General features: G+C 40.9%; 18 protein-coding genes across 27 annotated transcripts; 7 read left to right on the top strand and 11 right to left on the bottom strand.

Annotated features, from left to right (window-relative positions):
* Positions 1-11060: 11060 nt before the first annotated feature.
* Positions 11061-12818, bottom strand: LOC113021634 (tripartite motif-containing protein 35-like). Its single transcript, XM_026166335.1, has 2 exons — positions 12624-12818; positions 11061-12246 (listed from the first exon to the last, which is right to left on the bottom strand). The coding sequence occupies exons 1-2, from the start codon at positions 12666-12668 to the stop codon at positions 11089-11091; spliced, it is 1203 nt and encodes a 400-aa protein (XP_026022120.1). The 5' UTR covers positions 12669-12818; the 3' UTR covers positions 11061-11088.
* A 4634-nt stretch (positions 12819-17452) lies between these two features.
* LOC113021886 (zinc-binding protein A33-like) lies at positions 17453-19499 on the bottom strand. The gene has a single exon (XM_026166711.1). The coding sequence runs from the start codon at positions 19312-19314 to the stop codon at positions 17887-17889; it is 1428 nt and encodes a 475-aa protein (XP_026022496.1). The 5' UTR covers positions 19315-19499; the 3' UTR covers positions 17453-17886.
* Positions 19500-24613: 5114 nt separating this feature from the next.
* On the bottom strand, positions 24614-27885 carry LOC113021885 (zinc-binding protein A33-like). Its single transcript, XM_026166710.1, has 2 exons — positions 27825-27885; positions 24614-26103 (listed from the first exon to the last, which is right to left on the bottom strand). Exon 2 carries the CDS (start codon positions 26096-26098, stop codon positions 24671-24673), a length of 1428 nt encoding a protein of 475 aa, XP_026022495.1. The 5' UTR covers positions 26099-26103; positions 27825-27885; the 3' UTR covers positions 24614-24670.
* Positions 27514-37186, bottom strand: LOC113021769 (tripartite motif-containing protein 35-like). Its single transcript, XM_026166482.1, has 4 exons — positions 37131-37186; positions 35719-35830; positions 32069-33463; positions 27514-27543 (listed from the first exon to the last, which is right to left on the bottom strand). The coding sequence occupies exons 1-4, from the start codon at positions 37184-37186 to the stop codon at positions 27514-27516; spliced, it is 1593 nt and encodes a 530-aa protein (XP_026022267.1).
* pigu (phosphatidylinositol glycan anchor biosynthesis, class U) lies at positions 36784-45510 on the bottom strand. Its single transcript, XM_026166712.1, has 12 exons — positions 45205-45510; positions 43719-43783; positions 42790-42849; positions 41873-41935; positions 41567-41676; positions 40625-40725; positions 40320-40417; positions 40006-40160; positions 38533-38676; positions 38274-38398; positions 37749-37891; positions 36784-37492 (listed from the first exon to the last, which is right to left on the bottom strand). Exons 1-12 carry the CDS (start codon positions 45332-45334, stop codon positions 37379-37381), a joined length of 1308 nt encoding a protein of 435 aa, XP_026022497.1. The 5' UTR covers positions 45335-45510; the 3' UTR covers positions 36784-37378.
* Positions 45511-46952: 1442 nt separating this feature from the next.
* Positions 46953-60325, top strand: psmf1 (proteasome inhibitor subunit 1). The gene is made up of 7 exons (XM_026166713.1): positions 46953-47204; positions 48404-48556; positions 49443-49525; positions 49923-50120; positions 55606-55662; positions 57652-57813; positions 59547-60325. The coding sequence occupies exons 1-7, from the start codon at positions 47076-47078 to the stop codon at positions 59596-59598; spliced, it is 834 nt and encodes a 277-aa protein (XP_026022498.1). The 5' UTR covers positions 46953-47075; the 3' UTR covers positions 59599-60325.
* Positions 60326-65316: 4991 nt separating this feature from the next.
* tmem74b (transmembrane protein 74B) lies at positions 65317-85449 on the bottom strand. 4 transcript variants are annotated; one of them, XR_003272372.1, is made up of 5 exons: positions 84549-85449; positions 81981-82071; positions 80105-80377; positions 74484-79024; positions 65317-66400 (listed from the first exon to the last, which is right to left on the bottom strand). XR_003272372.1 is itself a non-coding variant. In XM_026166708.1 (4 exons), exons 3-4 carry the CDS (start codon positions 80327-80329, stop codon positions 78380-78382), a joined length of 870 nt encoding a protein of 289 aa, XP_026022493.1. In that variant the 5' UTR covers positions 80330-80377; positions 81981-82071; positions 84247-85449; the 3' UTR covers positions 78079-78379. The 4 variants fall into 4 exon arrangements, 2 of the variants coding, with proteins under 2 accessions (XP_026022493.1, XP_026022494.1); XR_003272373.1 differs by lacking the exon at positions 65317-66400 and having other exon boundaries at positions 73447-74572; positions 78158-79024; XM_026166708.1 differs by lacking the exon at positions 65317-66400 and having other exon boundaries at positions 78079-79024; positions 84247-85449.
* Positions 85450-87820: 2371 nt separating this feature from the next.
* rbl1 (retinoblastoma-like 1 (p107)) lies at positions 87821-107203 on the bottom strand. 3 transcript variants are annotated; one of them, XM_026166707.1, is made up of 23 exons: positions 107057-107203; positions 105640-106963; positions 103387-103520; positions 102823-103026; positions 102039-102103; positions 101735-101863; positions 101100-101263; positions 100885-100949; positions 100636-100795; positions 99936-100102; positions 98668-98780; positions 98341-98444; positions 97075-97212; positions 96650-96814; positions 95787-95937; positions 95477-95704; positions 94912-95030; positions 94143-94319; positions 93483-93554; positions 93295-93382; positions 91986-92137; positions 91727-91891; positions 87821-90722 (listed from the first exon to the last, which is right to left on the bottom strand). In XM_026166707.1, exons 2-23 carry the CDS (start codon positions 105799-105801, stop codon positions 90528-90530), a joined length of 3117 nt encoding a protein of 1038 aa, XP_026022492.1. In that variant the 5' UTR covers positions 105802-106963; positions 107057-107203; the 3' UTR covers positions 87821-90527. The 3 variants fall into 3 exon arrangements, with proteins under 3 accessions (XP_026022492.1, XP_026022490.1, XP_026022491.1); XM_026166705.1 differs by having other exon boundaries at positions 94912-95102; positions 107057-107201; XM_026166706.1 differs by lacking the exon at positions 107057-107203 and having other exon boundaries at positions 94912-95102; positions 105640-106993.
* A 1001-nt stretch (positions 107204-108204) lies between these two features.
* LOC113021870 (keratin, type II cytoskeletal 8-like) lies at positions 108205-184488 on the bottom strand. 3 transcript variants are annotated; one of them, XM_026166688.1, is made up of 12 exons: positions 140769-140849; positions 131612-131724; positions 117280-117645; positions 112591-112799; positions 112407-112467; positions 111846-111941; positions 111176-111340; positions 110458-110583; positions 110231-110374; positions 110027-110103; positions 108883-108929; positions 108205-108725 (listed from the first exon to the last, which is right to left on the bottom strand). In XM_026166688.1, the coding sequence occupies exons 3-12, from the start codon at positions 117589-117591 to the stop codon at positions 108607-108609; spliced, it is 1356 nt and encodes a 451-aa protein (XP_026022473.1). In that variant the 5' UTR covers positions 117592-117645; positions 131612-131724; positions 140769-140849; the 3' UTR covers positions 108205-108606. The 3 variants fall into 3 exon arrangements, with proteins under 3 accessions (XP_026022473.1, XP_026022472.1, XP_026022474.1); XM_026166687.1 differs by lacking the exon at positions 140769-140849 and adding an exon at positions 131866-131940; XM_026166689.1 differs by lacking the exons at positions 131612-131724; positions 140769-140849 and adding an exon at positions 184466-184488.
* Positions 121556-122888, top strand: LOC113021881 (mast cell protease 1A-like). Its single transcript, XM_026166703.1, has 5 exons — positions 121556-121651; positions 121725-121872; positions 121952-122087; positions 122264-122527; positions 122616-122888. Exons 1-5 carry the CDS (start codon positions 121591-121593, stop codon positions 122775-122777), a joined length of 771 nt encoding a protein of 256 aa, XP_026022488.1. The 5' UTR covers positions 121556-121590; the 3' UTR covers positions 122778-122888.
* On the top strand, positions 130560-132163 carry LOC113021873 (granzyme B-like). Of its 2 annotated transcripts, XM_026166695.1 has the most exons (5): positions 130560-130627; positions 130706-130853; positions 131156-131288; positions 131492-131764; positions 131879-132163. In XM_026166695.1, exons 1-5 carry the CDS (start codon positions 130570-130572, stop codon positions 132056-132058), a joined length of 792 nt encoding a protein of 263 aa, XP_026022480.1. In that variant the 5' UTR covers positions 130560-130569; the 3' UTR covers positions 132059-132163. The 2 variants fall into 2 exon arrangements, with proteins under 2 accessions (XP_026022480.1, XP_026022479.1); XM_026166694.1 differs by having other exon boundaries at positions 130560-130853.
* Positions 139227-141056, top strand: LOC113021874 (granzyme B-like). Its single transcript, XM_026166696.1, has 5 exons — positions 139227-139319; positions 139407-139554; positions 140044-140173; positions 140394-140666; positions 140782-141056. The coding sequence occupies exons 1-5, from the start codon at positions 139262-139264 to the stop codon at positions 140983-140985; spliced, it is 813 nt and encodes a 270-aa protein (XP_026022481.1). The 5' UTR covers positions 139227-139261; the 3' UTR covers positions 140986-141056.
* Positions 141159-150674, bottom strand: LOC113021882 (deoxyribonuclease-1-like). The gene is made up of 10 exons (XM_026166704.1): positions 150573-150674; positions 146951-147043; positions 146767-146861; positions 146582-146668; positions 146353-146465; positions 144113-144225; positions 142941-143095; positions 142044-142140; positions 141805-141931; positions 141159-141542 (listed from the first exon to the last, which is right to left on the bottom strand). The coding sequence occupies exons 2-10, from the start codon at positions 147029-147031 to the stop codon at positions 141361-141363; spliced, it is 1050 nt and encodes a 349-aa protein (XP_026022489.1). The 5' UTR covers positions 147032-147043; positions 150573-150674; the 3' UTR covers positions 141159-141360.
* LOC113021879 (deoxyribonuclease-1-like) lies at positions 151989-161008 on the bottom strand. Its single transcript, XM_026166701.1, has 10 exons — positions 160945-161008; positions 159635-159720; positions 159140-159234; positions 158635-158721; positions 158140-158243; positions 156961-157073; positions 154712-154863; positions 153585-153681; positions 153382-153477; positions 151989-152039 (listed from the first exon to the last, which is right to left on the bottom strand). The coding sequence occupies exons 2-9, from the start codon at positions 159713-159715 to the stop codon at positions 153424-153426; spliced, it is 783 nt and encodes a 260-aa protein (XP_026022486.1). The 5' UTR covers positions 159716-159720; positions 160945-161008; the 3' UTR covers positions 151989-152039; positions 153382-153423.
* LOC113021877 (deoxyribonuclease-1-like) lies at positions 163005-184775 on the bottom strand. 2 transcript variants are annotated; one of them, XM_026166700.1, is made up of 11 exons: positions 184702-184775; positions 184466-184560; positions 167091-167187; positions 166489-166587; positions 166093-166187; positions 165850-165936; positions 164877-164983; positions 164577-164689; positions 163978-164132; positions 163535-163631; positions 163005-163436 (listed from the first exon to the last, which is right to left on the bottom strand). In XM_026166700.1, the coding sequence occupies exons 4-11, from the start codon at positions 166567-166569 to the stop codon at positions 163383-163385; spliced, it is 789 nt and encodes a 262-aa protein (XP_026022485.1). In that variant the 5' UTR covers positions 166570-166587; positions 167091-167187; positions 184466-184560; positions 184702-184775; the 3' UTR covers positions 163005-163382. The 2 variants fall into 2 exon arrangements, with proteins under 2 accessions (XP_026022485.1, XP_026022484.1); XM_026166699.1 differs by having other exon boundaries at positions 166489-166574.
* Positions 183390-185353, top strand: LOC113021875 (granzyme B-like). The gene is made up of 5 exons (XM_026166697.1): positions 183390-183454; positions 183543-183690; positions 184001-184133; positions 184346-184600; positions 184715-185353. The coding sequence occupies exons 1-5, from the start codon at positions 183397-183399 to the stop codon at positions 184925-184927; spliced, it is 807 nt and encodes a 268-aa protein (XP_026022482.1). The 5' UTR covers positions 183390-183396; the 3' UTR covers positions 184928-185353.
* Positions 185354-212259: 26906 nt separating this feature from the next.
* Positions 212260-215477, top strand: LOC113021876 (granzyme B-like). The gene is made up of 5 exons (XM_026166698.1): positions 212260-212317; positions 212403-212550; positions 214466-214601; positions 214811-215083; positions 215198-215477. Exons 1-5 carry the CDS (start codon positions 212260-212262, stop codon positions 215372-215374), a joined length of 792 nt encoding a protein of 263 aa, XP_026022483.1. The 3' UTR covers positions 215375-215477.
* Positions 215478-235401: 19924 nt separating this feature from the next.
* LOC113021880 (duodenase-1-like) lies at positions 235402-237271 on the top strand. The gene is made up of 5 exons (XM_026166702.1): positions 235402-235459; positions 235547-235694; positions 236160-236292; positions 236502-236756; positions 236871-237271. The coding sequence occupies exons 1-5, from the start codon at positions 235402-235404 to the stop codon at positions 237048-237050; spliced, it is 774 nt and encodes a 257-aa protein (XP_026022487.1). The 3' UTR covers positions 237051-237271.
* The last annotated feature ends 13473 nt before the right edge of the window (positions 237272-250744 follow it).

The following is a 250744-nucleotide window of genomic DNA, read 5'->3' as shown; positions in this document are numbered from 1 at the left end:
CATGTGTGAGATAAGACAAATTTGCTTGCAGTAAGATGGAGGTTACGGCATGGGGAACTTTAACAATCAATGTGTGTCCTAGGACAATGTCAGCGGACTTCTTGACTGCTTCTGCTGCGGCTGCGCAAGCCTGTACACACGTTGGCAAGCCTGATGCCACTGAGTCTAGTTTACACGAGTAAAATGCAAGTGGGCGTTGCTTTTCCCCAAAGGCTTGTGTTAGAACGGCCTTCATATAGCCTGCTCCTCCGTCTACATGCAAGTAAAAGGGTTTATCATAATCTGGTAATGCTAAAACTGTGCGCGTCTGCAGTGCAAGTTTTAGATCATTAAATGCTTTTTCCGCTTCTGGTGTCCATTCTATTTCATCTTTCAGTGCTAGGTTTTTTCCATAAATTAAGTTTTGCAAAGGTTGAGCTAACAGAGCATATTCAGGTATCCAGCATCTGCAAAAATTGCAGAGACCTAAATAACTCATCATTTGTTGTTTTGTGAGCGGTTTTGGAGCATTCTGTACTGCTAGTTTTCTGCTGTCTAACAGTGTTCTCCCTTCCCCTGTGAGCTTGTGTCCGAGGTATGTGACCTCTGGGCTCCACAGTTGTAATTTGTGCTGTGACACTTTATGGCCTTGCTCTGCCAAATGTTGTAACACTGTTATTGTGTTCACTTTGCAGTCTTCCTGTGTGTTTCCCGTGATCAGTATGTCATCCACGTACAGGAGAAACTGTCCTGGGGCAGGGAGCGTGCAAAGTGACATGGATTTCCTTAAAGCTTCTGCATACAGAGTGGGGCTGTTCTGGAAACCCTGAGGTAACCTGGTGTAAGTGTACTTTTGATTGTCAAAGGTGAACCCAAACAGGTTTTGTGAGTCAGGGTGTAACGGTACAGAAAAGAATGCATTTGACAGGTCTATGACTGAAAACCACTGTTCTTTAGGCGTCACTTGATTTAGGATTGTGTGTGGGTTTGCCACTACTGGTGGGATTTGCTCCGTCACTTCATTTATTGCTCTGAGGTCATGTACTAGGCGATATTTTCCCGTGTTTGCTTTTTTCACTGGAAAGATTGGAGTGTTACAGGTTACTTCAGTTGTTTTCACTAAAATGCCTGCTTTTTCCATATCTGCAATTACTGGCCTGATCCCTGCTTTTGCTTCTGCCCTCAAGGGATATTGTGGTTTAACTGGCCTGTAGGTTGTAGTGGTTTTTACTACAACGGGATCTGCTCCTTTAATTAATCCTACATCTGTCGATCCTGTGGACCACAGCGTTGTGGGCAGTTGTTGGAGTTCTGGATGTAACTCCAATGAGAGTATATGTCAGTTCTCACTATCTTCCTGCACGTCTACATCAGTGCTGTCAGTCATGTGGGTGGCTGGGTGGGTAGTGAGTACCCACCCTAATGTGTATCTCATGCATCCTGTTCTGCGACCTTGTAGCCATCCCTCATGCGTTTTTTCAGTCTTTTCATATCTGTCTCTTTCAACTTGGGCGAGAACGCGGCCTAAATCTTTCCACTCAGTGCTGTCACTGTGTGCTACTGACACATGTGGATTTGGCATCCTGTTTGCTCGTTGTACTGCCTCAGGCTGCAGCACAGAGCACACTGCGTTACCACTTTGGGTGACATATAGGTGCTGTAATGTCAGCATTTGTGGGCCTAGCTTGTGTACTTCTTGGTCATACACGGGATCAGGACCTGGACTCTGTTTGAACCTCAATGTGTTATGATACTCAGTGTAGTCCTGTCGTGTTGAGTGAGTTGGCAGATAGCGATTTGCTATGTGTTGTAAGGGCTCTAGTGGGGGCAGTTCTAATGTCCAGTAGTAGTGGGGCTCTCCGAGTCCTTTGCACACATTAATCTGATAATCTGCTGGGCTTTGTTTCTCGTTTAACATTAGCTTAGCATACATGCCCTCTGGCCCTGGCAGTACTCCTATTTCCAGCCTCTCTAGTGCATCTCTCCCTAGAAGGTTAACTGGACAAGATGGGTCATATGTGCATTGATTTTTACAGCTGCGGCCGCTGTCTTCGTGAAATAAGAGCAGAGGCTCAGTCAGTGATTTGGTACTGACATGTCCTGATGCTGACTTAACCCTTGTATGGTGTTCGGGTCTGTGAGACCCGTTTTCAGTTTTTCTCAAAAGAAAAATTAAACAACTAATTATTTTTTCAACCTGAAATTCATTGGCTTTGGCTTATTTTCTGTGAAGAACATAAATCCGAACTAATTTTCAATGGCCTCATACTGTACCTCCCCCCACGCATTTACATTACATACAAGGTGTTCGGGTCCACTGGACCCAGGTCTAATAAAAGTGTTGAAAGTGTAGGTCCTGTGTTCCTACACTCTGTCCTCCTCCTTTCTGGTGCTGCTGATAGTGTTTTCTTCCCCTCCTGCTCCGCACAAAGTTGCAACATTGTTGAAAATTCAACTACCAACACCGTCTGCTCTGACATCTCACACATTTTACCCTCTTTCTTGAGGGATCCAAATTTTATGTTCTCATACCCTGTCCCTCCTGCAAATTAGGGGCATAATGCTATAAATAAGACTTTGCCAGTGTGGTTCTTTATCACAACTGATCAAGATGGCAAAAGATTATCTGCTGGGAGGGCCATCCAATTGATTTTGGAAGAGAGAGGGGCTTCGGATGATGATGTTGACAAAGAGGTTTCAGAATATTTCACATTTCTGAAAATTCAGAGTCTGACAGTGACTTTGAAGAAGAGGATGAGGTTGATCACCATTTAGTAACAAAAAAAAGACGAGCACCCCATCTGCAGCCAGCTCCAGGACCAGGACAAGCCCACCAGACAGCAAGTGAAGAACTATGGATGTCAATAACTGGTGACATTGAATGGTCTTCTTGCCCAAGAAATGAGCCACCCTGCAGAGCTGTTACTGTGATAAGCCAGGGCCAACACGGCTGACAGTTACTCATGTGCAGGACATGAAGTCTTCATTTGAGCTTTTCATCCCAGATTCCATCCAGAAAATTATTCTAGATTGCAGTAATCTAGAAGGAAGGTGTGTTTTTGGAGAGAGGTGGAAGGAGATGGACCAAATTCATCTAAGAACCCCAAAGGCCTACTTTGGGGTTCTTATCCTTGCAGGAGTTTTGAGGTCCAAAGGGGAATCCACAGAATCCCTGTGGGATGCAGAAACCGGCAAGAACCTTTCCATGCATCAATGTCTCTGGAAAGCTTCCACAAAAATTCCAGGATTATTCGTTTTGATAACCGAGACGACAGGCCAGCTCGACGGCAGAGAGACAAGCTACACAGCAAATTCAAAAGTGTTAAATTTTTTGGTGTTAATAGTCTCCTTGCAAAAGTAGAGTTAATTTTACTCTAAGTAGAGTCACATTCTTTTAATGTAACTCTGAGGTGTAAAATGATAGTAGTTAAAATCGAGTGTTAAAAATGAGTGTTTCTCTGTCAAATCTGGAGGTGTTAAAATGGAAACATTAACTCTTGACCTCTTAACTCTGAACTCCTAGAGGGGCTATGACACCAACAGAGTAAATTCACAGACTCCGCCCCCAGCACGGCTCCAATCGAAGCTGAAGTGAAGCCGTTTCAGAACATTTTGCTCTACATATTTGAGTTGTTTGCCATGCTTGGTAAGTCATTTTTTCAAAGATTGTTTCAATTGTTATTAGCTTTTACTTCTGTGGCTCTTTGGAGTTGAGACAGAGCTGTGTGGAAGGCAGTAGCCATGTTGCTCGCTGATAGCATAATATTCTGTTTTAGCTAGCTGAAAGGTATTGTTTGCAGGCAAATACCACAGCCTTGAAAAAAAGCTTGCATGTGAATTTTCAGTCAAACTTTTGGTCAAATACACCTAAAACAATGTCTAGAATGTGAAATGTTGGTATAATGGTGCTACTTGAAGCCTGAAAACGATCGCCCATAAAAAACAAACAAACGAGCAAACAGCAGTAGCAGACGTCCTGACTGGATTCTACGTTAGCATAGATCCCTCCAGAGTTTTGTGCACACGGTTTAGGTAAAAATGAAAAAGGTTGAGGTTTTACATTTAGTTCAGTATTACCTGTTGCCTGTGTCCTTGTCTTTTGGGAAAATACTTTACACAAGTAATGGCTCAAAGAGGATTCCTTTTTTTTTTTTACTGTGCTGCAATTGTTTACTGGATTATTTGTGCCATTAATTAGTGTCAACTAATTTTTATTCGATCTCCGCACAGGATATGCTTGTGAAGATGGAATATGGGGGAGAGCAGAAGTGCGTTGAAGTTCCACAAAGTGATGAATGAAGGACATGCATATTGTATTGAAGAAATAAGTGATGAGAATGCTGTTATTTGCATTTACCATGTCAGACCTTTTGATAAACAAAATTCTAATGAAAGTGAGAACATGTATACTGTTACATCTTTCAGAAAATGTTTTGAAATTGTGGTGCACAGTTCAGAATAAATGTTTTTCAACAACCATTGCATCTTTTTAGTAAATGTTTATTTCCAAGAGAAATTTCTAGAAGATCAGAACAGTAAAATTCCCACTTTTTAGAATGAATTAGAAGATAACTCTTACGTAGTTAAACTAAAATACTCTTTGAGAGTTAATATATAAACTCTTAACACCAAGTGTTAAATGATCAACTCCAGACAGATTTGGTGTTTAACACTAAATCAGAGTTAACGTACCAACTCTCCAAAAAGAGTTAAATTAACACTCTCTGGTGTGGACCCATATAGACACTTTAATAGTGTTGAAATCAAATCCGACAGTGTTAATTTGGACATGCTGGATTTGCTGTGTAGCTGCCATCAGGACAGTGTGGGAAAAGTGGGTGCACCGCCTCCCCCTGTTTTACAAACCTGGGCCTAATGTCACCATTGATGAGCAGCTGATCCCATTTAGTTGTGAAACATATTGCTTCACGTGTAAATGTGTTGTGTCTTTCCACTCACTCCACTCGATTATAACTGATTTATTTTTTTATAACATTTTATAAAAAAAAAACAAAAAACGAGAAGCACATTAATTCATAAATGTGATCTAACAAAGGTAAAGGGAAAAAATTAACCATGTTTGCTGTTCATGTGGCTTGTAATTGGGATGAAGTAAACATCTTTTGAGTAATTTAACACAAAATTGTTTGATAGTGTTAATTTGGAAAGCCAAAACTCTAGCAGGTCCACCAGACCCATGAACACTGGCTGAGTAACAAAAATATGAACACCACACAAGGGTTAACTATCAGAGTATTGTATTGTATTGTATTGTATCTTTATTTGTTTCAGACATATAAAACAAAAAACAATATATACACACTACATATATTTTCATTTACAGATACGAATATATATGTAGATATACACACACACACGTATGTGTTCAGATAAACAAAAAATATATAATGAAATAAAACAAAATCGTCTGACATAATGTAACAATGTTTGGTCTGAAAAGGAGTAGGAAGAAGTATGAACATACTTATTAATTCCTACCCCTGCTCAACATCTTATTGATCCCACATAATTCACCTAATTCCCATCATCACATACTCCACACGATACACGAGGAGAACCTATATAAACTTGGCTACCGTGATTGATATAATTTGGATATAATTTGATATTTTTATACATACAATGGGTGATCATCTTTATCGGTATCATATTCTTCCAAAATCAGTTTTCGAAGTATTTTCATGAACTTACTAATTCCTGAGCATTGCTGTAGATCTATAGTAAAACTATTCCACAGTTTTACCCCATAAATAGTGACAGAAAAGGTTTTAACCTTTGACCGTGCTTTAAGAATCCTTAGATTCAATTTCCCCCTCAATTCATAGTCTCCTTCTCTGTCATAGAACATCCTCTGTATATTTCCTGGTAACATATTGTATCTGGCCTTGTACATAATTTTTGCAGTTTTATATTTTATAAGATCCATAAACTTCAGTATTTTTAATTTCAAAAACATGATGTTAGTATGGTCTCTAAATCCTGCTTTATTAATCATCCTGATTGCTTTTTTTTTAATTTTACATATTGGTTGAAGTGCAGTTTTATATGTGTTTCCCCAAATTTCCACACAGTATTCCAAATATGGCAATATAAGTGAACAATAAAGTACCCGGAGTGATTTGGAAGGCAAAAAATATTTAACTTTACTTAGTACGGAGATGCTTCTTGACAGTTTGGCTTGTATATGCTTTATGTGAGGTTTCCAGCAGATTTTGTTTCTATTATCACACCCAGAAATTTTGTATCCGAAACTTGCTCTATTTCAACATTGTTTACTAATAATTTTGCTCCTGCATCTTTTTTACAATTTCCGAATAACATAAATGTAGTTTTTTCCAAATTTAATGATAGCTTATTTCTATCAAACCATGTTTTCAGTTTAATCATTTCTTGTGTGACAATTTCCAAAAGCTGCTGTAAGTTCTCTCCAGTACAAAAAATATTTGTATCATCTGCAAATAGAATAAACTGTAGTATATCTGATGTTCTGCATATATCATTGATATAGAGGATAAACAGCTTTGGTCCCAATACTGACCCCTGCGGAACTCCACAAACAATGTCCATACACTCTGATTGATATTCCCCAATTTTCACAAAGTATCATTAGAGAATTTCATTTTTGGTGGCTTTTTAGTCAGTACGGTTTTGGATGCTCCAGTATCACAGAGCATCGTCATTGGCTGCCCATTTACGTATATAATTACAGTTGGTTTGTGTTCAGAGCCTAAAAGCAATTGCTCTATGTTATACACGTCCGTGTTTTCATTGCTCTCTACTTCTATGCCTTTTCCTAGTCACTTGTTATTTCTGTCGTCCTCCTCCTCACTGTCATCCTTTTTTCTATGCCTACAATCACGGGCAAAATGCCCTTCCTTTCCGCAATTGTAGCAGCTTGTATTTTTCACTCTTCTATCTCCTTTTCTCCCTCCTGCTGCCTTTCCCTTTCCTTTGTATGGGCCTGGTTTATGTCTTCTGTATTCTGCAGAGAGTGCCACGAATCCTGTTACAGGATCTACAGTAAAGACTCCTCCTTTTTCCTTTTGCTTCTGTACTTTGACTGCGTGTTCAGCATATTGCAGCGCGTCTGGCAGACTTCCTGTATTTTGGGTGACCCAATGTTTATCTACATGAGCTCTAACTTTTGGGAGGAGGCCCTTCAAAAATGCATTTTTTAGCTGTTGCTGATATGGGGTTTGTGGTCTGTCCTCATAATTTAGGCCTGAATGTTGTCTGAAAACTGGACGCAAGCGGTCCAGGAAGTCCGATGCCGTTTCGGCTTCTTTCTGCTTCACTTCTCCTATTTTGCCGTAATCTGCTCTTGGGGCTAGACGGACTCTAATCCTTTCATACAATCCTGCTAACTGAGCCCTTAGAGGCTCAGAGGTGGGGACCAGGGCTGCACCCTGGTCGTCTGACCCCGTGAAGTCTCCCTTTACTGTTCCCATTTTCAGACCTAGTAAGTCCTGAATTACCTGGAGCATTTCATGGCCATTCAGGTGCCAGTGTGTCCTAATTAACTCAACTGCCTCCCTCCATGGCTCAAAACCTTCATTTAATGGTGGAACGTCTTTTAATACATTTAGTCTGTCTGTTTGGGACCACGCCCTAAAAACATACAGGACAGGGCTGTTGTGTCACGGCTGGCGGGGTGAGCCGTGTGGTGTGGGGGAAAAGGAGGACCCAAAATGCGGCAGTGACTGATGATTCGAGTGTTTATTTACAAGTGGTGGAGTGGCAAAAACAGGCAGTGAGGCATGACAAAACAACTGAAGAAACCTAAACTGGGAGAACTAAATGACAAACCTGAGACCATACAAAAGGGGTGCGGGGCAGAGAGACGCAGAGACAGGAACGGAACACCATAGAACGCAGACGAGCCGACAACGAACACAGACCGACACCCACTATATACACACACACACAAGGTAATCAGGTAATCACACACAGGAGGGAAGAACAGCTGAACCTAATACACATGAGGACCGGAGGAGACAAGCTGAACACAATGACAAGAGACACAGACTTTCAGAACAAAACAGGAACTCTAGGACACGAGCCTTCAAAGTAAAGCAGGAAACACACAGACTGATTTACAACACAACACGGGGACATGAACAGAGCACCAAGGACAGACACCGGTAGGGCTGAATATACACCAAACTTCAGGTTCAACCCTAAACTAATACAAAATCAGAATAAACACAAAACACTGGGTCAACGACCCAGGACCATGACAGTACCCCCCCTCCAAGGGCTGGCTCCAGACAGCCCAAAACAAAAACAAACGACCAACCCAGGGCAGGCGGCGGGGGGTCCAGGACGGACACCAAACAAAACAAGCTCCAGCGAACCAAGGGAACCGTCCAAAACAAAAACACACATGCTGGAGTACAAGAACAAAACACAGTTCAGGAGGCCGGCCCGGAGGCTGACAACTCAGAAGTCCAGGACAGTTCATCTTCTGAGGCCGGCCACGTTGGCGACACAGATCCAAAAGCCGACCGAGTGGAAGGCAGCGGCGGCGAAGTGGAAACAGTTCAGGGGGCCCACCGTGCACACGGCAGCGGCGGCGACGGGGAAACCGTTCAGGCGGCCGACCGCGCGGACAGCAACGGCGGCGACGGGGAAACAGTTCAGGCGGCCGACCGCACGGACAGCAACGACACAAGTCTGGAGGCCGACCGCGCGTAAAGTAGCGGCGGCGTTTGGGAGGTCGTCCATATCGGCGATGACGCCCAACAAGCTGCCTGGCAGATGACCGCCGAGGTCGAGGCGGCAGTTCGGGACCTGAAGGTGGCGTGGCCTTCGCAGCACCAGACGAGGCAGAAGCGGAGGATGATGGAGCCGGGCCAGGCGAAGATGTTGATGATGAAGCCGGGCCAGGCGAAGATGATGATGATGGAGCCGGGCCAGGCGAAGATGATGGAGCCGGGCCAGGTGAAGATGATGAAGCTGCAGCAGGAAGCTGGACGGGCTCCTCGGGCCCTCCAGCTGACGAGGCAAGATACATCACTGTGTCTTGTATACCTGACACAGTGATGTATTTCAGTGTGAAGGAACATGTTATATTTCTGTTTTCTCCTGAGAAGAATGAAGCAACGTTTTGCTGGTTTTGAAACCAAACCCAAAACCTGATGATAAAGGGGTCATGAGACTCTGAGTGAGGGGTGATTTCTTCTGTGGTTCATGCTTTGGTTTCTGTGTATTGTTGTGTTCATAATTTTTGGAAGGGATCTCAGAAAAAAGGTATGTCTCTTTAAAAAGGATTTATTTTGCTTTTTGCAGTTGAAAGTTTACACAGCGCTGCTGACTTCTATGTGAACCAACAGCATGTTTGACAAAAAGGATTACCCCCAAACAGGCTGTACATTATATAGTGAGACAAAAACATAGATTATAACAGCTAACTTCCTCCCGCACGGACGCAGTCTTGGTGTCTGCTCCGAAGCATCCTCATATCTCCATGACCTCGTCTGGTATCTGCTCCCTCCTCTGTAAGAGACAGAAAAGCGAAACACCTCTCTGCCTAGCCTTGATAATCTAATGCTATTATCCATTGTTCTTCTAGTGATTCAAAGTTGGTTTAGAAAATCACATTCAGAGCTCTCTGACCCAAAGACTTATTCTAATCATAATCTATGTGTGTAAGCGTGTTTGCAATTACCCCTCTGCACTCTAAGTCATTTCCTACAATATATCAGTGCGGACAGTAAAGCCGAACAAAGCTTCTGACCTTCAGAAGACTGAGCGCCAACTCATTATGAGCACATTTGCAGTAAATGTATGAAAATGATTATAACCACCTAATTTAGTAAAATAAATCAAACATTTTCAATCACAACAGTGTGGAAACAACTAGGTGTGTGTTAATGTTCACATCAAAGAATGGGAGCATCTCTCTGTTACAGTCCAGCTAACCTCCCACCCTCGGGACCTTCTTCACTGAAACAACTTTACATGGAAGTGATGAAGAGGCTGCCGCGTTAGTTCCTTTAAACAAATGTATTTCCCAGAATCCAGTCTGTGTTTGTCCCTTTCTTAGACAAGACCCCGTCACCAGGCCAAGGGTTCAGTCCTCATCATTTCTGACTTCAAGATCACAATCTCTGAGTCAAAGCCCTCAGAGCCCAGCACAAGTGAACAGCTGACAGTCTGTGTCGTGTCTCAACAAATCAGCTCTGGTTCACCTTCAGTCTGTACAGAATGCAGCGGCAAGACTTTTAACTGGTACAAAGAAGAGGTCACACATTACTCCAGTTTTGGCTTCTCTTCATTGGTTGCCTGTAAATTTTAGGGTTCATTTTAAAATTTTAGTTGTAACTTTTAGAGCTCTGCACGGTGAAGCTCCCCAGTATATCTCTGACCTGTTGAAACCTCATGCTTCATACCGAGCACTTAGGTCTTTAGGTCAGAGGTCACTATTGGTCCCACAGACTCGGTTCAACACACGTGGGGATCGAGCTTTTCAGGCACCTAGGCTGTGGAACTCTCTGCCATTGTCTTTACGCTGTCTAGACTCTACTGACTCCTTTAAAAAGCAGCTGAAGACATTTTCTTTTATACAAACGGGCTTTTAATTAATTTTAACTTGTATGTCTGATCTTATTGTAAAGCACTTTGTGATTTTTATCTGTGAAATGTGCTATATAAATAAATTTTACTTACTTACTTACTTCTTGGAAAGGAAAACAAAAAGCTGAAGTTGAGCTGAAGAGGCCAAAAATAAAAGTCTTTACACACAACAGATTATTGAAGACAGTTTAGCAGTTGAATAAAACTGACATTTGTTTTTTCAATTTCCCAGTTTGGCAAAATCACTTTTTAAAATAATTGTGGAGGCTTTAAACTCAGTGCTTGTTAGGCATAAACATGTAGGTGGAACCACCTACATGTTTTTTTTTTCTTATTCCCAGATAAAGTTGTGTATGTGAGTTTGTTGGGTGTATTTTATATTATATTGTTAAAATCTCAGCAGCAAATACCGTAGCTGAATATTTCTGTAACTGTATCTTCATGTTGTTAAAGCCTGGAAACAAATATATACAGGATGAGGAGGATGTGTGTGGATTCTTTTTTTGCTCTTTCTTAGTATCTTGGAACTATTAATGCTAGGACTTTTTTCCTGGTTTCAAAATGAGGCCAAAAACCTGTTGATAGAGGAGTTATATGCTTGTCCACTTTCAAGATCACTGGTAATATCTTCAGTGGTTTCTTCTCAGTCAAAAGATAAGGAAACAGCTTCTCAGTGAAATTGTGTTCGAAGGTGTGTATGAGTGTGTTGGCATCCAGATCAAAGAATGAGAGCTTCCCTCTGTCACACTCCAGCTGAACTCTGACCCTCTGCAACTTCTTCACTGACAAAAATGTACCTGTATCTGCTGATGTTTGTACTATGTACTTTTCATCCTGGAAACATAATTGCCAGTATCCTGACAGTGCTTCTACCTTTCTCTCATAAGACTCATTTACAACACCAAAGGCCCAAAATCCCTCTTCTCCAACCTCAACATCCCAAATGTGAGTCCCTGAGTCGAAGCCCTCAGAGCCCAGAACAACTTTACAATAGTGACACCTCTCTGGATTATCAGGAACCTTCTGTCTCCCTCCAAATGTCACACTGGTCAGATCGTCAGATAGGATGAGTTGTGGATGAGCTGTGTTTGGGTCAAGAATCACAGGAGTGTAGGAGACCATCTCCTTCATCTTGTTCCAGATGTTGTAGGTCAGGTTGCCCAGGTGTTTGGCCACATCCATCAGGGCTCCTGAGTCTAGCTGTGGAGCATTCAGCAGGGGGAGCTGCTTGACTCTGTTGACTGCAGCCCTGTAGTTGTGGAGGAATGAGACGTTTTCAGGTCTCAGTTGCTCCTCTGTGGCTCTGATTGTTTCTGAAAGAGTTTCCATTTTTCTGTTCAGATCCTCAGTCTTTTTCTTCATCATCTGACTCTTCTGTTTCTCTTCTGTCCTCAGAGCAGCCAGCCTGGCCTTCTCTTCATTTTGTAGAAACTGCTGAAGCTTTTTAAACTCCTCCTTTATCTGCTTCTCCGTCTGCTGTGCCTGGACCTTTATATGTTCTGCTGTTTGATCAAACTTTCCTTTGACTTGTTCAAACACCTTCAGTTTATCTTGTAAGGGCTTCAGGCGTTTCTGAAGCTCCTCTCTGTGATCCTGGGCGGCTTCTTCAGTTGGGTTGAATCTGTGGTCTTTGTGTGCTTTTGAATCTCGACAGACGACACACACCGGCTGCTGATGATCCAAACAAAAAAGTTTGAGTTTCTCATGGTGCAGACGGCAGAGAGGCTCAGACACTGCAGAAGCTTTTTTATCTCTCTGCAGTAAGAAAGCCTCACACAGGTTCTTTAACACCAAGTTACGGGGCGGATCATTCAGTAAAGGAATCTTCTTACAAAGTGGGCAGGTTTTTATTTCTCTTTCTGTCCACCACAACTGCAGACAGTTATTACAGAAGCTGTGGCTGCATGACAGGATGACAGGATCTCTATAGATGTCGTGGCAGACGGGACAGGAGAGATCCTTTTCTGACTGAGAAGACATTTTTTTTCCCCGGAGTAACAACAATGAAAACAATGAGGCGTCCACTCAAGAAGTTTCTTCAAACTTACTTTCACTTTTAGCTGTGACTTCTGTAAAACTTCTGTTTGTAACATGGAATCAGCAGCATCGTGTTGAAGTCACAGTATCCTTATATTCCCTGTATTTCAGTGTTCCCCGTATCCTTCTTGCTGTCGTTGAACGTCCTCTCTTTTCTAACAAAGAATCTAAATACATAGTTCAGAAAGTGAAAGTGTCACGGTGAATGTAATTTGACACCAGTATGAGCAATGAATGAGGAAGATGCATACTTAAAAGGGTGTGTGATTCATTTCTATATGGGGTGGAGAGAGGTGTTGTAGAAATGTCAAATAAATGGTGGTGCATGAAACCAGGTTGTCTTTATTACTTTAATTTAATTTTGTAAGAGGTCCAAAGAACAGTACAGATTATGGCAACACTTTGCATGTTTTTGGTAAAGTTATCTACCAAAGTCACAGGATGCCATTAGAACACTGAGTTATAAAAGGTAACTGATATGTCAACATCTGAAGGATTACATGAGCACAGAATATGTTAACATGAAGCATTTCATTCAGCAATAGCCTGACAAACAGAAGAAGTCTCCTGTTACAAAGGGTGCAAACAAAGAATACACACAGGCTAATAATGCTGACAAGAAATTATAGCATTAAAAATAATTTCAAACACTAAAGCATAAATAAGGCCTAACAGTTGTGTTTTTAAAAAAGAAACACCAAAAACAATGACCAACATAAAAAGGTCAATGTGCTTAAGTAACTCTGTAACTTGAAGAGAAAAGGAGACAGATTAGTGGTTACTGCTGCTGCAACATGTTTTTGCACCATAAAAGAATAGAAAAAGCAGCCTCCTGCCATTCTGTGTTCAGGTTTGAGAAAATCCAATAAAAGGAGATTTTTGTAAAAGGAAAAATGCTTTGTTTTGCTTTTTGATATACGTAACTGTAGACCACTTATGAATCATTCAAGCATACAGTTAGGTCCATTAATATTTGGACAGAGACATTTTTTTTTCTAATTTTGTTTCTGTACATTATCACAATGAATTTTAAATTAAACAAGTCAGATGCAGTTAAAGTGCAGCTTCCAGCTTTAATTCAGTGGGTTGAACAAAATATTGCATAAAATGTGAGGAACTGAAGCATTTAACACAATCCCTTTATTTCAGGGGCTCAAAAGTAATTGAACAAATTAAATACCTGAAAATAAAACGTCCGCTTCGTTACTTGGTTCAGGCTGCCATGCCTTCACTGCAGTGGCAGCCTGAAGTTTTCTTTCTTTCTTTTTTTTTGTTTGGTGCCAGTTTTATTGCAACACTTGAGAGCAGTTCTGTCTGGCTCAGCAGTCGTACTTTTAAGTATGTATGTGACATCTACGAGGAGTTCAAATAACTTAATGTTATTTTCAATCAACCTAGTCTCTGTACTGAACAGTGGCAAGTTACATTTGTCATAGTAGATCCGAGTCCTCTCTGGCACACAGGACGGGTTAATCCTGTCGCTCTTGTTCGAAAACCTGCCCTTCCTAATTCCACAGTCTTCCGGGAGCCCCAGTCTTGAATTCATGGAAATCACCAGATGCTTGGTTTCCTCCTTTCTAATGCTCTGCCAGGCCTTTACTGCAGCAGCTGTCAGTTGCTGTTTGTTTGTAGGCCTTTTTGCCCAAAGTTTAGTCTTCAACAAGTGAAATGCTCAGTTGGGTTAAGACAAGGGCGTAGATTTGGCATGGACGGAAGGGACATGTCCCCACCAATAATTTGATCTCTTCGAGTAAAGAAAAACAAACACGATAGAAAGAAAAAAATGATCTGTCAACGTCTCGTTCACCCAGCGGTGCGGAAAGAGTTAAATTACGTTCTCTACTGGAGTCCTACCGCATGTGACAAAATCATGGCCAATGTGATTGGCTGTGCCTTTCAGGGAGCTATATTGAAAGAGAGCATGCACAAACAGTGAGCTAATTATTTGTTTGCACTGTTATATGTCAGGTTTCCTCCTGAGTACTCCGGCTCTCTCCTCCTCACTGATGTTCTTTTTGGTTTAACTGGTGATTCTAAACAGGTTGTAGGTGTGGATGTGAGACTGTGTGTTTATATCAGCAGTGATGGTTCCTGCCCCTCCACAATCCCAACTCAGATATAAGATGATGTTACATTTCCCTTTGTGTTTGCTTTATTCTCTCCACTCTTTGGTCCACCTGGGAAAAACGCTCTTCCTCTTTCAGATCTTCAGCATCCCCAGTTGCCTGCCTCTTTTTTTTTTCCCGAGGCCCTGGTATTATTAATTATTTTTCATTAATTTTCATAAGTAGACCACAATAGCAATGCAAAGGTAAGTGTTTGGGGTGATAAAAATAAAAATATCTATGCTCCTTAGGATATATCTGAAGTCCACTTGGTCTAATAGCTTTCACTGAGAAACAAGATCTCACCACTCAGTTATTTTGGAACTCCTGTCTTCATATGTAAATGAATACGTCCCCAACTATAATTTCAATGGTCACTGGGATGGAAAAAAAAAAGCATGAGTTAAAAGGTTAGACCAAAGATTATAAGAAGGAAAAACATGACTGAACCACAGTTCACACACCAAAGATAATCTCTTTCGTAACATAGCTACAGTCAGACACGGCTGCACAATCATGTGGTGTGGATGTTTTTCTGTGGGATTTTTGATTTCTATCAGAAAGATCCTAACTAATCCTAAATCAAATCTAAGGACTCTGCTCTCCAAGGTTCCAAGTGTTTCTAAAGCACCTGCTCATTTATCTCTAGAGCCGCATGAGGTCAGAATTCTGAACTGAAGCCAAAAGATTAGAAAGCCCCGGATAAAGTGGCTGCAGCTTTCTGCTGGGTACCAAGAATCCACAGATTATTGTAGAACTTACACTGGAGTCACCTGAAGAGTTCTCTCTGCTTTGTGGAAACCCAAAGTCTCATTGTAGATTCCTTAACTGGTTTATTGGCTGAACTTTGAATATCAGCTGTCAGTATTTATTTTAGCCCAACGTGAGTTTTGGGCCTCCACCTGCCCCCTGCATGTGCAGACTTTTGTTTTTCAAATTTAGTAATCTGGCACCAAATCAGTGTGAAAACACCAGCATGGAGAAATAGAATAGACGAGTCTAAACCAGCACCCGGAGTTTATTAATCAACATTTATGACAATCACGGATCAAACGTAACGTCGGCCCTTGTAAACCCTGAACTTTAATCAAACTCGTACATACACGCAGTATCAAAACAACACAGAGATCCTTTTTCACGAAACAAAATCTGAGCAAATGTTTCAGTGCAGCAAATAAATACACCAAAAATGAATCATTGGCATTAAAACAGTTGCTATTTGCCCAAAACAAACAGACTGTTGGCATGTTACTGGGCAGTGAGTGGGTGCAGTTTACAGACACAAACACAGGATGTGTTTTTCATTTTTAATGTAACTGCATGTTTCCCAACATCTACTGAAAGCAAACATGGTTGTTCACAGGTGCCGATAAAATTATTTCATGTTACAACGAGAAATCATCAATGAACAGAAAACAAAACTTTGATTTCATGTCCCAATTCCACCATACACGGTTTCTGAGCTGAGTCTGAGTTTGTAGTGAAGTCACACCAGCAAAGTGACTGAATCAGTGTTCAAAGTGTCGCTGTGGTTGAATCTGGCTGCAGTTTGACAAAAACCTTTGAACAAAAAGAACAACTTCATTCAGAAACCGAGTGCAGTTTCTCAGACACTCGTACCTGCTAATTAGTGCTTAGTACAGGCAGATATTAGTATTTCATTCACCAACGCTGAAGCACACTTGCTCCACAAGGCACCAACAGCACAAACACAGTCGAAAGGTCCGGTTCAGACTCAGTTAGCCGAGGTGACGCCTGTAACTCTACCCGCCTGAGAGTGAAAGCAGCAACAGCATCAAACTTTAAGCCAAATAAAAATTAAACAGACGAGTCATTAAAAATACAAACACCTTATGAAGGAGGAAACTAGTTAGCCAAAACCATGGATGCACTTGTCTGTAAGCATTTTTATTTGTGCTGTAAAGCTGGACATTTTAACATGGGAGCCTATGGGGACTGACTCATTACAGCCAGACTCTAGTGGACATTAGAGGAACTGTTACAGAACGAGTGTGTAGAGTGGATTTGAGACACTGTCTTATAAACATGCATGTAGTCGTCCTTTCATCTGCGAAGATGTTCAGATTGACTCCACTCATACGTCAATATGGTAAATATAAAGGACATAAAGATGGAAAATAAAACAGCTGGTTTTAATTTACTTTTTAAATATAACTAATTAACCATTTGACACTTTTTTGCCTGTTGGTACCTTAATATTCACCAAACAGACATCAGAGTTCATATTTTAATGTTAATTACAAATTTGATCTAAATAAATAACCTTGATGACATGCAGAAATACGAGTAAAGCAGGCATTCATTTGGTGAATTATATGAAAGTGGAAAACACGAGCTCACTGCAGCTTTAACTTGGTCCAAAACAAGAAGAAGAAGAAGAAAGGCCCTTTACATTTCAGACTCCGCTCCTCTGTGATATTTAAATCTACAACCAAAACCATCATAAATATTTGGATCCATTATTATGTGTGTTCTTCCTGGGACCAGTCTCCAACCCTCCACCGAAGCTTAATGATGATTATCTGTTTCTGCTCTCCAAACATGCCAAACTCGAGTGACTCAGTTGTCAACACATTCACTGCAGTCTTCGTTTCCTGCTCGGTAGTTGTTATTATCTGATGTTTGTGAGGTGACTAACGACGGACTGGCGTGGAGCATCCGTCAGCGCAGACACAGGACCACGGACCATGACACACAGTGTCCGTGAGCTCGTCTAGGTTCTCAGATGCAGCTTCAAAAACAGTCCAATCAGTGGAGTCAAAACAGTCCTGCAGTTCCTGCTTTGCTGCGTTAGTCCACTTCTTCACAGTTTTGACTACAGGCTTGGCACGTTTGAGTTTTTGCCTATAAACTGGAATAGTTCTGTAGACGCTCCTCACGCTTGTATTCATGTCTGTGTTTTTTTTCTTATTCCCAGATAAAGTTGTGTATGTGAGTTTGTTGGGTGTATTTTATATTATATTGCTAAAATCTCAGCAGCAAATACTGTAGCTGAATATTTCTGTAACTGGATCTTCATGTTGTTAAAGAAACAAGAACTGCCTGGAAACAAATATGTACAGGATGAGGGGGATGTGTATGGATTCTTTTTTTTTTTTTGCTCTTTCTTAGTATCTTACAACTATTAATGCTAGGACTTTTTACTGGTTTAAAAATGAAACCAAAAATCTGTTGATAGAGGAGTTATATGCTTGTCCACTTTCAAGATCACTGGTAATATCTTCAGTGGTTTCTTCTCAGTAAAAAGATAAGGAAACAGCTTCTCAGTGAAATTGTGTTCGAAGGTGTGCATGAGTGTGTTGGCATCCAGATCAAACAATGAGAGCTTCCCTCTGTCATACTCCAGCTGAACTCTGACCCTCTGCAACTTCTTTACTGACAAAAATTTATATGTATCTGCTGATGTTTGTACTATGTACTTTTCATCCTCGAAACATAATTGCCAGAAACCTGACAGTGCTTCTACCTTTCTCTCATAAGACTCATTTACAACACCAAAGGCCCAAAATCCCTCTTCTCCAACCTCAACATCCCAAATGTGAGTCCCTGAGTCGAAGCCCTCAGAGCCCAGGACAACTTTACAATAGTGACACCTCTCTGGATTATCAGGAACCTTCTGTCTCCCTCCAAGACTCGCACTGGTCAGATCTTCAGACAGGATGAGTTGTGGATGAGCTGTGTTTGGGTCAAGAATCACAGGAGTGTAGGAGACCATCTTCTCCTTCATCTTATTCCAGATGTTGTAGGTCAGGTTGCCCAGGTGTTTGGCCACATCTATCAGAGCTCCTGAGACCAGCTGTGGAGCATCCATCAGGGGGCGCTGCTTGACTCTGTTGACTGCAGCCTTGTAGTTGTGCAGAAATGAGACGTCTTCAGCTCTCAGTTGCTCCTCTGTGGCTCTGATTGTTTCTGAAAGAGTTTTTATCCCTCTACTCAGAGACTCAATCTTCTCCTCCATTTTTCTTAACTTCTGCTTTTCTTCCTGCCTCAGAGCGGCCAGCCTGGCCTTCTCTTCATTTTGTAGAAACTGCAGAAGCTTTTTAAACTCCTCCTTTATCTGCTTCTCCGTCTGCTGTGCCTGGACCTTTATATGTTTTGCTGTTTGATCAAACTTTCCTTTGACTTGTTCAAACACCTTCATTTTATCTTGTAAGGGCTTCAGGCGTTTCTGAAGCTCCTCTCTGTGATCCTGGGCGGCTTCTTCAGTTGGGTTGAATCTGTGGTCTTGGTGCGCTTTTGAATCTCGACAGACGACACACACCAGCTGCTGATGATCCAAACAGAAAAGTCTGAGTGTCTCATGGTGCAGACGGCAGAGAGGCTCAGACACTGCAGAAGGTTTTTTATCTCTCTGCAGTAAGAAAGCCTCACACAGGTTCTTTAACGCCAAGTTACGGGGCGGATCATTTGACAGGTTTATCTTCTTACAAAGTGGGCAGTTGTGTTTTAGATTCTTTCTCCACCACGTCTGCAGACAGAATCGACAGAAGCTGTGGCTGCATGACAGGATGACAGGATCTCTATAGATGTCGCGGCAGACGGGACAGGAGAGATCATTTTCCGACTGAGAAGACATTTTGTCCTGGAGTGACAACAATGAAAACAATGAGACGTCCACTCAAGAAGTTTCTTCAAACTTACTTTCCCTTCTGTAAAACTTCTTTTTGTAACATTGAATCAGCAGCATCGTGTTGAAGTGTCAGTATCCTGATATTCCCTGTATTTCAGTGTTCCCCGTATCCTTCTTGCTGTCGTTGAACGTCCTCTCTTTTCTAGCAAAGAATCTAAATATATAGTCCAGAAACTGAAAGTGTCACGGTGAATGGAATTTGACACCAGTATGAGCAATGAATGAGGAAGATGCATACTTAAAAGGGTGTGTGATTCATTTCTATATGGGGTGGAGAGAGGTGTTGTAGAAATGTCAAATAAATGGTGGTGCATGAAACCAGGTTGTCTTTATTACTTTTATTTAATTTTGTAAGAGGTTCAAAGAACAGTACAGATTATGGCAACACTTTGCATGTTTTTGGTAAAGTTATCTACCAAAGTCACAGGATGCCATTAGAACACTGAGTAATAAAAGGTAACTGATATGTCAACATCTGAAGGATTACATGAGCACAGAATATGTTAACATGAAGCATTTCATTCAGCAATAGCCTGACAAACAGAAGAAGTCTCCTGTTACAAAGGGTGCAAACAAAGAATACACACAGGCTAACAATGCTGACAAGAAATTATAGCATAAAAAAATAATTTCAAACACTAAAGCATAAATAGGGCCTAACAGTTGTGTTTTTAAAAAAGAAACACCAAAAACAAGGACCAACATAAAAAGGTCAATGTGCTTAAGTAACTCTGTAACTTGAAGAGAAAAGGAGACAGATTAGTGGTTACTGCTGCTGCAACATGTTTTTGCATCGTAAAAGAATAGAAAAAGCAGCCTCCTGCCAATCCTGTGTTCAGGTTTGAGAAAATCCAATAAAAGGAAATTTTTGTAAAAGGAAAGATGCTTTGTTTTGCTTGTTGATATACTTAACTGTAGACCACCTATGAATCATTCAAGCATACAGTTAGGTCCATTCATATTTGGACAGAGAACTTTTTTCTAATTTTGTTTCTGTACATTATCACAATGAATTTTAAATTAAACAAGTCAGATGCAGTTAAAGTGCAGCTTCCAGCTTTAATTCAGTGGGTTGAACAAAATATCGCATAAAATGTGAGGAACTGAAGCATTTTTAACACAATCCCTTTATTTCAGGGGCTCAAAAGTAATTGAACAAATTAAATACCTGAAAATAAAACGTCCGCTTCGTTACTTGGTTCAGGCTGCCATGCCTTCACTGCAGTGGCAGCCTGAAGTTTTCTTTCTTACTTTTTGTTTGGTGCCAGTTTTATTGCAACACTTGAGAGCAGTTCTGTCTGGCTCAGCAGTCGTACTTTTAAGTATGTATGTGACATCTACGAGGAGTTCAAATAACTTAATGTTATTTTCAATCAACCTAGCCTCTGTACTGAACAGTGGCAAGTTACATTTGTCATAGTAGATCCGAGTCCTCTCTGGCACACAGGACGGGTTAATCCTGTCGCTCTTGTTCGAAAACCTGCCCTTCCTAATTCCACAGTCTTCCGGGAGCCCCAGTCTTGAATTCATGGAAATCACCAGATGCTTGGTTTCCTCCTTTCTAATGCTCTGCCAGGCCTTTACTGCAGCAGCTGTCAGTTGCTGTTTGTTTGTAGGCCTTTTTGCCCAAAGCTTAGATTTGGCATGGACGGAAGGGACATGTCCCCACCAATATCCAGCGATTATTGAATTGTCCCCACCAATAATTTGATCTCTTCGAGTAAAGAAAAACAAACATGATAGAAAGAAAAAAAACGATCTGTCAACGTCTCATTCACCCAGCGGTGCAGAAAGAGTTAAATTACGTTCTCTACTGGAGTCCTACCGCATGTGACAAAAATATGGCCAATGTGATTGGCTGTGCCTTTCAGGGAGCTCTGTTTAGTTTTAGCAGCGGCAAGCCTGCGCTGCGACGAGGAGAGGAGGATGACAGAAAAAAGGAAAAACCTGGATATAAAAAAGTATTTTTCAAAGAAACCTAGCGTGCAGACCCTGAATTGGGACACAATCATAATCTATTCGCACACGAAAACTTTAGACTAGTGATGCGTGAATCATGAACGAATCGTTCAATACTCGAGAATCACTTTACTGACTCATGAATCATGATTCACAAGCCCAACTGACTCACTGACTCATCCCTGTTGCTGTTAGCAGCAATGTATCTAGCTTATAATTAAAATTGTGGAGAAAAACACAACATCCAGTATCTTAACTAAAGAAATTCTGCTCTTAACTGGAAGAAAAAACCCTAAGTAGAAGCTCACATCAAGAAAATAGCGATTGAAAATGTGACGTCATTCAGGGGCAAAACCGCAAAGGATTCTGGGAACTCGTGGCAAGAGGTACTAGCGCACACAGGCTTTCAATTGAACTCAGTACCAATTCAATTGAAATGGTCCTGTACCCATCCGTGGGTAAACTGTACCTGGGCTTGTTGCAGTGACCTGAAGTTACTAAACTTCACAAGTGTATGCACTCACTCCAAGAACCGTATAATTATAAATATGAGCGTGGTGAAAGTTGGGCAGCACGCTAACGTATTTTGTCCACTCTTTGTGCTCGTAAGGTTCTGACCCTTTCACTCCTTTGATTTTTTCCTCGTGTCTTTTCTTTGCCTTTTCGTTGAGTCTGTCTTTGTACGGACCGGCATTGTTCTCCTTCGTTTTGTACATAACTTTTTGGGGGGCAAAGAAAAAGCAAGAAGGTTTTGGAACCGGAGAATGAACGTTTTGCAGTGCCGCAAATGCTTGCATTTGATGCTGTACTTTATGGGCTCAAAATGTGGTCATAAATATTTTGTACTTGTAAATCAGTTTTGTATGTGTAAAAAAGATTTGTGTGTGGACTTAGCCAAAAAAAACCCTGCAAGTTACAAGTACGAATTTTGACCCTATTTTTCTTCCTTTCATCTGATTGGTCAATGTCATGTCAATCACAAATGTAACAATCCAATCAGAGAACAGATGGGTTTGGCTGACGAGGGGCGCTTTTTTGAACTGCAGGTCTTTGAAGGGAATAAATGCCCTTTTACATGCCAACCCAGCGTTTTCCTTCATCACCACGAAGGAAAACAGTCTGTGGTCGTCCGAGTTTGGTGATTTTTGTGTCACAGGTCTACGTGTTTAATACAGGGACTTCCACAGCCTTTTCAACAGCGCTGCGGACGCAGGGGGGCAGTGTTTTGGAAATGACAGTCTTCATTACAAAGCTTTCTTCATTATGAATTATCATACACGTTTTTATTGAACATTTGAAGAACTAGCAAGAAAAACAGAAACTCTTGTAGAGGACATAAAGTCAGAGATAGAAAAGACAAGGAGCAGGTGCATCTAGTACAGGTAGAGCTGCTGCAAAAACCCACAGAGCCCAGCAGCCAGCAACAAATTCTGGATCCTTTGCTTTTAGTTAGCAGTTAGATACTTTTTTGACAAGTTGTCTGTATTCTTAAATAAATTTCTAAACAGCCCTCACCACTCCGCAGTCTGCCCCCCAGCCCACTGATAGCAACCATCATAATGCCCCGCCCAGCTTGCGGCACCTTTCGCCAACACAGCTTTGCGATCTCCCCAGCCTGCAGAGTCTGATGTCGATGTCTTCCCTATAAAGGGTATGCTTTTAAAATAGTTTTAAAGCTGCATCACAATGTCATTGTACTCTTATCTTCAGAACACCAGTTTATACTCCTGAATGTCATCTTTTTGTGATTTATTTTTTCTGTAGATTCCAGAGACTCTGTGAGGCCACTATTACAAGGCAAGTTTGAAAATCTTGGAATTTCAGAGTTTACATGGTATAAATGGTAAATGGCCTGTATTTGTATAGCACTTACTAGTCTCTAAGGACCCCAAAGCGCTTTACACATTCAGTCATCCACCCATTCACACACACATTCACACACTGGTGATGGCAAGCTACATATACAAATATCAAATATATGTGACAGGAAAAAACTAGTAAACACTTTTAGCAGTTACAACAACTTATACTTGAATGCAGAATGTTACACCATCACTTATGGATATATTAGTTTTTCGCCTCTCACTGCTTAAACCATTAATCTTTCTAGAATTGTTCTTTGAAACAGATGTGACCTCACAAAAGATGTTAACGATGCTGTCAGACCTGACAAGAGCAGTTAACGAACTCCGTGAGGAGGTCAGAACCAACTGCCATCCCTGCTGCAATGAATCGGTAGATGCTGGGGTACTGCCTCTGGATTTGCCCTTGCACAACATGGAGGAGCTAAACAATGCAGAGGCAGCTCTTCAATCACAAGAGGCAAATAAGGCAATGGTAAGTATATAAAGGTTATGTTCACTTTGTAACTATTGTAGTGTAATAGCTGTCAGATGTGATTAAAATACATAACAACGGCCTGTTGATTAAACACACAAGCACTTGCGTACACATTTAAGACATGAGACACACTAATTCCATCTCTTAAAATGTGTCTATAGGTGAGACGCTTTGCCTTGATTGGAGGGTCCGACGCACCGCCAAATGAGCTGGCCTCGGTACTCAGCTGGGCAGGGAAAAAAACCAAGGACCAGACAGAGCAAAAAAGGGCATTTAAAGAGACAGCGCTGTGCAGATGCATATTTGGTAAGTTTTACAGTTTATTGTAATAGGGATTAATTGATCTGCTGGGTGCGCTTCACATTTCCTATGTCTGGTTTTTGCTATATTACTTTGTCTTTCTTAATAACAAGACTTTCATGTCCGGTTAATCTGGAGATGGAGTCTTTGGTCTTTGGCTTGTTTTGTCCTCGGGTTGGACACTTTGTACAGCCCATGACACACCATGCTAAGACATATCACATTTTCAGCTCATAGCTCTTTGGGAATCAAATGCGGCAGTTTGTTGATTTCCCCTTGGTGACTTTCATGTTTATCAGCCTAGGAGTTTACATACTTTCTCCCTGCTGGAGAGAATTAAGAAGAGCTTATTCATGTGCTCTAATTCACTTTTTTTGTCTTTTTTGTGTGTGTGTCTTTTTTTGTCCTAGATGACCTGATCTGTTGGATGTTGAAAGTAATAAGAACTTAAGCAGAACTGCAGCTCTGAACGTCTGATAGATACACAAACATCTCTCTTCAAAGAAAAACATTCGATTATATTCACTTCAGTTCATTTTTATTTATACAGCACCAAATCACAAACACAGTCACCTCAGAAACATTGTAAAGTAAAGACTTTGTGATAATACAAATTATTACAGTAACACTGAAGACTTCCAGGAGACTGAATACAAGATTGCTTTGTTTCATTATAAGAACGTTTATTTCTCAGTTGCTTTGATTAAATCAGACCGAGTTTAGAAAGAGGCGAACACTTCACTGATAATGGAACCCTGTGTTTTTCTACACTGACCATCACTGGTAATATTTTCACCGGCAGAGTCTTGGTGCCAATGTATGGAAAAAGCTTCTCAGTGAAAGTGTGTTTGAAGGTGTGTATGTGTGAGTTGGTGTCCAGATCAAAAAACGAGAGCTTCCTCCTGTCCCAGTCCAGCTGAACTCGGAGTCTTTGGAGCTTCTTCACTGAGAGAACTTTATCTGGAAGCGGTGGAGCGGATGCTGTGTATTTTCCATCCTGGTGACAAAGTTCCCAGTATCCAGTGTGTATATGTCCCTTTCTTTGAACAGACTCCTTTAGTACACCGAGACACCAGACTCCATCATTTCTAACCTCAACATCCCAGCTGTTAATCCCCGAGTCGAAGCCCTCAGAGCCCAGGATGACAAAATAGTTTTCTATCCTCTCTGGGTTGTCTGGAAGCTGCTTTCTCAGTCCCACACTCACACTGGTCAGATCTTCAGACAGGATGAGCTGTGGATGAGCTGAGTTTGGATCCAGAATCACCGGAGTGTAGGAGGCCATCTCCCCCATTCTGTTCCAGATGTTGTAGGTCAGGTTGCCCAGGTGTTTGGCCACATCTATCAGAGCTCCAGAGACCAGCTGTGGATCCTCCAGCAGGGGGCGCTGCTGGATTCTTTTCAGTGCAGCATTGTAGTTGTGCAGAAATGAGACATCTTCAGCTCTCAGTTCCTCCTCTGTGGCTCTGATTGTTTCTGAAAGAGTTTCTATCTCTCTGCTCAGGGCCCCAATCTTTTCCTTTATTATCTTGCATTTCTGCTTCTTCTCGGCCCTCAGAGCAGCCAGCCTGGCCTCCTCTTCCTTTTTTAGAAACGTGTGAAGTTTCTTAAACTGCTTTTTAATCTGCCATTCTGTGTAAAAAGCCTGGATCTTACTTTGGAGTGCTGTCTGACTGTAATTTTCTTTAACCTGTTCAAATAGTTCCAGTTTCTTCTGTAAGGGCTTCAATAATTCCTGGAGCTCCTTCCTGTAATCCTGTGCTGCTTCATCAATGGGTCTGAATCCGTGACTGTTGTGCACTTTTGAATCTCGACAGATGAGACATGCTGGCTGTTGATCGTGCAGGCAGAAGAGTTTGAGTTTCTCAGAGTGCAGACTGCAGAGAGACTCCGACTGTGAAGGTTTTTGAACTCTCTTCATTAAGAAGGCCTCACAGAGGTTCTTTAACACCAAGTTACAGGGCGGATCGTTCAGTAAAGGAATCGTCTTGCATATTGGGCAGGATTTTATTTTTATCTCTCTCCACCACAGCTGCAGACAGTCTTTACAAAAGCTGTGGCTGCATGAGAGGACGACAGGGTCTCTATAGATGTCGTAGCAGATAGGACAGGAGAGATCTTTTTCAGTCATTTTGCCTACAAAAAAAAAGAAAGAAAAAAGAACTCAGTTTAAATGTGAATCCCAAAAGTTGGCAGGACTTAAAAAATCTCCTGCCCTCAGGCAGCATTGCATTAAAAACAGGAACAATTGTGTCGTGGAGATCACTGCATGGACTCAGGAATACTCCCAGAAATCATTGTCTGCGAGCACAGTTTGCTGTGCCATCTGCAAACGCAAGTTAAAGTTCAGTCAAAGCAGCCATAACTGATTATGATTCAGAAAAGCACTGCATCTTCTGGACTGACAAGGAGAGAGACCATCCAGCTTGTAATCAATGCTTTCTGAACTATGGGGGTGCATTAGTGCCTATGGACTTGCAAATCTGGAAAGGCCCCATCTGCAGAAAGGCATATCGAACAAATGCTCCCATCCAGATGATGTATTCAATGCAACGCACAATTAGATCTGCCTCAAATTAATTTACTGATGTTAGTAAGATCCTGCTTAAAAATGTCCTATTCCTTCAGCAGAGACTCTTTATCACACAGCATACTGGAATCAGTGAAGATGTGCTACTTCCCAACAACTTTAAACCACTTTGGTGATCTAACCAGGCAAATCTAATACATTTTTATCCCAGATAGTGAAAGCCCTTGGTCCTCTTTCAGTGTATGTTAAATCCTCTATCAGGAATTTAAGTTTCACTTTTGACTCGACTCTCACATTGGATGGGCATGTGAAAAGTCTTGTTTTTATCATTTAAGAAATGTGGCTAAGTTAAGCCCTATTTTATCTCGCCCTGAACTAGAGATAGCTATACATGCATTTATTTCCTCATGCTTGGACTATTGTAACTCTTTGTTTATGTGTCTAAGCAAAGGTTCTCTCGTCTGCAGGTTGTGCAAAACGCTGCAGCTATAGGCTGTTGACAAAATCCTCCAAGTACTCACATGTGACACCATTGCTATTTCAACTACACTGGCTTCCTGTTGAATTTAGAGTCCATTTTAAGATGCTGGTCTTGACATTTAGAGCCTTGCATGGACTGGCGCCGCCCTACATCTACGATCTGCTACAGCCCTATGTCCCTAGCAGGTCCCTGAGGTCATCTGATCAGGGCTTACTTGCTATAAAACAGACTAATATGAGAACTAAGGGTGACAGAGCTTTTGCCACCTTTGGCCCCGAGACTGTGGAATTTCTCCCTCATACATTAAGAACTGTGGACTCAGTAGTTGTTTTTAAAAAAAAAACAACTCAAAACTCACCTTTTTAAAACTGTTTTTGGTTAAATTGTCTGTTTTACCTTTTTATTATTTGTTATCTTATGTGCAGCACTTTGTGATTCTGAAAGGTGCTATATAAATAAAAATTTATCTATTTATTATTTATTTATAAATCGAGAACAGCCATCAACACTAAAATCTCTGGCTCAGTAGAGCCGGCTAACCCATTAATCTTGCTTCATAGTTAACCTAAGCACACCAGACACAGGATGGTACTGAGTAAAGAGACAGTACTGTAGACCATTTCACTCAGTGTCCATGAATTAAAGTAGATGCACAAAAGAGAAATATTTATTTAATGAAAACATAAAACTTTTAACTGCAGCACACAAATCTGCAAAAAAGTTCAAGTCAAGTAATTTCTTTTTTTAATCAAAGGTAAAAGTTAAATATTTAGAACTACAGTGACAGCGATCTATTCAGAGTGTTTAGATTTGCATTGTATAATGAGGAAGCTTCCTGAAACTTACTTCCTGATTAGCAGGTTCAGATGTACCCCAGCCTTCCTCCGTTTCAGTGTTCCCGGCTTTCTTCCCCCAGCAGCTGTAATTCCTCTGGCTGTGTCTGCTGCTGATGGTCAGTTTTAATGCATTGGTGACAAAATGAAGCTGTCATGTGATTTATGTCCACATCGAAAGAGGAAGACAAATAGCAAGTAACATTTCCCTATATGTGTACATTTCTGCCATTCAAAGATGTTCCACTTCAGCAATTCATTCTGAACAAACATTGTGATTGAAAAGACCCATTTTCATGTGTTATTAAGGATTTTACTACAGATTCTAACATATCATATAAAATGAGAGCTTCCCTGATTCTGTTGTTGCCTCTAACAGCCTGTGAGGAAGCTCCCATTTAAGGGAGGTTATTTTTTTGCCAAAATCTAACCGATGTGATGCCGGTGGTTACTTATGGGTGAAAGTTGAGTAATAATGACTCAGAAGTGCAGTCCACTAATCACTTCCTTTGACAGACTCCCAGCTCTCCCCACAACATCAAAGCACACTCTATATAAAGGCAAGAAAGTGAACACTGATGTGGCTTCAGAGGATTTAGATGATGACAGTCTAGCAGAAAGAGCACTCAGAGGTGTACTGTGATTCAGGTTTAAGATAAACAAGTTTTCTTTGTGTGAGCTGGTTCAACAAAACCTAAAATCTTGATTAGAAACACTCACACAAAGAAGGGTGTTTGAAACACCAGTGGACTCTTCTTCTACACATAACTGAACAGCTGTACCAGAGCACCAGAGAACCACCTACTTCAGTCAAAGATATTACCAAGTGAATGGGACAATACTGATCTGTGAAGATTATGAAAAATATAATAGCAAAAGTAGATAAAATAATTAAGCTCAAAACCTAATAATTTTTACAGCTTTTTTTTTACTTCAGGGATAAAAATAAAAACAAATTAATTGCAGTTTAAATTAATTTCATGTTTTGGAGGTAATTTGTGAATGAGGTTTTCCAGACTATTAAATTACTTGAGCCCACTAGTATTACAAAAAAACACTTCTGTCCCCTTTCAAATGTCATATGTAGAATTGAGCTGGACAAACTTCTTTATGAATCATCTGTCAGTCTGAACACAGCCAATTTCTAATTGAATTTTCTAATTGCAAGTTAAAAGTGTTCTTTCCTTTAATTCCCATATTTGTTACATCTGTGCAGTCTGATAATGTGTTGACTCTGGATGAACCCTTTCATGCATAATGGTCACCACAGTTACAGCTATTCAAAGGCTGTTTTCTTGTATTTGTGTCAGTGTTGATGGTATAGTTGCGCATAAACCACTACATTGGACACTGATGTGTCACACCATGCCCTGCCACCAGTGGGTGGCAAACATGTACTTTTCAAAAGACTCTTTGAAAAGTACATTTTTAAAAAATGAAGTTCACAAATCTTTTTTTCTTGCCTAAAGATGAATAAAAATACTTAACATTCCTGCCTGAGGTTGTCATAATTCATGCAGTAAAGGGTTAAGGGTGTTTTCACACCTGCAGTGTTTAGTCGGTTTAAATTGAACTCTGATTTGTTTTCCACCTTGGTGTGGTTTGTTTGTGCAGTGTGAACACAGTAATCACACTCAGGTACGGACCAAAACAACAGGAGATGAAACATGTGGATAAAGGGTCCACATGCTGTTCCACTCTCACAGTCACTGGTAATATCATCTGTGGTTCTTACTTTGTGCAAATACATGAAAACAGTTTTTCGATGATCGCGTGTTTTGATCTTCAGGTGTAGATGAATAGAGTTTGGATGAGGAATCACAGGAGTGCAGGAGCCCACCTCCTTCATCTTGTTCCAGATGTTTTAGCTCAGATTGCCCAAGTATGTCATGTCAAGCTATGTAGCAGGCAGGACCCAAACTGAGGACTCAAAAACATGAGGGGTGAAGTAAAAGCAGTTTTATTAAACTTACAAACTTAATACAAAAATAAAGCAAGTCCTGGGGAAACAGGTGGGGAAGGAGAGACAGGTGAAGACAATCTAAGTAACAAGACAAGGCGATGCACTGTCAAACTAAAACAGGAAACATACAAAAAAATAAAAGTAAGTAACCAGGGAAGCCCAGAAACATTCACTTTCATAGATTTAATTACTTAAACTTGCAAAATACTGAGATAATTTATCATATTCAAATAAATTAAAGGACTGTTGGAGGCAAAATGTGAATGTGTTTTTTGTTTGTTTGTTGTTTTCAAACATGAAATATTAAAATATTGGAACCACTTCAGTGGTTTAGTAAAAATCTATTTAAATACTTACCAGTTTGAAAAAAACACAAAAAACTTGTTTTTCCCCTTTGCTATATAATTTTGGTGTCACATTTGACACTTAAGTGAACAAACATGAATATAAAGAAGATTTAACAGTTTTACAACAAATTCAGCAGGAGAAAACTCCTTTTATGAATCAGCGTGCCGGCCTGGTCACATTCAGCAACGCTCAGAGACTGATCCATCGTGACTGACATGAAGTTAAATGAACATAAAACTGTGAGTTTTGCATTTAAACCAGACACTGTTCCAGTGATTTTGGCTTAAACTTTAAGTTTTAAAAAAGTAGCATTTAACAACATAATATTTTACACCAAGGTGAAAGAACTGCTTTTTAAAATTTTAATAGTATTTGGTCAGAACATATTTATATTTTTGTGTAAAGATACTGAGATATGAGTTTTGTCCCCAGTACACCACACATATACTGGTAGTGCAACATTTGAACAACGACCCTGAACAGGAACACAGACCAGGACACGTTAATCACAGCAGGAGTCTCAGTGGTGGCGTTCTGTTCATAGCTAAACTTTTACACACAAACACTGGAAACCATGTTAAAAAAAAAATGCCATAAAGATTTTAATGTCACTTATTCACTTTAATGTTGCAGCTAGATATTATTTTTATTATTAATATACTGCAGGGTATTGGAATATAGCATAATATTTATTATGCCTTTGCAATTTAAAATTTCTAGCATAATAAAGCTAAAAATAAATGGAATATATATATTTCCATCTACAAGTGGAGTGAAGTAACAAAGTTGCATAACAGAGATATTTCTGTGCTTTACTATTAATTCTGAAGTATGCAGATAAGTTATATTCCACCATTGTTCCTGTCATTGTTCGTATCCGATGGTGATGGGTACAATGGGAGTATCCATCACCAATGCCATGCATTTCCTTGTTGGACACACCTGTTACTGGCTATCTGTGGATGTGATTCTGATACTCTGACACCCACATTTCTTTCATATGATAGAAATGTTTGATTACAAGTCTATGATTATTTCTAAGCAGACTTCTTCGACCAGCATCTGTTTGCATACAGAGCTAACAGATCAACTGAAGATGCCATTGCTACAACGCTCCACACCACCATCTCTCACCTGGAAGTGCAGGGCCGTTACGCCAGGCTGCTCTTTGTTGACTTTAGCTCTGCTTTCAATACGATACTCCCGGACAGACTAATAGATAAACTGCTGGAAATTGGACTTCCTTCCACCACCTGCCGCTGGATCAGAGACTTCCTCTCAGACCGTGTACAGAGAGTTAGAGTGGGGCCTCATCTTTCCTCAGCCCTCAGCCTCAACACCGGCTCTCCACAAGGCTGTGTACTGAGCCCCCTACTGTACACTCTGTACACACATGACTGTGTTAGTTCCCACCCAGACAACACAGTCATCAAGTTTGCAGATGATACCACTGTGGTGGGGCTCATCTCAGGGGGAGATGAGACGGCATACAGAGCTGAAGTTCAGAGGCTGTCAGATTGGTGTGCAGACAACAACCTGGACCTCAATACCACCAAAACAAAAGAACTGGTAGTTGACTTCAGAAGGAGGAAGTCCGAGCTGCAGCCTGTCAGCATCAACGGGGAGTGCGTGGAAAGGGTCTCCAGTTTCAAGTTTCTGGGTGTGCACATAGACACAGACCTCCAATGGAGCTCTAACACCTCTGCGGTCTTAAAGAAGGCCCAACAGCGTCTCCACTTTCTGAGAATCCTCAGAAAAATGGACCTGAAGAAGGAGCTGCTGACCGTCTTCTACCGCTGCTCCATTGAAAGTGTGCTGACATATTGCATCGGTGTGTGGTTCTCCAGCTGCACCACAGCACACAGAAAGGCACTCCAGAGGGTCATCAACATGGCCCAAAAAATCATTGGAGATGCCTTTAAACGTGGCTGCTCTTCCAGTGTTACACAGATGGCTGATGGTAGTATGGTCAGCGGAAGAGTCTTGGTCTCAATGTAAGGAAACAACTTCTCAGTGATAGTGAGTTTGAAGGTGTGTATGAGTGTGTTGGTATCAATATCAAAGAATGAGAGCTTCCCTTTGTCGCAGTGCAGGCGAACTCTGATCCTCTGGAGCGTCTTCACTGCGAGGACTTTGCATGGAAGTGTTGGAGCAACTGCTGTGTATTTCCCATCGTGGCGACTTAATTCCCAGAATCCAGTCTTTAATTGTCCCTTTCTCTTAATTGACTCCTGTAGCACACCGAGACACCAGACTCCATCATTTCTAACCTCAACGTCCCAGCTGTGACTCCCCGAGTCGTAGCCCTCAGAGCCCATGATGATCGAATAGCTGTCAAACCTTTCTGGGTTTTCAGGAAGCTTCTGTTTGCTTCCTTGTCTCACACTAGTAAGATCTGAAGAGATGATGAGGTGTCCTTCAGCGGTGTTTGGATTCAGAATCACAGGAGTGTAGGAAACTGTCTCCTTCATTTTGTTCCAGATGTCGTAGGCCAGGTTGCCCAGGTGTTTGGCCACATCGATCAGAGCTCCAGAGACCACCTCAGGATCCTCCAGCAGGGGTCGCTGCTGGACTCTTTCTGCTGCAGCCTTGTAGTTATAGAGAAACAAAGAGTCATCAGCTCTCAGTTCCTCCTGTGTGGCACTGATGGTTTCAGAAAGAGCTGCTATCTTTTTGGTCAGAGCCTCAATCTTCTCCTGCATCATCCGACTCTTCTGCTGCTCTTCTGTCTTCAGAGCGGTGATCCTTGCCTCTTCCTCCTCAAACAGAAAGTGATGAAGCTTCTTAAACTGCTCCTTAATCTGGCTCTCTATGTACCGAGTCTGCACTACGTTGTGTTCTACAGTGAGGTCACTGTTTGCTTTCACGTATTCAAAGAGCTTCAGTTTATCTTGTAAACACTTGAGAAACACCTGGAGCTTCACTCTTTGATCCTGTGCAGCTTCTTCGATGGGTCTGAATCTGTGGTTGTTGTGTGCTTTTGAGTCTCGACATACGAGACACACGGGCTCCTCGTGGTCCAAACAGAAGAGTTTGAGTTTCTCAGCGTGCAGATTGCAGAGAGCTTCAGATGCTGCTAGTGGTGTCCCTGCTCTCTCAGCTCTCTCCTCTACAGCAGTCTTACACAGGTTCCTTAGCACTAAACTCACAGGTGGGTCAGTTGATGAGGGTATCTTCATGCAGAGTGGGCAGGTTTGGGTGTCCTTCTCCTTCCACCACAACTGCAGACATTCTTTGCAGAAGCTGTGGCTGCATGAGAGGATGACCGGATCTCTGAAGATTTCATGGCAGATCGAACAGGTGAGTTCCTTTTCAGACTCAGATTGTGCAGCCAGTTTGCCCTGGAATGGAAGCAAACCCGCAGATGGCTGTAAAAAAGAAATACTGCGCTTCACATTTGGTTTTTTTTTAAAATTCGCTTCCATGGCAATGAACTAGCAGCAGGTTTAGCAGCACTCCAGTGTCCCCGGTGATCTTTCTGCTGTAGTTGGAAAACTCACGTCTCCTCCGGTTACTCGTCCTAAGCAAACTGAACAGAAATCAAGTCCAACTTTGACTTATGAGGTATGTTATCTGATGCCTATATGGTCAAAGAACGAGGAAAATACATTTCACAAGGTTGCTTGTCTCATGCAGAGCATTCCCCACATTACTGGGTTATCTGCATCTGACGATTGCTACAGAGCCAGCCTTTGTTTCAAACTGATCAACATTTCTGATATAGGCAGGTATATTGAAAGAGAGCATGCACAAACAGTGAGCTAATTATTTGTTTGCACTGTTATATGTCAGGTTTCCTCCTGAGTACTCCGGCTCTCTCCTCCTCACTGATGTTCTTCTTGGTTTAACTGGTGATTCTAAACAGGATGTAGGTGTGGATGTGAGACTGTGTGTTTATATCAGCAGTGATGGTTCCTGCCCCTCCACAATCCCAACTCAGATATAAGATGATGTTACATTTCCCTTTGTGTTTGCTTTATTCTCTCCACTCTTTGGTCCACCTGGGAAAAACGCTCTTCCTCTTTCAGATCTTCAGCATCCCCAGTTGCCTGCCTCTTTTTTTTTTTTCCGAGGCCCTGGTATTATTAATTATTTTTCATTAATTTTCACAAGTAGACCACAATAGCAATGCAAAGGTAAGTTTTTGGGGTGATAAAAATAAAAATATCTATGCTCCTTAGGATATATCTGAAGTCCACTTGGTCTAATAGCTTTCACTGAGAAACAAGATCTCACCACTCAGTTATTTTGGAACTCCTGTCTTCATATCTAAATGAATACGTCCCCAACTATAATTTCAATGGTCACTGGGATGGAAAAAAATATGCATGAGTTAAAAGGTTAGACCAAAGATTATAAGAAGGAAAAACATGACTGAACCACAGTTCACACACCAAAGATAATCTCTTTCGTAACATAGCTACAGTCAGACACGGCTGCACAATCATGTGGTGTGGATGTTTTTCTGTGGGATTTTTGATTTCTATCAGAAAGATCCTAACTAATCCTAAATCAAATCTAAGGACTCTGCTCTCCAAGGTTCCAAGTGTTTCTCAAGCACCTGCTCATTTATCTCTAGAGCCGCATGAGGTCAGAATTCTGAACTGAAGCCAAAAGATTAGAAAGCCCCGGATAAAGTGGCTGCAGCTTTCTGCTGGGTACCAAGAATCCACAGATTATTGTAGAACTTACACTGGAGTCACCTGAAGAGTTCTCTCTGCTTTGTGGAAACCCAAAGTCTCATTGTAGATTCCTTAACTGGTTTATTGGCTGAACTTTGAATATCAGCTGTCAGTATTTATTTTAGCCCAACGTGAGTTTTGGGCCTCCACCTGCCCCCTGCATGTGCAGACTTTTGTTTTTCAAATTTAGTAATCTGGCACCAAATCAGTGTGAAAACACCAGCATGGAGAAATAGAATAGACGAGTCTAAACCAGCACCCGGAGTTTATTAATCAACATTTATGACAATCACGGATCAAACGTAACGTCGGCCCTTGTAAACCCTGAACTTTAATCAAACTCGTACATACACGCAGTATCAAAACAACACAGAGATCCTTTTTCACGAAACAAAATCTGAGCAAATGTTTCAGTGCAGCAAATAAATACACCAAAAATGAATCATTGGCATTAAAACAGTTGCTATTTGCCCAAAACAAACAGACTGTTGTCATGTTACTGGGCAGTGAGTGGGTGCAGTTTACAGACACAAACACAGGATGTGTTTTTCATTTTTAATGTAACTGCATGTTTCCCAACATCTACTGAAAGCAAACATGGTTGTTCACAGGTGCCGATAAAATTATTTCATGTTACAACGAGAAATCATCAATGAACAGAAAACAAAACTTTGATTTCATGTCCCAATTCCATCATACACGGTTTCTGAGCTGAGTCTGAGTTTGTAGTGAAGTCACACCAGCAAAGTGACTGAATCAGTGTTCAAAGTGTCGCTGTGGTTGAATCTGGCTGCAGTTTGACAAAAACCTTTGAACAAAAAGAACAACTTCATTCAGAAACCGAGTGCAGTTTCTCAGACACTCGTACCTGCTAATTAGTGCTTAGTACAGGCAGATATTAGTATTTCATTCACCAACGCTGAAGCACACTTGCTCCTTGCTCCACAAGGCACCAACAGCACAAACACAGTCGAAAGGTCCGGTTCAGACTCAGTTAGCCGAGGTGACGCCTGTAACTCTACCTGCCTGAGAGTGAAAGCAGCAACAGCATCAAACTTTAAGCCAAATAAAAATTAAACAGACGAGTCATTAAAAATACAAACACCTTATGAAGGAGGAAACTAGTTAGCCAAAACCATGGATGCACTTGTCTGTAAGCATTTTTATTTGTGCTGTAAAGCTGGACATTTTAACATGGGAGCCTATGGGGACTGACTCATTACTGCCAGACTCTAGTGGACATTAGAGGAACTGTTACAGAACGAGTGTGTAGAGTGGATTTGAGACACTGTCTTATAAACATGCATGTAGTCGTCCTTTCATCTGCGAAGATGTTCAGATTGACTCCACTCATACGTCAATATGGTAAATATAAAGGACATAAAGATGGAAAATAAAACAGCTGGTTTTAATTTACTTTTTAAATATAACTAATTAACCATTTGACACTTTTTTGCCTGTTGGTACCTTAATATTCACCAAACAGACATCAGAGTTCATATTTTAATGTTAATTACAAATTTGATCTAAATAAATAACCTTGATGACATGCAGAAATACGAGTAAAGCAGGCATTCATTTGGTGAATTATATGAAAGTGGAAAACACGAGCTCACTGCAGCTTTAACTTGGTCCAAAACAAGAAGAAGAAGAAGAAGAAGAAAGGCCCTTTACATTTCAGACTCCGCTCCTCTGTGATATTTAAATCTACAACCAAAACCATCATAAATATTTGGATCCATTATTATGTGTGTTCTTCCTGGGACCAGTCTCCAACCCTCCACCGACGCTTAATGATGATTATCTGTTTCTGCTCTCCAAACATGCCAAACTCGAGCGACTCAGTTGTCAACACATTCACTGCAGTCTTCGTTTCCTGCTCGGTAGTTGTTATTATCTGATGTTTGACAAACGCAGCTTCTCGCCAGAAAAACTTTCCAGTTTCTGATCAAAATCTCAAGTAGTGTTCTGCAACACAATGAGGTTGAACTGGTTTTTACTTTAGATGACTTTAGGTAAACGAGAACTGAAGAGCAGACTGTAAAAGGCAAACACTGTTAAACTGGTGAGAAACTAAAGGTTTCTAAGCTCTTAAAAACAGCTTTTTCTTTCTCCTCTGCCACGACAGATGCCACTTTTAACAAAAAGGCAATTAGGGAAACAGAAACGCGTGCACGTGGGCGAGAATGATCAAATAAAAGAGGTTTTTCCTTCAGCGCGACAGCTGGTGCTTTAAAATAAAACCTGGAGCTGCAAGAACAACAAAGCATCAAAAAATAAACTTTCCCAGAGTGGCTTACAGGAAGTAACCGCAGGTGGAGGTTACAGGTGGAGGTGAGGCTTCAGAGTAAGCCACGTGTCGACATCCCACACGTCTGTCATGTTGTATGTTGCAGTGCTATTGTTTGCATGTGACGCTGTACCGTGCGCACGTTCTGCGTGTGCCGTTTTGATCTGTTTGAGGACCACAGGAGGTCTGAAAGTCTTTTACCCTCCTTCAGTTTTTGTTTGTTCCCTCTGAGGATAAAAAGAAGACGAGTTTATTCCTCCCTTGAGTGCAAACACGGGTGCGTTTTATTTGAGAATCAGCGTCGCCTCAGAGCCGTCCTTCCTCTTCAGGTACAGCCCGTTGGTGAGGTGGTGCTCTCTTCTCAAGAAGGCGTAGAAATAATCTGACACCAGCAGGATCTGAAGGGGACATATATTTATATCAGGACACTGAGACTGCACTATCGGGGGGGATTCTTCTTACAGACTGCCTCTTGTAAATAAGATTTTCTTTACTGCCACTTTGAAAGAAGACGTGATATTGAAACAAAAAAAAAAAAATCCCAAATCTAAAAATGGATGAAACTTCATTTAACAGCGTTATTGCATTTATCTTTAACTAAATAAATAAACAGCATTAACTCTGCCCCCCTGGCTCACATGCACACCATCCTACCTGCGCCACGTTGAAGAGCAGAGTTATGGCGTAGTAGAAGTTGGAGTTGGCGCTGCCGGCGTAGATCCAGAGGTGCCAGAGAACCGGGAACAGAGCCGAACAGGCCAGCAAGACACAGGACACCAGGAAGATGTTCCTCAGGACTGAACAGGAACAAAGACATATAATTACTGATAAATCAAATCAAAAACATGAATTAATGAAGCTTTAAGATGCTACAAGAGAAAAATCAGGACTTTCATTTGAGGACAGTTTGGAGCTGATGAAAAATCTCTGACCAATCAGTGTTAAAGATCTTTTTAATTTCATCCTGTATTATTATTTCATATTTATTCTACAGTGTTTCAGAGACTTTGTTTTTATGTTTTTTTACTCTCACTGATCGGCAGTGCTTCTGACCCCAGACAACATAAATTTAAGGTAAATATTCAAAACATTTTTTTTATGTGATGATACTTTAACCAGGATCTGTAAGAGCACAGACTCTGAGTGGAAATGTTGTCAGGTCCCCCCCCCCCCACTCACATCTGTGCAGGTGACTCCAGACAGGAAGGAAGGCCAGATAGAGTGCAACGTCTCCCACAGTGGGGTACGACTTAAAGATGGAGATCACAGCTAACTGCATGAAGATCAGGAAGACGGGATGCTCCCTGCAGCACACACACGAACACAGATGATACATCATGTTGTGGTTTTACTCAGGTTTAGGTTATTAAACAGGAAAAAAAAAAAACTGTGTCAACTTGGAAGGACCTTTAACGTGAGAATGAGGTGCTGGACTTACTTTAGTTTGATGGACAGAGGGATGGTGTAGAAGAAAACATTAATCTGGAAGACGCAGAGGAAGAAGAGGCGGAAATGTTCAAACATCTCGGCAAAGAAATACCAGAAGAGGCCGATGTTCGGAGTGAGGTCAGGAACCGAGAGACTGGAGGGAGAGAAAACAGTCCCATTAGAGATGCAGACACACTTACAGAGTTTATTCTGTCTTCAAACATCACACGCACTCATTGGAACTGAACAGTGAAAATAAATAAGCTTCACAGCGCCCTCTGGTGGAGTAATTATGCAATAAAAAAGTTGGACGTTTTGCGCAAATATGGACAGTTTCTTCCTCCTGCTGATGCAACACCATGAGATATTTTCTCTTATGCATGGCAGCTCAGAGGTGCTGACAGAGGCGTGTGTCTGATGCAACGCTGATGTGTAAGCAGTGCAGTTCATTACATCGCATTGCTAACAGTGATTATCCTGTGCTGCCTCCTGCAGTCTATCCAGGCAGCTGGAGAGGGTTTATCTAGTAAATTAAGCTAGATATACTTTAGAAGAGTGGTTCCTAAAGTGTGGGCTGGGTACCCCTTGTGGGCCACTAAGGTCCTGCAGCTGGACCACAGTAACAGAAATTCAGTTTGTATGTACAAGTATGCATGTCATCTACATATTTATAAAAAGATATTTATATAAAAGGGGAATCAAGTGGTTAGTTTGTGATATTACTCGTTACTCTGACCTAAATGTATTGCTGAAGTGTGTGACAGGTGGGTCACACACTGTCCTTAACACTTTGCACATGACTGTGTAGCATTAACAATTTAAAGCCAACAGCCTGTGTGCTTTATGTTTTTGGAGAAAATTTTTACGTAAACATGACTTTCTCTAACAATTTGTTTAGAGTGAAGATTTAAGATGAGCTCTGTGGGCGTTTGTAAGTGGGCCGCGGCACTCTTGTGTTTCTGCATGGCTGCTCTAGAGTATATCTGGGGTTTTCCACGGTTGCCATTTCTAATTTACTGTAGAAAAGATAATAACCTCATTCATCTAAATTTTTTCTGACAAAAGCCAAAAATCCTCAAATCAACAAACCAATGAACTGATCAAATCTTAAAACCTCACATGAGAATTTACTTCAACACAACAGAGACATCGGTGCTTTTATTTTATGCCAATTCATGGCTTCCAGCTCCTCTCCTGCTCTCTTGGGTGGTTCTAACTGCTGCTTTAGGTCAAGGTGCTCGACTTTGAGGAGCAGCTTGGATTTTGTCGACTCTCGGATGGCTTTAAGAGCTGGTGAGGTTTGGATTTTAGCACAGTCTACGACTGGCTGTCTGAGACATGAATAATCCCGAGTGAGGCCAAATTCACTCATTTTTATCTTTCTTGTCTTCAGCACTTTTGCCACAAACTCAGGAACGCGTGCCTGAGAGAAACTACATGAAGACAAAGCTCCTCAGCCCCGCCGTTTCTTTTCTTTACTCACATGAAGCCGTAGACGGAGGGCAGGTAGTCCCAGGAGCCGAGCAGGAAAAAGGAGAGACAGATGAGGACAAACAAGCTGCCGAGGTACATGAAGAGATACTGCACGATGAACCACCAGAAGCTGACCCGACGGAAATTCACTGGGATGTACTGACGCTGGAAGAGCAGAGACAGGGAGGTGGATAAATCCCAGCAATGATGCTCGAAGGAACGGAAACAAACAAGCAAAGGAAAAGACAAAAGAAAAGTGAGAGCAGAGAGAAAATAAAACATTTAAAACAATGAAATATCTGCTTCCATTCATAGATGACAAACCTGCATAAAATACAGCATGGCAGGAGCGCACAGGGTGATGGGATAGATGGACTGATAAGTGGCCAAGCAGAGGAATATGGCACTCAGTAAGACATTTCCTGAAAAAACAAAGAGAAGGCAAATTTTTTAGAACCTGATAAAACCACAGCAAACTTCTAAAAAACGACATTTAAATAAAAGCAAAGTGATTCACGTTCCTCTGATGTAATTAAAAAAAAAGCTTCAGCAGAGCCAACGAATGGGATCAGCAGGAAACAGTCACTTCCTGCTCGGACACAAACACGAGACGAAGATCTGAAGTGTACTTTTTATTGTGGAGAGGAAGAAGAGGGCGAGCACGGCGTTGTTCAGGCCACAAGTCGACTTGGCGACACAGGATAAGATGGTGAACGGGTTCAGCAGGTAACTGTGCGAAAAGAAGCAAAGAACAATTATTAGTAACTAAATAAGTAAATAAACTGAAAACAAACAGGAGAATTTTCAGGAGATACAGTGCGTTGTCCGTTTTCCCTGGATTTTCTCAAATTTAACCTCAGAGCGGAGAAGGTGAAGCGTTCTCCTCCACAAGGTGATACTGAAATTTTATCAATCGTCTGGATGAAGCTTTTCCTCACAGCTATTTACAACATTCACAACTTGAGAGGCTAAAACGTGATTCTTATCAACTGGAAATGATCATTATTTTATAATCTAGTCATTGTTACGTCCCTCTGCAGCCCCTAATCTCCTCAGTGTGTTCAGCTGGTGCTAACTGACCACACTTAGTCAGGTGTGGATGAAAGCATACCTGCAGCAGGCTTTTAGTGAGGCTCACTAGTCTTTGCCTGGGTGGTAGCAGCCACTTTAGCCAAGATAAACCTCTTTCTCACTGACATTCTGGTGTTCGTCTCCTTATTTATGTTTTGGCTTTTGAGTTGGGACATAAGTGGGGGCTCATCCGGGATCGTTTGGACATTTTTGTGGAGACTGAATTTTTGTGTTTTGTGGGTGAGTGATGGTGTTCACTGTAATTGAGCAAGTTTATATGAATTCATTTTAGACCCCGAATTCAATTCAGTTTTATTTATACAGCATCGAATCACAACAACAGTCGCCTCAAGAATAAATAATAAACTTCGCAGCTGGAAGAGCCCGAGTGGTGACACCTTTGTTATTCTGGGTAAGAAGATGAAATTTAAGAAGCTGAATCTGGCAGGAGAGAATTTCTATAGGTGCGACTTGTGTGCAGTATGAGTGATGGTACTTACAACATGGCTACTTTCAGAGGGACGTAGTACATTTCTTTGGGGCTTCTGATGAGCTCCAGAGAGTCCATGGGGTATCGGTCGGCCTCCAAAGCAAACTTCTGCTTTCTGAACTGAAATGGCATCAAAGACAAATATATGAAAAAGAAACAGATGCAGACACACAGAGCCCCAAACACAAAGGTCTCACACAGAACACGTGAGCTGAAGTTACTCCTGTTCATTATTAGAGACGGGGTTTGGGAGTTTAGGCCAACCCTACTTCTCTACACATAAGTATTTAAACTGTGTATTTTGATGTGTTCTCACCACTTGTTTGTTGTACTCCTTCACTGCCATGTAAAGAGCCACAGCGGTGATCACGTCGGCCAGCTGAGGAGACAGAAACGGTAAAATGAAGTATGCCTGATTTAACATTTGCTGCATTTCCACTTCAAGGTCATCTCACTCTGATGTCTGCTATTTTCAAGAAGCTCTGAGGGAAATCTGTTCTGACCCTTGTGCCTGGTCCTCTGTGATAAGAGCTGGGTGTCCTCCACTGTGCCCTCCACCCCAAAATCTCTATTTTATGGAAAGTAGCGAGGAGGTTAATGTGGTGAACACGGCTCATGATAAGTGAAGATCGTATTAGTGTGGCCATGAAGCTCTTGTTTTCTTGGTGAGAGTGGAGACACTCTACTTCAGGGCTGAATCTGGTCTCTCAGATGTTACTGGGAATCACATTAAACCTTTGCATTAACGATGAATCCTGGTTTATGAATTCATGTATAATGCTGTGGGCATCGAACATCGAGCACGCTCCTGGTGTCTCTGCTGATGCCTTTGGACTTTAAAACTGTGGATTGACACTGAAACCTGCCGTTCAGGTTCTGGGTTGTGCTCAGAGAACCAGCTCTCATCAACATCAGCCTCAAAAAGGTTTGAGGTTTGTGTGTGGCTTTACAATCAATTTGATCACACTTCAGAGTTTAATCTCCTTCTTCTTTAGGGGTTGTCACAATCATCTGCCTCCATGTCACTCGATCACTAACATCCTCCCTCACTACATCTCTGAATCTTCTCTGTGTCCTTCCTCTTTTCCTCCCACCTGGCAGCTCTTGGCCAAGACCCATATTCCCTATCCATCCTCTGCACAAGTCCGCTCCACCTCAGCCATCCCTCTCCAGTAATGAGACTGCCCCCAAAGAAAAAAATGCTTCAAAATGATGTTTTGTATTCAGACTCACCATAAATGTGATCTCTGCGTAGTCCACCAAAAAGTGAAACATGTAGATGATGAGAGGAGTCTGAAAGGATCAGAGCAGAAGGAGAATTCAACATGAACATCTAAACATCAACATGCCTCATTTGTGGATTTCAGACACATTAAATAATTTTCTGCTGACTCAGATCTCAGTTGTAGAAATACACCACCTATGAGGTGCAAGCATGTCATGGAAAAATCAAGAACCAGGAACAAATGAAACATCCCAGCACGTCTATATAATTAAATAAGACATTTATTGTCCGTTTTCCACCAACACGGCACCTGGAAATGCATGGAACTGGTTTTAGACTGAGCACCAGCACTTTGTTGGTGTGAATGTGACATTCGAGAGGTGGTTTACAGATGCTACTCATCCTTTGAGTCTACAAACAGGCAGCTGATTGATTCTTGTGATCTTGATATAATACATTTTGTGTTTGTTGATTATCTGTGAACAAAGTTTGATGTGCTCACCCTACCCTGCTCTGGATGTTTTAGAGTATCTATTTAATCTCTTAGAAACCTTTGGTCCAGCCATGGCCCGACTCTAAGGAGGCCCCTCCTCACTCAGAAGATCTGACTCTGACACTCTCACTTTGTTCTGATGATGAAGTTCTTGCTATTACACAGCTGCTTAGTAAGCAAAGTTTTCACCTGGGTGTTATCTGAATGCTGCTTCAGTGGAAATCTGACCTTTTGTTGAAAGAAGTTTCTAGAAATGTTGCCTGTGTCTCTAATCCCCTCCACTGTGATGGTTCACCAAGAAATAAGGAGAATCTAGAATGTTTCATCTTTGTTTTCCAGACCATCTCCTTCATATTTTCCGATTATTTTCAGGTTAATGTACAAATATACATTCAGTGTTCACTCAGACTTTGTAAAAGGTGTTTGTGTGAGAGAGAGATTCACCTCATGGAAAACATCTCCAGAATATGGTGAAACCCCCAAATCAAGCAGAGCCAAACCTTCAACAACTGCAAAGAAACAGCAAACAGAGAAACAGTTTTATTAAGACTGCTATATTACAATAAAAATCACAACCACAATTATTTTGGTCACTGTGGAAAATGTTTATTTTTGCATTTATGGAACTTCTACTTGGTGAATTTGGTCTGAAATTCCGAGAGTGAAGTGACATTTTAAACTAATTTTTCTCTATTCCACTATCGTTAGAAGCCAAAATCATAAATTCTGTTAAAATCTCCAACTTTTAATATTTTTTATTAGCACTGGGCTGTTGTCTTTGAATGCCTCCTCTTGACAGTAACAGTTCCAGAGCTTCCAGTTACAACTGAGTAATGAAAAATGCACAAAGTGTTTCTGTGCGAGTCTCACAGCACGTTGGTCATGTTTTGTGTTTTACAGAAAAACCTCAGATTGACTGCAAACCTGCACCTCAGGCTCCTGTCAGGTACCGTGTCATAATATGCTAAATGGAAACTTAAACACAGTCCACTAATATTTCACAAATTCATCTAAAACAAAATCTTTGTCTGTGGTAACTAATGGAAAGCTGATACAAATTTGTCAAATAATAAAGTCAAATCAGTGAGTGCCTCCCACTGTGAACCAGTAGATTTTTTTTGTACATTAATTATTCTCAGATATTTACTGGCCATCGAAGCACATGGGGCAGGGGTATGTGCATTTTCTCCATCACTTTTGAGCCCTCATAAATCAATGATTACAGAAGAGGTAGTCAGTTGCTAAGGGGCAATTAAACAAATATTCATGGGGGTGTACATATTTCAGTCTGTTTGTATACTTTTGTCCAAATTAGGGTGTCTGCACGGTGGTGCAATTGTTAGCACCATCACCTCACAGCAAGCAGGTCCTGAAGGCAGGGGGACATGTGCCTGTTAGGCTAAGTAGTGATTTTAAATTGGCTGTAGCTGTGGAAATTAATTTTTAAACACTTGCTGATGTAACATTATACACACACTATACACGTCAGCCAGATGTTTTACAGGTGTAACGTCTACTTTACTATGCGCAAATAACCCCGTGGAAACGAATGTGGCTCATAGGAGGGGGGTCATTTACAGGGGGTCCACAAATACTAGAGACTGTGCAGATCTTTGTTCAGCCGCTGGCAGAGACTCTGGTCGTCATTATTATTGGTGGTCGATGGATGTTTGACAGAGAAACAACCACTGAGCTCCATTCATTGGAAATAGCAAAGAAACACTTCCCCTACAGAAAGTAAAACGTGTCCGTTGTTAGCTTAATGTCAGTAAAACATCACCGAACTTTCTGAATTTGAGTCTCAGCTGCTGATTTTTGCAGCTGAACCGGTTTGACCGAGTTACCGGATAACAGCGCGGATGAGAGAGAGGTGAGGGGACCCGGACGTGAACGGAACGCAGCGGCTCTAAACCGCTGAACCCGCGCTTACCTCTCTTCCAGGCGGTTATCGGCGACACCACCTCCACCCTCTCTGCAATCAGCTCCGCCAAACTGGACCGGAACAAAGCGGCACGGATCGTAACGGCCACAATCAACAGCAGAGTCAAGGGAGCCGCCATCTTGACAAGGAAGCGCTGTCCGCCCTGCGAGGTGCACGACGGGAAATCAAGTCTCCAAACGTGAAGGAAGGTGGGAGGGAACCAAAAGTCCAGATAGATAGATAGATAATTTTTGGTGCATGTGATATCTTTTTACACGCTTGCTTGATGTCAACTGATGATTCATTTTACATTTGAAACACACTCTCACAAACAGAGTAAGCACACAAAGCGGAACATTTATTGTCCTGTAGTTGTTTTCATCCGGAGGCTATTTGAATGGGATCAAAACAAAAAGCCGTACACAGTGAACCACTGCGCTTCCGCTAACCCTGCGTTTGTTTTATCAAAACAAAATTGACTCGGTTTAAAAATATAAATTTACTTTTTTCCTGATCAAGTTGGGATCATTAAAATAGGTTCACACAAATAATACAATAACAAGCATAAAATGCCGTCTGAAAATTAATCAACTGACATTTTAGATTTTTTTAAATTATCGCTTGTGTTTTTGATGCGTACATATCTTTATTCTTTAGATCAGGGGTCTTAAAGCTGTAGGCCACTGCTGGCATTGTCATCTTATTGGAGAGCACTTTAGTGTTCTAGGAGTACAAAAACAAACAAACAAGAAAACACACAAATATCTTAGAAAATGTAGTGTTTAGTTTGTTTTTGAATTTCAAATATTGTATAACAAGATAAAATTGCAAAGGTAAACGCATTTCTTCCCTCACTATTAACTAACTGAAGCCTTTCATTGAACTGCCAAATAAACAAATTGGTACTCTCTTTCTGGCCAGACACGTGGCAGCATTTCTGTTATATTTATTTAACAACATAAAAATGCAGAAATAAGTGATTTTTGACTGCTAGTGAAAACTGTTTTCTTTACAAATAACTCTCACTGAACTAACACAGCCAATCCCTCAACATGTTTGTACTCTCTGCTCATATTGCTTTCATATAAAATCATTTTTTGCTTTTTAAGGAACTTATTTTAACATTGCACTTATTGCACCCTAACAATAAATAAATAAATAAATAAATAAATAACTTCAAGGGTCAAATTGTACTATATTTCTTCATGTCAATATACACGCCCCAAGTAGGGGTGACGTGGGCTGCAAGTGGCCCCCGGCCTGCGAGTTTGAGGCCCCTGTTTTAAATTAACAGTTATACAGAGATATGAGCTCTTTTAAGATGCAATGAATTGAAGTAGGGCCGATTTCAACATTATTATATTTAACCCAAACAAAATAAAACCCAGGTATGAGAAAAATATTTTAGTTTGGTGCATTGGTGCACATGTTTTGTAAGGATGAAAAACGCAACACTTCATGCCTACATGACATGAAGAGTTGAGTTTGTATTTTAATACTTCGTCTAAATTTCCCCCTTACAAATACACTCACATTATAGTAAAAGTAACCAAGAAACTAAGAAAAACGGAACTGAAATAAGAAAACCTAATCTGAGAGTGAATCAAAATGAAACTTAATTGAAGCTAAAAATACTAAATGAAATAGAAATAAAGCTTAATGAAAAAAGGTCATTACGTCACATAATATCACTGGATATTTGCAGATATGTACCGTTCGGTCAGCTCTCTGGTGCTTTTAAACTGAAAAGCCGGGAAGCGGAAATGGTTCCTGTTGCTTGGCACCGAACTGCAGCTTGACTCAGTGAAGCTGCTACACAGACTTTCGTTTTCATTTCTTTTGCCTGAAACTGTACCGATGTTGGCAGATTGAAGGAAAACATGGCTGGCTTGGAGGTGTTGTACACCTGTGTCGCAGGTAACATCACCTGCCCGCAGGACGCCGTTGTGTGTTTTGTTCACTGGGAGTTGATAAAGAACGGATACAGGTGCATCGGCTCAGGAGACGAGGTGAGTTCGCTTAGTTTAGCTAAATCTTGTGTTAAATTATCCCACATTATGGCAAAGATAATATTTTCTTTTTACATCATTCTTACGCCAAATTGTGGAATGCAAATTAAATATTAGCAAAAAGATTCTGTGTATGTGGTTTTCGATGTTTTTCAGACCGTAATTCCAATAATTCTTAAAATGTCGGTTTTTCCAAGGGAGTTCTGTATGTAATTCTCAATGTACATTAGCTATAGCTTCATAAACAAGCATCACCTCCCGTGTCAAGCTGACGTTAACGCGAAGAATTTAAAAGTGTGAGAAATGCGTTTTAGGTTTCTTTAATCCAACTGTCATGGCTGATATTCAGTTTGACGGCATCTGTTTTAAGAGGGACAGTTTACCAAAACTGTCATGTCATCTTTAGCTGGCTAACCCACTGGGGGCAGTCATCCTGAAACACCACGGGAGTTTATGACACAGATTCGTGTTAGTGTGCAGCCTTGCTATCCTCCACCCTCTCCCATTGTTCATTTTACAGAAATCAACAGGTAATCAGTATTATTTTTAAATGAAGCATTTATAATGAGATTTAACGTGAAAAGGGAAACGTTTGGCATCTCTGTGTGATTGTTTTACATAAAAACACTCTGGAATGACACCTACCATTTAGTAAAGTGACCCAGTTCCAAATGAGACATTTCTCTTTATTTTGAACATGATGACATGTTGAAAAGTTTTTTTTTTCTTTAGATATAAATAATGAGAAATTTTTATGCACCTAAAAATGAATTCACTCTACCGGATTTTTATGTGTATCATTATCATTATTATATTTATTTTTTCCACGTTCGTTTTTTATTTTATTATGTGGAATTTTTACGTTATTGACCAATGTTGTTTTGTCACATTTTAATTATAGGGTTAGTCTTGTTTATGTTAGCTAGTTTTAGTCTGTTTTACTGCAGCAACACAAGAATCTGCAATATGTTTACAATTTTTTACAACAATCTTACAACCTTAGTGATGAGATTAGTATATGTTATATCTAATAATAACACATATTTCTTGCTGTAGTTCTTATGTATTGTTTTGTTATTTGCAGTGAACTGGCCAAATTCTGATAACAAATATTGTGAAAAGAAAAAGCAGGTTTCTGATTGAATTGACCCCCTTTGTTTTTATCTGTCTTCACGGCCTCTGTGACCTTCCTGCTCCAGGCCCGCAGCAGTGATAAGAAGTCCGAGCTGCTGCCTGCTGACTGGAGTAACAACAAAGAGCTGTACAGTCTGCGATACAAAGCCAACAACAGTGACACCCAAATGCTCCTCAAGGCAATCACTGTTGATTCCACCTTGATCTTCAATCTGATGGTAAGCACATAAACATTTGATTTGAATCTTAATTAGTTTTCTAGACAATGGCAATTTAAAATAGTGCTTTAAAAATTATGGTAGTGTGTGGGTTTTTTCCCTCTATTAATGACAGCAGAAACCTGAAATTTTGCATAATTACGAGGACGTTATACTGCCACTGTTCTATCAAAGTTTAAAACGAATGTCCTCATATGTGGATCTCGTTTTTCTCAGAAACAAAAATTATGTAAAAAAAAAAAGAAATCTGGTAAGTCTTAGTTTTTAAATTCATCAGGTTCCAATCAGCCCAAATAGCAAAGAGAAATTTAAAATGCCATGAAAGAGTTCAGGTCTTAGGAGGTTAAGAAGAAGATTTTTTCCTCTGGATTATTTTTCATTGGAGCACTGATATAGACCGACCAGTTTATCCTGCATTTCAGTCCTGATGTAAGGATCCATAAAAAGCCTTAAAAGGGAATCAAGTCTGATTTTCTAAGTTTGAATCTTGATGTTCAGAGCAGACATCACTGCAGCCAGGGGTGAGGTCGCAAACACTTTACTTTTAAATTTGTGTTTTTTTCGGTCATTCGAGTTTGTATCGATTAAAATGTTTCGATTAGTTTAGTGTTTAGTTCAGTGAGTTTTAGTTTTTGTCATTCATATACGGGTCGTATTACTGCACTGTAAGACTGGAGAAATGTAGATCTATGCAAAGATCTGACACACAGTTGCGTAAAATAAGAAAATATGATTTAGGTTCAGTTTATTATTTGCTAGTTTGTTGAGATATTATTCTCCATGTTAATCTATCTTTTTAATGGATCGTGTGTGTGTGTGTGTGTGTGTGTGTGTGTGTGTGTGTGTGTGTGTGTGTGTGTGTGTGTGTGTGTGTGTGTGTGTGTAGAACTCCAGCACACAGCAGGTGTCGGACTTAACGGTGAACATCAACGACCACGTGAACACTGACCAGCTTCACACATTTGACAGGTTATTTTTTTGAGCTGCTCTACTTTATTAAGCTTTTATTCTGTTGTCTTATGTTGTTCTGATTATTATAATTGTTGTGTTAGACTTTTGGATCCTGTAAGGGACAAACTTTCCAACTTTAGGAAGAAATGTATAAATAGTAATAAAGTATGCCTCGTACTCAGCCTGCCTTTTAAGGTCATCTCAGATTGATACTCACTTGTTGTTGAAATCTTTTATTTGTTGGAAAAAGCCTATTATAAAAAGGTTGTCTGATAGGGAGGGTGGCCTTGAAGGGCAGTTTGTTTGATAACTAAAGATTATTTTGAATTGTGAGTCATGCTTAGCAACTCTGGTATAGTCAGAAAATAAACATATAGAGCTGAAAAATAAATGAAGTCATCTCTCTTCTCTGCAGTGTGTTCAAAGATGCAGACAGTTTGTCAGAGAAGGTGAAGACTCAGCTGCTGCCCCCCCTGGACAGACCGACCGGACAGAGAGCAGAGAGGAAGAGTCAGCGGGATGAGGAAGAGGAGGCGCAGAGAAGAAGAGGAGAGGACAGTGACCCCCTCCGTATTCCCAGCAGGAATCCTCGCCAGGGGACACACCCTCACTGGTTGGTGATGATACAAACTGTGCATGCAAAACTTTACAACAAAACTCATGAACTGATCGTTAAATATGTACATTTTACTGTCATGTGTGACACACAGTTATGGTTGGCACATATTTGTAATGTTCCTGGTTTCTCTCTCTTTTGCATTTGTGGAAAAAAGAGGATACTGCCTGAAACTATGAGTCAAATAGAGATAATAACGAATGCCTTGCTTACTAATTTTTCTATATCCACCTACTTTTGCTCATTAATGAGGTTCTCCCACCAGCATAGGATCAAGTAATTAATCTAATGTACATTCATGAAGTTTTAACCTTATATTTGTGGTATTTCTAGTTTTACTCAGGCTGAATATAGTTTAGTCTATTCATTGGCAGTCTGGCCTATTCAGGTTTTCCAGTTTTGTGTGCATTAATGTGCATTACTCACTCACTTAATAAATTCGAACAGTCTAAAAGTCCAGTTTAACCTTGAACGATTTTAGATTTGTTTGCACTTTGCAGACTTGGAAAGAACTACATGATGGAAAATCAATGAACAACCAACAAGTTGTAATCCTTAACATTTTCATGGCATCAGAGCCTCGTGTTATTAATATTTATGACTGACATTTTGGCATTTGATACACACACACACACACCCCTGGATGTGCTGAGATTGTGGCTTGTAATACGTCTAGACGGAGCATCTGTTGGCAAATGAGGACAGAGCTCAGGCTGTGTGTGTGTGTGTGTGTGTGTGTGTGTGTGTGTGTGTGTGTGTGTGTGTGTGTGTGTGTGTGTGTGTGTGTGTGTGTGTGTGTGTGTGTGTGTGTGTGTGTGTGTTTTACTCATGTTCAGGGACCTAAATCTGTTTATACATTCCCTTCTGGGGACACAAAGCAAGTTCCCATAAATTAATTATTACAAGGAAAGACTTAGTTTAACGTTCTGGTAAGTGTCCAGAGAATGAATGTGAGTGTAATAAGTGTGTGTGTCTTTGTAACATCCTCTATATCAGCGGTCCCCAACCTTTTTTGCGCCGCGGACCGGTTTATGTCCGACAGTATTTTCACGGATCGGCCTTTAAGGTGTTGCGGATAAATACAACAAAATGAAACCACTACCGGTACCAAAAAAGGAAGATTTATTCATAACACACAGGAAAAGACCCAGGGAAACAGAGTTAACGATAAAATCAATTTAAAAAAAAGATAAAAACCCTGTGGGCTAAGCAGAAGGTTTGAGTAAGGTTAGGGTGAGGCGAGTCAGAGAGCAGTAAGTACAGACACAGTGTTGTAAAGAAAAGAGGTCTGAAGGCTCTTAGTGAAACACTAGTCATCACTCTCCTTCTCATATTTGTTCACAGTCCGCAAGCAAGCGGCCATTAGCCAAAACAGGGATGATATACTGCACCTGTCCTGCACTATTACGCTGCACTATTTTATGTAGCTTGCCAAATTACATCAAATAACATGATCCATGGTCGTAGCTATAGACAGTACCAAAGATGGATGGAGCCACTCTCTGGTGTGTTAAGTCTCTTTTGAAACAGACGTGATAAGACCGGAGTGCATCTGACTTACAAGCTGAGGATATTGTCGTCTCACAGGTTAACAGCTTGTCATTACCTAGTGAACGTACCCTGGATAATCATCATTTCTGAAAATTAGAATTTCCACAATTTACCAAATACATTCATGTTTTAATCAGTTTGACCTGATTGAGCCGATAAAGGCATCAGAAAGCGTTTGCTGAGGTCAGGGCTGTGACCACGCCTAACTTTTTTGTCTTTGATATTAACTAAGGAGTTTTTTTTCCTTACTGAAAATGGACCTTTGGGCGGCTGACTGTAAGTAAGCACGATTGCTCAGCATATAGTTAAGGCAGGGAGTCTGGGCTACCTTTTGTAACAGATGTCTTGGCATTTTCCTGATGATTCTACACATTTGAAAAACGAAAAACTACTTACGATATGAATTAAGCTCCATTTAAAAATGTTTAAACATATTTTTCTTTGGTGGAAAAGAATGTTTTGGCAACAGCTTTCTTTCTGTCTAGAACAGTATGTATTTTAGTCATTCATAGTGACACAAAGCAAAGCCAACACAGGGTGGTTGGATGGTGCTAACAGATGAGCTAAATTTAGCTCATCTGCAAAAATCTGCTTAGTGTGTCACAGTAGATGTTATAGTGTAGTCATAGAAAAATGGCAGGTAGATGTAGCAAATAAGTTAGCTTGGATAAATTAGCTGTCCTTTTTTTACATTTTATTTTGTGAAATAAGATGGAGTGCAATTTATCCATGTTAGCAGGAAATCATTAGTCAGAATAAAGTAAGAATAAACCAAACAGTCCCTTAGATTAATTTCACTCTAGTCCATCTCTGCAGACGTGGTTCACTACCTGGCTAAGCTTAACTAGTTAACTTTAAGAAACACCAGTGCATTGGCACATACTGGTGTTTTAATGGGTGATGTTTGATAGAACAAAAGCTGAAGAGAGCAGGGTTGTTGTTTTTTTGTTTTTTTTAATTCGTTCATTGTTTATTTATAGTAAACGTGAAAATCTTTAACATCCACTAAAAGTGACTTTAAATTTAACTTATGGCAGCATTTTCTGATAAAAATGCGCATTTTGTTTGGTGATGTTAAATGTGGTTATCCTGGAAATGAAGTCAGTGTAACGTCATCTGAAGTGATGGAAACATGAGCACATGTGTGAGCGAGAGCTGCGAGACAGAATCACTCTGACTTTCACTCCTCATCTCATCTCCCTCCTCCTCTTCCTCCCCCATCCTCTTAGCCATGACCCGCTCAGATGAGATGCGAGATGATGTCAGCACTTTATCGACCTCCTGCTGTCACCTCCTTGTCCCGAGAGAGGTGCAGACAGAGGGGGAGGGAGATGAGGATGAGAAACGGTGACAGATGGGAGAAAGTAAAAGTTAAGAGGAGAACAGACCAAGATAATGGAGAGAAAGTAAGAAAGCACTCCTGAATCCTTAAGAGACGATTCGGGAGTAACAATTCAGAGAAACAAGCAGAGTGATGGCAAAAGCAAAGACAAGACAAGGGAGGGGGCAGAACCTGAAGACCTGAAGGTTGGATGAATCAGATGTGGGACTCTCCACCAGTCTTACTAGAAGCTGAATCAAGCATGCCTGTGTGTTTCCATTTTTAAAGTTACTCTTAGAGCAACTGTCTTTTATAAATGACATTAGTCATTGATGATTCTAAGCTGCAGAATCCAGTTAAAGTGAAATAATGATTGTAGGATCAATAAATAAATGAGAATTATAAAATAAATAGATAACATGTTTTTGTTAAGATGGAAACTGTTACCCCCCCCCAAACATCTAGGAAATGTTAGAGAATCAGAATTAGTTTTCAAAAGTTAAACTCGCAGATTCTTAAAACGTGTTGCTTTTTGCTGACCACTTAAAGTCCTTTAGACTACAATCAGAAAAGTCCAGCTGGGATTTGAACCAGGAACCTTTCTGTTGTGAGGTGACAGTGCTAACAACTCCTTTACTGTGTCTCCTCAGTCCTTCAGTCTCCCAAAAGCTGACTTCCCAAAAGTTTTCACATTTGGGAAGCCTTTTAAAAAGTAATTTTTTTTTAAATTTTTGCATTCTTTTAAATATACCAGAATCAGAATACTTTAATAATCAATAAGGTAACTATGTATGTAAAATAATGAACCAGCTAGCGATTGTCAAATGGACATCAATATTCTGCATTCAAAATGCAATAAAACTAAATTTTCTACATCAACTATCGTCCCAAAGTTGAGCATTTTTAATGTCTAAAAAGAACCAGATTCAGTCGTCTCAAACAAGCCTGGAAAGGGAATGTTCAAATTATATGAGGTCCATGTATGTACAATTACGTACAGCTTTCAGACCACTCTAAATGACAACTGATCTATTTTTTCTACTCTTGGCTCTAAATGATGTCACTAAGAGAGGATTTCCCTAATATGGTCGTCTGGCACAGCTCTTTTTGGAAATCCACAAAAGTTGATTCTGTTCATCTGGATGTAACGTTTTCAGTGGCAGAAACCTTTTGTTTCCAACAATGGGCTGGCAGATCAGTTAATTGATCATTGATATGCAAATTCACATGACCATTGATCAACAACCACTGATCAAAGCCCGTGATCAATGGCCACTGATCAATGTCCATGAGTACCATTCACAGAGAGTTGGGGAATGGCTGCGATCACCGCACTGTATGATGGTGAGAGATGTACCCTTAGGCCCCCTCCTTGAGAATTTACATATTAATGATCAAGGAACTGACCTCCCAGCCCATTGTTCCTTCAGTTATGCTAGTTTAAGTCATTATGCAAATGTACACTTTATAAGATTGGGGAAACCTGCAGTCAGCTGAGACTGAAGAAGTCACCTGGATGAGTGACGAAAAGTTTCTCCCACTGAAAACGTTGCGTCCAGATGAACAGAATCAGCTTTTGGGGATTTTCTTCCCTGGATGATTGAGCATCCATCAAGTGTGTTTTTCACCAGAGATTTTTCTTTACGTTTCGCTCTGAGAATCTTCACCTTCTGGTTGTCCTGACAATTTGACTGCCTGAAGTAAGTCCTACTATTATCCCAGAGGACCAAAGGAGGAAATGCCGGGGTTTCAGTGCTGGAACTGTCCCACTGATTATCATGGGGAATGTGAGGCGCTTAGTCAGTGATATGGACGAGCTCGGTGAGCTGATTAAGACTCAGAGGGAACACCGTTAGTGGAGTTTGATGTGCTCCTTGCAGACGTTGTCATGGCAGCAACCAGAAATGTGGAAGGATTGTGATTGAAAAGTAGTCTCCTCTCGAACACGCTGCTGCGAAGGAGCGTTTCAGTGGCGTGAATATTAAAGCGCATGCTGAATGCATTAACATGCCTGAGAGAGTTCGTCATATCATTGAATTCAGTTTGAATCACCGCACTTGGGATGTCTTCCTCAACTGACGAAGGTCCTCCAAATGACCGTGGCTGTGTGTGGTAAATGGCTATGGATAATTAATGGACCCAGACCATCCTCTGCACCACTTAGCGGACATGCAGCCGAACTCATTTTTCTCACTCTTTTATCTCCTCAGAAACATGGACACATACAGAAAGTCTTTACCACCTCATAACACATTCGTTTTACGTTTAAGCTGCTCATTGTATGATATAAGATTTTTACATTTTTATAATTTTACTTTTATTGTAAGGTGTTTTTATTGTTTTCGCTCTTGCAGTGGTGAATTTTGAGCATAAATAAAGTATTTATTTTTATTAGATGTTGGTGAAGAAGATCGTCGGTTGTGTTTCACGTATTTGACACGTTGCTAGCTGTTGTAGTTTGTTTTCCATTGTAAAATGATGTTAGACTGATCCTGTATTTAACTGGTTTTGGTGTGTGTGTGTGTGTGTGTGTGTGTGTGTGTGTGTGTGTGTGTGTGTGTGTGTGTGTGTGTGTGTGTGTGTGTGTGTGTGTGTGTGTGTTTGTTTCAGGCCCGACCCCATGGTTCCTCCGTTTGCAGCTGGAGGAGCAGATCTGGATCCCTTTGGGTGAGTCTGTCTCTTCCTGTCATGTTTAAATCCTTTAAATCTGTTTATGGAATTCAATCTCAGACATGCATTTAAGCATTCTCCTGGGTTTTCCCTAATCTGGGATTTGAGGATGAACAGTCGGCCCTCACAGCAGTGGACAGCTCTGGATTACTGGCGCGTGTCCAGCTGAAAGCGAAGCTTTAAGCTCAGATGTCAGAGAGTCGCAGAAAAGATGACAAACAAAAGCAGCTGCAGACTCAGAATCTAAGTTTAGTTTTAACATTAATTTTTTATCAGCTCGAGCTTTTCTATTGTGCTAACACAAGCTTTGTATTGAAGTACCTTCCACCAGGACACTTTTTAAATCACTGAAGGTTAATCTGATCTCCTTGTTTCCCCATATGTAGCTTTAAGTATCAGCTTGTCAAAATACCTCACTGTAATGTGGAAGTAAAGCAAATTAATCAAACCCAAGTTTTTGTTGAAAGCTGCCCTTTAATAACTGATTGATATTTTTACCCCAGGAGTATGCAGGCATTACTCTTCTACAATTAGTCCAGGTAGTGGCACCAGTATAAATTTCATAAAGAGAGCTATTGCTTGGCATACAGGGTTCAAAATCAAACATATTTTAGTCAGAAAAAGATATTAACATTTTAAAAGATCTCTACAAGTCGCACTATATATGATTCAGGGACTCTTCGCTTCTATGTAAACATGAAAACCTGGTTAAAACACACCTGTGGTCATAGTTGCTCAATGCTTGTCTTGCTTTGTTGCGCTTTCGTCACGTTTGTAATGTTGGTATGTTTGTGCTTTATGGTTTTTAGAGACTAAATTTAGCCCGTCCAGAAGGCGGCTGATGGCACATTGTTTTTTACAGTATAGATGTTATAAAAGATGGACATAGTTACTGTGACATCACCCACTCTTAAAACCTCGCCCTAATTATTTTTGCTGTCAGCACTTAGTGTTGTGTAACCAGATGAGACTAGCAAGGTTAATGAGAGTAACAGACAAATCTGAAGGTAATGGGCGAACACTGGACAGTCCTCTTATTTTTCTTTAAAAGTGGCCATAATTTACAAAATGATCTCCCCGTTTTATTCAGTATGACCTGAAACAGGCGACTCAGCCCATGAAATCTCCAGGAAAGTGTTTAATGAGGTCTCAGAGAGTGCCGTTTTCCCACAGACTTCTTTATAACCACCAGGAGTCGTCTCCTTCTGGCCATTAGAAATAAAGTTTGCTTAAGACACTTTAACATCAACTTCCCTTTTCAGACTCGAACGAAGCAAACATCTCCAAACTGAGTCGCAGCTATTATGTAACTAGTTTTCTTACAGTTTTTAATAATTGCTAAACTCAACCCCACCTTAAGATTTTTCTGGTTCACTTACAAGGTGAGCTTTTGGCCGAGCCCTGCAGAAGAGCCAATAAGGCCCATGAGAGGTTTTTAATGGCAGCCAAGTGATCCAGTATGACCCACAGCACATGTACACAATGTAAAAAGGGCAGAGGGCATCCATTTGTATATGTTTTTGGGTTGTGTTGCAAGATGTTATCCCCCCTAACCTGTGCTTCAAGTACACTGATAAAGTGGGCGTGTTTAAAAACCAACTCAAGGTGGACTTTATTTGTTGTGTTGTGTGTGTATTAGCGTTTTGTTCTTTGGTTTGATTTCTGTACTGGGGAGCTCTTTACGACGTCTGTTTTTGAAACAGTCTTGTTTGGATGTCGAGCGTGGTGTAAGCTGGATAATACTTTTGAAACCGCCGCTCCGCGGTGGGTGGTTTTTAGCTCCGTCGTCATCCATTACAATCATGAAAGTACAACTTGTTTAGGATTTTTTTTTATGTTATAATAACATTAATGTTACTTAACTAGTGATTTATTTTTAAACACTTTCAGATAAAACCCGTAGCCTGTTTATCTATGACAAAGTCAACAAAACCAGCTGACACGTGTCCTTCTCTTGAATCTCTGAACTCCGCCTCGCCTCCTCAGTTCTCGTGGTGGTGGTGGGATGATAGTCGACCCCTTGAGGTCAGGTTATCCTCGCTCTGGCTTTGACCCGTCTAGTGGGATACCAGACATTCTGCCTCCTGGAGCCGTTCCCCCAGGAGCTCGCTTCGATCCGTTTGGACCCGTCGGACGTCACAGACCAGGGTGAGACACACACACACACACACACACACACACACACACACACACACACACACACGCACACACACGCCTCCATCTGTCTGCACTAATTCAGGCTGTAACAGCTCCTCAGCTGTGAGGCTCCACTGAACCTCTCAAAGGGTCAAAGACACTTTGAATTTTGACATAAAATAAATTCTCAAAAAAAAAGATCTTATCTTTCGACTTGATCAAAAATCCAAATCCAAGAGCAGCGTTAAATCAGTCAGTGGTCTTATTAAAGATTTTTTTTTTTTTTACTTCTCAGCTGCAGCTTCACCAGATTTAATTCAGCAGAAATGAAACACAACAAAGCTACACCCATTTTAATCTCAGTAATACCAGATGGCCTCTCCATTTTAGCAATTTAAAGAGTTTTGAGGAGCCACCTTACATAATGGAGGCAGCTCTTGACTCTGTGTCAATCCAAATAAAGGCTTATAATGGTTACAACATCTTAGATTTGTATGATTTACTCCACTGAAAGATACATTCTTCACAGAACAAATAAGAAAATTGAAAGCAGCTTTGAAGCAAATTAAATACAACAGTTGTGTAATTTCTTATGTATTACAGAAACATTTGGTGCCATTTTCAAGATTCATTGTAAAATAAAACTTTGCATGATTATTAGATAATCATGCAAAGTTGCCTTAAAGTTGTTGTTTTTGATATAAACGTGAAGATAATGACAGAAAAAAAAGTATATTAGTCACCTTCCAGCCTCATATATAGACACAGATTTTAGTGACTCTATAGCTAAATAGACTAATAAACCAGATTTAATAAACAAGTAAAGGTTGCCTGTTGTCCTGGAAAAAAAACCCGTCTTAGTTCTGTAGTAAGATTGTGTGTTTAAAGTTCCAGTCGCTCGGTGTCAGTCCAACAGCTGCGACCGTCCAGCTCAAGTTCCTGCTGGAGAGGCAGAGGAGTCCCCAGCAGCATTTTCAGCAAATGCAATGAAGCAAAGCAAAATCGCCTGCTTGGCATTTATCTAGCTCCAAACTGATATAGATGAAACTCACAAATGAGACAACCATAAGGAAAATAATTAGATGAAGGATGCCTCTGTTTGCAGCCTTAAGTGCTGTGAGTGTGCAGAAATGCATACACAGTTTTTCAATCTGCTTCTGTTATGAAGCTTTTCAGCCCAAAATAAAGGACAGAAAGCACTAAAGAGGGTTTAATTGTTAGAGCCTCTGCTTTGTGTTGTGAACAACTGAAATCACTGCAACAAGAACTTTTGTGCTTTCCAGGTTGACTGTGCATTATCTTGAATTATAAAGGAGACACACCGAAAACTTTTCCAAATAAAATAGCAAAAATCAGTCCAACAGCAGGCAGTGGACTCCACTAATCATTGGCAGGCGGTGTATTTGCTCCATTACCTAACCCTGCCCTGCAGGCCTCAGCCTGAACACCAGGAGTCAAAATAAAAATAAGACAAAATATGAAAAAATGACAGTATATAAAATATGACGATGGTGAATGGGCCAGCACTTTTTTATTCAGCTGAGCACTTGGTTACTCCTCATTCACCAAATCACACACACATTCATACAGCACTTTTATCTATGTCCAATCTGTGCACTCACACTCGATCCTTGCCCAAGTAGACTTAAGACGTGTGCACAGCAGGAGTCGGGGATCGAACCACCCACCTTCCACTGGCTACAGTAACAACAGCTCTGTGTGTTTCTCTTGTTTTTGTTTTTTAGGCCGGATCCAGACCACATGCCCCCTCCTGGCTACGATGACATGTTCATGTAGTACCCTGGATTGTTTCCCGATTTTCTACTTCCTGTTCAGCATCTTTTCCTCCAGCCGATAGCAGCCGCCTTCTCCTCTCTGAGGGTTTGGTTTCATCCGTGTTTGTGGCCTGAAGATTTTCATTTTTCTCTTTTTGAGAAGGAGGGTTTGTTTTCTGATTGCTCATTTCATATGAATTAAATCTTTAGGATGCAAACTGACATAACAAAAACCCAGTTACTGCTGTCTCAAATATCCGTGACTTTGAAATGAAAAAGTTGCTCCAATGTAAAAGAGCCCCTAAAAGAACAATGCCATACAGATGAAGGTCGCGCATAATAAACTCATATTTTGTCTTTTATACTGACATCTGAACATTGCTGAGCAGTATTATTTTGTGAAGTAATGAGGTGACATTTGGCTGCAGGGCGAGATCTGCGAGTCTGGAGATTACTGCATAAATGAAAAATCTCACCTTTGATCAACAGAACCACCGAGATGCTTAAATCTAAAAACATGTACGAGTGAAAACCCCTCTCTCTGCCCTTTGCTTCCTAAATAATAGATCCCATCAAACTCCATCTACCAGTTTATTAATAAAAGAGTGCTTCTTCTTTTTCATTTTTGATGTGAAAATATTAAAGAACACTGAAACATGGTTCTTTATTTGTGTTTAGATTGTTGTCAATTGAACAAGTCTATTTAATGATCTCAGTAATATATACTGAATAAAAACCCTTTGACGAGATGCTCTGGTTTTTGTTACTGAACTTTTTTTTTTTTTCTATAAACTGCACATCAGAGATGGACATACCCACTGTTGCATCCTCTACAGTAGCTACTGTGTTGGTACCTGACAGTAATCAGGAATTTGGGTTTTCGTCATATTTTTTTTTTAACTTACCAATTAGTGCGAGCTAGCTTGGCCAGCTAAAACTGTACAGGTGCGTTCACAGAGAAACACAATCTGACTCATAGTGTAAAATTACTCACCAAAACTGGATCACAGGTACCTTGGACAGGCTGTAGTACAACTAACACAAATCATATTATTGGTAATAAAATGTTCTCAGAGGGCCAACAGCACAATCGGGATCTTAAGGTCGAGATCCATGTCTGTCGACTCGACCAAAGCAGCCATAGCCTAAATTTAAATGGTAAATGGCCTGTATTTATATAGCGCTTTACACATCCAGTCATTCACCCATTCACACACTGGTGATGGCAGCTACATTGTAGCCACAGCCACCCTGGGGCGCACTGACAGAGGCGAGGCTGCCGGACACTGGTGCCACCGGGCCCTCTGACCACCACCAGTAGGCAACGGGTGAAGTGTCTTGCCCAAGGACACAACGACCGAGACTGTTGGGCAACCTTCCGATTGCAAGGCGAACTCCCAACTCTTGAGCCACGATCGCCCACAGTTTTAATAATTTTAATAATAACGAGTTCACATCTCAAAGTTTTTAAGAAGGTAAACCGCATTCATGGAGTCTAAAACAGTTTCAACGTCAGGCTGTAAAATAGTTTATTTTAGTTGTAAGGTTGGATACTTTCACGTGGGAGACAGTGGATGCTGACTCACTGTTGGAAGCAGCCTCAAGTGGCCAGCAGAGGAACTGCAGTTGTGGCACTGACTTAATTTCCAACCTCGGAGCTGTTAAACATCAGTATTAGCATACTGACATTAGCATTCAGTTTAACAGAGGCTCTGTCACCATGGTTGCAGACTGAGATGACGTTTCTCTTCAGCATCAGATCGTGGAGTTTAAACAGCTTGTTATAAACTCTGTGTTTTCAGGCCTTTTCTGTCTCACACTGTGTGCCTTTTTTTTTATCTTCTAACAAGCACCTGAGAGAGCGCTGCTGTGACCAGAGCATCAGTTTCCTGTGCTATATTTACCTCTCAGCACTCCCTGGGCAGAGGACTGGAGATGGCTGTTTGTCGCCTGCCTGCAGGGGAAATAACAGCTTGTTGAGCTGAAACTAATGAACAATACAGAGCTAAAGAGGAAGTTTGTGGACCAACTTTTTCTTACAGTGCTGGTTTCTTGAAGAGAAAAAAGGCCTGTAAAGAAAATGATTCATGGCAAACATGTAAGGTGAAAAGCTGATGAAGACCAGTGGCTCTAGAACCACACAAGGCTCATTTCTCATCACCCGTGGCTCCCTGTGTCTCTATGTGATAGTCAGGTCACCTGTGCATGGTGTACCCTGCCAGCCCTGGATGAACTGATTAATATTTTGGATATTTTTTTATTCTAAAGAACCCTGGCAGTAAGGAATATTTTTTATTCAATTCTGGAAACAAACACAGGGAGCAGAGAATCACAGTGATGTCACTCCTGGTTTTCCTTAAAATTCTTGTAGCAGTATTTTGAACTAACTAACTATCCAATGGTCGTGTTTTTTAAATAAATAAAGGCATGAATAAGCTTCCTGCTGGGATCGCACTGGAACGTGTATCTGTCTGAGATGACAAAAAGATGAGATAAGATAACCTTTATTAGTCCCACAGGTGGGAAATTTGTTTTGTTACAGCAGAAAGTGGACAGTGCAAAATTATATAGAAAAATTAGAAGAAGAAAAAACACTGGAATAAGATAAGAATAAGATACTGTACACAACTGTACACAATATAATGAAATAGAATACAAATGCTATATACAATTGAGTATCATACAACGATGCCAGAAAGAGTAAAATGACTTGATTACAGCCTTAGTATGGTCAGTGAAACTTTGATCACACTAACATTTATCACATGGATTCAGGCTGTAGATTCAAGTTGCAACTGTGCATCTTTGTTTTAAACATGTCTCTCTTTAATTGAAGCAAACTGTGTTGCATCCAGACTTCCAGTTTTTCAGGGCAGGATCAAAGTCGTTTGTGAGACAGCCAAATGAATCTGGGTGTCGTTAGCATAGCTATGATAAGTGACCTTGTATTCTTGAAGGATTTTCCTTTAAAGAAAGCATGTAAAGACAACAGAGGCTCAAGGACTGATCTTTGGGGGACTCCATACAGTATTAGGGTTTTCTCTTATTCATAAGTAGAGAACATAATAATCATTATGAGGCCCAAATATGTTTCTAGCTTCATGCAGATTTTTTGTGGACCAAAACTTGCTCAAATAAACTGCAGCTCCTCTAATGACCACGTGAGGCTGTCACTAAAAGTGAGTCATACCCATGTTTAAATATCCAAAATCACAGCAGCAGCCCTTTTTGTTGTTGTTGTTGTTGTTTACAGCCGCCAGCTACAAAAAGAATTTTGAAATCAAATGATTGTTTCTCTCTTCAAAACAAATGTGAGGTGTATTATATTTTATTTAGATTTAAAATTAGGGGTCTGTGTGTCCTCACACTTGGAGTCCCTGAACTGGATTTCGTTTGATGTGTTTGTGCATTTGGGGCATTTTTAAAGAAATTCTCTGATGCTTTCTGAGGTAAATGTTCTCACACATCAAGAAGAAGTTTGTGCTCGAGTACTGATGAGTATTTGTGTGTGTGTTTGTGCAGCACTCATTCAGCACTAGTTAGCAGCTCTTGTGTGTGCATTGTATCTATGTTGTTTGTGGAAACAGCAAGCTAACCAAGCTAGCTAAGCACTCAACTGACTTGGAAAAGCCAACACAGGAATGGCTGCATGGTGTTCTTTTAAAATATAAAACTGAGTTTACCCATTTGAGCTCATTAGAGTTTGGACTGTGAGGTATGTTGCTCTGAGATGTTGTCAGCACACAGTTTCCTCCATGCTTTGACTTCCTCCTCTTTAAAATTCATAAAAAGAACAGTCTGTTTCCATTTATTTCAGGATATTTTAAAAGTTATAGTTTTAGTTTAACACCACATAAACAGCCTTTATGTTTTGCTTTGTTAGGATGTAAATGGCAGCCAGAAGAGGACAGTAAAAAAAGAGTGAGTGGGAGTGACAGGGACATAAATCAGTGTCTGAAAATCAAAACACAGCTCAGTCAGATTCATCTGATGTTTCTCCTATTAAATTTAATGAGAGGTTCTGTGTGAGGCATACTTACCTTTAGATCGTCAGGGGGTCTTTACTAATGCTCCTGTGTGGGTAGAAAGATAGGCAAGGTTCTCATTTTGTCTTGTGGAAAACAGTAATCTGTGACATTTATGAGTCATGCTGACTGGGGATCTATCTGACTCAAGAGCATAAATAAAAGGGACAAGAAACAAAAACAAGAGGAGACATAAAAAGACGTCATGCAGCTTTAAGAAAAAAGAACTCAGTTTAAAGACTGACAGTAATAACAATGAGACAGAGTCCTGGAGACAGACTAGAACATAGAATTTAATGCTAAAGAGCAAAGTCAGTTTTTAAAAATCTAAAAATAAGCCACAACCAGCTCAGCCGGGACACTCGGACACTTGAAGGGCGGAGTTTAAATATAAAATCCACTGCAGTGGTTAGATCTGCAGGCGTTTCAGTTAAGCTCCTATTGCTTACTTACCGTACAGTGTAGATGTTGATTGCATAGCTTTACAGCAATAACACAATTCAAGTTTATACTGGTTCCCTTAAGGCCTTCTATTTTGTTTTTTATATAGCCAGGGTTTATCTGCATGATGTCATATCCTTTTGTGAGATGAGTAACGATTAACAAAAAATATTTTTTGCAGCTTTTCCCAGAGAGCTGATATGAAGCCTCCACCATTTGTGATACTGTTTATACTATGATGATGATGATGATGATGATGATGTGTGGGTCTTTAAAAAGCTGCAACCTTCAAAGGTGTAAAGTTAAGCCAAGACAGAGAAACAGAAACTGCAGAGGAGGCCACTGGAGGCTGGCTGTAAAAGCAGGTCAGTCCCAGCAAACTCCCATATTAAAACATCGAACCCTACAGCAGAAATAATCAGGTTCATAAAAGTGCTTCAGTGTCTATAACTATTTTCTAACAACCTGACAACTGTATGAGTCACAATTATTTTATTTTGACATTCTTAACAAGTCAGCCACCCATTTGAATTTTATAAGGACTTGAACGTTTGCACTGCACATGCTCACACAGGCAGCTAGCTGATAGCTGTCTGCCAGGCTTCACCTCAGCTCATTCATCTCATACCTCAGTTTTAGTCAGTAAAATTTGGGGATTTTATTAATCCGTGACTATTAAACAGCCTTGGCCACAGCTTCCAGGTTAGAAAAGTGAAGGTGGTGCATAGCTGCCTTAAACTGAGATTCTTTCTGATGGTCAGCAGGGGGCTTTTCAGATTTTCCTATCGTTTCTTCTGTCCTATCCTATTGAATGCAATCATGCAAATTTAGCAAATCATGGTCTTAAAGTAAAAAACGAGTAGAAAGCGGGGTTTACTCTTACTCAGGGACAGCTCAAGCCCTCATCAGGTCTGATTTCAGAACTATGTGATAGTAACTGACAAAACATCCAAGACAGGATTTCACAAACCGTGTGGATGCATCATGGTGTCTTCATCCATCTTTCACATGCAGTCTATATCTGGTACTCACCAGTGTGTAAGGTTGTTGTTATGTTTGATTTAAATAAGTTGAATTGAAGTTGGAAAAAGTTTTCTAAGTTTAACCCGGAGACAGAGGAAGCCTCCCTCTGATTGTGCAGTAACACCAGGTTGCACTGCTGCCACAGCGTGGGAGCTTAATGTGCAGGATGTTTGTCTCACCTCTGAACCTGATGAAATGCAAATAAGGTCCAGCAGAAGTTGAACTGCTAAATAAACACAGAGAGCAGCAGCCTGCATTAAAAACAACAGCAATTTTATTGGTCACGTTAACAAAATCAGACTTAAAAACCAGCATCGTCGTTACATACAGGACATGGCTCTTCAGTATGTACAGGAACAAGGCATCGGACCTTTAGAGCGTCACACATTAATAACATGCAGATTCACTGGCCTCCTGAAGCGCACAACGCAGCGTCTTTTAAAACCAAGTGAAGAGCAAAAACAGGAGATGGCAGATATATTTGTAGTTATCGCTGGAGTGAGAATATATTTGCTGAAATCAGTTACATTTGAAACTGTTACATTCAAACGCATTCACAGAAAGTCGTGAATCAGGATTTCAGAATTTTTAAGATTTATAAAATGGTAATGAACAACTCTCACTAATAAACACTGGTCATGGTAGAGCTTTAACAACACAACTCGGTTTGAGACTGTACAAAATCCTCTGTGCTCTTCATTCAATACATCAGTGAGCAAAACAGGTGTCTGTGCAGCTCGAGCAATTTAGATTGTTCTTAGGCGGGACGATAATATCAGCAAATATGCAATCTAATATTTATTATTGGATGAAATTAAAAAAAAAAAACAAAGGTAAGAAAATCCTCTTCACTCTTTGTGGGACTGAGGTTTGGTTTCTTGTAAAAATCATACAAAGTCCTTAAAACTTCCTCTTTAGACAGAAAGAAGCTGATGTATATTTTAAAGAGCATCTGAATCCTCTACAGTAATTACCTGCAGTAACGATCCTTTGCAAGGATTCAAACTTGGAAAAACATACAACAGTTAGCAGCATTTTATGTAGGACTAAAGTTAAAAAGGAAACACTGAGAAACATTTGTGAGACACCAGGTTCACACAGAATACATCACATGAATGCTGTTACAAATAAAACCAGCCTTTAATTATCCTGATCTGGTTGAAGATGGTTGCTTTATCAGGAGCTCAGGCCTGTTTTGGGGGCAACTGAAGCATCATAACTACCCTGTAATTCGAATGGCTCCCTCTTAATGACCGCTGGTTGAAGTTAAAGGGAAAACAAGCATCATAAAAGGATGATTTCCTGCTGTTTCTGAATTTCCACAAACTGGAGAAACTAGAGAAAAGGAAAACAGCAAACAGATTCCTGAGCCACATTCATAAAAGTCTGTGACAAAATCTGTGTCTGTACACAGCTTATAAAGCTCTGTGCATGCACGGTCCCGCTCTCTAAAGTCTTAATTACTGTGAAATTTCATGCATGTACACAAGCATAATTTGCACTCTGGTCTTTAACTGTAGGCGCTTCCGTAATTCAACCTTTGCATTTAAATTCTCTGTAAATTCTCGAGTTATTTTGGCAGGTAAGTAAACACCAATGAAGAACAGCAATTTGTTGATCTCACTGAGAAACATCTAATGAAAACTGTAATGAGACCATCAACTCTGAAATGGTGGTGCTGCAAAGTTTGCTCAAGAAAGCGGAGTGCTCAATCCAGAACAGTCTGATTGTGCAACTTTTATGCGTCTGGCCTTCTGATAAGTAAAGTTCACAGAAAATACAGGAGGAGCTACTGAGTCGAGTAATATCGAGATTTATTTGACCAGGTTTTCATGAAGACAGAGCTCTGTTCTTCTTTTGTAACAAGTAAACAACTTTAAGATGATTTTTACACAGATATTTGCAACTTAGCACCAAGAGTGAAGAGATAAATGTAGTTCTCTTAAATTCATGAATATAACAATAAATGTGACTATTTTATACTTGGAGTAATAAACCAGCATTATCTCACACACCGCCTGCTCTGTAATCCTGGTTTTCGCTCAGGTTAAAGGGCTATGTCACCTTTCTCAAGTAATACAATCATTATAAGACTCAAATATCAACAGAGAGTTTTTTTATTTTACTTTCTGCTATTTATAATAATCTGTAATCTATAAACGTTTCCATTAATTTATAATATAACATAACTAAAATTCCACCTTAAAATCAAAGTGATATATCCCTTTAAATTCTTTTTTTTTTTTTTTTTGCTATATTTTGTACTAAACTTTACTTTCATTGTCATATATTCATTGCAAAAGACTCACAGACAAACACAAAACTTCTTTCTCAGGCCACATAATATTTTTCATAGTTTTTGTACACTTCTTAGACCTTAATATGCATCCCTTCATTCTGCTTTCATAAAGCGATATTTCACTTGGACAGAAATGTTTATTTTTTTTAATCTAAATTACTGAACAGTCAGCTGTAAACAGAGGCTGCCTCGGGGGCATCGCTCACTCTTTTATTTCTACTTTTTATGTAACGTCTGAAAATGTTGCTGCTGACACGATTCGAGGCAACGTGACCTCAGATGGTTTCCATGTTTACTTCTTTTAAAGCAGGAACGTCAAACTCATTTGAATGTAATAAACTCAGAGAAAAGTGCAGTGATAACTCAAAGAATCCCATCAGCATGTCCACTCAGGCTTTAATCCACACTATAAGAAATGGATCCATAAAATCACAAAAAAGTACTGACATTAGCCAGACTTTGTTTCCTGATTTAAGAAAAGAGAAATTTTCTGTTATATCACAGATAATTTCTGATTTCTCTTTAATGGAGACAAATGATATTTGATATGGTTCATCTATAAAGAAAAAACAAACTTTTCTGTTATTTAATGCTTTTTCTGTTACTTTTATTGGGATGTGGCAGCCTGAGGTTCAAGCCTTTGTCAGTAGGACCTCAGGCTCAGGAGACAATAACAGTTTGGAGTCTTGTGATTCTTACTTAATGAAAAGTTAAATTTGAGCCCTTCTTCTCTGCAAAGCACGCCGGGCTGGACCTTTGACGGGCCAGTTCTGGCTCTTGTTGTTTGGTACGTTTGACATCCCTGTTTTAAGGCTCCAAAATTAAACTCTCTTAAAACGTTTTTATTCTCATGGTTTGGTCATGATAGGAACTTTCTTTAGATTAAACATGACCATGCTGTGAGCATAAAGGCATTTCATTTGTTATTTAGAGGACAATGCCTTGGAGTTATCTGACTTTAAAGCCTATGTGTATATATCTCAATCAAAGATCCATCAAATCAGGCAAAAACAACATGAATCCTTTATCATTTCAGCTTCATGGAAGCTGACTGACACTGAAGATCGTCCAAAAAACTTTCCACCGGTGTGAAATATCACTTTATCTAATCAAATATACATCTATTACCTCTGCATGTTTCAGAGAAGAAGAAAAAAAAAGTACTTTATACTGAAGTCATGTGACTGTTTACACCAAACTGGCTCGCGTGTGAACGACAGAGATCATGAGATTGGGCGACTCTGCCGCGATGCACCAGCTCCAGCGTTACAGTATTAGTTTGTACATTCATTGAGTCTCAGAGTGAAATGCTACTGTTGTTTGTCACATTTGTACATAAAGGGAAACATCGAGCCGCAGCCTGCAGAAGGAAGGACCTTTCAGAACGCTTACATTTCTGTTTTAACCAGGAGCTTGTTGTCACAGCGACCTGCGGTGGATTTTTTCTGAGGCGCCGGGACGTGTTGTGATTAATGAGAATCAAATCAGGGTCACAACCCTGTGTGCTGCTGAAGTGTCCTTGAGCATCGTTCTGAATCCCAAACAGCTGTGAGAATGCTGTGCTGTGTCTGAACTTTGACCTCTGACCACTCAGTGTGGAGAAATGAGGGAGGGTGAGGACGTTTTTTTCTCTTTTTGTGCAACCAGATTGTTTTTGTTCGTTTTAGCTCTGATATTTCTGCTTTAAACTAGGAAGGAAGGAAAATAAAGATATGCACTAGATGAAGTGGGGGGTGCAGGTGCATGCAGATATTTTTAAAAACATAGAGCAGAGCGAAGTCAAATTGTGCCTGATAACTGTCCGCTAGCATTCACCTCGTCATATTTAAGCTGATACCAGGGCCGTTATCAAAGAGAAACACCCGGCACCAAAGACTCCTGAGCTCTCTGAGAGAACTCTGATGGTAGAAATTCAACTTCCAGGGAAAGTTTTAACCTGTTTTGTGTCCCATAGAGCACTGAAATTACACCTATTTTAGGAATTCCCCCAAAAATAAGTCCCGAAGCATTTCATGATGACTGCAGAGTGGCGACTTTAATTTGGAATTGATTTGAAGAGCAAATTAGCAAATCACAGAAAGGGCGGGTTGTTCAGGCTGCTTTAACCTTCCCATACCTGAAATGCTACTGTAAGCTGCTTTGCAACCCACCTCCTCCCACTTGTTTTTCTCTTTCTGACTTAATCGGTGTAAAACTCTACCGCCAATGATGCCTTCTCTGTTCTGTGTCTGTGTGGAACAGAGCCATGCTGATAAATATAGCGACTGACCCTGACTGAACAAGGTTCATTTACATTTCCTGATTCAAGCCTATAAAAGGTGAGATTAGAAAATACATTTAACACCTTGTTTTGGTTAAAAAACAAAGTGGGTCGATTGGCAGCGACTTCTAAAAACACACATGAATGTTTCTGTACATAATCACCTTGATTTCCAATCAAGCGGCTGAAAAATGAAACCAATGCAAATGTGTAAACAAACAAACAACCTGCCGTTCTTCTGAATGTCCATTTGAGGCTGACTATGAACGTGAGTCAGTCCCCACAGACTCTGTTAAAATCTCCGACTTTACAGCAGAAATAAAATGTTTACAGCCTGATGCTAAAATTGTTTTGGCCTCTGTGGACGTTTGTCTTCATTCATAATGTGGCTGCTTTGACTGACTCGTGCTTACACCTGCAGCTGTTAGCTGTGCTGGCTCCACCTTCTCAAATTCAAGTCACTGAACTGGACCTCAACGCCTTGTTGGAGCATTTTAGTGCAATTATCAGACAAATATTATGATGCAGGTTACAGGTCGTCCAACCTTTGCTTCGGAAAGACCAACATGGTGACGGCCAAAACGCTCACGCTCGATTTTCAAAACCTAAAATCCAGAAACAAGCTGGTAAACCCTTCTCTTCCATGAAATGAAATTAGGGTATCATTTCTACAGTGGCACGTTTATCCAGTACTTGTCTTTACATCAATGAGAACAAAGCAAAAAACTTAAAGCTCACAGGTTATTCTGCAAATATTTCTTGGTGCTGGTTTGCCAAGTTGCACTCAGTGAATCAGGGAAACATTAAACCTTCTGTTTATATCCCATAAAACCAGATAAAGAGACTTAATATCATCATATTTTCTCTGTTGTGCAAGGAGTATTACATTTTTATTCATTTTTTAGAATCTACTGAGTATGTCTCAGATGCCAATAAAAGGAAATTTAAGAAAGTCTAGCTGCTAATATTTTATTCATTCAGCCCAGCAGAGTTTTTTGTCGGTTTTATCCTCATGCATTTAAAGTTCTGACTACTCAGCTAAACTCTCCTCTTAGCCTGGAGTGAATTAACGCTCTGATTCTTGGAAAATGTGTAATTTATTTATTCCCACAAAGGCTGAGTGTGCATCTCGTCCTAGCCAGAGGTTTCAGGAGACTCTGAGACACTGTCTCCTCTATCATGTCCTCACAAGGACTTTTCATGACATCCGAGAGCTGCTCTACCAACAGTCCTTTGATATAAATAGACTATTTCCATGGCAACCGAGTCATGGCGGTGCCCGCGGAATAAAGATTGATTTTCTCTCGTGTCTTCGGTCAAAGTTCTTGACATTCAAGGATGTCACAGAGGAAGTGAAACACAGAAACATAGTTTCACACTTTTCAGACGCTCACATCCTCCATCTGTTTACATCTGCTTAATTATAAAATCCATTTGTGCATTTAACTGTGACCTCACTCTTCACCCTTTGTGAGTGCAGCGGCGCTGTAGTAATGCCGTCAGGGCAGGAGTGCAGCTAATAAATATATGCAGACCTATGAGTCACTTTAGCAAACGAAGACAGTGAGTGTTTCTCACTCATGACTCTTCTGCATATTCACAAACAGCTCACCTACGTCCTCATCGCAGACTTCATAATGCCCGCCTTCAGGTCTGAATAATGAAGCTGGTGTGGAAGAGCCTCAAAGCTGTATTCCTGCTAATGACCAGCAGGGGCAACGCCCTCTATACTTTGATTGCACCTGTGAGGAAAATGACCCTACTTCTCAATTGATCTTAAACCAGTGCAGACAGTTTCCTGATGAGCTCACAACTTTGGCTGTCAAAAGAAAGCGACAACAGCACAAACAAATTTAGCCAGCATTAAAGGATGTGAGGAGAAGCTCAAGCGTTCGTTTGGTTTCTGCAAATCTGTTTTAAACTTGGCATTTTTCAAAGCTTCCAGCAGCTCAGATATTTATTTTTATTTGCAAAACCAAAATCTGGCAGAACAAAAATCCACAGCAGTCTTTTCTTTGTCTCATGTATGAAACATGTTATTTGGACTCTGAATTCTGTGCAACCTGCGACTGACATTACAAACACACTCAGAGTGCAGCTCAGTGATGATTACATTTCTGAATTTCTGCTGGTTTTCTACCATTTTCACACATTTTCACATGTAGTTGATCAAATTCAAACCAATATGAGCTCTAAGACTGAAGTTTTGAAAAAATACTCTCATGCGTGCCCCCCTCCTCCCATCTGAATGAGCTTTTCGAAGTGTAATCCTCATTCTTTCTGTGTCCTCCTCACCTGACTGCATCCATCCACATAACTGAACTAAAGACCCTTTCAAGCCCTTTTCTTCCAGCTCTGTGCATCCAACCTGTGTGAAGTGACCGAGCACCAACAATCGTTCCTTCTGTGATGTTGTTTCTCCCCACTAACATGGACCTGCAGGGTCCACAGGCCTAATCTGTTTCTCCCCCAAAGAGAACCAGGTTCAGACTTGTTTTTTTCCAACCTTGTTAAAACCTTAAGCCTTGTCTTTTTATTTCTGGCTGCCCAGAGGCCAGCGGGGAAACATCAATGTGTCATTCAAAGTATTCATGCAGAGTCACTCCTCGTCTTCCCCGCTAAGCTGAAAATCCGCCTCTTCAAGAATCACCTCACGTCACCCGGCGACTCGGCTGCATCCCACCGCCTCGCCCACATCTCCTCCCCTCCTTCACTCCTCTCTACTTCATCCACACATGAATAGGATAGCTTCAGCCTGTTTCCAAAGCAACACGATGACAATGAAGTGACACTTTGACCTTTGCAATCCTCACTTCTACTAGCATGACGCTAAAGCATCTCAGCCTGAAACTTTATCTCCATGTTGGCGTTTCTACTGTTTCTGAATCCAGTGCAACAGGAAAGAGTCTGAAAACCTGGAACGACTTTGACATTTTTGCACTTCTGCTTCTTCTGTCTTTTTTTAAGGTTTTATTTTAAATTCATGTCTCTTGTTAATGTCGATGAGGCTAAACAGGATTCAGAACCTGTGGAAAGGAGTGCTGGGGATGCTGCAGCACTCCGTGGATGATTGCAGAAGAACTTGAGAAGAAGTTTGATTTGTCATTTCATTTTCATGTTTTATTTTATTGCAGTAAGTAAGTGATCAAACTATCATGAACTTATATATCCCACAGAGCGTCTCCAATATTCCAAAACCTGCTTTTGGCTGAGGGAAAAGTTCAGGACTTCTGGAGTGTGATGTAAAAGTAGCAGATGCTGAAAATGTGCCCGAGAAAGGTGTTTCTGACTTTTACAGTTACTGGAACATATTTTTCAGCGCTATGTCAGCCTTTTGTGTGTCTTTGGTTGTGCTCGCAGCCAACATGTTTGCAGCTTGGGAAAGTGAGAAAATTACTGTTGAAGGAGCAGCTTTTTAATGGACTACTGCTCTCAACACCAGACAGCATCAGCTGTGTCGGTCGGATCAGTGCATCATGACTCAGATTTGTTCTGAACCTCCATCACAGCCAGCGTGACTAATCCAGCAGAAACACGTTTGGCTAAAAGCGTGCCTGTAAAGTTTGAGTGAACCTCCAGTTCTCCTCCTCTGTCACAGTGAGCTTGGTGTGATCACACACTGACTGCGGCGGTGAGAAGGAAGCAGGGCAGCTTTCAGCAGCAGCGAAGGACGACAGCTGCTGAAAACATGGGAATCGTTCCCTCACGTGTGTCCCGATGTTAGCCATGAAGCCCCCTCACATGAAGGCGGCAAAGATCTCAGGTTTTGTTTTACTCAAGGACACTTCAGCGGGGGGTGTGTGTGTGTGTGTGTGTGGGGGGGGGGGGGGGGGGGGGCAAGGACCAAATCTGTGACCCTCTGTTTATAAATGTTAACCTGCAGCGAATGAGGTTACACGCTGCACACCGTTAGCCTGGTCTCTACCTGGATGCAGCTCCTGGTAAAATAACAATAACACTATAAATAAATAAAAACCTTTAACAGGTTTGAATATTTGTGTCATCAAACATTTGCTGTTTGTAATTAATAAATATAATAATTCATGTAAAGTTAAAATATTTCTTTATGTCTTTGTTTTACTTTTTAATCATTGCTTACACTATCAATGTTTATAATTACATTAGTGTTGATAGATTCAATATATTTGAAGCTCATGCTTTTGTATATTTATTGGCCTTTTTTTTCTTATGTTAAATGTTTTATTACTAAAATAATCAGAAGACTCATTGAAAGCAGAAATATTTTATCGTTAGTTAAATAACAATAAAGTTATGGTCATTGTTGATGTCCTCAAATTCTTTGTTTCCAAAGTGTGATCATAGTAGGGATATTTAAAAGTGATAAATATATGTCTAGAACATTTTTTTATTGTCAGTGGGAGAAAAAAAAATCAATTTTAGTTTTTTCTGACATTTTAAGGCTCAAACGACCTTCACACCAGCTGATCGGCCGTAAGACCGTTTGTCTGTGACGTTAAAGCCATCATCACTAATAATTACCCCTAAGTCTGTGCCATCAACAATGGGACTTTCACTTTAAAATCGTTCTCTGATATCTTCACAGTCGAATGAAAAGTTTAATAATTCTGCTAACACACTTTGCGAACTAGTCACATTTCCATTTCAATTTTATTTTTATCGCGACCAATCACAACAATAATTGCCTCAAGGCGCTTTATGTTATGAGACCTAACAATAACAGAGGACCCAAAAGTCATTTTTTCTGTTAGGATTCGACCAAACCTCTGATCCTGTGATGGTTTAGGCCTCGCAGGGTTACTCAGCAGTTTGTGTGATGTTTATGAAAGAAAGAACTTGGTTCGCTGTGACTCGTTGTTTTTTTTTATACTTTTGCATACCTGCGTCGTGTTTCTGGAGCAGAAGTTTCTGAAGGTCCTCCACATCCTGCATGTCTGCAGGTTATATTTACAGTATTTGTGAAAGAAAACTGTAAAACGTCAAAAAACAGCTGAGATTAGTATCAGTGTGTGCGCCACTGCAAGCTGGACTCAATAATGTGTGCATGTGTGTGTGTGTGTGTGTGTGTGTGTGTGGCTACATTACCCTTGGCTAACTGGCTCACTATACAGACCGTAATACGTTAGCATAATAATATCAGTGTATACACAATGTACAGTGCCGGTGTTTACTTGTTAAGGCATATCGTATCCTTACATGACATAAATAACATCAGTGTACATATTATACAAATAAGTGATGTCATTAAAGGTTCAATCCACTCAAAAACATCCACAAGTCACTTTAATGTTTCTTCTTTAAGATGAAATCAGCTTTTTACCCATTTTAGGCTTTTGACTCTTTCATAGACGTTCGGATTATAATCAGTGGTGGAGTGTAACTAAATACATAGGCTCCGGCTTCCCTGTGCCCCTGAATTGGATAAGGGGATGGATGGAAATTGTGTAGGCACAAGTAATTAATTCTGGGAACCCACTGGGATGTCTGATAACTTAGCCAATGGGTATAATGGCTAATTTTGTGGTACCAGCCAGGCCACGATTTCCATTTGTAACTTTTTTATAATTAATAAAAAACTGTCATAAGATACTACACAATGGTTATCTAATATACTTTGACAAATGTAATCCTGCATTTCCTCTCTACATGAACTGTTTACCCGCATCTATCCAAAGCCTGGAGTACAAACAGAAACCAAAAGGCTTCCTGTCCCAAAAATGTCTTCATACTCATACAGAATCTGTTTATAGGGATCATTATAAATTAAACACAAGTAGAGCTCAAACATTAAGTTATAGAAGTTAATTATTTTTGCCCCATGTCCTTTAAATTGTTTTATTAGCATTTTTTCTCCTACAGTTTTTACTCGATAAAATAAACACTCACTCTCTTTAACACCAACATTACTCTCGGTTGTCTAAATGTCCAAATGAAACAATGGATCTGTGCTTTGTAATCAGCGTGAAGTTTGCAAAAATGTGCACAATTACTATCAAGGGAGCCAATTCTGCTCACATCCTGCTTCATATTTTTGTTCTCTGCCAAAATAGCTTTGCATGATTTAAAGTTCAAAATAATCCTTACTTATTTTAAACTGGATGTTGCCTTGAAAATAGAATATATTTAAAGGCAGGTGGGCGGGGCTTCTGTGCTCTCTGAATGAAAAGACCATATGAAGGATTTCCTTTCTTTGTGACTTCATACAAACCAAAGCTGAGTATTGTGACTTTCCATCACTGTAACAGGATATATGACAGAAAATAAGGATTTACAACAGGTCCCCTTCGAGTTAACGCAGGACTTCTTTCTTGTGTTTAGTACTTTTTCTTAAGTAAAGATCTGAAGTGTTTGTCCACCACTGATCATAAAAACTGCTCAGTCGAAAAAAGTTCATGCGCACTTTCAAATGATACAAACCATAAAGTCTATGTAAGTCTAGCGTGTAGCACAGGGTAGTTTTATATAAATATGACTTCAAGTTCTGGAGAAGCAGCTGCTGCTTATAGATGAAGTTTCCCTCTCTGATGGAGTCTCTGCTGTGGAAGCTGATGCTCACAGAAAATGCTGATCAGTAACCATGAGGCAACAGTTTTGGATGATGCAGCACGAGACACCAGATATGTGACACAATACTTATTGTTGATGCTGCATTCACTGACACTTTTTATGTAAAACAGGCTTGTTGGAGAAGTCGATTTTTACACACTTTCTTTTTTGGTTCTGTCGCTTGCAAAAATGAATGTGACCCCTGTTAAATTACTCATTGTTGTGGCTTAAAATTTTGATTTTGAAATGCTTCTGTGATAAAACAAAACAAACAAAAACAAAACAACAACAAACAAACTGTGTTCTTCATCTAGTGTCTGCTGTGATAAAACAGCCGTGATTTCCAACCAAGATCTGCTCAGAAACTGTTTGTCAAAGAGAAAAATAAGAAAATAAAAGAAATCATTACAGACAACTATGCTCTTTGACGCCTGGAGCAATGCTTTCTGGGTAACGTGTATCACTTCTGCACCTGCCAGGCTAACACCTCTCATCGTTACCTCTTAGCTCTCGCTGCAGCCAGCCAAACGTTAAAGCTGCATTAAGCAATTTCTGACCACAAGGGGGCATAATCAGCTTTTAAGCTGGTGAGTTAAAGACAGACCATGCACAGAGTATTTCTCACTGGGCTGCCATTTTCTGTACTTACAGTGAGAGAAAGCAGCAGCAGCATGTGCTGTGTGGTTATAGACAGATGGATTCTGGACGTTTGAGGCCAATAAGAGAATCAATATTTGATGGCTTAAAAGTTCCCCGTGGAGGTTTTTTCCTGCCTCTGCTAAAAATCTGCTGGCAGAATATCAACAAAGACACAAACAGCTGTGAGGAATCTGTGATTTTAAGAAAAACTTTCTTTTTATCATCTGAACATGAGCATTTCACCCGACACCTTTACAACAAATTAACTGAAAATTTAAGAAAGCTTGCAGCGTCAGATCCATTATTAGCTAAATCTGCAGCTCCTCTTAGATTTTCTGAGCTTTGTAAAAGATTTCTTCTTGTTTAGGTGTTTGTCAAAACCCTGATAGACAAAGCCAGAGGTGAGCTGGCGACCACAGGGCAGTGACGAGCAGCAAAAGAACAAGGTACTAAGATAAAGAGAGGGAATAATGGAGGAAAAAATAATCACAAACACAAGCAGAAATGAATCATAATGCTACTCTACAACTCTGATCAGCCCCAGCAGGCTGGCATTATAGAGAAAAAAAGGCAAACATCAAACGGGATGAAGTGGGAACACAGTGGAGCTTTTAGCAACTAAAAAAGATCAAAAACAAACTCCAACAAGGTCCCATTAATCATGTGGGCACAAAAATCAGCAATTATATGATAATAAATTTATATTACAAGTAAGCAAAGACAGTTTTACTGCAAAAAAGTCACAGAAATATCAGATGGAACGAATTGAGACCTTTTCCAGCTTGAATCCACCTCCCAACATTAAACCACATCTGTCTGTGCGGCCAGAAAAACAAAACAAGCAGCTAAAAGGAGCCAAGCGAGCTCTGTTCCATCTTTTTAATCAGTCACTTATTTTGCTTAATGCAGATTTAAACTGAACATTTTAAGCTTTTTTTTAGGGTTTTCTGCAGTTAACCTTCTGCATTAATGGCTGGAGGTGAACGTCGCCAAGCTTTCAAAACTGTTGCCTCTGTTTTTTGTATGACTGCGAGTTGCTCTTTCTTTTACAGTAATTTACTGTGAAGTCTGTTATAGTGCTATTCACAGCAGCGTTGCAAGCCGAGTATTTAGTGTGAGTGTGTTAAGGTGAACCTGCTGGTTAGGGCTTAAAATATGGCTAGATTTAATTACCGAACTTCCTTTCAGCATCAGTAAAGAATTTTCACAATAAAATGTTAATCTTACTTTCTGCGGTGCTTTATATCATAATGTGCTTTATATTGTATGAATCTGATTAACATACTAGGATTCAAAATCTTCATTTTAATCTTTGATATGCATCCGTTCATGTCCACATGTGCTCTTATCCACATTGCCACAGGCTTACCTCTCGTCTTCCACCCAGTTGAGCCCTCTGTTGTAAAGTCATACATCCCTTGTGATTGGTCAGAATAAATATCCCTTAAGCTCAGTTCATCCCTACATGCCGGGTAACAGCTCCGGCAGGAAGTCTCTTGCTTAAGATGGGGTTCTCCCCTCGGCACAAACGGGCGACCTGCATCCCCATAATGCACCTGGGGGATCGCGCAGAGGAAGGCAGAGGGTGGAGCTAGTTGACTCCACGTGCAGCAGCAGCAGAAGAAGAAGCAGCAGGAAGAGAAGGAGGAGGGTTTTTGCTTGGTCCCGGTACTGATTTAGAGTCCCGGCTCGGCTCTGGCTGTACGTTATTCCGCGTCTCTGCGCATTCCACCAAAACCTCCTCGCCTCCATCCCCGCCCTCACCTAACCTTGCCTCTCCAGTCGCCAGCTGCTTCATCCTCAGGTTGATGGAGCCGTAAGTCCTCTTGGGTCGAACGAATGCCGCCCTGCGTCGGTACATCTCGCCCCGGCAGATGGACACCATGAGCAGCACGGACAGGAACATCCCTCCCAGGGTCAGCAGGCCCAGGCCCGCGATGATGCACTTATCCAGGTGGGAGCCAAGCTGGGCGTAGTACATCTCCAGCTTCTCCATCTGTCGAGCCGAAACTGAGTCAGGGTCGACTTTGGGCTCCCGTGGGATGGTGTAGGCGATTACCACAAGGACGATCCCACTCACGAGGAACACCAGCGCCAAGATGAAGCCATAGTCTGCCGAGTGGTCATCAACGGGGCGAAATTCAGTGAAGTCCTGACCGTCCTCCTGACCTCCACCTGCTCCACCCCCGCCTTCCTCCTCATCATACGACTGTGGTGAGATCTCCTGACGATGATGCTAGTGAGAAAGGGAGGAAGGAAACAAGGAAAGAAGAGAATAGAGGAAAGAAAAATATAGAAATAAGAACAGAAAAAGGGGGGAATGAAGGGGTTAAGGAAAAGACAGAACAGATAAAATCATTAATAAAAGCACAAGGAAAGAAGGAGCGAATGAAGTGAAGAAACAGAGGGAAAGGGAGCAGGAACCGAAAGAAGGAAGGAATAAAGGGAGATAGGGAGAGGGAGGAAAGAATGAAGGGAAAAAAGGAAGGTAGGAACAACAGACAGGTGAAGACAAAAAGAAAAATGAAAGAAAAAAGGGTCAAATAAAAAAGGAAGTAGGGAAAGGAGGAAACAATGGAAAGAGTAAAGAAAAGAAGGAATATGAAGATAAAAGAAAGTAAAGATGTGACACAAGAAAGAGAATTTGAGAAAGAAAGAAAAGAAGCAAGGAATGAAGTGGAGAGGGAGGAAAGAATTAGAAGAAGAAAACACAAGGAAAGAAAGAAAGAAGGATGAGATAAACAAGCCAGAGCACAGCGCTGAGGTCAGCGTTCACAGAAAGCAGTGAGATCACATCCAAAGAGGAGAAAATGCGTCGGCGCGACGACCTGTTACTGATGAATGTCGCCGACGTGTGTCAGTAAAAGCTGTACAGATACAGATGAGCTCCGTGGAGTCGTGACAGTCTAACAAACAGCACAAACAAAATAAAAGCCCGGGCGGGAGAGTGATGTCACCCCAAAGGCATCTAAACAGCAATCAGTACAAAGCCATTTTCCAATTAAGAAGGAAGCTTAAATCTGTTTGTTTCCTGAAGACAAACATGCCAGAAAACCCTGGACAAGTTCTTTTTCCAGGCCCGCAGCTGTACGCCAGCGTGTGTTTGTCTCTTCTCACAGGGTTCATCTTCCAAAGAGATGCCTGTGAAGCTGGATTTCTGGCTCAGGTTAGATTTGGAAGGTTACATCACTTTTGGCTACGGGGTTCGCTCTGTAACCCGAATCTGCCGAGGTCACATAAGGACTGTTTTAAGCGACTGCTTTAAAAACATCCAAAACAAATGTCTGCCACAACCACCAAACCCCACCGCGCTCACCTTACTGTTTCCTGATGTGGAAGGCGGATAACTCGTCGGCTGTTGCTCCTGCTGACGGAGGTCCTGCTCCTCATCCTGCTCGTAGGAGGCGTTCTCAAAGCCCCGGGCGGAGCAGCCCAGCGTTGCTGCTGTCCAGGGTGCTGAAGTCGGTGTCGGAGACGGGCCTCGCCGGGCTCCACTCCCTCGCAGCTCCCGGAGCTCTACGGTGTTGAAAGAGGACTCCATCGATATGTGCTCATGTCTTCATTGGACCTCCACTCGGCTTTATCCTCACTGAATAAATAGATTAAATATTATATGATTCATGACACATATGAAAGGAGTTATATAATCCAACGGAGCCCGACTTGACCTACAAAAAAAATCATTTTCTGTGTCTCTGGTTAAGACTGGATTGATCGTAGGCTCACATTAATAACATGTAGCCTTATACTTTATTTATCAGTCATGGTCAGAAGTGGTTCTCAAGTTGTCAAAGGGTTACTTCAGATCCATCCCATTTTTTAGGAATCTTTGTAAAATTTCCATAAACGTACACATGAATTCATCGATGAACTGGTTAAACTTTTAATGTTCAAAGAAGAATCTGACTTCCTGTTTACCCTAATATTAAGCACACGTCCTCTACTTTGTTCTACGATATGAACAAACGCACTGGGCCTCCAACACCTCACACCTACAGGAGCTGCTGTGTTGTGGAAACCCAGCAGTGCAGATTTTGTGCTGATGATGATGTCAGAGGAAGTTTGGTCAGTACGTACTGGCCAATCCCTGCTGTGGTTCCTGAATGCATCCACTTTGCAATAATACCACTTACAGCTGATTATGGAAACTCTATGAAGGAAGAAATTTCATGAACTGACTTTCTGCAACAGTGGTATCCTGTTAGAGTGCCACACTTGAATTGAGTGCACCCTTCAGAACGACCCATTCTTTCATAAATGTTTGTAAAGGCAGACTACATGGCTCAGCCTTCGCTCAGTGTTTATGCTCCTTTTTCTTGGTTCACCTCAGCGATCGGTAGTTTTCTTAAGGTTGAGCTCTTTTCAGATTGCACATGTAGAAATGCTTTTTATTCAACTGAATTTCTTCTGTCTTCAGAGATGATGGTTTAACTCTATCTTTCCAGGTTTTAATAACACATTGAACAGTTCTTAACCAGCTGTAGTTGCTTCAGTGTTTCTGTTTGGTTGTTTTCTTTGCTTGATGCAGGTCAATAATTTGATCCTCATGAAACAGAGTAACATGTTTTCCACTATGGGCTGTGTCTTCCTACGTGGTTGTTTAAGAAATGAGAAGCAGTTAGGATTGCATAACCTGCTGGCAGCTGAAACATATTAATAACTGCAGTAATTAAACACTGGATAATAACTGCTGACATTGTTTTTGACCAGGCAGTTTGTGTTACTGAGCTCTGTGCTGCAGACTCAAAATAAACACGTTAGTTAAAACTCATCCCTGACATTACTTCATTTTATTCTGAGGCAATGAGTTTGCATATTTTTAGGACATTTATAACAAGAAGTGACTGAGAACAAGTACAAATCAGCTCAAAATGAAAACTACACGTCTGTGTACTCATATATATATTAATCAAAACTAATTCCAGCGATTTATGATAATTTGATTACTTTTAATGGGTCTGTCTCACAAATGCATTAAAATAACATTTTTACTTTCAAATGCAAATTTTTACTCGACTGTTTTCACATTTGCTCAAGTGAAATAAACGTCTCGCTTCTTCTTCCGCCTCAGTGAAACCAGAAGAATCGTGCACTATTTGTCACACCTGAGAGGGGATTCATCCTGCAGGCCTGCTGTCTCCACACCACCTGCAGACAGGAATCCATCACACATTTAATCACACACGTCTCACCTTCATGGTTATTCATTCCCATTTCTTCTCCCTGTCATCACTGTCGCGCTGACACTTCTCCCGGTGATGGAGAGTTAAAACCAGCTAAATCCTAAAGTAAAGGAAGAGAGAGAGATGTTTGCAGCTGATTTCAATTCATTGTAAGCTCTTTAAACCAGGTCAAGGTGAAAACTGATATATGTGCACAGAGATGCGTTAACAGCAGGGAGCAATTTAAACAAAGTGAGACAATTGCTTTTACCTCCTAGGACCTGCCGTCCACATATGTGGACATCACATTTTTGGTTATTTAGACTAAAATACTCAATTTTGCTCTACATGCGCCTGATATCCACTTACGAGGACGTTATACTGCTACTGTTCTATCAAAACTTTAAACGAATATCCTCATATGTGGCTCTTATTTTTCTTAGAAACAAAAATAAGGTTAAAAAAATCTGGTAATTCTCTGTTTTTACATTCATCGGGCCCCAATGTGACCAAATATCAAAGAGAAATTAGAAATGCATGCTGTGAAAGAGTTCGGGTCTTAGGAGGTTAAAAATGCACTGAGTTATTTATTTTTGTTTCACAGAGAAGAAACTGTCTGCCTGTGCTGGTTAACACCTCAGAGCCCCGGGTGTGATCCTTATCAAGCACAAGCTGGTGTGAACATTAAAGAGGCTCGATAGCTCAAGTCTGAAGATCCAATGTGGGAGTATAAAAAACGCTTTTAGTTCATAGTCAAAATCAACCCAATTTGATAAACTGATCTCAAGTGGGCAGGAGAGTTAAAATGACTGGATAATAAAAGCTATTAAATAGTCTATTAAAGTCTTTGTTTTAATGAATTTTTAAAATTGAATGGCACAAAACAAGGCAGGGACCCTACAGGAAATCAGAGGGTTTGATTAAAAATAAAGTGTAGCGTAAAAAACATTACAGAAAAAATGGCCCCACAAGCATAGAAAACAATGTTTCATGTTAAGCAATGTTTAATAATGTTTTTCAAAGTGGTGAAAGAAGTTCTCCTTAAGTAAAAGCTATAATCAGCTGTTACAATCATACTGTGCAAGTCTTAAACCTTATTAGTCCCTTATTTCTTTAGATTTTGCTTCCAAGGATCCAGAATTTCTGAAAGTCTTTCAAAGTTTTTCTTTAGACCTTGGCTGCTTTAAAAAACTTTTTTTGCTCAGCCACTTAACACTGACCCATGAATCATTCAAGCATAAAATGGGACCAGTGTTGTGTCTCCAGGCAGCTCAGCAAAAAACCAGTGGTTTTGCCAAAACTGATGCAAAGGCATCTGATGGGCAACGGCATCATTTTCAACATCCCAAACACAATAATGTAATTTCCTCTACACAGCACTCAGTCCCTAACACAGGATAACACATTCATATTGATATTTTTAGATATGTAATATATGAAGTAATTAATGCTTTACAATAAATGGTATGAAGTAAAAAGCACTAAAATACTGACATCCAAAATACAGTGGAGTAAAAGTAGAAAGGAGCAACGTCCATTAAAACGATTCTTTAGTAAAGTACTTGAGTAAATGTACTAAGTTACAATCCACCACAGCTTGTATCCATTTCCTTCTAGTATAATTGTCCTGCTCTGGGCACGCCCCTGCTCTAAAGAAAATAAATGCAATGTAAACATGAAATCTGACTGTTGTTCTTCTTACACGCGCAGGGATATTCACAGCGGCTCTTTAAAGGCAGAAAACATCTCCACGCGGAGTGTTTTGTAACCGAATGAGCAAAATATTACTTCTTTGTAGACCAGCAAAGCAACTTATTAACAATTATTCATCATTATGAATGACTTCCCAACAGCAGGCCACATGTTAGACAGGGCTGCTCTAACACAGCACAGCCTTTTCACCAAGCTGTGATTTCTGCTCCACAAAACAGCGCATCACTCGTCTGTAATCTCCGGGGAGCTCCGGGCTAAAGTAGCCCACTGACACACTTCTCGTTTATCATCAGAGCCCGCCTCGATGGATCACATCTGGGAGCCCGAGTGCCCATGAGCAACCCGTCATTCCACCCTGTGGCTGTGCTCCAGCACCACCGTGACCTTGCGATGCGCCAAGCTGCCAAAACCTGAACCAGTGCACTCCGCCTGTGTGTGTGTGTGTGTGTGTGTGTGTGTGTGTGTGTGTGTGTGTGTGTGTGTGTGTGTGTGTGTGTGTGTGTGTGTGTGTGTGTGTGTGGAGATGATATCAGGATGAACCAGGGCAGATAAGCACCACACTGACTGACACGCTTTTCATTACCCCGAGCAGACGGCAGATAACACGGACCAAACGAGGAAGGAGAGTCCGAGTCTGCGATGATCGCATTCAGAGGTAAATTATGCAACCAGGCAGCGACTCAAGTGCGGATTTCTCTGGAGGGAAACACCGGGAAACGAGTCAGTATCCAGGCAGGCAGCATCCACCCCGCGCTGCATCCCAGAAACCCGAGAGAAAAAAAAACAAAAAGAAAGGAAAAAAAGCCTCGATCACTTGCAGGGGCACCGATGAGAGGACCGGAGCACTGAGAGCGGGCAGTGATGGGGATGACAGCGGGGTCTTACCTGGTGCCCAGGGCGCGACCAGACAGGAATCCGACGGCTGTGGACATCCGGAGAGATGGATGCTGCTGGATGATGATGAGTGAAGAGGACGGAGAGCGAGAGAGGGAGAGAGAGAGGCGAAAAAATGACTGAGGTGAAACTGACCATGCGCAAAACCAGCTCGTGGCTTTCCCTGCTGGTGTCTGCTGAGCTGAGCTGGTGGTGGTGGAGTCACAGGAACCTCTCCACTCTGCGCCTTTTGACCTACATCACTTCACGACATTTTCCCTAATTTAATGAGGCAACAGCGCCCCCAAACCAAACTGCAGCCTGTTAATTGAGGCGTTTGTGATCTGACAGATCTGATTCTTCTCCAAAATCAGGAAATCAGGGAGTGATTTTACCTGAAACTGGCAGAAACCCTGAAAGAAAATATTCTTAGTTCATGAGTAATTTTAGTGTTAAAGAATTTTTTAACATTGGATATTTAAGTTTCTTCATTTTGGTGTCAAATTTACGTCTTTACCAAATCCCTTTATGGCAGAAATTTATTTATTTTTTTAAGTAAAGAAACGACAAAAATCTCGCATCAGTTGAACAAATATTGCTTTTTTTCTTTCTCATTTAGTATTATCTCTGCGGAGGCAACACACAACCTTCTACACATTCAAAAGATGTCACACATTTCTGTGTTTTGGGAGGATTTTTACCAGTCAAGCACATCTAAACTCTGTTATTGAGGCTGATGGAAAACAAGAAGAAAAGACAACATTATATGACAGTTAGTCACAAAACGAATGTTGGACTTCCTTCTGCATTTTCTCTGAATCCTTGTACGTCTGAGGATACGTGTGTTTACCACAAAAGACATATTGTCTAGGAAAATGTATTAAATTGTATAGAAAAAAGGGAAGCATGTCTATTATGTCATCCATTTCTACCAAAATGATGCTCAAAATTTCCAAAAGAAAAATTTGTCCAAAATGTAATTTTTGGCCTGCAGGCTGATAGAACCATTATTTACTGTAGACAATCTCTCAAGAGCCCCTTATGAAGCTGCAAGTTCAGAGTGGGAGTTCTTTGGTCACAAGCTGAATGTTTTTTCAACCTAAGAAACTAAGGGCACCACGCCCTGTTTCATCCTTCTTCTGTACACTAATGGAGACCTCAGAGTTTTAAAATCAGCACTGGGTCTTTCAGTAAGGCTTGAAAATTTCAGATGAGACCATTAATTCATCAGTAAAGGGCAGACATCAGGGGAGCAGTAGAGCTGTTTTCTCATAGAAGTCCATACGGTCAGAGCAGTCGGCCCCTGCTGGCCATTACAGAGAATGCAGGTTTAAGGCACTCCCACGATGAGTCTTTCACACCCATAAGCTGTGTCCATCTGATAAATACAGTCTGTGCCTTGTTTAACAGCGTTGTATACTGTAGACCTGACTTTTGGATCTTGGATAAATGGCTGCCAGCAGTGGAAGTGAACCTACAGCGGTGATTTAGATCAGGGCGTCATGACTGTGAAAAGAACCTCATAAAGGAACAGCAGTGGCAGGTAAAATGTTAAACATCACAGGTTTCCTCTAACAGATTCTGAGCCCCCTGCTCGGTCTCAGTGAAGAAACACTGGCTGCTGGTGTGAAGTCATCCATGAACAAAGAGCCGGCAGGGTGTGAGACGGTGAATAATCTCATGTCACGACGACCGGGATGCATTTCACTGCAGCCTCGGGCAAATTATCAGCACTCACCTTGTGGAGACGTAAGGTGGGGGGGACGTGTGGCCCGTCAGAGACGCTGCACAGACAAACCACAGAGAGGATGACTCTCAGGCAGCTTCACAGAGGTGGCCTAAATACTGAGCCGGGCTAATTTTAGATCAGGTCTTTGTGTTCAGTTTAACAGGATAAAAACGATTGCATTCATGAGGATGAGGAGAATTAAGATTTTCTTCTTTTCCTCACAGTGTTTGAGTTCTGAGAGACAAGCTGCAGTTTTCTCTGAATACCATTAGAGTAACTTTAATACAAAGCTGCCCTTTGTCAGAATTTCAAGGCACAGCCAAAGAGATCCAGTCACAGTCTTTATAGTTTCGCGTCTGTACACAATCACGGTGGATTTTAAATCAAACGATTAAGATGTGATTGAAGCGCAGACTTTTATCTCTTATTCAAAGAGTTTAGCTTAATATTTGCAAACGAAAACAAACTTGGCAACATTTAACCCAGTCAGGAATTTGAAGAGATAGATTTATGATTGTCAAGGTCTGTCAAAGAGAAACCACCATAAATGGAATTAAAAACAAGGCGCAAAGCACTGTTAACCTCAAGAACAAGAGCCTGAACGGCTATTTCAGCTGCTTTTCTGTTTGGTAGCCATCCTTTGATGAACTGGTTCATCTCACGGAAATATATACACTTTTTTCCCCCTTTGAGACTCAAAGTGAGTCACGTTGTTATATTCTCCTCTGCCCAAAAAAAGACCCCCACCAGCTTCACTCCATAAGAACTACATTCTCCCCCGTCTTTCCTTTTCTTTGCAGTAGTTTCTTCGATTTCTGCTGAAATCTGCACAGCGTGCGGTTTGGTGTTGACTCAAAATTTTCCCTGTTCAGAAAAGAGTGGGCAGCCAGCACTTAACCTGTGACGACAGTCTTCTCTGCTTTCACTGGCATTTGTAAAGTCTGGCTTTTACCTAAAGTGCCCGGCCTGCGGTGTTCACTTTAGAGCCGATCAAAATGTCAGACATTGTCTCAGCATGCGAGCCCGGAGGACAAAGAAGAAAAATATGCCGCATCTCAGCAAATCATCAGAAAATCACAATGAATATATGAAAACAGAAAAAGTGAACAAGTGATGTCTTGAGTTACAGAATAAAACTGAATCTACCAAATAACAGTTGAAGTGTGGTCACTTCCTGACCAGTGGAACCTCACCACAAGGGCCATTTAGTGGTTTTCAGGAGCCTCAACTTACATTATCCAGTCATCCATCACTCTTCTTCTACTTATTCAATTTAGGGTCACAGGAAGGCTGGAGCCTATCCCAGCTGTCCTCGGGCCAGTTAACCTAACATCAGGTCTGGACTGTGGGAGAAGCCGGAGAAAAACCACGGCGGTGCAGGGAGACTCCACCCAGAAAGGCCTCAGCAGCCCGGTGGCCACTCACCCAGGACCTTCATGGTACTGATCACCCCCCCAAGTGATGTGAAAAGTCAAGAATTCACTTTTAAATTATTTTTAAAAATATTTTCACCAAAGAAAATTAAAAAAATGAAATAAGGGGGACACATGAAAGCTAAATTTCACAATGAAGAGTTTTATTATACAAAACTTGACTATTTGTAGAAAATACAAATATCACTGAAGATGACGGGCGACGCCCATCGATCAGTGTTTTTAAGGCCTTCCATAAAACAACTCAACACCTTTTAAATGTTTATTTTACAAAACTTTTTTTTTTAGCAATTATGAAAAAGCCACGGTAGGTAGAAGCTGAGAGACTGATTTCTAACACATCATAGAATAAAGTCGAGTGTAGATACTACACACCTGCGTACAAAAATGCTGCTTCAGCCGAGCAGAACACCTGTAATTACAGCACAACATGGTTCAAACCACAAAATAAAAAGAAACATTAAAACTAATAAAAGACATTTTCTCCACAGAAATCAAGCCTCCAAACAAAGAGGAGACATCTGCAGGAAGTGTAGTGAAAGACATCATCTCAAGGAAACGATACACGGTTTAGACGTTCAACTATTTCAGACATCTGAAAAAGGTTTCAGATACTTCTGCGTTTCCTTTTCTCCACTTATTTTCCTTAATACTGTTATTTATTTGCATATGTACAAAAAAGGCACCAACACAGACAGGCTGAGAGGTCTGACCCTGAAAACTCATGTATAAAGGCTCTCTGAATCAAAAAGTGTTCACATCAGATTTCTCTGAAAGAAGAGAAGGTGTTTATATTTTGTTTGTTTTGGAAATCATGTATGAGAGGTGTGGATGATTAGATACTCCAAATATCAAATATTCTTTGAGTCTGTTAAAACAAAGAAAGGTAATTCCTGCAGTATGAAAGAGAGTTTTAAAGTGCTGAGTCACAAACACGCAAACAGCTGTCGCCACACTGAAAAACAAAGTCTGCTACTACAGCTGCTTAAAGACCAACATCTGACCCCAGACATGTCATCAAGCTGGCTGCATGTGATGCTCAGCTGGCGACTGTAATAAATGAGATGATCACCACCAGGCTCAGTTTACAGGCAGAGTCCACAGTTTGTCTGTTTTTAGGTGGGACTGCGACTGTGAACGACTCCATGGAGATGCCTCACGCTCGCCTGAGAATGACAAGTTACCGCTTGGCTTACAGAGTCCATTGACACAGACGCTACACCGATCGCTGTTACTGAGTGAAGCAATGCAAGAACAAGGCCGCCATATTGTTCAGGAGGCTCTGGGCTTCTAATGCTTTACGTCTGTGAAGGAAGAGGCCTATGCATAATTAAAAATCATCAGAATTTGCTGAAATTTCAACTGATTTTCAAGCAGTTACAAACGCTTGAATAGGTTTACCAAATTTTAGAATCATAGCTGATTATTTTCAGCTCTGTTTTGATGTTAAATATAAAAGTGGGACTTCTCCATCATTGAATCCAGTTTATCTTCCTGTCAAGTACTTTACATGAAAGTTGCAGACGAGGGATTCAGTCTGAAGAGCTGGAGTCCACGATAGTCTTCTGACTTTCTCTTTTAGGAATCTGCACACAGATCTGCAGTTATGTGAACAACGCAGTGCAGGTTAACATATTTATATATCCAGCTACATATTTAACTTTTTAACGCTCGACCGGGTAATTTAGGATGACCACAGCTGACGAGCCAGTTAACATCCTTTATATGTCATAATAAGACTTGTAGCACAGCTTTCATAATAGTATTATAAAAGGTGTTTATCCTTCCTGACATAAGCCAACATTAGCTTATTATAATGCCAGGACATTGATTTAAACAAAAAGTCAGATTAGAGGAAGGATTACTTATTGTTATCTAATCAAACATGTTTCTCAAACAGTAAAATCTGTTAAAAAGAAAAAAAAAAGAAATATATATAATTGGTGCTTTGATTTAGCATCTGTTTCTTTGGAACACCACAGAGCTGAAAAACAACTTTGCTGTTTAGTATAATAATGTGATCCAAAGTCGTTCAGACCTCCTGAATAAGACGGCGGCAGCAGGGATGCATCGTGTAAGCCCCGATTTGGGATCTACATGTATCTAAGGCACACACAGATTTTTCAGCTGCTAGGAACGATTTTAGAAACATTAATCCCTCCATCAACAAAATTTAAAACCAGAACAATTAAAACCGACCTCATTACACATCTTTTTTTTTTTTTTTTTCTCCAGAGGTTTGCGGGAAAGCAAAAACCCTTTCCCTGTGGAATTTCAGGTGCATTACTACAGGTGGCCACTAGGACAAACTGGCAGTAAGTCTGAGTGGAGGCAACTGAACAATTAAAAGCTCAAAGATCAAAAACGGGACCTCTGATTCAAGCGGATTGGTTGATTAAATTAAAGGGGCGGGATTAAAACTGAAAGGAACTGAACGTGAGTCACACCGAGGATTGAACACGAATATAACAAGCACCTCTGTGCAAAGACGTAACGCAACTCTCAGTGAGCGTTTCGCCTCTTGTGTGAGTTTTGTTTCGTGATGTGGATCAAACAATGTGATCGACAGACAGGAAGCAGAACTACAACTTGCTGTGGATAAAACAAGAAAAGCATCAATATCGCTGTGCGTTCGGTGTCTTGTGCCCTTGGATTAAAATCAAATGTGAGACATAAAACAGGCACCTTAGCTTTACGTTTCCTGAAATCAAACACGTCTCTGTGTGTCGCTGGATTTTTCTTTTTGAACCTGAGGAGCCGTTAATCTTAATGCTTCATTACTTTCCTGGCAGAGTTTCAGGTTTGAGTTTCTGTCCCTCTGTCGGCCCATCAGTGACTCTGCCGCTCCGACACGACATCCTGGAGGCGCTTCAGCAGCACATCTGGGCTGCTGCCGTTCTCCGGACACGCCCTCTTACTCGGGGAGTCGCATGCCGACGACATCATGACGTCCCCCTCCATGTTGAAGGCTCTCTTCCTGCTCACGCAGCCCTGCCGGATCATCCGGTTGATGTCTGACAGCTCCTGCAGAGAGGAAAGGACACACTGAAGAATTGCTTCCATTTTATTTTTATAGTGTATTATTGTTAGTTATGAGTTTTAACTGCACTGTGCACTCTCACTAGCTAATACTGTATTATCTAACACTTTCAGATAAAAAAAAAAAAAAAAGAAAAAAAAAGAAATTTCATGGTGTGATTCAGACAAATTCATATTTGTGGATGATATGAATGATAAATGTTTTTTTTTTTTTTAATCTAATCTGTAGAGGATATTTTCCTGGAAGGATTTTTGTAAATCTGGATTTATGTCCCAGCTGTACATCAGAGCTCTTAACACCCTCCCAACACACAAACAGCTATTGATAACGACAACAAACTAGTACAAAACCTTTCATGTATCCTGAGCAGTGTTTAAAACACTTTTTTAATAAACTGTGAGGCTGTTTCTACAGACCATCAACACTTTTTAAGACTTTGTTCTAGATGATGACTGATTACACTGATGAGACCAAGGACCAAGATTTAAATGAGACTAAAATTATCAACAGAAAGTTTAGGAGTTACAGGACCTTACTCGGCTGAAACGGTTAAATACAACAGTCTTTTAGAAGCAAAACCCACCACTCTGCAGCCATCTTTGAAATGCTTCTGGGCACTTATTGTGAAAGGGGAGAGACCCCCAACTATAAATTCACAAGAATATTAGAAGCGCCTGCATATAATCATCACTACAATGTGAATCGAAAAAGATGACTAAAAAGTTTTGGGAAGTTAAACAACACTGAACAACAGACACTTCAGAGAAAAGTGTAAAACAACACATTTCTGTGTCCCAATCAGGCCGAGTGATACAACAGCTATGAAGCACAGAACTGTTTCATCCATTTGGCTCAGAGTCTTCGATGGATGTGCCGTCCTTTACAACCTTATAGAACTAACGGCACATTGTGTTTTATCGCAGATACAGCCCGGTCCTGTTACAGAGACTCTTTGGCGCCATGTGTGTGAGTGACAGTGTGTTCTTGCCTTAGACGGGCTGCTGTTTATCCTGTAGGTGTAGGAGTTCGGCGTGAGACAGCCTGCTGAGTTCTTGTGAGGGGAGACGTAGAGCGAGTGTCTCTGAGAGATCCGGCGAGGAGACAGAGGCTGAGCCCGGACCGACGGAAACGGAGAGAGAGGAGGAGCGTCCGCCTGGAGGAACCGACACAGCCACGTCAAACAAGAACAAACATTCACCCACGCAATAATATCGTTACCTTGGAGACAGGTAACGACAGGAGCGTACCCGGTTATCGCTGGTGGCGTATCGCAGAGCAAAGCTCTTCATCTTCAGGACGTACACAGTGTTGTAAAACTGGATGAGGTCACCACGCTCCTCCTCCCCTCCTGATTGGCTGCAGTTTAAGTTTCCCGAGTGCTGATTGGTTTTCTCTGCAGCTGAAGAGAAAAGCAAATTAACGGTTTTGAGTAATTTATCAAATATCGAGCTCCACTTTTTCCTTCCTCATATCATCAGCTTTTCAGCCAGCTGCTTAAAGTCCTGCTTTTCTATCACTTAACTACATCGTTAATTTCCCTCCACTGTTTCCTCTTCCTGTCATATACCTAAATAGTGGGTTGAATCAATTTTTTACTTTGGGTGGCATAACACAAGCTCTAGTATCTCCTCCTTCGGTCTGATCATACTCGATGTCGTGTTTTTCCTCATGTATTAAAACAAGTTTGTCATTTCTCTATTTCTTTCTTTATTGGGACGTTTTCGTGCATATTTTCAAAGCACTCGTGCCCCAGAATTAGACTGGTCAAATCCCCTCTGATGAGTCCTAATATGGGACCATAACTGAAATAATGTTAAAGCTAATTAGCATTTCTCTCAGTTAATCTAAGGCTGTAGGTTCTCAGCTGGAAAAGGGGGAACTGCCTGATCCAGGTGGGGAGGAAGGAGTAGGTGCTTTAGGTAGAGGAGATGAAGTCTAGCTGGGTGTTGTGCATGAGTGAGGGGAGAGTGAAGCCAGAGAGCTTCAGCTGTGGGCAGTGACCAGTGCACTTCCTATGGACGGTGTCTGGAAGGAGGAGCTCAGTTGAGACAGTTTGAGAATCTGAGACGTTTCCAGGTCTTAGTCAGATTTATCTACTGCAGTTTAAGTATTTTATGTTTGTACAGCATGAGTGTCGGCTGCTGGGGCAGATGGAGGTGGTAGAATACACACAGATGGATGTTCTCAGCTAATACATGTATATTTTTTATTCCCCTGAAGATAACACCATAGACTATATGTCTGATGAAAAGCATATAAAAAAAGATGGATAACGTGTCAGCCATCAGAGCGCCATCTGTAAAAAGTCACAAGTTTACCTGAAGCTTTCAGCGTGTACAAATACATAAATAAATAATAAAGAGAGAATCCCTGACTAACCTCAAACATCTTAAAAGGTTAAATTCAGATATCAAACTGCTGTGCAGAAGATGCTGCCAGTCTTTAAATGCAACAACTGATTAGAAATGTTCATGAAATACGGCTGCCAATAAACACTGCTGCTTTGATGCTACATTAAAGCAAGTCATTAAGAAACATATGTCTGTGAGAGCTTACATTCTCCACCCGAAACAGGATCCACCTCCATGTTTTCATCAGCCACCTGCTCTCTGGGAGTGCGACGCAGTAAGACGCTGCGGTACACCTACATGTATAAACACAGAGTGTAAGAGTGGAGCCTCTACAAACATAACATTACTGATTAAGAGAATCAGTAATTAGCTTGTGTTAAAGGGGTTTCTCACGTGGCTGTTGGCCTGCGGCTGGCTGCGGTAACATTTCATGATGTCCTGGAAGGTGTGAGTGTCTTTGGTGATCTACAAGGAAGGAAGGAAGGAAGGAAGGAAGGAAGGAAGGAGTCAAGAGATGTACAAACAAAATTGATTTCTTAAACTAGACGCCCTGTTCCTTCTAGTAAGTTGTTCTGGAGAAATATCACGTTAATACACAGGTGATTCTAAACTCAGGTATCCTTACCTCTACTACAAGCACATGTTTCTTTTGTTCTAGTAGTTGAATTTCCAGCAGTGGAAAAGAAACTTGGGCTCAATTATGAAAAGAACAAATGAACAGGATACATACACACTACTGCGATGATGTGACACAGTTGATGCTGCTCAAACTTTCAGCTGGGCTTCATTTGCAAGGTTAGTAACAGCCTGCATGTATTAAATGTATTCTCCATCGGAGAAACTATACTGACAGCTAAGACAGCTAAAGGATAAAAGGTTGTGAATAAACTGTCTGCTTTTCTCTGGCTGACTCAGCCTGGTTTTCCTGCAAAACAGTGCTAAAATGCCAGAAAGACATTTCCCAGCAAGCCAGCGCAGCAGCCTCAGGCGGTTTAAAAACAGCTGCCATACGTTCTTCTTAATTAAATGTGAAGTTTTTCTCCAGGTTCTCACCTTGGAAATGATGTAAATGCTGCACAGCAGCAGCTGGTCGAGGTGCCGGTCCTTCATCAGATCGGTACAGTGGACCAGAGAGTGCTCGAAACAAGTCCAGATTTTCCCTCGCAGATCGGACGAGATGTCCAGCTTCACACACAAATCCCTCAGACGTACGCTAGCCAGGTGATACACCTGCAAGGGCAGAGGGACGAGATTTATATGTCCTGCAAATTTCATAATTCATCATTTCCAGCTGCTGTACAAGTAGAAAAATAAAATGTCAAAGATAAATGTATGGAGGGCAGTGGCTAATGCAGCTCATGTTACTCGAGTAAACATCTTAAAACTGAAAAGTATTTAGTTCTTACTTATTTTCATATTCAGAGAGAATGAAACTGTATTACTCTAACCACCAGTGTAATGCATGACATACAAAGTTCTGATCAAAGATCTGAAAGAGACATTTTATGTGAACAAAAATACAAATAAAAAAAGGGCTCTGTTTTTTTTTTGAGCGGGAAGGAGGAAAAAGAAATCAAGAGATTAAATCTGAATTGTTGGTTGTAGCTCTAGTGGGATGTTTATCATCTAAACTGGAACCTGTATTATGTTCTGCATATTTTAAGGTTTATTTATTAATGCGTTTCTTTCCCAGACAAAAAGAGTAGAGTGATCAGGTTATAGAAACATAACAATATCAAATTCTAAATTCTTAAATTTATAACTAGAGATTTTTATGAAACCAGCCTGTCGTAAAATGTCACACTCCTTTCACAGTCTGTACCTTCCTGAAGAAGAGAGCGAGTGATCCTGTGCGTCTTGGTCGTCCATTTCCTGCTTGGGTATCAGAGGTCGTGGCAACGGCGGTGGGCCGGCTCGGGGAGGCGGTCAGCAGGAACTGAGCTGTGATGGGAGCAGAAGAATCACACGGCTGAACCGGGATCAGCGTGATGGTGCGGTCAGTGTTATTTGTACCTGCAGATATTCCCACAAACAGATGTTTAGCAGGAAAAACCAACTGCCTGAACGTTTATGTGGACTTATTTTAGCAAAGAAAACTATCAGCATGTCAGGGATAGAGGCTTAAATCCATGTCCAGCATCAGAGCAAGGTACTAACACCGTCTCAGTTTGAGGGTTTGACCTTCTTCTGTATGGAGCCTGAATACTCTGTGTAAAGAAATGCAAATGCGAATGCTCCAAGTCTCTGTTTTTGGTGGCAGTTCAGCTTATTCAGTGCCAGGGAGGTTTAAAAAAAGAAATAAATAAAAAATATGTAATTTTATCCTGTTTTGGCTGATGATGCAACCATGACAACAGTGAAACAGGAATGGTGTAAGGTGTAAGCACCTGGCAGTGGGATACTCAGGACGGTGGTTTGTGTCCCCTGTCCTGCGATCTTCAGGGTGCTGCTTGTGCCAAAGGTCAGCCTCTTTGCTGGAGAGGACATTGGGCTTAAGCCGGCGTTCAGGCCTGGTGACGGAGCTGGTGGGTCGTCACCGAAGAGACGCCGTTTCGCGCTGCCAGCTGCAGGAGAGCTGTACCTGTCATGTACGGACAGTGGAGAGGGAGGCACATCTGGAAGAGGTGAAGAGAAAACAAAAAATTTAACATTAAGTTACAAAAACAACCTGAAGACCCGCCCGGCTTAGAGACCCACCTTTACGGGCGCTGCCCAGGCCGGACCTGAACTCCCTGATGCGGGGATGGATGATGGGTGAGAGGGCCACCATGGGCAGGTGGGACTGCCCTCCACTGACAGAACAAGATCCAGAAGCAGAACCTGTGTCAAGACTGGAGGAAAAATTCACCTGCAGAAAGAGATGAGATTTAGTGTTTATTGAAGACTTCTCTAAACAGAGTTTTACATGTTTTTCTTTCCTACTCTTGGCTCTTCATATCAATTAGAGTGACACACAAGCCCCGCCCACCTGTTAGTTATGCGTTTCAACTGCACTGTGCACTCCCAACTTCCTGAATCTGATATGCTCTTATCTAATACTGTATTATCTAACACTTTCAGATAAAAAAAAAAAAAAGAGAGAAATTTCATGTTGTGATTCAGACAAATTCATATTTGTGGATGATATGAATGGTAAATGTTTTTTCAACTTGAAAGTTGACAGTTACAGAAAAAGTAACATTTTCCCCCCATACAATTGATGATCTCAGGAGCTGCACCAAGTTCTCAACATGTGATTCATGCAAAGCTGCTCCAGTAGAGTCCAAAGATAAAATTATGAAGCTGGAAATTAGTCTAATAGCTCCCACTTCAGTGATTTCCTATGTAAATCTTTCTTCACTTGCCTCTTGGCCTCATAGTCTTCACCAGTATTGTGTTTATGGGACTGATCCTCTTTATGATGAAAAATTAGACTTGAGACATTTTATGTTTATTAAAATTTCTATTTGAGCCTTTAGAGACAAATTATGCAAAGCACATTGAGAGAGCTTGTATTTCTAGACAGTTTGGAGGTTTTTATCAATATTATAATTATTATGGATTATGTGTGTTCCTCTGACCTCCTCCACTGTGGGAACCTTGTTCCCTGCAGCCTGCAAGGCGCTCCACAGGGCAGAGTCTGTGGTCCACGCCCTGCACTCCAGAACCTGCTCCTCGATGGAGTTCAGATGTTTCACCATGTCTCTGGACAGGCCCTCCTCGGAGCGGATAAACACCTCGATCACCTGTGCACACAAACACACTAAATCAATCCAGAGTGGTGAAAAACCCCAAACTGCTTGGGGAGAGGACAGGTTTTATTTACTCATCAATCCGGAAACAGGAGCTGTTCATTTAAACATCTGTACTGCATCTGGTTTAATGACTTTAAGCAGATGCAACACAGATGGAAATTGATTTTAGTGGTCTAGATATTTTTTTTTTTAACCCTTTATTCAGCAAAGGTTGTGTGTGTGTGTGCGCGTGTGCTCTAAGCGTCTATTACCTTAAAGAAGTAGAAAGGAACCTGTTTGAAGACACTGATGATCCAAGGAAAGGTCCTCTGGGAGCTGTAGGCGAACAGCACCACCTCCAGACAGCACGCCATCAGGGAACAGTGGAAGATATCCTGCTCCAGCAAAACCTGACAACACAAACACACCTTTAAACTTGAGCCAGAGACTCTACAGACATCTGTGTTAGCATTCTTCTGTGTTTTCACTACAGTCTGGCTTGCTGCCCGGGTTTTGGGGGTGCTCGATAGGGCTGGGCCATATTATACCGTTCACGGTAATACCGGTATAATGTTAGGCAACGATAGGAAAATGAAATATCGCGATAGAATGGGAGTAAAACGCGCATGCGCAGTGCCTTTGTTTTCATACGCACATGGCCGACTGTTGAGGAACCAGAATTGGTTTGTAAAAATGGTGCAACTTCCATGATGTGGAACTGGTTTGGTGTTTGTCCGTCAGATACACAACAAAGCACATTTTTTTGCAGAACATGCAAGCGGCCGTTGTTATTGTCGTATTTGTCGGACTAAGATGCTCTTAAATCTGGGAGTAATCTGGGTCCCAAACTCCGTATATTTGACTTCAGGTCAAACGAACACTGCAGCATCACTGAGAGTTGAAAACTGTCTAAATTATTTCATCTTTAATAAAACGATCAGCATTGCTGCTTTACCAGGTGTAACTATGAAGTTTAACTTCCAGGCATCCATGAAAACAAAAGTTATTACATTTAACGGAGTTAGAAGTTAGCAGGAAGCTAGCGGGAGTTAGCTCGCTAGTTTCGCTAGTTACCTAAGCATGATATAGCATGTTCTGACTGAGAGATTTCTGAAAAAATTCAAACGTACAGCTCTGCTATCAATTCCAACATAAATGAAGACAGGAAACTAAACAGTGGTGACGTTTGTAGGGTTACTGAAGTTGGGCTAGCTGGTATATAATGATGTGCTACGTGATCGCTAGCGACACAGCTATGTTAGCATAACATAAGCAGTGAAGCTGGAGGACGAACACTAACACTTTTCCACTTATAAAAGTTAACGTGAAGGTTCTTCATGGTTAGAGACAAATGCAATCGCATGGCAGGATGCTGTAAACGGACCAAACTTCAGTCAGGAGAACAACTGAGATAATCCATCCACAATACGAGGTTAGTCATTAATATACTGCAACAACATGGGAATAGGATAGTAAAAATGACTTGTGGTGTGCGAGTGGCTCATTATTGTATGAAACACGCTCTGACTGCTGCTTACGCTCATGTCTCTGCCAGGCAGCCGTCTGGTCTCCTGGACCATGACGTTCTCCAGGATCTTGTAGTAGAGGATCTCAGCCAGCTTTAGACGGTTCTCTGCAAAGTCTGGAACAAAAGACACACATGCATTTATGCTTTACAGGGATTTTGGTGAGTCTGACAGCCAGCATAGTTTAATTAATACTATTTTAATTCATACTGCAGAAAAATGATTCAGTGATCGGAGTAGAAAAGTGCACAACAGTGAGATTCCATTAGTCATCACCAAAAACCTCTCGTCTGTTAAACACTGAAGACACCTCTCCTCAAACCACCGTCTGTGTTCTACCTATATGAGAGCCAGGCGTGTCCTCCAAGTCGTTGGTGTAATGTTCTTTGAAGGTTTGTCCCAGTGTCTTCACTCGGGTCAGTATGGACTCTGTGGGATCTCTGGAGCAGGACCTTCAATAAGAACAAAGGCAAAACAAATGTTTTTACATTATTGAGTATAGAAAACACCACAAAGGGACTGAGTGATACTGGTTTCAGGATCATGCGTCTTATGAAAAGCGCATTATTGTAACATTTGTTTCTGTAAACTCTTGTGTTATTCTTGGTTATGTCTCGTGCTTTCATCTACTGGAGGATGTAACTGTGACTCAAAAGAAATGTTCAAAGGATTTTTAATGATTCAGAAATATATGAAAATAGATCCATGGTAACTGAATGCTTACAGTCCATTTCACTAATATTCAAACTCTTATTGTTTTTTTATTTCTCTTAAATGATACATGAATTGCCACTAAATATTAAATACTTAATAATAATAATAATAATACTACTACTACTACTACTACTAATAATAATAATAAATATTAGCCTTTTTTAAAAAATCTGTCTGAGAATTCAAGCTTTTCAAGATGAGGATTTTCTCATCTTACATTTCCCTACCTGCAGGCTAATCAGGGTGATGTTGTAGTTATCTACAGTATCATTCAGCTGAGTAATGACACCTTTCATTGTGTAGTACAATAGACCGCAGCTTCAGTGTCTTACACTGCAGCTGATAACAGATATCCTAATCGTCCTGGCACAATCACACCAAAACAAACCGGTTCATTTCCTGCTATACTGAGTTCATTAGCTAGCAACTGGAGTCCAAAATGGTAGAGTAGGAACAGGATGCTGGTGAAACTTACATATGGTAGCATTTCATAAACAATTTAAGAAACTCCTACTACATGCACATGCCCCACATTGCTCTGACCCCTCCCACCACAAGGTTCAAAGACTCTACAGACAAGAGGAGGTGGGGATCAAAGAGTCCTGCTCAAAACACCCTGACAGAAAAACTAAAAATGACTGAGTCAAACAATTTTACTCATAAAACCACAGACTAATGATCATGATTGAATCACTTTTTCTCCTTTTTCCTCTACTCTTTACTCACACTGTTAAATCTACAGTATACAGTCTTTCTCCTCTAATTTAAATGTATTCCTTTCACTATTTTCATGCTCAAGATAAGTACAGTACAGTACGAGTCTGAAGTTTGGACACCCTTTCACTGGTGCTGTAGTTCTGCAAAGACAAATAAAAAGAAGAAAAAAGACTGACTTGAAGATCTGCATCAGATGGTCACTGGGGGCCGTCCTTAAACCAGCCACCATGCTCTGCAGCCTGCTGACACTCTGTGTCGCCGAGGAGACGGGAGTGACGAGCAGGTCCTTCTCCTTCAGGTACACTCGTCCGGTCAGAGGGGTGGAGGGGGCGAGAGAGGCAGACTGCATAGAGAGAGGGAGAGAGTAAATTTCCTTGAAGTAACACCACAATGGTTTTTTCCATCTCTGTGACTTTTTATTGAGTTCGCTGATCCAGGTTTGAATCAAAGAAGGATCACACTTTTTGTAGTTGAGCTTTAGATTGCTGCTTCATATCAGATCTACTCCTTTGTTGGCTGCTTTTAAATCCGTGCTTAAAGACAAAATAGTTCATCCTGGGCTGGGCCCATTTATTCTTTATTTAAACTACATTAAAAGTAAAAGCAGTGGTTTTCCTGTTATTCCTTTTATTTTCTTAGTAATTTACTAACATTGGTCAATAATTGTTGCTTTAATACAAACTTTATCAAATGGATTTTGCATTCACCTCGCACTTTATTATGAAAACCTCGATTATTTAAATCGAAAATCACTTTTTCTTCTCAGTCTTATGTTTGATTTACTGGTGACCTGGTATTTTCTGGCAGGTGTTTCAAATCTTTTGTTGGTGACTATACCTTCAGTGTGTGTTGTTAATGGTGTGTGTGTGTGTTTACCTTCTCCACATGTTGCTGCAGCTGTTGGCTGGCAGGTGGCTCCTGAACGATCTTCCTTGGAGTGCCGATCTCCTCGTCGGCATCGGCTCCCAGAAACACTCGCTCATCGAAGTCTCCCACCGTCAGCACATACTCCTCATACTCCCTGTTTATGGCTTTACTGCAAACACACACATAAATGGATCTACATTTCTAAAACAGAAAGAAGAGGGAAGAGCACAAGCTGTTTTCTGTTCTCTTGTTGCTCACTTGTTATCGATGAAGTTCTGAGGATCCAAGAGTTCAGTCAAAAGCTCATCGTGACCTTTCAGGATCTGATTGGTGAGAAATGTGAGGTAGCAGCAGATTGGAGGGAAACAAAATTACTGCTTGAAAAAAATTAAAAATAAATAATGAAAAAAGCTGGAAAAGAACTGTAATGATTAAACACATGTATGCATGTGTTTAGGATAAATCGAATGCACCTGTTTCTGAAAGAGCTTCTGTATGTAAGGTTTGAAGTAGTGCTGCTTGATGCCTTTAGCCTCCACCACCAGCCCGTCGTGGAGCTCGCACAATCTCTCCAACACACATGGAGGAGGCTCATCAGAGGAAATATGTCCATCAGCACGGTACGCAGCAGGCAGACCTGCACACAGACACACAAATGAACCAATGTACTGTGAGGGTACTGGAGCAACAACAGCCTGTTCCAAAAAGCAGGTTTAGTGAAAACTCTGAGCTACTCGATCCTAAGATTACATTTTCTGCTTGATAAAACCTGATTTTAGATTTTGTGATCCTCAGCTGCTCAGAGTTTATTCCCCAAACTGAATTTCCCGAGAAGCAAATCAGTGTCTCACTGTACAAACGTAAAACACTGATCATATAAAAGGAATTTGTCATGTTGTGATTAATCGCCCTGATGTAACATTTCTGATCACAGCTGTAAAAGTGTAAACAATGATCAGCTGTTTAGGAAACAAAAACCTGAGGAGTTAATCAATGTAGAGCTTTCTGGGAATGCATTGTGGAAAAGATAACACATAACTGAAAGTTTTAAAAATCGGTCTTGCAATTAGTCTAAAAACGCTTTGAGACAACCACACAGGTCCCCCACCTCTGAACGTCGGGTTGATGAGGTCTTTCCTGTTGGCACAGAGCAGAGCATTTCCAAACACCAAGTCCAGACAGCAGAGAAGCAGGTGGTACGAGTTCACCAGGTCATCCCCAATCATACGGAAGTTCCCTTCACAAACAGAAACACACAGTTACATCATATATCATGGCTGTAATGAATAATAATTATTTTAGTAGCTGTATTTAAAGAAACTAAAACTGAGAAAAAAAATTTAGCACATAATTATTTGTGAAATCAGTTATTCGAAAATGTAAAGTGTCCTTTCAAGCTTAGTAGTGGGTACCTTTAGTGTAGACAAACAGAGTCCAGCAGAATTTGAACACATCACTGATGTGACAGGGCAGCCGCCTGCAGACCCAGAGAGAGGACACGGTCATGCTGTGTGTATTGACTAAATGTGACAACGAGAATAAAATCTCTGCGTTTCCAGACTGAAGGCTGGTGACTAAGTGTGTGGTCAGAGTAACTAACCAGAGGCAAAGATGGTATGAGACAAGATCACAAAAAACAAAACAAAAACGACCCTGTGTCCAAAATCAAATGTGTTCTATCTTTCTGGTATGAGCTGCTGTTGACAGGAGGAAAGCATACCTCTGATAAACAGGAGAGCTTTTAAGAGAATTTGTCCTCTGTGATGTTCATACGGCTACATGAATTAACCAGCATTAGTGAAATTTAGGACTAAAAGGACGTCCTGTCCTCTCTGGGCTTAAAGTCACCAATAAAGTGAATTTGTGAAATTTACAGAAGCTTCTGCTAAAGACAGCCCATGTTTAGCATGGAACTACGCATTTAAATAAAGTGAAAATCCCTTCATTATTATTGCTCAGGTGCTTTTTTTACATGAAGCTCTAAAATACATTCACTACAAAATTAAATCTATAGTAAGCAAATTTATAGCTAAGCAGTGTCGAAAACTGAATGTACTTTAATATAATTTGCACTGCAAAGTCAGGCATCAGAAGGATTTAAAGCAAACACCTTCAAACTTAAATCTTAATACTTTAGATATAGAACTTTACAAGAATGTTAACCAAGGGTTAGACCAGCAGCTCCGTGTGTGTTACCTGTGCTTCCTGCTGCGTGGTTGCCGTGGCGGGTCGGTTCCCTGCGGATTCTGAAACATGTCCATGAAGATGGGTTCAAACTTGCGGAAAATCACCGTGGAGACCTCAAAGTTGCGTTCCAGGCGCTCCATTCGGAGCCTGAAGTCCTGCGAGAGCTTGGACATGTCGGCCCACTTCCTCATCTTGGAGAAGAACTGGATCAGACTGAGGAAGGGACAGAACAAGCAGAAGTGTACATGTTCAAACACAAAACAATGGAGGATAGGCTCCCATTAAAACTTAACTGGAAATGTTGTAACACACTTTTTAAAGGATTTCAGTTTGTAAACATTCATCGTTTATGGTCACATTTTTCTACAGATAATACAGAAAAATCTTTCACTTTCTGTGTTATCTGTAAAGAAGACACTGAATCTGAGTCTTTTCTTCACCATCAGTCATCTAAAACCAGGTAAGTTACCACCTCATAATTTATTCGGCACACTGATGTTTTCACTGCTTTATCAGTTGCTACATTTTTCTTAAACTGCACAGTCAGGTCACGCAGAGCTGACAGAGATTCACCTGAGTTTCGAGGAGCGAAGAATCCTGGTCAGCGAGACACAGTTTCCCTCCATCAGCCCTTTGCCCACTGTGGGAGTGGACCCCTTCCTGCAGGCTGAATACAGCGAACATGCTAGCCAGTGTACAACATCTCCCTGCAGAGAAACAGCAACACAACATTTACACATCTGTCTTTGATACATAACATAAACAGAAAGCTTTGTGATCAAACAGCTGCGTGATGCACAATCATATTCATCTTTTTAGTCAAGAAACATCAAACTGATCAGAAAACATTTTGCTGTTACAGCTTCATAAATATGAATTAGGAATCAACATTATACTTATAAGAGTGTGTCTGTGTTTTTAAAAAATATCCTTTCCTGCTTTTATCCATGTTTAAATTTTTGGATTCTACTTAAGTTTTAATAATAATAAATTTTATTTAAAAGCACCTTTCAAAACACTCAAGGACACTTTACAGAACAAATAAGACAAGCATGAAAACAGGAAATGAACACAATAATGAAACAAAGTTTAAGAGCATGGAGTAGTTACACAGAGTAGGCTATCTTTGCATGACTCACGGTTTCAAATAATTCCCATTTATTGTTTTTCATTTTAATTTTCAATAAACAACATTGCCATGAATTTTATGCATTTAAATGAATAAAAAAAATCTAAAATTTCATCAGTGGTGCATCCCTATACCACAAGCACTCTTTAAATTACTGCACAGCTTTACCCACCCACACTAGTACAGGGAGTGCAGAATTATTAGGCAAGTTGTATTTTTGAGGAATAATTTTTTTATTGAACAACAACCATGTTCTCAATGAACCCAAAAAACTCATTAATATCAAAGCTGAATGTTTTTGGAAGTAGTTTTTAGTTTGTTTTTAGTTTTAGCTATTTTAGGGGGATATCTGTGTGTGCAGGTGACTATTACTGTGCATAATTATTAGGCGACTTAACAAAAAACAAATATATACCCATTTCAATTATTTATTTTTACCAGTGAAACCAATATAACATCTCCACATTCACAAATATACATTTCTGACATTCAAAAACAAAACAAAAACAAATCAGCGACCAATATAGCCACCTTTCTTTGCAAGGACAAGGTAGCTCTGAAATATGGCCAAACTGGTGGCAAGTGGCATCTTGGCAGCTGCATGCTTGACTTTTCTCAGTTCATGGGCAGTTATTTTGCGCCTTGGTTTTTCCACACGCTTCTTGCGACCCTGTTGACTATTTTGAATGAAACGCTTGATTGTTCGATGATCACGCTTCAGAAGCTTTGCAATTTTGAGACTGCTGCATCCCTCTGCAAGATATCTCACTATTTTTGACTTTTCTGAGCCTGTCAAGTCCTTCTTTTGACCCATTTTGCCAAAGGAAAGGAAGTTGCCTAATAATTATGCACACCTGATATAGGGTGTTGATGTCATTAGACCACACCCCTTCTCATTACAGAGATGCACATCACCTAATATGCTTAATTGGTAGTAGGCTTTAGAGCCTATACAGCTTGGAGTAAGACAACATGCATGAAGAGGATGATGTGGACAAAATACTCATTTGCCTAATAATTCTGCACTCCCTGTATACAAGAACAGGCTTGACATAAACAAGTTAAGCGTCTTTATGTTTATAAAAAAAAAATTCATGACCAAGGTCAGTGGTAACAATACGTTTCCCCCTTTTTGTTATTCAGTCCAAACCCTGATATGACCAAAGACTGGTTCTGGACAGTAGTTACATTCAATAAATAAAACATTACGATTACTCTAGTGTCTACTTTATCAGAAACTCACGCCATCACAGCAACCCAAACAATAAACAACATATGACAACAACAGCTCAACAAAATAAATGCCAAATAAATCTATATACGCTGTCTTTAGTCTCATCTATTTTTAGTTTATTATATTGTATAAATTTAGCTTGATCCAGCTGATACCTGCTGTAGCACTAAAGCTTCCCTTGGACATTAAGTATTTTTGCATTACAGAGGCTGAAACCAGGGGTGACTCTGACACAGGAATAAATCAGCACGATCATTTTACTGGCAATATAATTAGTTCATAAACAGTGGCGATCGACTAACCGGTGCGACTCCAGCGTGGAAAGTAAAAACAGAGCCCTTTAACTGCTGTATTCGTGTCCGGGTCTAGCATTCACTACACATGAAAATTAATCTACAGTAATGAGCTTAGCAGGAGTCTGACTCAATAAACAGCTACTGACTATTTAGAGGACATTATTCACCTCCAGAGTATATGTATTCCATATGGCAGTAAAGTTGTCCATAGCTTCTGTGGCCGTCTGTTCGTCCATGTTCAGCTCCTGACACAACGTCTCCAAACTCCTCCGCACCGAGCTCTCCTCCATCCTGCTCGACTCCGAATCCGAAGACTCTTCGCCCCGCATCCGCGACAGGTATAATTTCAACCTGAGTTCAAATCTAAAAAACAAAACACAGCGCCCCTCTTTCCCACTGCCAAACAACACAGCCCACCAACTTGTTCAGGACACAACAACTTCCGTTATCAGTCCCCCACAATGCAGCGCGTTGGCGCGAAAACTTCACGACCCGGACCAATCAGAGGCGAGGGGAGCGTCGGTCCTGAGCTGTTCGCCCAACCCCCTGTCACAAGCTGAAAGCTCGTGCTCAGCAGACGCTCTGGCTCTTTGCTTTCAGCAAATTAATGTTCAGTTAATTTATTTTAAATTTTGATTATTGGTAGTGATGGGTAGATGAGGCCTCGTGAAGCGTTTCAGCACATTCCCCAAACTGTATCGATACTGTGTCGACACAGTGTTGCTGTTTTGCTCCATACTGTCACCTGCTGGACTTTAAGTATCATTGCAGGCAACTTACTTGAGACTCACAACAGGCACTGATTCAATGACCTAGTCATACTTGTATACACTGTGAGGTATTGTACTTTCCATGGAATCATTTTATAATTTTTACATTGCAAATATTGTAGACATCTTTAAAATATATTGTGAATGACATTAAGTGAAAATTAAAATGAAGGTATTGTGAATGTAACATTACCCATTTAAATGTATTTGACTCAGAGTTTATTATAAATTTCTATTCAGAAAAACAAGTTTATCCAATGTTTTTGCATTCAGTCCATTGCGTTTTTGGACACCATTTCCTCAGCTCATAGGGCTCAGATGGAGCTGGGGTACACAAAAACTGTAAACCCGGGTGGAAAAGGTTCGGATAAGATGTCTTCCTATTTCCCCAGTACGTTAAAGGATCCTCTGATCTTGGAATGTTTCTCTCCAACACTCTCCACAATACTAAGGGATTGTCTTTTATAAAAAAAATAAATAAAAAAATTCAGGACTGCCTGGTCAAAAACAGTCTTCCTAGATGCTTGATTTCAAAAATAATAAAACATATATTTATGAAAAAAAATGATGATAATGCTGCTCAATGTCTATATAGGCCTACCTGTGTTATTCTCGGTGTGTTTGTCTCCTCATTTTCATGTTTGGCTCTGTAATGCCTAAACATTGAGGAGGTGCTTTTGTTTGTGTAAGAAAGCTCCGCAGAACAGATGCGACATTTAACCTGCATAAAATGAAATAAATACTTTACACTGCAGGTCACATTGCTGTTTTTCCTATTCTGATAGATTACACTAAAACAAAGACAGACAGTTACCTTCTTTGCAGTTAAAAGATTGAAATGATCCCACACAGCAGAAACTTTTCTTTTTCTTTTGGGCTCCATTTTTTATGGAGAGATGTGTATTATCTGTTTCTTTGCGAGAGTAATTTTGTTTGTTTTTTGGTGGTGACTCATTCCGTTGACAGATGCAGATGTGGTACCTTTTAAACACAGTTTAGGGCGTTGGCAATGAGCGATACAGCAGCTGTATCGATCACGTGACTTTTTCTTAAAGCGACACACGCACCGATACAGGCTTCGCTCTGTGAGCTTGATACATGCGCTGGTGGGTCAGTGCTGCTGGACCCATCACTAATTTTTGGTATTTAATTGAACACGAGCAAAGCTATTAAATACGGAATAGAAAATAGAAAACGTTTTTGCGTTCCATTCCACGCCCCCGGAAGTTTAATGTAGGACTGAAAATATTGGAAAGATTGTAAAACAGTCAAAAACGTAGCCCTTGTAATAACCGGAAATTTTGACTTATGGGTGGCTTTTTTGTGATTCTAACTATGCATTTTTAATGTGTTGGATAACATTTATATTAAATTGAATGTAGTAATAAAATAGTGACGTCTACAGGCGTGTTTAAAATACGTATTGTGGCAGAACTTCCTTCTATTACTTTGAATCAAACTTTTAACTGCTAGAAGTAGCGACCCTAAACTGGATGAAGCTTGATGGATGGATTGAAAGGTATGTAGTTGTTTGTTTTACTTTGCCATGGGACAAACCTCTAACCTCAGCAGGGGCTCTGATATTTTCAGATACTGTATATTGTTAACTCTGGGTATATTCATTTTAACTGCTAGTGCATGCTCATGCTGTAATATTGTTTGGTCTTTTGTAACAGTGATGCTTAATTACATTGAAAAAGGGGAAGATGGGGCTGACTGTATAAAAATAGCACATTTTTGTGGGTCCTCTGAAATGCTGAGTCTGTGTGTAGCAACGCGACAGAGACATCAATATAAATAAATCAAATGTGATGCATGATTAGCATGGTGTTTGTTATACTTTGAATTTTTTTTTTTTTGCTTTTACAGAAGTTTCAGAAACAGGAAAGAATAAAAACTCACGAACATTTTTGTTTATGATCACTTTATTTTTAAAAGCAACGAAAGAGTAACTTAGCCCCCTCAAACTAAACTACTTCTGTAAATAAAGAAAGTTAATGTTCTTTATAGTAGCATAAAAAAAATCTCTTTATAACCAGCTATCCTAAACTCTAAACTCCAATAGTCGTATGACCTTATGATCTCAGTAGATATTAGACAGTAAATAACACAGCACTCTACCACAGTGGTTATCAAAACCCCATATGATTAAAGCTAGACTACTCAGCACACTAAACTAAACACATTTAAATCCTTAACAGTATTAGAAACTAACAACAAACCCCAGCACTACTCCCACTCGGTTTTGTCATTTACATCATTTGTGTTTCCATTATTCTAAGTAAAGTAATGAAATGTCCCGTGGAGCCCCTCACACATTTAGAGACAGCTTTTAGAAATCAGAGCGGACCAGTGAGTGTGCTCTCAGTGAATGCTGTATCTGCTGTTATCTCTGGTCTCAATTGTCTTTATCAGCAGCTTTGGGGCAGGAGAGCTGGAGGCACTTTGGTAGCCATTAGTGCTTTTAGTACTTGAAGAGAAACCTGAAGAAAAACACATGAAGATGTGTAAAACAGAATTTCATAAAATACAAATTCTCTGTCTTTATTAATGTAACCTCTCAGTCCAGAGCATCAAGGGCTTAGTCATATAAAAACATTCATATTCATACACTAAACTGCCTTAGTGTGTGACACTTACTGTAGTTGGAGATGGGCTGGATGTTGAGGATAGACTGTTGTCCAAGTCTGCAGAGGCAAAAAAGAAACAAAGAAAAGAAAAAGAGGTTATTTATATTTCTACTTTTGTGGACTCTTTAACTCTTCTGTTCCATCCTGGGCTGTAACCATGTGGTGTCAGATTCCCACTCGTAGAGGGCACTCTACCCTAACATTAACCTAAATTCTGTTTCATTTCATCCTGGTGTAGTTCTCACTGATGTCTCTATTATCGCTCTCTGTGGGGTATGATAGCCCTGTTGACCTTGAATTAGATACGCAGAAGAAAATGGGTGGATGAATAAATCATGATAAATCTCCGGCTTCATCTGGGAAACAAAGAGCTGCAAAATGGCTTATCAGCAAAAAGTATAAAAGTCATGAGCACCACAAAGGTTTATCTGGCATTAGCAGAAAGAGCTGAACCTTACAGCATTCACACAATAAAGACAAACAGGAACTAGTTGTTAGCAATACAAAAAACTTTCCATTGGAATCAGATCCTTGTCTGTTTCCACTGTTTCTAATTATTAATTTAAGATTTAAACTACATTATTATTATTGTGGCACACCGACAAATTAAAAAATGTTATTTATTGCAACATTTTCTTTGTATTCAGAGGTTTTCTGAGGGGAAATTTGGGCGCAGGAACAAAAACAGAGTATATAAAAAAATCCAAAAAGAATTTAGCTCCACTGCTTCATTCACTCATCTACAGCGACGTCACATTTTTGTGAAGCTGTTTAATTTACAAAATTATTATATGAATATTTGTATCCATAATATCAATTTTTAATTTAATCACTCTTAGTCTCAGTGCCGGTATGTCGCTGCCAATCTCATTCCAGTAAATCAAGCATCGAACTAAAATTACCTTAATGATGGTCATAATGGTGAAAGTCAGGCTCAAGGATACACACATCCATGCATACTCCATCCATGAGTATGCATAAATAAAGAAATGGTTTATGAAGTAGTTTACATTTAGTCAGAGTCAGCAAACATAAGATTATGCAAGTAACATTGTACATAAGCCCCTTGCAATTTATTCTTATTGGATTGGAAGGATGTATATTCTGGTGAACTCTCTGCAGTGGTAGAGTCTGAATGGAATAACCATAACCACCTGTCCTCCTCTCCTTCCAGCAGCTTCCTGTAGGTGGCGATCTCAATGTCCAGAGCCAGTTTCAAGTTCATCAGGTCCTGCAGGTGAAGACAGAATCAGTTTCACTTCACATAATTTCATTTCACTTATGTTCTATGTTTTCTTGTCTATCCTTTGTTTCTACTTATAGTTTATATTTTCCATCCATGTCTTCTCCTGACTCACCTGATACTCCCGGAGCTGTCGAGCCATATCCTGTTTGGATCTCTGCAGAGCTTCCTCCAGGTCTCTGATCCGAGCTTTGGCTTCTTTCACAGCAAGCTCTCCACGCTCCTCCGCCTCAGCCAGCTGGTTCTCCAGACTGGCACGCTGAAGAGAGGAAGGGAACAAGAGATCATCCATGAGGGACCTGAAATGCATTTTTCTGAGTTTAATGTTGCTTCCATGTGTACCTGTGCTTTGACCGCTTCTATCTCGCTCTGCAGGCGGCTGATCAGTCGGTTGATCTCGGCGATGTCTCCCTTCACGATGCGAAGCTCGTCCCCAAACTGGCTGGCCTGGACTGACATTTGGTCAAACTGCAAATAGAATAGCTGTGAATGGTACGAGGACCGCAAAAGAAAATTATTTCATGTAAAGGAGGGAATCGTGGACGTGCAGTGTTAGCACTGAAGATTATGCCTGGGACCTTTCTGTGTGATGTTTGCCTGTTTTTCCTGTGCGTGTGTGGGTTCTGTCCAGGTACTGTGTCCAAAGACACAGGTGTGAATTGTCTCTTTTTTGTGTTAGCCCGCAATAGACTGATGACCTCTCTGGGTGTACCCCGCCTTTCCATCTTGAATTGGATACATGGTTTCAGACTATTTTCAACCATCGGTTCTGCAGGATGTCAGTGAGCTAATGCTACTGATGTTTTCATCTCAGACACAGAAGCTTTGTGTGGGGCAGCCAGTCAGGAGAAAGTTGTCTTAAAGGGAGAAGAGCTAAAACAGTTACTTTGAGTCCTGGAAAAGCTACTTTTGTACAGTTCAAAATCTAGAACTGGAGCGTGACAGGACACATGTTTATGCAGGGGAACTCTGACAACCGCTTAAATAAGTGACTGTAAAGCGCTTGTGTTGTTAGCGTCACTCCTTTGGTCCAGGGATCATCCTGTTTTCTCTCCTTTACCTTATTCTTGTACCAGGCCTCTGCTTCCTCTCGACTGCGGGCTGCAATCTCCTCATACTGAGATTTGACCTCAGCTACGATCTGCTCCATGTTCAGACTGCGGCTGTTGTCCATCTGCACCACAACTGAAGTATCTTTAATGCTCGCCTGCAGCTCACGCAGCTCCTGGTCAAGTTGAGGGAAATCAAAGAGAAGCAGTCAGTATAAAAACCCGCAAGATCAACTATTGTCTCATGCATCTTCCTGCACTTGTGCCACCCCATGGGAAAAAAGATGATAAAAATATTTTACGTGTTGCTAATATGCTCAGCATATGGAATCACAAAGTTAACACACAAACACACTGCATGTCTGGGCCTGTTTCAGTGATACTTCAGTGGTCTGAAAATCTCTCTGGTGACTTAGTGTGTTTTATTTTTATTAATTTAATTTAATTTATTATGAAGATCTCTAGAGAAGTCAGTTGACAACAACAAATGTTTCCGCAGGTTGGCATAAAAAGCATTTCAAAGGCAGACAGTGTTTTGAAGTTGACTCTCCAGTGAGTCATGATATAAAACAGAACAATGAACAAAGTGGAAATTGTAGCTTTATCCGAGAAACAACTGGAAACCAGAAAGGAAGAGTGTGCAAATCCAGGATTATGCCAAGCATGAGGACCTTTGTTTACCTCCTCATACGCGTTACGCAGGAAGTTTATTTCATCAGTCAAAGCTCCGACTTTATCCTCCAGATCAGCCTTGACCAAATAGGCTGAATCTACATCCTAAAACACACAGGGAAACACACAACTGATTAAAAGACACTGATTTTTGTGTTCAAAAATCCCCTGCACTTGGAGGAAATACTCCTGTTTGAGTCATCAGGAAGAACAATGAGCAGGATTTTGTTTATTCAGATTAAGAAAACTTTGAAGGTATGTGTGCAGACACCAAAATAATGTATTTTGACTTCTTTTAAAGAGCAATTTGAGACCCAAAGTTGGAGCCAGAAAAATTGGGAAACTTATAGTATGAAGTCAGAAATCTTTGCTGAGATTACTGTAATGTCTAAGAAATGACACAAGATGCTGCTCGCACAGCTGCACAGGAAAGTTGCTAAATTATTTATGGATTCTGCGTGTGAGAATACAGGAGAGAAAATCTGGACAATGAGGAAGGACAATAGAGGGGCTTGTATTACTCGCCACACCTGTATGAATGAACATGAACGGATGTGTCTATATGCCAACCTTTTTTAAGATAACAAAGTCGTTCTCCAGGTTGTTTCTCTTGTTAATTTCATCTTCATATCTGTGACAGGGAGAGAACAGGGTATTTTATTACAATAAAACATACACCTGTGTATATCTGTGTAGGTTCTCCGCCATGCAGGTCGTACACCTGAGCTGAAAACTCTAAAGTGTCATTTTTTACTTGTGCTTGTAGTCCTCTACCAGACCCTGCATGTTTCTCAGCTCCCCATCCAGCTTAGTTTTGTCATTGTTGACCAGGTCCATCTGGCGCCTCAGACCTGCCATGTAGGCCTCAAACAGGGGTTCCACATTGGATCGGCTGACCCCCTGACCCTGCAGCAGCTCCAGTTTTGTCTCAAGCATCTTATTCTGCTGCTCCAGATACCGTACCTGGTGAGGGAAGAAGACCCAGATCATTTAGCATTTTCAAAGACACGGTGAAGGTTTGTCATAATGCACTTTTTGTTTCTGATCATCAGGATTGAAGGAACAGCTAGAAAACAAAAGTGACTCTATTATAAGATGTTTATCAACATAACAACTCTTGGAAAGTCTAGAGCTATGTCATTATGTCGTTTGGGTCGATTCAGTCAGGTCTTCCAGTGGGCATCTTATTAGTGGAGCTAATCAAGTTTGCAGATGATACCACTGTGGTGGGGCTCATCTCAGGGGGAGATGAGACTGCATACAGAGCTGAAGTTCAGAGGCTGTCAGATTGGTGTGCAGACAACAACCTGGACCTCAATACCACCAAAACAAAAGAACTGGTAGTTGACTTCAGAAGGAGGAAGTCCGAGCTGCAGCCTGTCAGCATCAACGGGGAGTGCGTGGAAAGGGTCTCCAGTTTCAAGTTTCTGGGTGTGCACATAGACACAGACCTCCAATGGAGCTCTAACACCTCTGCGGTCTTAAAGAAGGCCCAACAGCGTCTCCACTTTCTGAGAATCCTCAGAAAAATGGACCTGAAGAAGGAGCTGCTGACCGTCTTCTACCGCTGCTCCATTGAAAGTGTGCTGACATATTGCATCGGTGTGTGGTTCTCCAGCTGCACCACAGCACACAGAAAGGCACTCCAGAGGGTCATCAACATGGCCCAAAAAATCATTGGACATCCTCTTCCCTCCCTGAAGGACCTGTACAGCACTCGCTGTCTCAAGAGGGCACGCAGCATCCTCCGGGACTGCACACACCCAGGACACCGGGTGTTTAAGCTGCTGCCGTCTGGCAGGAGGTTCAGGCTGCTGAGGTCCCGAACAAATAGACTCAAGGACAGCTTTTACAACAGGGCAATAGCCCTGATCAATGTAAATAGCTGACCTGACTGGATACCTCCCTGGACTTTTTAGGGGGAGGTAACAATGTTTAAAACGATAACAATAATATTTATATTTATAACAAGGTGCAATAATAATTAATGTGCAATAATAACAGTGTGCAATACACATACACTTATTCTTCTTTTTTATACTAAGTTAATATACTGTGTTGTGTTGTTTGTTACGTTGTGATGTGTCATATCGTGTCGTGTTGTGTTATATGTAGTGCCGACGTAGGACAGTTTTTCCAATTTCATTGTACTACTGTACTATGTATGACTGTGCAATGACAATAAAGAGTTATCTTATCTTATCTTATCTTCATTACTCCAAGACGGGCACCAGCTATCCTCTAATTACAGTCTCTGAACTGGACCCATATGTCTGTGCCGTTGATTCCTTTTGGTTAAATAGACCAGTAGCACTCCACCCTCTCGACCAATTTGGGTCACTTCTGCCCCCCCCCCCCCCAAAAAAAAACAACAACAACAACAAATAAACAAAAAAACAAAAAACAAAACAGCATGGCAGCATGGCAGCAGCCAACAGTCCAGAAAGCATTGGTGGCTTCTCTTCCAAAATCCAACTTTTAGTCCAGTTAATTTTGGTGCAGTGGCCAAACTACAACTGCTACAACTTCTATGTTCATACGTAAGCCACCTTTCTTCATAGATGGCAGAACTCTGCACTGATCATTGAATTTAAACTCTTTTAAAGTCACTATTACCCCCAGTGTTTCTTAACATTTGGAAAATGGCTATTACAGCACATAGGTGGATTGTATGGCTCATTGCTCTTTTGTAATGTATTGCCTCATTGCTGTATTACGACACTGTTGTTTTTGCTGACAATTAATTTTTGTTTTTCTCCTTGTTTTTCACAATCTTCAGAAAAATGCTTTCAGTTAATAAATAGAGTTTTTGCTTTTTTCTTAAATAATTTCTGCTTCTACATTGAATCTCTTTAGATTTTCAACTAACTGCTTATTGTTATTAAGAAAATAACCATCTGTTTAACCATTAAAGACTGCAATCATCAGCAGCAGCTCCAGAATAAGGCACAGAGGAATGCCATAGCTCCAGCAGATAACCAGCTCGAGCTCAGTGTCAACACCTGAATATATTCCAGCCCTGTACTTGCCCGGCTCGTGTTTCTTACCTGCAGCCAGGTACATCCAGCGCCTATTATACCTTCCAACACAAAGCCCGTGTTCTGTTCATGACAGAATAACCTCCCTCTGAGACACAACCATACCGTGTCTAGTCTGATCTATCAGGTTACAAATTGAACTCAATGGGACGGAAATGGGACAGATAGCTTGAATATCCAGCATCCCAGTGCCATACATTCATGCAGTAAATGACCATTTAATCTCAGATGTTTAACTCCAACTTTGATGTTCACTGACGTGCAGCTTTAACTGGAGTCATTGTCTTACAACAAGTGAGACGTTGTCTTCCTGATGCATTTCACTAATTACTTCTCTGCATGAGAGAAGCAGCTCACTAATGTTTAATTTAAACAGTTCCTCCTAAGTAGGATTGGATTATAGTTGTCACTGCAAGGTCTGTTTATTTATCAATTCACTCAACTTTGCATTTTAGTAATTGTCCTCATCTGTAAGGGGGTCATTTTACAACATCCAGATTTTAATCCCAGGTTAAGCAGAAATCCAATCTTGGATAAATGAACAAAGAGGGGAAAACTGGGCTAGACATCTTTTAAAAGCCAGGTTGATTCTCGTGAGCTTCTGCAACAGAAGGTCTCTAAGAACAAAGACTCTTTGTGTGGGGGAAGTCACATAAGCCATCTCATTTACAGAGACGAATGGACGGTGTTTCCAAATGTTTTCTATGAACATTCACAATATTTGGTCTTATTCGGTGGATAGACTGTCTGGTTTTATTTTACAGCTCTGCAGAACTGCACACACAAAATATCAAATAAACTCCAAAAGCATTTAAAATGAAGATGTTTTGGTGATCTTTTAGTTTTTTAGCTACAATTTACACACTTTTAGCTACTTCAAGAGGTATTAAATCATTACCTTAGATTTGTCATTGATGTCATTGTTATTGATGTCTTCATTGAACTGAATAAAAATTCTTATTATTTATATGTTTTATTCACTAATTGAATCTTCACAAAAATATTTGCATATTTTTGGGCATAAAGTTCTCTGTACATTTCTTTAAATGTGCACAAAAGTAATAGAGGTACAGGAAATCAGAGAATATCAAAGATTGTTAACAACCTTTCTGATAAACATTCTCTTTGGGAAACTATGTCAACATTCACATAGCTCAAAAAAACAGGAGGTTTATTTTGCACATTTGGACAAACGGGCTTCCGTCCAGCTCAGCTCTCTGTTTCTGTACGCCTGAAGTGAATCTCCGCTGATGTGAGAAGCCAACAAAGCCTCTATTGTGAAAGTGTTACCTACTCCGTGAGAAAGCAGAGATGTTCCCTAAGTAGGGTATCGATGTCCAGTGTTATCACAGGGCCGATTGCTCCTTCTGTGGGAAATGTGTGCAGCCTGTGTCCTTCAGGAACTTCAACAAGGCATCTTCTCATTCACATTTACTCCCCTATTTGCTTTTTCATAACACTTAGAATAGAAACTTAGGGTCCTATATATGCTGCCCACGATAATGTTATTTCTACTTTCAATTAGCCAACAAGACTGCAGCTTTTTCATAACATGTCTAATAAATCCACAGACTCATAAATGCACAATCTTGATATCCTGGGCATGTCAAAGTTCATCTGCATTGTTCATAAACAAGAATTTTACAAATAGCTGCAAAAGCCACGATGATGCAACCTTAAAACAGCTTTTCCACAAATGTATTTTTAAAAAAAAAATGTGTAAGTGATTACTGCTGCCAGCCCAATAATGTTTAACCATCTCCTATAAATGTTCTCCTGTAAATTTGGACAAAACTAAACAGCAAGAAGAAGAGACTGATCTGAACTTTAGACTGAACACAATAAATAAGAAAAGGCTTAAAAAATTCTAATACTACAAATTAATGGAAATAAATGCACAATATTGGTGGTGAGAAAAGGGATGAGTCACAAATACACAAAATGAAAAATAAATGTCATTTAAAAACTTGAATGAAATATAAAATTGTAAAATATACGCAACTAATGCGGAACCTGGCTGAACACTTTATATCTTTATAACAGTTCTTTGAGCTAGACAGTGTTATGTTCCTCTGCTGCATGAAAAACAAGTGTAAACTGAACTTGCTGTAGATAATTAGTTTGAAATTGGAATAAAACAGTAGCTTAATTTCCTTTTACATTGAGTCAGTTTTTCATTCAAACTGAAGAAGTTACAGCTGAAGCTGCTTGAGCTTTTTAGTCCTCGTAGTAGTACCACTCTGAAGTAATCTAAACATAAAGATGCATTTTTATACTTTACAGCTGTGTGATGTTTAGATAAGAGGAATGATAAAACTTTGAAAACTATAATGTATATTTTCTTCATAAATGATCAAAATACTTAGTAATAATTTCCGAACCAGCCTCAGCAGAGGTCCCTTTACCTTATCTATGAAGGTTGCAAAGCGGTTGTTGAGGCTCTTGATCTGCTCCTTCTCGTGGGCTCGGCTCATGGACAGGTTTGGATCGATCTCCAGGTTAAGAGGAGCCAGCAGGCTCTTGTTGACGGACAGGGATGCCAGCGGAGCCCCCAGGCCGTGGTGATGCCCGTTGGTGCCCGCATACAGAGAGCTGCTGCTGAGGGAGATGCCACTGAAACCTCCCTGAACTGGACCGAAACCACTCAGCCTCCTGGAGCCGCTGCTGCTCCGAACTGAGTTACTGGAGCTGATTCGCTTGGTACGACTCAGACTCATGATGAAGCGAGATGGAGGATTAGATGAAAAACAGCTGATAAATGTTTGGATTGGCTGGAGATGACAGAGAGAGATGATGAAATTTGAATTGGACTGAGCAGAAAATGGACGACAGAAGCAGAAAGAGAAGTGAAACAGGTGAGTGCAGGATGTCTGAACACAGTAAGGTGTCTCAGGTGTCTCATGACCATTTAAACCTCCCCAGGGTGGAGCCAGAAGAGGAGGAGAGAAGCAGGGACACAACAGAGCTGTGGTGTAATATATCCAGTGTTTACAATTTAAGGCCAAAAAACTCTTAGTTTACAGCATTTTAACAATCTAAAGAGGAGACGAGACTCTGGACAAATTGTGAACTTCCCCTTTTGCTGACGTGACACACTGAAAACAAAAGGTCAATCTTCATGTTTTTGTGTCAGTTTTCCTACTTTTTTTCTCACTTTATTGCCTCGAGAAGGTTAACTGACCTGAGAACATGTTGGTGTTTCCATAGTTTCAGTGGCCCAAACATTGCTAATGCAGCAAGCCAGTTATACGTGTTAAAGTGTTGATCTCTAATGTAGTTTTCTTCTTTGACTTACTACTTCAAATTAAATATATAATTTGGGTCAATTATGAGATTTATTGAAAATAATTTAGACAGCTGTTTGTTCTAGTTTCATAACTGGTGGGAACGTTAACTCGGCTGTTGAAACTGTGGTGTCAGTGGTTTGTCAAGTCTCATTTCAGACATAGAAAGAGGTCATCGGTTGGAACATAGAGCAACACTGAAGTACATTGCTGTGTTCTGTGGTCTTCTAAACCTGCTCAATATAAGCGAGACGTGGTGACTTTTACAGAAAGACAAGCAGAAAGGATGGTAGCCTCATGCATCTTGCTGCACCGTGCATGGGCATCTTCACTTTGCTGCGATGCTTCCTGGCTGAGGACCTCTATAACATTATTACATCAGTACTTATTATCAAAGTATAAACTATTAGCAGACAGACAGGAGTGCTGGAGGGATATTTTTAGAACTGAACCTTTTGTGAAAGTAGAAATATCTCATGAAGAAAACACCTAAAATTCACAGAAAAAAAAACGTTTGTAGTCAATATCTGAAAGTGAAATTAAAATATCAATGGAAAAATTAATGTGGTGAGTTGGCAGAAAAACTGGGTAAAGTTTGTATGTTTGGTCAACCAAGTTTTCTCATAGATATTAACCTGAAAATAGTGGAGCCTGGAATTCATTTCCATTCACTTTTATGTAGTACCACATCACAAAAACAGGATATTGGAACGTAAAAGCCCTGAACCTTTATAAGAAAAGACACCTAAACAATGAAACAATCTTCTGTCAGCACCTGGTGACAGTGGGAAGGAAAAACACTTTTAACAAGAAGAAACCTGCAGCAGATCCTGGATCAGGGAGGGCCAACCATTTGCTGTGAGCAGCTGAGAGATGAGAAGAAAGAGAAAAGGAAGCACAGGACGACCGGCTGACCTTTTCATATGCCACTCTAACTCCTCTGTGTCACACATTTTAGCCAAAGTGGTTGGTAAGAAAAACCTAATTTGTTAACATGATCACAGAAGTTACATAAGGTTACTTGGATACTTGCTTATGCTAGCTCTGTTTCCACAAATGCACAGATTTTAACTGATTTCAAAGCAGTGAGGCAGAACCAGTGGCATCTTGTTCAGCCCTCTGGCCTCACAGATAGAATAAATAAAACATTCTGTAAGCTAAACACAGGTTATTATGATCTAAGCAGCTTACAGGCTGGAAAAATAAAGTCCCATCGATTTTGCCGTTGCTGCTGACTTCCAGACAGTTGCCCCAACCCCCAACGATGCCGGCCTTCTGCCTGGCTAAAGGTAGGACTCCAGCTTAGTTGCTGGCCAACCCTGTCAGTTTGTGTGTCCAGAGTGATTCAGTCACTGTCACCACGGCTGGTGTCACAGCCTGCCACCTGTTTTGTTCACCTCCAGCCTTGCCTCCAGAAGGTCACCGTTACTGCTGATTCCAGCCCTCTGTCAAACCATTGTCTCCTCCCACTTCTTCGCCAGTCTCCAGAAAAGTCCTGTTTCTTCTCCCAACGCCAGCCTCCAGAGTTCCTCTATTTCAGTCACTGGCAAGCTGGTTGGCTTCCGGATTACTTGATCTCACTGTTGGCCTCTGCAGGTGAGCGTCTTGGATTGATTTTTGAGTTTCTAAGTAACAGCCATAAAGCTCAGTCCTTTAGTTAATGCCTTGGGTCCTCCTGTGCCTGCCACACAGATGTACCCGACACTTTCCTGTTTAGCTGATAGGCTCAGTCACTTCTTTGTGGTCACACTGAATAAAACATTAAGTTTATTTTCTAAATTTCATCATGCGATGTTTAAGAAAGGAGGATTGTCAGTGTTAAGCTCATTGGCTAATGACTTGTGACTGACAAGTTGAGCAGACCTAATTTTTTTTAATCTTGAAATGTCAAAACAAGATTTCAGAAAATTGTGGTGGTTACATCTGCTTTTAATGCTGTCTGTGTTTAGCACCATGGTTTCCTGACAGTTTTTCACGAGGCCAGAGGTGTATCCACAATGCACCTGTGCAAAAACCCTAAAAAACATGCTAGACTCTAAGTTTGACAAGCTCCAGGCTGTGTTGAGAGGATACAGGCAAGCTCACGACAAAACCCTTAACGCTACTGCTGGAAACTGTGGTTTAGATTCGGTTTAAGTGTTGCATCATGGCGCTCTGCACCAAAGAACATTTCTTTGTTCTGTTTTTTTTAAACATCCTTCACAGTCACCTTAAATTCATTTGATGTGGCTACATATCTGGTGGTATGCATGAAGAGAGAACACAAGAGAGAACAGTCAATAGCAAAACCTCTACATGCCCATCCCCTTTGACAAAGTTCTTATTTCCACAACCTCACTTATCAGAAAACACCAATCAGATTGTGATCTGATTATGATCATGCTGAGTCATTCTGTGTGGTTGTGTTTGCTCAGAGTTTCATTTTAAATGCTGCTCTCACCTTTTGTAATGTTTACAGTTACACCCTTATTAATTTAGCTTTTGTTTCCCATGTTTTGTCCAAAAAGCATGCAAAAAGGACAATGCAGATTTTTTCTTTTTTACATTGCTTTAAAAGACAAATGAGCTTATTGAACATGTAGATAGTTACACTGATTTAAAAAAAATCCCTATAAACATAAAAAATGTCCAAATCAGCATCTACATTTTTCACATTGATACTAGTACATAATAATAACAGACTGGTTAAGAATGTTTGACTGCAATTCTTTTGGTAAATGCTACTTTCATGCATCATATATTACTCTATTCCACAGTATTCCAACTTCCTTATGTGTTCTTATTATCTGAAAATTATTTACAAATACCCGACTTCATTTTCACATTTCATAAACAAGAAAGTCTTCGAACCAACAGCCAATAAGATCACTGCCTCATTGCCCTTTTCAACATGCAGATTACTTACTGAAATAAATAAGCATTGTTGTTTGTTTATATTGTTGACTGATTCAATGACTTTAAGCGTTTTATCAGAACAGAAGCTGTAAGAAACTGCAAGAGAGCAAAGAGTCAAACCTAAAGCTTGTGTGTGTGGCTTTTCTTACTCATCATCTACTCATCTAGCATTGGGTTTATCGTTGCCGTGATAGCAACCCACAAACAGGCTAAAGGTTTAAGTTTTTCAGTTTGAAAGCCTGGAGAGGCATTTAAATGAAAAACACTCAATAGATGCAGGAGGAAAAAAATGTCACAAGCGCCTCATAACATGCTCTTTCCAGGCAGCACAACCACAGGCATTGTATTTACTGAAACATTAGTATGGTCTGTGATGCCTCACAGTTTGACTGACCGCACAGGCTCATCATAGCGATCCTTTTAAAGGTTGCACTCATGCAGAAACGATATAAGTAAGAAGTCAAGGGCAAGCAGATGAAAACCACAGTCTGAATATCAGGGTCTGACTCAACACCTCAAAGACGAAAGGCTGAAAAGATGATGCATGCTGTGCACGATCTTATGTTTCTCTATCTTCTAACATGTCTTGGACAAAATGGTAAGATTGCAAAATGTAATTACTTATCTATTGAAAAAATCCTACATTAACTTTTTTCCTCTTACTCTTGCAGGGCATGGAAGTGAAATCATAAATGGCAAAAATGTCCCACAGAACTCAATGCAGTATATGGCTTCTGTGCAGATCAATGGAAAACACGTATGTGGAGGATTTCTTGTCAGTGAAGACTTTGTGCTCACGGCTGCACATTGTTACAAAAAGTAAGTGAACAAGCTGTGAACTTTTATTTGTTTTTCTCAAAAAACCCAGCTAACACCTACTTAATATTCACTCGCTCAGTTCTCCTATGGAGGTTGTAATTGGAACCCACAACCTGAAGAAGGTTAATAACAACAAAATGAGATACAGTGTAAAGACATGCAAGCACCCACAATATGACAAAGCTGAGTCTGGTAATGACATCATGCTCCTCAAAGTAAGTAAATATCTTTGAATGTGAATCATTACAGTCACAATCAAAAACAGGTCAACTGCATCACTGCTTTCAACAACTCCACTTGGTACTTCACCAAAGACTTGATATAAGATCAGAAATGTACCGAGTTGGTTTCTATCAGTCCTTTTATTCTTTTCCTTTTTTGCTTCTTCTAGCTCTCGAGGAAACTTCAACTGGACAAGAAAGTGAAACCGATACAACTGGCAAGGAAGGAGATTAAAGCAAAAGACAATGTAAAGTGTCAGGTGGCTGGATGGGGTTTCACAGAAACCAATGGCAAAGCTGTTGATGTGCTGAGATGGGTAGATGTGCCTCTTATTGACCTTAATGTCTGTAAGAGAAAATTGAAAGCCAAAGTTACTCTTCCAAAAGGTGTTATGTGTGCAGGAGGATCTGACACAAAGAATGGATTCTGCCAGGTATGTCCTCTGTTCTTTTAAAGAAAGTATCACTTCACTTGTAGCGTTAAATAGAAGATAAATAAAACAAGTGTCTTCCTCCTTACAGGGTGATTCTGGTGGCCCTCTGGTGTGCAATGGAACAGCGGTCGGTGTTGTGTCTTTCAACATATACAGAAATTGTGAATACCCAAATTGGCCCAACGTCTATACAGATATATCAAAGCACCTTTCCTGGATCAAAAACATTCTGAAAAAAAAGCAATGCTAAGTATACACTGTAACAATGTGCAATCTGCAATATCTGGCATTATAATACTGTATGTGAACTGCAGGATAAATGTAAAATAGCTTCAGATATCTCTCCTGTATTGCAAAGATATTCCTGCTTGCTCTTAAATTAGAAATAAAAAATAATGACGCTACTTTCAAATCATGTGTCATTTTTTCAGTTAGTTTGGTTTCACTGATGTTTTTTAGCGATAAAAACTTGTTTTTGTAGCACATTCATATCTGATGTTTGGTTTGCACAGAAATTTCCTGTGAGCCGGTGCTGCAGTGGTTAACATTGTCATGTCACCGTGAGAATCTTTTGGGCCTTTTCTGTGCTCAGTTTTATTTCACCTACTTTTAATTTTAAGACATGCACGTCGAGTAATTTGTGACTGTAAACTGGCAACTCTCACGTGGCTTGTAGTCTCCCTGTTTTACCTCTGTGAGAGTCTTTTCTTTGGTTACCAGTGCATCATTCAGTTCAGTTCAATTAAATTTTATTCATACAGCACCAAATTACAACAACAGTTGCCTCAAGATCCTTTATATTGTAAGTTACAGACCCTACACCATGTTTTGATGCACTGGCAGCCTGTTGAGGGTGTACCCTGCCTCTCACACAATATTATGTGAGAAATGCTCCAGGCTGCTGAGACCCTGCTTGCATACACAGTAAAGAAAATGGATGGATGGACTCGTCCTGTTAGACCATAAGTCTCTTTTTCATGTGTGGTGGACAGAAAATGACAAATGTCTATTAAATCCTTGGCGATTTAATGTTTTAAATTAAGAAGAAAAAAAAATAGTAAAGCATTTGTTTCAGTGTGACTGTGAGAACACTGGAAACTGTGGTTCCTGTGGTTTAACTATAGCCAGAGAGAGATCCAAAAAAGAAAATAAACAGTTCTTTTTAAAAAGCTTTGATCAAAAATGGTTTAGTTTTATATTTTCAATTTCAAATCTGATATAGTATTTGTCAAAAATGAGTGATACCACAAAATCCATCAGATGTGACAAATGTAACTCTGGGTTACAGCAGTGAGAGCCTTGTGTTGGTGCAGAGCAGCACTAATACATGGTGTTTTTTTTGGGTTTTTTTTTAATAATAGAGAGACATTCACCTGTATAAATTAGCTTTAAATTTGATTTCAAATGAGTTCAGAATAGCATGCTGATGAATCAAAGGTGGCACCAGAAAACTGTCACAGTGATCTAATGTGCGTCTAACCTGTGTAGTCTAGTTTTAACTTTTAGAGCTCTGCATGGAGAAAAAGCAGCTTACATCAGAGAAACTTCACATCCATCTGACCACAGCAGGTCCCCAAGGTCATGTGATCAGGGCCTGCCGGCTGAAAACTAAAGGATACAGAGACTCTGGAAGTCTCTGTCTCTGCGCCTGAGATCTGTGAAATTGGTGGTCTCTTTCAAAAAGCAGCTAAAAACGCCTCTTTTAAAACTTGCTTTTAGTAATTATTTGTTTGTATGTGAGAATCTTCATCTTCTTCTTTGTTAAGAAGCTAATATGAGTAAAAATCACAGATTACAAGTTAAAGACAAAGTTACTGCATTGCACCCTACAATTTTCTAAAGTATTTGGTAACTATGACCAATTTGACTTTCACCTAACATTCATTTGATTTATCTAAATATTATCTATCAGCAAAGAAAAGTAGATATTACTATCTACATATAGACTAAAGAAATGTACTAGAGAATGTGGTCACAGACCCTAGCACAGAAAGATAGACAAACCAGGAAGAGATTAAGAGTCAAGCAAATATCAACATGTCTAGGATGTGGTGATCTGGTGATAAGGCTGACGGATGTTGCTGCTTGTGGTCTACGAACGATGACTAAATTTAACAGGAAAACAATCTGACATCGCTTCTGAAAATTAGCGAAAGTCTGAAATTCAAACCACAGTAAGTTAACATTACGCGTAACTTATTTTATATAATACTCAGCATAAAATTAATAGCTATTGAGCAAGCAAACTGTTTAAACAAGATTAAACTCACAGTGGCATGTTGCATCATATGAATGTGTTGTGCAGGGCTGGACTGGGACCAAAAATCGGCCTGGGCATTTTGACTAGAGACCGGCCCACCAGGTATTATAGGAAAAGCCATAAAGACTTTGAATGAAAACAAACGCTGTTGTGACAGTGATGTACACTGTCTTGTTGGTATATGTATGATTTCTATACATGTTACATCAGATAAAAATTTTGGTTGTAAGATTCAGATAATTATTTATTAAAAGTGAGACATTTTAAATGAGAATAAGAAAGAAAAGTATTTCTTTGTGCCCCCCTTTCCCTGTTAATGCCCTCCCTGGCCCCCTGGCAACACTTTGCTAGACCCGCCCCTGCACAGTTACCAGCTGTCAGCTACAAAGGATCTTGGTGTTACTCAGAAACAGTTCATAACTTCCCTTCAACTCATTCATGTCACCTAAAAGGTAAACCTGTTTCTCCATCACCTGTTCAGCTCTGATGATTCAGTAAGGACATCTCCTGGTTTCATCTTCATGTTTCCCTCTCACCACATATCCAAACTGATATCATGACTCCAGGCTCCAGCAAACATCAGCTGATACTAGAAATTAATATTAAATAAATTCTAACAACAGCTGATCAAACTTAAACGTGCTGCTGTTGTTTAGCGCGACATCCACTGTTTTCCTGTTTCTGGCGCAAAGTGTGCGAAAAACAAATGAGAGAAAATGCGATCAGCTGATCATTGATCAGTTTCATGATAGAAGTAGCAACAGGAGAGGGAGGGGGAGAGAATGAGAGAAGAAGAGACAGCTGTGCAGCGTAAAGACACAAAATAACTCCAGCTTTGTGTCTTTTTCATTGTAGCTGAACTACGGGACAAACTGTGTTCCTTCTCAGCTCAACACGAAACTCGTAATATTTTCTCTGAATACGAGACGATTCCGTTTTTTTACGGGACGGTTGGCAACTCTACTAACTAACCTTATGAATAAAATAAAGTTCACTATCAGTAACATCATAGCACCCACCCAGCTGTATAGAAACTCCGTCATGCTAGCTAGTGCAGTACGAGTTATTGTAACTGACTATAAAAAGTCAGCACAACGAAAATGAACTCCACCTAAACTTGGTTTATATCTGACCCAGATAGACTGCAGGTCATAACTTCTTACCTGAAGTTCAGTTCACCTGATACTCGGACCGGCGGCCGCCTCGGGTCTCTCCTCCTCCTGCCTCCCCTTTCCCTCATCCACCGGCTGGCCTCTGTGGAAGCTCCGCCATAGCCACCACCAAACAACTAAGTTATTTTTACACATCGGCCAGCATCTGGCCAATCCACTACCTTTCACTGTTTATACCGTTACAAAAACAACAACAACAAAAAACATCGGCTGTAAAAACAAAAAATCACCATCGGCCACCCAGTATGCAAGATGGCCAGTCCAGCTATGGTGTTGCTCTAGCCATTTTTTTAAAATTTAGATCAGTGCAGAACAACTGTGATCATTATTGTGGAAGATTTATGGAGTGAAAGTTAAGTAATCATTAAGTAATCATGGGAAATCAGTTTTGAAATGTTTTTTTAACCATTTTAACACAAGACTGCTCAAAGGAGTCCTGCCATTAATTAATGCTTTAGTCTTAAATATGGTCAACCTATCTCTAATAATCGGCTATGTACCACAGGCCTTCAACAGGGTCCAGTAACCATCACCGTGGCAGATATCCAAGAAAGGGTCTCCAGTATGAAGAGTTGGACAGCACCAGGGCCCGACATGGTTCACGCCTACTGGCTGAAGAAGCTGACTGCACTCCACGAGCGTCTGGCAGCACAAATGAACCAGCTGCTAGTTAACGAGAGACACCCGGAATGGCTAACCGAAGGTCGAACGGTCCTGATCCCCAAGGACCCCAAGAAGGGACCGGTCCCATCCAACTACCGACCAATAACCTGCCTCAGTACTACATGGAAGCTCCTGTCAGGCATCATATCGGCTAAGATGAACAGGCACATGGGTCAATACATGAGTGGGGCACAGAAAGGGATTGGCAAGAATACCAGAGGCGCGAAACACCAGCTACTGATAGACAGAACAGTCAGCCGAGACTGCAAGACCAGACTGACCAACCTGTGCACTGCCTGGATTGATTACAAGAAGGCCTATGACTCAATGCCCCACAGCTGGATACTGGAATGCCTAGAATTGTACAAGATCAACAGGACCCTAAGAGCCTTCATCAGGAACTCAATGGGGATGTGGCGCACAACACTAGAGGCCAACTCCAAGCCCATAGCACAAGTCACCATCAAGTGCGGGATCTACCAAGGAGATGCTCTGTCCCCACTGCTGTTCTGCATAGGCCTGAACCCCCTCAGTGAGATCATTAACAAGACTGGCTACGGATACCGACTACGTAATGGAGCAGTTGTCAGCCACCTCCTGTACATGGATGACATCAAGCTGTATGCCAAGAGTGAACGAGACATCGATTCACTGATCCACACTACCAGGCTATACAGCAATGATACTGGAATGTCGTTCGGACTGGAGAAGTGTAGTCGGATGGTAACAAAGAGAGGGAAGGTAGTCAGAACTGAGGGGATTGAACTACCAGAAGGCAACATTGCAGACATAGAGGACAGTTACAAGTACTTGGGGATCCCGCAGGCGAATGGGAACCATGAAGAGGCCGCTAGAAAGGCTGCAACCACCAAGTACCTGCAGAGGGTCAGGCAAGTCCTGAGGAGTCAGCTGAATGGTAAGAACAAGATCTGGGCCATCAACATCTACGCCCTGCCCGTGATCAGGTACCCTGCTGGGGTAATAGGCTGGCCAAAGGAGGAGATAGAAGCCACTGACATAAAGACAAGAAAGCTCCTTACCATGCATGGAGGGTTTCACCCCAAATCCAGCACCCTGAGGCTGTACGCTAAGCGGAAGGAAGGGGGCCGGGGACTGGTGAGTGTCAGCACCACAGTCCAGGATGAGACAAGAATCCAAGAATACATTGGGAAGATGGCCCCAACTGACCGAGTGCTCAGTGAATACCTCAGGTAGCAGAAACCCAAGAAAGAGGAGGGAGACGAGGAACCATCATGGAAGGACAGGCCCCTGCACGGTATGTACCACCGGCAGATAGAGGAGGTGGCTGATATCCAGAAATCCTACCAGTGGCTGGACAAAGCTGGACTGAAAGACAGCACAGAGGCACTAATCATGGCAGCACAACAACAAGCTCTGAGTACAAGATCCATAGAATCAGAATCAGAATCAGAATGGGGTTTATTGCGAAATGTTGAGCAGGTTTACAACATTAGGAAATTGCTGCGGTGCTTCAGTGCAAACATGCTGTCATAAATAGCACTTAAATAGACATGGAAAAAAATAAAAGTAGGGATAAGAATTAAAAGTGCTACGTGGAAAGATATGTGCATGAGATATACATGAGATATATACATGAGAATAAGAATTAAGAGTGCTACGTTGAAAGATATATACATGAGTGCAGGTGGTGATCAGTGCCAAACATAGAATGATGCAGTGACACAGCGTAGGGTCATGTGTTAGTGGCGGGTACAGTCATATGGTTATTGTTCATGTGTCCAACAGCAGAGGGGAAGAAACTGTTCTTATGGCGAGAGGTTCTGGTGCGAATGGACCGGAGCCTCCTGCCTGAGGGGAGCAGGTCAAACAGACAGGCTGGGGTCTATCACACCAGGCAAGACCCCAGGTGCAGGCTGTGTAAAGATGCCCCAGAGACAATCCAGCACATAACAGCAGGGTGCAAGATGCTAGCAGGCAAGGCATACATGGATCGCCATAACCAAGTGGCCGGCATAGTGTACAGGAACATCTGTGCCGAGTATAACCTGGAAGTCCCGAGGTCAAAATGGGAGATGCCCCCAAGGGTGGTGGAGAATGACCGAGCTAAGATCCTGTGGGACTTCCAGATACAGACGGACAAAATGGTGTTGGCTAACCAACCGGACATAGTGGTGGTAGACAAACAGAAGAAGACGGCCGTAGTGATCGATGTAGCGGTTCCGAATGACAGCAATATCAGGAAGAAGGAACACGAGAAGCTGGAGAAATACCAGGGGCTCAGAGAAGAGCTCGAGAGGATGTGGAGGGTGAAGGTAACGGTGGTCCCCGTGGTAATCGGAGCACTAGGTGCGGTAAATGGTAAATGGCCTGTATTTATATAGCGCTTTACTAGTCCCTAAGGACCCCAAAGCGCTTTACATATCCAGTCATCCACCCATTCACACACACATTCACACACTGGTGATGGCAAGCTACATTGTAGCCACAGCCACCCTGGGGCGCACTGACAGAGGCGAGGCTGCCGGACACTGGCGCCACCGGGCCCTCTGACCACCACCAGTAGGCAACGGGTGAAGTGTCTTGCCCAAGGACACAACGACCAAGACTGTCCAAGCCGGGGCTCGAACCGGCAACCTTCCGATTACAAGGCGGTGACTCCCAAGCTAGGCGAGTGGCTCCAGCAGATCCCGGGAATAACATCGGAGATCTCTGTCCAGAAGAGCGCAGTCTTGGGAACAGCTAAGATACTGCGCAGGACCCTCAAGCTCCCAGGCCTCTGGTAGAGGACCCGAGCTTGAAGGATAATCCGCCCGCAGGGGCGTGCTGGGTGTTTTTTTTTTATTTTTTATTTTTATATATATATATATATATATGTGCAGGAGATGTACAGTTTTAAATATTAAGCTTGATTTTTTTTTTCTAACATGAAACATACAAACCGGGAAACACTGCCCACAACCACCAAATGGGTGGACCTCTAAATACATCAAACAGGAAACCTGGCTTTAAAAAAAATTAACTGTCAGAGCTCAACCATGGTTTTGCTCATCTCTGATGGGAAAGCAGTAATAATACAATACTGAAAGTGTGTTAAAATGTTTGTTTAAGATGAAACATGAAAACAGGACAAAGCTACCCACAACCAAATAGGTGGTGCTCTGATTACAACAAACAGAAACCTGGTTTTAGAAAGAAAATACGCACACAAATAAGAAAGAGATGGTCATTTCAGCATTTGTAACTGAACCCAATCTGGAACCAAAGCATTTTTCTGCATATTTGTAATAACCTAAGACCCAAATTTACTATTTTCTATTTATAGTCAATTCAATAGCTGAGAAAAGATTAGTCAGTCCATGAAAGGACCAAATGTCACTGATATCAGTGGCAACAGGTCTGATGGAGTCATGAATCCAAATTTGAAATCTTTGGTTTAAATCATCCTCAATATAGACAGAGGAAGTCAGGAGGGAGGTAAAATAATGAGTGTCTACATCCATCCATAAGGAATGGTGGTACATTTCAGCCAGTGGGGTTTTTATTCATCTTGCACTACCATCTGGAAAGCATCTGATTCACTTTTTCTCCAAAATCACAGCATGACAACATGACTCTTGATAAAACAAAAAACAAATGTGAAAATCTTCAAGTATCTATATAAACCCTGCAGTTTGATTTTGGTTTTTCTAGTTCCAAGCTAAAGCATCTTGTCCATCCATAGGAAAAGACAGGGAGCATTTTTAAGTAAGCAGAAGATTTAACACTAGTTTGTTTGAAATTCAATATTGTTAATGAGAAATTGGTGCACATATAACAGATGGTGATCGATAGGAGTTGCTGTGGAAAATTTCAAAAACACATTACTCACAGGAAGTGGTCAAAAGTCAGATATTAGTCAGTACAAACTGCTTAAAAGGACTGAACTGCCAGTCTCAAGTTAACAGATCGAGCATTTTCCCAGCGAGATGTTTGCTCTGCAACAATTTGCAGTGATTCATGCGCTGACATTCCTCGGGCAAAATGGTAAGTTGCACCATGAATACTCTTCTCCAGCCTGCATGTGGAATATTTATGTTTTTTATTTCCTCCCAATGCCATTAGTTCTTGGAAGTAAAATTATCAATGGGACAATAGTCCCAGACAACGAAATGCTGTATATGGCATCAGTGCAGGATTACAGAGGCTACCATATTTGTGGAGGATTTCTTGTGTCTGAGAACTTTGTAATGACTGCTGCACACTGTGACCTGTAAGTAATCTTTCCTCCAAGGAAATTTCTAATTAGACCATTTTTTTTGTCCCAATTTCCTATATAAATATATATATAAATACATGTATATATATTTACTACTGTATAATTTAATGGTCATAATTTAAGTTACAGTTCTTCCTTTACAAACTGAAACCATAAGAATTTTTGTAAAACTTATGCTAAGATCTTGAAGTAAAATTGAATTTAACTATAAAGAAATGTATCCATATTTTATTCATCATGTTGTTTATGTAACTTCAGAAAATCTGCTGATGATCTCAGAATTATATTTTATTCAGGTATCCTACATACGTGGTCCTTGGTAACCACCATCTGAGGAGTGCTGATAAGCTCGTGATACAGATTGCAGAGAAATACAAACACCCATATTATCGGGATGTTAACCTTGGATACGACATCATGCTTTTAAAAGTAAGGTTTATCATTTTTGTTTTCTCACATCACACAGGACGTTTTATATTTTGGAGTGTTTGAATTTACAATATGCTGATTGAAAAACACATTTCTAGTTGAGGTAAAAAGTGCTTACTTAAAAAAAAAGATAGATGTTCTGTATTGCAGTTACATGGTTTTCACGTATTTTTAATCTTTACTCTTTAATTCTGTGCCTCTAGCTGTCTACACCTGTCCGACCAAGCAAAACAATTCAATTCATTCGACTTCCCTTCCGTGAAATGACATTAAATGAAAATGAGAAGTGCCAAGTGGCTGGATGGGGTAAGATAAACACTTACGGTAGAAGTGTTGACGACCTGAGAGTGGTGGATGTGTCTGTCATCAGCCCACAAGTCTGCCAGAATGCTTGGGCTCAAAAGGTTCCCAGATACATTCTTCCGACCAGTGTGATCTGTGCAGGTGGATACAACACAAATAAAGGATTCTGTCAGGTACCTTTTCTGTCCTTTCCTTGGAAAATCTTGCTAACTGCTCTGTTGTTGAGGAATATATGAGCAGCCTGCATTAAGTATCATATGAACAAAATACATACTTCCTCCTTACAGGGTGATTCTGGTGGCCCTCTGGTCTGCAAGGGAATGGCTGTCGGTATTGTTTCTTTCAACAAACGGCTTCCTGGAACCGAGCTGGGAAATTGTAACTATCCGGATGTCCCCAATGTCTATGCAGATATCTCAAAACACCTTCACTGGATCAGGATGATTCTCGAGGGGAAAAAAAGTTAAATCTTACACAAAGCTTTGCGTCAGCACACTGTAAGTGTGGAAGCTATGCCTCTGTCAGCGTTTGCTCTCAATGCAGAATAAAGAAAATGTTTCAAATATTGTTTTCTTACACAAAGCTTTGCTTCAAACACACTGTAAGTTTTTACAGGAAGCTGTGCCTCTGTCAGCTTTTGCTCTCAAAGAAGAATAAAGAAAATGTTTCAAATATTGTTTCTGTGCACGAATAATATTTTATTATCAATCAATCAATCTTTTTTTTGTATGAAAAAAAAATGTAGCACAAAGTGCTTTACATGGTTAAAAGCAGCCCACCCCACCCTCCAACTCACTCCCCACACTCTCATTAACATAACCGATGTGAATACACGCATATCCCCCCCCCCCCCCCCACACACACACACACTTAAAGAGTAAAATTGGGCTGGGTACGCATGAGCCAAGTGAGGAAACACTATCACAGGGAGCCGTCTGCACCGGGAGCCGGTCACAGACCGCAGCCTCCAGGCTGGGCACACAGCAGGAGGGAGGCAAAGAAGCCCCCCCAGCCAGGCTGAGAGGACCCCCAGAGCCCCAGCAGCCACGGTCGATCAAAGCCCCGGTGCAGAGAGCGCCCTCTGAGGAAACACTGGAGATATGACACAATAGGATATATACAGGGTAAAATGATAAAATAAATAAGAACAGGATACAATATAAATATAAATAGAGTAAGAAGATTAAAAAATGAATAAGAATAAAATCAATAAATATTAGGTAAAGCCTAAATTAATAATAGAATAACAGGAAAGATTAAATAAACGCTAAGTAAAAGCTAAATTAAAAAGGTGGGTCTTGAGCCTGTTCTTAAAAACATGTACGTTCTCTGCGGCCCTGAGTTCCTCCGGCAGGCTGTTCCACAGACGAGGACCATACCACTGAAAAGCTGCCTCTCCGTGAGCATGTGTCCTGACTTTAGGGACAATCAAAAGGCCAGTACCAGAGGACCTCAGGGTCCGCGAGGGTTCGTATGGTAAAAGCAGATCTGAGAGATAAGACGGCCCAAGACCATTAAGACATTTAAAAACCAATAAAAGAACTTTAAAATCGATCCTGAAACACACGGGGAGCCAATGCAGCGATTCTAAAACCGGTGTAATGTGGGCCCGCCCTCTGGTCTTCGTCAGCACACGAGCTGCCGAGTTTTGCAAAAGTTGTAAAGTTGAAATATTCTTCTTAGGAAGACCAGAGAGCAGGGCATTACAGTAATCAATGCGACTGGTAATAAAAGCATGCATCAGCATCTCCGTGTTGGCCCGAGAGAGAATAGGGCGGACTCTGGCTATATTTTTTAGATGATAAAATCCAATTTTGGTTACATGTTTAATATGTGGGATAAAACCAAGCTCAGAGTCAAAAATAACACCCAGGTTTTTCACTTGTAGCGAAGGACATAGTGAAAATGCCTCTAATTTAGACAAGAGTATCTCTCTCTGAGCCTCGGGACCGACGATTAAAACATCAGTTTTGTCCTGGTTAAGCTGTAAAAAGTTTTCTGCCATCCAAGATTTTATATCTAGAATACAGTTAAAAAGGGCATCCATTGGTCTGGTGTCATCAGGAGACACAGAGATGTACAGCTGCGTGTCATCAGCGTAACTGTGGAAGTTCACTCCATGCCTCCTGATGACACCGCCGAGAGGGAGCATATACAAATTAAAAAGTACAGGGCCTAAAACCGACCCTTGAGGCACACCACATGTCATTTTATGGATCTTAGAGGAGCATGTATCCATACTCACCATAAAAGTTCTGTCAGAGAGATAGGAAGTGAACCAGTTGTGTACAGCACCAGAGAGGCCCACCATGTGTTTCAGTCTGTTTAAAAGAATAGCGTGGTCTACTGTATCAAAGGCTGCGCTTAGATCCAGTAGCACCAGGACAGAGCTTTTGGGAGTCCCAGTTACATCTCAGATCATTTAAAACCTTTAGGAGAGCCGTCTCTGTGCTGTGGTTCACCCTAAATCCAGACTGGAATATCTCCAGGATCTGTCTATCATTCAAAAAGTCATTAATCTGAGTAAAAACAAGTTTTTCTAAGATTTTACTTAAAAATGGTAAGTTGGATACAGGTCTGTAGTTATTAAAATCATTACAATCCAAACTGCTCTTCTTCAGAAGGGGCCTCACCACCGCTGTTTTAAAGGCAGCAGGGCCTCATTGGTCTTACGCACGATGGTTCATTGGTATGATTTTATATATAAATCTATTTAGGTTTTACTGACCTTCTATTTATGAGAGTACATGTTACACAACCAGTTTAGTCATAGACTGCGGTCTCAGGCATCATAAGATTCACCATTTCATCAGTTCATACAGAGCTTGTGAAGATAGCATTTAGACTGCAGTCTGCCTTTGGTGGATTTTTAGAAGCAACTTTGATATTCACTGGTACTCTCACAGACACAAAAGAAAACTAACTACACTGCACACTAACTACACAAGACAACACAACACACTAACTACACACGCTAGAAGTCACAAATCTCTCTCAAAAGTCGCTGTCGTTCTCTCGCTGTCTCTTGTTCACTCTCTCTCTCTTGCTGCCATCACTCCCCAAACTAACTTTCCCCTCTTCCTAAACTCTCATGGTCCTGGGTCAGTGACCCAGTGTTTTGTATAATTATTGAACTTTGATTTTCTCATTGTTTATCTTTTCTTGTCTTTGGTTTCTGTTTCTGTGTTCCATGGTTGCTGTCTCCCCTAGTCAAGTCCACTTGACTAGGGGCCGGCCTGCTCCTCCAACTGAGCTTAACCTGTGCTTAGAAATTATATTCTCTGTTAACTGTAGCTTGGATCAAAATGGATCAAACGCTAGCTTATTTTGATAAACAACATTTTCATATGCAAAACTCGAGTGGCATTACAGGTGGCAAGAGATTATTTTAGGACCCCGATCCGGTGGAGATGAAGCCAGCTGCAGAGGTGTGCAGGTGGATAGCGAATGAGCAACAGCTTCTAACTTTTCACTAGTACTCATTTATTTAGAATATCAAAAATAAGAAAGTGTGTACTTTATTGAGCCCCGTGGGGAAATTGCTCTCTGCATTTAACCCATTCACTCAGTGGAGCAGTGGGCAGCCATTGGGCGCCCGGGGAGCAGTGTGTAGGGACGGTACCTTGCTCAGGGGTACCTCAGGGTAGCTGTTAAGGGGAATCGAACCCCCGACCTTCCGATCATGGGGCAACCACTCTACCTACTGAGCTATCCCTGCCCCTAAAAGTGCTACCTCTACCACACGTTACTTGAGAGCCCACTAGTCCGCATACACACGGAAGAATCCATTACAGAGATGATACAAAGAAGAACAAAAACAGGGGTGACACACCAGTTATGAGACCGGAGGCCCCACCATGCGGCGCTACACTGCATTACAACAGCAACTGCTACATGCTGCGTGCTGTTCTAAAGTGCATTTAAAACAACACTTATGTTGATATTACACTGTATGCAATTAAAAAAAACAATTAAATAAACTTCATGTAATCAGCCCAACTTTTATTTTCAAATGCAAAAAAGTATATCAGCCAACATACTGGACACCGTTCTGCTGAACAACAAGCAGTTATATTGCCATCATTGTTGTAATCTTACAGCAAAACAAAGTCTCCGATTTGAGATATAATTGCAAATGTAATTGCAGAAGAAAGTTTTTAACATTGTCCCAATTTCCCTTAAGTACAGTGGCAGTGGATGTGGGTTGGAGATGCAATGACCTTGAACATGCAGGTGACCATCTTCACTGACCAACCATCTGTGACAGAGGACTCATCTGTCCTGGTGTCCTCTAAGCAAACCATCATATTTTTAGAGCACTAACTTATTTGCTGTCTAAAACATTTTGTCTGCATTTGCTATAGAACAGAAAGACACTTCAGACAATCTCAGGCTCCCTCCCCATCTGAGAGCTGACATTCAATGTCCCTTTTATCAGTCTGGATAGCCCTGACCACCACCCAACACACAATAATGTCATGAAAGCATATTTTTAAAGAGGCTATGCAAACATGGGCAATAACTTTTCATTCTGATGATCTGCAGAATAATTTGGCTATAACCATTGGCTTCCTGTTAAATCCAGAATTGACTTCAAAATCCTGCTCCTCACATACAAGGTCTTAAATAATCAGGCCCCATCTTATCTTAATGACCTTGTAGTACCAGATCACCCTATTAGAGCACTTCGCTCTCGCTCTGCAGGCCTACTTGTTGTTCCTAGAGTATTTAAAAGTAGAATGGGAGGCAGAGCCTTCAGTTTTCAGGCCCCTCTTCTGTGGAACCAGCTTCCAGTTTGGATTCAGGAGACAGACACTATCTCTACTTTCAAGATTAGGCTTCAAACTTTCCTTTTTGCTAAAGCATATAGTTAGGGCTGGACCAGGTGACCCTGAATCCTCCCTTAGTTATGCTGCAATAGATGTAGGCTGCCGGGGGATTCCCATGATGCATTGAGTTTTTCTTTTCCAGTCACCTTTCTCGCTCACTATGTATTAACAGACCTCTCTGCATTGAATCATATCTGTTATTAACCTCTGTCTCTCTTCCACAGCATGTCTTTATCCTGTCTTCCTTCTCTCACCCCAACCGGTCGCAGCAGATGGCCCCACCCCTCCCTGAGCCTGGTTCTGCCAGAGGTTTCTTCCTGTTAAAAGGGAGTTTTTCCTTCCCACTGTCGCCAAAGTGCTTGCTCATGGGGGGTCATATGATTGTTGGGTTTTTCTCTGTATCTATGAAGCGCCTTGAGGCGACTTTTGTTGTGATTTGGCGCTATATAAATAAAATTGAATTGAATAATTTGGGCACAAATCAAAATTTAATGTTCAAAAACTTGCGGACGTCACTATATACAGTTTAGACAGTTTGGAAAACCAAAAATCCATACCACTCAGTTGATGTCTTTCTGTCTAACAGCTCCTTTTCTAGACTTGTAAGAGTTTGATGTAATGTGGGGAGTGCTGGTCCTGAGCCTCAAAGACAGTAAGAAGCAAACAGAGGGAAAGAAAACCCTGAAAATTTTTTAGAACCTGTTTTGATCTTTAATGGCTGTGCAACTGTTATAACTAGGGTGGGTTTCAATTATCCATTTTCTGATTAAAATCTATTTCAGCTTGAATAACACAATATCGATTCATGAAATTCTGAATCAATTTTTAAATATAAATGTATTTCACCAGAAACGAAGGAATCTCAGGTTAAAGCTTTCATTTCGTCAACCACCAAAAAGCTAAAACAGTAAATGAGAGCAGGTAGACAAATTCCACACAAAGACGTAAACACAAAGCACAGACCCGATGCATCAGAATCTGTGAGGTGTCGGCTTTCTCACCCAACGGCACAAACATGGACACGCCGCTAGGGCTGAAAGCCGACAGCTCACAGATTCTGAAGCTGCAGATTTTGTCACTCTCCAACTGAAGTTTACTGAACCAGGAGCAAGAGAAGATCAAAAGTACGCTTCATATTTGTTAAACATCGTCATGAATTCTCCCTTACCGTTGCTGTTTTGCTTCCACCACAATAAAATCACTTCCTGCAAAGCTCTGTCTCTCTCAAGAACAGTTTCCCATCTCAAATTTCAGTTTTCTGCATTATTCGTGTCACGGGTTGCCGGGGCGAGCCGTATGAATTTAACAAAGGACCCAAGATGTGGATATGCAGTGAAGTGAGAGGGCTTTATTGACACAGAACCCGAGTGATAACAAACAAAAGGTGAGTGTGGCGAAAAACAGAACTTGGAAATAAACTACACTGGGAAAACTAAAACCTAAACAACAAATCTGAACACGAGAGAAAGCAATTTGCAGGGAGAGTTCACAGGATGACGGAGGGAGATTCACTGACAAGAAAACCCCAAATAACACAGACGAACCAGCAATTAACAGATGCAAACACGGGGTTTAAATACACAGAAGGATAACAAGGGAATGAGACACAAAAGGAGGGCACAGCTGGGAGTACTCAGGCATAACGAGACAGGGAAAAAGTAAACTGAACACACTGAGATCAGACACACACAGACTCAGAGACGCGAGCTAACACAGAGACCTTAATACACAAAAGGGGATACACAGGCAAAGATGACACCAAACAGAGGGAACACAAACTAAACCCAGGGAACCCAAAACACAACAGTCATAATACATAAAACTATCAAAAGTAAAAGTACAAAAACCAAAAACGCTGGGTCACCGACCCAGGACCATGACAATTCGCTTGCTTATTATGTGACAGTCTACCGTTGTGTACAGTGCTGTCAGATGATGTTTTTTTTTTCAGTTCAACACTGAAGAAATGAAGAAGAAACTTTTGAAATTATGCCAAATTGCAATACGCAAATATTTGTGTCTCTAATAAAACCTCACTTCACTTCAGCAGCATCAGATTCATGATTCATGGTCTTCTTCCATTTTTGTTCTACTGCAGAATATTTTTAATGTTTATGGCCAGGAAAATCTCCTTCATGTTTTTCTGTGTTTTATCCTCAGTTACTTTGACTAAATGGCATCTGCTGTGATGCTCACACCGCTGACGAAGTATCACGAGTCTCAGTATTGATAACTGATCAGAATTATAATATTTCTGACTGTCTGAGGCAAAATTTCCCCAATTAAAATCTAATCTAATCACCGGTACCAGTCTGTGAGTCGTTTGGTACCGGGCCGCGAGAGTTGAGGCTCGGGTGTGAAATGTGTGGTTTTCAGGGTTTTTATTGGTTTTTAGCGTTATTTTGTTATTTTTATTGTTAACTCGGTTTTCCTGGGTCTTTTCACGTGTGTTATGAATAAATCTTTTTTTTTTTCGGTACCGGTACTAGTTTTATTTTGTTGTATTTATCCGCGACACCTTAAAGGCCGGTCCGTGAAAATATTGTTGGGCATAAACCGGTCTGTGGCGCAAAAAGGTTGGGGACCGCTGACTTAACAGGCCACTAATCTGGTTTATGCCTTTGGACTTTAGCTGTCTTTTGTTTGAAATTCATTACTGTTAGTGGGAAAGGGGTGCACATATAACAGATAGTAATAACAAAGTACTTACTGTAGAAAGTTTCAAAACCACACTTCCCTAGGAAGTGGTTAAAAGTCATGTGTTATAAATGTATAAACACATGACTCAAAAGGACTGACCCCTCGGTCTCAAGCTGACAGGTCAAGCCTTTCACCACCGAGATGTTTGCTCTGCAACAATTTGTGGTCGTTCATATGCTGACATTCCTCGGGCAAAATGGTAAGTTGCACCATGAATACTCTTCTCCAGCCTGCATGTGGAATATTAATATTTTTAATTAAATTCTTTTCCTCCTACTTCCATTAGTCCTTGGAAGTAAAATTATAGATGGGAAAATAGCCCCAGACAATGAAATGCTGTATATGGCATCAGTGCAGGATCACGGAGGAAACCATGTTTGTGGAGGATTTCTTGTTTCTGAGGACTTTGTAATGACTGCTGCACACTGTGACCTGTAAGTAATCACCTCTTTGAGGAAATTCCTGATTAGGAAAACAAATGATTGCCTTAAAATGTCCTATGCTTCTCTATCTATCTATCTATCTATCTATCTATCTATCTATCTATCTATCTATCTATCTATCTATCTATCTATCTATCTATCTATCTATCTATCTATCTATCTATCTATCTATCTATCTATCTATCTATCTATCTATCTATCTATCTATCTATCTGTCTGTATATATATATGTATATATATATATACTGTATGTGTGTGTTTGTGAGTATATGTATCTAATGATCATAATAATATAATAATTCTGATACCATCTGAATTATTGCAACAATCGTGCTAAGAACCTTGAAGTAACTGTTGTAGTGAATAAATAAAATTGAATTTAATAAAAAAGAAATTTATCATTTAGTTTTTGTTCATCTTGTTGTGCATGCAACTGCAGAAAATCTAATTCTGATGATCTCAGAATTATATCTTATTCAGGGATCTTAAACGTGTAGTTCTCGGTAACCACAACCTCAAGAAGGCTGATAAGAAAATGAAGATTGCCAAGAAATGCAAACATCCAGATTATAAGAATGTTGGCCATGGATATGACATCATGCTCCTAGAAGTAAGGCTTTTTGTCTTTTTTTGTCTTTTTTATTTTCTTAAATCACATAAGAATTTTTAAATTTTTGAGTGTTCTATTTTGCAAGCTGCTCATTTAAAACAAGGCATTTCTAGTTAAAGTATGAAGTACTTAAAAAAAAGATAAAAGATAAATGTTCTCTATTGCTGTTACATGGTTTTCACTCATTTATAATCTTTACTCTTTAATTCTGTGCCTCTAGCTGTCTAGACCTGTCCGACCAAGCAAAAGAATTCAGTTCATTCGACTTCCCTTACATGAAATGACATTAAAGGAAAATGAGAAGTGCCAAGTGGCTGGATGGGGTAAGATAAACACTTACGGTAGTGTTGTTGACGACCTGAGAGTGGTGAATGTGTCGGTCATCAGCCCACAAGTCTGCCAGAATGCTTGGGCTCAAAAGGTTCCTGGATACAATCTTCCTCCCAATATTATCTGTGCAGGTGGATACAACACAACAAAAGGATTCTGTCAGGTACCTTTTCTGTCCTTTCCTTGAAAAGTCATTGCTAACTGCTCTGTTGTTGAGAAATATATGAGCACTCTGCATTAAGTATCACATGAACAAAGTAAATACTTCCTCCTCACAGGGTGATTCTGGTGGCCCTCTGGTCTGCAAGGGAATGGCTGTCGGTATTGTTTCTTTCAACAAAAGCATTCCAAGAACCGAGCTGGGAAATTGTAACTATCCGGATGTCCCCAATGTCTATACGGACATCTCAAAATACCTTAACTGGATCACGAAGATTCTCAAGGGAAAAAATTACAAAAAGCTTTGTGTCAGCACACTGTAAGTGTTTACAGGAAGCTGTGCCTCTGTCAGCTTTTGCTCTCAATGCAGAATAAAGAAAATGTTTGAACAGTATTGTCTCTGTGCATGAAAAATATTTTATTATGACTTCAAAAACATGTCTATAAAACATTGATATCAGTTTGCCATGGAAAATGAATTCATGCAATACTAATATTTGTAAACAAATTTTTCATTGCTACAGTACATTCATCCTGATTTGTCGAGTACTATAAATACTAGAGACTAACAGAAGGTGTTTTGGTATCACAGAGAACCACCTGATGTGGTCTAATAAATCAAACAAACAGAAGCTTTGACATTTTAATACTATCTGCTCTAACTACAGTAACTCTACTTTTTAAAATTAATAGTAAGATCATGAACATTGAACATCCTGACGTCTTCTCTTGGTTGGCGTGTTGGATGCCCGCCCTCGCTTCCTTTTTGTTCTCACATTCTTCTTCTTCTGTTGTCTGTCTGGTTCATCTTTTTTCTTCTTCGGTGCTCCCACTCGCTTGGGCGCCATCTTTGGTGACCCTGCTGGTTTGGTCTGTTTCACTGTTGTTTAGTATTAGAAGAAGGAAATGTAAAATCTGCTCTCAGAAGCATCCAGGATACAACACTGCAGAACATGTTTGCTATAAATTTGTTACTATTAGTGTATTTCAGTTAAAATGAGATATGTCACATCACTTTGATTCCGAAACAAGCAGCAACTCTGCATAATTAATTAGAATGTAACTGAACTGAGATCAGCCCTGAGATTCATGAGGTATTTGCTCCTTTATAAAATTCATTTTTATTAAACCATCTCAGACACCTTTCTTCTGAGACTGTTCTTCCCCAGATGTCATCTCTGTCCCGTCAGGCACAGCCATCCTTTTCTGTCTTCCTGCTCTGGTCTTCAGCTCCACCTCCACGGGGTAATGGTCACTGATGCTGCGTGCCTTAGAGAGTAGATATAGTTAAACAACAACACTGATGCTGTCCTTTAAAATGATGTCAACTGTCAAATCATTTCTATCTTTCGGTTTAGACAAACACATAAGTGAGTCTCACCTCCTCATCAGTCAGCTTAAACTCTTGCTGGAAGTTGAAAGACTTGGCCGAGTTGGGGACGATGGCGTTCGACATGGTCTCTCCATACACAACAATTCTGTTTGAGGAAGAGGAGACACATAAAAAAATTAAGAACTTCTTTCTGTACACTTTTCAGTGTGAAGTTCCAATAATTATCCCTTTATTTTTCTCTCAGTTTGAAATTCCCTAATGTCCCTAACATTAGACGTTAGCTGTGAGAGGCACTCTGTTTAATAATAAAAAAAGGCCTGTCGGCCATGTTGCAGAGGCTTTGTTGTCGCTCAGCTCACAAAAATACACAAATAGTGCTTCCCCACAAAGTAAACTGTACAGACATCAATCAGTGATTCATGAATATTTTCCTATGTGAATTAGTTCGTCTGTTTCTTTCTCCTGGTTTTTGCTTCAGTGGTGCAGATTTCTCTCTTAAAAGAAAGTCGTCACTCCGTCCACTTTACCTCGACTTGTGTCCTTATATGGAGAAATGTGTTGTGATAGTGCAGATAGTATGAAGAGTAATATACTCACTAATTTTCATTAATATTATTTCTTGTAGAAGTATCTTCTTCTTTTTGAGCTCTCACATGTTCAAACTGCTGCTTTCAGGCAGATGTTACAGATGCTGTTTACTAAACATGCTGCCACCACAGAGACAGTTTCTTCCCCCCACGCTGTCACTCTGATGAACGCTGAAATAACCCGCTGCTTTTTATGTATGTGTGTGTTTGTGTGTGTACATATATAAACACACACATTTCTTTCACAGCATGAAGAGAGAAAAGTGAACCGGAGTCAAATTCCTTGTTTGTTTGCACAAACTTGGCCAAATAAAAATGAGTCTTTAGTTTCCTCCTATGTCATTATCATGTGTGTCACCTGTCGTAGGTGTTATCATTGTTGTTGCTAGCTGTGGTGTCGACATCGTCATCAATGAGCCAATCGTAGGACGGAGAGCAGATGCGGATCTTTTCCTTCTTCTTCTTGGAGAGATATCGTCCGTCTGCATTAAAGTCCCCCAAAATCATAATGTTCTACAAAAGAAATGAAAATGTCGACAGAGAGCAGAACTCACTTAATACAATGACAGATTCATTAAATAACAGCACCAAGGTTTATGTGGTGTCATATATTTATTATTATTGCATAATTCTGTGAGGAGCTGGCAGAACAATAACTGAATACCACTCTCTGTGGTTTACTGCAAATTACTTCACTGTAAGAGGCCAATTGAAAGGCACAGAAACAGGATACGATGAATCAGGAACTTTATGCATTTGTGTATTTAAAGCTGTTTTTTTTTTCAACTCCGCTGTTATCAGTTTGTTTACATGAAAGACAAAATCAAATAGTTAAAATATAATCTGATTCTGATTCACTATGTGATTAAAAAAAAGATAATATTAACATATAATATAATAATAAAAAGATATATTTTAAAAATTTGTCTTGCTCACTTTCAAACTCCAATGTTTCCTGCATAGCTTATCTTCAAGATGGTTTTTGGTCTGTGATGCTTTATCAAACCCAGACAGAATTTACATGTAATTAACATGCAAAACATCTATAAAGTGTAATACAGTAAATGCATGCATGAAGTTTAAGTTTTTATATATATATATGTAACCAAGCTAAGATCCTGTGGGACTTCCAGATACAGACGGACAAAATGGTGGTGGCTAACCAACCGGACATAGTGGTGGTAGACAAACAGAAGAAGACGGCCGTAGTGATCGATGTAGCGGTTCCCAATGACAGCAACATCAGAAAGAAGGAACACGAGAAGCTGGAGAAATACCAAGGGCTCAGAGAGGAGCTCGAGAAGATGTGGAGTGTGTGTGTTCACACACATCCACACAATTTTTATAATAAAATAATTTATTAATGTATGCATTTCAATATTTTGCTACCGCTGAAGGAAAAAATAATCTCATCTACAACTCAACAAATTACTATGATCAAACCACGAAGCAACCAAAATCTAAAGAAGGTGTCTCAGAGAGGAGAGAAACACAGGAACTAAACTCTTAGTGCTCTTGTCTCAAACTTACATCATTTTTCCATTTCTTCCTGATGTCTTCAACCACATCGTGCAGCTCGTCCAGCTCCTTCAGAGTGTCTTCTGGCTTTGTGTGCACAGGGATCAGGACCAGATCTTGTACAACTGAAAGAGTTCACAAGCAAAGAGGCCTCAATACAAAGTACACCTGAATAGAGTAAATATTACAAATTCACAGTGTCAGTTTAGTCTTTACATAAACACGGTTCAGGGGTCTTGTTCAGTGGCTCAACTTAGCCCAGGTGAGGACAAGTGGCAGCAAGCCCTCAAACATCCTTCAGCAATTCCGGGCCAACCTCATCTACCCCAGGGGCCCTGCCACCAAGGAGTTGTTTAACTGCCACAGTCACCTCACCCCCCAGTGATGGACAAGTCGTCCCCCTCATCCCCACACTCTGCTTGGTTACAGAAGACGTGTCAGTGGGAATATGGAGATCCTCAGAGTGTTTCTGCCACAACCCGACAGTATCCTCAGTTGACGTTAGAAGCACTTCCCCACCAGAGAGGCGACATTCCATGTCCCAGTCGTTAGTCTCGGTGTCACGATCCTGGGTCTTATGACCCAGTGTTTTGAGCTTTAGTTCATTTTGATGTTGATAGTATGTTTAAGCTCTTTAGGTCTCCTATGTTCATTTGCTTATTAGTTCCCCCTTGTGTTTCCAACCCATGTTAAGTCTCCCCTGCTCTTCATGTGTTTCATGTCTGTGTCTTACGTTGTTAAGTTCCGGTTATCATGTCTGCGTCTCATTATGTTTCCTATTTTGTTTTGAAGAGATCTTGTGTTTTTATATTATGGTTTATGTTTTGAGTCCTTTGTTGTACTGTTTCTTGTTTCCCTAGGTCTCAGTTATGGTTATCATAGGTTTAGTTCTTTGGCTTTGTAATATGGCTTCCCTGTGTTCCATGTTGTGTCTACTGTGACGTTTTTGTACCATGTTTCAGGTCCCTATGTTCTGTCTCCCCAGTTGCTGTTAAGTTTACATGTCTAGAGTTCAGTCAGTGTGTTTCCTGTTTTACTTTGAAGGTCCATGTCTCATGTCAGTGTTTCTAGTTTTGCTTCCCTTGTCTCGTCCAGCCTGATTACTCCCAGCTGTGCTCTCCTTCTGTGTCTTGTTCCCTCGTGTATTTGAGCCCTGTGTTTCTCCTTGTCAGTGTCGTAGTCTCCCTCATGGCTGTGTTTCCCTGTGTGTTAGTTATCCATGTCCCAGTTTAGTTTTCCATGCCATTCTGCAATAAAGCAGCTTTTTGAGTTTAATTTCGTTGTCGTGAGTTTTGCGTTTGGGTCCTTCTCCTGCCTGTACACAGCCGAAACATGACACTCGGTAGCTGGGGATTGATCTGCCAGGGTGCTTGTGCTCCTGGACTCAACACAGCACACACTGCATCCAACCCCTACAACTGCTGGTGGTGGACCAACAGGAGGGTGGGCTCATGTCCCCTGTTCGGGCTGTCCCCGGCTGTGCCCCATGAACTAAGGCCCAGCAGCCAGGCGCTCACCCTTAGGCCTGGTTCCAGGGAGGGACCCGGTAACTCTATCCTGGGCAAAATGAACTGTTTCCTATATTTTATACTCATAGGGGCTTTTAAATCACCCAAGACGAATTTGCCATCATAGAAAACCCATAACAACAGAGTCCTCAGGATCCCTGGGATACACAAACCCTCCACAGCGATTTGTTTTGCATTTCATTTTTCTGACAAAGACATTTCATTTAATTTCTGACATTATTTCCATGTAAGCTAGTTATTGAGAGATTTTCTGTAATTCCTAAAACTATAATTTCAATACTGTGAGAAGTCAGCTAAAGTGTCAGCTCAAATCAAAAAGATGCATATGTTCCAGCTTACAGTTCATGTTATGCACTACCTAAAATATGATTTCTGTAGAAATGTATGTGAAATATGTGTTAGTGTGCTACTGACTATATTCATGCAAAGAAAATGTGGATGAGGTGGTACTGTTTGTAACTGAAACTCAGTACAGATGACTGAAGACAAGAGCAGCATGCTGCTTCTTCATCTTGCCTCACAAACTCTCTATTTAAAGGCTCAACACTGATTAGTATGAATTATGAAACTGATAAAATAAAAGGATTTGTCATCAAAACTGGAGTACAAATAAGCAGTAGGGTTAAACAAAAGTTTTAAAATGTAGAACTGCAGTGTTTGGCACTTCCACTTGTTTTGTTTTGTAACTTAAAGCGTTACTGAAACACAGTAAAAAGCACAAACCTGTAGTTGGACAATCAAACCGCAGGATGAAGGGCTCTCTGGCAAAGGCATCTTCATCTCCAGCCTGATTATCTTCATACTGGTGTGAGTCCTTCAGCGTCACTTCATCTGGTCTGAGAGATAAACACAAATAGTCAGACATCAGTGTGTCTGGCCATGAATCTCACAAATTAAAGTCTGATTAATAACCACTGAGATGTTGTATTCGAGTGAACTTAGACTCACACACCTGTAGAAACAGACATACTGCTCCTTGTAGGTGTCTCGTCCCAGTTGTTTGCTGGCAGTTTTTTTGTAGGGGTGTTTTCTGTTAGTGCTGAGGAAAACAGAAGCAACTTAAACATGCAGTTTTCTACATAAAAATGTTGTAAATAAAATAATTAAATACACACACTATCACTGCAGGGAACTCACTCAGTTTTGTTGAGTTCTTGAAGTAACGTTTCCATGGCTTTGCCGCTCTTATCCACCACCTCCAGCAGGACAATCACACTGTACCGAGATATGATCTGGAGGAAACACATCATTTAAGTGTTACACATTTCGTCATTGATGTTGGATTTAAAGCTTTCTGTTGTAAAGGTAAAATTATTATCACCTTGGTGAGGTGTTTGACGACAGACTTGTCATGGACTTTCTTATGTCCCAGGTTCTTGCCATTAAAGGCTGCTATCTTCATTCTGACTTGATTCTGCAAGAGATCAACTCTGTTTTAGACGACCAACACACAGTGTGTGACGTATTGTTCAAACGTCTGCTGAATCAAAACAGAGGAAGAAAATGGAGAAGCGTGGCAGAAAAAAGAAGAAACCAAAGCAAAGGGAAGAAAGAGAAACTAAAACTTAAACACTGAAAAAACTGTGGTTGGTTGTATTGCGACATGTATATTCTAAAATATGTCTCTGATCACTTTAAAGCTACAATTTCCCAGGTGAAGGCCTGAGAAATTGCAGCTTTTATTGAAAATGGAGAAGTTCCAGGGAGTCCAGTTCCTTTAATGCGGTTTATCATTGCAGTAACATTTGGCACATGAAAGGTTTTTTTGACCTTGGGTAAGAATTCCCAATAATAAGTTTATATTAAATGTATGTTTAATCCTAAATAAAGGTTTCAGAGAGCAGGGATAATTTATGTTTTAAATGTTACACTTGTCCTTTACCAGAGATGTGGAAGTGTGCCTTTGTACTCCCACCACTGAAAGGTGGTGATTCTTCAATGGTTAATAATAATTACAGTCCAATTTCCAAACTCTGTCTTAGCTAAGGTTGGTTAATAATCAACCTTTGTTATCGGGAGTAAAATAGTATTTTATCTCCTTTCCAATCTAGAGTTAGGAAACTGCACAGTTCTGTCACAGCTTCCCTAAAATTTCTCAATGACCCCCATGAAGCCTCGGACGCAAATAAGTACTGTGCAGCTCTTTTTATTGATCTATTCAAAGCTTTTAAACAGTTGACTATAGAATTTTACGTCAGAGATAACTGGAAATTGGACTTTCAAACAAAGCAGTTGCAGCTCAGTGGTCTCTCTTCCAGTTTTTTTTTTTAAATGTCACTAATGGAGTCCCGTAGGGTTCTGTCCTGGGGCCTACATTATTTACATAGGAAATACTACTATTTACTATGTAAACAGTGTGAGACAAAATCTAGATGCCTGTTCATTTTTATGCACATGATACAATTACTTATTGTTGTGCTCTTTTAAATAAAGGGGGAAAAAAGTCAAGCTGTTCTCAAACAGAAAGAGGGTGCCGGCAGTACTTCCTTCTCTTGTATCTGCTCAAGGCATTTCTACTGAAACTGTGGCCTCATACAAATACCTAGGTATTGTGATTGATTGATTGATTGATTGATTGATTGATTGATTGATTGATTGATTGAATTGTGCCTGAGTCTCTCCTTTAAGCCACACATTGACGATCTTTTAAAGAAACTGAGGCTGCAGTTGGGGTTCTTTTTCAAAAACAGATCATGTTTCTTTTTCACAGCCACAAAAAGGCTTGCTGCCACTTTTTTACCCATCCTGGATTACAGTGATATAATTTATATGACTGTCTCTGCTCACTCTCTTCATCTGTTGGATTCTGTCTATCATGGGTCACTATTTTTTATAACTGTCTGTAAACCTTTAACGCAACACTGTACTTTATTGTCTGGTAGACTGGTCCTCATTGGTCTTATGCAGGATGGTTCATCAGTATCATTTTATCATTTTATTGGTATCAGAGTACATGTTATGCAAAAGGTTTAGTCATAGACTGCGGTCTCAGGACATCATTACAGAAAGCATTCTCCTTTTCTGCCCCGACTTCTTGGAATTCATTGCAGAAGGATTTGAAGCTCTCTCAATTGATTTGACTTGCAAAAGACGTACAAATGTTTTGGTGATATCGTCTCTGGGGACTTGTTCTTGTTTTGTACTTTAGACATATTTAGCCATTTTATTGTTTGTTTTATTATTTACTTATGTCTTTTTTATTGTTGTAACTGTATCTGTATCTGTAACATGCAACTTCTTTCGGTGCTTTGCTACTGGAAACTGAATTTCCTGGAGGAACCCACCCGAGGGATTAATAAAGTTTCATCTAATCTAATCTAATTTTAATATGTTTGTCTGCAACAGGTCTCTCTTGTAAATGAGACATTGAGTCTCAATGGGACTACCTGTATGAATAAAGGTGAATAAAAAATAAAACTGATCAGTCAAAGTGCTTTTAACTACAAGTCACACACACACACAGGTGAATGGAGAACATTCAAACCTCACACAGAAAAGCCACAGCTTGAATTTGAATTGCCACGGTACTGGATCACGGACCCAGTGCTTTGTATTTATTGGTGAACTGATAATTCTAAATATAATTATTATGATTTATGGTTTTCTGTTACATCTTTAGTCCTTGGATTGCGGTTTCTGTTTTGTATCATCTTTGTGCTTCAGGTTCCTATGTTCCCATGTCTTAGTGTCTAGTCTGTGTCTTGGTGCTTTGTCTTTGTTCCCTGTTTTACTTTGGTAGTCCTTGTCCCATGTTTATGGTTTCAGTTCTGCTCCCCTGTGTCTCGTCATGAGTGCATTTCCCTCCTGTCTCCCATTCCCTGATTACGCTAGTATGTGTTTAAGCCCTGTGTTTTTCCCTGTCGTTGTCGCGTCCTCTGCGTTAGTTGTGTTTTCCTCAGTCGTCATGTTTTGTCAGGTTATGTCATGCCAAATCATGAACTCCCAGTTTAGATCATACTTCTTAGTTTGAATTTTGTTTTAGTGCTCATGTAAAGTTTGTTTTCTGCCAGTGAATAAATATTACCGCCTTGAGTTAAATATTCCATCTCTGAGTCCTGCGCGTGGGTCCAACCAGCCACACAGCTCAGCGTGACATGAACCAGGAAACCTCTTGCTGTGTGGTGACAATCGTAACCACTCCACCATCCTGTTCTAGTGTCTGGGTCATGGCAGCTTCTCTCTAGGCACGCTCTGACCTCGGTATGACCTCTGTATGATGTGTGCCATATATGACCACTCCTATGCTACTTTACTATAAAAATCTTTTGAGATTCCCAAATAATCCTGTCTCCATGGGAACCTAGACAAATATGGCGAGAACAAAGACAGCTCAAGTGACAGTGTCAAGATGGCATTAAGATCCCCAAAAACCACCATTTTCCTTGATTTGACCAATACTAAACTCCACCTGTCTAATTCATCAGCAGGTTTTAGCAGCAAAATTAGCTCAATGTAGCAAAAGTAATAGATTGAAGCTCAGAAATAGTTTATTAGTAATGAGGCATATTATTATATGTAGTATTCCAAACTAAGATAATGGCATGTTTGCTGTTTAAAACATTTTTATACGTGCAGAATAATTGATGTATATTTTTCTTAAAAATATAGAAATACAAGGAAGTTAAAAAAAACCCTTATATTTAGTTCCTTGTTTTATTTCACTTGAATTAAAACTTTTTTAAATAAGGGATTCTTTGAATGGCCACTAAGTAGAGCTATAACTCTATAGATATAACAGCTCTTTGTTCATTCGCTGACATTGTAGGTTTTCAAACATTACAAATGAGCACAAACAGAAGTATTTGGGTTTCATTCTGACTCCCCTTATAATGAATGCAAAACATATTTTACTCATTTTTTTAAAGTGAGGAATTCTAACTAACGCAGATGACCATTTAGTTTTATAAAAGTAAGAAAACTAAAAATGTAAAAATAATACTCACGAGTGTGGGTAAAACAGCAGAATGAAAAATGAAAGAAGCGGCTAATCTGCCAGCAAACAGACTGAAGCTGACTTTTGCAGTACCAAACTGGACTAGGAAGTTCTCAACCACACACACACACACACACACTACATATACAGCATATGCAAAACCACACCACGCCTATCTGTGTCTGTTATCAGCAGCGGTGTTTCCTGTGTTTGCATACAGCTGAGGGGTTTATCATCAACCCGCAGCACTCTGCTGCAGTCATGGGAAAACGTTTACCTTCAGTTAACCTAAAATACCCGTTTCATGTTCACTGGCTGGTAGACACCAATAGAGGGCGCCCTGTAGTCATCAGAGATACAGGCCTCCAGCCCAAGGAGGAAAAAGGGAATTTTGTATTGTGCAGTGCCAAGAACTGTAGTTCTTTTTGAAGTTGGATTCAAAAGGAGGTCAAACACCAGACTTGAGTGTTTAAAAGAAACAATTTTTTTTCCAGGCTGTAAGAAAAAAAAAAAAGCAAACATCCTGAATTAAACCAAAAAGGTTTAGTCTTTAAGGCTATTTAACCAAGTCATAACGTCATAACAGCTGTACAAGGGAAGAACCACAGTGGATTTTACTAAGGTTTAACTTTATGCACGTGGCTGCTTTGACTGACAGCTACCCTGACAGTAGCTCCTGCAGCCAGTCAATGTTTGTTGGCCTCACCTCCACTAATATGATTTACTGGATGTTACGCAGAGAGGTGTGGTGAGGAAAACATCAGACATCATTCTGCCTTAACTGAAGTATTTACTTTATGTGTCTCTTGCCAATCTTTTGCACATACAGACAGCAACTTCTCTAAATGGCCCCCTATCCATTTCTTTCCAGCTTTGAATACTCTAGAGACCACGTCTTCTCAATCCAGACTGGCCTATAAAAGAGCTGCAACTGAGGCGGGCCTTCTCCTTACAAGGAAAACAAGATGGCCACCACAGAGGCAACCTGAGAACACCTTGCCACATTAGTGCTTCCCAACATTACCCACTACCCCTTATGGGTAATGTTTGTATTCATGCTTGTATTCAAAAGGTTCCTTCATGTAACGATCTGCTAGAGGGTGTGGGGAGTCATAGCCCCGTCCTCCAGGGTATGAAGCAGGTATGGAGGAGATCCAGGCTCCAGACATCCAGAGACCCTCAGAGCACAAAAGACCAAGGAAGACCAACAGAGGGGCAACCAGAGTGGACCGAGCCCCAGAGGCCAAGGGCACCCCAGCCCCGAAGGAGCCCGACCGAGCCACAGGTGCCAGGCCCTGACAAGCAGCCACCAGGAGTGAGCCGGTGCATACCTGAGCGTTGATGTCTTTTAGAGTTTTTTTTATTGTGGAAAAACAAAATGCAAAAATTAATAATCTTTCAAACCAGATTTAATTTTTTCAGATTAGTTTATTGCAGATAAAACAATAAAAACTCTGTGCAGCCTTCTTCTCTGAACCTGTTTGATGTAGAATCACAAAAAGGTACAACGAAAACAACAGAAGCAGAAATAGAATTAATCTCATATAAGCGTTCAAAGGTTTTATCAATGAAAGCTTATGTGTACAGCAACTTCCATGCAGGTTCAAAATACTTCAATTAAAAGCGAATAATACGATGTGACAAAATGTGATAAAACAGAAAAAATTAATATGAACTGATTAACCACAAAAAATGAATTAAAACACCCAAACGTCACACAAATAGAACACACGTTAAACTACACTATAAGTAAAGTAAGAATATTTCAATAAAAAATAAGAGAAATTAAAAAAATATGAAATGATTTGTTCACATCTGATGTCGTGAGCAAGAATAAAAATCCAGCTGTGATAGTGACTTGATGTGCTCTCACCCTGATGACGTTAACATCTACACAAGGTTCATGTTTACACAGACTGATACCCTCCCCTTTGTGTATGAAAAATACTAATTTCAGGTCTGAGTTCATTTGAGTCACTCTATCTTCTGCTTCAAAAGTCTGACATTTTGCTGTGCCAGATCTGGACAGGCATCAGATGGATCACCTCCCAGTTTGTCTGAATTCAGTGTACGCCTATTTGGGGATCACAGAAGTTTTCATTGAGTGCTTTGATAGCATCTCCTCCATAATGTCAAACTCTTTTGTTGTCCCACATAAACAGATGATTAACTGTGTCAGACATCAGAGCGCTCATCCAGAACCAAGGAGAAAAAGTCAAATTTTTTTACTTTTAACATTTTTTTAAACTGAAGCTTCAGATTTCCTTCACTGTCCCCGATCCATCTTGTTATAGTTTTCACATTCTCTCATTCTAGCAAAGCAGGATCTACCAAACACTTTTTTTTTCAGAGAATGTCATGTTTTTCGATTTTGTGTGAAAGTTGGATCCATAAAAAAGTCATTGCTGCTTTTGCAGTTTTTGCTAACAAATTTCCACTAATTTAACTAATGTCCATTCTCGCTCTGCATCACTTGAGTTCTTGTTTTTATTTGCATCATTAGTATCATAATCTGATTCAAATTGCATGAAAAAAAATGCATGATATGCACTTATTTTGTTTTGGATCCTAATTTCTCCTTGACCTCACACAGGAAGAGGATAATCGATTAGCCAGGTGTGATCCATGTGTGCTCGGGTCTGCGTTAGATATAAATGGAAGTGTATTTGTAGTTTTCTTTTCAGTGAGCAGAGTGGGCTTTTCTTATTTATTATGTTTTCTACAAAGGTCTCCTGAGTGGATTGCTATCGCTATTGTAAAGTTTAAATATTTCTGAGGTGACCCATTCACCTATATATTCCTCATAGGGTAAAAATTACCTTTCTTCTTTGCTGGAGGTTCAATGAGCTCATTTTCAAATGTTAATCCTCTTCAAGCTCCACCTCCACAGGGTAGTGATCACTGATGGATTGAGCCTGAATGTAAGCAAGTCAGAAATCCTTTTGAAGACAGCATGGTGGAGAATGCACAACATTATAATACGAGTGTTTGCATGTAAACACTTTCATGTGAAAAGTCTTACCATTTTCTTCCCTAATTTGTAGGCTTTCTGGAAGTTGAAAGGCTTCGCTGAGTTAGCAACAACAGCATCATACATCTCATCTCCATACACCACGATCCTGTTGGCAGAAAATACAGTCACCATTCTGTGCACTTTCATCGACACCATTGTGCGTTTATTTGAATTGAGAAAGATTTATATGTAATCAGATCATTCACACTTTTCTAGTGACAAGTAGCAATGCAGGGAATCCAGTTTATACAAATGTTTTCAGTGATACAATAAAGCTCAAGGCAACAGCTGTCCACTGTTCTTCAACAGCAGGCGGTTAAACAGATGTGTTTTACAAACCAGCAAGCTGGTCTGCAGGGCTGCTGAAATATTTTGTACTGTTCAACCAAAATTTTCTGTAATGTACTGGGTCAATAAATAGGTTATGATTGCACTTGTTCCTCACTTCCAGTGGGTGCTTACTGCTCGTCTACATCTGGGGGCAGCAATGAGTCCGTTAACGCTCAGTGATTAAGAAAACTAGACTGAAATATTCAAGTTCATTTTTATTGTGCCAAATCACAACATGTTGGTTTATACTGCAGCATAAGGACCACACAGTATGTGGAAGACACATTAATTAGCGAGCAGTGATATATAAATACCTGAGAAGTAAAGAGAGACTTAGTAGAAAAGAAATGCTGTCCATCAGTGTGTCACAGGAAGTCACGCGGCGCTCTAAGACCATAGCAGCATAACCAAAGGAAGGTTCAGGGTCACCTGATACAACCCTAACTTTATTCTTCATCAAAAGGAAAGTTTTAGTCAACCTCCCAAATCAAACTGGGATCTGGTTCCACTGTAGAGAAGGCCCCGCCCCCCTGTCTACTTTTAACACTTGATAACTTGAATTATGACACAAACATGAAATTTTGGATTAAATCTTATAAATGTAACTTGACCTTAAGTTTAATTCTTTATTGTCATACTATGTACAATCGTACAGCGTACTGTCCCATATTGCTGCTAAACGACCATAAATATATATATATACAAATACAACACACACTATATCCAGAGATGAAGAATATGTGAAAAAAATACAGAGTCCCTGCAGACAGTGACAGTAGAATTAGAAATGGCAAATCTGAATAAACCTGTCATAGGTATGGTCATTAGCCCCAGTAGTGGTGTCAGCATCTTCATCTATCAGCCAATAATAAGGAGCAGAACTGATGCTTAGAGCTTCCCTAGTTTCATCATTCAGGTAACGTCCATCTGCATTGAAGTCGCCCAAAATCATGATGTTCTGCAGAAAAAAGCAAAATTAAAATTAGCATTGTAAATTATAACACATATTGATTACATCAGTGCTATTATCGATTTTCATTTTACGCTTTTTATTATTCTTTTTTCATTAAAAATGTCTTTTAAATTCACATTAGTATTTGGAAAGTGTCAATTAACATTATATAATAACTTTTGCAAGATCCACTAAATTATGGCTGGAACAATATAAACAATGTAACACCAGCCGAGGCTTTTTACAATCCTATTATGAAGCCTGTAAATACCCACATTAATCCATTTTTTATGCCCAAACACAGTTTGAGCCGATGTAAGTAGTTAGTTAATGTGGCCATTGGTGTTATGAATGAAGGAGAGTGTCACGGTCCCCGTGTCTCTCTGGTTGGCCCACGCTGGCTACAGGTTTTGTTGTTGTTAGTTTTGGTTTTTTGTCTCTCCTCCTCCTCTCTGCCTGGGTGGAGCTCATTACGGGCTCTCACTCTTGGCCCACGCACCCGTGTGATGGTGTCCACCTGCGGCTGATCTGGCTGATTTCCCCAGCTGCTATTTAAGGCAGTGGCACAGAGCAGCTCACCGCTGGAACGTTGAACCACCTGAGTTCGTGCTCGCGGCATATTCAAAGAAGAATCGCTTACATGTGTTTTTTTGTTGTGGAACTAACCTTTGACCTTCTGTCTGTAGATTCTGGACCGAATCACCGGACCTGTCCAAGTGGGGCAGTGTGTGGAGTGTTGGAGCGAGTGCGGCTGAAGAGGAGTGCGTGTGTGCGGAGGAGCGGTGGCGGTGACTGAGTGGAAGAGGAAGCGTGTATGTGGATCCCCCCCCCCCCCTTCTCTCCCTGGAGCCCTGGACCCCCTCCCAACTCACAGTACATATATTTTGCACTAAGGTGATCCCTATTGTAAATAAATCCCCTTTTTGTTTCCTTGAAAGAACTGTCTGCGCGTGAGTCCGTTCAGTAGCCATGACAGAGGTTCAGACTTGAAGCTGCGCTCTCCCTGCCTAATGACTGAGATGTGACTGATAGGATGTTAGCATGTGAGCATATCATGGATTATTGTTTTTTTCAGACACTTCAAATGACTACAAGGCACAAAATGAAATTATCGTTTTATTGAATATGACTTAAATGAGTGACTGAGATAAAAGTCATCAAGAAAGTGTTTACTGGGATTAGGGCAGAGGTTTTTTTTGTTTTTTTACCTATTATAATGATCAATTATTATTTTTAGAAGTAACGGTATCTTTTATGCTGTCAGTTCAAAATTATTAAAAAAACAAACATGGTCCATAATACATGTAATGTCAGACAGGCTGGCTTTGAGCCAACAGTAAATTAAGTAATGGCACGAAGCTGAGATGTCATCTGATCTGATATTTGCTGTTTTCACTATGTGCATTTATTTGAAATGGTGTTTTTGCTTTAACATGTTTCATAATATTGCATTTAACTTTATACAAGGAATTCGTTTTTACTTTAATAATGGATCTGTTTGGTTACATTGTAAGTCGAATGCTCTACATAGGATTTATGTCTCATATTTCTTACCTCCTGCACAAAGGGAGCCTCCTATCTATGGTTGTGAACAGACCGCCACACAGAGCACATATATTGGCATTAAAAAACTGGGATTTAAAAAACATTATATAATGATATAATTATTAAATATCTAATTATATAAATTATATAATTAAGAACACATGTATTTCTTCTCTATCCTACCTTATATCAGCCGTATAACCCTGTGTACAAACCAGGTCAGTTTATATCAGTAGGATAAGTAATGATATTCAGGACAATAGCTCGGGCGCTTGAGTTTGAACCTTCAGTGTGGGCATTTCAGGTTTTTTCTTAACGATATTTTTATTAAGTTAGTTTTATTTTGATGTACCTTCATCCTGCTTACACCTTTTCAGTTCTGTGTCTTATTATCAGCTTGTCTAACATCAGCAGAGGTAATGAAGAATTTTAAACTGCACTAACTTGTATGAAATGTGCTATGAAATAAAATGTGATTGCGTGATAATCAAATAAAATATTTATTATTTTTGTACCATATTTAACATATCGATTATATGTTATTGATTTAAAGCTTACATCAGTTTCCAATGTTTCCCTTGCATCTTCAACCACATCATTCAGAGCTTCCAGCTCATTTTCAGCATCATCTGGATCAATGTGGACTGGGATCAGAACCAGATTCTTCACAACTAGAAGCACAAAGAGACGTTATAAACATACGATTTACTGATTTACTTTTGATGAGGTGGCACCAGTGACTTTAGTAAGTTGACTGTATTGGGTGGCACAGACTGAGCCTGAAATATGGTTTGCCCCGGTGCCCCTTGTCTATAATACTGTAAGTCTTACAGTGAAAAATCTGTTGCATTCAAGCAGCTTTAATATTCTTGCACCTTATTTCTATGCTTTTTACTTTCTTCTTTATTTTGGATTCCAAAATACTGCACACCAAAACAATTGTTACTTTTAATATTTTGAAATATAAATCTACTAATAAAGGATATATTAAGATATGCCCAAAAAGATGATTCTGTTCACCTGGATGTAGCATTTTCCACTGAAAACGTTACAGAAACTTTTAGAGATTTTCTACCTGGATGATTGAGCATCAAGGCATCTATTGGCCACTTTATGATGGTTAAAGCTACAAAGTATATGAGTAATTCATATATGTTTGAGAAATTCAAAAAAATCCCCAGCTATAATATTAAAGTAATGTACACACTAATTTTGCAGTCATCTCTGGTATGAATCTACTGGCTGGCTGGGAGTTTCCTGTGTTTACGTGTCCTCGCTGTGACTGCATGACCTCTCTTCATGTACGCTGGCTTCCTCACACAGTCCAAAGACATGTATGCTATGTTAACTTGTGAATTTAGAGTGTGAGCATCAGCGGTTGTCTGTAGCCCTGTGATGGGCTGGTGACCTGTCCTGAATGTGCCATGCCTTTTGCCAAAGGGCTAATGAGATGGTACACACGGAACACCTGTGTCGCCAAATTAGATAAGTAGTTAAGAAGATGGATGGATGGTTAATATATGATCCTACATAATGACTTTATTTACTTTGGGCACTTAGAGTAGATTTTTATAGTAAAATTGTTGTACTTCTTCTGTTCTTGGTCATATCTGTGCCATTAATTTAACAATAATAAATAATATATTTAAATCATAGTAAATGGATTTAAGTGTTTATCCTGAAACGGGAGAACCAAGTCAGACTGATCTGAAGCAAAGATCATATACACATACATACCTGTATTTGGACATTCAAACATCACAATGAAGGGCTCTCGGGCAAGCACATCTTCGTTTTCTTCTTCATACTGGTAGTAATCTGTCACGTTTATTTCATCATGTCTGAGACACAAAGATAAACAGCTGTATTTTAATCTTTTCTGGGGATGATAGATTGACAATGATTAATTTCCTGGATGCTAAACAGAAACACTGAAATATGAAAAGGACTTACTTATTGCTATGAACAACAATTCCTGTACTTTTGTGTTATTATTTCATATTCATATTTATTTTTAGTTTTAAGATTAAAATTGAAGTTAATTTGTTAGTTTTTTCAAAAACTGGTTCAAAGATTTCAGTTTAACCTTTTAAAAAGTTAAAAGAAAAAATAGTTTTCGGTACAAAATAACATTTATTCCCTTTATCTGTGATACACACACAAACAAATTGTAATGTTTTTAATCAGTAGGTGGTGCTACAGAAACACAACTGTGAACCTCGTGATGGATACCTGTAGAAGAAGACAAACCGCTCCTTGCGAGAGTTTCGTCCTATTGGGTCACTGCTCAGCATCTCAAATGGATGATGTTCGTTTTTTCTGTTGAAAAACACAGCTCAGCTCGATTTAACTTTTATTCTTTATTGTGTGACTAAACGTGTCAGCGATTTAAATCCCAGTGAAAATGTGACGCACAGCTGCTGAAACTTTACAGCTGGTCTTCATTCTGTGGTTTCAGTAACAAACGATTTAACAGCTTTCAAGTATCAAACCTATTCCTTGAGCATAGAATCTGTATTGAACGTACATAAAACATGCTGTATATGAAAAAAATCAGCAAAAACATGAAGGTTCCAGCCAGTTTTAAACCAAAACTCCTCCCACCCAGTTTAATAACTGGCTAACAGCGGTAGTCACATTGTTCTAAAACAACAACTCGCTAAGCCACAGTTGCTCCATCGTAAACCTCTCAGATGTTCTGTGATTGTTACAGGTTATATAATTTGAGATAAATCACCCATATTTATTGAGCTCCGTGAGAAACTTTTTCATCGCATTGCCAGTGGGGTCCTGAACTTCCTGCATCACCACCAAACTGTACCGGGACACAATCTACGAGAAACACATGAACACGGTAAAAAACACGTTTAAAGACTGTAGCATAAAAGAAAATATTAGAAGTAATTTGAAGAAGCTTCAAAGACAATTAAGCAAGCACCACAAATTTAAACAAGCATCAGCTTTCATGAGCCAGCGTGAACAACATCAGGAAAATGAAAGGAATAAATGGTCCTATAATCAGCTATGTGTTGTTAGCATTTAGATAATATACTTATTTTTGTGAGATATGAAAAAAAGGAACAGGGCACAGACTGTAGTGGTGGATTACTGTGTTTAAAAAAAACAAACAAATTTAACCTCATGTTGCATTCAATAGCACAAAACTAATAAACACAATCAAAACTCTAAGTAAGTCAAAAAGGTCACAGTGTGCTCCACGACTATGATTTACCTTGATAAGGTTTTTCAGTATATTGTCATTATTGACTTTTTTCATTCCGAGGTTCTTCACATTAAACGCTGCAATCTTCATGGTCACTGTAAAAACAAAATTAACAACAGAGACTTCAGCAACAACAACACCGTTTAGCAACTTATTAGCAACTCAGGGATAATGGAGTGTGCTGATGTTCTGCATGTTTGTCTAATACATTACAAATATTGGTAGTTCTACACCCAAAGTATTAGTTTAAACATTTTAAGATAAAAAAAAATATATTTAAATCAGAGCACAAGAACTCAGGCGATGATAAAAAGATGCAAAGCAGGGAGGTGCAGAGCCAGGGGATAGCCAAATTTAGTCATTGGAAAATTAACCAGGAGCAACTATCTTGATTAAATTTACACATTTATTGTTTGGGACGGTGAATCTAGAGAACAACTTGGCTTTACCGTGTGTAACCATGATCACAACCATACAGAAGTGTACAGAAAATAGGATTATTTAATTTATTATCATATGTGTTTTATTAGCATGGAAAGATTATATCATTTAGCCTTATCTTTAAATAAAATAGAGTGAAAAAGTACAAGATAGTAGAAGAAAAAAGTGCAAAGCGTTTTTCTTAGTGTGATTTTATTCATTAATAGCCATAAGAGACATAAAGCAGACAGCAGTGTTGTTGACACATTACCAAGAAATACTGACACAGGAGGATGCACATGCTATTCATAAACACTGTTCATGAATAGAAATGAACTATTATTCATTCAGTCTATTTAAATTTGCAGGTGCAGATCCTCAACAGTTCACTCAATAGATGAATAATAAAGTGAGCAGGGAAGATAACTCTGCTTCACTAAAACTGGCACACTGTACGGTTTTCAGACAGGAAACTCTTTCATTTAAAACTGAAACAAATCTGAACTGTCAAAACCAGTCGTGTTCTTCTAACGTTCTTCGGGTTCTTCTAACAGTTCCTGAAATATGTATTTATTAACACCTTTTATTATGATATATATGTTCTTATTTGACACCTCAAGACCTTTTTTATAGTATTATAGTATTTTTATTATTATTATTACTATTATTATTACTTATTACTTTCTTTTTCTGCTTGGCTGACTTTAGCAGATAAATATCTCCCACCTGCAAAAAACTTCCCCTGACAAAATGCATATAATCTGAAAATCATTTTGGCAGCTTCACAGCAGTCGAGCTGGTTTCCCGCCAATTCTAACTTTGAATTACACAATGCAAATTTTGCAAGTCCAGTCAAATAAACAGCTGCTCAATTGCCTGCAATTATTTCTCAAACTTACCTTTTTCTGTAGAAAATGCAGAAAACTAAGAACAGGAATTCACCAATCTGGCTATGATGTCCTTTTGAATTGTCCTTGCTATCAATGGGACTGACTGACTGTTTCTGCAGGCAGAGAGACAGCCCATGCAGTATGAGCATGCTCATACATGCAGCAGACACTTCCCTGAGAGATGGCACAGACCAAATGCAGAGCTAACATGGCGAGTAATCAAATCATAAAATCATTGATTACAAGCAACATTTTCACAACTTTATATTTATCTGGTGCCTCCTGTCAGCACAAGACGAGAGGACGTTCTTTTGTGGAAATGATGTTAAAAAGGGCCTCAGGATAACACATAGATGTCTAAAGGGTCAGTGAGGTATGGCTGTGTGACATGTTTTTATCCATGGCTGTGTTCATGACAATCCATTCATATACCAAATAGATAATATAGTTTCCTCTATCCTCAGAGATATATAAAGCTTCACTTGGTAATAAAAAAATCTTCTTTCCTCCACTGTGACTCAAGCTGTGCCTTTCATCTCTTCCTACACACAAATATTCCCGCTTCTTTCTTGCTTCCCGGTCATTTTAAAATACAGGATGCTTCCTGTTGATGTGCAAAAAAACAAAAAATGTCCTTCCACACCCACACCACTGAGACATCTTGTCTGGATGGTGCGGCTGTTTCACAAACGCTGTGGTAGCAGCTGTTTCCTTCCTGTTATGTTGCCTGTCTGAAACTGCATAATAACAATGGCAACAAAGTATTAACAGAACAAATGAGTCATGCTAGTTGGGTTCTTAATTCTTTGTTGGACAAAATACTAAATATAACCAAACAAAAGGTATAATGCTCACAGCTCCTTTGCATCAATATCATTAATAAAATGAAAAGATTAAAAAGTGATGTTAAAATGTTCTACAGTAGAACAAAATGTTTACAGCTTTCTTCTAAAGACATTTCTGTACAAATTCATACAGAGAATTTACAACTTCAGTATAAATATAAACAGACATTTGTTTTCTTCAACTCAGCAACTTGGACTGTTTTACCTCAGAAAGTCAGGATGTCTGCTGTTCAACAAGTTTCTCTTCTAGTTTTGGTAAAATTAGAATACTTTATTAGTTTGTTACTTACAGAGTATGTAGAGCAGTTGTTATCTTAACACTACATGACATTGTCGCTTCTGTCTCAAATAAACAAAACAATACAGAAAGGCAGCAATTAAAACAGCCAATGTGTCCATGGGATACGTGAGAGGGGTGTATTTTTCTCACAGAAGAGTATTACATCTATACAGTTAAGTTAAACTTGCGACCGGGGCGTTAAATTTCTGTCTGGTGTCACTTTTGTCTGCAAGGACTGCTTCAAAGATAACATTTATAGTTGCATTTGTAGCCCTGCCACTGTCTGGCACCCTGTCGAGACCTGTCCAGGGTGTAACCTGCTTCTTGCACTGTGACAGCTGGGCCAGGCTCCCTCCCCGGGTGGAAACATTAATGAGGTAACTGGATACATTTGCAAAATTCAATCCAAATCAAAAATACAATAAATAAACAAAATGATTATTTAAAATGTAAAACTATATTATTAAATAAAACCTGTAAAATCACTTAGATAACCATATTTCATCTCATTCATGTCAGGGCTTCGTGTGTGGAGGAGAGGAAGAGATGACTCAAAACAGGCACGACTTGTGGTGAAAGCTGGTGTTTAGTGCAGATGGAGTGAATGAACAGAACAGGAGCAGGAAATGGCTGACGGACGGACAGACGGACGGACGGACTGAATGACTGAATGAGCAAAGCATACAGTGACAACCTAACATCAACAACAATGACACGACAATGAACTGATGAATCTGAGGGACTTCAATACACAGACTGAATGATTAGTGATTAGAGACCGGTGAGTGAATGGTTGAACATAATCTAACTAATGACACATAAAAGTAACAGGAACAGAACAACAGAAAATGAGAACGAGTGACAAAATAAACTGAACCTGAACAAGCTGAAAACACTGGGTTACTGACCCAGGAACCCTGACAATTCATGCTCCACTTGTCCAGTCATTGCATAAAATTGAACATGAAAGAAAAACAAAGCAAGTTGTGCGTGGATGTAAAGGTTTATTTGCCATTGTGTTGGTTGATTGAAACCCAGGGGATCAATTCAATCCTATTTTTTTCTATGAAGTTCATCCAAAAACACAGTTGTTAATTTTACTAAAAGGCAGAGTGCCTCATTTACTCTTCTTTGACATAAAATTGCACATAATATGAAAAAAAGACAGCAAAAACTATTTTAACATGAACCGTTATATAACTACACATATAAGACACATACATGGTTCCTGATTAAAACTGGGGGTGAAATTTGTTTGCTATCTCACTTCAAGGCAGGTTCTCAATGTAAAAATAAAGCTTTTTTCTATAATTCTTCATACGTTAATTGTCCCGAAGCTCCACCTCCACGGGGTAGTGGTCACTGACGGATCGAGTCTACAAGTAGAAAAACATGGCAAACAGCGGTGAAGTGAGATGTTTGCACGTAAACATTGCCATGTTGAATTAAATGTTTTTAATATTAAATGTCTTACTGTGTCATAATTTAGGCGGTACGCTCTTTTGAAGTCGAAAGGCTTTGCAGAGCCAGGAACAACTGCGTCATTCATCCTCTTTCCAAACACAACAATCCTGTTGGCAGGAAATAGAGTCACAATCATGCATTCATTTGACTTTGCCTGTTGTTTAACATGCAGATGACAATTTGCCATCAAGAAGCATTTCACTTTCTTTGTTTTAAGTCTGTAATGAAACAGAACTAGGGAGGTGTAGGCAGTGAAACCATTGTGAGGCAGGAGGGGCGGTGATTGTTTTTTCAGCATAGAAACAGATCTTGCCCACCCTGATTTCCTAATCTTAAAATAGGAAAGTATTTATATTTATAAATAATAACTATTTAGATATTCAAATATTTTCTAAGCTAAAAATAAAATCGTGTGACTCTGAGCAAGACAACAACAACATAAAGAAAAGATACCTGTCATATGTATGGTCATTAAGGTCACTAGTAGTGGTGTCAGCGTCTTCATCTATCAACCAAAAGTAGGGACGAGAGCTCATTCTGATGTTTGTCCTTTTAGTACTTGACAGGTAACGTCCATCCGCATTGAAGTCCCCCAAAATCATGATGCTCTGAAAGACAATATATATGAAAATACAAAGGTAAATATTTTATAACAATATCATTTAATATAATTTTGTTCTCCAGTCTTTAGATTTGAGCACATTTCAGATTTTTCATTTTAGTTACGCTCATATGTCAAACATAATAACGGCACAGGTTTGGTTTTCAAAGAACAAATTAATTTAAATAACTTGAGAAGCAAATTATCTTGACTTCTTGTCAACAATAACTTTATCTTAACAAATAAAAAATAATTTACTGTTATAAAATTTGTCCACAGCCTGCTGTTGGGAAGTGCTTGAAGTCTAGAATGACAATCAGATCAATGATTGTAACTATCAATCATTTCATGACCTTTTCTGCTCTAATCAACATATTATTGTTATTATTGTTATTTAGCATCGTAAACAAATCCATTCTGTAAATTCGTCACTCTTTCATTTCCAGCCTACATTAGTGCCCCATCTCCTTCTTGCATCTTGGACCACATTATGAAGAGCACGCAGCTCATGTTCAGCATCCTTTGGTTTGGTGTGGACGGGAATCAGAACAAGCTTCTTCACAACTGGAAGCACAAACATAACCAGTTAGTTACAGGTGAACATGCACAGTAGTACTTGTTTATTTGTATACTTGTATGGACATTCATGGACAATTTATCCTGTATCCTGGAAGAAGGAGCAGCGTCACCAGTTTCAAACTGGTCCCTGTGAATGTAGAAGTAGAGGACAAAAGCTCACACTCATACATACGTCTGGCTGAACGGCGGCGAAACTGCACAATAAAGGGCTCTCTGGCAAGCACATCTTTGTTTTCTTCTTCATATTGGTAACGGTCAATCACACTCATTTCATCCTGTCTGAGACAGAAAATACACACACATCTGTTTCCCTCATGCTAACATATAGCCAAGGTCTCAGCCCAAACTGAGATGACTTATATCGTTAGAAGTTGCTTATTGTTGTGAATCTTGTGCTGTCTGAGGAAGTCTGAGGCCAGGAATAGGGTGGAGTCCCGACTCCAGGTTTTTGACTCTTAGTGTGTCGGGGTGTTGGTGTATCATGTCTCTCTGCTGGCTGGGGAACGCCTCCGTGTCCTCCCAGAACAGCTGGAGTAGGTGAAGGAGAGGAGGTGGTTTTTCTAAAAGCCATGTTCACCTATTCTCTTAAACATTCATAGAGTGCTTTTATTTCTTTTAAAGGAAAAAATATCTAATGCAATAAATGTTGAAGAGTCTCCCCTTAGACCAGAGGTGGGCAATTCCAGGCCCTGAGGGCCGGGGTCCTGCAGGTTTTAGATCTCACCTTGGGTCAACACACCTGAATCACATGATTAGTTCGTTACCAGGCCTCTGGAGAACTTCAGGACACGTTGAGGAGCTAATTTAGCCATTTAAATCAGCTGTGTTGGTTCAAGGACACATCTAAAACCTGCAGGGACACCAGCCCTCGAGACCTGGAGTTGCCCACCTCTGCCTTAGACTGTTGCTCCTGCATTCTGGACCCGGATAAGTGGCATAAAATGGACGGTGGAAGAATAAAAGTTAATATTTTGGTTTGAAGAATATCTGAAATCATTTCTGTGGATTATCTTAAACTTTTTAAAAAATGTTTTATTTTCCTTAAAATCTTCTCCTAAATGCAATGATCTGTCTTGACAGATTTGAGCTTTTAATTCCGGACATGTGAGACATCTATGAAACATATGAATGTCAGATGATTGTACCTGTAGAAGAAGACAAACTGCTCCCTGTAGGAATGTCGTCCTACTGGGGCACCGATCTCCATCCTGTATGGACGAGATCTGTTCCCTCTGTTCAAAAACAGACATAACTGTAGTTCAGTTTTATTTTTGGGAGGTTTTGTACATATTGTGTGTTTGGCATTACAGCAGGAATACTGTTGTTGTCAGTTAGTTCCAGTGGTCAGCAGGTGTAAATGCCTGTTAATGTGGTTTGTGATGACTTTCCTGTGTCTGTTGAGCTCTGTGAGAAATTTGCTCATTGCCCTGTCATTGGGATCCCGGACCTCCAGTAACACCACCACACTGTACCGAGACACAATCTAAGAGAAACACACAACCCACTTAGTAAAAATACATTTAAGAAATAAAAGTCTGGTGCAACAGTTCAGCAACCACTGGGAATCCAACACATCAACTTTTACAAGCCAGTGTGAACAAACTTAAATAACTCTGTATACTGCAAAAATGGCCTGACGTCACACACTTAAAAGTCAGCAACTCTTATTGTGGCAATACGTTCTATAATTAAGTGTTTGAATATGTTGATGACACAAACACACCTCAACAATAAAACAGCATCATAATTTAATCAAATTAAGTTGTAAATGTCTCATGACTTACCTTGATTAGATTATTTCGTACAATATCTTTGTTGAGTTTTCTCACTCCAAGATTCTTGACATTGAAGGCTGCGATCTTCATTCTGACTGTAAAACCAAACTTTTGAGAATATCACAGCATTTACATAATTTCAGAGGCTTTAACATCAATGAGAATGCTAACCATACTTAGACACAGTGCTTTGTGTCTAAGCTCACACTTGCCCAGAGCGGCCTCTGAAAGGCGTCAGCCCTGACTTTAACCCTTACTCAGGTAAGCTACTAAGAAGGTGATGGTGGTGGATGTATTAGACCTGTCCTTTCACTTTTTAGTTTGGTTTGGGCACCTGGCTGCCAAATTGATAATTGTTTGACTTAAAATAAACCATTTTACAATGTTAACTAGAAGTCAAACTTCAAAAGTAAAATTCAAATTCAAAGAAAGAAAAATGAAAACAACTAAATATAAGAGGCTGAGAGAAAATGTCTGGCTGGTTTCCCGCCAATTCTGACCTGGCATCACACAATCAAAAGTCCAGTAAAATGAAAAGAAGCTCAATCACCACTTTGAATACTGAAGCAATTTTTTAAAGAAAGAAACAGAAAATAAAGAAAAGAACTCACCAATTAGGTTAAGATCAATAACCTCAAATGTCTGAAGACAGAGAGAGCTGAAAGAGGTCCTTCACTGTCAGTGGAAAAAGGACGACTGACTGAGAGTCTAAGCAGGAAAGGAAACGTCCGTGTTAAACCACACAGCCAATAAAACTGGCTCACAGACACAGTGAGAGAAAAGCTGGCACGGATCATTTAGCATTTGAAAAACTGGATATTTCCCTTTGGAGCGGTGGAGTCCAAAACTGAGCTAAAAGAGAAGTAAAAATCTTTAAATGGAAACAAAGAACTACACATTTCTTTGACTGGATGTGTAATTTTATGTGATAGAATAATACACATAGGCAAAGTGCACACATAACCCTGGGAGCCCTTTATGTATGTAATATACATGTATGCTTTATGTACATTACATAATTGTATACATGTACTTATGTGAACAATTATAACATAAAGTGTAAAGGTATCTTTAAAAAGTCTGTAAATGATTGAATCATGTTAAAATAATGAGAACTATTAATCAGATGTTAAATGTGTTCTGTGAATGTTTATGACACACCAGAGATAAATCTCATGTCAACAGTCGACATTTTCCTAAGAATATTTGATGCTTTCAACATCTGCCAAAGAGAATATACTCTTTGTGTAAAAGTTCAGGATGTTTGAAATGAACTGAGGATTTCACTGAGACACCTGAAGGGCCTTTGATGGTCAGTGAAATGGAAGCGTCTGATAGTTTGAGGTAGTTAAGCTGAGTGATAATGTTGTGTGTGTGTATTTGTGTATGAGTGTGTGTGTGTGTGTGTGTGTGTGTGTGTGTGTGTGTGTGTGTGTGTGTGTGTGTGTGTGTGTGTGTGTGTGTGTGTGTGTTGTAGTACAAGACATGCACAACATCTTGCTGTTGTTCTTCCATCCCAGCTGCTGCTCATAGAGGATCTCTAACATTTCAGGGTTTTTATTTTACAGTACAGGTAAGTAATTGCCTTGAAATGGCCGGTTCCTCATTAGTTGTTAGAAACAGCTTCTTTCTGTCACCTCAAAATATCCACAATATTTACACAAACTTTCTGTTTGAAAGTATGAAGAATTTTAGAGTTGTTCTCTGAAACAATTGGTGCTGTTTTCAGTGGACTGTTTTTTGTGGTTGTTTTTTTTTATATACTTTTGTTTTCTTTATTTTTCTTCAAACAGTAAAGTGGCCGTTGGTACTCCTCAAGCTGGCTCATTGATAATATCTGAAGAAACATTATATATGAATCAGGGCAGATTTTTGTCAACTGCATAAATCTTTGGAAACTTAAAGCATCCCACCAGTGATGCGACTCGATCAGAGTGGTTGGTTGAATGAAATAAATAACTGGATAGTTAATATTCAACGTATCGACATCATTAACGTCATTAACCTTGGAACAGAACCTTTTGTATTTGTTCTAACGATGTAAACTTTAAATGTGTGTTTGCAGTTTCAGTTATAGATAAAAATGACAAATATATGGCCAGTTATCAAGATGAGGTACCGTTAGTTGGGCAAGACCTTTTTTTAGCAAACGCTGTAGCAAACGGATGTTTCCGTCTTGTCATATTTTCAAGGGGAAACTGTTTAGTAACAATGGTAACAAAGTGTTTACAACAAAGTCAGTCATGTCACTTGATTTCTTCCATGTTTCTGGGAAAAGCAAAATATAGAGCACTCATACAAAATGTTATATTGTGGTCTTTTAGTTCTCCCTGCTGACATCTTCAGGTTTTGTCTCGTCTCTTTCTCTCTGCTTCAGTTTCTGTCTCTCCTCTCTTCTATCTGTGATTTTTGTTGTTGTTCGTGCTCCCTGTTGGGCCTTATTTCAGGGTCTTGGCCTTTGCTCTACACACCTGAGGAAATCACCCACCTGTCTCACATGATCTTATCAGCTTAAGGTAGTGGCTGGCACCTGAAGTCATTTGCTGGCCTTTATGCTTTGAGGAAACTTACTGTGTGTTTTTCCCTGTGTACAGACTCCCTGTAGTGCGGCGAGCCTGCATGAGTTAAGAGTGTACTGACCCGAAGAGAGGTGGATGTTATGGATGCCTGTTCCCTTTAAGAACCCTAGATCCCCATTCCCCATTAGTTTTGGATTATATCTTAAAATCCTTTCCAAGGACTACTTTGAACCTTTTATAAAATGAGTCAGAGCTCAAATGAAGCTGTTTGGTATGACACACAAACCTGCAGAACTGTAATGGGTTTCCACCTTTAGGTGGTGCTGTAGAAACACCAGAGACAAGCAGATTAAACTGTTCAAACATACTTTTTTAAATCCTACAACACGTCATGCTCTACTGCTGTCCTCCGTGTATATTTCCCCAGTCACGTTTGTGTTTGATCCCCCACCCCCTCACAAGGACAGAGGAAGACCTTTGAAACCCCCTCCCCCTCCCCAGTGTCTACCTCAATCTATAGGTGCTGTTTTGTCTCCCTTTTCTGTTCCCATGTTCCTCTCCTTGTGTTTCATTCCATGTCTCCCCTTTCCTCTTATGAAAAGCCTTGCTCTAAATGAGCTTCTTTTTCATATGCCACTCTAACTCCCGTATGTCACACATGTTAGCCAAAGTGGTTAGTAAGAAAAAGCTACACTACAGAGGTTCCTTAAGGTTACTTGGTTACTTGCTAATGCGAGCTCTGTTTTAGCAAATGCACAGACTGTAACTGTTATAGACAGTGTTGTTGTTAATGTATGTTTGGGGGCGTTGCACCCCGGAACCTTCAGTGGTTTTTCAGGGTTCTCCCTGCCGGAATGTTATGTGTGGGACAGTTTCCTGTATGTATGCGACTGGCTGTGGTTGTTTCTAAAAGTGGTCAGTAAACGTCCTAAAACTGGCACTTGAGTTTCCGAGTATTTTTATCCTGAGGTTATAACAATAACTAATTTCACAACCATTTCTTATTTGGCCCTCTGAGCTCACAGAGAGTATAAAAACATCTGTCGCAGCCTGTAAGCGAAACATAGCTTTTAAACGAAATTGTCACGGCTTGCTGGGGCAGACCGTGTGTGTGAGTGAGTGAGTGAGGACACGGAGGAGACAAAACTGAGTTTAAACGAAAAGCAAGCCTTTATTATGGCTGATGTCTCCAAGCATGACATCCCGGTGCATTTCAGACCCAGCAACACGCTCAGACAAAAACTGGTTCACCCGAAAGACAAAACGCCAAAACACAGACTTAACAATGTGGTGTATGCTGTACAGTGCAGCGAGGAATGCCCAGACCTCTACATTGGAGAGACCAAACAGCCACTTCACAAGCGCATGGCACAACACAGAAGAGCCACCTCCACAGGACAAGACTCAGCAGTCCATCTGCATCTTAAGGTCAAAGGTCACTCTTACGAGGATGCCAATGTTCACATTTTGGACAGAGAGGACAGATGGTTTGAAAGAGGAGTGAAAGAAGCCATCTATGTCCACTGTGAGCGACCATCTTTGAACAGAGGCGGTGGTTTACGACACCAACTCTCTGCCATCTATAATCCAGTTTTGAGTTCCCTCCCCAGACGCCTGAATGCCCACTCACATCCTGGGCCATCTGACCTCAGGAATTCGCATGATAAGGTGGGGCCAGGTTTCACAATGAACTCACCCGAAACTCTGGCTGATTGGGACCCACACCCAGTTTCACACCTTGGCTCAGGCGATTAGAGGATCATCAGGGGGTCCTTTTGTCCCTCTGTGGGGGGTATCTCCCACTAGGTTTATATCTGGGACTCTCCACCATTTGACCTTAGAACTGAAGAAGCTTCTCGGATGAGAGGTGAAACGTCTTCAAGTAACTTAAAGAAGTCCAGACGCTTTTCTTTGCAAGCTCCTTTGACTTTTCTTTGTACACATGACAATAAATGTGTTGAATCTTGAATCTTTAATGACTTGTAATTGGCAAATTTAGCAAGCAGTTTCCCTGTCAAACCCAAACCTCCTGATCACGACTATTTTTGTTTTGTTTTTTGCAACCATGGTGACAGTTTTGATGGTGATGGTGATAATGCTGAAATTTCAAAAGAAATGGGTTGGGGTTTTTTTTTTCTTTCTTTTTTTTTTTTAGAAATCATTATGGTGACAGTTATTCTTGAAATTTAAAGAAAAAGAAAAAGATATGGGCTCATTTTTGTGGTCACATTAAATAAATCATGAAGTTTATTTCATAAAACTTTGTCATACAATGTGTAAGAAAGGAGGATTATCAGTGTTAAGCTCATTGGCCAATGACTTGCTCGACAAATCGAGCAAACAGTTTGACTGTCAGCTCGAGATCTCCTCATCAGGTCTGTTTTTTTTTTGTTCTATTTGCAGCCAGGATGATGAAGGCGATAATCTTGAAACCTGTGATGGTTACATCAGCTTTTCATGGTGTCTTTGTTTAGCACAGTGGTTTCCTGTCAGTTTTTCATCAGGTGTGTCCACAATGCATCTTTGCAAAAACCCTAAAAAACCGTGTGACTTTTTTGGGGGGGGGTAACAACAATAACATTAATCATATTTATATTTATAAAAAGGTGCAATAATGATAATAATGTTTAATAATAACAGTGTGCAATAAACATACACTTATTCTTCTTGTTATTACTTAAGTTAAGTTATTGTGTCTTGTCGTGTTGTGTTGTACGTAGTGCCAACGTGGGACAGTTTTCCAATTTCATTGTACTATTGTACTATGTATGACTGTGCAGTGACAATAAAGTTATCTTATATTATTTTAGGTGGAGGTATGCGAGAGGGCGAGGCAAGATCGTGGAGGTCTGGGCAAGTATGAGAATGATCCAGTCCAGAAAGAATGTGGTGAAGCAAGGAGGCAGGTAGGTGAGTGTGAGTGTAGAATCCATACCAGAGATGTTGCTGAGAAGGCAGCAGACGAGACCAGTGATCGAATGGTGAATAACTGTAGGTAGTTGGAGGGAATGATCTGTGGACTCGACAACAGACAAAGGGCAAAGGACTCGTGATCACCGGTTTAAACTGTGACACGCAGAAGGTCAGGTGAATACTTTAGTTTTCAGGCCCCTCTTCTGTGGAACCAGCTTCCACTTTGGATTCAGGAGACAGACACTATCTCTACTTTTAAGATTAGGCTTCAAACTTTCCTTTTTGCTAAAGGATATAGTTAGGGCTGGATTAGGTGAATCCTCCCTTAGTTATGCTGCAATACATGTAGGCTGTTGGGGGATTCCCATGATGCACTGAATATTTCTTTTTCAGTTACCGTTCTCACTAACTATGTGTTAATAGACCTCTCTGCATTGAATCGTGCCTGCTTTTAATCTCTGTCTCTCTTCCACAGCATGTCCTGTCTTCCTTCTCTCACCCCAACCGGCCGCAGCAGATGGCCCCACCCCTCCTTGAGCCTGGTTCTGCCGGAGGTTTCTTCCTGTTAAAAGAGAGTTTTTCCTTCATGCTTGCTTGCTTGCTCATAGGGAATCATCTGATTGAGTTTTTCTCTGTATGTATTACTGTAGGGTCTACCTTACAATATAAAGCGCCTTGAGGCGACTGTTGTTGTGATTTGGCACTGTATAAATGAAATTAAATGAAACTGAATTCAATTAAGTTCAATTGATAATTTTGTCCACCTCGAATTGCTCAATGTACTGAGGCGACGGCTTACGGGACTCAGTTCTGGGCAATATGGGAATATCCCTGGAAGCCAGCCATACCTTTTGTTCAGGAGCATACGTGGGTTTGGCTGAGCGGTGCTGGTTGGCATACTGGCGCTGGCAGCTGGCTGACCTGAGAAGCGCTCGCCATGTTCATGGGGTGGGGTGGTAAGGTGTCTTTAATGAATACCTCTGTGCGTATAAGAGAGAGATCTGTGACGGATTCACTGGTGCTAGTAGATTTGACTGGCTCTGGGGGACACGCCAATACAAGGCAATTTGCATGACAAAAAAGGCTCCAGCTCGACACCCTTTGCCCCGCCCAATCTAGATGGGCATTTTATACTTTTAACCAAAGAAATCCTAAAATGAGACGGGTACTAGGGGACTGGTGTGTAAAAATCGCTAGTGTTTCTTTGTTATTTCCCAATGTAACTAGTTTGAGGGGTTCAGTTTGGTGCGTGATATGAGCAAGGATGCGATCATTTAATGCCTTGGCGGGAATGGTGGTGGATTGAGCTAGCATAGCGGAAGATTCAACTGTTGTGCAAGGCCAGAATCTATTAGATTTTGCTCAGCCCAAGAATCGACTAGGGCTTGGAACGAGTGGGTATCTTGTCCTACCAACTGAGAGACCGGAAGCTGAAGATGGGGTTTATGGTTACTGTGTGTACCCCCGAATCTGCCGGCAGGCAGATCCTTTTAGTTTTTTTGGATGCGAAGAAATTAAATGTTCAAGCTGTCCACAATAGAAGCGCTCTCTGTCTTCCAGGGATAACTGCATCAGCTCTGGAACTGAATCACTTCTTTTGTTTTTGTTTTTTGAGCGAGGCAAACTCCTCAAACGATGATGGCTTGTCGCATGAAGCGAGTTGATCTTCAAAACGTCATTTAGGGATTGTAAATAGACCCCCTGAAGTGCGTGATCGGAGCAGCCGATCAACTGTGCCTCAACTGGGGCAGTACGAAAATCTATGAGATGGTCCGCCATCCTGCATCTGCCCTGATGGAATCCTCACAGTGTAACAGGGTCATAAATCACATCTTGTTATAATTACACAAAATGTGTTCTAAACCCCCAAACTGTTCCTTTTATACCTGCTTTTAGGACCTCCAAACCTGTAGTTATGTTCATTATCAGTTAGCGCCCCTCCTCATTGTTCTTCTTCGTTGGTGCAACCCTATAAATACAGTGTACCCCTTTTGCCTCTCCCCTTTTCTACAATTCCCCTGTGGGAGAGGTTGGTGTCATTTCTTTCCAACACTGTAAAACACACATATAATTCATATTTAGCCACCCTGATGTTTCTGATTGCAATTTTAGTTCAATTATTGTCATCATTATGCCTGTTTTTTGTTAGATGCTTTAAATGTGTAGTACGTGTGTGCCACATATGTGTTCTAGGAAACGTGAACGCTAGCATGAATAGATAATTCTTGCTAGCTTGGAAGTTGTGGTGGGTTGAGCTAACTCTCTTCCCCAATGTTTGTATTTGGTCATAGGAGCTGGAGTGGGCAAGCTATGGAGGTACTGAGATCCAGCAGGAAGCTCAGAGGGGACAGGGCCATCTCTATCGTGGCTCCTAAATTGTGGAATAATTTGCCCTTGAACGTTAGAGAGGCCCCTTCACTGTCCACTTTCAAATTGCGTTTTAAAACCCACTTTTATTCTTTGGCTTTTAATCTCAGTGAGACTTAGTATTCGCTTGTAATGAAATTATTTAATTAATTATTTTACTTTTTCTTTTATTTATATCTTATGTACTTGTCATGGTCCAGGTGAGTGCTGGGTTTTCCTGTGTGCTAGTAATCCATCACTGGGCAGTCACAACACCCCCCTCGTTTGTGGCACCTGTGTGTAATCAGCTGGCAGGCTCTTAAGATCAGCGTTCTCAAACATTCATCGCCGGAACGTCAGCTAACCCACCTTTTCAGCAGGTTTTGAGTCTCGCTGTCATTAACCACTCTACTTCCTGTCACTGGTTTGTTTTCTGTACTCAGCGCTACTCGACTGCCTGCCTCCCTGCCCAGCACTTCACAGTGTGGTGGGCAAGGAGGCGAACTGTATGCGCACTGGTTTAGCCTCACCCGGACCTCTATTTTCCCCAAAGCCTCGCCTTCTACCCAGACAATGACTTTGAGAGTGTAACCCTGTAACCCTCTACCTTGTGTGCCTGCTCCGCACAATACCTAGTGTCGTGCTCAGGCTATTTTCCCCAGCCAGCTAAAGAGACTTTTTCCCTTTGGACTCTGCTGCCGCACACGCGGTGTGATTCTTGTGTTCATGCTTGACTATTATTGTGGAGATTGTTCTAGCCCAGTCGAGTGCTTCATAGCTTTGTTTACTTTCTCAGCATCCCTCGCAGGAGTTTTGTCTTGTAGTTTTTGCCAGTCTCAGTGAGTATTTAGTTACAGGTACTTAGAGCCCATATATGAAGCTTGCGTTAGTTTATTAGGTTGATTTAATTCAGAGGTCAAGTGTTTTCCCTCTCGCCCTTTTTTCACCACTTTCACTGTGTGCCACTTTTGTGCCAAAATTGCTGCTGGTATGTTGGGGTTTCTCCCAGTGGACAAGAGGGTTGGTTCCCTTCGCCTTCGGGTCAGGGAATGGGTCCTGACAGTCGTCTGTGCTTATGTGCCGAGCGGCAGTTCAGAGTACCCAGTCTTCTTGGAGTCCCTGGGTAGGACACTGGAGGGTGCTCCCCCAAGGGAACTGTGTTGTTCTGCTGGGAGACTTCAATGCTCACATGGGCAAAGACAGTGAGACCTGGAAGGGCGAGATTGGGAGGAACGGCCTCTCGGATCTGAACCCGAGTGCTGTTTTGTTATTGGACTTCTGTGCAAACAATAGTGGTGCAACGGATCACGGTTGATCCGTAATCCGAACCGATCCCACTCCACGGTTCGGCACGCAAGTGATCCGAAGATTCGAAAAAGAAGAAAAAAGTATGTGTATGGTGCGCGTGGTCAGTTTGTCCAGCGATAGTTATGGCCAGCACTGGAGGAGCAGAGGAGTTTGCGGTGTTTAAGCAGCCTTTTGCTGCCCTATCCGACTGGGCTAAAGCTATTGCAAAAGCTATTGGGGTGTTTAGCTGCAGACGGGAGGCCGTATTCTGTTGTGCAAAACAAGGGGTTTAAACTAGACAACGCGTTAGTTGACTCATTGATGCCGTGCAGCTGCGTTAATGCAGGTGGAGTCTGCTTCTACATTAATGAAGGTTGGTGTACTGATGTCACAGTGTTACAGAAACACTGCAGCCCACACTTGGAAAGTTTTTTCATCAACTGTAAACCTTTTTATTCACCGCGGGAGTTTTCTTCCTTCATGCTGGTCGGAGTTTACATCCCTCCACAGGCCAACGCGAACAATGCACTGTGCGAGCTGGCTGACCAGATTACTACCCTGGAGAGGAAATTCCCAGATTCCTTTACAATTATTCTTGGGGATTTTAACAGAGCAAACCTAAACTACGAACTCCCTAAATACAGACAGCATATAGACTGCCCCACCAGGGACAACATCATACTGGATCACTGCTACACCACTCTAAAAGATGCCTATCACTCTGTGCCCTGGGCAGCTTTGGGACATTCTGATCACTGCATGGTCCATCTTATTCCAGTTTATAGGCAAAAACTCAAACGTGCCAAGCCTGTAGTCAAAACTGTGAAGAAGTGGACTAACGCAGCAAAGCAGGAACTGCAGGACTGTTTTGACTCCACTGATTGGACTGCCAACAAAGACCTTTTGCACATACAACAACAATAAACCATGGTTCACTCCTAAACTCCAACATCTTCGTAAGGCCAAGGAGGACGCCTACAGAAGTGGTGACAGGGCCCTCTACAAGCAAGCCAGGAACACACTGACCAAGGAGATCAAAGCAGCTAAAAGGATCTACTCCCAGAAGCTGGAAGAACGGCTCTCAGCCAACGATCCTGCATCAGTGTGGAGGGGCCTGCAGGAAATCACCAGCTACAGACGCCCCCCACCCACTATTGAAGCAAACAAAGACCTGGCCAACGAGTTAAACACTTTCTATTGCAGGTTTGAGACGGACAGACTCCCACGCCCCACCCTCCCCTCCCCAGGGACATTGCTTCAGACATTGACCCCCAACACACCTTCCACCTCTCCCCCCTTCACCCTCCCCAATCCAGCCTCAACGACCACCCTCACCCTCCCCAATCCAGACCTAACGACCACCACCGCCCTCCCCAATCAAGACTCAACGACCACCCCCACCCTTCCCAATCCAGACTCAACGACCACCACCACCCTCTCCAATCCAGACTCAACGACCTCCACCACACCTCTCACCCCCCTTTCCTCCTCCCTGAAACTCAGAATACACACTCAGGATGTGAGCCGACTATTCCAGAAACAGAAGCCCAGGAAAGCCCCCGGACCAGACGGCGTCTCAAAACCTGTTCTGAACAGCTGGCTCCCATCTTTACTCGCATCTTCAACAGATCCCTGGAGCTGTGTGAAGTTCCCTCCTGCTTCAAACGCTCCACCATCATCCCTGTTCCCAAGAAACCCACCATCACAGGACTGAATGACTATCAGAATCAGAATCAGAATCAGAATACTTTATTGATCCCTGGGGGAAATTATTTTTTGTTACAGTGCTCCATTTTAAACCAACATTAAGACAAGACAGACAATACGCTAACTAAGAATAGTACAATATATACATATATATACATACATACATACATAAGTCACTTATAAATAAATATTTGGAAAAGAAACATGTGTAGTTGTAGCAGCAAACAGTGTGTTAAGTGGATGCGTTGTACAGGGAGATGGCCACAGGCAGGAATGATTTCCTGTGTCGTTCAGTGGTGCTTTTCGGTAATCTCAGTCTCTCACTGAACGAGCTCCTGTGACTGACCAACATGTCATGGAGTGGGTGGGAGGTGTTATCCAACATTGTCTTTATCTTGGACAGCATCCGCCTCTCCGACACCACCTTGAGGGAGTCCAGCTCCATCCCCACAACATTGCTGGCCTTACGGATCAGTTTATTAAGTCTGTTGGCATCTGCGACCCTCAGCCTGCTCCCCCAGCATGCAACAGCATAGAGGATCGCACTGGCCACCACAGACTCATAGAAAATCCTCAGCATTTTCTGGCAGATGTTGAAGGACCTCAGTCGCCTCAAAAAATAGAGACGACTCTGGCCCTTCCTGTAAAGTGCTGTGGTGTTTTTAGTCCAGTCCAGTTTATTGTCAATGTGTACTCCAAGGTATTTATAGTCCTCCACAATGTCAACACTGACCCCCTGGATTGAAACAGGGGTCAAGTGTTTCCTGGTCTTCCTGAAGTCCACGATCAGTTCCTTGGTCTTTGCCACGTTGAGCTGCAGATGATTCTGCTCACACCACGTGACAAAGGAGTCGACCACAGCCCGGTACTCTGTCTCATCATCCCTGCTGATGCATCCAACCACCGCAGAGTCATCAGAAAACTTCTGAAGATGGCAGGTCTCTGTGCAGTGGCTGAAGTCTGTGGTGTAGAGGGTGAAGAGGAAGGGGGAGAGGACAGTCCCCTGTGGTGCCCCTGTGTTGCTAATCACCTTGTCAGACACACACTGTGGGAGACGTACATATTGTGGTCTTCCTGTCAGGTAATCAACAATCCAGGACACCAGAGAAGCATCCACCTGCATCGCTGCTAACTTATCACCCAGGAGGGTCGGCCTGATGGTGTTGAAAGCACTGGAAAAGTCAAAAAACATGACCCTCACAGTGCTCGCCGGCTGGTCTAGATGGGTGTAGACACGATTGAGCAGGTAGATGATGGCGTCCTCTGTTCCGAGACGAGGCTGATAAGCGAACTGAAGGGGATCCAGATGTGGTCTTACTATGGGTCGCAGCTGGTCCAGGATGAGCCTTTCCAGGGTCTTCATGATGTGGGAGGTCAGTGCCACGGGCCTGTAATCCTGGGGGCCACTGGGACGAGGCGTCTTTGGTACAGGGACGAGGCATGATGTCTTCCACATCACCGGGACCCTCTGCAGACTCAGACTCAGCATAAACAGTTTATGAAAGACTCCACACAGCTGGGGGGCACAGGCCTTGAGGACAAGGGGACTCACTCCGTCTGGTCCAGCAGACTTGCCTGAGTGAAGTCTCCTCATTTGCATCTCAACCTGGTATTGAGTGAAGGTGATGGGTGGGGGAGGGGTGTCAGGAATCTCACAGGAGGCAACATGTGAAGAGAGAGGCTGGCACAGTGGTGTGGCTCTGGATTCCAGGCTGACTGCAGGTGAGGTTGTGGGGGTGGGAGCAGACACTGTGGTGTCGAATCTATTGAAAAACAGATTCAACTCGTCGGCTCTATTCTCACCTCCCTCAGCTCCCCTGCTGTTGGTTGGCCTGAATCCAGTGATGGTCTTCATGCCCCTCCACACCTCTCTCATGCTGTTCTGCTGGAGTTTCCACTCCAGCTTCCTCCTGTAATTGTCCTTAGCCTCTCTGATCTTGTCCTTTAGTAACACCTGGACCTTCCTCACCTCCTCTTTGTTGCCCCCTCTGAAAGCCCTCTTCTTGTTGTTGAGGAGGGCTTTGATGTCCTTAGTCACCCACGGCTTGTTATTTGGGTAACAATGAACAGTCTGAGCTGGAACAATGGAGTCGGTGCAGAAAGTTATGTAGTCTGTGATACACTCAGTAAGCCCATTGATGTCCTCGGCGTGAGGCTCACAGAGTGTTTCCCAGTCGGTCACCTCGAAACAGCCCTGTAGTTCCGCTATTGCCTCCTCTGACCACCTCCTAACAGTCCTGGTGGTCACAGGTTCCCTCCTCACAATTGGCACATAGCGGGGGGTGAGGTGAATCAGGTTATGATCTGACCTACCAAGTGGGGGGAGGGAGGAGGAGCTGTATGCATCCTTGACGTTAGCATACAGTAAGTCTAAAGTTTTCTCTCCCCTGGTGGGACAGTCCACATATTGTTTGAATGTTGGTAGTGTATTGTCCAGTGATACATGGTTGAAGTCACCCGAGATCACAATAAAGGCACTCGGGTGCTGAGTCTGTAGCCGAGCTATGGCAGAGTGGATAGTGTCACATGCAGCTGTGGGGTTAGCAGAGGGGGGAACATAAACAGCCACCAAGATGACGTGAGAGAATTCCCTGGGTAAATAATACGGCCTGAGTCCAACAGCACACAGTTCAGTGTCCGGGCAACAAATCCTTTCTTTGATTGTTATGTTGGCAGGGTTACACCACCGGTTGTTAACTAAAACAGCAAGCCCACCTCCTTTACGCTTACCGCTAGCGATGCTGTCCTTGTCCGCCCGAACAGTGTGGAAGCCTTCCACGGAAGCATTCTCATCGGGAATGACCTGGTGCAGCCATGATTCGGTGAAACACATCAGGCTACACTCTCGGTATTCCCTCTGACTCCGTACCAGTGCTGAGAGCTCGTCGATTTTACTTGCCAACGATCGCACATTTCCCATCACGATAGACGGCAGACACGGTTTAAACCTCCTCCTCGCTTCGAGCCTCCGCTGTCTCACCGTCACCTTTTTTCTTCTCTTCTGTCCTTGACCTCTGCATCCCCGATGTGTTTTCCTCCAAATTTCAGCTGGTACTTCTGCGGGCACTTCTGCGGGCCTGGCCAGCGAGCCGGCCGGCATCAGGGCGATCAGCTGATCTCTGGAGTAAACAGTCCGTGCGTGTAGGAGATGTGCCGCGGTCCCGTTCCATGATAAAAGTAACAGTTCCACGGCCACCAGAAGAACAAAAACTCTCTCAATCCACATGATTGAGTAAGAGATAGAAAACGGAGGAAAATACAAGTCAGAAAAAAAAAAGAATACGTAAGAAAAAAGAGCTAAACTAAGAGAAAAGCAGGAGCGACTGTAACAGGCTGCACGCTGGTTGGCGCATGCGCACTAGGAAAAAAGGAAAAAAAAACAAAAAAACAAAACAAAAAAAACTACAGACTACAGACCTGTCGCCTTGACGTCTGTGGTCATGAAATCCTTCGAACGACTGGTGTTAGCCCATCTGAAAGACATTACAGGCCACCAGCTGGACCCTCTGCAGTTTGTCTACCGGGCAAACAGGTCGGTGGATGATGCAGTGAACATGGGGCTGCATTACATCCTGCAACACCTTGACCGCCCGGGAACTTATGCCAGGGTCCTGTATGTGGACTTTAGTTCGGCTTTTAACACCATTGTGCCTGAACTTCTTTCCTCCAAACTCTCCCAGCTCAGCGTGTCACCAGCTACCTGTCAGTGGATCACCAGCTTCCTGACAGACAGAAAGCAACAAGTGAGGCTGGGGTAGATCACCTCTGAAACCCGGTCCCTCAGTATTGGTGCCCCTCAAGGATATGTCCTCTCACCACTACTGTTCTCCTTCTACACTAACGACTGCACCTCCAAGAACTCGGCTGTCAAACTCCTAAAGTTTGCAGATGACACCACTGTCATTGGCCTCATTCAAGATGGTGATGAGTCTGCATACCGGCAGGAAGTTGAGCGGCTGGTACTCTGGTGCAGTCAGCACAATCTGGAGCTGAACACTCTTAAGACTGTAGAGATGACAGTGGACTTCAGGAGACATCCCTCAACTCTGCTCCCCCTCACCATATCAGACAGCCCTGTGTCAACTGTGAAGACCTTCAAGTTCCTGGGTACAACCATCTCCCAGGACCTGAAGTGGGAGACCAACATCAACTCCATCCTCAAAAAGACCCAGCAGAGGATGTACTTCCTGAGACAACTGGGGAAGTACAGTCTTCCACAGGAGCTGCTGATCCAGTTCTACACTGCGGTCATTGAGTCTGTCCTGTGCTCCTCCATCACAGTCTGGTATGGAGCAGCCACAAAACAGGACAGGAGCAGACTGCAGCGGACTGTACGGGCAGCAGAAAGGATCATCGGCGCCCCTCTGCCCTCCATCCAGGATCTGTACCTCTCAAGAACCAGGAAACGGGCAGGGAAAATCATCACAGACCCCTCACACCCTGGACACAGACTTTTTGATCTGCTGCCCTCTGGGGGCAGCAGATTCTGATTCTGATTCTGGTTATGGCATTAACATCATTTTAACGAGATTTACGCTGACAGCACTAGTTTAAACTATGATGAGGTGCTTGAGCCACGCTATGACATCCCGTTGCGCGTCCACCTTAGTGACAAGATTGCTCCAAGCATGTATGAACAGGAAAAGTTTAAAGTTATGGCTGAGGCATCTTCTGTTGCCCTAACTACAAATGGGTGGACCTCCAGGACAACGGAAAGCTACGTGACCGTGACCGCTCATTATATCACAGCGGAGTGGTAGATAGAAAGCCCTGCACTGCTCTATATTGCTTAATTTGTTTTTATATAATTGCGTGGAATGAGTCTTGAGTTGAATGATTTTAATAGGCAAAAAATACTTAAATAAGTAAATGGCAAGTTAAATTTTTGTCTTCTTTTTTTTTCTGCTGATCCAAAAATTGATTTGATCCGTGATGAAAAAACGTGATCCGATCCGAACCGTGAGACTTTTGATCCGTTGCACCACTGGCAAACAACAGTTTGGCCATAACGAACACCAGTTTTAAATATTAAACTGCACCATGCTTAACCATGCTGAAATTGGGTTGATTTTTTTTCTAACATGAAACATAAAAACCGGAAAACACTGCCCACAACCACCAAATGGGTGGACCTCTAAACAAACACAAACCTGGTTTTAGAAAGAAAATACGCACACAAATAAGAAAGAGATGGTCATTTCAGCATTTGTAACTGAACACAATCTGGAACCCAAGCCTTTTTCTGCATATTTGTAATAACCTAAGATCCAAATTTACTTATTTCTATTTATAGTCATTTCAATAAGCTGAGAGAAGATTAGTCAGTCCATGAAAGGATCAAATGTCACAGATATCAGTGGCAACAGGTCTGAATCATGAATCCAATATAGACAGAGGAAGTCAGGAAGGAGGTAAAATAATGAGTGTCTACATCCATCCATAAGAATGGATGTAGACAGGGATAGCTCAGTAGGTAGAGTGGTGGCCCCATGATCGGAAGGTCGGGGGTTCAACTCCACTGAACGGCTACCCTGAGGTACCCCTGAGCAAGGGACCGTCCCTACACACTGCTCCCCGGGCGCTGCATTGTTGGCTGCCCACTGCTTCACTGGGTGAATGGGTTAAATGCAGAGGAACTATTTCCCTATGGGGACTAACACATTACATTATTACATTACATTACAAGAAATGGTGGTACATTTCAGCCAGTGGAGTTTTTATTCATCTTGCACTACCATCTGGAAAGCATCTAATTTACTCTTTCTCCAAGATTGCAGCATGACAACATGACTCTTGTTAAAACAAAAAACAAATGTGAAAATCCTCAAGTATCTATTTGAGCCCTTCACTTTGATTTTGGTTTTTCTAGTTCCAAGCTAAAGCATCTTGTCCACCCATAGAAAAAGAAAGAGAGTAAGCAGAACATTTAGCAGTACTTTGTTTGAAATTCAATACTGTTAATGAGAAATGGGTGCGCATATAACAGATGGTGATAGATAGGAGTAGTGAAGTATTTGCTGTGAAAATTTTCAAAACCACATTACTCACAGGAAGTCGTTAAAAGTCAGATATTAGTCAGTACAAACTGCTTAAAAGGACTGACCCGTCGGTCTCAAGTTAACAGATCGAGCATTTTACCAGCGAGATGTTTGCTCTGCAACAATTTGCGGTGATTCATGCGCTGACATTCCTCGGGCAAAATGGTAAGTTGCACCATGAATACTCTTCTCCAGCCTGCATGTGGAATATTTATGTTTTTATTTTCATTTTCTTTTCTCCTAATGCTATTAGCCCTGGGAAGTGAAATTATAAATGGGAAAATAGCCCCAGACAACAAAATGCTGTATATGGCATCAGTGCAGGATTACAGAGGCTACCATATTTGTGGAGGATTTCTCGTGTCTGAGAACTTTGTAATGACTGCTGCACACTGTGACCTGTAAGTAATCTTTGCTCGAGGGAAATTTCTAATTAGACCATTTTTTTTCCCAAAATGTCCCAATGTCCTATATAAATATATATATAAATACATGTATATATATTTACTACTGTATAATGCAATGGTCATAATTTAAGTTACAGTTCTTCCTTTACAAACTGAAACCATGAGAATTTTTGTAAAACTTATGCTAAGATCTTGAAGTAAAACTGAATTTAACTATAAAGAAATGTATCCATATTTTATTCATCATGTTGTTTATGTAACTTCAGAAAATCTGCTGATGAGCTCAGAATTACATTTTATTCAGGTATCCTACATACGTAGTCCTTGGTAACCACCATCTGAGGAGTGCTGATAAGCTCGTGATACGGATTGCAGAGAAATACAAACACCCATGTTATCGGAATGTTGGCCGTGGATACGACATCATGCTTTTAAAAGTAAGGTTTATTATTTTTGTTTTCTCACATCACACTGGAAGTTTTATATCTTTGAGTGTTTGCATTTACAATATGCTGATTGAAAAACACATTTCTAGTTGAGGTAAAAAGTGCTTACTTAAAAAAAAAAAGATAAATGATAGATGTTCTGTATTGCAGTTACATGGTTTTCACGTATTCTTAATCTTTACTCTTTAATTCTGTGCCTCTAGCTGTCTACACCTGTCCGACCAAGCAAAACAATTAAATTCATTCGACTTCCCTTCCGTGAAATGACATTAAATGAAATTGAGAAGTGTCGAGTGGCTGGATGGGGTAAGATAAACACTTACGGTAGAAGTGTTGATGACCTGAGAGTGGTGCGTGTGTCGGTCATCAGCCCACAAGTCTGCAGGGAAAGATGGGGTGGTCTTCCTCCCAATATTATCTGTGCAGGTGGATACAACACAACAAAAGGATTCTGTCAGGTACCTTTTCTGTCCTTCCCTTTTAAAATCTTGCTAACTGCTCTGTTGTTGAGGAATATATGAGCAGCCTGCATTAAGTATCATATGAACAAAATACATACTTCCTCCTTACAGGGTGATTCTGGTGGCCCTCTGGTCTGCAAGGGAATGGCTGTCGGTATTGTTTCTTTCAACAAACGGCTTCCTGGAACCGAGCTGGGAAATTGTAACTATCCGGACGTCCCCAATGTCTATACAGATATCTCAAAACACCTTCACTGGATCAGGAGGATTCTCCAGGGGGAAAAAGTTAAATCTTACACAAAGCTTTGCGTCAGCACACTGTAAGTGTGCAAGCTATGCCTCTGTCAGTGTTTGCTCTCAATGCAGAATAAAGAAAATGTTTCAAATATTGTTTTCTTACACAAACCTTTGCATCAGCACACTGTTAGTGTGCAAGCTATGCCTCTGTCAATGTTTGCTCTCAATGCAGAATAAAGAAAATGTTTCAAATATTGTTTCTGTGCACGAACAATATTTATTATGACTTCAAATAACTACCTATCTAAGTAGTTTACCATGGAAAATTAATTCCATGCATTACTAATATCTCTAAACTCCTTTTCACTTCTACAGTGCATTAATCCTGATTTATCTAGTACAATGAATACAAAAGACTAACTGGGGGTATTTTAGTATCACAGTGAACCACCTGATGTGGTTTTCAGTTAAATCTCTAATAAGCCAAACAAATAGAAGCTTTGACGTTTTAATACAAGTACTACATCTAACTACAGTAACTCTTTTTAAAATTAATAGTAAGATCATGAATATTGAACATCCTGACGTCTTCTCTTGGTTGGCGTGTGGGTGCCTGCCCTCGCTTCCTTTTTGTTCCCACATTCTTCTTCTGTTGTCTGTCTGGCTCATCTTTTTTCTTCTTCTGTGCTCCCGCTGGCTTGGCCGCCATCTTTGGTGACCCTGCCGGTTTGGTCTTCTTCTGTTCCCCTGTTGTTTAATATTAGAAGGAGGAAATATAAAGTCTGCTCTCAGTAGCACCCAGAATACAACACTGCAGAACATGTTTGCTATAAATTTGTTACTGTTAGTGTATATATACACTAAACCAAATCCAAAGTGGAAGCTGGTTCCACAGAAGAGGGGCCTGAAAACTGAAGGGTCTGCCTCCCATTGTACTGTTAAATACTCTAGGAACAACAAGTAAGCCTGCAGTGTGAGAGTGAAGTGCTCTAATGGGGTGATATGGTACTACAAGGTCATTAAGATAAGATGGGGCCTGATTATTTAAAACCTTGTAAGTGAAGATCAGCCCCTCAGCGGTCAGGCTGAAGTTGCCTGCTTCCCTTAGGATTCACCCGACCTTCTGCGTGTCACAGTTGAAACCGGTGATCACGAGTCCTTTGCCCTTTGTCTGTAGTCGAGTCCACGGATCATTCCCTGATGATTTTTCTAATGTGAAATATTTGCCGTGGCTCATAAAAGGGAGGTTAACCTTACGAGATGTCTGGGTTAAAGGGAAAAAAAGTGATTTTCTCATTGACATCAGTGCTATTGCAACTTATAGTGTTATTGTAAACTGTATGAGAGCATGATTGTGAGTGTTCTTAGTGAAACCATGCAAACTGTGTGAAAGAGTGATTAGAGTGTGACATGAGAAAGGACTAACTGTCCTGAAATTGCTCACAGCAGACTGTGGGTTTCTAACTGGAAGGAGATCCATGTACATGAATTATTTTTGAACTGCTTCAGGCAATAAATGAGTGAAAACCTGGACTGCGACTGAAACTCTCTTTTACCTTAAATAAAAATAACACGCAACAACTGCCTATTGAATAAACATTTCTTATACGGCATGAAGAGAGCAAAGTGAACTGGAGTCAGAGTCCTTGTTTGTGTGCATAAACCTGTCCAAATAAAGGTGATTCTGAACTCAGGGGAAATATCTGAGCAGAACTCAACTTAACTGTGAGAAGCCATTTGAAAGGCACAGAAACATGATGTGATCACTCAAGAACATTTTTTTAATACATCAGCTTTACAAGCCAGTGTGGACAAACTTGGAAGTGAAAGGCTTCAGCCCTGACTTTGACTCAGGTAAGCCACTAAGAAAGTGATGGTGGTGGATATATTAGACCTTTCCTTTCTCTTTGGTTTCATTTTGGTTTCGTTTCAGTTTGGGCACCTGGATGTGTAACTGTTATTGTTTGACTTAAAATAAACCCTTTTACAATGTCAACTTGAAGTCAAACTTCAAAAGTAAAAAAAACACCCTAGCAGGTTTCCTGCCAATTCTGACCTGGCATCAAACAATCCAGTAAAATGAAAAGCAGCTCTATCACCACTTTGAATACTAAAGCTATTTTTTAAGCAAGAAACAGAAAATAAAGAAAAGAACTCACCAATTAGGTTAAGATCAACAAACTCAAATGTCTGAAGACACAAAAAGCAGACAGAGATCCTTCACTGTCAGTGGATAGAGTACGACTGAGAGTCTAAGCTGTCGGAGAGAAAGGAAACTTCTGTGCTAAACCACACAGCCACAGAAATTCTCACAGACAGACTCACAGATACAGTGAGGGAAAAGTTGGTACGGTTCATATAGCATTTGAAAAACCAGGTATTTCTCTCAGGAGTGGTGGAGGGCAAAACAGAGCTAGAAGAAAACAAGTTACAATCTAATCGTTATGTGGAAATAAACAAATGAACTGTTTTGTTTTTTACTTGATGTGTTAATGTGAAGCAGATACATCATAAACTGGTAATTTTAGCCCCAAGTGCGATAGGAGAAGGATTGTTGAGTGCGAGAGGAACTGACCTGAAAGATAGGATCATGGTAGTGATGGGTCCAGCAACACTGAGGCACCGGCGCATGTATCAAGCTCACAGAGCGAAGCCTGTATCGGTGCGTGTGTCGCTTTAAGAAAAAGTCACGTGATCGATACAGCTGCTGTATCGCTCATTGCCAACGCTCCAAACTGTGTTTAAAAGGTACCACATCTGCATCTGTCAACGGAATGAGTCGCCACCAAAAAACAAAAACAAAATTACTCTCGCAAAGAAGCAGATAATACATATCTCTCCATAAAAATATGGAGCCCAAAAGAAAAAGAAAAGTTTCTGCTGTGTGGGATCATTTGACCTGCAGTGTAAAGTATTTATTTCATTTTATGCAGGTTAAATGTCGCATCTGTTCTGCGGAGCTTTCTTACACAAACAAAAGCACCTCCTCAATGTTTAGGCATTACAGAGCCAAACATGAAAATGAGGAGACAAACACACCGAGAATAACACAGGTAGGCCTATATAGACATTGAGCAGCATTATCATCATTTTTTTTTTCATAAATATATGTTTTATTATTTTTGAAATCAAGCATCTAGGAAGACTGTTTTTGACCAGGCAGTCCTGAATTTTTTTATTTATTTTTTTTATAAAAGACAATCCCTTAGTATTGTGGAGAGTGTTGGAGAGAAACATTCCAAGATCAGAGGATCCTTTAACATACTGGGGAAATAGGAAGACATCTTATCCGAACCTTTTCCACCTGGGTTTACAGTTTTTGTGTACCCCAGCTCCATCTGAGCCCTATAAGCGTGTGTTTTCCAAAGCTGAGGAAATGGTGTCAAAAACGCAATGGACTGAATGCAAAAACATTGGATGAACTTGTTTTTCTGAATAGAAATTTATAATAAACTCTGAGTCAAATACATTTAAATGAGTAATGTTACATTCACAATACCTTCATTTTAATTTTCACTTAATGTCATTCACAGTATATTTTAAAGATGTCTACAATATTTGCAATGTAAAAAATATAAAATGATTCCATGGAAAGTGCAATACCTTACAGTGTATACAAGTATGACTAGGTCATTGAATCAGTGCCTGTTGTGAGTCTCAAGTAAGTTGCCTGCAATGATACTTAAAGTCCAGCAGGTGACAGTATGGAGCAAAACAGCAACACTGTGTCGACTCAGTATCGATACAGTTTGGGGAATGTGCTGAAACGCTTCACGAGGCCTCATCTACCCATCACTAGATCATGGCCAAGCTTGAAACCTGGACCCCCCGTACCAAGACTACGTGAAGCCCCTCAGAAGGTCTGCTAGATACAGGCTACAGCCACCATTACCGAGACTAACAAGCCGATCTACAATATGGCAGCAGTGATCAGTGAGATGCTTGTCTACAAGTTGAACAGCCACAAGGGGCAGTACCCTCCATGGAGAAGGAGGCTAGAGGCTAAGAACAAGGTAGCACGGAGGGAGGTTAGCCAACTATCGGAGTTGCAGAAAGGTACGATGAAGAAGGTGCCTCTGAAGTACAGCAAGCTGTCCATACCTGAGGCCTTGAAAACTGCTAAGCAACGACTCGCAGCTTGAAGAGGTACACCAGAGAGATCGAAGGCAGGAGAATAAACCAGCTGTTCTCCACAGAAACAGCCAAGGTGTATACTCAGTAGCAGGGGAATATGAGAACAGCACCTCCAAGGCTGGAGACTGAGGAATACTGGAAAAGCATATGGGAGAAGGACGCAACCCATAACGGTAATGCTCAGTGGTTAGTGGATCTGGGGGCAGACCACAGCAACCACCCTGAACAGGGTCCAGTAACCATCACAGTGGCAGACATCCAAGAGAGGGTTTCCAGTATGGAGAGTTGGACAGCACCAGGCTCTGACATGGTTCACGCCTACTGGCTTAAGAAGCTGACTGCACTCCACGAGCGTCTGGCAGCACAAATAAACCAGCTGCTAGCTGACAAAAGACACCCAGATGGGACTCAATTAAAAACAATCTAATTAATTAGAGGCTTTGTAATTAATTAATTAATCTTGATTAATCACATTTAATGACACAAAGCACAAATGTTTTTTAACTCAAAAGGGTTTTATCAAATCAGTTTCGAATCAAATCCGTTTTATTTATATAGCACTTTTTAAAAAAACAGGTGTTGAACAAAGTGCCGTAGGCCTACAATAAAATAAAATTCTACAAAATTTTTAAAAGAAAGTAAAATCAAAGATGAGAGAAAAATTAGAATAAAATAATGACAGACTCATACAGAATTAAAAGCCAAGGAGTAAAAATGGATCTTTAGAAAGAGTTTTAAAAGTATCTGATGTTGAAGAGGTCCTGATATGTAAAGGCAGTTTATTCCACAGTTTCGGAGCAGTTGCAGCAAAAGCCCAATCTCCTCTGTGTTTTAATCTAGACCCAAGAACAACTAGCAGCTTTTGGTCCACAGACCTCAAAGATCTCCCCAGAGTATACCAATTTAAAAGATCAGAAAGACAAATAGGAGCTAGTCCATGCAATGATTTAAAAACAAGTGTCAAAATCTTAAAATCAATTCGAAAACTGTCAACCAGTGTAGCGAGGCAAGTATAGGAGATATGTGCTCTCATTTGCGTGTGCCAGTCAGAAGCCTTGCCGCAGCGTTTTGAGCCACCTGTAGTCGGCCAATAGATGACAAGGTAACACCAGAGTAGAGGCTGTTGCAGAAGTCGAAGCGAGAGTGCATCGCATTGGGGCTCCGAAGACAGGAAGCAGGAGACCACGTCCTATTGTGGCCAAATTCGGCCACTTCAAGCAGAAGGAGCAGGTGAAGAGTCGTGGCAGAGAGCTGAAAGGAACGGATTTCAGCGTGAACGACCAGTTCCCCAAAGAGATCCTGGAACGACGCAAGGTCCTGTTCCCAGTCTAATGTAGTTTTATCCAGAAAGGCTCCCGTCATCGCCGTGGACCGGCCCTACATAGACGGACAGATGTACTGCGACCCCGGCACCATTCCGTGGCTGTATTGACCGCACACCGCTACACTATTCTCTTTACTCACACTCTCTTGTATTAACATCTGTTTAACTTTGTAATATCAGTTTGCTAATTCAGTATACAGTCACTGTCACTCTCAGTCAATGCCTTAATTTGGATGTTTCCGTTTTTATTCCTTTTTTCCTCTCTCTCTTCCTCTTTTTCTTCTCTTTATTTACAAACAAATGATGTGTTTCCATTTTCCTCACCCGTCTAAGCGAGACACACAGCGTACATCATTCACCATACACACACAACTATAGTCGCACTAAGATTTGTCACATGGAATGTGCACGAAGCTGGCTCCAGAGAAAAAAGGTTCAACTGCTCCTCCTAGCCCCCCCGCTCCAGCAGGCCGCAGAGAACGGGGGTGTGTGAAGACTCCAAACCTCCCTCCGCCCGCTCATATGTAGTGTTGATGCATGTGTGTTCTAAGGTGCCTTTAAAACCCAGGAGGGCATGGAGCTACCTGCCAGAGAGCAGCAGGTAAGCGCATAGCCCCTCCTGATAGCCCTCAATGTCTACGTGTATTTAAAATTGAGAGGTGGGCAACGACGACACCCTGATGGTCTTTTGGATTCCGTGTAGCGTGCCCACCCCCAAGATCCTATATGTATGTGTTATGAGAGTGTGAGTAATGAGAATGTCTAAGTTGTGAGATAAAATTGAGGCACAGGCAGCCAGATGGGGACAGAGGGGGGGGGGGGGGGGGGGGTGCCTCCCCTGCACCCTGGTGACACATCTTTACCCCAAGGCCCTGCATGTGTGGGTGATTGTGGTGGAGCGGGAGGGAAGGAAGGGAGGGGCCCCTCCCTGTGGCCAGCTCCCCTGCTGACCCCAGTAGGCACCCCCATACTCTGCAACCCTCCAGGGAAAGGGGGCCCAGTGCAGCAGCGCCGCTCAGCCCCACAGAGCCCGGGACAGCCCACCTGACCCCACCTCAGAGAAAACTGCACCCACCCCATCTTCCACTCATCTTCCAGACCTTTTTCTCACTATCTGTTTATGCAGGTATGACCAGAGGGTGAGAGGTGGTTGCCACAGTGATGGGTGAGGTGGCGTCTCCACATAATGAGATGCCCCAAAAACTGCAGAAGAGGAAATGTGAGCTGAAGTGCTGGATCTCAGCCAAATAAGGAAACCGTGGCTTTCATCCAATTTTTTAACAATCACCTCAGTGTCCTGTTTATCACACATAATAAAAAGCATTTACAGTCTGGGTATGGTGCTCTTTGTTCCTTTAGATCATCTACGGAGCAAAGAGATTTTTTATTCAAACCTTTGATAGCTTGAATAAAGAAAAGATAAAGTCATATTTAGAGTCTGTGTGGATCGTCTTCTTTCATAAAAGAACCAACACATGTCCTCTGTGTATATTTCCACAGTCATGTCTGTGTTTGGTCTTCCTCTGTGTCCATGATTGCTCTCTCCCCCTCAGTGTCTCTCACTCCCTCGTTCTCCAGGTCCTAATCATGTCCTTATGTTTTGTCTCCCTTTTCTGTTCACATGTTCCCCTCCTTGTGTTTCATTCCATGTCTCCGCTGTCTGTCATGTGCATTCTCCCCAGTCCATCATGCTTCTTGCCCTCTCTATCTCTTCTGTCTGTCTCATCCCTATGTCTGTTTCTTTCCTCCTGCCCTGTGTCAAGCCGAGCGTATAGTACTCATGGACATTACATTTTATTTATTCATCATATCTCTATTTATACTATAATGCAACCAACCTTCCTACCTCTGTAAACTGTATTTGTAATAACCATATTTATTATAGTAGCAACAGCACCCCCCACCCCCCACTCAATGTGGGATATCACTGATCACACGCTGCACCTCACAATGTGTGTGTGTATGTACGTACGCATGCGTATGCATGTATATATACTAGGGGTGCAACGATACACAAAATTCACGGTTCGGTTCGATATTTTTTCAATACAAAAAAATGTTCATGCCTTTTTAATTTGTCATTTATTAAAATTATAAATATATATTTTAACTCAAAAGTACAGTTTTTAAATTTAACCCTAACCCTTGTGCATGTTTTTTATTTTGACAGCAAATGCGCACCTGCGGACCACTTATGTGCAGCCCTGGTTATTTAGCTCGTCATATTGCAGCCACAGAAATTCTTTTGTCCATGAAACCATAAAGCTGCACTTTCTTTTTGCCTTATAGTCTGATTTGTCATAACTTCTCCGTTTTGTGGTAAGCTTTTCTTTGGCTGTCACTTCTTCACCCCGACCTGTCTTATTTGGCTCAGCAGAACTAAAATATATATCTGTCTGTGAAGGTTCTCAGTCATCCAGGTCATCGTAGTCAAATATAAATCCTGCTGCTTTTACACACGTACTCACATAAGCTCAGCGATTCTCTGCGCGATCAACCTCTCACATGTTTAAGCTGCGGGAGATTTCACTTGTCATGTTTGCATAGTAAGCTAACGATTAATAAGACAATGTCAGAGGAATTGGTGCACAAATTATCATCACTCACAGATCAGTGCTGTCGCTCTCTATACACAGTTCGCATGATTGCAAAGTGAAAGCAAAAAAACAAGCGCAAATTCAAACGCGATTTCAATATGTCACATATTGACAGTGGCTCACCGATGCCAATGACATAATTGCCCAGCTACATTTCCGAAAGAATGCAAAAGCATTGACATATATTTTCCTTCCTACAATAGCCCGACAGGCAGGGCAGAGATAGATTTTGGTAGCCCGACTGAAAAAATCGCTAGCTCCAGGACGTCGGGCTAGCGATATTGCGAGCCCTGTATCTGATTGAGGAATCACTCATCTTTGGAAAAGAGAGTTTATTACAGAGAAATGTCTCTTTCCAAAATAAAAGCTATACTATACGCTTCTTCTGGGCTATATTCTCAGCAGCATAAGGAGAATCACGTGCTAACAGCTGTCTAAATGACTCGGCTAAAGTTAGTAGCATGCTTGTTGTTTTTGTCTTTGCACTAGGATGATGTCGGCGTAAATGTGCAGTCATATTCGTTGTGTTCCCACTAGTGCTTTCAGGTTAATCTCGTTGAAATGACCTTAACGCCACAACACGGCAAATCTCCGTTAACGAGCTACCGCCGATCGCCCCGTGCATGGGGCTAGACGGCCAACACGTTAACGAGCTAACTGTGCTAACACACTAGTTCCCACCCATGTAATTGAGCATTGCATGGCACATCCAACATACTGTTTTACTTTAGTCCATGACTCGCTTACCTTCAGGGTCATACATCACATGAAAACCAAAATAATTCCAAACGCCAGATCTGAATGAGGGTGGGGGAGGTGCCCTGCGCTCTTCCTTCTGACTATGCTGTCTGTGTTGAGCGCTCAGTGGATCTGCGCTCGACAGTGCAGCCTAGGCGGAGTAGTCGAACGCAGATTCACTGAGCGCTCAACACAGACAGCATCGTCAGAAGGAAAGTTGATAAAATAAATTACAAATGTTGTATTGTTCGATACATATGCGTACCGAACCGAAAGCACTGTATCGAACGGTTCAATATCGACACGAATATCGTTGCACCCCTAATATATACATATGTGTATGTATGTGTATGTATGTATGGGTGTATCTATATGTATGCAGGTGTATGACTAAGTTGTACATATCTTTCTTGTGTAAATGTAAATCTGTCTGTGTTATTATGTAAATACTTACTTAGGCTATTGTGTATTTCACACGAAGAGATGCCAAACTGACTTCCATTGTCCTTGTAACAGTGACAATAAAGAGCTATTCTATTCTATTCTAATTTCAAAGCATTTCTTGTTCAGTTCTCTGGGCTCACAGAGAGCATAAAAACATCTGTCACAGCCTGGAAGCAAAACATAGCTTATAAATGAACTAAATACCTTACAGGCTGGAAAAAATAAAGTCCCATCAACTTTGCTGTTGCTGCTGGCTTCCAGAATGTCGCCATCATCAACACTGTTGCTGACCTTCTGCGTGGCTACTGGTAGGACTCCAGCTTAGTTGCCGGCCTCCAACACAGATTTACCTGACACTTTCCTGCTGACTTGATGGGCTCAGTCATTTTTCTTTTCTTTTCTTTTTTTGTGGTCACATTGACTAAATGAAGTTTATTTCATAGAGTCAAAGGAGCTTGCAAAGAAAAGAGTCTGGACTTCTTTAAGTTGCTTGAAGACGTTTCACCTCTCATCCGAGAAGCTTCTTCAGTTTGTGATATTATTCTGTTATTATATGTTACCTTATATATGTGATCAAAGTAGTTGAATTAGAATACTGCTGTAGATCATATTATACCCTTTAAAATAGAGTGTGTGAGCTGTATGTAGTTTAGTTCTCATTATACTTTTGAGTTAACAGAACATATTCACATATTAGTTCATTAGATAAATGTGCATCACTCTGTATCCTTGATCTGCTGGGAATGTGTTACACTGTTTTCTTGACATGCTTAATTGTTGAATCATGAAGAGAAGGTTGTAAGCAGGAGACTCTGTGTCTAAAGACAGGGGAGATAGATAGACCACATTCCACACCCCCACCTTACAGAAAGCAGAGAAACAACTGCCGAGGTCATAACTTAGGCGCTGTAACAGAGAAAAAATGTGATGTTTTGGCTTTTACGACTAGCTGGGGGCCACTAGAGACTATAAAAAGCTGAGCAACCCGTCACCATTTTGAGACATGTGCCTGACCCTCTGGTAGCATCTCTCCCGTCCGGACGTTGTAATGCTCTGACTGTTGAATTGTATGGAAATAAATGATTGTTGATTGAGCATTGATACACCGAGTATTGTCCTTCCTTCAGCCCAAAGATTCAAAGAACTGCGTGTTTTCAACAAGTTCTAAGGTCAAATGGTGGGGAGTCCCAGATATAAACCTAGTGGGAGTGACCCCCCACAGAGGGACAAAAGGACCCCCTGATGATCCTCTAATCGCCTGAGCCAAGGTGTGAAACTGGGTGTGGGTCCCAATCAACCAGAGTTTCGGGTGAGTTCATTGTGAAACCTGGCCCCACCTTATCATGCGAATTCCTGAGATCAGATGGCCCAGGATGTGAGTGGGCGTTAAGGCGTCTGGGAAGGGATCTCAAAACTGGATTATAGATGGCAGAGAGTTGGTGTCGTAAGCCCCGCCTCTGTTCAAAGATGGTCGCTCACAGTGGACATAGATGGCTTCTTTCACTCCTCTTTCAAACCATCTGTCCTCTCTGTCCAAAATGTGAACATTGGCATCCTCGAAAGAGTGACCTTTGCCCTTAAGATGCAGATGGACTGCTGAGTCTTGTCCTGTGGACGTGGCTCTTCTATTTCATACAACTTTGTCATAAAACGTGTAAGAAAGCAGGATTATCAGTGTTAAGCTCATTTGCTAATCAACAAGTCAAGCTCGAGATCTTCTCATCAGGTCTGATTTTTTTGTTTTTTTTGCATCCAGGATGGTGAAGGTGATAATCTTGAAATTTCAAAAAAAGATTTCAGAAACTTGCGGTAGTTACATCGGCTTTCCTTGCTGTCTGTGTTCAGCACAATGGTTTCCTGTCAGTTTTTCATCAGACCAGAGATGTATTCACTATGCATCTGTGCAAAATCTCTCTAAAAACAAAGAAAAAAAAAGCTAGACTATAAACCTGACCAACTTCAACATCCTAACTTCTTTTACAGCCATCTTTAATTCCTTTCTTTAATTCAGCAACCCCCCATAAAGCTAGGACATCTTATTAATTATCACTGAAGAAAATAAGAACAACCCTAGGTTTCTCTTCAGCACTGTAGGCAGGCTGACAAAAAGTCAAAACACTGTTGAGCCAATCCTTTAACGTTAACTAGTAATGATAGATACTAGTAATAATGAAGGAAAAAAAATACTCATAATTGTGTCTCACAGACGTGACATTAAAGACAGCTATTTTCAGTACCATTGCAGTGGTTTTTATCATATCTATCTAATAGATTACAATTTGTTCATGCAAATGGAGAGTCTTCTTTACACTATAAATTTCTAATTATGGAGCGCCACAGGGTTCCAGTTCTACACCATTTTACATTATACATGCTTTCCTTAAGCAGTATCATTCAGAACACAAAGCATACATTTTCACTGCTATGCAGATTACACCCAACTTTATCAACCCATGAAGCCAGATAACACACACCAATAAGTTAAACTGCAGGAATGTTTTAAAGACATAAAGACCTGGATGACGTCTAACTTTCTGCTTCTTAATTAATAGACCTCTCTGCATTGAATCATACATCATTATTTCCACTGGCACGCTTCCACAGCATGTAAAGTAAGTAAGTAAGTAAGTAAGTAAAGTAAGTATGTCTTTTGCCCTGTCTTCCTCCTCTCACCCCAACTGGTCACAGGAGATGACCACCCCTCCCTGAGCCTGGTTGTGCTGGAGGTTTCTTCTATTAAAGGGAATTTTTCCTTCCAATTGTTTCCAAAGTGTTTGCTCACAGGGGGTCTTCTGATTGGTCAGTTTTGTTTGTATGTTGGGGGCGCCTTAGAAGTGCTTTGAGAAGACTGTTGTGATTTGACGCTAATTTAAATAAAATTTAAGTGAATTGAATTGAATCAGTGGTGTGTGGTGACTTTTACAGAAAGACAAGCAGAGAAGGTGGAGTCCTTGCGGATCTCCCTGCACTCTGCACGGACATCTTCACCTTTCTGCTCTCCTTCCTGCAGACCTGTCTAACATTATGTGAGTAGTAATCATCAAAGTAGTAACTATTAGCATATAGTAATAGGTGTTGGAGGAATGGTTTTTATAATTGTTTCTTTTTTTGTGAAAGCAGAAAAGCCACATTAAGAAAACATCTAAAATTCACAGAAAAAATTTATAATTGCACTTAATTGTATTTAAAGTAGGTTACAGTAACAGACATGCTGCTAAACTGTCACGGTGCTGGGTCTGTGACCCAGGGTTTTATGTTTGTTGGTTAATTTATGTTCTTTGATTATTGTTACTTTCATTCTCTTTATTGTGTTCCGCTTGTGTTATTCTTAGTTCCTTAGGTTTCTGTTACTTTGCCTTCCCCGTGTTCCTCGTGTAGTCACTTGTCTGTGCCCTCTGTCCCCCCAGTCAGTTGTCTCAGTGTCAAGTCGGCGTCTTTGTGAATGTCTCTTGTTTCCTCTTTTTCTTTGATAGTCTGTGTCCTGTGTTTTAAGTGTTGCCCCTTTGTCTTGTCATGTTTGATTAGTCCGAGCTGTGCTCTCCTCCTGTTTCCCATCCCCTCGTTATTCCCTGGTATATTTAAGCCCTGTGTTTTCCCCACACCGTACCTCCTCATGTATTGTAAATCTGGCTGTCTTTCTGGTTTCCAAGTTTAATTTTCATGTTCAGGGTCTTAGTTTGTTTCTATGAATGATTCTCCCAACAATAAAGCTACCATTTTAAGTTCACTCTTTGTGTTCGAGTCCTGTGTATAATCATGAATTATATTCTAAAATGGTTGCTTTTTAGTGGCTTTCTCGTGAGCACCATATATCTTTAAAAAGTAGCTTTTATTGAATTCAGAAAAACAAGTCTATAAATATAATAACAAAAAGAACGATGAAAGCTGAATTAAAAGGTTAGAGCACATGGTTTGAAGTGAATCTTCAGGAGAATAAATATATTAATGGAAAAAATCAAGGTGGTGCTTGTAATTAATTTCCATTCACTTCTGTTTATGTTGTACCAAATCACAACAATAATGTATTGTAATTTAAAACCCCCAAAACCTTTTAAAAAATAGAACCTAATCAATAAACAATCCTTTGGTGACAGTGGGAAGGAAAAACTCCCGGTTAACATGAAGAAACCTCCAGCAGAGCCTGGATGAGGAAGAGCTAATTATTGCTGTAGGCAGCTGAGAGATAAGAAGAAAGTGAAAAGAAAGGGGGGAAGCACAGGGGGATTGGATAATCTGTTTAGCTTACCTGTTTTATTAAAATGGACAAAGCAGGTTTTGACCCTTATTAAAGCTTTCCTCTAAATTTGTTTTTAGGTTTCTTCATTTGTCACTCTAACCCCTCTATGTCCCACATTGTGGTCAAATTTGCTGGCCTCTAACCCTCCACCTGCCACACAGATGTACCTAACACTTTCCTGCTGAGTGGATGGACTCAGTCACTTTTTTGTGATCACATTGAAAAAAACATGAAGTTTATTTGATAAAACTTTGTCATAAAATGTATAAGAAGGGAGGATTATCAGTGTTGAGCTCATTGGCATGACTTGTAATTGACAAGTTGAGCAAACTGTTGTTTCCTTTTTTTTTCTTTTTTTTTTTGCAACCAGTATGGTGACAGTGATCATGTTGAAATTTCAAAAGAAGATTTCAGAAAACTGTGGTAGTTACATCTGCTTTTTATGCCATCTGTTTTACCACAATGGTTCCATGTCAGTTTTTCATCAGGCCAGAGATGTATCCACAATGCATCTGTGCAAAAACCCTAAAAAAAATCCATTCTTAACATCCTTCACAAAAAAAACCCCAAAAACCCCATCCATTCTTAATGTCCTTCACACCCACCTTAAATCAATTTGATGTGGCTCCATGTATAGCAGTATGCATGAAAAAATTTGAACACAGAGAAAATTCACTAGCAAAAACTCTAAATGCCCATTCCCTTTTCCAGCAAAAGTCACTATTTCCACACCCCACTCAAAAAAATAATTCATTGGATGAACGTAATTTTATCTTGCCACTTATATTCCATCGAAACAAATCATGTTCTATTAATCCATCTTGAATGTGTTGTTTCAACACGATATGTTTGTAGGTTTAACATAATAGTAACATTAACATTCAATTAAGTTGACTTTTATTCAATCAACATGTTTGTACCAAGTTAGTCTAATTAAATTTATTTATTTTTTATTTTATATCACTTTGGCACATCAAAATTCAGTCTTGTTACATGACCTAGTAAAATATTTGTTTGTTACACCAACGATAATCTTCTTGAATGAACAAATGTAACTTACATCTGTAGTACATGTTGTATTCATATTACATAATGTTCAACAAAAATTCAACGGATTTACAGCAACTTCCAATCCACCCATCTTCTTATCTATCTGGGCTCCGGAAGTGATTTGGTAAGAGGGGCAGGTTACATCCTGGAGAGGTCAACAGCATGACCCACCATGGCATTGAGCTGTTAATACAGACAAAACATGATGCAGAATTTTCTTTATGTTTTTGTCCTTGACAAGTTAAACCATAATAAATAGTAACAGCATACACGTGGTGTGTGTGTGGTTGTCTTCCTGTGGTTTGAAATCTCGTGTGTTTTTGTGAATTTCATGAGTCCAGGCAACTAACCACTCTTCCTAGATTGTGTCATGTCATCTGAACAAGAAGAAAGTTGTTGAATTTCATGCAGATCCAACATGATTTAATTGTGTTCTCCATAGAAACACAAAATTATTTTGTTCAAATGACAAGTTAGACTTTTGTAAATGTAACAACCACCCAATTTCCTTTTTTTGAGTGCAGAAGATACCAGTGAGATCATGTGACCACAACTCCCATTGATCAGTTTGTTCACACTGTTATCATAATGTTTCATGCATCACTCTGTATCTGTGTATGTTTATTAAGTGTCACAGTTTGATGCTGATCTGATGCCCATGTCGATGAGCTCTTGGACCGACATTTTGTCTCTACACTTGATTTAACCAAGGGTCACTGGCAGATTCCCAAGAGTCTTCTTCACAACGTGCAGTGTTTACGAATTTATCACACTTCTGTTCTTGTTCAGAGCACCAGCCACCTTTCAACGCCACATGGAATGGGTGCTGAATGTACACGTGGCATAATGTGCTGCTTTATTAGGAGGATGTTATCATCCACAGCGACACCTGGGTGGGGAATGTCCAGCGAGTGGCCGCACTACTGGAGTCCCTGGGCCATGCTGGACTTAAACCTAATTTGAAAAAGTTCGCAGTTCAACAGAGAGAGGGACTCTATCTGGGATATCTGGTGCTCTCGCAGATGGATACAACAGCAGCCATCATATCCTGCCCACCTCCCATGGCCAAAAAGGAGGTGAGGCGGTACTTGGCGCTGGCTGACCTGAGCAGCCCCTTGACTGATCTCACCCTAAAGGGTGCCCCAGATCTGGTCCAGTGGACGGAGCAGTCCCAGGAGGCATTCGTGCAGGTTAAGAAGGCTCTCTGTAGGGAACCCCTTCCCCCTCCCTTTTATTCTGCAGAGAGACTCCTCGAACAGGGGGGCCGTTTTGCCCCTGCAGGTAAGGGGGACACCACCCTGTGGTGTATATCAGAAGGACCCTGTTGGAGGAGACGCTTGGTTCTGTGCGGTGAAGAAGTAGTTCATGGCCATCCAATGGACAGTCGACTCTCTCTGCTATTAGGATGCCAATGCCTGGATCGCCCAGTGGTACGTGGCTCTCCAGCCTTTTACATTTAAGGTGGTGCATAGGCCGGGGACACAGATGGTCAAGGCTGATTTCATCATCTGCTCACAGAGGTGGGGTGTGGAGTAGGCTAGCCCAGATGGCTCCCTATCCTAAGTTGGGTAATGGGCAGAATGGAGAAAGCAATATTATCAGTTTTAAGCTCATTGACTTACGGCGTGTATTTGACAAGTTTAGCAAACTGTTTCACTGTCAAACTTAGACCTCCTCATCAAGTCTTTTTTGGTTTGTTTATTGTTTATTGTTTAGAAACCAGCATGGTGACAGTGATAGTTTTGAAATTTCCAAAGAAGATTTCAGAAACCTCCAGTAGTTGCAATCACTTTTCATGGTGTCTTTGTTTAGCACAGTTGTTTCCTGTCAGATTTTCATATCCGCAAAAACACTGAAAAACATCAAAAAAATTTTTTTTAAATCATTCACAGTCACCTTAAATTAATTTGATGTGGCTACATGTCTAGAGGTGTACATGAAAACTGAGAGAACAGAAGAGAGAACGATCAACAGCAAAGCCTCTAAATGCCCATTCCCTTTTCCAGCAAATGTCACTATTTACACACCCCACTAATTAGAAGAAACCAATCAGATCATGTGACATTCGAGTGTTATCAGTTTGTTCACACTGTTTTCATGATGTTTAATGTGCTACTCTGTATGTTTACTTATTTTATATGGCCCTCTTGTAGATATATAGCATGGGCCCTCCTGCTTATCTCTAGAAGAATAGAGGTGATGGCTAAGTGGGAAAACATAGTCGTAATTTGTTTTTGAATGGAAGATTTCAAGGACAGAGCTGAAGGTATAGGCTCCTGTGATGGGGCAACACATAAGAGCTGTGGAATGTTTTTGTCTCCCCCTGCATTTAAAGAAGCGCCGTTTTCATCTTCAGAGAAAGCAGCATGGGCGTCTTACCAGGCTGCTGTCTCTCCATGCTGTAGCATGTGATTAAACCAGATCAAAAGACGCTCATCAAGCATTTGCAGTTGATTTAAAAAACCTCCACGACAATCCTTTGTAATATTTCCAGTTACATCAATAATAATTTTGCTTTTGTTTCCCATGTCCTGCTCAAAAACGTGGAGCTTTCTGCAAAAAAAATTTAAAAAAATCCACACAACTCATACTCATAACTGTCTCACAGACGTGGTGTTATGAACAGCTACTTTCAGTGCAATTAATGTGGTGTATCATATCGATACACCACATTAAGACAGTGGGAAGGAAAAACTCCCTTTTAACAAGAAGAATGCTCCAGCAGAGCCTGCATCATGGAGGGCCAGTTATTAGGTGCCAACAGTAATAGGTGTTGTAAGAATGGTTTTTAGAACTGCTCCTTTTTTGGGAAAGCAGAAATACCTCAAGAAAGAAACAAATAAAATTCACAGAATGATTCTCTAATTGTACTTCAAGTAGGTTACAATAATGAATTATATTCTAAAATGGTTTTGTCATGAATCGCTGTGTGGCAGGCAGGAGTTGGACCCAAGATGCAGGCACTCAGACTCGAGGGATGAACTCAAAAAACTCAGCTTTATTTGCTGACAGGGGAAAAGCATACTAAACTAAACTGGGAAAACTATAAACTCACACTTTGCAGCGAGGCACACGAGGAAACACACAGCTTGCGGGTACGACGCGACACTGAGCACAGGAAAACACAGGACTAATATACACAGGGTGGTAATCAGGGAATGGGCAACAGGAGGGAGACACAGCTGGGAGAAATTGGACTAACGAGACAGGGGGAGCAAAGCGGCACACACTAACATAAGACATAGACTTTCACAATAAAACAGGAAATAAGACACAAGGATGCAGACTAAGAAACACAGACTTAACACGGGCAGAACTAAGAATAAACCAGAATAAGCTGGAACATAGAACATCATCATAATCATCACAAGCACTAAGAGAATAAGGAAACAAACACACCAAAGTAACTTGAAAGGCAGATTCATCATAAAACCCAACAAAGCACCAGAGAAACATAAAGAACAATCATTCAAAAATAAACCAAAACATAACTCAAAATACTGGGTCAACCTGACCCAGAACCGTGACAGGTTTGTTTTTAGTGGCTGACTTGTGCGGACCATATATCCAAAAGCAGCTTTTATTGAGTTCAGAAAAGCAAGTCTACAAATATAATAACAAAAAGAAAGATGAAAGCTGAATTAAGGGGAGCCTGATTGTCTTGGAAGGACATTCCTTGCCAGATACACGATGGACGGGTGGAAAAACTGGAGTGTCGTGTGCCTGGCGGGACTGTCGATCGAGGACATTGAAGATGTCTACCTTTTTGGGATAGATGTGGGCCGAGATGTTTTTGAGCTGGTCGGCACTATTCTGGATTGTCCTGATGCTGGACTGCTCCGCTATATGTCCGCTGAGCTCCTGCGCATTCGCGGCCAGCTGTCGCTCCCATTGCCGGCGGCGCTCCACTGCCACCCGGACATCACTTTCCAGCCTCGCCGGAGATACATCCATCGTGGGTCCTGCGGAATTTTCCTCAACTCCAGCGGAATTAAATCGTTTTGGTCTGCTACTCGCCGCCCTCGCAGGACCTCTGATCGGGCTGTCAACCACCGATCTCTAGCCCACCTGACCAGGACACCCACCGCAATTAGCAAAAAAGAAAATTCTCCACTCAACTTCGGTCTTCTAAATATCAGCTCACTGACAAATAAGGGACCTCTCATCCAAGACCTCCTATCTGACTGTAAGTTTGACTTTTTCTGTTTAACTGAAACCTGGAAACAACCCGATGACTTTTCTCAGCTAAATAAATCCACTCCTCCGGGGTTTGTTTACTTTTTAAACCTCGCTGCTCAGGTCGTGGGGGGTGGCCTCATGATCAATTTTCGCCAGCACTTGAAAGTCCTGCCAGTTAATGTTGATACTTTTAGCTCCCTAGAGTGCCTTGCATATGAGCTCACTGGACCTTCTGCTCACCAGAGACTTTTCCTTCTGTCTCAAGGGCTTTGGATTTAAACAATTTATTGACTTTCCCACTCACTCCAAAGGACACACCTTGGACTTGATCTGCTGTTCTGGTCTTACGTCCTCAAATCTTTCTGCTGATGAAATTCCCATAACTGACCATTTCCTCCTTTCATTTAACCTCAATCTCAGCTGCTCCTCTACCAAGCTAACCCATCTCATCTTGTTCCGCAACATCAAGAACATTGATGTTGACATTCTCGAGCATTGAAGGCCAAAGCTCGGCAGCAAGAGCGTACATACAAGAAATCTGGTTTAACTGTTGATGCAGAAAACTACAAATACCATACTTCAGTATAAAGACTCCATCAACAAGGCCAAACAAAGTTTCTACTCAGGTATTATCAGAGATGGGTTACTTGTAACGCGTTACTGTAATCGGATTACTTTTTTCGAGTAACGAGTAAAGTAAGGGATTACTATTGCAAAAACGGTAATTAGATTACCGTTACTTTCCCGTAGGAACGCTGCGTTACTGCGTTACTAAAACCGTGATTTGTTGCGAGAATGTCTCATGACAGTGACGTAAGCGAGTGCGCCGTTAGTGACAACAGCTGTCTGAAGATCAACAATGGATCATATATCGATTGTGGGAGAGAGTATGAGCGTGCAGCGTTTAAAGCGTGGAAGTACTGACCTTACTTTGAGTTTGATTCCATAAAAAGTCACAAAAACATTAGCGTCCATCGTGCGCAGGAAGAAAACTTCTTTTTACAGTGAAAAAAACCCCTAAACTTCCAAGCAAGCACCGAGTGCGCAACGATGTAATGGGAAATTCACAGAGAAGCTCGCGGATTCTTCAACTGACTGCTGCGGCACACCTGCACCAGGGTAAACCTCCGCCTACCGCAGTCTTGCTTTACAGGTGAAAATAGAGCAACAGGACCGCTGAGTCTTTGACTTTATTTATGTTCTGCTGTGTTTTACTTGCATCTATTTGAAAGAGTGAGTGTAAACACAAAAAATATTTTATTTTATGAGCTGGAATGTGCAGAAAATAGGTTTAAATGTTAAACTAATTTATTCAAGTCAGAGAATGTTGCATATAATTAAATTTTTGCTTGATGCATAAAGTTAAAAGATTAAAACTAATAAAACAAGTTTTAAAAAGAGACTTTTCCATTTGATTACATTTTGTATGATGGATTATGTAGAAAAAGTAGAATTGAGCTGAAAGATCTATCACTTTATCACCTCTTCAGGTTGTAAATCGTGTTTTTAAAAAGTAACTAAGTAACTAAGTAATTAATTACTTTTGAAAATAAGTAATCAGTAAAGTAACGGGATTACTTTTTGGGGAAGTAATCAGTAATTAGTTACTGATTACTTTTTTCAAGTAACTTGACCAACACTGGGTATTATCAGTTCTTATGAGGGTAACGCAATGATTTTGTTTTTGGTTCTCAACAAACTAATTCAACCCCCCAACGCTTTATCACCACACTTTTATTCTTCGGAAATCTGTAACTCCTTGATGCTGTTCTGAACTGCAAAAATCAATAACATCCACCAGCAACTCAGTTCAAATGTTGTGTCTGTCCCCTCTCCAGAACCTTTTCTCTATTTTGCGCCGTTTTTCACTTTTCATCTTCCTGATTTATCTGATATTTCTGAGTTTATATGTAAATCAAAGCCTGCCACATGTCAATTAGTTAAACTGCAGGAATGTCTTAAAAACATCAACACCTGGATGGCCGCTAACTTTCTGCTTCTTAATTCAGATAAAACTGAGGTTATTTTACTCGACCCTGGAAATCTTAGAAATATGGTATCTAACCAGATTCTTACTCTGGATGGCATTACCTTGGCCTCCAGTAACACTGTGAGTCACCGTGTCCAGGACATGTCCTTCAATGCACATATTAAACAAATATGTAAGACTGCTTTCTTCCATTTGCGCAACATCTCTAAAATTAGAAATATCCTGTCTCAGAGTGATGCTGAAAAACTAGTTCATGCATTTATTACTTCCAGGCTGGACGACTGTAATTCATTATTATCAGGATGTCCTAAAAACTGAAAAGCCTTCAGCTAATCCAAAATGCTGCAGCAAGAGTCCTGACAGGGACTAGAAAGAGAGAGCAGATTTCTCCTGTTTTGGCTTCCTGTTAAATCCAGAATTCAAAATCCTGCTCCTCACATACAAGGTCTTAAATAATCAGGCCCCATCTTATCTTAATGACCTTGTAGTACCATATCACCCTATTAGAGCACTTCGCTCTCGCTCTGCAGGCCTACTTGTTGTTCCTAGAGTATTTAAAAGTAGAATGGGAGGCAGAGCCTTCAGTTTTCAGGCCCCTCTTCTGTGGAACCAGCTTCCAGTTTGGATTCAGGAGACAGACACTATCTCTACTTTCAAGATTAGGCTTCAAACTTTCCTTTTTGCTAAAGCATATAGTTAGGGCTGGACCAGGTGACCCTGGATCCTCCCTTAGTTATGCTGCAATAGACATAGGCTGCCGGGGATTCCCATGATGCATTGAGTTTTTCTTTTTGAGTCACCTTTCTCACTCAACAGGTGTTAATAGACCTCTCTGCTGAATCACACTTGTTATTAATCCCTGTCTCTCTTCCACAGCATGTCTTTATCCTGTCTTCCTTCTGTCACCCCAACCGGTTGCAGCAGATGGCCCCGTCCCACCCCCACCCCCCGTGAGCCTGGTTCTGCTGGAGCTTTCTTCCTGTTAAAAGGGAGTTTTTCCTTCCCACTGTCACTTGCTCATAGGGGGTCATATGATTGTTGAGCTTTTCTCTGTATGTATTATTGTAGGGTCTACCTTACAATATAAGGCACCTTGAAGTGACTGTTCTGATTTGGCAATATATAAGTAAAATTGAATTGCGTTGGATATTTAACACCCTGTAAGCTAAAGATAGCTTTTTATCGATCTAAATAGTTTACAGGCTAGAAAAAAATAAAGTCCCTTAGTTGCTGGCCTCCAACCCTCCACCTGCCACATATATTTACCTAACACTTTCCTGCTGAGTGGATGGACTCAGTCCCATTTATCTGATCATATTGAAAAAAACATGAAGTTTATTTGATAAAATTTTGTCATAAAGTGTATAAGAAAGGGGGATTGTCACTGTTGAGCTCATTGGCATGACTTGTAGATTTATTTATTTATTTATTTAGGACAGTGCAGGTTAATGAACATAAATGTTAAAAAAAATTACATGAATGTAAACATACCAGATTATAGCCAAAGGCTAATTTCAATCTGTTGTCCTTAAGCATAAAAAATAGACATAATAATTCATAAAAATTCATCGTTCATTCATAATAAAAACTCCATCACCAAACTTACACATACACACCATTCTGTTCCCAAATAAAACATTAAAATTATACATGATCACACACTTGATTTGTCCATAACCAGTTTTTAACCTTTGCCTTAAACAAATTGAGTGTAGAGCGTTCTCTAATGGGTTGAGGAAGACTGTTCCACAGATGGCCACCCTTGACAGAGAGGACGTTCTGCCCAAATGCTGTCCGTCTGTGGGGTATAAACAAGTCTCCTCGGATTAAAGCTCGAGTGGTCCTGTCTGAGCTTTCTTTATGCCTAATGAACTGCTTTAGTGGTGGTGGAGCAAGGGAGTGTAAGACTTTATATATTAAACTCACTCTTTTAAGTTTCACTAAGTTATTGTAATTGACAAGTTGAGTAAACAGTTTCACTCCTCGTTTCAACCGTTTTTTTCTTTATTCTTTGTTTTGTTTGCAACCAGTATGGTGACAGTGATCATGTTGAAATTTCAAAAGAAGATTTCAGAAAACTGTGGTAGTTACGTTCACTTTTTATGCCATCTGTTTTACCACAATGGTTCCATGTCAGTTATTCATCAGGCCAGAGATGTATCCACAATGCATCTGTGCAAAAACTCTAAAAAACACATCCGTCCTTCACACCCACCTTAAATCAGTTTGATGTGCTCCATGTATAGCAGTGTGCATGAAAACATTTGAACACAGAGAAAATTCACTAGCAAAAACTCTAAATTCCCTTTTCCAGCAAAGTCACTATTTCCACACCCCACTTATCAGAAGATACCAGTGAGATAATGTGGCATTCAACTCACATTGATCAGTTTGTTCACACTGTTATCATAATGTTTCATGCATCATTCTATATCTGTGTATGTTTATTAAGTGTTACAGTTTGATGCCGATCTGATGCCCGTATCGATGAGTAATCTAATCGGAAGGTTGCCGGTTCGAGCCCTGGCTCCGACAGTCTCGGTCGTTTGTCGTTGGGCAAGACACTTCACTTCACCCATTCCCTACTGATGTTGGTCAGAGGGCCCAGTGGCGCCAGTGTCCGGCCCAGGGCAGCTGTGGCTGCAATGTAACTGCCATCACCGGTGTATGAATGTGTGTGAGGATGACTGAATGTAGTGTAAAGTGCTTTGGGGTCCATAGTGACTAAGTAACGTGCTATAGTCCTCACAGCTGTGGATGAAAATTAAGTTTTTTAAATGTAAGAATAAAATTATTAGGATTCAAATAATATTGATGTGACAGTGTTCAGAAAGTGTTAGGTGACAGTGTTGGGTGTGGTATGTTAGAGTGACAGACTACTGTAATCACATTTCATTTTTCAGTAATTTAATGTGCGGCTGTACTAATTTCAGTAAGTACATTACAGCTATAATTATACCATAATTTACTTTACAAAGGTTCTTCAGTTATTGACATGGTAGGAAAAAAAAACCAAAAGAAAAATTATCACGGGGACACCCTTTTTTCTTCCTGTGCTACAATCAGCTAATTTCAGTTTACATACTGGAGATGGGTGGTGGATAAGTTTCAGGAGAAGACGGAGGAGATATGGACATTCTTTTTATTTTATTGCACAAAAGGACAACAGTGGGATGGCAAAGTGGAACCTGCATCCAGGATAGAAACAACTGCATTACGATGCTAAAACAACAAGCATCTGCACAAACAACATGCTAATGCAAGGCTAGCCAAGAACCCAGACGGATGATAACCTCCTAATACCCAGCAAATCATCTTTGTCCTCTGTTAAGGACATGAGTCTGAGCCCTCTATGTCAAGCACTATATATGCAATTTCTATGACTCCTGCTGTACTGTCAAGGGACATCCTGGGCTTTCTATTGATGCCACATTTCTGAGGGCTGGGTTAATTGCAGTTTCTATATTTTATGGCCACAAGGTTATGTGATACATTTATTTTAGTAGACATTGTGATTCTGGCTTAAGAGAGGAACTGAGTGTGGAGTGGAGAAGCAGCTGAAAAGCAGCTGGTCCTACCTCATCTCCTGCGTCTGCCACGCCGCCATCGGGTCCTGCTCGGTTTGCACGTCCACATCCTGTGCCAGCACCTCGCCGGCACTGGCCACTTTCCAGACCATTAGCTGGGCTTCTTCGCCGTCATGGTTGGCCTTCTGAACTGTTTTGCTGCTGCCAGACCCAGAACCTTGAACTTTTCCAGTCAGATTAGATGGACAGCGTTTGTGAACAGCAGTTTTCAGATCTTGCCACAGATTCTGGATTGGATTTACATCTGGAGTTTGACTGGGCCATTCTAACACATGGATATGTTTTGTGTGAAACCATCCCATTGTTGCCCTGGCTTTATGTTTAGGGTTGTTGTCCTGCTGGAAGGTGAACCTCTGCCCCAGTCTCAAGTCTTTTGCAGACTCCAAGAGGTTTTCTTCCAAGATTGCCCTGTATTTGGCTCCATCCATCTTCCCATCAACTCTGACCAGGTTCCCTGTCCCTGCTGAAGAGAAGCACCCCCAGAGCATGATGCTGCCACCACCATATCTGACAGTGGGGATGGTGTGTTCACAGTGATGTGCAGTGTTAGTTTTCCGCCACACATAGCGTTTTGCATTTTGGCCAAAAAGTTCCGTTTTGGTCTCATCTGACCAGAGCACCTTCTTCCACATGTTTGCTGTGTCCCCCGCATGGCTTGTGGCAAACTGCAAACGGGACTTCTTATGGTTTTCTGTTAACAATGGCTTTCTTCTTGCCACTCTTCCATAAAGGCCAACTTTGTGCAGTGCACGACTAATAGTTGTCCTATGGACAGATTCCCCCACCTGAGCTGTAGATCTCTGCAGCTCGTCCAGAGTCACCATGGGCCTCTTGGCTGCATTTCTGATCAGCGCTCTGCTTGTTCGGCCTGTGAGTTTAGGTGGACGGCCTTGTCTTGGTAGGTTTACAGTTGTGCCATACTCCTTCCATTTCTGAATGATCGCTTGAACAGTGCTCCGTGGGATGTTCAAGGCTTGGGAAATCTTTTTGTAGCCTAAGCCTGCTTTAAATTTCTCAATAACGTTATCCCTGACCTGTCTGGTGTGTTCTTTGGACTTCATGGTGTTGTTGCTCCCAGTATTCTCTTAGACAACCTCTGAGTGTCACGATCCTGGGTCTTAGGACCCAGTGTTTTGAGTTTTAGTTAATTTTGATGTTTATAGTATGTTAAGCTCATCAGGTCTCCTATGTTCATTTGCTTATTAGTTCCCTCTTGTGTTTTCAACCCCTGTGAAGTCTCCCTTGCCCTTCGTGTGTTTCATGTCTGTTGTCTTATGTTGTCATGTCTGCGTCTCATGTTTCCTGTTTCATTTTGGAGAGATCTCGTGTTTTTATATTATGGATTATGTTTTGAGTCCTTTGTGGTACTGTTTCGTGTTTCCCTAGATCTGTTATGGTTATCTTAGGTTTTGCTCTTTGGCTTTGTCATATGGCTTCCCTGTGTTCCATGTTATGTCTCCCCTGTTGCTGTTAAGTTTGCATGTTTAGAATTCAGTCAGTGTGTTTCCTGTTTTACTTTGTAGGTCCATGCCTCATGTGAGTGTTTCTAGTTTTGCGTCTCTGTCTCGTCCAGCCTGATTACTCCCAGCTGTGCTCCCCTTCTGTGTCTCATTCCCTCGTTATCCCTCTGTGTATTTAAGCCTTGTGTTTCTCTTTGTCAGTGTTGTAGTCTCCATCATAGCTGTGTGATTTTTCCCCTGTGGCTCCTTGTGCTTTAGTTTTCCCAGTTTAGTTTATTTTGTATTGTTTTTTGTGTCCCACTTCACGCCAGCAATAAAGCTGTGTTTTTTGAGTTTACCTTTTGTCTCTGTGAGTTTGCGTTTGGGTCCTCTCCTGCCTGCCACACAGCCGAAACATGACACTGAGGCGTCACAGAGCAGTTGTGGTGCTGTTTTGCAAAGAAGAATGAGCAAGGATTTCAGTCTCTAGATGTGCAAAGCTGGTAGAGACAGACCCTAAAAGACTGGCAGCTGTAATTGCAGCAAGTATTGACTCAGGGGGCTGAATAATTACGCACACCCCACTTTGCAGTTATTTATTTGTAAAAAATGTTTGGAATCATGTATGATTTTCGTTCCACTTCTCACGTGTACACCACTTTGTGTTGGTCTTTCACGTGGAATTCCAATAAAATTGATTCATGTTTGTGGCTGTAATGTGACAAAATGTGGGAAAGTTCAAGGGGGCCAAATACTTTTGCAAGCCACTGTATTACACAAACATCACATTGGTAAGACAGGTCAGAATAGGTAGCAAAACAATGAACATACACAAAATCTGGGACAGTAGGAGGAAAAAAAAGGACTCTACTCAGACTGGGCTCCACTAGGAGAGCAGCTTGAGGTCAGTAAAAAAACACCTCAGCACATAAAGCACATTAATCTAAACATCTTACACCATCAAAAGACATGACAAGCAACAGGGTGGGAGTATGGAGTGAGCCGGTGTAGACAAACAGCCATCCCGTCCTGCTGCCATCCTACAGCGCTGGTCCGGACCTGTCACATACGTCAGCTGGGAGAAGCTTTTTTCTTGGAGGGGGGGGGGTCTGTGTCAATTACATGCATATGTGTGTGTGTCCCATGTTCAGCTGTAAGAAGAGGTCAACAAGTCTCCAGTGAGCCCAGTTGGTCGTGAAGGAGGGACAAAGAGCTCCAACAACAGTCTTTTTATCAGAGAACAATTTTTGTTGTTCCAGTCAGCTTCTACCTTGGCAGGTCTCCAGCTGATGCCAGTGGGAGTGCCATGAGTGAAGATGGTGGTTGTTTGGGTTTAGTTCGAATAACTGCAAAATAAAATAAAACAAAAGTGAAAATCCTCAAGTATCTATTTGAGCCCTTCACTTTGATTTTAATTTTTCTAGTTCCAAGCTAAAGCATCTTGTCCACCCAAAGAAAAACAAAGGGAGCATTTCTCAGTAAGCAGAAGATTTAGCTGTAGTTTGTTTGAAATTCAATACTGTTAATGAGAAATGGGTGCACATATAACAGATGGTGATAGTGAAGCATTTGCTGTGGAAAATTTCAAAAACATGTTACACACAGGAAGTGGTTAAAAGTCAGATGTTAGTTGGTACAAACTGCTTAAAAGGACTGACCCGTCGGCCTCAACATAAGAGATCGAGCATTTCACCACCAAGATGTTTGCTCTGCAGTCATTTGCGGTCATTTATGCGCTGACATTCCTCGGGCAAAATGGTAAGTTGCACCATGAATACTTGTGTGGAATATTAATATTTTTTAAATAATTTTTATTAATTTTGTTTCCTCCTAATGCTACTAGTCCTCGGAAGTGAAATTATAAATGGGCAAATAGCCCCAGACAACGAAATGCTGTATATGGCATCAGTGCTGGATAACAGAGGCTACCATATTTGTGGAGGATTTCTTGTGTCTGAGAACCTTGTAATGACTGCTGCACACTGCGATGTGTAAGTAATCTTTCCTCCAAGGAAATTTCTTATTTATTTCTTATATATATAAATTCTCTCTCTACATATAGATATATGACATATATATATATATATATATATATATATATATATATATATATATATATATATATATATATATATATATATATGAGTGAGATCATTAACAAGACTGGCTACGGATACCGACTACGGAACGGAGCAGTTGTCAGCCACCTCCTGTACATGGATGACATCAAGCTGTATGCCAAGAGTGAACGAGACATCGATTCACTGATCCACACTACCAGGCTATACAGCAATGACATTGGAATGTCGTTCGGACTGGAGAAGTGTAGTCGAATGGTATCAAAGAGAGGGAAGGTAGTCAGAACTGAGGGGATTGAACTACCAGAAGGCAACATTGCAGACATAGAGGACAGTTACAAGTACCTGGGGATCCCACAGGCGAATGGGAACCATGAAGAGGCCGCTAGAAAAGCTGCAACCACCAAGTACCTGCAGAGGGTCAGGCAAGTCCTGAGGAGTCAGCTGAATGGTAAGAACAAGATCCAGGCCATCAACACGTACGCCCTGCCCGTGATCAGGTACCCTGCTGGGGTAATAGGCTGGCCAAAGGAGGAGATAGAAGCCACTGACATCAAAACAAGAAAGCTCCTTACCATGCATGGAGGGTTTCACCCCAAGTCCAGCACCCTGAGGCTGTACGCTAAGCGGAAGGAAGGGGGCCGGGGACTGGTGAGTGTCAGCACCACAGTCCAGGATGAGACAAGGAACATCCAAGAATACATTGGGAAGATGGCCCCAACTGACCGAGTGCTCAGTGAATACCTCAGGCAGCAGAAACCCAAGAAAGAGGAGGGAGACGAGGAACCATCATGGAAGGACAGGCCCCTGCACGGTATGTACCACCGGCAGATAGAGGAGGTGGCTGATATCCAGAAATCCTACCAGTGGCTGGACAAAGCTGGACTGAAAGACAGCACAGAGGCACTAATCATGGCAGCACAAGAACAAGCTCTGAGCACAAGATCCATAGAGGCTGGGGTCTATCACACCAGGCAAGACCCCAGGTGCAGGCTGTGTAAAGATGCCCCAGAGACAATCCAGCACATAACAGCAGGGTGCAAGATGCTAGCAGGCAAGGCATACATGGAACGCCATAACCAAGTGGCCGGCATAGTGTACAGGAACATCTGTGCTGATTACAACCTGGAAGTCCCGAGGTCAAAATGGGAGATGCCCCCAAGGGTGGTGGAGAATGACCGAGCTAAGATCCTGTGGGACTTCCAGATACAGACGGACAAAATGGTGGTGGCTAACCAACCGGACATAGTGGTGGTAGACAAACAGAAGAAGGCGGCCGTAGTGATCGATGTAGCGGTTCCGAATGACAGCAATATCAGGAAGAAGGAACACGAGAAGCTGGAGAAATACCAAGGGCTCAGAGAAGAGCTCGAGAGGATGTGGAGGGTGAAGGTAACGGTGGTCCCCGTGGTAATCGGAGCACTAGGTGCGGTGTCTCCCAAGCTAGGCGAGTGGCTCCAGCAGATCCCGGGAACAACATCGGAAATCTCTGTCCAGAAAAGCGCAGTCCTGGGAACAGCTAAGATACTGCGCAGGACCCTCAAGCTCCCAGGCCTCTGGTAGAGGACCCGAGCTTGAAGGATAAACCGCCCGCAGGGGCGTGCTGGGTGTTTTTTATATACACATGACATGTATATTTAGTACTGTATAATGTAATAATAATTATTTAAGTTCTTCCCTTACAAACTAAAACCATAAAAAATTTTGAATAAATTCAGTGAATACATAAAATTGAATTTAACTATAAAAATGTATTAATATTTTCATCATGTTGTTTATGTAACTGCAGAAAATCTACTGATGATCTTCATTATTATATTTTATTCAGGAATCCTAGGTACGTAGTCCTTGGTAACCACCATCTGAGGAGTGATACTGATAAGAGTGTGATACAGATTGCCGACAAATACAAACACCCATATTATCGGAAAGTTGGCTCTGGATACGACATCATGCTTTTAAAAGTAAGGTTTTTATCTTTTTGTTTTCTCACTTCACACTGGAAGTTTTATATTTTTGAGTGTTTGAATTTACAATGCACTTATTGACAAAACAAATTTCTAATTGAGGGAAAAAGTGCTTACTTAAAAAAAGATAAATGATAGATGTTCTGTGTTGCTGTTACATGTTTTCACTTATTTTTAATCTTTACTCTTTAATTCTGTGCCTCTAGCTGCCTACACTTGTCCAACCAAACAAAACAATTCAATTCATTCGACTTCCCCTCCGTGAAATGACATTAAAGGAAAATGAGAAGTGCCAAGTGGCTGGATGGGGTAAGATAAACACTTACGGTAATGTTGTTGATGACCTGAGAGTGGTGGATGTGTCTGTCATCGGCCCACAAGTCTGCCAGAATGCTTGGGCTCAAAAGGTTCCTGGATACAAGCTTCCTCCCAATGTTATCTGTGCAGGTGGATACAACACAAATAAAGGATTCTGTCAGGTATGTTTTCTGTCCTTTCCTTGAAAATTCTTGCTAACTGCTCTGTGGTTGAGAAATATATGAGCACTCTGCATTAAGTATCACATGAAAAAAGTAAATACTTCCTTCTCACAGGGTGATTCTGGTGGCCCTCTGGTCTACAAGGGAATGGCTGTCGGTATTGTTTCTTACAACAAGGCGATTGGTGAAAACTTGGGACAGTGTGACTATCCGGATGTCCCCAATGTCTATACAGATATCTCAAAATACGTTAACTGGTTCAGGAGGATTCTCCAGGGGGGAAAAAGTTAAATCTTACACAAAGCTTTGCGTCAGCACACTGTAAGTGTGCAAGCTATGCCTCTGTCAATGTTTGCTCTCAATGCAGAATAAAGAAAATGTTTCAAGTATTGTTTTCTTACACAAAGTTTTGCATCAGCACACTGTAAGTGTGTAAGCTATGCCTCTGTCAATGTTTGCTCTCAATGCAGAATAAAGAAAATGTTTCAAATATTGTTTCTGTGCATGAATAATATTTATTATGACTTTAAAACCTATCCATCCATCTATCTATATATATATTGAAATTCAGGTTTACCATGGCAAATTAGTTCCATGCAATACTAATATCTGTAAACTAATTTTTCATTTCTACAGTACATTCATCCTGCTTTTTTGAGTACTATAAATACTAAAGACTAACAGAGGGTGTTTCTTTTACCACAGAGAATTACCTGATGTGGTTTTCAGTTAAATCTCTAATAAGTCAAAAAACTGAAGCCATGACAATTTAATACTAGAAACGGCTCTAACTACAGTAACACTACTTTTCTAATTTAATAGTAAGATCATGAACATTGAACATCCTGACGTCTTCTCTTGGTTAGCGTGTTGGATGCCCGCCTTTGCTTCCTTTTTGCTCCCACATTCTTCTGTTGTCTGTCTTTGGTGACCCTGCCGGTTTGGTCTTCTTCTGTTTCCCTGTTGTTTATTATTAGAAGGAGGAAAAATAAAATCTGCATTCAGTAGCATCCAGAATACAACACTGCAGAACATGTTTGCTAAAAATTTGTTACTGTTAGTATATTTCAGTTAAAATGAGATATGTCACATCACTTTGATTCCTAAACAAACAGCAACTCTACATAATTAATTAGAATGTAACTGAACTGAAATCAGCCATGAGATTCATGAGGTATTTGCTCCTTTATAAAATAACTAAAACATTTTTATTAAACCGTCTCAGACACCTTTCTTCTGAGACTGTACTTCTCCAGATGTCATCTCTGTCCCGTCAGGCACAGCCATCCTTTTCTGTCTTCCTGCTCTGGTCTGAAGTTCCACGTCCACGGGGTAATGGTCACTGAAGCTGAGTGCCTTAGAGAGTAAATATAGTTGAACGACAACACCGATGCTGTCCCTTACAATAAAATAGTCAAATCATTTCTGCCTTTGAGCTCAGAAAACACATAAGTGAGTCTCACCTCCTCATCAGTCAGCTTAAACTCTTGCTGTAAGTTGAAAGACTTGGCCGAGTTGGGGACGATGGCGTTCGACATGGTCTCTCCATACACAACAATTCTGTTTGACAAAGAGGAGACATAAAAAAAAAGTTATGAAGTACTTTTTATAGTGTGGCACTTTACAGTGTGAAGCCATCATAATTTTATCCCTTCATTTTTCTCTCAATTTTAAATTCCTTCATGTCCCTAACATTAGACGTAAGCTGTGAGAGGCACTCTAAAGAAAAAACGGAATCTTCCTGAAAAATAATAAAGAACACTTTGGCCATGTTGCAGAGGCTTTGTGATGGCTCAGCTCACAAAAAGACCCATCAGCATGCTGCCACCAGTGCTCATCATTTACAAACAGTCCTTCCCCACAAAGTAAAAATTGTACAAACAAATGTTTCACATAAATCAGTGATTCATGAACATTTTCCTATCTGAATTCGTTTATCTGTTTCTTTTTTGGGGATAGGTTAATTGATTAGTCTAAATTGCCCATAGGTGTGAATGCGGGAGTGAATGTGAGTGCGAATGGTTGTCTGTCCCTGTGTGTCAGCCCTGCGACAAACTGGCGACCTGTCCATGGTGTACCCTGCCTCTCGCCCTATGACAGCTGCAGGCTCCCCCGCAACCCTGAAAAAGGATGAGCGGAAACGAATGGATGGATGGATGTTTCTTTCTCCTGGTTTTTGTTTCAGTGGTGATTATGCAGATTGTATGAAGAATAATATCTTAATCTTCTTATACGGCGCCGAATCACAACAACAGTCCCCTCAAGGGGCTTTATATTGTAAGGTAGACCCTACAGTAATGCATACAGATTTACATAGCAGAATTAACGAGGAGGGTCTGGCTGCAGCCACTGGGGAGCGCCATATTGCGACCTCCATAGTAACCGGAAACACGTGACCTCCACAGTGTGCTCAAATACGTTCCCTGCGTGGATACAGTGGAAACCTTGCAAGTGGATCATAAGGTTGAGACAGAGTGTTACGTTTCGGTGTTGTCAGTGTGTTGTTTTTGGCGTGACTGTTATGTGTTTCCTGTTTTACTTTGAAAGTCTGTGTTATCTTAGTCTTTTCAGTTTACGTTTCCCTGTCTCGTCAGTTCTGAGTTGCCCCAGCTGTGTTTCCCTCTTGTTGTCCATTTTCCTGATTGCTCCCTCTAGGTATTTAAACCCTGTGTTTCAGTGTGTCATGGTCGCGATCTCCCCTGTGTTGTAAATAGTTTGGTGTGTTTGTTGTAAATAAATAGTCTGTTGTAAATAGTTGTGAATGGGTTTGTTAATATTTTCGTTTGAGACACTTCCGTTTGGGATTTTGGTGGAGAGCTTTAGTTTTTTTTCTCGTGTGTCTTTTGCCTTATTTTTATTTTCCTGCGTTGCACCCCGGTTGCCTAGGCCGGGGTGTAACATATGGGGGCTCGTCCGGGATTGCCTTCGCTGGGGGGTCCGGGGACCGCCCCAGCCTTTGTCGTCGCTGGAGGGTCCGTGGGACCGCTCCAGCCTTCATCCGCCTTCGCTGGAGGGTCCGAGGGACCGCTCCAGCCTTCGTCGTCTGCTGGAGGGTCAGTGGGACCGCTCCAGCCTTCATCATCTTCGTCTGCCTTCGCTTCAGCTGTCCGTCTCCGCTGGAGGGTCCGAGGGACCGCTCCAGCCTTCATCCGCCTTCGCTGGAGGGTCCGAGGGACCGCTCCAGCCTTCGTCGTCTGCTGGAGGGTCCGTGGGACCGCCCCAGCCTTCATCCGCCTTCGCTGGAGGGTCGGTGGGACCGCTCCAGCCTTCATCCGCCTTCGCTGGAGGGTCCGAGGGACCGCTCCAGCCTTCGTCGTCTGCTGGAGGGTCAGTGGGACCGCTCCAGCCTTCATCAGCTTCGTCTGCCTTCGCTGAGGGGAGGGTCCGTGGGACCGCCCCAGCCTTCATCCGCCTTCGCTGGAGGGTCCGTGGGACCGCTCCAGCCTTCGTCGTCTGCTGGAGGGTCAGTGGGACCGCTCCAGCCTTCATCGGCTTCGTCTGTCTGGATCAAACTTTTCACTTGGTGTTAAATGTTTGATTTTTGGGTGGGGGGAACTGTTACGTTTCGGTGTTGTCAGTGTGTTGTTTTTGGCGTGACTGTTATGTGTTTCCTGTTTTACTTTGAAAGTCTGTGTTATCTTAGTCTTTTCAGTTTACGTTTCCCTGTCTCGTCAGTTCTGAGTTGCCCCAGCTGTGTTTCCCTCTTGTTGTCCATTTTCCTGATTGCTCCCTCTAGGTATTTAAACCCTGTGTTTCAGTGTGTCATGGTCGCGATCTCCCCCGTGTTGTAAATAGTTTGGTGTGTTTGTTGTAAATAAATAGTCTGTTGTAAATAGTTGTGAATGGGTTTGTTAATATTTTCGTTTGAGACACTTCCGTTTGGGATTTTGGTGGAGAGCTTTAGTTTTTTTTCTCGTGTGTCTTTTGCCTTATTTTTATTTTCCTGCGTTGCACCCCGGTTGCCTAGGCCGGGGTGTAACACAGAGTCTTTCATATATAATTTTGCCATTGATAATTTCATAATTCTAGGAGTCATCTAGTTTGCTTACACTGATTACGTTGGCACTTTGTTAGCGTTACAACAACGGTCAGACCCCCGAGGTAGCTAAACTTTAGTAAGGAATGTGTGCACTTTTGACACCTCTGGTTAGCATTTAATGGTCAGTTGCTTGTTATTAAACAAATTCCCTTCACTACTTTTAACCATCTGTAACATCAATGCACATTGTTCCATTTACTGCATATCGCACTTCATGTCTTTCCTTCCACCTGCATCAACATTGTAAAGTTCGTCACAAAGAGATTTATATATTTATAAATACTAATATTCTCTATTACATTCTGTTCTGCTTTTTTATTGCCCAGATTTTAGTTAGCCTTTGTTAAATTGTCTGTTATATGTCAATATATACGTATGTAACAAATAAAAGTGTCTTGTAAATTATGTTTTTGTAAAGAATTTTCTCCCCAAATTTCTTACACGCTAACTAATGTGTTAGTTCTGCTAAAACCTGAACTTAAATGTGTATATGGTGTTTATCTGTTTTTCTCTTTGTTTTAGATGCACATATCAAATTGGAATTCTGCCTCCAAGCCAGAATTGCAGGAATGCACAACATGTTGCAGAAGACTCTTTCACTGCCCTCTCTGCCCCACTTTCAACTTCCATTAAAAACCCAAATCCTCTTTGTCTTCGTTTTAAATTTTTGCCATCAAATAAACAGCAGTTCAGGAAGGAGCGAAGTCAGGGCAAAGATCGTGGAGCATATAAATGGACACATTAAAAATGCTTTGCCTTTCAGAGTTATGTTGGCATTAAATATACCTCATAGTTAAAGTTATAAATATGCACTTCTTTTCAGCACTTCTGCAGTCTCTTTGTTGCCTTAAAAGTTGCTATTCACAACTTTTCTCTCTTACAGACAAAATGATATGCCGGTGCAGGCTGCCATGTAGGACGACAGGACACGCTCACTGCCCTGTCTGTAACATGACAATCATACAGTGTGGGGCAAAACATTTATTGTCATGTCAGCATTCTTCAGTGCCAAGTCAGCCACCAGTATCAGGACTGCTCCCCACTGAACTCTCCAAGGAGCCTCGTCATCTTCCCGCTGCACTCTCGATGTCTTGTCTCCAGTCTCAAGTAAGTTGCCTGCAATGATATTTAAGGTCCAGCAGGTGACAGTATGGAGCAAAACAGCAACACTGTGTCGACAAAGTGTAGATACAATGTGCTGAAATGCTTCACGAGGCCTCATCTACCCATCACTACCTAAAATGCAGGCAAAAGACTGATGATATGAATGAACGTTTATTTACAAAGTGGCAGAATGACAAAAACAGGCAATGAGGCATGAGAAGTTACTGAAGAAAACTAAAGTGGGAAAACTAAAGAGCCAGCCTGATAACCTAACGGCGTGAAGGGCAGAGAGATGCAGCCTAAGGAACAAACACCCCAATGAAACGCAGACGAGCAGACCGCACCCACTATATACACACACACAAGGAAATCAGGTAATGACACACAGGAGGGGAGCACAGCTGATCCCAATTCACAAGATGACAGGAAGAGACAAGCTAACACTGTGGAGTAAAACAGGAAATTCACAAACACAAACTCAGGGACACCACCGAAGCACCAGGAGAATGACACAGGAAATAAACCACGAACTGGAAACCCTGAGAATGAAACCTACATACTAATAAAGATAACCATTAGTGATGTGCGGATCGATCCTGAAATATCGATTCCTCCGATACCAATCATTTATGTTCTAGAATCGATTCTCACAATAAAATATCGATATTTTAGTAATTTAGAGTAAATTTGTAGTTTATCATTATGTTGCGGGAATTTCCGTCTTGTGTGTGACTGGATGCAGTAAGGAGTGTATGTGATGTGTGTGTGAGCATGCGCGTGAAGGAAACGCGGGGAGCGAAAGAGAGAAAAAAATGGAGAGAGTGTGTCATGGGTAGAGAGGGCGACCGGGAGCAGCGTTCTAACGGGCTACAGGCTATGCAGTGTGTTTCGAAGTGTGCAGTACTGTTATTAAAGCCTCATCTCTTCATTACTCTCCGGGGCCTCGGCTGATTTCTGTCTGTCTCACTACTCCACAAAAGTGAAGGGAGTTAACCCCGAAGGAGGACAAACTTCGGCCCTGGAGGAAACATCTCCCCTCGCGTCTCCCGACCACGGTCAGGGGACTGACGGCGAGGAATGGTTAACAATTAACAGGAAGACAGTGGAAAGAAACTATAACATTCGGATTGTCTACATTCAAAGGAACTACTTCTTCTTCCGCCCTTCATAGTCATGTGCGAAATACGGCTGTATAAATGTCTCGCAGCACCTTGCGTGCGCACTCACGACAATGGCTGAGCGTAATTGTGCGGACGTATTGTACCTCCACAAACACCTGAGACGTGGTTTGCGATACATGTGGCAAAAAAGTGCTCCAAGAGTGAGGTGTTGTGGCCGTAGCCTACTAGGGAGACATTCAAAAGGTCTGTTGGGGGGGTGATAAATACATTTTAAAGGGTTTATTTATCGGATAAAATACGTTAAATCACCGTTATTATTGGCCGGCCCGGAAACAGCGGGGGTGTCCAAATTCAGAGGCTGCTTCCACCTGAGGACCCGGCCTTCGCGGTCTAAAGAAAGCTGGGTAGTACGTCACGAGCTCCCTCGGTGGAGGGTGATATATTTACCTAACACTTTCCTGCTGAGTGGATGGACTCAGTCCCATTTATCTGATCATATTAAAAAAACATGAAGTTTATTTGATAAAATTTTGTCATGAAGTGTATAAGAAAGGAGGATCGTCACTGTTGAGCTCATTGGCATGACTTGTAATTGACAAGCTGAGTAAACAGTTTCATTCCTTGTTGCAACCCTTTTTTTCTTTATTCTCTTGTATGTCCCACATTGTGGTCAAAGTTGTTGGCCTCTTACCCTCTGCCTGCCACACAGATGTACCTAACACTTTCCTGCTGAGTGGATGGACTCAGTCACTTTTTTGTGATCACATTGACAAAAACATGAAGTTTATTTGATAAAATTTTGTCATAAAATGTATATGTCTTCCAGGGAAGGACGGATGTTGTTTTGCTGTGCTGTATTTTAATGTGAAGTGTACTTATTTTTTATATTGCATGTATTGGTCATATTTTGTGCAGTGTTTTATTTAGATTGCATGTTTTGCTTATACCGTCAAATTGTCCTGCACTGTAAACCCGAACAAGTTGACTGAACTTAAAACTTTTGTGGAAACTGATTACCTCAAAAGATTTAAGTACAAAAACTCATATCTTCTAAGTATGGGGTACTCAAAATTTGTATTTATTGTTAACCTAAAAAATTTAAATTATATTTTATATTTTATTAATTGAGCTTTACTCAAAGACTGTATACTTTAATTTCAATATTTTTGTGTTTCTTGTAGTTTATTATTTTGATGCAACACAATGCAATTATATTACAACTCAAATTATCTGATTATTAATTAAAAGATATTTATGTTTCAATGTTTGAGTGTAGACTACTAAAAAAAAAAAAAGTATGGAAATTCAGTTACTTTACATTTTGTTTATTTAACATTTTTTCATGAAAATTTAAAAACATCACAAATGTTTTTATAAAACAACTAACATGGACATCGGCACCATAAAGTGAGCATTATAAATTCTGTGTAGAACATTTATCTTTTTATAAAATCACAAAGGACGACATCAGTCCTAATTGCATCTTTCTCAAAATACACAAAAATGCAAAACAAAAAGTCAAATACTAATCACTTTTTTTTTAAATAGAAATGAAAAACAATTTTTTAAAATGGGTACAAAGACGATCAGCTTCCAAATAACCAGATAAGGCAGTCAAGTATAGGAAAATTAGGTAAACTGATGGAGTTAAATCCACCCAAAGCCTGTAGTAAACTTAAAGTGCTTAAAGTGCTTCAAACAAAGTGCTCAGTAACAGAGTGCGTGTCCTAACAAACATTGCCTTATATTCCTTAAGAGCATGTAGGCAGGGGTTTCAGGGGTTTGCCGTCATCAAGCCCCATGAAGATATTTTGGACAAAGGCAAATGTGTGAACCAGCTTCCTGGGGTAGTCTAAATGCAGAGCATAGATCAAGCCAAACAATAAAGCAAATGCATTTGCAAATCTGGGAATATCACGCATCACCTAGTCGCCTTTCACCACAACAGCCATGCTTGAGGAAGTAAAATGGACTGGACTGGGAAGCGCCGTCGGTAACCACTGTGAGAAGGGCAACTGAAGTGTCAATGAGGGTCGACTCATCCAATGCGTCCACCTGGAATAGACAGAGTATCAATGGTAAATGGCCTGTATTTGTATAGCGCTTTACACATTCAGTCATCCAGACATTCACACACTGGTGATGGCAGCTACATTGTAGCCACAGCCACCATGGGGCGCACTTACAGAGGCGAGGCTGCCGGACACTGGCACCAGCGGGCCCTCTGACCAACATCAGTAGGGAATGGGTGAAGAGTCTTGCCCAACGACAAACGACCGAGCCTGTCGGAGCCAGGGCTCGAACCGGCAACCTTCTGATTACAAGGCGAACTCCCAACTCTTGAGCCATGATCGCCCCAATTAAATAAGTAAGGTTGGTTTGAGAGAATGTGACAAGCATGACCTGTAATCTAGCAAAACATTCAGCAGTGTAGTGGGTTACTTTGTAACGAGTTAGGGTACTCTACTTTTTTTGAAAAATGTACATTAACGTGTTAGCTTCTTGCATTACATAATTTGTATTTTTATTATTTTTCTAAAAAAAAAAGTAATTTTTTATTTCATGACTTTATCTCAAAAAGAAACTAAATCTTGACTTCAGCCTGGTTTTTGGGCCACCTGCAGCATAGCCATAGTGCTGTGATACGCCTGTGCCCTGCTCCTGACCTGTGTGTGTGTGTGTGTGTGTGTGTGTGTGTGAGGGTTTTCTAAAGAGAGGGTATTTTGTTTGTACAATTTGGTAGCTGCTAGGGTATTACATTGTATTTTAAAAAATCCATAGCATTTTATCTTACTGGCAGAATTTAAGTAATGCAAAAATACACTTACATTACATGTCTAAAAGAATTCTGGATCCTCCTCCCACAGGTATACAGGAAGGGCACGAAGTACTGCAGTGCGTTTCACGTTGATATCAGGCGCCTCCTAAAAAGGGAAAAGAAAAGTTCATTTAACGCAAAGTTTTCAGGTGTCATTCTTTGGGGAGAATACATGTTTATGAAACTGCATGACATCAGACTCTACTAAATTTTGGAGACTTTTCTTTTAAGATACAACCTTTCTGTCTCTTGTGACAGAGAGTCTGTTTCTTAATCATTTGACAAAAACCCTACACAGTATTTTAAAATAGTGTTCTCCAGATCAGAGCTGTAATCTATATAGAACATGGGGTTCAAAGCAAGGAAAAATTATGTGTTTATCAGTGAAACTTTTAATTTGTGTTAATTTTATCATTATCAATATATGAAATCTTCACCTTAAGGGACTTAATGAATGGTTTCTTCTAAAAATTAGAAATGATTGAGTCATTTCACATCATATGAAAATATTAATTTTTAATACAAATTTGGCCCTACAAAAATGGAAACTCAGTAACAAAGATAATGGAGATTCTCTAAACATGAGCGAATATCACAGTAAAATTGTTGATTGTGATTTACACATTGGATGTATCCTCAGTGATTTGGTACAATTATACAACATTTTATAAGAACTGAACAACTGATGAAACAACTTACTTATGTGACCACATATGAAGTGTTATAACTTACCACAAAAGGTGAACTGTGCCACTGACCCTTGGTAGATCTGCACATGATAAAAAAAAAAAATGCATTATAAATACTAACACAGCTATTAATAATTAGGGGTACATTTAAGATGTTAATGTCACAAAATAAAATAGACTGGTAGAAAGAAGTACAAGGAAATGGTAATGGGGGGAGCCATGAAAATAGATCTTTTCAACATGATTCAGTGTGACAAAGCCAGGGCGTGATTTTAAAAAAAAAAACAGGTTGTCATGGTCCTGGGTCAGTGAGCCAGTGTTTTGAGTTTCTTGAGCCTCTGAGTTTTTTGTATTATGTTCTTAGTTCTCTTTGTTGTCCCAGCTTATTCTTTAGTGTAGTGTCTTAGTTTGGTGTTCTTGTATTCTGTTTAGTTCTGAGTATTTTGTAGCTGCCCTCTGTGTTTCTTAGTTGCTCTGTCTCCCCTAGTCTAGTTTGCATCTGTGCTAATTCCTGTTTTACTTTGAAGGTCTGTGTCTCATGTGAGTGTATCCTACTTTGCTCCCTTGTCTCGTCAGTTCTGATTTCTCCCAGCTGTGCTCTCCTTCTGTGTCTCATTCCCCTCGTTACTTCCCATTGTATTTAAACCCTGTGTTTCTCTGAGTCAGTGCTGCGTTGTCCCTCAAGCTGTGTGTTTCCTCGTGTGCCTCTCTGCAAGCTGTGAGTTTATATTTTCCCAGTTTAGTTTTGTATGCTCGTTTTCTGTGAGCAGCAATTAAAGCTGTGATTTTGAGTTCATCCCCTGAGTCTGAGTCCTGCATTTTGGGTCCAACCCCTGCCTGCCGCACAGCGATTCATGACACAGGTCTTTTAACCTAAAAATGTTTTAATGGCCATGAAGAAAGGACTCTTCAATAGATCTTTCAACTCACCTGTGTTTACTGTCTCCACCTGAAATTAACTGCAGTCTCAATTTTTTTTTTCTTCTGTCTTTTTGTCTTCGGTCTTCAGTCTTGGAAGAAAAAATAAAAATATTGAAAACCTTATCAGCGCACTAAATATACAACACCTTGCTATATTCCAATTGTTTTAGATAGAGAACGTCATGACGTCCACATGCGGAGCTCGGAAAAAACATTTACTCAAAAATCATAATTAAGAAAGCAGTATTTACTCTTAACTTCTAAGCCATGTACAATTATAACTGTTTGAATCGTTAACCGAACAGAAAAGTTTTAAGTTGTTTCAACTTTGTGAGGAATTTTAATTGTTATATCCACAAACTTTATAAGTCAGGTAGACTGTTGGGGTTTACAGTGTGGAGAGACTCCGCCCTTTCCCCCGTTTTTACTAATTGGACACACCTGAGAGGAAAGGGAGGGTAATTTACAGAGTGCTCAGTGACACATAAGACGGTTGGAGCTTGGCGTTGGAGGGGAGGATGATACAGCACCAGCGACACGGAGCGAACAGTCGGACGGCAGTAGCAACAAGAGCCCAGCTTATGCACTGCGGGAGAGCAGAGGCGGCGAGAAAGCTGGTGCCGATTTGCAGTTTTAAAGAAGCGGCGGGCGGAGTTGAGAGCTCTTCCCACCCGGGGTAAGTCTTTTGACTTATCCCATTTTTACGAATGAAAACTGCCTGAAAAGAATAGTGACTGCCGCTCCCTCCCTTTCTTCAGCGTACCGTGACGCGGAATGCGGGGAGGAAGGCGAGGACTTCGCTGGATTTCTTAGTTCTTTGTGACTTTTATACCGTGGTGGATGCCACTGGACTTTTAATGTTGTGTTTTATTGATTTTTATTGTGTTACCCCTTGGCCAGGGTTGTTTTAATTCATTTTACATTTTTAACTATTTAAATATAATAAATTATATTTTAATCGTGTGCTTTCCCTTGGCGGCTCCACTGCTCTGTCCGTTTGGAGGAAGGTTTCCTTCTTTTAGAAAACACAGTGGAAATAAGATCACCTTCCCTCCGTTACATATAAGAAAGGAGGATTATCAGTGTTGAGCTCATTGGCATGCCTTGTAATTGACAAGTTGAGCAAACTGTTGTTTCCTTTTTTTCTTTATTTCTTCTTTTTTCTTTTTTGCAACCAGTATGGTGACAGTGATCATGTTGAAATTTCAAAAGAAGATTTCAGAAAACTGTGGTAGTTTCACTTTTTATGCCATCTGTTTTACCACAATGGTTCCATGTCAGTTTTTCATCAGGCCAGAGATGTATCCACAATGCATCTGTGCAAAAACCCTAAAAAACACATCCATTCTTAACGTCCTTCACATCCACCTTAAATCAGTTTGATGTGCTCCATGTATAGCAGTATGCATGAAAACATTTGAACACAGAGAAAATTCACTAGCAAAAACTCTAAATGCCCATTCCCTTTTCCAGCAAAGTCACTAGTATTTCCACACCCCACTTATCAGAAGATACCAGTGAGATCATGTGGCATTCAGCTCACATTGATCAGTTTGTTCACTATCATAATGTTTCCTGCACCACTCTGTATCTGTGTATGTTTATTAAGTGTTACAGTTTGATGCCGATCTGATGCCCGTGTCGATGAGCGCTTGGACCGACATTTTGTCTCTACACTTTATTTAACCAAGGGCTACTGGCAGACTCTCCACTGCCTTCTTCACAATGTACGGTGTTTACGAAATTATCACACTTCTGTTCAGCTTGCTCAGAGCACCAGCCACCTTCCAACGACACATGGAATGGGTGCTGCTTGTACACGTGGCTTTTGCTGCTTTATTAGGATGACGTTATCATCCACAGCGACACCTGGGTGCAGCATGTACAGCGAGTAGCCGCACTGCTGGAGCCCCTGGGCCATGCTGGACTTAAACCTGGCACAGGTAGGGCGATCGTGGCTCAAGAATTGGCAATTCGTCTTGTAATCGGAAGGTTGCCGGTTCGAGCCCTGGCTCCGACAGTCTCGGTCGTTTGTCGTTGGGCAAGACACTTCACTTCACCCATTCCCTACTGATGTTGGTCAGAGGGCCCAGTGGCGCCAGTGTCCGGCCCAGGGCAGCTGTGGCTGCAATGTAACTGCCATCACCGGTGTATGAATGTGTGTGAGGATGACTGAATGTAGTGTAAAGTGCTTTGGGGTCCATAGGGACTAAGTAACGTGCTATAGTCCTCACAGCTGTGGATGAAAATTTAGTTTTTTAAATGTAAGAATAAAACTATTAGGATTCAAATAATATTGATGTGACAGTGTTCAAAAAGTGTTAGGCGACAGTGTTGGGTGTGGTATGTTAGAGTGACAGACTACTGTAATCACATTTCATTTTTCAGTAATTTAATGTGCGGCTGTACTAATTTCAGTAAGTACATTACAGCTATAATTATACCATAATTTACTTTACAAAGGTTCTTCAGTTATTGACATGGCAGGAAAAAAAAACCAAAAGAAAAATTATCACGGGGACACCCTTTTTTCTTCCTGTGCTACAATCAGCTAATTTCAGTTTACATACTGGAGATGGGTGGTGGATAAGTTTCAGGAGAAGACGGAGGAGATATGGACATTCTTTTTATTTTATTGCACAAAAGGACAACAGTGGGATGGTAAAGTGGAACCTGCATCCAGGATAGAAACAACTGCATTACGATGCTAAAACAACAAGCATCTGCACAAACAACATGCTAATGCAAGGCTAGCCAAGAACCCAGACGGATGATAACCTCCTAATACCCAGCAAATCATCTGTGTCCTCTGTTAAGGACATGAGTCTGAGCCCTCTATGTCAAGCACTATATATGCAATTTCTATGACTCCTGCTGTACTGTCAAGGGACATCCTGGGCTTTCTATTGATGCCACATTTCTGAGGGCTGGGTTAATTGCAGTTTCTATATTTTATGGCCACAAGGTTATGTGATACATTTATTTTAGTAGACATTGTGATTCTGGCTTAAGAGAGGAACTGAGTGTGGAGTGGAGAAGCAGCTGAAAAGCAGCTGGTCCTTCCTCGTCTCCTGCGTCTGCCACGCCGCCATCGGGTCCTGCTCGGTTTGCACGTCCACATCCTGTGCCAGCACCTCGCCGGCACTGGCCACTTTCCAGACCATTAGCTGGGCTTCTTCGCCGTCATGGTTGGCCTTCTGAACTGTTTTGCTGCTGCCAGACCCAGAACCTTGAACTTTTCCAGTCAGATTAGATGGACAGCGTTTGTGAACAGCAGTTTCAGATCTTGCCACAGATTCTGGATTGGATTTACATCTGGAGTTTGACTGGGCCATTCTAACACATGGATATGTTTTGTGTGAAACCATCCCATTGTTGCCCTGGCTTTATGTTTAGGGTTGTTGTCCTGCTAGAAGGTGAACCTCTGCCCCAGTCTCAAGTCTTTTGCAGACTCCAAGAGGTTTTCTTCCAAGATTGCCCTGTATTTGGCTCCATCCATCTTCCCATCAACTCTGACCAGGTTCCCTGTCCCTGCTGAAGAGAAGCCCCCCCAGAGCATGATGCTGCCACCACCATATTTGACAGTGGGGATGGTGTGTTCACAGTGATGTGCAGTGTTAGTTTTCCGCCACACATAGCGTTTTGCATTTTGGCCAAAAAGTTCCGTTTTGGTCTCATCTGACCAGAGCACCTTCTTCCACATGTTTGCTGTGTCCCCCACATGGCTTGTGGCAAACTGCAAACGGGACTTCTTATGGTTTTCTGTTAACAATGGCTTTCTTCTTGCCACTCTTCCATAAAGGCCAACTTTGTGCAGTGCACGACTAATAGTTGTCCTATGGACAGATTCCCCCACCTGAGCTGTAGATCTCTGCAGCTCGTCCAGAGTCACCATGGGCCTCTTGGCTGCATTTCTGATCAGCGCTCTGCTTGTTCGGCCTGTGAGTTTAGGTGGACGGCCTTGTCTTGGTAGGTTTACAGTTGTGCCATACTCCTTCCATTTCTGAATGATGGCTTGAACAGTGCTCCGTGGGATGTTCAACGCTTGGGAAATCTTTTTGTAGCCTAAGCCTGCTTTAAATTTCTCAATAACGTTATCCCTGACCTGTCTGGTGTGTTCTTTGGACTTCATGGTGTTGTTCAATTCAATTCAATTCAATTTTATTTATATAGCGCCAAATCACAACATAAGTTGCCTCAAGGCGCTTCATAGATACAGAGAAAAACCCAACAATCATATGACCCCCTATGAGCAAGCACTTTGACAACAGTGGGAAGGAAAAACTCCCTTTTAACAGGAAGAAACCTCCGGCAGAACCAGGCTCAGGGAGGGGCGGCCATCTGCTGCGACCGGTTGGGGTGAGAGAAGGAAGACAGGATAAAAGACATGCTGTGGAAGAGAGACAGAGGTTAATAACAGATATGATTCAATGCAGAGAGGTCTGTTAATACATAGTGAGTGAGAAAGGTGACTGGAAAGGAAAAACTCAATGCATCATGGGAATCCACCGGCAGCCTACGTCTATTGCAGCATAACTAAGGGAGGATTCAGGGCCACCTGGTCCAGCCCTAACTATATGCTTTAGCAAAAAGGAAAGTTTGAAGCCTAATCTTAAAAGTAGAGATAGTGTCTGTCTCCTGAATCCAAACTGGAAGCTGGTTCCACAGAAGAGGGGCCTGAAAACTGAAGGCTCTCCCTCCCATTCTACTTTTAAATACTCTAGGAACAACAAGTAGGCCTGCAGAGCGAGAGCGAAGTGCTCTAATAGGGTGATATGGTACTACAAGGTCATTAAGATAAGATGGGGCCTGATTATTTAAGACCTTGTATGTGAGGAGCAGGATTTTGAATTCAATTCTGGATTTAACAGGAAGCCAATGAAGGGAAGCCAAAACAGGAGAAATCTGCTCTCTCTTTCTAGTCCCTGTCAGTACTCTTGCTGCAGCATTTTGGATCAGCTGAAGGCTTTTCAGAGAGTTTTTTGGACATCCTGATAATAATGAATTACAGTAGTCCAGCCTGGAAGTAATAAATGCATGAACTAGTTTTTCAGCGTCACTCTGAGACAGGATTTTTCTAACTTTAGAGATGTTGCACAAATGGAAGTAAGCAATCTTACATATTTGTTTAATATGTGCATTGAAGGACATGTCCTGGTCAAAAATGACTCCAAGGTTCCTCACAGCATTACTGGAGGCCAAGGTAATGCCATCCAGAGTAAGAATCTGGTTAGATACCATATTTCTAAGCTTTTCAGGGCCGAGTACAATAACCTCAGTTTTATCTGAATTAAGAAGCAGAAAGTTAGCGGCCATCCAGGTCTTTATGTCGTTAAGACATTCCTGCAGTTTAACTAATTGGTGTGTGTTATCTGGCTTCATGGACAGATAGAGCTGGGTGTCATCTGCATAGCAGTGAAAATGTATGCTATGTCTTCTAATGATGCTGCCTAAGGGAAGCATGTATAATGTAAACAGAATCGGTCCTAGCACTGAACCCTGTGGAACTCCATAATTAACCTCAGTGTGTGAAGAGGACTCTCCATTTACATGCACAAACTGGAGTCTATTAGATAGATATGATACAAACCACTGCAGTGCAGTACCTGTAATACCTACAGCATGTTCTAATCGCTCTAATAGGATATTATGGTCGACAGTATCGAATGCTGCACTAAGGTCTAGCAGGACAAGCACAGAGATGAGTCCACTGTCAGAGGCCATAAGAAGATCATTTGTAACCTTCACTAAAGCTGTTTCTGTGCTGTGATGAGCTCTGAAACCTGACTGAAACTCTTCAAATAAACCATTCCTCTGCAGGTGATCTGTTAGCTGTTTGACAACTACTCTTTCAAGGATTTTTGATATGAAAGGAAGGTTGGAGATTGGCCTATAATTAGCTAAGACTGCTGGGTCTAGAGATGGCTTTTTGAGTAAAGGTTTAACTACAGCTAGCTTGAAGGCCTGTGGTACATAGCCGATCATTAGAGATAATAATAATAATAATGGATTGGATTTATATAGCGCTTTTCAAGGCACCCAAAGCGCTTTACAATGCCACTATTTATTCACTCTCACATTCAAACACTGGTGGAGGCAAGCTACGGTTGTAGCCACAGCTGCCCTGGGGCAGACTGACAGAAGCGAGGCTGCCATATCGCGCCATCGGCCCCTCTGGCCAACACCAGTAGGCAGTAGGGTAAAGTGTCTTGCCCAAGGACACAACGACCAGGACAGAGTGCCCGGGGATCGAACCAGCGACCTGGTTGATCATATTTAAGATCGATGAATTAATTAATGGCAGGACTTCTTTGAGCAGTTTTGTAGGAATGGGGTCTAAAAGACACGTTGATGGTTTGGAGGAAGTAATTATTGAAGTTAACTCAGAAAGATCAATTGGAGAAAAAGAGTCTAACTTAACATCAATGGTACTAAGAGTAGCTGTAGATAATATTACATCTGTGGGATGATTACTGGTAATTTTTTCTCTAATGATAAAAATTTTATTTGTGAAGAAGTTCATGAAGTCATTACTAGTTAACGTTAAAGGGATTGTTGGCTCACAAGAGCTCTGACTTTTTGTCAGCCTGGCTACAGTGCTGAAGAGAAACCTGGGGTTGTTCTTATTTACTTCAATCAGTGATGAATAGTAAGATGTTCTGGCTTTGCGGAGGGCTTTCTTATAAAGCAGCAAGCTATTTCTCCAGGCAAAACGATGATCCTCTAAATTTGTGACACGCCATTTCCTCTCCAGATTACGAGTCATTTGCTTTAGGCTACGTGTTTGAGAATTATACCACGGAGTCAGGTACTTCTGATTAGAGACCTTAGTTTTCACAGGAGCTACAGTATCCAGAGTCGTACGTAGTGAGGAGGTAAAATTATTAACAAGATGATTGACCTCTGTTGGAGTAGCGTTCAGATAGCTGCTCTGCTCTGTGTTGGTACAGGGCATTGAAGATGATATCAGTGGGTGGATTATATTCTTAAACTTAGTTACAGCGCTTTCAGAAAGACATCTACTGTGATAAAGTCTACTCTCCACTGCTGTGTAATCAAATATTGTAAATGTAAATGTTATCAGGAAATGATCAGACAGGAGAGGGTTTTCAGGAAACACTGTTAAATGTTCAGTTTCTATGCCATATGTTAAAAACAAGATCTAGAGTGTGATTAAAGTGGTGGGTGGGTTCTTTTACATTTTGAGAGAAACCAATTGAGTCTAATAAAAGATTAAATGCCATGTTGAGGCTGTCATTTTTAGCATCTACATGGATGTTAAAATCACCCACAATAATTATTTTATCTGAGCTCAGGACTAAATCAGATATAAAGTCTGAGAAATCAGACAGAAACTCTGTGTAAGGCCCAGGTGGACGATAGATGATAACAAGTAAGACTGGTTTCTGAGTTTCACAGCTGGGGTGGACGAGGCTAAGCATCAGGCTTTCAAATGAATTAAAAGTCTGTCTTGGTCTTTCATTAATTAATAGGCTGGTGTGAAAAATTGCTGCCACACCTCCCCCTCGGCCTGTGCTTCGAGATTTCTGGTAGTTAGAATGACTCGGGGGTGTTGATTCATTTAAACTAACATAATAATGTCTGTGAAGGTTCTCAGTCATCCAGGTCATCGTAGTCAAAGGAGCTTGCAAAGAAAAGCGTCTGGACTTGTTTAAGTTGCTTGAAGACGTTTCACCTCTCATCCGAGAAGCTTCTTCAGTTCTAAGGTCAAATGGTGGAGAGTCCCAGATATAAACCTAGTGGGAGTGACCCCCCACAGAGGGACAAAAGGACCCCCTGATGATCCTCTAATCGCCTGAGCCAAGGTGTGAAACTGGGTGTGGGTCCCAATCAGCCAGAGTTTCGGGTGTGTTCATTGTGAAACCTGGCCCCACCTTATCATGCGAATTCCTGAGGTCAGATGGCCCAGGATGTGAGTGGGCGTTAAGGCGTCTGGGAAGGGATCTCAAAACTGGATTATAGATGGCAGAGAGTTGGTGTCGTAAACCCCCGCCTCTGTTCAAAGATGGTCGCTCACAGTGGACATAGATGGCTTCTTTCACTCCTCTTTCAAACCATCTGTCCTCTCTGTCCAAAATGTGAACATTGGCATCCTCGAAAGAGTGACCTTTGTCCTTAAGATGCAGATGGACTGCTGAGTCTTGTCCTGTGGAGGTGGCTCTTCTGTGTTGTGCCATGCGCTTGTGAAGTGGCTGTTTGGTCTCTCCAATGTAGAGGTCTGGGCATTCCTCGCTGCACTGTACAGCATAATAATCCTGCTGCAACCAGGTTTCTGTAAGGCAGAGTAAATCAATTTGTTGCTCCCAGTATTCTCTTAGACAACCTCTGAGGCGTCACAGAGCAGTTGTGGTGCTGTTTTGCAAAGAAGAATGGGCAAGGATTTCAGTCTCTAGATGTGCAAAGCTGGTAGAGACAGACCCTAAAAGACTGGCAGCTGTAATTGCAGCAAGTATTGACTCAGGGGGCTGAATAATTACGCACACCCCACTTTGCAGTTATTTATTTGTAAAAAATGTTTGGAATCATGTATGATTTTCGTTCCACTTCTCACGTGTGCACCACTTTGTGTTGGTCTTTCACGTGGAATTCCAATAAAATTGATTCATGTTTGTGGCTGTAATGTGACAAAATGTGGGAAAGTTCAAGGGGGCCGAATACTTTTGCAAGCCGCTGTATTACACAAACATCACATTGGTAAGACAGGTCAGAATAGGTAGCAAAACAATGAACATACACAACATCTGGGACAGGAGGAGGGGAAAAAAAGGACTCTACTCAGACTGGGCTCCACTAGGAGAGCAGCTTGAGGTCAGTAAAAAAACACCTCAGCACATAAAGCACATTAATCTAAACATCTTACACCATCAAAAGACATGACAAGCAACAGGGTGGGAGTATGGAGTGAGCCAGTGTAGACAAACAGCCATCCCGTCCTGCTGCCATCCTACAGCGCTGGTCCGGACCTGTCACATACGTCAGCTGGGAGAAGCTTTTTTCTTGGAGGGGGGGGGGGTCTGTGTCAATTACATGCATATGTGTGTGTGTCCCATGTTCAGCTGAAAGAAGAGGTCAACAAGTCTCCAGTGAGCCCAGTTGGTTGTGAAGGAGGGACAAAGAGCTCCAACAACAGTCTTGTTATCAGAGAACAATTTTTGTTGTTCCAGTCAGCTTCTACCTTGGCAGGTCTCCAGCTGATGCCAGTGGGAGTGCCATGAGTGAAGATGGTGGTTGTTTGGGTTTAGTTCGAATAACTGCAAAATAAAATAAAACAAAAGTGAAAATCCTCAAGCATCTATTTGAGCCCTTCACTTTGATTTTAATTTTTCTAGTTCCAAGCTAAAGCATCTTGTCCACCCAAAGAAAAACAAAGGGAGCATTTCTCAGTAAGCAGAAGATTTAGCTGTAGTTTGTTTGAAATTCAATACTGTTAATGAGAAATGGGTGCACATATAACAGATGGTGATAGTGAAGCATTTGCTGTGGAAAATTTCAAAAACATGTTACACACAGGAAGTGGTTAAAAGTCAGATGTTAGTTGGTACAAACTGCTTAAAAGGACTGACCCGTCGGCCTCAACATAAGAGATCGAGCATTTCACCACCAAGATGTTTGCTCTGCAGTCATTTGTGGTCATTTATGCGCTGACATTCCTCGGGCAAAATGGTAAGTTGCACCATGAATACTTGTGTGGAATATTAATAGTTTTTTAAATAATTTTTTATTAATTTTGTTTCCTCCTAATGCTACTAGTCCTCGGAAGTGAAATTATAAATGGGCAAATAGCCCCAGACAACGAAATGCTGTATATGGCATCAGTGCTGGATTGCAACGGCTACCATATTTGTGGAGGATTTCTTGTGTCTGAGAACCTTGTAATGACTGCTGCACACTGTGACCTGTAAGTAATCATTCCACCAAGGAAATTTCTTATTTATTTCTTATTTAAATAAATTCTCTCTCTACATATAGATATATGACATATATATATATATATATATATAGACTTCTATGAAGTCTATATATATATATATATATATATATAGACTTCTATGAAGTCTATATATATATATATATATATATATATATATAGACTTCTATGAAGTCTATATATATATATATATATAGACTTCTATGAAGTCATGTGTATAGGGATATACACATGACATGTATATTTAGTACTGTATAATGTAATAATAATTATTTAAGTTCTTCCCTTACAAACTAAAACCATAAAAAATTTTGAATAAATTCAGTGAATACATAAAATTTAATTTAACTATAAAAATGTATTAATATTTTCATCATGTTGTTTATGTAACTGCAGAAAATCTACTGATGATCTTCATTATTATATTTTATTCAGGAATCTTAGGTATGTAGTCCTTGGTAACCACCATCTGAGGAGTGCTAATAAGCTCGTGATACAGATTGCCGACAAATACAAACACCCATATTATCAGGATGTTGGCTCTGGATACGACATCATGCTTTTAAAAGTAAGGTTTTTATCTTTTTGTTTTCTCACACCACACTGGAAGTTTTATATTTTTGAGTGTTTGAATTTACAATGCACTTATTGAAAAACAAATTTCTAATTGAGGGAAAAAGTGCTTACTTAAAAAAAAGATAAATGATAGATGTTCTGTGTTGCTGTTACATGTTTTCACTTATTTTTAATCTTTACTCTTTAATTCTGTGCCTCTAGCTGTCTAGACCTGTCCAAACATGCAATACAATTCAATTCATTCGACTTCCCTTCCGTGAAATGACATTAAATGAAAATGAGAAGTGCCAAGTGGCTGGATGGGGTAAGATAAACACTTACGGTAATGTTGTTGACAACCTGAGAGTGGTGGATGTGTCTGTCATCGGCCCACAAGTCTGCAGGGAAAGATGGGGTGGTCTTCCTCCCAATGTTATCTGTGCAGGTGGATACAACACAAATAAAGGATTCTGTCAGGTATGTTTTCTGTCCTTTCCTTGAAAATTCTTGCTAACTGCTCTGTGGTTGAGAAATATATGAGCAACCGGCATTAAGTATCACATGAAAAAAGTAAATACTTCCTCCTTACAGGGTGATTCTGGTGGCCCTCTGGTCTGCAAGGGAATGGCTGTCGGTATTGTTTCTTTCAACAATCTGCTTCCTGGAACCGAGCTGGGAAATTGTAACTATCCGGATGTCCCCAATGTCTATACAGATATCTCAAAATACGTTAACTGGTTCAGGAGGATTCTCCAGGGGGGAAAAAGTTAAATCTTACACAAAGCTTTGCGTCAGCACACTGTAAGTGTGCAAGCTATGCCTCTGTCAGTGTTTGCTCTCAATGCAGAATAAAGAAAATGTTTCAAATATTGTTTTCTTACACAAACCTTTGCATCAGCACACTGTAAGTGTGCAAGCTATGCCTCTGTCAATGTTTGCTCTCAATGCAGAATAAAGAAAATGTTTCAAATATTGTTTCTGTGCACGAACAATATTTATTATGACTTTAAAACCTATCTATCCATCTATCCATCTATATATTGAAATTCAGGTTTTCCATGGAAAATTAATTCCATGCAATACTAATATCTGTAAACTAATTTTTCATTTCTACAGTACATTCATCCTGCTTTTTTGAGTACTATAAATACTAAAGACTAACAGAGGGTGTTTCATTTACCACAGAGAATTACCTGATGTGGTTTTCAGTTAAATCTCTAATAAGTCAAAAAACTGAAGCCATGACAATTTAATACTAGAAACAGCTCTAACTACAGTAACACTACTTTTCTAATTTAATAGTAAGATAAATGCCAGTATAAATATACACAGTATACTGCCATCACTACAATATACATGTTTTACACACTCCTTTTGTTGTTGACATTTACAGGCTGTGTGCAAAAGGCCACACTCTTCAAATTCATGCCAACTAATATTTTTATGTCCAGTAGGTGTCCTACTAGAGCAAATGAAGCTTCCAGAAGCTTTGCGCTGGGATGAACCAATTGGATGAAAAGCTTCAGTGCTTCATGAAGCTTCATCTGCCCATCACTACCTAAAATGCAGGCAAAAGACTGATGATATGAATGAACGTTTATTTACAAAGTGGCAGAATGACAAAAACAGGTAATGAGGCATGAGAAGTTACTGAAAAAACCTAAAGTGGGAATCTAAAGAGCAAACCTGAAATAATAACGTAACAGCATGAAGGGCAGAGAGATGCAGCCTAAGGAACAAACACCCCAATGAAACGCAGACGAGCAGACCGCACCCACTATATATACACACACAAGAAAATCAGGTAATGACACACAGGAGGGGAGCACAGCTGATCCCAATTCACAAGATGACAGGAAGAGACAAGCTAACACTGTGGAGTAAAACAGGAAATTCACAAACACAAACTCAGGGACACCACCGAAGCACCAGGAGAATGACACAGGAAATAAACCACGAACTGGAAACCCTGAGAATGAAACCTACATACTAATAAGATAACCATGAAGAAATTAAACATCAAATCAGTAATAATAATAAATATAATGCCAAACACAAAACGCTGGGTCAACGACCCAGCACCATGACAATTACATATCTGTATGTAATATGAAGAATTACACTATAAGGGTAAAGGGATTTTGAAAAAGCTTGCAAATCATTCAAATCATGTCAAAATAATAAGAATTATTAATCAGATGTTAAATGTTTTTGATGAACGTGTTTGTCAACTGCATAAATCTTTGACAGAAACTTAAAGCATCCCACCAGTGATGCAACTTGATCAAAGTGGTTGGTTGAATGAAAGACCAAGAAATAACTGGATCAGTAATATTTAGGGTAGAGATGGCACGATACCACTTTTTTATGTCCGATACCGATATCATAAATTTGGATATCTGCCGATACCGATATGAATCCGATATAGTGTTTTTTAATCAACAAAACTGTTTTTTAAATATCTTGCTGCATTTTGTATAAGTTCATACTCAAGTTTAAAACAACAACTACACTAAAGCTATTCTGTTATACCTGTATGCAAAAAAAATATTTCATAGTTCAGCAATACTGATCAATCTAATAAACTTAAACCTACACCATCCTCCCTATTCTGGTATTTTAAAGAGTACTTAGCGTAAATATTAAGCAACCTAACTAATAGGGTTCCAACTCCCAGCAACAACAAAATAAATAAATAAAAAATAGGGAACCACCCCTCACGCTCCACCTCATGATGCTTAATCGACGTAATCAACCTTAATTTGATGCAGTGTGAAAAAAAATGCACAGAAATCAATTATTTTTCAAGAAATATTAAATAGATTCAACATCTTTCTTCAACAAAATTGCAGACTGCACAGATGGTACTTTCCCAAAGGAAAAAGTACTATATCTTACTAGGGTATATATATTAGACTTAATAGTCACTATATACAGTAATTGACTTCTATTCCTTTTACATCAAATTAAAACTTTGGGTGTCAGATAATTATTTATTAAAAGCTAGACATTTTAAATGAGAATAAGAAAGAAAAGTATGTCTTTGTGCCCCCTTTTCCCTGTTAATGCCCTATCGGCCCCCCTGGCTAAACTTTGCTAGATCCGCCCCTGCACAGTTACCAGCGTCAGCTTCGTAAAAAAAGATCCTGGGCTAGAAAGTAATATTAAATAAATTCTAACAACAGCTGATCAAGCTTAAACGTGTTGCTGTTGTTTATCCGCTGGTTCCCTCTTTCTGGTGCAAAGTGGGCCAAAAACAAACAAGAGAGACGGACTCCCGACAGAAAAGCCGATCAGCTGATCATTAATGCTGGGCTCACACTGTGCGATTTTTGGCCCATTTTGAGCCGATTTTTGGCTCAAAATGGGCCGTTTTGGCAATCGGCCCGATTTTGGCCTTCATCGTGCATCGTGTAGTATACGTGGGGTAACGAGACGCGATTAACACCTCACGACCAGCTCCCGATCATCAATCGCTTGGTCGCGAGGGTGTCACCGCAGTTTGTCACACTGCGCACGCACAAACACAAATGTCAGCGAAAAAAAAGACGGAGCAGCACGGCAGTGCAGCGTGTGATCTGGACACAAGCGATGGAGGAACAACTTGTAGAACTATAGAAAGCTCATCCGAGCCTTTTCGATGTGGCCTCACAAAATTATCACGACACAACAACCTTGAAAATAGTTGGATCTACAATGCTGCTCAATCACAGCTGCCTGATCAATGTATTTCATTAGCAATTTAGCAAAGTTGATGGTGGTGGTGTGTCTGTGTGAGTGAAAGACAGAGAGGGAGAGCGAGCGACAGAATTTCTATTATAACCTCCATTTTATGTATGCACAGTGTGAGCACTCAGGTCGTATCAGAGCATCGGGTCGTATAGTGTGAGACCCTGCATCGTGACCTATGAACTTCTAACCCCTGCGAGTCAATCGTACAGTTTGAGCAGGAGCTGAATCGCGCGACTGAAAAAAAATCACACAGTGTCTGCCCAGCATTAGCAGTTTCATGATTGAAGTAGCAGCAGGAGAGGCAGTCGCTTGTTAAGCTTAACGCAGGAATGCTTTACAAACATTCATAGATGGACTTACACACTTGCTTTACTTCTCTCGGGGATAACTTTGTCGGAGATGAAATGCCGGGTTGCTAGCGAAGCTCCAAATGCTATCCAGACCACCGACAGATCCCGCATGCCACAGCCGCTCTATCACGTGATGCATACTGCTCCGACGTGCTAACGTTCTGAGGTGAGTTACGGCGTGTTGCAAGTTTTATGAGGTGCTTTCGTGATATTTAATGGATCGGATTACATTTTTTATTTTTCTCCGATATCCGATCCAGTAATTTAGGTCAGTATCGGACCGATACCGATACGTAATATCGGATCGGTCCATCTCTAATTTAGGGTATCAGCATCATTAACATCTTTAACTTTGCATCATTAGAAGTACAAAAACTTATGTTCCAAACTTTAAATATGTGTTTGCAGTTTCAGTTATAGTTAAAAATGAAATATATAAGGTACGTTACCAAGATGTGGTACCTTGAGTTGGGCAGGGTTTTAAGCCGTATGGAAGTAGTGATGTTATGACCTTTCTTTATGTTCACAGACTGTACAACACTACTGACACGGACAGATGACTTGTACGTGTTATTGTTCTTTACTCTGCTTTGGGTTGCACCTCTGTTTGCTTCTGCTTCTTTATTGTTATTTAGTATTTTTAAAACAACATTTGCTTCCTTAACAATGCTCTCAAGACTTTTTTTAAGCAAACACTGTAGCAATCAGACCTGAATTCTTAGCCCCACTCTCGGCTGGAGTACCAGCTTACCTTTGCTGGGCGCCACACCCACCTCCCTGGAGAGGCCTTCACAGAAGTCGTGGCAAGCGGCTAGAGGGGCTGAGGTCTCCGGGGACTTTCCTGATCAAATATGGATCGGTTCCTAGACTTTCTACATCCTGGAGTTTCCTGAACCCTGTTCATTCCTGGCTGGTACTTGTTGCCGACTTGGATCAGGTGTCCTATCCCCATTGTTCCACTCCCCTTGATCTGCACTTGAAAGGTGGCAACCTTGGGAATCTGCAGCATCTTGCACAGATTTCACAGACCCAGTTCCCACAAGAATGGGTCTGGTGAACGCAAGGTCCACCCTGAACAAAAAGTAATTTTTTAGGTCACAGAGTTTGGACTTTTTCTGCATGACTGAAACATGAATCTCTCTGGGGGAGTGTTTTAACACACATATTTTAACCCCCGGAAGGGTGGCTGTGGCTACAATGTAGCTTGCCATCACCAGGGTGCAAAAGCGCCATAAATAAATAAAGAATATTCAATTCAAATCTACCTGATGTCGCACTCTAGTCCCGATGAACTATCCTATAATTAATTGTTTTAATAATTCTTTGATGACACAAACACACTTAACCAAAAATCATATAAATCATTCACGGATATTGTAAATATGTCATAACTCATCCTTCTAAAATCTCCATAAATTTCATTGTTGATTTTTCAAACTCCAAGATTTGAAACATTAAAGTCTGCAATCTTCTTTTTGATTTTAACAACAAAATATTCAGTCTCACATCACTGACCTCCCAATTGTACAAATTCTGTGGATGCTAACAATGAGGAGTGCAGTTAGACACATTGGTCTTACTCAGAAATACATCCTGGCTTATGAGACAGTTCAATGGGTACTCTGACCCAGTGCTGCATAAAATGGCGAATACGGAGCGACGGAAATGCCAAAAAATACTTGAGGAGAATGAAGCTCCACATCATTATTCCCTTGTTTTACACCCAGAAATGTGTTCAATAAGATCCATCACTACAGGGTTCAGTTAAACACAGCTAGCAAATAATATGTTGCGAGAACTTTCCCATTACCTGTTTAAAATAATAATACTGAATAGTCTTTACTCACTCAAGAGTTGATCTACGTTGACTAATTTCCTCAGTGCAGTTTTTATTTTGTTACTGAAACGTAAGTCAACTAAACAACAGTAAAAATCCTTTGTTAATATATTTCTTATTCCAATATATATATTAGGGCTGCCACGATTAGTCGACTATCAAAATCGTCGACGGCTAATTTAATAGTCGACGCATCGTTTGAAGCTTTGTAAGATCCTGAAAGACGCACGCATAAGTAGGTTTTAAGAGTGTAATAACGGACTGAAACAGAAGATGGCAGCAATACATCTACGAGGATGCCAGCTTCCGTTAAACCCCGAAGTAGAAGAAGCAACCTCCGGTATCGTTGCTATGTTCAAATTCAGGGGCCGCATCCTTCGGAGGCTGCATTTGTAGTCCGATTACTTTACAGCGATGCGACGAAGGCTGTCCAAATTCAAGGACTCCTCCAAATGCGTCCTCCTTTTCCCCAGATTTGAAGGATAGGTCTGGTGTAAAACCTTTGTGGCCCAACCTATCCCAGCCAATTCCTGTTTCCAACAATGGTGGCAGCTACTTTTACTTTTTTTAATATTACACTTAATACTCTTTCTGGGTCACAAAATAAAATTTTAACATATTTTCAGGTGAGAAAGTATCTGTGTAAACTTCAAATATTTGCTCGTTTTATCAAGATATTACATACTTGCAAAACTGCTTTGACGTTTTCTGAGACGTCTGTTATCCACTAGCTCGATAGCTAGCTGGGAGCTCGAGGGTCACTAGAGCCGCCGAGAACGGCACAACTCCAGGCATATCATTTTCAGATCACCGCGGTCTTTCGCTACTCAGGTTAAACGTAAAATATAAGTCACTTAGATAATCTAAGTCACTTAGATAAGTCACTTACATATTATATATTATATATTATATAAAGTTATTAGATTAGATATAGATAAAATAAAACTTTATTAATCCCTCGGGAGGGTTCCTCCTTTGTTTTCACACAGCTGAATAAACGTCAAACAAAAAACTGATTAAACAGAAATGTGAGATGGTCGAGATAATACACCAGTGTCCTGTTATACTTTAGATAGCAAGAAGCAGACGGCTGAGTTTATTAAACTCCATTGAGACAGCGATGACGCAAATCTGAAGGCTAGACTGTCCAATTTCACAGCCGTTTACTTCTGGCCTACCGGACCTTCTGAGGACCCGGCCCACGTAGACCGCGAAGGCCGGGTCCTCAGGAGGATGCAGCCCATGAATTTGGACACGACCAGTGTTGCCAACATAGCAACTTTGTCGCTATATTTAGCGAGTTTTCAGACCTACTTAGGGATTTTTTTTCTAAAAAGCGACTAGCGACAAATCTGGCGACTTTTTCTGGTGTTATTGGAGACTTATTTATGACGACAGTCAGTTCTTCTTTTACTCTTATGCTGTTTTGTGGATCACAAGGTTTGAAAATATTTATAAACACACACACACACACACACACACACACACACACACACACACACACACACACACAAAGTAACTCCACCAGAGTTATTTTATTGAATAAATCTTTAAAGGTTTCGTTTTTTTCAGCTGCAGTGCCAGTGATGCTCTAAGAGTAAAGGATAAATATAAAAACTCAAGTCTACGTGTAAACCTGATGTAAATATGCACTTTGTTTTAATATTGTATATTACGCTAATGTTTAAAAAGCAATAAAACTGCTGTAACATTTTCCCAGCTAACAGAAAAAAATCAAATAAAATAAAGTTTAGTGTAATCATTTCTTGCTAATAATCGGGAAAACGCAGAAATATTAGACTCTACTGGAAAACCGACGGACGCTCATGTTTGCACAAAAACCTCTGACAGATCTTCCAGGAATAGCGACACTATTTTTCGGAGAACTGACAGGAGAGTGGGTGGTGATTTCATACCTGCTGATCTCTAAGCGCCATACTCACCCAGATAAGAAGTGAATCATCTTCGTAGAAAACAAAACCTCGAAATTACCAGAATGAAACAAAATCCTACTTTCTAGTAAAGGCCTCAGATGCAGGTGTGCCACAAGTAAATCACAGTGCTTGTGGCATTAACAGTGTTAATCCATTAGTGCACTGTGCACTAATGGATTAACACTGTATCTGAGTGAAGAAGTTATAACGTGCATGCATTAGTTGTAGGGCTGAACATCCTCAAATCATATCCTCCAGAGACCCCGCCTGTTCATTATGTCCTCTGCAAATCACATAAAGTTACTCTGACAGATACTATTTACCTCAGTTCTCAGGAGGATACAAAAGTGTGTGCAGAACAATAACATTTAGCGAACCGTTTAATTTATTGTTTTCGTGTTAGTGGAGAAGTGTGACTACCGACCGCACAGCAGACTATGTGTCGTGTTAAAAACCATTTCTCTGGTCCCCTCCCCAATCAGACCAGGAGTGACATGTTCAGCCAGATGTTCTCCTTAAATTGCTGGCTGTCTGAGTGGTGTCCCAGAAACGATGTGGGCTTCATAGATAATTGGCAAACCTTCTGGAGGAAACCTGGTCTTGTTAGGAGAGACGGCATCCATCCCACTTTAGATGGAGCAGCTCTCATTTCTAGAAATATGGACAAATTTATTAAACCCCCCAAAATATGACTATCCAGAGTTGGGACCAGGAAGCAGAGTTGCAGTCTTACACGCCTCTCTGCATCTTCTCTCCTCCTGCTACCCCCCCTCAAAAACCCATCTCCACACAGACTGTGTCAGCTCCCAAACAGACAAAAAACAACCAAAAACCAGAAACAAACAACTTAAACATAAACAATTACAAAGAAAGAACAATACAGTATCCACATCTGAACCAAAGAGTAAAACAGTGAAATGTGGATTATTAAATATTAGGTCTCTCTCCTCCAAGTCTCTGTTAGTACATGACTTAATAATTGATCAACAAATCGATTTACTCTGCCTTACAGAAACCTGGTTGCAGCAGGATGATTATGTTAGTTTGAATGAATCAACACCCCCGAGTCATTCTAACTACCAGAAACCTCGAAGCACAGGCCGAGGGGGCGGTGTGGCAGCAATTTTTCACACCAGCCTATTAATTAATGAAAGACCAAGACAGACTTTTAATTCACTTGAAAGCCTGAAAGCTTAGCCTCAGAAACCAGTCTTACTTGTTATCATCTATCGTCCACCTGGGCCTTACACAGAGTTTCTGTCTGATTTCTCAGACTTTTTATCTGATTTAGTTCTGAGCTCAGATAAAATAATTATTGTGGGTGATTTTAACATCCATGTAGATGCTAAAAATGACAGCCTCAACATGGCCTTTAATCTTTTATTAGACTCAATTGGTTTCTCTCAAAATGTAAAAGAACCCACCCACCACTTTAATCACACTCTAGATCTTGTTTTTAACATATGGCATAGAAACTGAACATTTAACAGTGTTTCCTGAAAACCCTCTCCTGTCTGATCATTTCCTGATAACATTTACATTTACAATAACTGATTACACAGCAGTGGAGAGATTATCACAGTAGATGTCTTTCTGAAAGCGCTGTAACTAAGTTTAAGAATATAATCCACCCACTGTTATCATCTTCAATGCCCTGTACCAACATAGAGCAGAGCAGCTACCTGAACGCTACTCCAACAGAGGTCGACCATCTTGTTAATAATTTTACCTCCTCACTACGTACAACTCTGGATACTGTAGCTCCAATGAAAACTAAGGTCTCTAATCAGAAGTACCTGACTCCGTGGTATAATTCTCTTTGAACACAAGAACACAAGAAAGTTGTATTTTCACTGCTGTTTTATTTAAAGTGGGTGTTCAGTAGGGTGTACATATTGTGCAGCACACTCCTGTTAAAAGTGAGTTCTTTTGTCCCACCCTGGCCAAGTGCTACTCATAACATGAAGCAACTTGTGAATTAGGTTCTTTTTATTGAACATATTTTCTGTGAGTGAATGATATCCAAAAAAATTACCTTGAGCTAATGGCCAGAAAGGTTCTGAAACTAAGTAATACTACTCAACAAACCGTGAATATTAAAAGCATAAAGCTTTCTTATTGAAGACCAAGCCAAATCATTAAAATAGAGTTAATAAAATTAAACTACTGACTTAAAATGCAAAATCAGAAGTTAAATGGCCTGTATTTGTATAGCGTTTTACTAGTCCCGAAGGACCCCAAAGCGCTTTACATATCCAGTCATCCACACACAGGTGATGGCAGCTACATTGTAGCCACAGCCACCCTGGGGCGCACTGACAGAGGCAAGGCTGCCAAACACTGGTGCCACCGGGCCCTCTGACCACCACCAGTAGGCAACAGGTGAAGTGTCTCGCCCAAGGACACAACAACCGAGACTGTCTAAGCCAGGGCTCGAACCGGCAACCTTCCGATTACAAGGCGAACTCCCAACTCTTGAGCCACGATCGTTAAGTTAAAAGGTTCCTTGAGACATGAAAACAAAATACAACCAACATACAAACACTAAGCTACAAAGAGAGTAAAGAGACTGGAAAACAATGTTTGCGTGTGAGACCAAATTTTTTTCATGTATAAAAATCAAAGCTTCACACACACTACCTTCCTCAACATCGTCGTCAAGAATCATTTTGGCAAACACTGTGACGTTACACTGTTTCCTTCCTGTCATATTTTCAAGGGAAGACTGTGCAGCAACAATGGCAACAAAGTGACTCATGACACTTGATTTCTTCCTGGCTTCTGTTTGGCCACAGCAATATGTGGTACTCATATAAAATGTTGTGATATGGATAGGTAGTGTGAGTATTGTAATTTCACAAAACATATAATCATATGGAAGCATATTTCTGTCAATACAGTTAACGCTTAAATTTAAAAAACAAAAAACAAACAAAAGCAAACACTAAAATAGAACCAAATCAAACATGCTGATCTACCTGCTGTGGTGACCCGTCAGAATAATCCCTCACAAAATATGTGGGTATTCTTAAACTTCAGTAGAAACTCAATTATTCAAGTACAGTCGATTTACAAATAAAGGACTAGTCATAAGTGGCACTCATACTGTCATGGTCCTGGGTCGGTGACCCAGTGCTTTAAGTTTATTATTATCATTTTCTAGTTTATTATTATGATGATTATTATTGTTTGAGTTCTCTTCGTCACTGTCTGTATATGGTGTCACCCCGTCTGTTTGTGAATCTGTCTGTTCAGTTCAGCTTCTTGTCTGGTTCCCTTTGTTTTATTGTGAAGGTCTGTGTCTTATGTGAGTGTGATCAGATTACGTTTCCCCTGTCTCGTCAGCTGTGATTTCTCCCAGGTGTGTTCCCCTCCTGTCTCTCATCCCCTGATTACCGGTGTGTGTATTTAAGCCCTGTGTGTTCTCCTGCCTGTTGTCAGATTGTCTGTGTTACGCCGAGGTTCACGGTGTCCTGGTCGGCGGCTGCGGCTCATCCCTTTTTGTATCATCCCAGGTTTGTTGTTTAGTTTTCCCAGTTCAGGTTTCTTTAGTTTATTGTTCCCTGTTGCCTGGGCCCTATTTCAGGAAGCCGGTTTAGTGCAAACTCTGAGTAAGTATACCCTGAGTTAACGAAAACTCTGGGTTTTCGGTTTCACAAAGCGAGTTTAGATTAATCCTGAGTGAGTTACTATGACGACACACTCCGTGAAGCTAACCTGCCCCCTAGCAGGTTTACTTCAACTAACCCTGACTTTCTCCGCCTCTTTGTCGGAAACCTGACTGTAGGAAGTGTCAGACATGGCGTGCCCCTTCCTTGAAGAGCCAGTAGATGTTGAAGCCCAAATTCTCCGCAGAGCTCTCCGCCGGGAGAGAGTGATCAGAGCTCGTTTGGACATTTTATCATTTCCTGATGATTTTCTGTGTGAACGTTACCGTTTTTCAGCACAATCTATAATTTATTTGAATAACATCCTCAGGCCTAATATTGCTCATGTGACACATCGTGGACATCCTCAGTTCTGTACATATTATTTGTATTGCACTTCGGTTTTTTGCAAACGGGAGCTTTCTGTATAATATTGGTGACGCTGAGCACGTTTCCAAGGCTACCGTCTGTCGGGCAGTCAGGAATGTTACAGTTGCACTGAAACATCTCCTGTACCCGTCTGTGGTGTTCCCCGGTCATAGACCCACAAGATTTATCAAAGAGGGATGCCACAAAATTGCAGGTATCAGGATGAACGAAACTTGATTCATGATGTGGTGATACTTGAACTACTACTTAAATTTTACATTTATTCTCACGGTTCCCAGGCGTGATTGGCTGTATAGATGGCACTCACATTCCAATCATTGCTCCTTCAGTAAATGAAGGAGACTATGTGAACAGGAAGTCTTTCCACAGCATTAATGTACAGGTACATAGTTCCCTGTAGCATTTCAAACTAACAAATTATTTCATTATAGTAATGGATGCTAATTTGTGTTCTCTGCACTGTGAAGATCATATGTGATGCTGCCAACATTATCACAAATGTGGAAGCCAACTGCTCAGCCTCTGTGAGTGGTGGTGGTGGAGGACCCCCACCTGTTTTTCGGGCCTCCGCTTTTTTTCTGTTGGCTATAACGGGTCACATTTGAGCATACAGAGTAAGCAACTACTTGTAATGTGCTCAGATAATTTCAATAAGTGCTTACAGAGGGGAAATTAATGTAGCCTCTAACTGCAATTGATTGACATCGGACAAACAGACCAAGCACTATGGCTCATAATACAATTACACCTCACCTCTTTGGACTATATTTTTATATTTCATTTTTACTTGCTGCCAGGAACGTTTGGGGCCTGTTGGGTTGCACCTGCGCTCAAATCACATCACAAAATAAAATGTATAACATAAAAAATAAAATCAAATATAATAAAATAACGTGTTAAATGGGTGTAAATCCCTAGATCAATGTTTAAATTAACACTCACGCATTGACTCTGTCGGCTATGTTTTGCCATGCATGCTCCCTTTCTTTTGCAGCTGTGGCTGTGTTACTTTTTTCCCGCGGAATTTGCATGTTATCGGCATATGCTGCCATCAGAATTTCGGCCTCAAGCGCTGTGAAATACATTGACCGCGCCTTCTTTCCCTCCGTCTCCATGGTGACTCGCTTAATCTGTGCTCCACTAATCAGGGCTTTATGCATCCTCGTGCGCGCGCTTAACTTGGGGTTAAAGCAACTCCACGTTGACTGAACTAATTGTTATCAGCCTTTCTGAAACCGAATATTCCGAGTTGGACAGTTCGGGGTTACTCAACCCTGAGTATCGTTTTTCACTCTGAGTTTTCTAAACCGGCTTCCTGAAATAGGGCCCGTTCTTCGTACCTCGCTTACTACATCCAAGATCAAATCATCGCGCTAACTCTGAGCTCGCTATTCCGGTTCCCCGAACACACCTGTTGTTGACGATTAGTATAGCTGGATGAAGTAATGTGAGATCACTGGGTGGCCCAACAGGGGCTACGCATCGATAGTAGAAACATTGATCGGCAACCCTTTGATTGGTCGGCGAAAATGTCGAAGGAGCGCGCTCGGTAATTTTTCGGCAGCAGAGCAAGAACTCTTGAGTGAGGGATTTTAGGAGTTTCAGAGTTTAATTAAAACGCAAGGGAACACTGCAAAGGCTGCAAAAGCAAGGAGAGAGGGCTGGCAGAAAGTTGCTGACAAATTAAACTCTTAAGTAATTTAATAATAACAATAATAATGGATTGGATTTATATAGCGCTTTTCAAGGCACCCAAAGCGTTTTACAATGCCACTATTCAGTCACTCTCACATTCACACACTGGTGGAGGCAGCTACGGTTGTAGCCACAGCTGCCCTGGGGCAGACTGACAGAAGCCAGGCTGCCATATTGCGCCATCGGCCCCTCTGGCCAACACCAGTAGGTGGTAGGGTAGATTTATCATATCACACCATATTATCCAATATTATATTACATTATGTTATATTATATCCCCTTTCACATTAGAGCCACAACAGGACCCACTAGAACATGGGAACAAGTAAAAGTGAAATATAAGAATATTCTACAGAATGGTAATATTTATCACTTATATTGCTTTTCGTCTCTTGGAAAGAGACCCTGAAATAATCTGTTTGTTCATAACAGCAACCAAGAAAAGGGCAGAGCAAAAAAAGACAGGTGGTGGTCCTGCACCCCCTCGTCAACAAGTTGGTTAAGTAAATAATACCCTCACGGGATAATCGATATCTCTCTATGAGCACACTGTCGCGCTGAGCTAAAGGATCCTGTCTGTCCCGCAATATACGCTGAATTCTGAGGACTCTCCTTATCAATCTTGCACCTTCCGCAATGGGTGGCTCGCGTATACGGACAGGACATGGCTGCGACAGGCTTCCCAAAGCCACCTTCGCTTTTATAGCCGTGGTCTCTCATCTTGATTACACAAAGTAATTTGCAATTACTACTCTGAAATATGAATTACATCTGTAATAATCACATACATGTAATAGAATGTTAATAGTACATTTCCCTTTTTTAGGAAATGACCTGTATGTATCTGTGTGAAATCAATAAAAGGATAAAGTGCTGCATT

Source organism: Astatotilapia calliptera, chromosome 5 (assembly GCF_900246225.1).
Source record: "Astatotilapia calliptera chromosome 5, fAstCal1.2, whole genome shotgun sequence".
Lineage (NCBI taxonomy): Eukaryota > Metazoa > Chordata > Actinopteri > Cichliformes > Cichlidae > Astatotilapia > Astatotilapia calliptera.
The sequence above is the reverse complement of the archived record's forward strand: the minus strand, read 5'-3'. Positions and strand labels throughout refer to the sequence as shown.

Bases quoted from the DNA above. Each gene is read 5' to 3' on its own strand.
- LOC113021880 (XM_026166702.1), top strand. From the start codon at position 235,402: ATGTTTGCTCTGCAGTCATTTGTGGTCATTTATGCGCTGACATTCCTC. The intron at 235,695-236,159 runs GTAAGTAATCAT...TATTTTATTCAG, and splicing joins ACTGCTGCACACTGTGACCT to GAATCTTAGGTATGTAGTCC. The intron at 236,757-236,870 runs GTATGTTTTCTG...TCCTCCTTACAG, and splicing joins CAAATAAAGGATTCTGTCAG to GGTGATTCTGGTGGCCCTCT.
- LOC113021882 (XM_026166704.1), bottom strand. From the start codon at position 147,031: ATGAAGATAGCAGCCTTTAATGGCAAGAACCTGGGACATAAGAAAGTC. The intron at 146,466-146,581 runs GTGTGTGAGTCT...TTTATCTCTCAG, and splicing joins CAGTATGTCTGTTTCTACAG to ACCAGATGAAGTGACGCTGA. The intron at 141,932-142,043 runs GTGAGACTCACT...CTACTCTCTAAG, and splicing joins TTAAGCTGACTGATGAGGAG to GCACGCAGCATCAGTGACCA.
- LOC113021876 (XM_026166698.1), top strand. From the start codon at position 212,260: ATGTTTGCTCTGCAGTCATTTGCGGTCATTTATGCGCTGACATTCCTC. The intron at 212,318-212,402 runs GTAAGTTGCACC...TAATGCTACTAG, and splicing joins GACATTCCTCGGGCAAAATG to TCCTCGGAAGTGAAATTATA. The intron at 215,084-215,197 runs GTATGTTTTCTG...TCCTTCTCACAG, and splicing joins CAAATAAAGGATTCTGTCAG to GGTGATTCTGGTGGCCCTCT.
- LOC113021875 (XM_026166697.1), top strand. From the start codon at position 183,397: ATGTTTGCTCTGCAACAATTTGCGGTGATTCATGCGCTGACATTCCTC. The intron at 183,455-183,542 runs GTAAGTTGCACC...TAATGCTATTAG, and splicing joins GACATTCCTCGGGCAAAATG to CCCTGGGAAGTGAAATTATA. The intron at 183,691-184,000 runs GTAAGTAATCTT...CATTTTATTCAG, and splicing joins ACTGCTGCACACTGTGACCT to GTATCCTACATACGTAGTCC.
- LOC113021877 (XM_026166700.1), bottom strand. From the start codon at position 166,569: ATGAAGATCGCAGCCTTCAATGTCAAGAATCTTGGAGTGAGAAAACTC. The intron at 164,984-165,849 runs GTACAATCATCT...TTTCTGTCTCAG, and splicing joins CAGTTTGTCTTCTTCTACAG to ACAGGATGAAATGAGTGTGA. The intron at 164,690-164,876 runs GTATGTATGAGT...TTGTGCTTCCAG, and splicing joins TCGCCGCCGTTCAGCCAGAC to TTGTGAAGAAGCTTGTTCTG.
- LOC113021881 (XM_026166703.1), top strand. From the start codon at position 121,591: ATGATGCATGCTGTGCACGATCTTATGTTTCTCTATCTTCTAACATGT. The intron at 121,652-121,724 runs GTAAGATTGCAA...TTACTCTTGCAG, and splicing joins AACATGTCTTGGACAAAATG to GGCATGGAAGTGAAATCATA. The intron at 122,088-122,263 runs GTAAGTAAATAT...TGCTTCTTCTAG, and splicing joins ATGACATCATGCTCCTCAAA to CTCTCGAGGAAACTTCAACT.
- LOC113021769 (XM_026166482.1), bottom strand. From the start codon at position 37,186: ATGACAGACGTGTGGGATGTCGACACGTGGCTTACTCTGAAGCCTCAC. The intron at 33,464-35,718 runs GTGAATGAAATA...CTTCCATTCCAG, and splicing joins GCAAGTGTGCTTCAGCGTTG to GGCAAACTGGCTGCACAATC. The intron at 27,544-32,068 runs GTAACACTGGAA...TGGTGTGCTTAG, and splicing joins TACTACCATCAGCCATCTGT to GTTAACTATGAAGCAAGATT.
- LOC113021870 (XM_026166689.1), bottom strand. From the start codon at position 117,591: ATGAGTCTGAGTCGTACCAAGCGAATCAGCTCCAGTAACTCAGTTCGG. The intron at 110,375-110,457 runs GTACACATGGAA...TCCTCTCTTCAG, and splicing joins TAGAAGCGGTCAAAGCACAG to CGTGCCAGTCTGGAGAACCA. The intron at 108,726-108,882 runs GTAAGTGTCACA...GTTTTTCTTCAG, and splicing joins CCAGCCCATCTCCAACTACA to GTTTCTCTTCAAGTACTAAA.
- LOC113021874 (XM_026166696.1), top strand. From the start codon at position 139,262: ATGTTTGCTCTGCAACAATTTGTGGTCGTTCATATGCTGACATTCCTC. The intron at 140,174-140,393 runs GTAAGGCTTTTT...CTGTGCCTCTAG, and splicing joins ATGACATCATGCTCCTAGAA to CTGTCTAGACCTGTCCGACC. The intron at 140,667-140,781 runs GTACCTTTTCTG...TCCTCCTCACAG, and splicing joins CAACAAAAGGATTCTGTCAG to GGTGATTCTGGTGGCCCTCT.
- LOC113021879 (XM_026166701.1), bottom strand. From the start codon at position 159,715: ATGAAGATTGCAGCGTTTAATGTGAAGAACCTCGGAATGAAAAAAGTC. The intron at 159,235-159,634 runs GTAAATCATAGT...TGTTTCTCGTAG, and splicing joins TACTGAAAAACCTTATCAAG to ATTGTGTCCCGGTACAGTTT. The intron at 158,722-159,139 runs GTGATTTATCTC...GTTTTTCAACAG, and splicing joins ACGGAGCTCAATAAATATGG to AAAAAACGAACATCATCCAT.
- LOC113021885 (XM_026166710.1), bottom strand. From the start codon at position 26,098: ATGACTGAAAAAGATCTCTCCTGTCCTATCTGCTACGACATCTATAGA.
- rbl1 (XM_026166705.1), bottom strand. From the start codon at position 105,801: ATGCGGGGCGAAGAGTCTTCGGATTCGGAGTCGAGCAGGATGGAGGAG. The intron at 101,864-102,038 runs GTACCCACTACT...CTGTTTGTGAAG, and splicing joins TCTGTTTGTCTACACTAAAG to GGAACTTCCGTATGATTGGG. The intron at 98,781-99,935 runs GTCAGTCTTTTT...TTCTTATTGAAG, and splicing joins CATCTGATGCAGATCTTCAA to GTCCTGCTCCAGAGATCCCA.
- LOC113021873 (XM_026166694.1), top strand. From the start codon at position 130,570: ATGTTTGCTCTGCAACAATTTGCAGTGATTCATGCGCTGACATTCCTC. The intron at 131,289-131,491 runs GTAAGGTTTATC...CTGTGCCTCTAG, and splicing joins ACGACATCATGCTTTTAAAA to CTGTCTACACCTGTCCGACC. The intron at 131,765-131,878 runs GTACCTTTTCTG...TCCTCCTTACAG, and splicing joins CAAATAAAGGATTCTGTCAG to GGTGATTCTGGTGGCCCTCT.
- psmf1 (XM_026166713.1), top strand. From the start codon at position 47,076: ATGGCTGGCTTGGAGGTGTTGTACACCTGTGTCGCAGGTAACATCACC. The intron at 48,557-49,442 runs GTAAGCACATAA...GTGTGTGTGTAG, and splicing joins CCTTGATCTTCAATCTGATG to AACTCCAGCACACAGCAGGT. The intron at 49,526-49,922 runs GTTATTTTTTTG...TCTTCTCTGCAG, and splicing joins CAGCTTCACACATTTGACAG to TGTGTTCAAAGATGCAGACA.
- pigu (XM_026166712.1), bottom strand. From the start codon at position 45,334: ATGGCGGCTCCCTTGACTCTGCTGTTGATTGTGGCCGTTACGATCCGT. The intron at 41,677-41,872 runs GTGAGAACACAT...ATGCCATTTCAG, and splicing joins AGGAGTACAACAAACAAGTG to TTCAGAAAGCAGAAGTTTGC. The intron at 38,677-40,005 runs GTGAGTAAAGAA...CTCTCCCTCCAG, and splicing joins CCCTCCGTCTACGGCTTCAT to TCTCTCGGTTCCTGACCTCA.
- LOC113021634 (XM_026166335.1), bottom strand. From the start codon at position 12,668: ATGTTACAAACAGAAGTTTTACAGAAGTCACAGCTAAAAGTGAAA. The intron at 12,247-12,623 runs GTAAGTTTGAAG...TTGGATCATCAG, and splicing joins AGTCACAGCTAAAAGTGAAA to CAGCCGGTGTGTGTCGTCTG.
- tmem74b (XM_026166708.1), bottom strand. From the start codon at position 80,329: ATGGAGTCCTCTTTCAACACCGTAGAGCTCCGGGAGCTGCGAGGGAGT. The intron at 79,025-80,104 runs GTGAGCGCGGTG...CTTTCTCACTAG, and splicing joins CCACATCAGGAAACAGTAAG to CATCATCGTCAGGAGATCTC.
- LOC113021886 (XM_026166711.1), bottom strand. From the start codon at position 19,314: ATGTCTTCTCAGTCGGAAAATGATCTCTCCTGTCCCGTCTGCCGCGAC.